The sequence below is a fragment of the Mauremys mutica genome, chromosome 9 (genome assembly GCF_020497125.1).
Source record: "Mauremys mutica isolate MM-2020 ecotype Southern chromosome 9, ASM2049712v1, whole genome shotgun sequence".
NCBI lineage: Eukaryota > Metazoa > Chordata > Testudines > Geoemydidae > Mauremys > Mauremys mutica.
This window is the reverse complement of record NC_059080.1, coordinates 47,144,853-47,388,645: the sequence shown is the minus strand read 5'-3', so window position 1 is coordinate 47,388,645 and position 243,793 is coordinate 47,144,853. Positions and strand designations below refer to the sequence as shown.

At 46.8% G+C, this 243,793-nt stretch overlaps 3 protein-coding genes across 8 annotated transcripts; 1 reads left to right on the top strand and 2 right to left on the bottom strand.

Moving 5' to 3' along the window:
* Positions 1-11,701: 11,701 nt before the first annotated feature.
* Positions 11,702-43,101, bottom strand: VAMP7 (vesicle associated membrane protein 7). 3 transcript variants are annotated; one of them, XM_045030226.1, is made up of 8 exons: positions 42,965-43,101; positions 26,402-26,560; positions 22,642-22,699; positions 21,712-21,849; positions 19,865-19,955; positions 17,831-17,898; positions 15,322-15,414; positions 11,702-14,100 (listed from the first exon to the last, which is right to left on the bottom strand). In XM_045030226.1, the coding sequence occupies exons 2-8, from the start codon at positions 26,545-26,547 to the stop codon at positions 14,032-14,034; spliced, it is 663 nt and encodes a 220-aa protein (XP_044886161.1). In that variant the 5' UTR covers positions 26,548-26,560; positions 42,965-43,101; the 3' UTR covers positions 11,702-14,031. The 3 variants fall into 3 exon arrangements, with proteins under 3 accessions (XP_044886161.1, XP_044886163.1, XP_044886162.1); XM_045030228.1 differs by having other exon boundaries at positions 42,969-43,075; XM_045030227.1 differs by having other exon boundaries at positions 42,907-43,021.
* On the top strand, positions 43,084-63,772 carry LOC123377383 (DNA-directed RNA polymerases I and III subunit RPAC2-like). 4 transcript variants are annotated; one of them, XM_045030229.1, is made up of 6 exons: positions 43,084-43,159; positions 45,090-45,199; positions 59,080-59,177; positions 59,963-60,096; positions 61,215-61,297; positions 63,383-63,772. In XM_045030229.1, the coding sequence occupies exons 2-6, from the start codon at positions 45,161-45,163 to the stop codon at positions 63,428-63,430; spliced, it is 402 nt and encodes a 133-aa protein (XP_044886164.1). In that variant the 5' UTR covers positions 43,084-43,159; positions 45,090-45,160; the 3' UTR covers positions 63,431-63,772. The 4 variants fall into 4 exon arrangements, with proteins under 4 accessions (XP_044886164.1, XP_044886165.1, XP_044886167.1 ...); XM_045030230.1 differs by having other exon boundaries at positions 43,142-43,159; positions 60,020-60,096; positions 63,383-63,576; XM_045030232.1 differs by lacking the exons at positions 43,084-43,159; positions 45,090-45,199 and adding an exon at positions 45,359-45,492 and having other exon boundaries at positions 63,383-63,771.
* A 12,165-nt stretch (positions 63,773-75,937) lies between these two features.
* LOC123378106 (endothelin receptor type B-like) lies at positions 75,938-121,646 on the bottom strand. Its single transcript, XM_045031603.1, has 8 exons — positions 121,490-121,646; positions 113,003-113,540; positions 90,958-91,070; positions 89,133-89,337; positions 86,235-86,384; positions 84,096-84,229; positions 83,483-83,591; positions 75,938-81,475 (listed from the first exon to the last, which is right to left on the bottom strand). Exons 2-8 carry the CDS (start codon positions 113,495-113,497, stop codon positions 81,326-81,328), a joined length of 1,356 nt encoding a protein of 451 aa, XP_044887538.1. The 5' UTR covers positions 113,498-113,540; positions 121,490-121,646; the 3' UTR covers positions 75,938-81,325.
* Positions 121,647-243,793: the final 122,147 nt, after the last annotated feature.

Here is a 243,793-nt window from a genome sequence, read left to right as displayed (position 1 = left end):
GATCCATCCTCTTGGGAATCCCCTTTCAGATAGTTGAAAGCAGCTAACAAATCCCCCCCTCATTCTTCTGCAGACTAAACAATCCCAGTTGCCTCAGCCTCTCCTCACAAGTCATGTGCTCCAGCCCCCTAATCATTTTTTTGCCCTCCACTGGACCCTTTCAAATTTTTCCACATCCTTCTTGTAGCACAAAACTGGACACAGTACTCCAGATGAGACCTCACCAACGTCGAATAGAGGGGAATGATCACGTCCCTCTATCTGCTGGCAATGCCCCTACTTATACAGCCCAAAATGCCGTTAGCCTTCTTGACAACAAGGGCACACTGTGGACTCATATCCAGCTTCCTGTCCACTGTAACCCCTACGTCCTTTTTTGCAGAACTGCTTCCTAGCCATTCGCTCCCTAGTCTGTAACAGTGAATGGGATTCTTCCATCCTACGTGCAGGACTCTGCACTTGTCCTTGTTGAACCTCATCATATTTCTTTTGGCCCAATCCTCTAATTTGTCTAGGTCCCTCTGTATCCTATCCCTACCCTCCAGCATATCTACCACTCCTCCAAGTTTAGTGTACTCTGCAAACTTGTTGAGAGTGCAGTCCATGCCATCCTCCAGATCATTAATGAAGATATTGAACAAAACCGGCCCCAGGACCCACCCTTGGGGCACTTTGCTTGATACCAGCTGCCAACTAGACATGGAGCTGTTGATCACTACCCGTTGAACCCGACGATCTAGCCAGCTTTCTATCCATCTTATAGTCCATTCATCCAGCCCATACTTCGTTAACTTGCTGGCAAGAATACTGTGGGAGACTGTATCAAAAGCTTTGCTACAGCCAAGGAATAACACGTCCACTACTTTCCCCTCATCCATAGACCCAGTTATCTCCTCGTAGAAGGAAGTTAGGTTAGTCAGGCATGACTTGCCCTTGGTGAATCCATGCTGACTGTTCCTGATCACTTTCCTCTCCTCTAAGTGCTTCAGAATTGATTCCTTGAGGACCTGTTCCATGATTTTTCCAGGGACTGAGGTGAGGCTGACTAGTCTGTAGTTCCCCAGATCCTCCTCCTTCCCTTTTTTAAAGATGGGCACTACATTAGCCTTTTTCCAGTTATCTGGGACCTCCGCCGATCGCCATGAGTTTTCAGAGATAATGGCCAATGGCTCTGCAATCACATCCGCCAACTTCTTTAGCACCCCATGGACTTGGGCTCGTCCAGTTTTTCTAAATAGTCCTGAACCACTTCTTTCTCCACAGAGGGCTGGTCACCTTCGCCCCATACTGTGCTGCCCCGTGCAGCAGTCTGGGAGCTGACCTTGTTTGTGAAGACAGAGGCAAAAAAAAATCAAGTACATTAGCTTTTTCCACATTCTCTGTCACTAGGTTGCCTCCCTCATTCAGAAGGGGCCGACACTTTCCTTGACTTTCTTCTTGTTAACATAACTGAAGAAACCCTTCTTGTTACTCTTAACATCTCTTGCTAGCTGCAACTCCAAGTGTGATTTGATTTGCCTTCCTGATTTCACTCCTGCATGGCTGAGCAATATTTTTATACTCCTCCCTGGTCATTTGTCTAATCTTCCACTTCTTGTAAGCTTCTTTTTTGTGTTTAAGATCAGCAAGGATTTCACTGTTAAGCCAAGCTGGTCGCCTGCCCTATTTACTGTTCTTTCTACACATCGGGATGTTTTTTTCCTGCAACCTCAATAAGGATTCTTTAAAATACAGCCAGCTCTCCTGGACTCCTTTCCCTCTCATGTTATTCTCCCAGGGGATCCTGCCCAGCAGTTCCCTGATGGAGTCAAAGTCTGCTTTTCTGAAGTCCATGGTCCGTATTCTGCTGCTCTCCTTTCTTCCTTGTGTCAGGATCCTGAACTTGACCATCTCATGGTCACTGCCTCCCAGGTTACCATCCACTTTTCGTTCCCGGTTTGAGAGCAGCAGGTCTAGAATAGCTCTGCCCCTAGTTGGTTCCTCCAGCACTTGCACCAGGAAATTGTCCCCTACACTTTCCAAAAACTTCCTGGATTGTCTGTGCACCGCTGTATTGCTCTCCCAGCGGATATCAGGGTGATTAAAGTTTCCCATGAGAACCAGGGCCTGTGATCTAGTAACTTCTGCTAGTTGCCAGAAGAAAGCCTCGTTCACCTCATCCCCCTGGTCTGGTGGTCTATAGCAGACTCCCACCATGACATCACTCTTGTTGCTCACACTTCTAAACTTAATCCAGCGACTCTCAGGTTTTTCTGCAGTTTCATACGCTCTGAGCAGTCACATTGCTCTCTTACATACAATGCAACTCCCCCACCTTTTCTGCCCTGCCTATCCTTCCTGAATAGTTTATATCAATCCATGACAGTACTCCAGTCATGTGAGTTATCCCATCAGGTCTCTGTTATTCCAATCACATCATAGTTCCTTGACTGTGCCAGGACTTCTAGTTCTCCCTGCTTGTTTCCCAGGCTTCTTGCATTTGTGTATAGACACTTAAGATAATTCGCTGATTGTCCCGCTTTCTCTGTCTGAGAAAGGAGTCCTCCCCTCTTGCACTCTCCTGCTCGTGCTTCCTCCCGGTATCCCACTTACCCACTTACCTCAGGGCTTTGGTCTCCTTCCCCCGGTGAACCTAGTTTAAAGCCCTCCTCACTAGGTTAGCCAGCCTGCTTGCGAAGATGCTCTTCTCTCTCTTTGTTAGGTGGAGCCCGTCTCTGCCTAGCACTCCTCCTTCTTGGAACACCATCCTATGGTCGAAGAATCCAAAGCCTTCTCTCCGACACCACCTGCGTAGCCATTCGTTGACTTCCACAATTCGACGATCTCTACCCAGGCCTTTTCCCTGCACAGAGAGGATGGATGAGAACACCACTTGCACCTCAAACTCCTTTATCCTTCTTCTCAGAGCCACGTAGTCTGCAGTGATCTGCTCAAGGTCATTGTGTGTGCTTGATTGTTTGATTGCTTGTTTGACCAGTGTGACCTGGGAGTGCTTTGTTCCAGCTGGGACTGACTGTTATAAAAAGGCAGTCAGCTGAGCAGTGAACAGCAGAGAGGCAAACAGAAGGAGTTCGCCTGGAGAGAGCCTACTGAGGCCCCCCCTCGCAGGTTTCGCTGAGTAGCGTCTGCCACAAGTAAGGAAGCTCTTAGAAGGAAGAGACTATGGATGCTGAGCGATCCGCTGTTGTGACCTGCACAAGATGCGCCATGTTCGTCTTCCTTCCACAGGATAGGAGCGACTTTGTCTGTACAAAGTGCAAGCTAATCTCCATATTGGAAGAGAAGATTCAAGGTCTGGAGAAACGAATATCAACCCTGCGTTCCATAAAAGAAAATGAGGATTTCCTGGATAGACGTCAGGATCAGCGGGCACAATGTTCTGAAGATTCAGAGCAGGCTACGCAGAGGGGACAGAAGGCCAGTGAGGATAATTGGCGGCATGTGACTTCCAGAAGAGGAAAGAGTACCAGAAATGTCCATGTACCAGTAACACAGATGCAGGTGAGCAACCGTTTTCATGTTCTCTCCGCAGGTACTAGTGCAGAGGGTGGAGTGGATGATACATCTGAGGGAACAGAGCAGAAGGAGACTCCACTGATTGGAAGGCATGAGATGCGCCGTCCTAGGGATGGGGGTTCCACGACCACCACTCCCAAGAGGAGGAGGAGGGTGGTGGTGGTCGGGGACTCTCTCCTCAGGGGGACTGAGTCATCTATCTGCCGCCCTGACCGGGAAAACCGAGAGGTGTGCTGCTTGCCAGGGGCTAGGATTCACGATGTGACGGAGAGACTGCCGAGACTCATCAAGCCCTCGGATCGCTACCCCTTCCTGCTTCTCCACGTGGGCACCAATGATACTGCCAAGAATGACCTTGAGCGTATCACTGCAGACTATGTGGCTCTGGGAAGAAGGATAAAGGAGTTTGAGGCGCAAGTGGTGTTCTCTTCTATCCTCCCTGTGGAAGGAAAAGGCCAGGGTAGAGACCGTTGAATCGTGGAAATCAACGAATGGCTACGCAGATTGTGTCGGAGAGAAGGGTTTGGATTCTTTGACCATGGGATGGTCTTCCAAGAAGAAGGATTGCTAGGCAGAGACGGGCTCCACCTCAAGAAGAGAGGGAAGAGCATCTTTGTAAGCAGGCTGGCTAATCTAGTGAGGAGGGCTTTAAACTAGGTTCACCAGGGGAAGGAGACCAAAGCCCCGAGGTAAGTGGCGAAGTGGGATATCGGGGGAAAGCACAAGTAGGTGAGTGCAAGAGGGGAGGGCTCCAGCCCCATACTGGGACACTAGGACGATCAGTGAGTTATCTTACATGCCTATACACAAATGTAAGAAGCCTGGGGAACAAGCAGGGAGAACTAGAAGTCCTGGCACAGTCAAGGAATTATGATGTAATTGGAATAACAGAGAGTTGGTGGGATAACTCACATGATTGGAGTACTGTCATGGATGGATATAAACTGTTCAGGAAGGATAGGCAGGGCAGAAAAGGTGGGGGAGTTGCGTTGTATGTGAGAGAGCAGTATGACTGCTCAGAGATCCAGAATGAAACTGCAGAAAAACCTGAGTGTCTCTGGATTAAATTTAGAAGTATGAACAACAAGGGTGATGGCGTGGTGGGAGTCTGCTACAGACCACCAGACCAGGGGGATGAGGTGGACGAGGCTTTCTTCCAGCAACTAACAGAAGTTGCTAGATCACAGGCCCTGGTTCTCATGGGTGACTTTAATCACCCTGATATCTGCTGGGAGAGCAATACAGCAGTGCACAGACAATCCAGGAAGTTTCTGGAAAGTGTAGGGGACAATTTCCTGCTGCAAGTGCTGGAGGAACCAACTAGGGGAAAAGCTCTTCTTGACCTCCTGCTCACAAACAGGGAAGAAATAGTAGAGGAAGCAATAGTGGATGGGAACCTGGGAGGCAGTGACCATGAGATGGTCAAGTTCAGGATCCTGATACAAGGAAGAAAGGAGAGCAGTAGAACAGAGACCCTGGACTTCAGAAAAGCAGACTTCGACTCCCTCAGGGAACTGATGGGCAAGGTCCCCTGGGAGAATAACATGACGGGGAAAGGAGTCGAGGAAAGCTGGCTGTATTTTAAAGAATCCTTATTGAGGTTGCAGGAACAAACCATCCCGATGTGTAGGAAGAAAAGTAAATATGGCAGGCGACCAGCTTGGCTTAACAGTGAAATCCTTGCTCGTCTTAAACACAAAAACACAGCTTACAAGAAGTGGAAGATTGGACAAATAACCAGGGAGGAGTATAAAAGTATTGCTCAGGCATGCAGGAGTGAAATTAGGAAGGCCAAATCACACTTGGAGTTGCAGCTAGCCGGAGATGTTAGGAGTAACAAGAAGGGTTTCTTCAGGTATGTTAGCAACAAGAAGAAAGTCAAGGAAAGTGTGGGCCCCTTGCTGAATGAGGGAGGGAACCTAGTGACAGAGGATGTGGAGAAAGCTAGTGTACTCAATGCTTTTTTTGCCTCTGTCTTCACAGACAAGGTCAGCTCCCAGACAGCTGCACTCTGCAGCACGGTATGGGGAGGAGGTGACCAGCTCTCTGTGGAGAAAGAAGTAGTTCGGGACTATTTAGAAAAGCTGGACGAGCACAAGTCCATGGGGCCGGATGCGCTGCATCCGAGGGTGCTAAAGGAGTTGGCCGATGAGATTGCAGAGCCATTGGCCATTATCTTTGAAAAATCATGGCGATTGGGGGAGGTCCCGGATGACTGGAAAAAAGCTAATGTAGTGCCCATCTTTAAAAAAGGGAAGAAGGAAGATCCAGGGAACTACAGGCCAGTCAGTCTCACCTCAGTCCCTGGAAAAATCATGGAACAGGTCCTCAAGGAATCAATTCTGAACCACTTAAAGGAGGGGAAAGTGATCAGGAACAGTCAGCATGGATTCACCAAGGGCAAGTCATGCCTGACTAACCTAATTGCCTTCTATGATGAGATAACCGGCTCTGTGGAAAGCAGTGGATGTGCTATTTCTGGACTTTAGCAAAGCTTTTGATACAGTCTCCCACAGTATTCTTGCCAGCAAGTTAAAAGAAGTCTGGGCTGGATGAATGGACGGTAAGGTGGATAGAAAACTGGCTAGACCGTCGGGCTCAACGTGTAGTGATCAATGGTTCCATGTCTAGTTGGCAGCCGGTATCAAGTGGAGTGCCCCAAGGGTCGGTGCTGGGGCCGGTTTTATTCAATATCTTCATTAACGATCTGGAGGATGGTGTGGACTGCACCCTTAGCAAGTTTGCAGATGACACTAAACTGGAAGGAGTGGTTGATACGCTGGAGGGTAGGGATAGGATACAGAGGGAGCTGGATTAGAGGATTGGGCCAAAAGAAATATGATGAGGTTCAACAAGGACAAGTGCAGAGTCCTGCATTTAGGACGGAAGAATCCCATGCACTGCTATAGACTAGGGACCGAATGGCTGGGCAGCAGTTCTGCATAAAGGGACCTAGGGGTTACAGTGGACGAAAAGCTGAATATGAGTCAACAGTGTGCCCTTGTTGCCAAGAAGGCTAATGGCATTTTGGCTTGTATAAGTAGGGGCATTTCCAGCAGATTGAGGGATGTGATCATTCCCCTCTATTCAGCACTGGTGAGGCCTCATTTGGAGTACTGTGTCCAGTTTTGGGCCCCACACTACAAGAAGGATGTGGATAAATTGGAGAGAGTCCAGCGGAGGGCAACAAAAATGATTAGGGGGCTGGAGCACATGACTTACAAGGAGAGGCTGAGGGAACTGAGATTGATTAGCCTGCAGAAGAGAAGAATGAGGGGGGATTTGATAGCTGCTTTCAACTACCTGAAAGGGGGTTCCAAAGAGGATGGATCTAGACTGTTCTCAGTGGTAGAAGATGACAGAACAAGGAGTAATGGTCTCAAGTTGCAGAGGGGGAGGTTTAGGTTGGATATTAGGAAAAACTTTTTCACTAGTAGGGTGGTGAAGAACTGGAATGGGTTACATAGGGAGGTGGTGGAATCTCCTTAGTTAGAGGTTTTTAAGGTCAGGCTTGACAAAGCCCTGGCTGGGATGATTTAGTTGGGTTTGATCCTGCTTTGAGCAGGGGGTTGGACTAGATGACCTCCTGAGGTCCCTTCCAACCCTGAGATTCTATGATTCTGTGATTCTTGGCAGTATCATTGGTGCTCACGTGGAGAAGCAGGAAGGGGTAGCGATCCGAGGGCTTGATGAGTCTTGGCAGTCTCTCCGTCACATCGTGAATCCTAGCTCCTGACAAGCAGCAGATCTTTCGGTTTTCTCGGTCGGGGCAGCAGATAGATGACTGAGTCCCCCTGAGGAGGGAGTCCCCAACCACCACCACCCTCCTCCTTCTCTTGGGAGCTGTGGTCGTGGAACCCCCATCCCTAGGACAGTGCATCTCATGCCTTCCAATCGGTGGAGTCTCCTTCTGCTCCCTTTCTCTCAGATGTACCATCTAGTCCACTCTCCGCATTAGTACCTGTGGAGAGAACATGAAAACGATTGCTCTTCTGTATCTCCATTGCTGGTACATGGACGCTCCTCTCTTCTTCTGGAGGTCATATGCTGCCAAATTTCTTCACCATCCCTCAGTCCCCTCTGTGCAGCCTGCTCCGATTCTTCAGAACGTTGTGCCTGTAGAAGCATATCCTGACATCTGTCCAGGAAATCTTCATTTTCTCATATGCAACGCAGGGTCGATACTTGTTTCTCTAGACCTCGAACCTTCTCTTCTAACATGGAGACCAGCTTACAGACAAAGTCGCTTCTGTCTTGTGGAAGAAAGACAAGCATGGCACAACCTGTGCAGGTTACAATAGCTGAACGCTCACCTTCCATAATTTCTTCCTTTTAAGAGCTTCCTCAGCTGTTGCAGCAACTCACAGAAGCCCGCGAGATGAAAGCCTCGGGGCTCTCCCCAGGCGAATTTCCAGGCAAACTCCCTCTGTTAGCCTCCGTGTTTGCCACTCAGTTGGTTCGCTGCTGAGTGCCTTTTTATAACAGGCCCACTCAAGGCCCACCTGGAACAAAGCACTCCCAATTCACACTTTTCAAACAATCAAGCAAGTGTTCAAACTGACAAACTATCCCCTGCAACAGACACTCAGATACTCACAAACACAGCCCCCCTAATGTAGCACTTAGTGTACCTCCTCTCAGACAGATCCCAGGTAAACTCCCTCTGTTAGCCTCCGCTGTTCGCCGCAGTAGCTGCACCAGCACCAAATACAGAGGTAAAATAACCTTCCTCCTCACACTTGAGGTTCCCATTTATGCATCCCAGGATCACAGCAGCCCTTTTAGGCAGTGTTGCACTGCAACCTCCTGTTCAGCTGATAACAGCCATACAGTTAAGAACAGTCATACTGGGTCAGACCAATGGTCCATCTAGCTCAGTATCCTGTCTTCCGACAGTGGCCAATGCCAGGTGTTTCAGAGGGAATGAACAGAACGGTAATCATCAAGTGATCCATTCCCAGCTTCTGGCAAACAGAGGCTAGGAACACCATCCCTGCCCATCCTCCATGAATTTACCTAGTTCTTTTTTGAACTCTGTTAAAGGCTTGGCCTTCACAACATCCTCTGGCAAAGAGTTCCACAGATTGACTGTGTGGTGTGTGAAGAAATACTTCTGTTTGTTTTAAACTTACTGCCTATTTCATTTGGTAACCTCTAGTTGTTGTGTTATGAGTAAATAACACCTCCTTATTTACTTTCTCCACACCAGTCATCTTATTTCCAAGATGAAAATCCCAATCTTAATCTCTCCTCAGATGGCAGCCGTTCCATACCCCTAATCATTTTTGTTGCCCTTTTCTGAACCTTTTCCAATTCCAACACATCTTTTTTGAGATAGGTCAACCACATCTGCACACAGTATTCATTGTGGGTGTACCATGGATTTATGTAGCAGCAGTATGATACTTTGTCTTATCTATGCCTTTCCTAATGAGTCCCAGCATTTTTAGCTTTTTTTGATTGCCGCTGCACACTGAGTGGATGTTTTCACAGAACTATCTAAGACCACCAACACCTCCAAAATCGTTTTCAGTCATTGCATTCGAAGATAGTCTCCCACAGATGCTCATATAACTGGCCTATATGCTTTGTTCCTAGATGTATTCATTTACATGTATTAAAATATTTAGTTTGCTTGTACCAGCTACCATGTAATCTAGGTTGCTTTGTATTATTAAATACTGACAGTTGCATGCAAATACATTTGATAGTCTAAAGTAATGGAGTACAAGTACTATTGTTAAAGAAGGGACAAGACCTTCCATACAGCATCAGTAGATGGAGGTATGAATTGGTAGATTAGTTTGATTAACAGATGCAGTAAAAATGAGATTTTTAAAAAACAGCAGTTGGAGAGAACTTATACCTGCACAGCTTTGAAGGGCTAGTTCAAAATACTTTGGGGACTGAACCAACCCTCAGCTTCTTAAGTTAATAGATTAGTTTTGTTTAGTTAGAGAACTTTTAAATACTGGACATTTTAAAGTGGGCTGTCTAAATCTGTAGAAAAACACTACTTGGACTGGCTGGAGTTAAATCTGGTCTCCTCCAATATCATGAAATACTTTTCTCAAGATCACACTAAATTTAGTTGTACAATACATGATAATATCTTCTTTTACACCTGTTTGGAGTGCCCTCAGCTGTGGAGGGGGAGGTAGAAGGGTGGAAAATGAAAGATGAGCAATACTTGGTATTGGTTGTAGCTCACTGTTTAAGGCAGCTGCTCCAGGACTCCAGCTTCAGAGCACAATTGTTCAGGTTTAAAGAGGTACCTCCAATTGGATGTCTCTTCCCTAAGTGTTGTCTTTCCACCTGTTAGCTAGTGACAAGGTAGTTTTCACATGGTTACTCCTATTGAAGGCAGCAGTTGTTTTAAGGTTAGCAGGGCAAAGTAAACCATCTTAAAACAGCCATGTCTGTGATTTTTCTTTCATTAGCAAATGCAGTTCTCAAACTTTTGTACTGGTGACCCCCTTTCACATAGCAAGCCTCTGAGTGCAACCCCCCCCTTAAATATATGTGTTTTTAATTGATAACACCATTATAAATGCTGGAGGCAAAGCAGGGTTTGAGGTGGAGACTGACAGCTCATAACCCCCCCATGTAATACCCTCATGACTGAGGGGTCCCAACCCCCAGTTTGAGAACCCATGAGCTTATGTAAGAAAACCTCATCTTTAAGAAATACTGCTGACTTGGCTTTAATTTGAGTACTTTACTTATTGACTGACAGCTGATGACTAGCTCCTTCTCCCCGTGCCAGCTCAATCACTGGGAAAGGACCAGATATATTTCAGTTCCTTATCCATATTTAATCATTGAGATTGAGGCGCTTTGCCTACCTATACCAAAATTAAACTGGGCTAGAAAATGTAGATTAGGATGAAGGCTGCATATATCTTAAATACTAATTTGAGATAGGAAAAATGAGGTATTTAAAACTCAGTTTAACATGCTTTCAGCAGAGCAAGTTCCACAGTAAGCAATTACTGCAGTATTCCTTTAGCTGCCTGAATCAGCGGTAAAACTACTTGAAGGATATGCAAGATGTTAAGTTTAAATCAGTTATATTAAATGGAATGTTTTATGCAAAGGATGTTTTGAAGATGAAAGGGATAGCTTACAGGCATTTTTGCATTTCCTATCAAGCCACACCAAGCATTAAGCATGGGGAAAATCATGTATTTTCTAGTAAATGAGCTTTCTATGATGCAGTTTACTTTGGATTTACAGAACAGCCCATTAACTGTATTTGCTACATGTAATGTAGTAATGTGCAGGAAAAAACTATACTTTATGAACCTGGATCAGGGTTAGCATTTTAATTACAGTAGCCTGCAAAATAAAGTTCACTGTAGCGTTCAGACAAGCTACATAATGCAGTTTCCAAACATTAAGGACAATTTGTCTTTCAACCAATATGCAAGGCCCAATTCCCTGGTACCTTACATCATCTAGCTATTTAATGACTAAGGTGTAAGGCAGTGAATAATGTGACAACAGTTCCTTCTTTCTCTGGTGAATAGTTCTGCTTGAAGATTTAAGCTGTATTCCCACTTGTCTTGCTGTGGGATTGAGCAGAAAGAGCTATGCCTCTTCCCTTTCTTCTCACACATGAAAAGGGGATGGTTGGTTTAGATTCAGATTAAGAATCTCTGCATGCTTTTTACTGAGTGTTCTTCACAAAATTCACTTCTGACAGCTTATTCCAGTGTAACTCCTGAGGGCAACATCAGTCATGCTGAGGATGGCTATGCAAAAGTGCACTGCAGAAGCAGCTAGACAACCTCATGCTAGGTGTTGTGCAAACAGAAAAAGATGGTCCAGATTTGTTTTAATCTGCTTTCTTGAAGCTGTTTTTCTACTCGATTTAAGTCTATGTACCAAACTCTTCCACATGTGGAGGATTTAGATAATATGCTTTATAGGCAAGGTAGTAGTGACTAGTTTTCTCCCTGCTCAGGAGGAACCAAGTCAGTCTAATCAGGACAGGCAGCACTATTGCTGATATATTTAGTGTCTTTTAGTAATTTGGCCTGTTTCAGAAGCACATCAAGTTAAGTTAAAGAATAACTTTTCAGAACACTGCTGGGTTTAATATTAGTGGTGCTCCTCCAGCATGAGTTGGGAGCAGCCATTTAATGCCAAGCTACCCTTCACAAAACTTAGCAAAGTCTGGTCATTTGCCATAGAGTAAATTTATTCAAACAGGATAACTTTGTTTTACAGTAATGCCTCTCTGCATTCTTTAAAACAAGAGGAAATCGTTTATATAAAAAGTGTTTGTACATAAAGAGACAAATCATAGGAAATGAACAGTAACATTACCAATCCCTAAAACGTGCAGAGTTGCACATTGATTGTGGGCAGTAGTGCGTACTTGAAGGAGATGACCTATCTCCTGCTCTTCCTAGATGAGCCATGAGTATTTCACCAATTGAGGGTTTCCAGTAAACTCAGCACTGCCTCGATTCTCAGGGGTTAGTCCAACTGGCGATAAAAGTGAACTTAACATGGAGAACAGGGTCACAAATATGTTTACTTGCATGGCAGGAAGACACTAACCAATTTCCAAGTACCATGGATCAGATTTTGGTCTTCTGAGGATAAACCCATGCATGGATGTGAATTTAGAGTACTGTTACAGAATGGAACCTGCTGAGAGATCGGTGTGTAACATGCAGAAGCACAAAGGATGCGATGGGGTGGCAATTTGGTTTTCAGTGCCCTGTTTCATGGGGACCCAGTACTAAATGGCCTCAGGGATAAACTCAAGGCCAGAGTGCAAAAGCTGTTCTGTACATCACATCTGATTAATGGCACGGCAATAAGCACATGGCTTTAAATATACGCACTAGTATTAAGCTTCTCTCCCCCTTCCTCCCACACACACCCCTCCACCTTCTTAATAGGAGTTACTTTCTGAGTGCTCAATCACAGCACTGGGAAACTCTAGGGCCCAGGAGTTAGATATTTGTGTTAAGCCATCTCATATTTCTCATTTATCAGAGGATTTGCTTTTGTCTCCATCCCCTCCATAGGAAACAGAGCTCATTCAAAAGAAATATTGAATAGTTTACCAATTAAAAAAAGAGTCAGCAAGCCTTTTACACACTGCCTAGGTCAGACCTCAAGCCACTACTTTACAAATCTGCACTGTATATAACTGGACAGTGCCAGCCCAATTTCAGCTATTGAGGAATTATACAGGGCTACCCTTAGTATAAGGATGTCCAGATAGGACAAAGGGTTTATAATCAAAGCTATCATCAGACACTGGACAAGTCTCTATGGGGCTATTTTTGGCCCTGTGAGGTTCTCATAGCAGTATATTTGTCAAGGACCCCTGCCTTTGGTTGTTAACGGTGTTTTGTACCACAGATAAGAATCCAGAATACATCTCGGGCTAAGAGTTTCCCTTCAGAGCAGCTCAAGATGAGACTTAGAACTGGGATGGAACCATCAGTTACCTGTTTCTTTAACATATGGAAGGATCTGACCAGGATGGAAAAGCAAGCACATGGCACCTCAGAACACATATCCTCTTTGCAAACTAGAAAAATAGCTTGGCCCCAATTCCATCTCTTCCATCTTGAGTAATAAGCACTTGCTGTAAGTTTATTTTGAGTGGGGGAGGATTAAACATACAGGACAGAAACAATACTTAAAACACAATGACAAACAGCAGCCAAGTTATCACAACCATCATCTTTACTCTATCGACTTAATCACAGAGTAGGGGAGCTGGGCAGAAGACAGAGGGTGAAAGAGGAGTAATTTCAACATGCCCACTCAATCCCCACCCATCCGTACAGATGTTCAAAGAGATACCCCAAAGGAAAAAAGGGTTCCATATTGAAGAGAGAGATGTCTCTTCCAGAGGGGCCTATGCCTTTCAAGGATCCTAACATCTACTGTGCCGTTCCATTTGTGACCTCAACCCATGTTTCCATTGGTGGCCCCTGAACAAGCAAGCATTTAACTCTACATAGTACATCACTTTGTGGACCAAACATGTAGGGAGGAGATGTTAATTAGATCCCAATACAGTGGCAGCAAAATGGACTTTCACCACTCTGACTACCTTCATAGACCCACCTTGAGCTCTCCAGCCCCACTCCTCATGCAGAGATGGAGGCACTAGCAATGCTGTTCTCTGCTTAGCATGCTCCCATTAAAGTGCAAAGCTGTACATACACACACAGATGAGCATGCATGTACCCTCTGGAGCCAGCCTTGCTGCCTGCCCAGCTGAGAAACTGCAGTTAAGACAAAAGAACAAAGACACAAAATCCCTTCAAGTAGTTTTAAAACACAGCTCTTCCTTCAGGCTGAAAGTGCACTGAGACAGTGATTTGGGGCCGCTGGGGGTGATAAGACAAAGAGAAGTCCGAAGTCCTGGAAGGATGGAAGAATGAGGTGTCAGTAGTGAAAGACAAGTTATTTTGTGGGTTGCTCCTTCGCACACACTCATGCGCTCTCATCCTTGGCTGATCAGCACAGGCCATCTGTTTACTTCTGCACACAGCTGGGCCATGTAAGCCCACCGCAGGCAGCCGACACAATGACGTAGATGACCACCTGGAGGAAGAAAGCACTGTCACATAGATAATCTTTCCCATCACTCAAGTACCTTAGAACAAGGTTTGGAAACCCAGACTAGGGTACTATTCCTGTCTCTGCCACCAACTTCTCCTTTGGCATTCAACGATTCAGGGGAAACCTGCCTCAGTTTCCCCAACTGAAACACTGGGATACCACCACCCGCCCTGCAGAGTGATGCAAGGCTCCATCAAGGACAGCATTGCACCTATGTCATCTGCAATTATGCTTTGAGGTCCTCAGATGAAAGAGGTTAAAAGCAAGAACATTTGAGGGTAAATACCCGAGGAGGAGAGGCCATGACTCAGGCATGAAGCCATTTCAAGTAAGAGCAACAGGGGCACAGGGCTCCTTAAAACTTAAGTCTCCACTGGGCCCAGATACTGTGAACTCACTGCTTCAGCTTCTAAGAGTCAACAAGGCAGCTATGTCCCTACCCTCTCTTACAGGGCTATATACAGCTAGAGAGAACAGTGACAGGGCACCCTCTGGAATGCTACACTTCCTGTCCCTCTCATCTGAGACATTAAGATAGCAGACATCACCCCCACACACTGTTATGGGCAGGGCTAGAAATGACTGGAAAAGAGAAATCCCCGCCTGTAAAAGATTTCCCATTTTTGAAAAAGGTCCTCATATTTGGAATGGAACAAGTCAAAATGAAACATTTTTTGTGGGAAGGGATTGAGAGAACCAAAATGGAATGTCTGGCTTCCTGCCTGAAGGAAGCCTCTTCCTCCCCAGGAGGTGGCCTCCTAACTCTTGGGCCCTGGAACTGGCAGACAGAAAATGTAATTGACAAGAGTTTTGCAGGCAGGCAGGCAGCCAGGGAACCATCACTTCAATTTTCTTGATGGAAAAATAGAATTTTTGGGCAAAATGAATTTTCTGCAGAAGATATTAGTTTTGGGAAAAGGGAATTTTTTGTTGGGAAATCATTGATGAAAAATTCCCGACCAGCTCTAGGCAGGATATTGCCACCTGCTCTAGTGTAAAAAGGGTAGTGAAATGCTGGTTCCTAGCCTTGGGAAGAGAACCTTCAAGAAGGAACCCATTTACCTCCATCACTAGGAGACACTGGTTATTTGGGGGCTACTGTGAAGAGACATGGATGACATTTTCTAACATCCAGGCCTCACTTTAGAAAGGAGCATGTGCGTTACCTCCTTGGAAGAAAGAGGATGAAGGCTAGTAACTTACAATCGATACTACTGTGATGATGATGGTAAGCTTGAGGTTCTTCATACACATGGCTCTGGCCAGGTTCCTGCTGGTAGTTTTGAATGTGACAGACTATGAGAGAAAGACAACCCCCACTTAGTCGATGTGCCCTGGTGAGCAGCCCTAGTCCCTCCTGATCCAATACCTAATCTCCAACAGCCTGCCCAGGGGAGCAATAGGGGGAAAAACCTAACTGGCTTCAAGACTTAACTTGGTAAGTTTATGGAGAGGACGGTGTGATGAGACTGCCTACAATGGCACGTGGCCCATCAGCCACTGCTAGCTGCAAATATCTCCAATGACAAGTGATGGGACAATTAGATGGGGAGGGCTCTGAGTTACTACAGAGAATTCTTTCCCAGGTATCTGGCTGGTGCGTCTTGCCTACATGCTCAGGAGTCAGGAGGGAATTTTGCCCCGCGTCAGATTGGTGGAGACCTTGGGGGTTTTTCACCTCTCTGCACCATGGGGCACTGGTCATTTGCAAGTTTAAAGTAGTGTAAACAGTGGATTCTCTGTAATGTGAAGTCTTTAAATCATGATTTGAGGACTTCAGTAACTGAGCCAGAGGTTTGGGGTCTGTTACAGGAGTGGGTGGGTGAGGTTCTGTGGCCTGTGATGTGCAGGTCAGACTATGATCATGATGGTCCCTTTTGGCCTTAAAGTCTATGAGTGAGTGAGTAAAAGAGATGCATTCCCTGTGCCCAACCCCCACCTCTTCATCAGCATTTACAATAAATCTGGATACTTCCCACTGCTGAAGAGCAGGTCATTTCATCCATTGGAGGTTGTATGGGGCCCCTGTCAAAGTCACTTATTTGCTTTGCCCCTTCATTTCCCCTAGGAAAGGGAGCCCCCTTCCCATTCCTGCCTCTGTACCTGCAATCCTTTAGCACTGATCGTCTCAGGATTGGGGCCCCAAGTTTCTGCCCTAGTTCTCTTCCACAGAAGTGGTAGTTAAAGAGGCAACATCAAAGCTTGTGTGGGCCTGAAAGTAAGCCTTGTACATGGGCACCCCTCTGCTCAGCCCTCCAGCTTTTCTATGCACTGCCTGTTCACATGTCACATGTCCTGTTGCACATACAGCCAGGCTAATCTACCCTGTTCCATTTGCAGGCCTACAATCCAGTAGTAGAGAGGGCATTGTGCAGTTTTACCATTGTAAATAAATATACTGAGAGGTTTCAAACTGAGCAACTTTTAATACCAGCTCCCTTTTGGTCTAGCTGACTGGAGACCTTTGAGAACCTGAAGCTTATCTCCAATATTTATGATATTCTGACCTTGTGGTAAATCTTCACTTTATTCGTTTTTCCCATCCTGCTTCTCTGTAATCCAGAACCCCACCACACTCCAAATGATAGGGTTTCATCCCAGGATGGCAGCCTACTGTCTTTTAAGATCAGATGATTTCTTGCACAAAAACCCCTAAACATCCCAGTGCAAAGAGCTCTCTGAATGGAAAAAACTGGCAAATGCTGGACATTCAACACAGGAACATGCAACAGCTTCCAATCCAATCCAGCTATAGGAAACTCAGCATTGCCCTCTGTTGGGAGCAAAGTGAATTTTCTGCACCGCCTTGCATTATTTCCCCTTCTCCCTTCTTTTCTTAAATGCAGAAGGGCATTTCTTGACATTTCTGAGAGGTGAAGAACAACTAGGGGACCCATTCATAGCTATGTGGGTGTTAGCTGCAGTAACTTGTTTCTTTTCAGTAGCCAAAGCACTATTGTAGGCCAGAAGGCTTCCACATAATTAGCCTGAAGTCAATTGATCTCAGAGTTATTTTCATAATTAAGGTTTCTCTAATGAAGAACATAGAGGTCATGGAACCAAAATATGAAGGAAACCCAGACTGTGGCTTTCCCCTTATATACTAGAAAGCAGGAAGGAAGGTCATGGGCATTTGGGGCTTGTGTGCACAGACAGGAAGAAAGGGGAAGCGTGGAACTTATACAGGAAGGTTCCTTAACAGAGCAGGATGCAGCAGCAGAAGCACATAACTGAACTAGCACCAAGGAGGTAGGAATCAGGCATTATTCCAGTGGGAGCAGAGTTCTGTCATGTCTACATGTAGCCTGGTATCCAGTATCCATCCACACATCTCATGCACTGCTACGCCTCGGATGCAAATAGCAGAAGACACGGTGCAGTAAGGAATGAGGGCACAATAAGCTACGCCACAAGCAAAACACAGCTTTGTTGCTGGAAACCAAGTTGCACAGGTAAGGCCTAGAGGGGGACTGAAAGAAAGTCATGTGTCTTGTACACACGATATGCAGGCTCAGTACAAACACAAGGGCTGAGTGTCTAGAAGCCCCAGTATTTGCATTGTCTGTGTACAGCTCTTGTGCCTGGTCTTTGCTGCCACCTGCACTCATTGCACACTGGTTAATATCAGCTTTTGCTCATAACTAATATGATACCAGCATGTCTGGTTACTACATAAAGTCCACACCTCCCCCTCACGCCTCTCTGTACTTACTGAATCCACTAGATTCTCTGCTTTGTCTATCAGCAGCTCCAGCTTCTCTCCTCTTTGGGCCACCAGGTCTGAGGGAGGAAAAACAAATCAGCAATCAGAATCGAGGTACAAAAGCACCTTCCTTATCCAAGTCTCTTGCTACTTCAAGGCCAGGAGACATCTCTGATACAACTAGGGTTGGCAGAATTCAATTGGTATTTTTATAATTTCAACAAATCCTTTTTTCTATTTTTTTCAATTTAAATTTTCACAGCTCCAGGAAATCACATAATTGTCTGAACCGCCCCTCCTGCCCCGATGACGTTAAGTTAGATGTTAAGTTATAAAGCTTCTTGATTCTCAACACAAATTGTCAACATATGTCAAAGTGTACAAAATAAATATCTTTAAATCAAACTAAGTTCTCAAGCAGCATTTTTCGTATTTAATGGAAGTTTTGAGTAATGTCAATGGGAATATGTTTCCCTTGGTTTGGGTAGGAGTACAGTGAAATCGACATTTACAAACATTTACCAATAAAAAGCTCGCTTGCTAGACAGTTAAGGGTTGTGCACAACCCTTCCGAGCTACTTGGTGTACAGTATTTGAGGTGGAGGGAGGAGAAAATCCCCATGTCCCAAGTAATCCCAAATTACTGAGCCAGATCCTAGAGTTTCACCAATTTATACCAGCTGAGGATCTGGCCCTCTATCTTAAGTGAGCAAGCAAGTTTTTCTTGAACTCTATTGCAGTGGGCTAGGGCACTGTTTATGAATGAAGCCCTCAAAAGGAAACAGGTCACACTATGGATTAGTCCAGGGGTCGGCAACCTTTCAGAAGTGCTGTGCTGAGTCTTCATTTATTCCCTCTAATTTAAGGTTTCGCGTGTCAGTCATACATTTTAACGTTTTTAGAAGGTCTCTTTCTATAAGTCTATAATATATAACTAAACTATTGTTCTATGTAAAGTAAATAAGGTTTTAAAAATGTTTAAGAAGCTTCATTTAAAATTAAATAAAAATACAGAGCCCCCCGGACCGGTGGCCAGGACCCTGGCAGCGTGAGTGCCGCTGAAAATCAGCTCACGTGCCACCTTCAGCACATGTGCCATAGGTTGCCTACCTCTGGATTAGTCGTTTAACAAGCTACTCGAGGCTTTGAAGGAAGCATTAATACAGTACCTCTAGCTTCATCTCACTTGTATAACTCTATAAACCTGCTATATAGTTTGGGTCCAGAAGTAAATATTTTAGTGTAAAAGAGCCCTACATCAGAAACTGGTGAGTTGCTATTTTGGCTATGACAAAGAGCCAAGTGGATTTTAGGGCCTGTCTGCACAGTGGGGTAATGTGTTCTAGAGGAGTGTGATTTCTAAAACACACTAACATGCTGCACATTAATTGGCCTGTGTAGACCTTGGTGTGCACTAAAGATTCCCTAGTGTGCTTTAATGCAATGCATTTCAAACAGCACTACATCAAAGCACACCAGCAAGGTCTACACAGACCAAGTAATGAGTTTTAAAAAAAAACAACCTGTAGAGCACATTACCCCACTGTGCAGACAAAGCCTTAGTTTGGATAAACCATTGCCTTCTCCAAGAATAGAAGGTGTTCCAAATCTTTCCAGCTTTAAGACTCTTCAAATCCATCAGGAAAGGAGTGATACACGTGCTTTGCTAAGGCCCTGATCCAGCACTCAGGCCCACATGGTTTTCAGTGCAGAATGGAGATTGAGCATTTGGAATTTGGAGCGCATCCACCATTGGTCTGCAACACCACTCCTCAATCCCAATCTGCCACTCAGAGTGAAATCTTAGTGCAAACAAATTCTCCTGCAAACTCAGAGCACTTCTGTATGTGGCCTGGAATACTTGCCAACTGTAGCAGACTCTGTTGTTCAACCAAGTTACCACTGCAGAAGATGGCAGGTAAACCTTGGCCTCCCATAAAACATCAGCTGCACAATACAGTTGGGAATGCCTCTGAAAGGGATGCTCCTCTGGGACCCAGGGCTGCATGCTGTGTGCAGAGCGGGAAGTGAAGTGATAAATACCTATGTTTCGGACCATGATTCCTTTAAGTTCATCAACCTGGGCTTGTGTCTCCACCATCCGATCAGTGCCCTTGTTCTCTGAGTGGTGTTTCTGTAACAGATGAACTGAGTCAGTGATGGTACAGATCTGTTTAGAATGAAAACAAATTTCTCCTATCTCAGCTCCCTGTTCTCTCCTAAAGAGCTTGCTGGCAAGCTGGGGGAGGTGGGAGGGGAGAGAGATAATCCAAATATAATATCTGATAATAATAATCCAAATATAATATAGGTAGTCTTTTGTCTGGTGAAAATTTTTTCCCTGGAACCTAACCCCCTCATTCACATTAATTTGTATGGGGAAATTGAATTCACCTAACATCGTTTCGCTTAAAGTCGCATTTTTCAGGAACATAACTACAACGTTAAGTGAGGAGTTACTGTACCAGTGTTCTATCTGTACAGGTCTTGCAGACTGCTTTCAACCACTTCCTACATCTACTGTAGCTTGCTACTAATTTCCAAAAGCTTACAAGTGAAGTTCTACCCAGAGATTCTCAGGTTTATCTTCCCTGTTACTTCAGTACCCTTGTAGATGGCTTGAAATCTATGGGTGAAGAACACTAGACAAGTACTAGGTATTACAGGAGGCAGACGGACATGGAAAAATAAAAACTGAGGTGGAAGCTAAGATTACAGAGTTTATGTCCTAGCTGACTTTGTACAGTCTTGGGCAAGTCACTTCTTTCGTGTGCATCAATCCTCATCTGGGAAACGGGAACTGCAACTGCAAGGTTAGTTGCAAAGTTTGTTATCAGTGCCCTGTGTACACTGCAGCAAGCTAGACAAATTCTGTGGTGCTCTAGTGTGGCAAACTGATTGGAAATTCTGTTACAGCTTCATTTAATTATACAAGTGGATTTTATTGAATTCAGTAGGAAAGTGAATACTACAAACACTACAACCGCATGATACTTTGCATTTCCTTTTGTGCTACCCCACATTTCCAGAATGCTAATTATTTGCATAATCAACATCATTATGAAGGAAGCTGGGTGAGAGCAGTAGGGTGAAAGCTTTCCACACTCAGGAGGCAGTTTAGGATTGCTGGATAAGAATATTAGCATAATGTTTTTGCTCAAGTGATCCACAATAAAAGAGTGTTGCCGTTAAGCTGTCACTAGGAGTCAACACTTAATTGAAATGAATGGGGCAGTTAATTGCTCAAAGTTATTGTTTCCATGTTACCTGAGACTACGGGCAGTCACGTTACATTCAGTTCATATTTTTAAACATTCCCTTGAAAGGTTTTCAATATGGAAGTTGAGACTGAAGCAAGATCTGTGACAAAGGGTGGATTCTACAGGAAATTCTCCAGTCTCAAAACAGCAGACTACATCAGCCGTGCTTATGACTATCAAGTGCTTAGACATGCCCAGTCCTAGAAAGGCTACATACTCCTCAGGTGTATGAGTCCTGCTGATGAGAAGCACATCAATGTTCAGGCAGGAGCTCCCAACACAGCTCTGCTCAAGCTATTACAAAGCATGCATGCATTTTTCTCTCCAAACACCACTCTCCTCCCTACTTAGGAGAACTCTTTCCAAGGATAGGAGTGGAGTTTGACTAGGGACTTAAAGATTGTCTGTATGAAATTTTAATTTGCACTGACTTTGCTAATGCTTTTTATGTAGCCTGTTGTAAAAATAAGCAAATATCTAGATGAGTTGATGACATGTAAGACGTCTGCATACCCCCATAGGTACACATACTCCTGGTTGAGAACCACTGATTTAAAGCCAACAACAGGAGCGTTTACCAGGGAGAGATGAGACTGGTTAGAGAGCCCCTTCTGACCATATGTATCTTACCAGCTGTGCAGCCAAGATACTGGAGAATTCACTGTTCATGGCATATGGAAGTGCTGTCTGTGCTCTTGAACCGTATGTAGTCTGAAATCTCTTTTTAATTTCATTCAGGAAACTGAAGGCTCTGGAACGTTCAAAGTTCTAAAAGTAAAAACAAAATGTTCACATCAGGCAGAAAACTGCAAGTCCCCTAACAACATTCTAGTTAGGAAACTGGGGGATAGGTGGCCTACAGAAAAACTTAAGACATGTAACCATTTAGAGACCCTCCACCTTTTATCAAATACGAACCACCACGCTGCGCATAACCCTGCAAATGCCTTGCTACCTCTTCCTCTTAATCTCTTTGTTAACAGCAGTCACTTTTTTAGTATCAGTCTGTTCCTCCCTGGATACCCACTGGAATCAGCCCTACAAAGCTCAAAAGCAAGCCTGTGCTTTATTTACTTTTTAAGGGGAAACAAAGACAAAGACAAAAGACTTCACAGCCTCTATTTGTACTTTCTTCCACAGCTGAGGGCAAAGCTTAAGTGTACTGTACTAATGACTAGGATGCTTTAGGAATGACTGCAGAGCGAAAGTCACCTGATCCTTGTAGTTCTATTGTCCTGCTGAAAAAGCTGGGTGAATCTTACCAACTCACTTGCAAGTAGAAAGCAGCAGGGGAAGTTGGTGCAGTGGGAAGGAGACACTGTCGTCCCCCATACACACACCAGCTAGATACTGAGGTAGACTGAACTAAAATATTTGAACTTTGACTTTAGATAGAGGGGCCCATGTTCTGAGTTACACCAGTGTAAATATGCAGGAATGCCACTGAAGAAAACAGCCCCATGGGTTTGTGCCCATTATTGATTTTCATGAATACGCACAGAGAGAAAAGCGCTACCATTTTCAGGGTGTACACATAGTAGCGTTATCCAAAATACTTACATCATCTGTGATACATAGGTATATAATCCGGTCTTGGCAGATGTAATGAAATAGATAACTGCAAAAAGGGAGGGGAAAAAAAAGAGCACATCTTATTCAGAGCTGCCAGCAAGACTCCATGAACTACTGTAGAAGACCCCAATGTCTGATGTGTTCAAACAGCTATCTGCCAGGCACACCCAAATTAAGGAGTGGAGCAACTTGCAGCCACCCTACAGAAAAGAAACAGGTCCCAGCATGCAATGCTCCATCTTGATCACAGCATGTTTCTTCTGGGACCTTTGTACTGTAACCTGCATAGAACTAAAGATAACAGCTGTGGGCAGTGGTACAGGTTGGTATCCCAATGGCACCATGTAGCTCACAGCCCACACTTGGCTCCCTCTGGATTAACAGCCAAGTGAGGCAATGTCTAACTGCAGATGTATTAAAGTTACGCATTGTACTAATCATTTAACATACCAAGGTAAAACCATCAAGGGACTTCCACAGATACGATTCAATGCAACATCATCCCAAGTATAAAGCAAACAATCATGCCTACCGAAGTAAGCCAACATAAATTCCTTGAAAAAGTGTAGCTAGTGTGTCCACACAGTAATTTGCTTAATGAAGCAATGAAATTTCTATTGTAAACTCTTCTGGCCCAAGTCTCAAGTTGCAATGGGGGAGGTCTAGGCTGGATATTAGGAAAAACTATTTCACTAGGAGGCTGGTGAAGCACTGGAATGTGTGAAGTGGTGGAATCTCTGTCTTTAGAGGTTTTTAAGCCCCGGCTTGACAAAGCCCTGGCTGGGATGATTTAGTTGGTGTTGGTCCTGCTTTGAGCAGGGGGTTGGACTAGATGACCTCCTAAGGTCTCTTCCAACCCTAATCTTCTATGATTCTCTAGCATCAGGAGGCCAGTTCACAACTGGACTCTCTGGGTGCTACCACAACAGAAGTTGTATCAATAACTGGATTAATGTTTTTACTAAACCAATTTCAAAGGCCTCCATCAAATGCCTCCACAAGCCTCCATCAGCTGCTTACACAAACAGCTCTATGGTGATTGGCATCCTCCGACTGCTAGGCTGCATTTAATTAACTGAGCAACTGCTTGGAAATAGCGAGCAGCCACATTGCTCCAAGTCTTGCATTCATTCTTAATTTTTCCATTTGCACCTAGACTGACACACTTAAGCAAGCCTGATGTTCTGCATTATTAAACACCTATAAATGAGTACAACAGCAGTGTTCTTTCCCAGGTTTTAGAAAGGCATCTTAGTAATACTTTTGAATTATTATACAGCCTCTTTCATCTAAGGATGTAAAAAACAATTGACAAGACATTAATTAAGTCTCACAACATTCCTGAGAGATGCAGTCTGTCTAGTACAATTTGTCCAGTTCTGCCTCACCTGTGTGTTTGCACGCACATGCGCACACACAGGACACCCTCCCACACACATACTAGGAGTTCTGGACATGGTTTTGATTTTTACTGGGTGGTTGTGAGCCCCTAAAAGCCCAACCCTAATCCCCAAATGGGAATAAACTCCATCCCTTCTATGTCAGAAGGCTCCCTCATGGCAGTAGCAGAGAATGGATAGCATCGGGCAATCCAGATGCTAAACAGCATTAGGTAGGGACCCTGAAACCCAGGAGTGGTTGCAGCAAGATCAGGCATTCACTCCTAAAGTTCTGCATTAACGGGGACACACCAGGCTTCAGCTATTTCCTCTCTGAGTTTGTTTTTGGTTTAGAAGCAGAGACTCCAGACATTCTGGCACAGGGGGAAGAGCGTTCCCAGGTCTCCCTGTCTTTGGGGGCCAGGACGCTGGGCAGAAAGTAACTGCCTAAGCTCTGAACTCTTAGCCCTCTCCTCAGGCCACCCCAGGTGCCCTGCTCAGGTGTCCAAAAGTACCACAACTGGACAGAACTGAACTGCATCTTCCCAGCCCCATGCCATGATCTCTGCTCTGTCCCAGGGGAGGGAAGGAATTGCCTGGTCCCAAGTAGGGAAGCCGGGCTGTTTGGAGGATTTTGAACACAAGTAAGAAGACGTCCTACCTTCTAAACACTCTTCAAAAGGAGGTGTATAGAATTTGAGCCAATCTGCCCATTTCCTCCCCCTGTGCAAGGACAGAAGGACAGAGGAGTTCCAATCTAAGGGGTGGTTCTCCCCATTTTGTTATGGGCATATAAACACTGCAGAATTAGATTGCTAGGAGGGAGCCCCTGCGATTCTGGCTGGGGAGGCGTGTGCCTAGTCTCAGAGCTGCCCAATAGCTCCAAGTCTGCACTGTGCATTATCCTACTGCAGTAGTTTAGAAAGTCTGGGAAATGCAGTTCACCCTATTCAAGCAAAGTGTTTAATAAAGCAATAATCCTCCCTTGCCCCAGTTATAGCCACCCATCCCCAGCTGATATCTTCAGTCAGTTCCAAGTTTAGCTCCCTCAAGGCCTGGGGTGTATACACTCCTGCTGCATGTCACGTAACCCATAGCACACTTGGGAAGCAGACATGTCTGCTAGTAATCATTATCCCTCATCTGAGCTCCCTGCACAGCTGAGACAGACTGCAGAGCCAAGATCCTCTCTATCAGGAATTAGCCCAATTAGCATGCATCAAATATACTAATGGAGGCACGCCAAGCCAACTGCCCAGCTTGACTTTAAGGAGAAATTCAGGATTAGAGTAAGGAATGTGAGCTGTCCTCAAGACTAAGATTTAGTATTTTTGTAAAAATTGAAGACCGCAAAGCAGATACTAGGCCAACTCAGTGAGACACATCCCTAAAATACAACACTTCGCAGTGCTCCCAGTCAAAGTCCTCCCCAGTCAGAGCTATAATTTGTGGGATTCCTACAAATTTCATCAGACAGCCTGTGTGTAACAATGGAGCAGGCAGGTCCAGCCACTTGTTACCTGAAAGCACACTTGGAATCCTAAAGTGCACCAAGTTTTGGACCCGTGGCCTTACAGTGTGAGGGAAAGTCTGGGGTTACTCTAGATTACAGATCTAGAGTAGAGATGCAATTGAAATGAAACACCCTGAACTTTGGGAAACCATCCATCTGATCTGTGCCATTGAGGTCCAGCCATAGTTCTGTCACTGGCAGTTTGGGTCATGCAGTGTTGTAAAGGCAGGGAGTCAGCATACTTTAGGAAAGTTTAAATAAATCTATATTAAAGCTTTATCCCACACAGATTTCGCTCTCCATGGCCCAAAGCCAAAATTGCACATAACCAGTTGCACCCTTCTGGCCTCCCCCATTGTTGATAACTATTTCTGGGTATGTCCAATGAATCTCCGACTCATAGTTCAAAGATTCTCCTAGCCATACCAGAGGATACCACCAACTCCACTGGTTTCTTAGAGGGACAGGTTTCTAAGAACTGCCTGAGCAATGAGACATCTTAAATGTATCAGTAGCCAAGAAGTGTCAGCAATCAGTGCAGCAAACCTGGTGCCCTTAAACTCTGCATAACTGCAAGTGCAGCCCAAGGCATCCCATGTTCAGCACCACTTCAGAAAGCATGGTTAGATCAATTGCTCAGCTTTCAATCTTGACGTGTGATGTCATAATCCACCTAGCTGTTCACAGGGCATTCAAGACTTGAATTTTTAGCATAAGAAACAAGGTGGGTGGGAGCAATGTCCTTCAGAGGTCCTAATACATCACTAAGTAGCAATAGCCCAAACTCAGTTTCTCCCCACAGCAGGTCCCTTCTCTCCCCCTTCCCCACAACTCCAGAAGACAGAGCATTACTCACTTTCCATGTGAGTAGGTGAGTTTGTTGTTCTCTGATGGTATCTTTGCCAGGATCTGCTCCGTCACCTCCAGGAAGTTCCCTCCACACCAGGCATGTTTGGCAAGGATGGTCGTGCCTCTGGCAACAACGACAAACAGGATAGCCATTGCTTCACGCTAGCTAGAGACACAACACACACAGGATTAGGAGACTCATAACACTTCCTCTATAGATCCCTCTCAGCAGAGCACAGTAATTCCATGTTAACAGCATCTCTCTATCTTTGGCATAGAGAGCAAGGAAGGAGTAAGACTGTTCAATATTTCTACTGGATGCCATTACCTGCAGCCCATCTTTCTTCCTCTTCCCCTTTTCTAGGCACCACTCAATAAGATAGGTAGAATTATGCTGACCTCGCTACAAGATTCTGGTTTGATGCAGGTCATGCATCATGGGACTACATGCAGTTAATTGCCCTTCCAATCTCCTCAGCAAGAGAAAACGTTGCAAAGGAGTTTGCTTCTAGGTAACTAAGTTTCACAGGAGAGTCACAATTTTCACCATTTCCCAAGTTAGCATTGCATGGCTCCACTGCACAAGACATGCCACGTACAATGGAAAGACCATCTCAGACTGTAAGCTCTTTGGGGCAAAAGGTAGCCCCCTGTCTCATAACAGACAAGGGGAGCAAGACGATGATTATTGTACCAGTAGTGGTCACAATGCACCAATGCCCGTGCTAATGCATGCACACAAATCTCTGTGGGTTAGCTGGTTGTTTTAAAGGGGTTTCCTGATTTTGGTAAATTATGGATCCAAAGTACAGGAGAGACACCAGCAGCTTACAGTTCTGGAACCACCATATACATTTCCCCAGTAGCATCTCTTGGTCTGGCAGTTAATGAGGTTCATATGCTTTAGGCAAATCAACATGCATGGATTTCCACAACAAAAAACCCTCACAGCATGTCATTCTGAATCTTTTAAAATTAGACTGAATGTTCCTCAGACTGCATCCTTTGGTGGGAAGATAACCATGTATCCTCACATCATATAAATATCAAATTCAGGGTTTAAGCTTCCAAGTGACTGGGGTTATGCTGAGTCTAGCAAGACGGTAGAGAAGTACTTGTTAGCTGCTGAGGCAGCAGACTGTGTTAATCAGTGGAATAGCAACACTTTAGTCTGCTGTCAGGGACCCAAGATTTAAAAGGTGCAGTACATCCATAAGCCTCTTTTCTGCTTAGAGCGTATGTAAAGGGAACGCCTCCTGACCCTGCAAGGGAGCCTACTATTTTTCACTTTCCACTTGGAGAGTTCCAATGTCATCCATCTTGTACTCAGCCACTGAAACAGACGCTGTGCACATCACCATGGATCTGAACTTGGGAAGCCTGGCTGGCAGAGCCATCGGACTGTGTGCTGAAGCGACTGGGATGAGTGGAAAGTCAGCGTTGAGAATGCCAAGCAATCAAATCCCTGTTCAGACTGGAAGCAGGATTGTGCTGGTTTCCCTGGTACTTTCTTTTCAGTGGGGATGAGGTGTTTTATTCTAGTAAACACCTCATCCCCACTGAAAAACTGTAAAAGGCCAAGAAAAGGCACTAAATCACAGCATTTTCAGCACTAGTCTCCTTGCCCATAAACCCAGCATCTATCATTTCAGTGGACTGTTGTGATAACTGGTCCTACAAATTGACCCTAATTGTGAGCTCCACTGTAAAAAGTGATTCAAAGTTCATAAAATGTCAAAATAACATCAAATGATGGGAAAAGGTACAAAAGAGAGACAATGACTGAATTAGTCCAAACAGACACCTACGGATACAATTCCAGAAGTGTGTTAAAATCATGCCTGGTATACAAGAACAGTGAGACCACAGTTGGTGTGTCAGAAGTTAGACCTAACTGGTCAACAGAATAATGAGGGGACGGATATTCTACCCATCGCTCTCTGTTGGGGTCCTTACAAGAAAAGACTCTTTGGGGGAAATAAGAAGGAGGCTACCGCAACCCTGGCTGACTGAAAAAAAGGGGAAAGAGTGAGTTTCAACATCATGGCTGCCGGCCCCACTGTCTCTTGGGCCCCCAGGCCGTCTTCATCCTAACCTGAGAGATGTCCTGACAGAGGACTCAGGTGACATCAGCACCTCCACCTCTACCAGCTGCAGCTAAACCCAACTAGCACCTGGGATGTGAGTGCAGTGGCTGAGTGGTTAACTCAACTACAACCCCCAAAGCTGTGCTTTGGAGTCTCACTTGATCTCACACTGAAAGGCCATCTCCAGTTTACACAGTGGCCAAATGAGCCAGCAGGTTAGGGCAGCCAAAGACGTTTGGATGTGCTGCTGGCCACACTACTCCCTTGGGTACCACTGGCTATGAAACTGACATGCCTTAACCACATCATCCCCATGAGCCATTGGCTTGGGAAAACTGACCTGGGATGTAAGACTGTCACCTGCTGCATGCTCGTTCTCCTCCCCCCAGTTCTTTTTCTTCCCCTCTATTTCTTCTCTTTTCTGTCTCTTTTTCCTTCTGCCTAAGTAGAGTCTGGCTAGCCTAGCCTGGCCTGTATATTTTGCAAGCCTGTGACCAGAGAGGCAGCTAAATGCAATGATCTAAACAGCCTGACACTAATACAAGTTTGCCAGGTCTTGAAGTGGCTGATCAGACTGTGTGCTGTGTCTGGATTTTTCAGCACTGAGAGTCAACACCAGAGACAGCAGCTGCGTTTTCTATCTTTGCTGTTCTTTTCTCCTCCCTCTTCTCCCGCTCTCTCATTCTGTCATTTAAGAAACTAAATCGGACTTTACCACCACCACTTCCTCCAGGTCATCTCAGCTAACTTCTTTGCTTCTCCCCAGAAAGGCCTGTTATCTTGGCTGCCATCGGAAAGATGGTCAAATAAGGTTTCTTCTCCTTTCTGAAGGCTCTCCAGAGCTCCAAGGAAAGGCAACAAGGGTTATTGTTCAAATGAAAACCTGATTTAATACTTTACATACATTTCAAATGCTTTAACTGTCCCCCCCCCATCTTTAATAAACGATTAAAAGAATGTTTCATGGTGTGTTTGCCATTAAGGTCACCGGATACCAAACCCCAAACCTTGTTTAAACTGTTTAACGTTGGACAATTTCAGGGTTATGTTGACACCTTTAAGTCTTTGGGCCCACATATTCCATCTCAGTTAATACAACAGGACTCCATCTACAGTAGGAAAATGACCCATTCCTGACAATAGCGGGTCAGTGCCAGATTCCCAGTAGAAACATTGAGAACTGCTGGTTTTGACCCTTCTGCATTATGTACACTGTTACAGGAAACAAGCATTGAATTGGAAACTTGGTACCAACCGCTGTTTACAGCAACAGCCCAATTCCCAAGCATATACAGAGCTACTGAGACTTGAAATGACTCTATGCAATCAAGGATCACATCAGTGTCCATCTTAGGAGGCAGCAGGGACAAAACAACCTGATACGACCTGCACTTCAGCAACCTCTTTCTGGCCAGCACTTTCCCCACCATGTGCAAGAGTTGTTATGCATGAAAATAGGAGAAAGGCACATACAGAGGAAGTAGGAGGCACCAGACCATAAAGCAGCCTTTAACTTTTGAACCCAGAAAGCATGTACTGAAAGAATTAGCATTACCTTTCTATCAAGCCAAACCCAGTCTGCTCTAGCAATATGGGCATAAAGTGACTTTTTTTAAAAAACACTTAATTCTGCACAAGGGCTAATATTTGATGTTTGTGATGCCCCAACTCAGGATCAAGGTCCCACTGGGCCAGCCACTGGAGACACAGAGATAGAGTTCTGCACTAGTAATCATACTTGCTGAATCTCACTTCAAATTAGATGGTGAGTATGCCAATAGTAGGCACGTGGGAAGGCAGGAAGAGGGGCAATGATGCTAAGGCCACAGTGTTATATAGGTTAGCTATTGCATAGCTTAGTGGTTTGAAATCTGATAGAGTTGATATCATTGTATTAAAGAGTGCTGAGTGCCATGCAAATTGGCCAACTGATGACATCACAGGAAATGTGTCATGAGGCGGGATTTGAAGAATAGGGTAGTGGATTTATGGATTAAGTCAGAAATGGCATTCCATGCTGAAAATCAGCATAGAGACATTTGTGGGAACAGCCAGGTGTTCAAGCTTGCATCACTGGCAAAGCCAGTGTGATAAGACACAAGAGTAGATAAGCAGGAGAGCAGAGCAATGAAAGATTTAGAGCGCTCCGGGCTGCTGAAGGAGACTTTCAGAGGAAGAGGGCAAATCAGATATGCCATTAAATGGACGAGCTTTACAAACCCAGAGAACACCCCCTGAATCGATGAAATCCCAGATGCAGGAGAGCTGCCCACACTTACTTTTCCTTGGCCTCTTACATGAAAACAGAGCAATAAGCAGGGCAGGGCGAAGGGCCCTGCAGCATTTGTCAGCCAGTCACAGCAGTATTTCCCTCCAGTGCCCTAGCGTTCACTGAATTTGCCTCTTTCACTTCCCTCTTGGTCTATAATAGTCAATCTTCAGACCCAAATTAATGGGCTTTCAGCCTCACCCCACTAGAGGTAGAGGGCTACTCCTACTCCTGCTACTCCTTTGGTCTGCACTAGTTCTGCTTTGAGCAACCAATCAGTGTCTCTGGATGACTGCAACTTGATACATATGTTTACCAGCTGCACTTGTGTCCTCCTTCTTCTTTAGAGCTGTGCTGATGGCTCCCCACTTCCCCAGGCCCCTTTATATTTCAAAGTGCTTGTTTTTACCTCAGTCACTCCCACCCATTCTCACTCCTAGAGGGAACAACCTGGTTAGGACATTAATCTAGGCTTAAGCAGTAGGACTGACATCCCATCGATAAACTGTCATGAAGCCTTTTTTGCAGCATCCTTCTCCCTGCATTAGTGCTACACAGTCACTCCCTGTTGGCTTCTCAGCACTATCCCCGCTACATGCATAGCAGTCAGCAAGCTTCCTGCTTATCCTCACTGTGCAGCTGTTTTGTTTGCTTATGCAGCTTCAAGGCCCTACCAGCTTGAGGAAGTCAGCAAGCAAGCTCTCAGGGGCTTTGAAGGCTTCTCTCTCAGCATGCACTGTTCTTATCTCTGATTTGCAAGCAAAAGATTAGTCAAAGAGAACAAAAGCTACAGTGGCAAATACATTTATTTGGTGACCTTTTTCTGTTTGCCATCATCTTTGTAGAGTTATTTTCCCCAATATTATAGATAGCACAACTGTGATCATGGCATGCAAGACTTGCTATTGTCCTTTACTACTATAAAGATAAGACTCTTCTCTCATTACTTCACCCATCTTCTCTAACAGAACTGCACTTTTTAAAATTTTTATTTATGTGCAGGAGCACTTCTAGGAGAGAATGCTTTTTTAGTAAGGTTCCCTAAAAGCTCAGGTGACCTTAACTCCTGTCATGATCCCTTCACAGGCTATTGCTTTCTTCCTCTACGTCGGGCAGTTAAATTGGCATCTGCAGCACAGACATTCAGGATTCTTTTGCAGGATGAAACAGACACTTATGAAATGGAGCACTTGTCCACATACATACATAAAAATAGAAACCACACACACAAAAAAACCCACATGCACCATACCCACAGGGCATTTCACTTGTGATCAGAGTAGGGGACTGACTAGGAGTCAGGACGCATGGTTCTGGCCATTCTATCAATTCACGCCTTGACCTTTTTTCTTAGCCTCACTATGTTCATATCTCTCACCACCTGCCCACATCCGTACAATGATCAGAATATCTATTTCACAGAAGAGACAGCAAGTTACACAGAGAAAGGCATACAGGACTGCAAACCATCATCATTAGCAGCACTTAAGCCATCTGCTCTGCATAATGATTTAACAAGGGGTTTAAAACATGCTTTCAAGGAGTCCTCATCAGCTCTTCTGCTGTTTGAGACGTATCTGATCGTAAAAACCTGAGGTGACCGGCTCGCACTGACCTACAAGTTACTTATGAAAGAGACTTTAGAAGCCTGACCACAACAATCTATTGATCCTTCCTACCAATATCTGGAAACCTACCTGCTGTAAGCCAGACCTTGTGTGGTATAACATGGCAGTGCATTAGCCCAATACAAGAGAACTATTACTCACCCTATGGCAGTAGGATTTTATGTTTGTATTTTGTATGATTTAGAATGAAGGATAAAGAATAATGAGATGATAATGTAGCGTGTATTAAATGTACTGATGTGACCATATCCTGCCAGCCACCCTTTTTGAATAGCTGATAGGAATGGCTTGATACGCCATTAGTAGAGATGCATCAGCCAGAATTTCTTTGTGTCTGGACTGATTTTAATGCAGTAACAGACCTTTGAGGGTCACCATTTTGTTGTAGGTTTAGCATTCTCAAATAAGTAAAAGAATGCCATAATTGTTTTCTTTTGCATTGCAACTTGATGTTCCTGTTCAAAATTTTCTGTGTAAATTAATTCTGTTTTGTGTGTGTTGAGATAAGTGTGAAGGCCATCGCTGAACCAGATGGTCTAGGGAGGATCCAGAGACAGATGCAAAAGCACCAGGAGGTTGCAACATGCCCCTACTGAAATGTCAGAAGAGGGCAGATTGAAAGATGAGACAGGCACCTATCAATGGGGACAAGATAGCTGTGATCAAAACCAGCATGGGGTAACTCCCTGAGAGACTTGATGAAAGAACAAGATAAAGGATGAGAAAAACAATTTAAGAAAACAAGCACTCGTCAAACAACAACTGATTACAGCATGATGGTTTAAAACTCATTGGTCCCAAATGAAGGAAAAATCACTATATAAACAAGGTGCCTTGCCATGAAACTTTGGGTTCATCCTGCCAAGACTTCCCCGGAGCATCATGTTGCGACCGACAGAGCCCGGCTCCTACCTACCCACGATCAACCTAGCTGGCCACTAGATTGATCTGGATTCTGGACTGGTAACTATAACATTGACTGACAGTCTAACTGCTAATTGTTGTATCTTCAATAAATGCGGCGTATTGCCTTTTCCCCTGAAAAAGACGCTGTGTGCTTCTTATAAGCATAACAACCCCCTTCCTCCAAAAGTCTCAGAGAGAGATATCTAGAGAAATCAAGGTCCATAAACTGGCCCGTCTGCAAGGGAGTGTAACACTGTAGTCTGGTCAGACAGAAGTGTCCTTATGTGTCTTGAGATGGCAACTTCTCTTCCAGAAAGGTCTATGACCTCTTCCTAATCAGATTTCAAACTGATCAAGTTGCTTTAAGTAATTTCTCATCCAGAACTATAGAGAAGTTTTGCAGACACACCCATTACACTACATTGCACCTTTGCAGAACACCAGAGCAGGGAAGGAGACCCAGACCAGACGAGGCAAACAGACTCCACAGTCAAGATGCTTGTCACCTCTGGTCTGGGAAAGCCTGAGTCCATGGATCTTCAGAGCACATTGCTAGAGCTGGGGAAGTTTCTTATTGAGGGTTAGAGAGTTAAGTATTAAGAACCTCATATAGCAAGAATTCAGCTTAAGTGCAACCAGACACGGTTGAGTGCATCAGTTACCAAATAAATACCTCCCTCCATTATTCTGAAAGGCAGGAAAAGGGCTTAGCCCACTGGACACATTTATCTGTTTATATGCTGTGGTCACCAGGTGATTTTAGAGTGGGGCCATGATGATATAAAAAGGCACATGCCAGGACTGACTAAACCATAGAATCACAGAAAGTAGGGCTGGAAAGGTCCATGAGATGTCAAGTCCAGCACCCTGCACTGAGGCAGGACCAAGTAAACCCAGACCATCCCTGACAGGTGTTTGTCCAATCTGTCATAAAACCTCCAAAGAGGGGAATTAAAAAAAAACAAAAACAAACCCAAACCCTTCCTTGGAAGCCTATTTCAGAAAGAAAGTTTTTCATCACTTGAAACCTTCCAGCAGAAAACCACCACATTTACCTATCTAAAGCCTAAATGGAGAAGCAAGCCAAGCCAAAAATAGACTGGATCCCAAACACAACTGCATCTCTGTACAAGCCAATTTACTGGGGCTTAATACTCTCATGAGAGGCAGAAGCAGACTAGGATCCCCGACTAGGATCTTGAAAGAGCAAACAGGGCTACAGAACCACTGTAGCTTGCTCAACCCCATTACACAGCAAGCGGCTGTCTTCATTAGTGCCTGATGAGATAATGCCTAGAGTACAAATGATGCTTCCTCAGCATAAGCCAAGAATCCACCAGAGACAGGATGCGTAATGGCCAGCTAACTTGTGGCATGTCCTTGGCAAGTCACCTAACCTCTGTGTCAGTTTCCCCACTTGGAAAAAAAATGAGGCTGAGCAGGAGGCATATGTTAAGGCACTTTACACTCTTGGATGAAAGGTGCTGTATAGATATAAGTATTATTTTCTTTCCACTTCCCTCTTACACTTCCGGGGCTCCTTTTAGGTGAAAACTTTAGAGACTCTCAACACCCCTCCTTAATCTACCTCAAGGAATGGCATGAGGCACCACTACTTCAGCTAGAGGTGGGAAAAGGATGCAAACTACATCTGCAGTAGGAGAGGATAAGGAATCAAGCCTGAATCTCCCACACTGCAGTGCACAGCCACCACTGAAGCACTACAGGTCACTGGGTAAGAGATGCATTTTGGTCTAACAGGAGACTGTCACTGTTTGATACAAACAGTATGGCATAACTAGGAAAAAAACCATGACTAGGGTTGCCAGGCATCTGGTTTTTTACCATAATGCCTGGTCGAAAAGGGATTCTGGCGGCTCCATTCAGCAGTGCTGACCAGGCCACTAAGAGTCCGGTTGGTGGTGCAGCAGGGCTAAGGTAGGCTCCCTGCCTGCCCCGTGCAGCTCCCGGAAGCGGCCGGAATGTCCAGCTCCTAGGCGCAGGGGCAGCCATGGGGGCTCCGCGCACTGCCCCTGCAGCTCCCATTGGCCAACTGAACAATCTGGATAAAATCTTCCCCCTAACTCCAATTAAAATTATTTGTGCTATTCCTAAATGCTAACCTTAAAGAGGTTCCACCCTTATAATGGGGGAAGCAGGAAGTACGGCAGCAACCCCTTACAACTAATGCTTTGAATATTTAATGCATCAAACATGTACCCTCAATCTCTAAGCATGTTTATAGTCATTAGAAACATAATGTTTAGAAATACCCAAGCTGTACAAGACCAACTCAAAACTTCCTGGAAGAAAATCTGGACCTACTTTGCTCATTTAGAAAGAGCCTGAGGGACTAAACAGGCCTTGCAACACGCTCAAGGCAAACTGCCAGTCCAAGAGGGGGGAGAAGAGGATAGATATATTACAGAGTTGAAGGCCTCTTTCAAGATGACTCTGCCAGATTTCAAACCTGGGGTCTCTTAGCAAGAATCTCATCTGATTTCAACTGCAGGCTGATGGATAGACGAAATGCTGTCTGCAGAATAATCCAGACCCAAATTATATAGCACCTTGCAAATCAAAATCTATGTCTTGAACCATGCCCAGAAACAAGTAAGTAACCAGTATAGTCAAAATAATGATGCAATATACTCCATATGCAGACCAGTAAGTGAACAGGTTGCTGCATTCTGCATTAGCTGAAGTTTCCCAGTGATCTTTCAGAGAAGACTCAAGAAAGTGAATGACAGTAACTCAATCAGGTGGTGAGAAAGAGGAAGAAATCATGAGACACTGTACAGTTTCAGTCTTCTACAATTTGGGGTTTCATACTTATGCAGTCAAGTACCCCAAAATGCACTACAGTGCTTGGCATCTTTGATGAAAAGCAGCAAGAGACTTTGCAGAACTAAGGCCTAGACGACAGTAAGTGCTGAGCTGCCATCTGAGATAATTGAGTTAGATTGTTTGCTCATTCTTCATGCTAGCATGGAGCAGGAATCAATACAGACATAGCACAGTTATGTCTCTTCACTCAACAGTACTGCCCCCACTCACTGAGGAGAACTCCATAGTCTTCCTAGACTAGAAGACTAGCCACAGCTCAGAACTGGAGGAGAGAGAAGAAATAAGGGAATTCTCAAAAACACTCTAGGAAAATGCAGTCTAGATTAAATTACTCAGAGACTAATTATCAATGGCTTGCTATCAAACTGGGAGGGTGTATCTAGTGGGGTTCCATAGGGGTCAGTCCTGGGTCTGGTACTATTCAAAATTTTAATTAATGACTTCAGTAATGGAGTGGAGAGCATGCTTATCAAATCTGCAGATAACACCAAGACGAGAGAGATTGCAAGCACTTTGGAGGACAGGATTAGAATTCAATACCATCTTGACAAATTGGAAAATTGGCCTGAAATCAATAAGATGAAATTCAATAACAAGTGTGAAGCACTTCACTTAAGAAGGAAAAATCAAATGCACAACTACAAAATGGGGAATAACTGAATAGGTGGTGGTAGTACTATGGAAAAGGATGTGGGATTATAGCAGCTCACAACTTGAATGAGAATCCACAATATGATCCAGTTGCAAAAAAGGCTAATGTTCTGTGGTGTATTAACAGGAGCATAAGCAAGGTAACTGTCCTGCCCACTACTCAGCATGGGTGAGGCTTCAGCTGGAGTACTGTGTCCAGTTCTGGGCACCACATTTTGAGAAAGTGGACAAATTGAAGAGTCCAGAGAAGAGCAGCAACAGTGATAAAATGTTTAGAAAATCTGACATATGAGGAAAGTAAAAAAGACTGGGAAGGTTTAGTCTTAAGAAAAGACAACTGGGGGGAACCTGATGTTAGTCTTCAAATCTGTTAAGGGCTGTTATAAAAAGGACTGTGATCAATTGTTCTCCATGCCCACCAAAGGTAGGACAAGAAGAAATGGGCTTACTCTGCAGCCAGGGAAATTTAGATTAGATATTAGGAAAACATTCTAACTCTGAGGGTATCTCTAGCATAAATTCCCTAGGGAGGTTGTGGAATCCCCATCACTGGAGGCTTTTAAGAAAAGGTTGGACAAACATGTCAAGGGTGATCTAAGTTTACTTGGTCCTGCCTCAGTGCAGATGACCTCTAGAAGTCCCTTCCAGCCCTAGATTGATATGATTCTATTTGCTTGTGGGGGGCACAAAGAGCCACGAGGGATACAGAACACAATCCCTTCCCTATCACTTTGTTGGGAAATCTCCTAAGGTCACCAGAAAAGGTTTTCTCCAAATCAGATTCAGTACAGACAATGCATGGTATGTGTTGTTCCACAGTACATATGTTAACAAAACTAGCATGAGCAACATTTGTATCAATAGACTACAGATTCCTTCTTGACCTCTATAGTGAATATTTAAACTTGATGACTTGAGCAGAAAGTGAGCCAAACTTCTTTTTAGCTCCCCTCATTTTCGTTCATTTAAAATGAGGAAAAGTTTTTATCCTATCCTCCAAAGCTTCCATGTGGCTCTTAGTTTATTTTGACCTGACAGGTGTCCCTTTAAAGATATTCCTACCATTAACACCACCTTAGATTTTCACATTTGTTTTAATGTAACATTCTTTTCTGTACTTAGGCTGTTTATTTTTTGCATCTCTCAGCCTGAGCATCAAGAACACAAAAGCTGCCATGATTGGTCAAATCCCGTCTAGTCAGACGGGCAGTAAAAGATGTTTCACAGACCTTGTGTGGTATAACATGGGAGTGCATTAGCCCAATACAAGAGAACTATTACTCACCCTGTGGCAGTAGGATTTTATGTTTGTATTTTGTATGACTCCGTAACGATTATGAAATAACCAGCTCCTTAAAGAAGTTTCTTCCTAGCCCATAACATAAGAACAGCCACACTGGGTCAGACCAAAGGTTCATCCAGCCCAGTATCCTGTCTACTGACAGTGAACAATGCCAGGTGTCCCAGAGGGAGTGAACCTAACAGGCAATGATCAAGTAATCTCTCTCCTGCCATCCATCTCCACCCTCTGACAGAGGCTGGGGACACCATTCCTTACCCATCCTGGCTAATAGCTATTAATGGACTTAACTAGATAAATTCATGGAGGTTCTCTTTTAAACCCTGTTATAGTCCTAGCCTTCACAACCTCCTCAGACAAGGAGTTCCACAGGTTGACTGTGCGCTGTTTGAAGAAGAACTTCCTTTTATTTGTTTTAAACTTGCTGCCCATTAATTTCATTTGGTGGCCCCTAGTTCTTATATTATGGGAACAAGTAAATATTTGTTTCTTATTCACTTTCTCCACACCACTCATGATTTTATATACCTCTATCATATCCCCCCTTAGTCTCCTCTTTTCCAAGCTGAAAAGTCCTAGCCTCTTTAATCTCTCCTCATATGGGACACGATCCAAACCCCTAATCATTTTAATTGCCCTTCTCTGAACCTTTTCTAACGCCAGTATATCTTTTTTGAGATGAGGAGAACACATCTGTATACAGTATTCAAGATGTGGGCCTACCATGGATTTATATAACGGCAATAAGATATTCTCCGTCTTATTCTCTATCCCTTTTTTAATTATTCCTAACATCCTGTTTGCTTGACTGCCGTTGCACACTGCATGGACGTCTTCAGAGAACTATCCATGATGACTCCAAGTTCTCCTTCCTGATTAGTTGCAGCTAAATTAGCCCCCATCATATTGTATGTATAGTTCCAATGTGCATTACTTTACATTTATCCACATTAGATTTCATTTGCCACTTTGTTGCCCAATCACTTAGTTTTGTGAGATCTTTTTGAAGTTCTTCACAGTCTGCTTTGGTCTTAACTATCTTGAGCAGTTTAGTATCAGCTGCAAATTTTGCCACCTCACTGTTTACCCCTTTCTCCAGATCATTTATGAATAAGTTGAATAGGATTGGTCCTAAGACTGACCCTTGGGAAACACCACTAGTTACTTCTCTCCATTCTGAAAATTTACCATTTATTCCTACCCTTTGTTCCCTGTCTTTTAACCAGTTCTCAATCCATGAAAGGATCTTCCCTCTTATCCCATGACAACTTAATTTACGTAATTCAGCTGTTGATGTATGTTCTGAAACATGAAGGTTTATATCCCTTCTACTTTCCCCCTTAGCAAATGTAACTGTACATTTTCTCATGATCTGTGAGAGTGTTTAATCCTTATTTTGAATCCAATTAAATAATTGGCCTAAATTACCGTATATACTCGATCATAAGCTGGTTCATTTATAAGCCGACCCCCGCCCCCCTCCTCCCCCAGATGGATAAGTAAAAATGGAAAATTTTTTATGACCCCTTCATAAGCCAACCCTATAATTCAGGGGTCAGCAAACTTTGGCTCCCGGGCCATCAGGATAAGCCACTGGTGGGCTGAGATGGTTTGTTTACCTCGAGCGTCCGCAGGTACAGAGGTAAACCTAAGTAAACAAAAAGTGTCCCGGCGCATCAGCTGTTTACACTGACAGGCTGGAACAGCAACTGGCGGGGAAATTTTTTGTGGGGGAGAAGCTGGGGGTCAGGGGAGTAACCCATGTGACCACCCCCCACATGATCCCAGCCCTAGCCTGGGACCCGTACACTCTCCCCATCCCATCCCTTCCCAGCTTATCTGGGGAGGACCAGGGGAGGATCTCTCTGGCCTGGCTAGAGCTGCTCCAGCAGGCTGGACAGCGTGACCGCAGACTACTCCGGCGGGCCAGACCGGGCGGCGTGGCTGCAGCATGTTCCAGCGGGCTGGGCGGCGAGGCCGAGCAGCATGGCTGCAGCCTGCCAGCCCATAGCTGCAGCTGCTTCGGAGGCTGGGGGGCAGAGCAGCGTGGCCAGAAGCTGAGAGACTCTGGCCCCACCTCTTCCCTTCTGGGCTCTGCTGCCTCTCCTTGCTTCCTCTGTTGAGGGGAGGGGCTGTGTCCCACCTCTCCCTCTCTATACCCATTCATAAACCGACCCCCTTAGCTGGTGCTTCCCTTTTTTACTAAAAAAACCTGGCTTATTAACAAGTACATACGGTGTATATATAGTGACATTTAGTTCCAGAGATGAACTAAAATAAACTGGCCTGTTGCACTTTGCATACCTGGTCAATTTCATACTCAGGTTCTCATGCACTGACAGTCTTACATAGTTCAGGTTTTTAAATACAAGCCAAGAGATTTTCCACTGAAAACTTTTGTTGCATCACTGATACGTTTCTATTGTTTGAGTTCTGTAAAACCTTGCTTTTACTAAATTCAAGTTTGATGAGTCTTTCATTCTGTGTCCCTTTTTAGTGTTTAATTATTGTTGAGAGATAAGAACTTACCAAGCCTAGACTGAAGAGGGGAAAAAACAAAAATAAAACAGACTTTCCTTACAACTTCCATCAAGTTCATTGACTAGCTTCCCATCAAAGTCAGCCTTCATTCTACCGCTCCACCCCTTTTGCAAATGAAATTAATAGGCAGCAGGTTTTAAACAAATAAAAGGAAGTATTTCTTTACACAAAGCACAGTCAACCGGTGGAACTCCTTGCCAGAGGATGTTGTGAAGACCAAGACCATAACAGAGTTAAAAAAAAAAAAAACCTAGATAAATTCATGGAAGATATGTCCATCAATGGTTATTAGCCAGGAATGGTGTCCCTGGGGGTGGGGGAGGGATAGCTCAGTGGTTTGAGCATTGGCCTGCTAAACCCAGGGTAGAGTTCAATCCTTGAGGGGGCCACATAGGGATCTGGGGCAAAATTCAGTACTTGGCCCTGTTAGTGAAGGCAGGGGGCTGGACTCGATGACCTTTTAGGGTCCCTTGCAGTTCTATGAGATAAGTATATCTCCATATATGAATATGAATAGCCTCTGTTTGCCAGAAACTGGGACTGAGTGACAGGGGATGGATCACTTGATGATTACCTGTTCTGTTCATTCCCTCTGGGACACCTGGCACTAGCCACTGTCAGAAGACAGGATACTGGGCTAGATGGACCTTTGGTCTGACCCAGTAGGGCCATAAGAACGGCCGTACTGGGTCAGACCAAAGGTCCATCTAGCCCAGTATCCTGTCTACCGACAGTGGCCAATGCCAGGTACCCCAGAGGGAGTGAACCTAACAGGTAATGATCAAGTGATCTCTCTCCTGCCATCCATCTCCACCCTCTGACAGACAGAGTATAGGCACACCATTCCTTACCCATTGTGGCTAATAGCCATTAATGGACTTAATCTCCATAAATTTATCCAGTTCTCTTTTAAATGCTGTTATAGTCCTAGCCTTCACAACCTCCTCAGGTAAGGAGTTCCACAAGTTGGCCATTCTTATGTTTGCATAAAAGCCCACATGCAAAGTCAGAAGCTAGCTGACTTCCACAGTCTTCCGGTTTCCACTTCCAGCATCCCCCTATGAGCTAAAACCAGAACACATCACTCAATGCAAGCACCTAACCAGAACAGGTGGGAAAACAGCAAACTTTGTTTTCCCTTTTGTAATTATTGAGTAATATTTGTTCTCTTCCCCACCCCCTCCACATTTAAAGCTAATTTGGTTTCACAATTGCCTTTGTCTCTAACAAAAGATTATACAACTCTCACCTACAGAAGTTCAACTGTCACAAAGCTTCCCCCAAGAACATCTCACTATTTTCCCTCCTGTTTACCTCTACTTCTATATGGCAGCTCTCCTTAGAAAGGGACAGCTTTGCTGTTGGAAGTCTGTCCCTTTCCTCCCACTCTTAAAGAGAGACTGTCAGTTTATGCCAAAATATTTAGATTTGTACGAGCAAAATATTGGGACTTGTTTTGGGGACTGGCATTAAAAACCCTTTTGAGGCGTTTACAAGCTCAGCATGGTAACATTCACCCATACACCAGAATCTGAAAGTGAAACCAACAAGCTTGCCCAGGAAAAGAGAAATGCAATAAGTAAACAAGATAAAGACAGGCTAGAGAACAAACAGCACCAACAGGGAAGGTTAAATGAGATGTTTAGATTCCAGTCAGCAACTTCAGGTGTTGTTAGTGAGGCAAATCAGGAAGGCTGCAATGTCTCTGGGTGAAGCTTCCTGGCAACACCCCACAGGTGTACAGGCGACAGCCACCAACTTGGACACCCCACTCCTCCTCGACTGCACCAGACGCTACTAATAAATGTCGCTGCATGATGCGGCTTCTCGGTCCTTTGGGTGAAAAGCCCCAGGCTCTGCCCCTGAGCTTCAGCACTCTCCTTGGGTGATAACTCCCACCCCTACTCCTTCTACCTGTTCCCCACACTCCTTCCTTCTGCCTCTAGTCCCCATTTGGGCCCAGCCCCACACCCCCTCCTCCTGCTGCTTTATTGCTCCTACTCTCCTACTCCCGCCCCAAGACCCACCCACCCCGGCCTCCTCCTGCCCCCCGCCAGTCCTACCCTTACCCCCTCCTGCCCCCAGGCCCTCTTCCGCCTTCCTCCTGCTTTATTACCCCCACCCCTTCTCCCCAATCCTCCTCCTCCTTCTGTCCCCCAAGCCCACTCCCCAGACCCACATCCCCCAGCCTCCTCCTACCCCCCAGATTCCTCCTGCCCCCAGCCCTAGCCCTAGCCCTACCCCCTCCTCTGGAGCCTTCCACCAACTCCCGCCCCCTCTCACCTGCACCCGCGGCCTCGCTTTCCGGGCGGGGGAGTCCCCAGCCCGGTGCACTGTTTACCTGCCTCCCCAAGTCGCTTTCCCCTCCGTTCGGCGAGCACGTGCACTTCCGCCAGAGACGCTCCCGACGCCGCAGGAACTCACGGGAAATGTAGTCACCAGCGCGGGGAGGGGGCCGCTTCCGCCCGAGCCGCACTGCACGTTGGGAAACGCCACCTACCCAGCCGCTCTGACTGCTGGGTATTGTAGTTCTAAGGTGAGCGCGTCCGGCTCGCTGGGAGAGGCTCCGCCGAGAGCCCAGGCCAGCAGCGAGCAGCCGAGGGGCAGGGGGCAGCTGGCAGCTGGCAGCTCCCTTGGCTGGCTCAAGACTAGGGTGACCAGACGGCCCGATTTCTAGGCGTTTGTCCCACGTCCAGATCGATGTTTGGGCGGGACGCAAGTTGTCCCGATATTTCGCACTCCTGGGTTTTGTTTTTCCCTCTGCCGGCGGGACTCCGGGGCTCTTTGCTCTCTCTGCCGGCGGGACTCCGGGGCTCTTTGATCTCTCTGCCGGTGGGACACTGTTATTTTTCTTTCTTTTTTTTCCCTCCCCCTCTCTCTGCCGGCGGCACTCTGGGACTCCGCGCTTTTTTTTTTTTTTTTTTTTTGCTGTGCCGGCAGGACTCCACTGCCACCCCCCCCCCCCCCGCGCCGGCGTGACTCCTTTTCCCCCCTCCCCCCCGCCGGCAGGACTCCGTTATTTTCTCTCTCTCTCTGCCGGCAGGACTCCGGGATGCCGGTTTTTTTTTTTTGCTCCACCGGTGGGACCCCGCCCCCCATGTGTCCCGATATATTTTCTTCATCCCATCTGGTCACCCTACTCAAGACTGCCCAGCCCGTGTCCTCCTGGGGCCTCCCTAGACCCGCTGCCCCAAATCACATTCAGATTCCAGTTCGAAGCGACTCGCAGAGCACCCCTTCCCCCCCCAGCAGCAGCGTCCGCTAGAGGGCCCCACCCCCAGCACCTAAGATTTAGTAAGTGGTATTTTCAGTAAAAGCCATGGGCAGGTCACTGGCCGCCGTGACTTTTTGTTTATTGCTGTGACCTGTTCGTTACTTTTACCAAAAATACTCCCGAGGTAGCCTTAGTGATGTACCACCTATCCACTCAGAGCAAGACTTCACAGTATGTTTTGAGATTCAAACCCGGGGTTGGGTTGTTTTGGTGATGACCAGTCCTGATCCTGTAGCATCTCACATGATGCTATCTCTGCCATCTGTTTCCTCACATGGCAGAGTGAGACAATTTTCTCCATATTTCAGCACCAGTCATGCTCAGGATATGCTCTGTGGTGCAGATATGTAGTTAGGTGCCAAGGACATAGCTTGTTGTGGCGCTGTCCTTTAAAAATAAGTTACCCTTTATTTTTCACATACCTTCATTTCCTAATCCTGCTCTCACTGCATTTCTCCCAAGCAGCCAGTGTCATACAGACCCTTGGCAGGTCCCATGAATGCCTCTGAGTGGAATTAAGAGCCACAAGAGCAGCAGCGTCGCCAACTCTAAGTGTTCAAATTTGAGCCAGGCCCCTCCAAATTATGGGACTGACTTTAAAATCACAAGGTTTTTTTGTTTTGTTTTGCTTTGCTTTGTTGTTTTTTTAATAGTACATTTGGAGTTCTTTTTATTTGACTTCTGGTTTTCTATACTGTCATTTCTTGCAATTTTACTGTGAGTGGCACAATATTTAGTGGCTAGGTTGGCATCTCAGTTATGGAATCCGATCATTTCCTGACAATTGTAGCTTTCATTTTTTAAAAAAGCTAAATTTCTGGCCCTCTTGGCTGCAAATAAGTGCTCGAAAGCATGAACCATACATGTACCAGCACCAGAAAGCAAACAAAAAGAAACCCAACTGAGTTTTTAAAGCCAATCTCATGATTTTAGGGGCCTTGACTAATTTTTATTAACACATTACTGAGTTTTGAACCTTTAGGCTGCACTCAGGTCACATTTCCAAGCTTTTCTCTTCAACAAAGGGCTAGAAACTTGTTTAAAAACACTGAAAGCTGAAATTCCCAGGCAATCACGGGACCTCAGGAGCTGCGGGCTTTAAGAAACACAACAAATAAAGCTCCAATTTGGCAATGCCGGGAAAGTGCTTTCAGAGCACACCAAAATCGTCCTTGTTTGCCCACTTCACTAGGGTTGGACTACAACTCCCAGAATCCCTTAGCAGCGTCGGAGGAAGAGGAAGGAAATTCTTCCCAGGCAGCAATGGCTGAAGAGGTGGAGAGGAAGCCGGTGCTTGAGATGGTGAGTGTCTGGGAGGCCAGGGCTCCCTAGCTGGATGCACTAGGGAGGCAGGCTGGGGGACGCAGGCTTGTGGCAGAAGAGCCACGTGGTGACCCACTGCTTCCCCTGTGCAGCTCCCAGGGTGTGCTGTTCCCAGATCCTTCAGCTTCCGCGGGCCCTGTTTTCTGCCTAGCTCGATCTTTATCTGGCTCCCATGGCTGGAATGTCTGAGAGCCCACCTGCGGTCCTGGATTCAGAGAGAAAAGGCGCGTTGTCTCTGTTCTGCACATGGGGGCTGGGTCTGAGGCACTGGGGTGAGTGATGATTGCACCAGGTAGCTTGCAGCAGAACTGGGACTTACACCCAGATCTGTCCTAAAATGCTGTTTTATTTGTGGTCCCCCCCAGCCTCCATACCCCAGTACTTCAGCCCTTCAAACATAATGAGTTGAGCTCCTACCCCAAATCATGAGATTTTAGAATCTAGTAAATGTGGGTTCTTTATATTTTCTTTCTGGGTTTTGAGCCTTTTTTGAGGCTCATGTTTTCAAGCTTTCTCTACCACCATGAGCACTAGAAACTTTACTTTTCTTTGAAAATGAAAACAGGTTCTCACAAAATCATTTGAATCTAGAAGCTGGGGCTTTAAGAAAAACACTTGTGATTCTAGACAGTTGGAAATGCTGTTTCCCCCTTCCCCATCTGCTTAGTTGTCTCATCACCTGTTGTCTTTTCTTCTAGCCTGTAAGGAGCAGATCCCCAAAGCTATTTAGGCCGCTAACTCCCATGGATTTCCCGTTGGGAATTAGGTGCCTAAATCCCTTTGAGCAGGGCCTGGATTGTTAGTCACACTATATTTGTACAGTACCTAGCACAATGGATCCCAGCTTGGTCAACACTAGGCACTACTGCAATATAAATGTTCAGTAGTAATAAGATTTTGAGTCTCCTTAAGTGTAAGGCCACACTTCTGGTTTTGCTAGGACCTTTTGCCTCCACAGCCCACCACTCTGTTAAAATGAGCTCAGTGTGCCCTGCAACTGAGGCCAGAAAGCAAGTGTATCCTTCAGAAGAAGATAAGATGTGGCAGAACTACAGAGCAGTAGAGGAGCCACCAACCTGTTACTGATCTGCAGCCAATCTCATTCAGAGTTTTCATCTCCCTACATTCAGCTTGAGCCTCCATTACAATTAATGCTGCAAACTTCCTCTGTGTAATGTAGTTCTAAGTATTGGCTGTTGGTAACAGCAGATGTGTTGTTTATAATTAAGAACATTTTATGCTTGATTTACACTGGTTTGGAGCAAGGGAGTCAAGAAGGATGTCGATAAATTGGAGAGGGTTCAGAGAAGAGCCATGTGAATGATTAAAGGATTAGAAAACCTGCCTTACAGTGATAGACACAAGGTGCTTGATCTTAACAAAGAGAAGATTGTTTAATAATGGGCTCTCCCATCTATCCAAGGGTAGGTCTACACTTAAAATGCTGAAGCAGCACCGCTGCACCAATGCAGCTGTGCCACTGTAGCGCTTCAGTGAAGACACTATTATCTGATAGGAGACCTTCTCCCACCAGCGTAGTTAAGCGACCTCTGTAAGAAGCAGTAGCTAGCTATGTCGACAGGAGAATCCCTCCTGTTGACATAGTACTGTCTGCACCAGGGGTTAAGTCAGTATAACTGCGTTGCTCTGGGGTGCGGATTTTTCACAACCCTGAGTGATGTAGTTACACTGATGTAAGTTTGTAGTGTAGTTCTGGCCAGAGAAAGGTATAGCAAGATATAATGGCTGGATGTTAAAAATAGACAATTTCAGACTGGAAATAAAGCATACATTTTTAACAGTGAGAATAATTAACCATTGGAACAACCAAGGATTGTGATGGGTTTTTCATCACTGACAGTTTTGATTGGATGTTTTTCTAAAAGTTCTGTTCTAGGGATTATTGTGGTGCAGTTCTCTGGCCTGCGTTATACAGGAGATGAGACTAGGTGATTACAACGGTCCCTTCTGGCCTTGGAATCTAATGACACTGAAAAGAATGGGGAGTTTTGACATTGATATCAGTGGGAGTTGGGACCAGGATTAGGGGCATAGGCCTTCATAGGGGTGGGTTCAATTAACTGTAACCTAATACATTCGATTAAATGATTCTCTAAATATAGGATATTGTGCCAGAACAGAAAGTTGTATGTGAAACCACAGCTGCATGGCATATGGCATATTATTTTATAATCAGTCTAGCCCAGCAGTGGAGCAGTTGGGGGATTAGTTTGTTTAGCAGACAAAATCTTGTCCCTTGCGTAGCAGTGAATTACTATGGGCTCAGTGTTTTCCTGCAAGGGTTAATCACACATTGGGGAAGAAATCTTTCTATCAGGGATTCACAGAAGTGGCAGGAGGTCCCCATCTCCAAAAATCCATAGGTCCTTGACGAATGTATAGGTCATAGAGACAGCTGGCATTGGCACAGAAGTCACTCCCTTCTGCCATCTCCACAGCCCTGTTTCATGGTAGTGTGGCTTCTTCAGGAGTTGTGATGCCAGAGCTCCCCTGCTGCTCTCATTGTTTCACAGAACAGGCAGGGAACCAGGTCAGGATGAACAGAGAGATGGTCAGTATGAAGTTGTATACTAGGTGAGGCCCTGGATTGGTTTTATTTGGGGTTGGGTAGTGCTATGGCAAACAGCCATTATTTGCTCCTTCACTTGCCCTCTCTTGAGATACAGAGCTTGAATCTACATGGCAGGTGGTCTATGCAGTCTAAGGGATGTCTCAGGAGGGATGGTGGTTAGGGCACCCGCCTAGGACTTGGGTGAACCAGGTTCAGTTCCCTGCTCTTTTACAGACTCCCTGTATAACCTTGGGCCAGTTGCTTAGTCTCTCTGGACCACTATTCCCCATCTGTACAATAAGGATAATAGCACTGCCTTACTTCCCAGGGCATTGGGAGCATAACTATATCAAAGACTGTAAGGTGCTCAGATGCTGCAGTGAGAGGTCTGTATAGTGCCTGAGATAGATCGAAGGGGTAAGTACTAGGGCTGTCAAGCGATTACAAAAATTAATTGCGATTAATTGCGCGATTAAAAAAATTAATAGAATACCATTTATTTAAATATTTTTGGATGTTTTCTACATTTTCAAATATATTGATTTCAATTACAACACAGAATACAAAGTGTACAGTCCTCCCTTTATATTTATTTTTTATTATGAGTATTTGCCCTGTAAACAAACCAAAAGAAAAAAGGTATTTTTCAATTCACCTAATACAAGTACTGTAGTGCAATTGCTTTATCATGAAAGTTGAACTTACAAATGTAGAATTATGTACAAAAAAACCTGCATTCAAAAATAAAACTGTGTAAAATTTTGGAGGCTGCAAGTCCAATCAGTCACACTTCTTATTCAGCCAATCGCTCAGACGAACAAGTTTGTTTACATTTGCAGAAGATAATGTCTGTTTCTTGTAGTGAGAACAGACGTTCGCATGGCACTGTTGTAGCCAGCGTTGTAAGATATTTACATGCAGATGCACTAATGATTCATATGTCCCTTCATGCTTCAACCTCCATTCCAGGGGACATGGATCTCTGCTGATGATGGGTTCTGCTCGATAACAATCCAAAACAGTATGGACTGATGAATGTTCATTTTCATTATCAGAGTCAGATGCCACCAGCAGAAGGTTGGTTTTGTTTTTGGTGGTTCAGGTTCTGTAGTTTCCGCATCAGAGTGTTACTCTTTTAAGACTTCTGTTTAGCATATCTGGCACGTAAATACCTTGCAATGCCGGCTACAAAAGTGCCAAGCAAATGCCTATTCTCACTTTCTGGTGACGTTGTAAATAAGAAGAGGGCAGCATTATCTCCTGTAAGTGTAAACAAACTTATTTGTCTGCTTGTGATTGGCTGGGAAAAAAAGTAGGATTGAGTGGACTTGTAGGCTCTGAAGTTTTACATTGTTTTGTTTTTGAGGGCAGTTATGTAACAAAAACATGTACATTTGTAAGTTGCATTTTCATGACAAAGATTGCACTACAGTACTTGTATGAGGTGAATTGAAAAATTCTGTCTTTTGTTTATCATTTTTACAGTGCAGATATTTATAATAAAAAATATACACTTTGATTTCAGTTACACAGAATGCAATATATATGAAAATGTACAAAAATCAAAATCTTTAATAAATTTCAATTGGTATTTTATTGTTATAGTGCAATTAAAACTGCTATTAATTGCAATTAATTTTTTTAATCGTGAATAATTTTTTTGAGTTAACGCATGTGATTAACTCTGATTAATCGACAGCCCTAGTAAGTACTGATTCTGTAGTGGGCTTCCCTCTTCCCCAGGCAGCAGTGTGGGATGTTTGCACAGAAAATTCTCGAACCTAGGAACATATTTGTTTTAGGGTGTTTGTCACAAGGTAATGGAGGATGTTTTTGAGTTCAGATTTCACCCCTGATCTTTAGAGAAACATCAGTAGCCCTATCTAATGCTTGTCAGCACCACAGGATGTGACGCCACTTTATTTTGTATAATATGTTTCATGGAGCTAAATGACACAGGTATGAAGTTAAAACCCAAGCCAACAGTGTAGGGAGGGTGAAATTGAGAGGAGACAAAAGTGGCATTTTCAGAAATGGACATAAGAGTGAGATCCGAGAAGGTGCCTGTTGCTTTAATTTCTTGAAGCATTTCATTGTGTTGCCCTGTGTTTTGATCTCTCCAAGATTATCCTACGTGGAATAGGAACAGCAAAGTCTGTGCTATGTTAGATGGAGCTAGGTTAGAAGCTAGGGTCAATATTTTCTAAAACTGGCCCTATTTTTCAAGGGGAGTTTTTGGAATGAGGCCCAAGGAGTCTCAGATAATCAATTTGATAGCTGCAAGATCTTTCCTTGGTAGAGATTTGCCCCACGCTCTAAACTGACACATTGGCAAGATTATTCAGCTCTGTAGTGAGAGTTTCAGACTGGCCTTTCTATCCATGAACCCATACTTTATTCTTATGTTTGCCTTTCCTTCATTAGATGGTTAAGTGCTGTTGTAGCTGTGTTGGTCCTGTTATTAGCAAGACAAAGTGGGTGAGGTAATATCTTTTATTGGACCAAATTCTGTTGGTGAAAGAGACCAGCTTTTGAGCTTATACAGAGCTCTTCAGGTTTTCAACTGATGGAGAGCTCTGTGTTAGCTTGAAAGCTTGTCTCTTTCACCAACAGAAGTAGGTCCAATAAATGATATTACCTCACCATCTTACGTTTCCTTCACCAGGTCCCTTGTACTTTTTTTTTCTCTCAGCCAATGCACTAGATGGCGCCACAGTTCACCGTAGCTGGATTTGTATCACTTACTAGCTTGAAAGGAACTTGTTTGTCCAGCAGCCCAAGACATTGTAAATTATTACTCTCTGGACAGCTCCTCCAGAGTCTCATGTTGCCTGCCAACCAACCAACCAACGGGGAAGGGGCTATTGAGAATGGAGGTGGCTGCACAGGGGAAACAAATGGATTGTTGTTAGTAGCATCTATTATTTATTGCCTGTTTTTAAAAAGGAATCATGTTAATATGGTCAGTTATTGTTCCAACCAAATGCCGAATCATGCAGATCTCCTCATGAGTAACCATGAGTACTTCCATTGACACAGATGTGGGAAAGGGTAGAAGGATCAGGCCCCTAGACAGCAAACCAGACACTTTGATCTAGAAATGTCCCATAGTGAACAGACCCCTACACAGTAGAAGAGAAAAGGGATTGAGATGGGTTGCTTGATGTAAGAGATGTCAGGGAATTTAGGGACAGACTTGCACCATGGTCCCTAACCAGTTACCTCCTGCACTTGCATACAAGACAATTTGTGTATAAACTGACCCTCCTGATTGCCCATTGAACATGAATAAAAACCAGTGTCCCAAATATAAACTAGACACCACCCTGTCTAGCTAATCTAGTCCCTCTGTGTGCAGTGATAATGCAGCCATCACTGCAGTATGTGGGTACCACTTACAAGATTAAATAACTCACAGTTGTAAATCACAGTCCCTCTAAGCAGGAAGATCTTTTATATGATGTGGGATTACAGCTATTAGGATTGCTTAGCTGGGAGAGGCAAACAAATATCTGAGATATGGTCTGTCAGGACCAGGGTCAACACCCTGCCCTTGATGTGGATACCTGGATAATCTTGTGGGTCGTTCCCATCTCTAAGGGGTTGTCTATGCAGGAGAATTGATCAGCATAGCTTTAGCAGAATCACTGTTCTTTTATAGCCATGCCAGCATAACTGCCCTGTATAGATACTCTTCTGGAATAAAAGCGACTTTTTTCTGGAATAATTACTCCACTTCCAAACATCTTTGGGGATCTAGAGGCAATTTGATTGATTGTGTATTTCAGATTAGGAAAGCGGCCATGAAAACAGATCAGTTCTTCTCTTTTCCTGTTGGTCCATAATTTGAGAATAAGGGTCCAGCAGATGAAATGGATGGCAAGTAAATGTAGAAAAATAAAATATTGCTGCACACACCAGGTAGAATTCCCTAAACCGGGTAGAATTCCACACCAGGAAGGGGATCAGGCTTTCAGGTCAGATAATGGAGAACAATTTTCAAATGGGTTGGATAATTTGACACTTACATACCACAGTGATGGACACATTAGAAATACGTAGAGACATCCAACTTCATGCCTCTGGGCACAAACTGATTACCGCGAGGCCATGTCAGAACCCTCCCTATGTATACAGCATGGCATAAGTCAAGTGGTGTGTTATTGGAGGGATGCTGTTTGCCTTCCTCTGAAGCATCAGATAACAGCCACTGCTGGAGGACCAGCGGCCTGATCATCTACCGCAAAACTTCCATCCCTATGGAGATCCGGAAATGTATCAAAGGGATCTCTGTGCGAAACAGGAGGGAAAAATCAAGTCTCCGGGAACCAGACTGGTCTGGCACAGCATGTTCCCTGTGGCTCCATGAAATAGTGGTGCATGGGCTGTCATCCATCAGATCACTGCACCAGTTTCTCAATGTACTAGACAGATGGAAAAGCTAAATACACTGTAGTCTGCTGCATGGTTTGTTGTCTTCTCAGTCTCCTTTAAGAAGTCTGCCCTGTGCATCTCCTGTCACGCATTGCACTAGGCCACACAGCCTCCTTTCCACAAACTCCATGACTTCTGCAGTGGTCAGTGTGGCTGACCCTGGGTGCCAGGTGGCCCAGGGACAGCCACACTGGCTGCTGCTGGAGTAGCTCCACAGCTAGCCGTTTGGGTGGCTCTGCAGCCAGCCTCAATGGCCACTGCTCGGGTGGCCCTGGGTGGCTGGCCCCAGGGACTGCCCGAGCAGCAGGCGGTGCGGCTGTCCCCAGGAAGCCACCTGAGCAGTGGTCCCAGGGCAGCAGGAGCAACCGCAGCTCAGTGGCCCCTGGCAGCAGTCTGGGAATGGTCCCTGGGGGCACCCCCAGAGCAGCAGCCTTCCGGGGGCCTCCAGCAGTACCCCCAGGGTCCCACAGAGCAGGACTCCTCTTGAGGGGCCCCCCAACTAAGATTTAGTCAGAGGTATTTATAGTACAAGTCATAGACGGGTCACAGGCTGTGAATTTTTGTTTTCTGCCCGTGACCTGCCCATGAATTTTATTAAAAATACCCATGACTAAATCGTAGCCTTATTTATAACATCCAAATCCACATGTGCAGGTGTTTGGGCATAGAGGGCCCAATCCTGTGACATATTGTGCCTTAAGGGCATGCCACACTGTGCAGGATCAGGCCCCTAGAGACATGACACAGGAGTGGATCCAGAATCCTCCTGATATAGTCTGTTCGGACTCCTGCCAATGCGCCAATAACTAAAAGCTCCAACAGGACTGGTTTGGGATTGGGATTGTCTCCAAAACCAAGAGTATCTAAATAATCTGCCAGCCATCAGAGCGCTGCTGAGCCTCTGACCTCTCCCTGGGCTAAATATAGCTGCTGCGGAGCCTGATTTGACCATTCAATCCCCAGCCGACCTCGGAACTGGTGCGAGGTCTCAAGGTTAAGTGTGGAGCCAGAGCTATACAAAGCCCTCATCTCCTCACATCCTGCCCACGGCCAGCTCCTCAAATGCTCCAGAAGGTTCACAACTCCATTCACTTCTTGTCACATAGCAACACCCTCAGCAGTTACATTCACCTTTCCACAGGCACAGACACTGCAAGGAATTTGCTCAGAGTTTTAGAAGAACAGGGACAGTGATTTCAGAGAATGAGACAGGTTATCAAGATCTGCTAGAGAATTCCAGGACTGGCTCCAGAAAGCCCCTGTAGATTACATGCGGCACAATAATTATATTAACATTATAATCCTTTGTATTTCTACAGCTCCTTTCATGTTAGGATCTCAAAGTACTTTAATAAATTAAGCCTCACAACCCTTTTGTGGAGTAGGTAAATATCATCCCCAATTCTACACATGGGGAAAATTAGGTGTAGAGAGAGAGGTTAAGGAATAGGTCCTTCTGCCACGGTGGTCATTGGCAAAACTTCCATGGGAGTAAGAAGACAAGAAATGAGGAGCTTTCCCTATGCCACTCGGTGAGATGGTGGCATTGCTGAGAACAAAACCCAAGTGAACTGACTCCCAGTCCCCTCCCACACGCACTAGGCCCAGCTCCTTCCTGTTTGTTCCCAGAGCCTGTTGTTATTTTGCTAGTCTGCAAGGAAGTATTTACTGATATCATTAGTGTCTATAGATGCTCAGAAGCAACTTTCTATAGCTCCGGGATCCTTGGATAGCCATTAAAATGCATCAAACTAAAGGAGAAAATCCCCCTTGCCTGCTCTCCCCTCTCTCAGAGCATATGAGCCCATTTAAACCGCCCTTTGTGACCCCACTCCTGTAAATAACTACCTCTACCATCAGCCTATCGTGCACAGCCCTCAACCTGCTCTTTCCTGAGAAGCTGAAGGAAACCAATGAGGGGCCTGACAGGCAGAAGAAGGGCTTAGATGGCCCAACCGAGATCAGGGCCCCAATATTGTGGGCACAGAGGGAGTCCCTGCCCCAAAGAGCTCACAATGGGATGGGAGGGAAAAGCAGCATGTCACCAATAGGAAACTGTGGCCCAGAGGGTTAAATTATTTGCCCGTCAGAGAGGGAGTCTGCAGCAAAGCTTGGCACTGAACCCAAACTTCCAGATGTAGTGCCTTAGCCACAGAATTACCGAGATGTTCTCCCTGCCTGAGACCCTTCAGCTAAGACCAGGTATCGAGAGCTAATCTAAATGCTGGACAAACAGGATTTTAAAATGGAACTCCTAGTGCTGACTTGATCTCCGTGATAGACATGGAGTCCTAGTTATAAACCCGGGGGTGGTGGAGGCAGTGTGGCCTCGTGAATAGAGCACTGAACTGGGACCTGGGAGACCCAGCTCTGCCACTGGCTCACTCTGATTCCTTGGACAAGTCATGTCACTGCCCCGTGCCTCAGTTTCCCCATAGATAATGGTGATAACGATACTGACTTGCTTTGTAAAACCCTGAGATCTGCTGATGGAAGCGCTAGATAAGAGCTAGGTTGTGGTGTTATTACTGAAGTGAAATCCTGATCCTATTGAAGTCACTGGTGAAATTCACATTCATTTCAATAGGGTAGGATTTCACCTAGAGCAGTGGTTCTCAACCTTTCCAGACTACTGTACCCCTTTCAGGAGTCTGATTTGGCTTGTGTACCCCCGAGTTTCACTTCACTTAAAAACTCATCATCATCATTACCATAACCACATTGGTCGTTGGGGCACTATCATTGATGAGCAATCAGCCAATTGTCTCCACCCCTGATGATTGTGTGTCAGTGCTTGAGTCTCCACAATGTCCATTCCTGTCCACTCTTTTATGTTGTCAATCCATCTCTTCTTCTGTCTACCTCTTCTTCTCTTCCCCTGTACTGTCCCCTGGAAGATGATCTTGGATAGGCCAATGATCTTGTTACATGGCCGTACCACTTCAGCTTACGCTTCTTCACGGTCATCAGCAGGTCTTCATATGACCCAGTGCATTGGGTGATGATGTTGCAGACCTCTTCATTAGTGATGTGGTCGAAGTAGGAAATGCCCAGGATTTTACGGAAGTATCTTATCTTTACTACCTGTATATTCTGTTCAAGTTATGCCATAAGGGTCCATGTCTCGCACGCATACAGAAGAATGGAGATGACCAGTGCGTGCAGCAGTTTCAGTTTGGATTCCAGGGAGATGTTCTTATTCCTCCAAATTGGCTTTAGCTTTGCCTCTGGTGCTGCTGGTTTCACAGTTCTTGCCCAGATTTCTGCCTTGGATCCTTCATCAGTGATGATTGCCCCCAAATACTTGAACTGTTTTACTGTCTCCAGCTCTTGTCCACTGACAGTGATATGTGAGCTGATCCCATCACGTTTGTTTGTCATCAGCTTAGACAACCCAGATTCAACAGAGGAGGATGACTTTCCAATACTACGTGAAGAAGTGGAGACAGCTGTGAAATCACTCAAGAATGGAAAGGCTACAGGTATTGACAACATCCCAGCGGAATTGATGAAATTCAGAGGAGAAATAGTAATAGATGTACTCACCAAGATCTGCAAGAAGATCTGGCAGACTGGTGAGTGGCCCTCCACATGGACACAGTCACTCTGCCAAAGAAAGGCAACCTGCGATTGTGTCAAAATTATCGGACCAAAAGTTTAATTAGCTATCCCAGCAAAGTGATGTTGAAAGTCATATACAACAGATTGAAGCCACAAGCTGAGAATATCATCGCTGAAGAACAGGCTCGCTTTCATGCTGGAAGAAATACTACAGAACAGATTTCAACCTTCATGTTCTATGTGAGAAGTACTTACAACACCAGCAGGACATCTACCTTGTCTTTGTTGACTTCAAGAAGGTATTTGACAGAGTGTGGCACAAAGCTCTCTGGGCAACTATGAAGAAGTACAATGTTGGTTGTAAGTTTATTCTTACCATTAAACAACTCTATGCTAAGGCCAGCAGTGCAGTTATAATCAATGGCACAACAGGAGAGTGGTTTCGCACCAAGGCTGCCTTCTTTCGCTCACACTGTTCAACATCTGCTTGGCGTGCATAATGACTGATGCCCTAGAAGATCACATATGCACAGTCAGCATTGGGGGGCGAACAATCTGAAATCTTCGGTTTGCTGATGACGCTGATAGCCTGGCAGGCAGCGAAGATGAACTTGCCAACCTTGTGAAATGACTGGATGAAATCGCTGCAAAATATGGCATGGAAATCAGTGCAGAGAAGACCAAACTAATGACTTAAAAATTACCTGCTTACAAAATTAGACATAAAAATACAAAAGTGTCACAACACACTGTTACTGAAAAATTGCTGACTTTCTCATTTATACCATATAATTATAAAACAAAACAATTGGAATATAAATATTGCACTTACATTTCAGTGTATAACATATAGAGCAGTATAAACAAGTCATTGTCTGTATGAAATTTCAGTTTGTACTGACTTTGCTAGTGCTTTTTACATAGCCTGTTGTAAAAGTTAAAAGTCCGGTAAGCGGCGCAGCAGGGCCCGGGGCTAAGGCAAGCTCCCTTGCTCTGCACAGTCCCAGAAGTGGCCACCAGCTCTCCCGCCGCCATAGCTACTGCTGCTCACTGTTGATGGGGAGGTCTCTCCTGTCAGCATAACGTGGCTACACGAGCGCTTTGACAGTGGCATGGCTGTATTGGTGCAGCTGTGCTGCTGTACGCTTGTAAGTGTAGACTTGGCCTGACTCCTCACAACAAACTTTCTCCTTTAGGAAGCTTTTCCTGCTGTCTCACCTCATTGCTTGTTTCTTTTTATTTCGTCCCATTATTCCTAGATATTCTCCTTTTTCTCCCCACAAAGGATCCTAGCTGGTATCCCTACGACTCCTCCAGCAGCAATAGATGCTGGGACTATTTCACCCCCTCTCTTGAGTGAAAAAAAGCAGAGTCTTGTTACACTCTAGGTGCCAGTTTCCACAGACTCAGACAGTTATTTAATCTTTTTAATACTGAATGTGGGAATGTGCTAATAAAGTTTGTGGATGACACAAAGCTGGGAGGTATTGCCAATACAGAGAGGGACCGGGATATCCTACAGGAAGATCTGGATGACCTTGTAAACTGGAGTAATAGTAATAGGATGAAATTTAATAGTGAAAAATGCAAGGTCATGCTTTTAGAGATTAATAACAAGAATTTTTGTTATAAACTGGGGACGTATTACTTGGAAGTAACAGAGGAGGAGAAGGACCTTGGAGTGTTGGTTGATGACAGGATGACTATGAGCCGCCAATGTAATATGGCTGTGAAAAAAGCTAATGCAGTCTTGGGATGCATCAGGTGAGGTATTTCCAGTAGAGAGAAGGAGGTGTTAGTACCATTATACAAGGCACTGGAGAGACCTCATCTGGAATACCGTGTGCAGTTCTGGTCTCCCATGTTTAAGAAGGATGAATTCAAACTGGAACAGGTACAGAGAAGGGCTACTAGGATGATCCGAGGAATGGAAAACCTGGGGGAAAAAAATGAAAGACTCAAAGAGCTTGGCTTGTTTAGCCTAACCAGAAGAAGGCTGAGGGGAGATATGATTGCTCTCTATAAATATATCAGAGGGATAAATACCAGGGATGGAGAGGAATTATTTAAGCTCAGTACCAATGTGGATACAAGAACAAATGGATCTAAACTGGCCATCAGGAAGTTTAGACTTGAAATTAGACAAAGGTTTCTAACCATCAGAGGAGTGAAGTTCTGGAATAGCCTTCCAAGGGGAGCAATGGAGGCAAAACACATATCTGGCTTCAAGACTAAGCTTGATAAATTTATGGAAGGGATACAATAGGATAGCCTAATTTTGGCAATTAATTGATCTTTGACTATGAGCAGTAAATATGCCCAATGGCCTGTAATGGGACACTAAACAGGGTGGGATCTGAGTTACTACAGAAAATTCTTTCCTGGGTGTCTGGCTGGTGAGTCTTGCCCACATGCTCAGGGTTTAGCTAATCGCCATATTTGGGATTGGGAAGGAATTTTCCTCTAGGGCAGATTGGCAGAGGCCCTGGGGGGGTTTTGCCTTCCTCTGTAGCGTGGGACACGAGTCACTTGCTGGAGGATTCTCTGCACCTTGAGGTCTTTAAACCACAAGTTGAGGACTTCAGTAACTCCTCGTTACAGGAGTGGGTGGGTGAGATTCTGTAGCCTGTGTTATGCAGGAGGTCAGACTAGATGATCATAATGGTCCCTTCTGACCTTAAAGTCTATGAGTCTATTGTTGGGTCTGAAATGTGACTCCCAGTGAATGAGATCCAAGAACGGCTTGGTATTAAAGGTTGTTGAGGGTGGGATCTTGTACTCATGCTCCCAAAATTCCCTTTGAAGGCTGGGACCTTTGGGTGTGCAAGGAATGGAAGGATCAGAACCTAGGATAACACTAACCCTTTGACTGTGCATATAATAATAATTCCTAGCTTTTCTATCGTGCAGTATATCTAGCTTTCATCTATCTGGCAGTCTAGAAATCCCTGGGTTCTAAGAGGAAGGCTCTGGCTTTATATTTTTTTCCCCTCCAGATTTGTGTGGTGGGCCCATACTCCAGCTGTGACGTTTCTCCAAAAACAAGCTCTTGGCAAATCTCAACCACTGTTTTCTAACACAATGATGAACATAGATGAACAATGATGAACCTAGTTGTCCAGGTCTATGCTTACAGTTATACCATGGGGGGTGACCCTGTTGCTGACACCAGTCATCAGAAGTGAGTCATTTTTCTAGTGTAGACCTGGCCTTAGTTACTTCAGGAGGAGTTTAAATCATCTGGAGATATAACCATATTCTTGTGCTCCTCTTGCTTTCCTGTCTGTGGCAGGTCCAGGCAGATGGGACGGATGGAAACTGTGTCACATTTGTGTTACATGATGAGGACCACACATTTGGCAACTCCCTCCGTTACATGATCATGAAAAAGTAAGTGAAGTCCCTGTGATAACTGGTACCACCTCAGGGCTATGTTTGCTGTTCCTAGACTTCTGATCTAGCACCTCTGGCACTGCTGAAGCCAGATGAATATTGCAAATCTCCCTACTTGGGTTCTTTAAACAAATGCACTTTGACTGCATCTCTGCCCCTTTGGGAACAAGTTTACTGTCAGGTCTGGGAGTGGAAACAGCCAGTGTTCAAGTGAGTATTAGAGAATCTTATTTTGAGCTTGCAAACACAAATATTCGCACTGGGAGCCTGATTCGTATGCACATGCAGTCAAAAGAATAGTATCTCATGACCTACATGACCCTATCCAGTAGTCAATATTAATGAGGAACTTCTTGTCATGAGTTCCAGCTCTAGAAGTATTCAGGAAGGGGGGTTTGCATTTGATAATTTCAGAGGACAAATTGTGATAGTCTTGTAAGCTGCTCATGATAAATCACCATCAGCAAACCAGTGCTGTAACCTTTAGGCCATGCTTGCTTTCAGCTGCTAAAGCCAGGGCAACCACTTGACTGGTCTCAAGTTTGAGTCTGGGCAGGTGTGAAATCCATCCACAGCATAGAAAGGGCAGGGGGTGTTTATCTATTCCATACCCCACCAACTTTAGGATCCAGCCCACCCCACAGAAGCACACCTTTTCCTCCTGCACGCCTGTCTCCGGGAGCTGTGGGTGATGGGAAGTGATTGCTTTTGAAACACGTGGGACCAAGTGCAGCGCAGGTCTGCTTGCTTTAGAGGCTTCCTAAACATGAGTGTCTCTGCAGTTGGCTTGCTGCTGATTCTGAGAGCCCACTTGTGCTTCCTGCTTCTGTTTCCTGTAGCCCTGAAGTGGAGTTCTGTGGTTACAGCATCACCCACCCATCTGAAAGCAAAATCAACTTCCGGATCCAAACCAGAGGTAGGAATGCAGCTGGGCTTCCCTGGACAGCTGTCCCTTGCCATGTCAGGCCCTGAAACCATGGATCTGCCAGCCCGTGAAGTCTTTCCCCCTCCCTCTGCATGTCGTTGGTTCCAGCATTCTACAGGGCAGTTGCAATCACCATCCATGATCAGTGCAGCTTGAGTAGCAATGATAGAGCTGGTCTCCGTCATCCCCCACTGCAGAGCCCAGACGTGGCCTCTGTAGTAATCAGCAAGCCTGGGGAGTTGTGGTCCCAAAGCCTCACAGCGCTGGGCATCCCACCTGGCATCACCCCCTAGTTAGCTCTTGGGTGCCTCCTCCAAGTTAGATCTTCACACAGAGCTTGTTACATTACACACTAAACAACAGATCCAGTCTGTTACACAGCTCGATGGGCAGATATTGCTAATTCCTGGGGTGAATAGCACTGCAAGTGCTCTATGCAGCAGGGTGCCCTCCGGGTGCTGTACTCTGTGTTTCCCTCATCCTATCCTGATGTCCACACCAAAGGGCAGCCTGCAGGATTCACCTGGGACTGTATCTGCCATTGCAAGAGCGAGGCTGCTGAGCGGCTCCATTTCCATACCTACCTCACAATTGTCCCTCTGAATAGTTTATAAAACCCAGCCAGAGCCTCTAACTTGGTTCCCAGCTCACAGGTCGCCTCTCCTGTGGCCTTGAGTGTCGGTTGCGTAGAAGAGCAGAGCCACTGGAAATGGCCAAGTTGTGCTAAATGGCTTTTAAATTTTTTGAAGAATGTAGCAGTAGTGCAAAGTGCTGGATTGCTGGCCCCGGAGAGCGGAGCCCTGTGTCTGTCCTCAGCACAAACTGCAGGGCAGGCTTCCCCTATGCTGTCCCCTGCCAAAGGGCTTCAGCCTGGACTTGGGGCTCTGAGACACCAGTTCAAGCCTCCATGGTTCATTCAGTCCTTGTATGATCTTCTCAGACTGCTGATGGGAGTGGGAGGGAGCATGACATGAATGCTGGCCTAAGATCCTCACCTCATCACAGGGGCTGCCAAAGAGGTGTATGATGGTTGGGTTAGGAGGGGAAGGGCCCCATGTCCAATACTGGAGCCAGCCACACTTTCTGTGAATGCTTCTCCTTTTCTGAAGGGGGGATCCTAGCCATTGAGCCATTCCGGAGAGGACTGACAGAACTGGTGGACGTCTGCCAGCACGTGCTCAGCAAGTTTGAGGTGAGGTTACGGCTTCATGGTAGAATGACTCTGGGCTCCTCCTCTCTGTGGTCTGTGAAGGAGAGAAATAGCTGGCTGCATTGGTTGACTGACAGAAGCACTAACATGTCCATGGCTGCAGATATTATCTAACTGATCCCCTCCTCGCTCCTCTTGCAAGATCTGCACATATTTGGAGGCAGCCAGTTGTAGTAGTTAGAGAAGTGAAACGGGGAGTCAGCAGACTTGGGCTCTCTGACCAGCTCTGACACTGAATCACTGTGTGACCTTGGGGAAGTCACTTCACCTCTGTGTGACTCAGTTTCCCCATCTCTAAAATGACACTTCACCTACCTCTGAAAGGGGGGTTCTGAGAAGCAAGCAGTGTTTGTAGAGTGCTTTGGGATCCTCAGATGGAAGTTGCTGTACAAGTTAAATGCAAAATATTGCTATTTCACCCTGTTGGTTACATTTTACTGCAGTGTAAAGTGAAGCTCAGAGAATGCACAAATCTGCATTCCACATCCAAGGGGTTTCCCCATCATCTTGGAAGAGGTGTTTTTTCTACCATACCTGGGGGATAGGATTTGGAAAGCCACCTGAGGCTCAATAATCCTGCTTGTGGCAGAGAGCAGCTAGCGCATCACAGAGACAATTTGGTGTGGTAGGAGCGTAAGAGTGCCAATGTGAAGGGTGGCTTTGGTGTAAGTGGTGCATATGGAACCTGGATGCAGCAGGGCTTTGAGAATAAGTTTGGGATCAGTCAGCAATAAGGTGGTGCAATAATCTGCTTCCCCCAACCCTAACGAATGTGGATGTGTGCTCTTTGAAGGAAGGGCTGAATGCAGTGGCAGCGACCTCAGTGGGGGCAAAAATGAGCCCTGAATTTGTTGTCTTTCAAACATGCTGCTGTAATCCGTAAATGTCATAAACAGATAGTAAGGGTTAAGGTCTCTTTTACCTGTAAAGGGTTAACAAGCTCAGTAACCTGAGGAACACCTGACCAGAGGACCAATCAAGGGACAGGATAATTTCAAATCTCTGTGGAGGGAAGTCTTTGTCTGTGTCCTTTGTTTGGATTGCCGTGCTCTCTTTGGATTTAAGAGAGGCCAGACATATTCTTCAAGTTCTCCAAAGTTTCCTGAAGTATTTTCTTCTATTCAGTATAGTGAGTATTAGAAAGGCGAATTAGTCTTATAATTAATTTCTGCATTTGCAATTGTGTGTTTGCTGAAGAAATATCTTTATTTCTGTTTGCTGTTACTTTGATTATTCTGAGGAGGAGGGAGGGGCAGTCTCTCCAGTTTTTATAAGTTAGACCCTGTAAATTTTTCCATCCTGGTATTACAGAGATAGTGTACTTTCTTTCTTTCTTTTAATAAAATCTTTTCTTTTTAGAACTTGCTTGATTTCTTCCCTTGTTTGGATTTTCAGGGGAAGGGGAGGGGGGGAAAGTGAATCCCTCTTTGTTTGATTCAATGAGTTTGAATCAAGGTATCTCTCCTAAGGACTAGGAGAGGGGACGGGGGGAAGGAGGTGAGGGGAATAAATTATTTCCCTTTGTGTTGAGATTCAAAAAGTTTGGATCTGTGTTCCCCAGGGAAAGTTTGGGGGAACAGGGAGTGTGCCAGACACTAAAAACTTGGCTGGTGGCAGCGTTTACCAGATCTAAACTAGGATTTAGTTTAGAGGAGTCCATGCAGGTCCCCATCTTGTGAACGCTAAAGTTCAAAGTGGGGAATAAACCTATGACAGTAAAGCATCTGTGTCAATAGGCAGGCTGATCTTGGGGCTAATCCTGGAGGCGCTGCCTCACCTCCCTTACAGTGATCCAAGACTGATCAGAAATAAAATGCAACCATTTCTCAGAGCACCTAAAGCTCATCGGTTTCCTTCACCCTTCGGTCCTCCTAGACCCTCCAGCCTTTTCAAGCAGGAGCCTCAGCCACATTAAAATGTTGCTCTTTTCTTGTCTTACTCTGCCCAGGAGAGTATGTTCAGAACCAGAGAGCCTCTCAAAGCTCTGCAGATGTGGGCATGGGCCTGGCTGTGTTTTAATTCATCAAACATACAGCACTGACATTGGTCATTTGATCTCTTTTGCAGGCAAGCGTAAAGGAATACAAGGCCCAAAGAGAGGCGGAAATGGACTAGCCCCTGCAGCTGCTGGAGTACGGAATGGACATGTATATATTGTTCATGTATGTTTAATGCCCCTGTTGAAAGAGGTTTTATTTTTTTATGACAAATCTGAAGCAAACGGTGTAATTTCTCTAATAAATGCTGTAAGGTTCAGTCTTGCTTGCATTTCACTCCATTCAGACCTGCCACAGATCCAAAATAAGAAAGGGGTTCCCTGAAATTTTCTCAGGTCAGCAGTCCCCACTACACTTCCATTCTCACCCTTAGAAATCTCCACAGTCTCAAATTCACTTCAAGATCTGAGTCTGCAGAAATCCCCCAGATCAAAGCACCTCCAACCCTTTGCAGTGTTTGAAATCTGATACTAATTTTTCAGCTTTCATCCCTTTTCTCTGAACTTCTTACATTTGCACACTTCTTCCACTTTTGGGGTGCCTTGATGACTTCCACCTAACCCTTTACCCACCCCTTGGGAGAAACTGACTATGATTTTGTGGTGTTGGAAGGGTAACTGCAAAGACCAGAATAATAAGAGCATTAAGATTTCATCAGTCCAATGAATGTGCAGTTCCCATCCTCCTTGTGCCTGTTTGCGCCTTTCTTGTGAGCATGTGTGTGTTTTTTAAAAAGCATCAGTTCACAAAGCAAAGGGGGAGTAGTGGCCAGTTCCCTTGATTGAGCTCTTGGTGCACAAGGAAATCCGCCATCAACTGTTGTGGGTTTATCATGATCCCATTTGTTTAATTATCAAACGGGCACTCTGGTCATTCATTACAACAGCAGAGAACGTATCATTAGGCTTTACTTGGGCATGGCTTATCCCGAGCAGCATAAATTACGTGTAATGTACAAGGAGAACAGATGTGATTCCCTTACAATAAATCAATTCAGTTTGGATCCCAAATCAGTAACAGGATCCATATGGAGACTGAACCATTTACCAGTCTGTCCGCCTGACTCCGATCTCCTTTGCACTGTTTGAAATCCTCATTTTCACCTATGGTAAAGGTGAGAAGAATCAAGCTCCATGTATTTTAAAACAGAAGAGTCTGATCCTTCTTTTACCCACCAAGAGCCTGCCTTCCAGTCTCTGTCTCATCCCCCAGGAGAGTTAACGTCCTTTCTCCTAAAGGCAGTGTGGCATAGGGGAGAGCACACTGGACTGTGACTCAGCAGACCTGGGTTCTATCCTGCCACTTTCCTGATGGGTGACCTTGGGCAAGTCCTTTCCCCTCTCTGTGCCTCAGTTTACCTAACTGTAAAATGGGAACGATAATGCTGACGTCCTTGGGAAAGTGCTTTGAGATCTACCAAGGATAAGAGCTAGATAAGAACATAACATGCGCATAGCCATACTGGGTCAGACTAATGGTCCATTTGCCCTATTTTCTGACAGAGGCCACTGCCAGGCCCTTCAGAGGGAATGAAGAGAACAGGGCAATTGTCAAGTGATCCCTGCCCTGTGGTCTACTTCTGGCAGGCAGAGGTTTAGGGACAACCAGAGCATGGGGTTGTGTCTCTGCCCATTTGTCATGGATTTGCAGGCTCAGTGCTCTGGAATGGCTCTGAATGAAGTTCACACTGGACGCGCTTGTAGTGCAACAACCCCTCAGGCCACACACTCACTAGGGCAAGCCTCCTTGGGTCTGACCTTGGAGCATTTAGCAGCCCTGTTCACAGTGTGAGCTCCCTGCAGTGAGTCCACCTGAATAAGACACATGGAGAAGCCTTACACATACCCCAAAAGAGGTCATGCACCCCAACTGCACAGTCAGCAGTGACTCTCAGCCAGCAAGGTAAAATAGAAGGTTTATTAGTTCTGTGGAACTCAGCGTAGAAAAAGATCTTGTTAGCACAGAAAGCAGGAACATTCAGCAAAGTCCATCTTGCGGAGATCCAGAGCCCTGGGCTCCCCCCTCAGTCCCAAACTAGGAGACTGACTAGCTTCAAGCAGCCCACCCTCAGCCATGCCTGGCTGCCCCTCCTCTGTCCTTTTTCTCTTTCCCAGGCAAACCGGTCACCTGGCCTCCACCTCTTGCTTTGTTAGAATCATAGAATATTAGGGTTGGAAGAGACCTCAGGAGGTCATCTAGTCCAATCCCCTGCTTAAAGCAGGACCAATCCCCAATTAAATCATCCCAGCCAAGGCTTTGTTAAGCCTGACCTTAAAAACCTCTAAGGATGGAGATTCCACTACCTCCCTAGGTAATCCGTTCCAGTGCTTCACCACCCTCCTAGTGAAATCGTGTAGATGATACTAAACTACTCAAGATAGTTAAGACCAAAGCAGATTGTGAAGAACTTCAAAAAGATCTCACAAAACTAAGTAATTGGGCAACAAAATGGCAAATGAAATTTAATGTGGATAAATGTAAATTAATGCACATTGGAAACAATAACCCCAACTATACATACAACATGATGGGGGCTAATTTAGCTACAACGAGTCAGGAAAAAGATCTTGGAGTTATCGTGGATAGTTCTCTAAAGATGTCCACGCAGTGTGCAGAGGCGGTCAAAAAAGCAAACAGGATGTTAGGAATCATTAAAAAGGGGATAGAGAATAAGACTGAGAATATATTATTGCCCTTATATAAATCCATGGTACGCCCACATCTCGAATACTGTGTACAGATGTGGTCTCCTCACCTCAAAAAAGATATTCTAGCACTAGAAAAGGTTCAGAAAAGAGCAACTAAAATGATTAGGGGTTTAGAGAGGGTCCCATATGAGGAAAGATTAAAGAGGCTAGGACTCTTCAGTTTGGAAAAGAGAAGACTAAGGGGGGACATGATAGAGGTATATAAAATCATGAGTGATGTTGAGAAAGTGGATAAGGAAAAGTTATTTACTTATTCCCATAATACAAGAACTAGGTGTCACCAAATGAAATTAATAGGCAGCAGGTTTAAAACAAATAAAAAGAAGTTCTTCTTCACGCAGCGCACAGTCAACTTGTGGAACTCCTTACCTGAGGAGGTTGTGAAGGCTAGGACTATAACAATGTTTAAAAGGGGACTGGATAAATTCATGGTGGTTAAGTCTATAAATGGCTATTAGCCAGGATGGGTAAGAATGGTGTCCCTAGCCTCTGTTCGTCAGAGGATGGAGATGGATGGCAGGAGAGAGATCACTTGATCATTGCCTGTTAGGTTCACTCCCTCAGGGGCACCTGGCATTGGCCACTGTCGGTAGACAGATACTGGGCTAGATGGACCTTTGGTCTGACCCGGTACGGCCTTTCTTATGTTCTTATGTTAATATCCAACCTAGACCTCCCCCACTGCAACTTGAGACCATTGCTTCTTGTTCTGTCATCTGCCACCACTGAGAACAGCCGAGCTCCATCCTCTTTGGAACCCCCCTTCAGGTAGTTGAAGGCTGCTATCAAATTCCCCCTCACTCTTCTCTTCTGTAGATTAAATAACTCCAGTTCCCTCAGCCTCTCCATGTAAGACATGTGCCCCAGCCGCCTAATCATTTTCGTTGCCTTCCGCTGAACTCTCTCCAATTTGTCCACATCCAGGGCCGGTGCAACCATTTAGGTGACCTAGGCGGTCGCCTACGGCGCTAGGATTTGGGGGGCGCCATTTTCTTCGGCAGCAACTGCGGTGGCCGGATCTTTGGGATTTAGGCGGAGGGAGCTGGGGCAGGGGAGCGCGGGGAGGGCCGCCTGCAGCAAGTAAGAGGGGGCATCATGCAGGGGAACGCCCCACACCAGCTCACCCCTGACCCTCCTCCACCAGGAGGGTGCAAGGTGGAAGTTTTGCCTAGGGCGCGAAACATCCTTGCACCGGCCCTGTCCACATCCCGTCTGTAGTGGGGGCCCCAAAACTGGATGCAGTACTCCAGGTGTGGCCTCACCAGTGTCGAATAGAGGGGAATAATCACTTCCCTCAATCTGCTGGCAATGCTCCTACTAATACAGCCCAATATGCTGTTGGCCTTCTTGGCAACAAGGGCACACTGCTGACTTATATCCAGCTTCTCATCCACTGTAATCCACAGGTCCTTTTCTGCAGAACTGCTGCTTAGTCAGTCCCCAGCCTGTAGTGGTGCATGGGATTCTTCCTTCTTAAGTGTAGGACTCTGTACTTGTCCTTGTTGAACCTCATCAGATTTCTTTTAGCCCAATCCTCCAATTTGTCTAGTCACTCTGGACCCTATCCCTACCCTCCAGCATATCTACGTCTCCCTCCCAGGTTAGTGTCATCTGTGAACTTGCTAAGAGTGCAATTAATCCCATCATCTAGATAATTAATAAAGATGTTGAACAAAACCGGCCCCAGACCAATCCCTGGGGCACTCCGCTTGATATCGACTGCCAGCTAGACATTGAGCCATTGATCACTACCCATTGAGCCCGACAATTTAGCCAGCTTTCTATCCACCTTATAGTCCATTCATCCAATCCATACTTTTTTTAACTTACTGGCAATAATACTGTGGGAGATCGTATCAAAAGTTTTGCTAAAGTCAAGATATATCACATCCACCGCTTTCCCCATATCCACAGAGCCAGTTATCTCATCATAGAAGGCAATCAGGTTGGTCAGGTATGACTTGCCTTTGGTGAATCCATGTTGTCTGTTCCTGATCACCTTCCTCTCCTCCAAGTGCTTCACTCAAGAAAGAGGTCTTGGAGTCATTGTGGACAGTTCTCTGAAAACATCGGCTCAATGTGCAGCAGCAGTCAAAAAAGCAAACAGAATGTTGGGAATCATCAAGAAAGGGATAGATAATAAGACAAAAAATATCATATTGCCTCCATATAAATCCATGGTATGCCCACACCTTGAATACTGTGTGCAGATGTGGGTCGCCCAATCTCAAAAAAGATATATTGGAATTGGAAAAGGTTCGGAAAAGGGCAACAAAACTTATTAGGGATATAGAACGGCTTCCGTATGAGTAGAGATTAATAAGACTGGGACTTCTCAGCTTGGAAAAGAGGTGACTAAGGGGGAATATGATAGAGGTCTGTAAAATCATGAGTGGTATAGAGAAAGTAATTAAGGAAGTGTCCTTAACTCCTTATAATACAAGAACAAGGGGCCACCAAATTAATAGGTAGCAGGTTTAAAACAAACATAAGAAAGTATTTTTTCACGCAATGTACTGTCAACCTCTGGAACTCCTTGCCAGATGGTGTTGTGAAGGCCAATACTATAATGGGGTTCAAAAGGGAGCTAGATAAATTCATGGAGGACAGGTCCATCAATGGGTATTAGCCAGCATGGGCAGGAATGGTGTCCCTAGCCTCTGTTTGCCAGAAGTTGGGATTGGGTGACAGGGCATGGATCACTTGATGATAACCTGTCTGTTCATTCCCTTTGGGGCACCTGCCATTGGCCACTGTCAGAAGACAGGATACTGGGCTTGATGGACCTTTGGTCTGACCCAGTATGGCCGTTTTTTCGTTCTTACTCTTTTTTGAACTCAGTTTTGGCCTCTACAACATCCCCTGGCAATGAGTTCTATAGGGTGACTGTATGTTGTGTGACAAAGTACTTCCTTCTGTTCATTTTAAACCTGCTAACTGTTAATTTCATTGGGTGACCCATAGTTCTGTGAAGGAGTAAGTAACTTCCTTATTCACTTTCTCTGCACCATTCATAATTTTATAGACCTCTATCATATCCCCCGCAAGTCGTCTCTTTTCTAAGATGAGCAGTCCCAGTCTTTTTAATCTCTCCACACTCCTAAGCATTTTTGTTGCTCTTCTCTGTACTTTTTTTCAATTCCAATTTATCTTTTTTGAGATGGGACGACCAAAACTTCACGCAGTATTCAAAGTGTGTGCAGACCATGGATTTATGTAGTGGCATTATGGTATTTTCTGTCTTCTTATCTATGTCTTTCCTAAAGATTCCCAACATTCTGTTTGCCTTTTTAACTGCTGCTGCACATTGAGCCGATGTTTTCAGAGAACTATCCACCGTGACACTAAGGTCTCTTTCTTGAGTGGTAACAGCTAATTTAGACCCCATCATTTTGTATGTATAGCTGGGATTATGTTTTCCAATGTGCATTACTTTGGACACTGAATTTCATCTGCCATTTTGCTGCCCAGTCACCCAATTTTGTGAGACCTCTTTGTAACTCTTTCCAGTCTGCTTTGGACTTAACTGTCTTGAGTAATAGTGCATCATCTGCAAACTTTGCCACCTCACTGTTTTCCTCTTGTTCCAGATCATTTGTGATTATGTTGAACAGAACTGGTGCCAGTACAGATCCTTCAGGGACCCCACTATTTACCTCTCTCCACTGTGAAAATTAACATTCATTCCTACCCTTTATTTCCTATCGTGTAATCACTTACTGCTCCATGGGAGGGACCTCTCCTCTTATGCCATGACTGTTTTACTTTGCTTAAGAGCCTTTGGTGAGGAATCTTGTCAAAGGCTTTTTGGAAGTCTGAATACACTATATCCACTAGATCATCCTTGTCCACGTTTGTGGCCCCCCTCAGTGAAATCGAGTAGATTGGTAAGACATGATTTCCCTTTCAAAAGCCATGCTGACTCTTCCCCAACGTTGTGTGGTCTTGAATTACAACTTGGGCCTGGTCTACACTTGGGGGTGTGTGTCAAACTAAGGTACGCAAGTTCAGCTACGCGAATAGCGTAGCTGAACTCGAACTACCTTAGTTCGAACTACTTACCCGTCCAGACGCCGCGGGATCGAAGTCCGCAGCTCCCCCGTCGACTCCGCCACCGCCGTTCGCGGTGGTGGAGTTCTGGAGTCGACGGGAGCGCGTTTGGAGTTCGATATATTGCGACTAGATGAGACGCGATATATCGAACTCCGAGAAGTCAATCGCTACCCGCCGACCTGGGCGGGTAGTATGGACGTACCCTTGGAGGGGTGTCTCAGAGATGACCAGGCTTGAGGACAGCAAGCTGCCATTGATTGCCTCCACCAAGTTGTAGATAAGCTTCCTTTGCACCAGTAGGTGGTTTGTTTAGCAAATTTAGTGTCCATGAAATTACCAGAGGCTCCAGAATCTATCAGTGTGAGCTGTGTGCAGCTTGCTTTGGGTGTAGACAGGCCTCAAAGTTGGAGCTTGATCAGAAAGTGAGATTGGCAATTGTCTGTGGCTGTTAGGATAGGTAGCAGAGAGGGTCTGCTTGGGGAACTGATGTCTATTGTTCTGGCCAGCCACTTCCCCTCTCATGAGGCTGGACCTGCCTGTTTTCCCAGACTACCCATGGGACAGGACTTCACGGAGCACCTGGTGGCAAAGTGGCCTCGTTCTCCACTGTACAGGCATAGGCCATTGAGAAAACGCTATTCCTTCTCTTGATCTGAGGTCACGTTCATGTCATGTCTACCTACATGGGTTCAGGTCCAGTGATTGCATGGAGGGAGTGGGAGGGGGACAGGAATAGGGCAGGGCCAGGTGGGGCTGAGCACATACCTTCCTTCTTTCCTGGCATCGAACAGTTGATTGTCAATTTGGATACACAACACAGGTCAATGAAGGGGAACAATGTAGTGGTGGGGATCGACCTGGGCCAGTTCATTTTTAATAAAAACACCGAGGAGTCCTTGTGGCACCTTAGAGACTAGCAAATTTATTTGGGCATAAGCTTTCATGGGCTACAGCCCACTTCATCGAATGCATGGAGTGGAAAATACAGAGGCAGGTATAAATACACAGCACATGAAAGGGTGGGAGTTGCCTTACCAAGTGGGGGATCAGTGCTAATGAGCCAATTGAATTAAGGTGGAAGTGGGCTATTCTCAACAATTACTTTTGTAGTGCTAATGAGGCCAATGTAATTAAGGTGGCCCATTTCAAGCAGTTGACAAGAAGGTGTGAGTATCAGCAGGGGGAAATTAGTTTTTGTAGTGACCCATCCACTCCCAGTCTTTATTCAGGCCTACTTTGATGGTGTTCAGTTTGCAAATTAATTCCAGTTCTGCAGTTTCTCACTGGAGTCTGTTTTTGAAGTTTTGTTGTTGAAGAATTGCCACTTTAAGTCTGTTATTGAGTGTCCAGGGAGATTGAAGTGTTCTCCTACTGGATTTTGAATGTTATAATTCTTGATGTCAGATTTGTGTCCATTTATTCTTTTGCGTAGAGACTATCCGGTTTGGCCAGTGTACATGGCAGAGGGGCATTGCTGGCACGTGATGGAATATATCACATTGGTATATATCACATTGGCATATACAGATCTGTCACAACTTACGCGCATTTAACATGCGTGATTTCAACTTTACGCGTACGGCTGGAGTCGGGGGGCGTGGCTTCAAGCGGGGGAGGGCGTGGCCTCAAGATTTAAAGGTCCTGGGGCACCAGCTGTGGCTGGGAGTCCCAGGGCCTTTAAATCACCCAGGAGGCTCCCAGCTGCAGAGGAGGCAGGTAGCCCCTGTGGCGAACTAAAGGGCCCGAGGCTCCAGGCATCGTGGAGCTCTGGGCCCTTTAAATGCCAGCCCCAGCCCGGCTGCCAAAGCTGTGGGTGGGATTTAAAGGGCTCCTCCGGGCTCCCCACCGCAGCAGTCGGGCTGGTGGAGCCCTTTAAACCCCGCCCGCAGCTCCGGCGGCCAGGCTGGGGGGGCATTGAAAGGGCTCCACCGGGCTCCTCGCCGCGGCGGGAAGCCTGGTGGAACCCTTTAAACCCTGCCCGCAGCTCCGGCAGCCGGGCCAGGGGGGCATTTAAAGGGCTTGGGGATATAATTTTGACTATATGCGGTTTTCACTTTACCTGATAACCACGGAACAGAACCCCTGCCTAAGATAAGACTTGCCTGTATCACATTTTTAATCTCATCCTTCAAGCCTAGCCAGAAGTGGTAACACTGCACTGCTTCATTCCAGGCTTTGTCAGCTACCTGGGGACAGAAGTGGGTGGCGTAGGCTGTGACAGGGGCCTTGTCTCAATAACTGCAAGGCAACTTCGGCAGAGCAGGCACAGTTTGGGTCATCAAACATGAGTGAAAAGACACAAATTCATCAAAGTCATTGAGAATTGTGTTCCGCCTTCTCTTCCCCCCTACCCCCCAAGGAGTGGCAATGCACAATCCAGTGCTTTGCCTCTCAATAAGCTGATGACAATCCCTACTCTGGTTTGGTTCTTTGGGTAGAACATCACCCGGAACAGTAGGTGACATTGCTTGAGAAACCATCAGCTCTCTCGTAATGGGAGCGTTGGGCCTAGATCTTGGGCTCTTTTCGCTGACGGCACAAGGGGGCCTGGGACTGCTGGGATCTGTGATCCTAGGAAGATGTTTACCCACTGTAGCTTGGGCCCTTGGTTCTGGTGACCTCGAACTAGCTCTGCCATCTCAGTGGTAGGGGAGCCTGGAAATGTTATTTTGCTTGTAGAGGGTAGCAGCTGGCATTATGAAATCCACCTGGGCCATTAAGCCTGACCGGGGTCAGTCTGCTCAAACTGGCAGAAATTGTGATGGGGATGGTCCCTGAGAATCACTGGACCAGCCCCTGGCTTGAGGACTGGCTGGAGCCTAGCACAGTCTTTAATAAGGATAATGAAGGGCTTAGGAATAGTGGCAGAGTGACTGATGGGAATGAAGGTACGGGGTTGGAAATTACAGTATCCGAGGTAGAAGCCAAACTTGAACAGCTTAACGGTAGTAAATCAGGCGGCCCGGATAATCTTCATCCTAGAATATTAAAGGAATTGGCGAGTGAAATTGCAAGCCCGTTAGCGATAATTTTTAACGAATCTCTGAACTCGGGGGTTGTACCGTTTGACTGGAGATTAGCTAATATAGTTCCTATTTTCAAGAAGGGGAAAAAAAGTAACCCGGGTAACTACAGGCCTGTTAGTTTAACATCTGTAGTATGCAAAGTCATGGAAAAAATATTAAAGGAGAGAGTAGTTACGGACCTTGAGGTCAATGGCAATTGGGACAAATTACAACATGGTTTTACGAAAGGTAGATCGTGCCAAACCAACCTGATCTCCTTCTTTGAGAAAGTAACAGACTTTTTAGACAAGAGAAATGCGGTGGATCTAATATATCTTGATTTCAGTAAGGCGTTTGATACGGTACCGCATGAGGAATTACTGGTTAAATTGGAAAAGATGGGGATTGAAATGAAAATCCAGAGGTGGATAAGGAACTGGTTAAAGGGGAGACTGCAGCGGGTCGTATTGAAAGGTGATCTGTTGGGTTGGAGGGAGGTTACCAGTGGAGTTCCTCAAGGTTCGGTTTTGGGTCCGATCTTATTCAATCTATTTATCACTGACCTCGGAACCAAAAGTAGGAGTGGGCTGATAAAGTTTGCGGATGACACGAAGTTGGGAGGTATTGCCAATTCGGAGAAGGATCGGGATATCCTCCAGGGAGATTTGGATGACCTTGTAAACTGGAGTATTATTAATAGGATGAAATTCAATAGTGAGAAGTGTAAGGTTATGCATTTAGGGATGACTAACAGGAATTTTAGTTATAAGCTGGGGACGCACCAGTTGGAAGTAGGAGGAGAAGGACCTCGGAGTCCTGGTTGATTGCAGGATGACTATGAGTCGGCAATGTGATGTGGCCGTTAAAAAAGCTAAAGCGGTCTTGGGATGCATTAGGCGAGGTATTTCTAGTAGAGATAAGGAGGTGCTAGTCCCGTTATACAAGGCGTTGGTGAGACCTCATTTGGAGTACTGTGTGCAGTTTTGGTCTCCCATGTTTAAGAAGGACGAATTCAAACTGGAACGGGTACAAAGAAGGGTCACTAGAATGATCCGAGGAATGGAAAGCCTGTCGTATGAAAAGAGACTTGAGGAGCTCGGTTTGTTTTCCTTAACCAAAAGAAGGTTGAGAGGAGATATGATTGCTCTCTTTAACTATATCAGAGGGATAAATACCAGGGAGGGAGAGGAATTATTTCAGCTCAGTACTAATGTGGACACGAGAACAAATGGATATAAATTGGCAGTCGGGAAGTTTAGGCTTGAAATTAGACGAAGGTTTCTAACCATCAGGGGAGTGAAATTCTGGAACAGCCTACCGAGGGAAACAGTGGGGGTGAAGGACCTCTCTGGCTTTAAGTTTAAGCTTGATAAGTTTATGGAGCGAATGGTTTGATAGGATAACACTATTTAGTCAATAGGTCAATAACGTGCCGCCACTGGTAATTAGTACCGAGGGTCAATGTTGGGATATTGAAAGTCTTTTTCCCGAGTGTCTGGCTGGAGAGTCTTGCCCGCATGCTCGGGGTTCAGCTGATCGCCATATTTGGGGTTGGGAAGGAATTTTCCTCCAGGGTAGATTGGCAGTGGCCCTGGAGGTTTTTCGCCTTCCTCTGCAGCATGGGGCAGGGGTCGCTTGCTGGAGGATTACCTGCTACTTGAAGTCTTTAAACCAGGATTTGGGGACTACAACAGCTGAGTCAAGGGAGAGAATTATTCCAGGAGTGGGTGGGTCAGCTTTTGTGGCCTGCATTTTGCGGGAGGTCAGACTAGATGATCATAATGGTCCCTTCTGATCTTAAGTTCTATGATTCTATGATTCCATCACTACATGCAGCTTCATCAGGCTCTAGCTCAGGGATGACTCATCACCTCACAGTGGGGCTTGGTGACATGTCCCAGCCCATGGGTCTATTATTAGTAGTTGAATGTTAAGGAAGAGCGAGGAACTCATGGCATTAGAATTGCCAGCAGGAAGAGCCGACAATGCTGAACTCAGGCTCTGACCGGCTAAAAGCCTTTCTGCACAGCTTTAAACTGCATTTTTTAAATCATTTCCATCAAAGCAGGGTTTTCAGCTCCAATCTAAGGGTCAGTGTATGGACTGAACCTGTAGCAGGCATGCCCGCAGGACCAGCACTTCTCTGTGCACCTAGCAGCTTCTGCAGAAATTGTTTTCTTTTCCATAAATAAATTAAAAAAAAAGATTCTAGCTCTTAGAGTTCTGGAGAAAACCTCCTGCATGTAACTTAATGCAGCACTGTCTGCAGAGGAACTCCACTACATGGGTTTGGTTTTACTGCAAAGAAAAACCTGCAGCACCATCTCAGAGCCTGGATCAATTGACTCAGGCTTACAGGTCTTGGGTGGCGGAGCTAAAAATAGCAGTGTAGGCATTCCTGCTCAGGCTGGAATCCGGGTTCTGAGACCTGGCGAGGGGGTGGGGTTCTCTGAGTCTGGGCCTCAGCCCTAGTGAGAACACCCACACAGCTATTTTGGGCCCTGGAGCCTGAGCCTGGCAAGCCCATTGCAGTATATACCAAGTGCAATGTGGCCTAATGTTGCCCGAAGTTTATCTGCTGCCGTCCAGCCTTTAGTCTGTCATAAATGAAGCCATTCTTAATCCTTTCGATGGCTGACATTTGCCAAGATGCTAGCCCGGGGGAGCGTGTTTAGAGGGGTGTGTGCAATGTCTGCAGTCGCCAAATGAACACAAGAGTCACAGGAACCAGTTGACCCTCTATTAAGTATTTAGCAGACTTCCCAGGGCTGCTGCCCAATGATACGAGACAGCCAGAGTCTTTCCTATCAAACATGAAAATGTTTTATTAACATACAGAGAAGAAAAAGACAGGGCATAACATGTCATGATTTGCTATATATTGCTCTTTCCAAGACAAATTGATGGACTGGAGCCCTGTGACAGGTTAACAGTGTGTTTGCTTTCACAGACATTAGGTCAAGAAACCCACTAACCCTGGGTTTCATGATAAGATTCTCTCCTCTCTCCACCACAGCTGGCCCATCTTGTCTGTTTCACTGTGATACAAGGAGCTGTCAAGCACTTGGCTTGGGAGGGTGCAAGGGCTGCTTTTCTATAGCACTTTCCATTGGCAGGCTGCAAAGCCTTTCTCTAGTAGAGGCCTGATTTCAAAGGGGGAGTTGAGCCACAGCTGGATTGAGTTTGTGGGGCTCATCCTGGTGAGTCTTTGACAGAGCCATGTGTAGAGGGGGGTGGTGTTTGCACAGGGCCAGCCTGCCTCTAGATGGTGCCATCAGTTTCTTGCACTCGTGATCACCAGATTTCCTAACCCGAATGAAAGGGGATTGTTAAAAATAAGCATCCTAGTTAGCAGGAAGGCAATTACCCTGCGGGGACGGGAGGGACGGGTCCGCAAACAGGAGCTGATTCACACACACAGGCTTATCCCATGATTGCTCAGCTGAGGACAACTGACAGAGAATAAACCTCCTTGTAGTTTACATGATCTGAAACCCATCTGGCTTCTGGTAGCTGACGGGTGACTTTCTCTGATATCTCAGGGTGTCAGGACATAACAACTGCTGCATGAGCCCTAAATTTGGCTCTGAAGCCCTCCTTGTCCTCTTTTTCTTCCCACAATGAGAAGAGAGGAATGGCTACATACATGCTTAATTATTCTATCTGCCTCTCAAAGCTGGATGCATCATGTAGATATGATCTTGTTCCATGGGTGGCTATGTCATTGTATTAACATTTTTTGCTGGTAGTGAAAGCTAAACTTAAGGCCGAAGAATAGCTTCCATTGTAACTCCCTGTTTTCAGGTGCCCATAACTTTCAGAGATTTTTTTCCTTTCAGGCAAGAATTTTCTGGGGCTGGTCTTAGTCCAACGATGATATTTTAAGGCTGGGGACATTACATTTAAATGCATCCATCATACAAAAGGGTTCAAAAAAGCATATACAGTTTCCTGTTGTGCCAAATAAACTTTGAGATCTGTTGCTTTTGACAAGAGAATTACAGAGGGTGCCCCAGTGAGCCTCAAGGGACCAGCTATGCTGAAGGATACTGAGGCCCTCATTAAACAAGAACATGGCTGGAGCCACCAGAATCTAGAGCTGGAATAAATTCGCAGCAGCCTATTTGTTGCAATATTTATAATGTGGATCTGAGGCTGTTTTGAAAGATTTGAAACATTTATAAAACTAAACATTGATTTGCATGCAATGGTTAATGTGGAAATGAATAAACCTGCTCCTTTAGGATGAAGAGGCAAGGGGTTTGTAGCTCTTCTATGTCTGGCTGTTCAATACAGTGATCTGCATTCCCCCAGGGTGCCTGTAATTGATGTCTGTCTGGTTCGAGCTCCGCAAAGTGCCCTGAGCTCTCCTTCCAGTGCCAATGAGCAGCTTGTGGCTGTTGAAAGTATAGGATGTTGTGTATTTTCCGCCACCACTCAATGCTTATGGCTGAGAGCTTCAAAGCAGCCCTTGGGGATTTAGAGGTACATTTCCCATTGAAATTAATGGGAGTGGTGCATCTGCCCCCTTCCTCCCACTGCCCAATATGTCAGTATAGCACAAGGCAGCAAGGGGGTCCCCAAAGGAGGAATAAAATGAGTCACAGGCCCAAATTCTTTGCCAGCCTACTGAATATTAGGAGGACTTGCCTGAGGCCCCTTTCCATGGTCTGGGTTAGTGAGGAACCCTGGGTGCTTTCTTTATGTGGTGGTGTGATAAGGGCTAGCTCTTTGGGGTTGGTACTGACAACATTTTTGCACAGGGAAGATACTAACAAGGGGCAAAATTACAGCTATAAACCAATGAGCTTCCTTTTTTCTCGTCTGCAAACCCCTGCTTGTGCTACTGTGGCACAGTGTTCAGCTGAGTGCTGGGGACCTGCACAATCTGTCGCTCTGCAGCTCATCCAGCAAGCGGTGCTCCAAGCACTAGGGGGGACCCTCTTCCCATGCCTGTCCCTTGAAGCACAAAGCACTTTGGCCCAGATCCTGAGAGATATTTAAGCACTTAACTATCATTCAAATCAATGGTAATTAGATGCCTAAATATCTCTGAGGATCTGGGCCTCTGCCATGGTCCAAAGTCTCTCTTGAACCAAGAGAAATAGCCCGTTACTGTCTTGTTAAGTGAGTTAATGGCCCTTTTGCCTCTCCTTCTGCATTTTGAAATGCTGCCATTCCTAAATGAGGCATCCTCTCTGCTCCTGCCACCTGCTCCCCTGACCTGTCCGCCAGGGAGACAGCCGCTGCCAGCTCTAGCTCTTGAGCACAGCCCTCAGATCCAGGCATGGCAGGATCATGGTGAAATGAACTGCCTGAAAACCAGCAAAGGAGCCTGTGTAAGGTCAAGGACATGAAGAGCAATGACTAGAAAGCCCTGAAGAGCAGAGGGTATCAGGACAGAAGCTAGCCAAGCTGCCTGGGGAGTGCTAGCCCAATGGGAATTGACATGCTGGGGAGGGTCTACTGTTCTTTCTGGGTTGGTTTCAGCTTGTTTGGTGTGTTGATTTTACCATTTGGGTTGACAGCAGTTTGTCCTGCAATGTCACCTGCCTTGCCTCAAAGTCACCTGAAAATGACCACCAGACTTGTCAAACTGGCTTGCAGCTTTTCCTCTCCCACAGGAGCAAATCTCCAGGACTCCCTCCTCCAATGGATCTCTCCCCCGACAAGCAGCGGCTGCCCTCTCCAACCCCAACTGCCCCTTTTTCTGGCCTGTTAGAAATTCTAGGCTGCTCCATATGCCAAAGTTTAGGGCGACTTAGCCTATTGACTCACTTAGCCTATTGACTCACTAACCAATGGGGTGGAGAGATCAATTTAATTAGTCAGCTGTCTCTGGTTTTAAGATCCTCTCAGTCTCTCTGCCACTAAGTGCTCTGATTCCAGAGTGTGGGGATGTTGACCATGTTTGGGGTTAATGCAGGGGGGTATGGGGGTGCTGATGTCAGATCACATGCTGAACAGGAACACAGAGATTGAGGTTTATATACACACACGCTCAGGTCATCTGTAAGCACATGGAAATACCAGAACCCTGACAGAAATCACAATGATTTAAAAATACTTGCTGTTGAGAAAGTGCCCTCCAGCCTGGAGCACTTCAGCCACCAATGAAACTGCAGCCACCTCTGTGGTGGTGGGGGGAGAGAACACAGTAACAGCAGCACTGTGTAACTCTTAGGAGGTGAAGGCAAGAACAGCCCAATCAAGTGTTGTGGGCATTTAGCTGGGCAGACTGTAATTACTAGAGTGGCTCAATTTTCAAACAATTTTTTCTCATTGCGAATTGGGATTTTTTCAAAATGGAAATGTTTGCAAAGCATGTCAGTGTGTGTGTCTCTGTGTGTAAAGCAAAATACCAAAAGTGAAACAAAACTAGGATTTTTATTTCCATTTTTTTCCTTTTTCCCTACTCTCCCCACCCCTTTTTTTAGTGGCAGAATGGAAAAGGGGGCAAAGAGGCAAATAAAGAAAAGGAAAGAAAGGAGGAGAAAACCTGACCCCCTCCTCCATGAAAATTCCCCATAAAAATGTTCATGACATCATTGGAATAAATGCAAGATTGTTCCTTTGTGGAAGCTGTGGGGTGAAAGCCCATCTGAATGTTCGACTATGTCCGTGAAGGCTTTTCACCATATTCCGAGCAGCTCTCGTAAGCCCTATGCTGGAATCTGGCCCCAGTGCATGAGGGCTCCCAGCTGTGATGCTAGCACGGAGAGCGATGGGCCTATAGACCACCATGAGTGGGCAGAATTGTGGGTTTATGGCTAGTCTGCCAAACGGCAGTGCCAGCAGCACCATGCTGGAGCATTGTTTCAGTATTGCAAGAGAGGGACCAGTACGTCCTAAGGAGTCTCCAGCACCACTTCTTGCAGCACTTGGGGTTTCCTTAGAGGTCTCTGAACTGTGTCCCTGAGTTTGATGAATCACACAAATGGACTACCAAGGGACGTGGTGGCTTTGCTATCTCTGGAAGCCTTCAAATCAAGACGGGTCTTTCTGGTAGACAGGCTTAAGCCAAGCACAAGCCAATGGGCTCAAGCCAAGAGGAACTGGATGACATTTTCTGGACTGTGATATATAGAAGATCAGAGAAATGATCTAGCAGGCCTCTCTGGCCTTAGACTCTATGAATTTATGCAGTACAGTGTTCCTGTAGCTAGGTACGCAGCCAGCATTGCTCAGACCCAATGGTGATCAAGGGTTCCCTTTCACTTCTAGTTCATCTCCTAACTTAGGTGACATGTGCAGTGAGCTTGCTGGCATCTGTTCATAGCACAACCCCAGCAGAGCTGATCTTTCCTGTTCAGAAGGACCAGGACTGGAGCAACATGCTGCAGATAGCAATTAAGGACAAGTTGGCAGAGTTGAGTGGTGGATGACAGCCAACAGTGCCTGGTTTTTGCCCACGTTGACTCTAGCCAAGGCTGCCATTCCTGTGCTTGCCTTTACAAACACCAGCGTGACCAGACACAGCTCTCACTGTGAAGGAGCTGCTGGAAAGGAGAGGGGAGAAGCTACAACAGCCCATTTCTTTGTATACTACAATTTCAAAAAAGGAACATTTTCTTAACCCCATTTCTACTAAGAATATAACATCACCTAAGCAGCTCTATTCTATATACATCACTGTGTTGTTACACTATAGACATGCAGGGTGAAATTCACCCATGGGCAGAGGGCAGCGCAATTCCTAGAAACCCTCTGAGCTTAAACAGGGCTTAAGTGGTGCCTCGGACTTCTGCTGGCTGGCTGTCCAGGGTGAATTTCACCCCCAGTGATTGTGTCCCAGCAGCAAAGAGGGGAAGGCTATAGGCCTGTGATGCAGCTGCTTTGGTTTCACCTTAGCTTCTTAATGTATCAACTTGGAGGATCAGAATTGACCTCCGCCAGTGATGTCCCTTGTCAGTTTAAACGTGACATCACCCACAGCACCATCCCTCCCCATCTAATGGTCTTGCCGTCTGGAGACAGATAGCGCCATGGGTCACTCAGCTTCTCCAGCAGGATTTAAAACCCAAAAGGTCCTTTGAGGAAAACAAAAAAGATGATTATAAAGGAACAGATGAGAAGTGAGGTTCCAAGGCAGTGGCTAGTTCAATGGTAAGTGAAGTGCTGCTGCTTTTTCCAATGGATCTGTGAAAGGAAAGCAAGTGACTCAGAGCCAGCCAGGAAATGACTGTGAGTGGGATGGATGGCTCCTTTCAGCTCTTGCGGCGAGCTCTCCAATTGATTTATGGTTCTTTAGGAAGAGCTGTACTTATTACTCAGGTGGGAGCTGCTTCGGTCCAGCCCCAATTCCTGCCCGTTGGCTTTCCACTTCCCAACAGATCCCTTATCATCCGTTGGTGCGCTGCTCAAGGCTGGTCTCTGGCACCAGCAGCACAGACAGGACTGGAAAGAGGTACACAGAAAGAGGTTAGGAGCTGGGACTATGGTGAAATATCCCCTATTACTGTCAAGAGGAAGGGTGGTCTTGTGGGTAAGTGATTGGCAGGGTCTTGGCCTGGGAGAATATATACATATATTATCTGGAAATAAATTATCTGGAAACAGACTTCAAGTTATCATACTTTGAAATTGTTTGGTGACCCTGTGGTCTTAGGGGCCATGCCCTTAAGGGCTGAACTTCACAGACAGAGTCTTGTCGGGGCATTGTGATGTTCTTGTTGTTATGTACAGCCATTTGGAACAAGGTACAGCATAAAGCAGAGCTCTTGCAGGCATCGTAAGCACTGAAGACCACAGAACCCTTTGTGTGAAGGGATCTCAGCCCATGCATTGTCTGGGAGCCATTTGCTTTGACTGCTGGGCCAGAGGAAGACAAAGTTTAAACTTTACTCCTGGGGGAATTCTGCATCACTACGCATGTGCAGAATTCATGTCCCACGCAGATTTCTTTGCTTCCCTGCAGAAAAATGACTTCTGACGAGGAAGCAAAGGGAAGCCCACAAGAGCAGTCATGCATCCCCCCCTGCAGCGCAGGCAGGTTGGTTTGGCCGTCCAGAGCAGCTGGTAGAGAAATCACTGCTGGGGTGGGGTGGGGTGGGGTGGGGTGAGGGGCTGTGCAGATGTGTATGAGAGAGAGACACTCTGTCCCTCTTGCTCGCTATTGTAGCATGTTTGGTATGGAGAGGCAGGGCTTTGGAGTGTTTCTGAGGAGGTAGGCATGGGGCAGAGCAGAATGTAGCAGCCTGCCTTCTTAGTGAATTGTTCCCATTGTCTTTGTGAATTCCCACAGGAATATAAAACAGGTGTAAAAGTTTTAAGGCTCCTTTACATTGCCAGAGTGGTGTAAAGGACAGTATGGCCTTACAAATGCTTATGGTGCTTTAGTGTCCAATTTAGAATTGGTCTAAATTTTTGGACTGAAAAAAATTCCTATCAAAATGTGCTCCATTACCTGTTTGGTGCTGACCTTTTTGGAGATGGTCAATAGCCAATATAAATTGTGAGTTTGATTCCCCAGCCCTCACTTGCTCTTCAGTTGCCTACAATGTAACACTGAGCATATGGCTGCATATATTTGTTGACTAATAGCTAGAAATAAAGGGTCAAACCTAGCTACATTACTATTAGACAAGGGAGTTTGGGGATTTCCTCTAATGCGCCCCCACTCCCATTCTCCATCCATTGTATTGTAGTTTAAATAAATTACCAACATAATTGAAACTGGCATGATTATATTGCATTATTTTGACAAATAAAATTTGCAGAATTTTAAAATATTGTGCGCAGAATTCCCCCAGAAGTAAAACTTGACTTTGTTTCCCCATGTGCTTTTGGTCATGTTTCAATGCTTCCTGAAAGCGCATGGTGCGCCACTGCTGCTCGTGTTGCAGGGAGCATCAGTTGTTGCTAGCTCCAGATCAAAACCCTCTGCTCCACTTCACAGCCCTGCTGAGTGCAGCACGTGATGGGAGTGAGACCATCAGTAACCAAAATGGAGACCCTTTGAGCCATCGTAAAAATAGGTCACTGGGGAGCTGCTAGGGAGAATTTGTTTCATTTTGGTCCCTTCCCAAATGGGAATTCATCCTCTAAGGACTACTAGACAGTGCACATGAGTGGGAGTACGGAGACCTAGGTTCTATTCCTGACTCTGCCAGTTGGTGCCATTGGCCAAGTCACTTCCCCACTCTGTGCCTCAGTTTTTCTTTCTTTGTTTAGTTTCTTTCAACTGTAACTCTTCAGGGCAGGTCCTGTCTTCGCTATGTGTATGTACCATGCCCAGCAAAATGGGTTCCCAGTCTTGCCTGGGACCTCTAGGTTCTTTTGTAATACAATGATAAACACCTCCCAAAGCTCAGCCCACACCCTGCTTCATGCTCCTGCTAGCTGAGACATCTTCAGGAGCCACACAGAAGGCACAAGTCTGAGCAAGCTGCGTTTGTCTCTCACCTGAAAGCAGTTCTTGAATTTCCGGCTGACGAAGTAGAGAGCTATGGGATTGATGCAGGAATTCAGGGAGGCCATGTTGATACCAAAGTAGTCCATCACCAGGAGGAAACTGGGGATGGAGAGGAGAGAGAATGATGGGTGTACTTGGAGTGCTCTGTCTAGCCCACTGACCTGCTTCTGTAAAGAAGCAGTGATTGGAACTTCAAAGGAAAGCAAAACAGTCCCCTAACACACCTAACCAATTGTGCAATGTTCTGACATTAGGGAAATATTTGTTTTCTGACCCCTGCAGTGACCAGCTCATGCCTGGAAGCATAACATCTGATTACCTCGATCATCCTGCTTTCTGTAAGCTCAAAACATGTGTACTGCTCTTTGATAACAGCAGCTTCCTGCCCACCTACCATAGCCATACTGGGACCTCACTGGAATATCTGCACCCCACACCTTTCTGTGGCTATTAAAATAAAAACAAAAAAACAAACCAATGACTGAAGTTCCAGAGACAATTACGCAGTCAGCAGCAGTCTGGTTTCAGAGTCCAGTATTAATATCGCTGCGATCACAAGACTGAAGCACAATACAGAAGTGGGGGTCTTTTTCTCGTCCTCACCTCAGCAATTCACATCTGTTGGGGTCGGTCTGGTCATAGATGGTCTTCTTCAGGATCCTACTCAGGTGGAGAGGCAGCCAGCAGAGTGCGAAGATCACCACCAGGCAGAACACTGTCTTGGCAACCTCCCGGCGCTAAGATGCACAAGTGGAGAAGTGTGGGTGAGTGCACACTCAGCGTGAGCCTGTCTGAGGAGGGGAGCAGGGCACCACTAGCACAACCCTGGTAGAGGACCTTTAAATCCCTAGGCACACCCAGCAGCATTTAGTGCTCACTCAGAATGATCATTGCACAGCACTGATAAGGGCTGGAGACCCCCTTAAATCCTTACATACCTCCAGCAGCAGAGAAATTTACATGACTGCATGATCAGAGGTGTTGTGAGGGCTAGGGTGGCACAGTACAAGCAGTACAATACTGGTGGGGACTAGGGACTCTATCTATGGTCAGCCAGAGTCAGCAATGTTTGCTTTAGTGAACACTCAAAGGACCTGACCCAAGCAGGCTGAATTCAGTGGAAAGACTCCCATTGACTTCAGTGGGCTTTGGATCAGGCCTGTGGTGAGCTTGAACCAGCCAGGAGGTGAGACCTACAAGAACCTTCACTGCTGAGGCATGAGGTCTCCCTTACTCACCTACGCATAGCCAAAGACAGGAGTTTACATCAGAAGCAAGCCAGGAGGCTGAGCACCAGCCTCTCCTAGTGCAGTGAGTCTGCTATTAGGAGATGTGAACGCACAATGAAGCTACCAGAGCCAGCCCTTCTGCCCACTAACATAGTGACATCTCCACTGGCAATGTGCGTGCGGCTGCTGCGGTAAAACAGGCAGTCCTCAACTTTATCACGTTCGACTTACGATGAACAGCACTTATGACATTTCTGAATTGACCCTCTGATTCAACTTATGGCAATTGGTTTCGATTTTACGATGCTCGGTCCCACAATGAAGTGTATTGCAGTTCCAAGTTACAACATTTCGACTTACGACACGATTTTCAGGAACCAATTGTGTCGTAAGTCCGAGGACTGCCAGTACAACATTTCTTTAAACAACAGGCAAACAGGACTATTTATAACCCAGGTATAATAAATACATAGGGAGGCCTTGGCTTCCCCAAGACAGTCAGATTGGGCCAGACTGGGCTGGAGACCTAACCTAACACCGCATGATTGCTCTTGTACTGGTATTTGTAGCTATTGGCTGGGTGGCCCTGGAATGTAACAGGGAACAGGGGAGCCACTGTGGCACAAGCGAGGTGGAGATCAAGACATCTTAGACCAAAGGACTAAGGCCCAGCTCCTCAATGAGCGTTAGGTGTATTAACCCCCTGTGAAGCTCTGGGCCTCCCTGCTTTTCTGTCCAATGGAGATAATAATCCACCCTTTCTGCCCCCCCTTGCCTGGTTTGTTTATTTAGACTAAAATCTTCAGGGCAGGGACTGGCACTTGTGGGTATGTGCCATGCCTAGCACAAAGGGACCCTGATTGCCATGGGCCTTTACCCACTACTGGAATATAACTAAGCATAATACATTAAAAGTCAAACTGTTTTGCAGCCTTAATGCTAGTGCTTGGAGTTGTACCAGATGAACTCTGGTGACACTCACCACTGGGCAGAAGAGGGGCTTTTCCCCCAGCTCCTACTGGCAGGGACCCTGAAGGGAGGGGTTCATCTTCCTTTGCAACATGGGGCATGGTTTACCTTCTGGGATCATCTGGGCATGTCTCACCTAGTCTATGCCCTGCCATCATATGGGGTCTTGGGCACTGATGGCACATTGGTCCCTCCAGTTCCCTGCCCATGGCACACAACAGTTTAGTCACCTGAGGAAATTCTTTAGTCTAATTAAAGTCTATGGGCTTAGCATAGGGATATCCGGGTGCAATGTGGTGGCCTGTCATGCACAGGAGGCCAGACTAGATGAGCTGATGAACTTTCTGGCCTTAAACTCTATGAAAGTGACAGATGAGCTATACAGAGCTAGAGGCTCCACTGGTGTCAATTTCCATAACTCCACTGACTTGTCCTTCTCCATTGACTTCACACTGACTGTGGACTAGGGCCAATACATGGTCTTTTGTGCTGCAGCTCTATCCTCTCTCTGTGGGTTGCCTAGCAGAAGGCTGGATCCTCTCACCCGCTTCATGTGGTCATTGAAGGCAATTCTCATGCCGTTCCTCTTGCTCAGCATCTCGCAGGACATGAGGGTATAGAAGACACCGGTGCATGCCAGAGGCAGGCAGAAATAGAAGCCAAAAAGCCACCAATCCTTCACATCCCTGTAGAACTACACACAAAACAGAAAGGACATGAATAGGAAACAGGAATAACCAGCCAGGGGCAGAACCAGGCTCCATCTAACCCAGTGTCCTGGCTTTTACAAGGTCCCCTGGCAGATGCTTCAGGGGAAGATGCAAGAATCCTTGCATTAGGCAGATGTCAAATTATGTTTACATTAGGTCTCCTAATCCAAAATAGTTAGAGAGAATGGCTTATATCTGTTTAATATGCCTTCCAATAGCACCTCTTTCTTATTCCTGCAGATCATATACAGTACCCAGAGTCAGGAAGCAATCACAAGTCAAAATATCATGCAGGGCTCTATCCTGTTCTGGAAGGGGATACATTTTTGATGCTTCATTAGGGATTTTTTCCATCCGCAGATACTATAATTTCAGCTCTGTAAAACTGTAGTAAAAAGTAAATGGAGGGTCAGCTCAGTTCTACACTTCTTGTCTCTGCAGGTAAACATCCATAATGTTAGTCATGGTAAAGCAGTGCAAAAGTCTTTGGTGCACTGACCATTCTGAAATGGCCAAAGCAATGCATTTTAGGGGGAACAAAATGTTTCTGTTTGATTTTGAGCTTATGCTCCAATTCTTCTGTTAGTCTATAAGGTGCCACAGGACTCTTTGTCGCATTTTGAAATGAAGTAATTTATGAAGAGAAAATCAAAACATTTTGAAAATAACAAAACAAAATGTTTTGATTAGGGTTTTATTTGAGGGTTTGTCTGTGGGTTTTCTGACAGAAACAATTTGGTGAAATCCGCACAAATTTGCAAAATGTTTCAGTGTCACTGAATTTTGCTCAGCTCTGAGTCCTGGTGAGTATCACTGGCCCTATACTGAATGCATGGGGCATAGTCCAGTCCAGTTCCCTTCACTTTTAGTTTGCTTTAAGATGTTTACAGTACATCCATCTGCACTCCCCACTTGTCTGGTTTCATCCAGAAGCAAAAGGATCCCAAAATCATTAGGGATGTTGCTCTTATAGCATTTCAAACCCAGGAGAAATCACTGTTTCACTGGATGATGGGATGAATTGCACCCTCAGCAAGTTCGCAGATGACACTAAACTGAGGGAAGAGGTAGATACGCTGGAGGGTAGGGATAGGGTCCAGAGTGACCTAGACAAATTGGAGGATTGGGCCAAAAGAAATCTGATGAGGTTCAACAAGGACAAGTGCAGGGTCCTGCACTTAGGACAGAAGAATCCCATGTACCGCTAAAGGCTGGGGACCGACTGGCTAAGCAGCAGTTCTGCAGAGGAGGACCTGGAGATTACAGTGGACAAGAAGCTGGATATGAGTCAGCAGTGTGCCCTTGTTACCAAGAAGGCTAACGGCATTGTGGAAGTAGAGCAAGAGTCAGTCTACATTCCTCATTATCGACACAAGGTCGCAACAACTTTTCACATAGTTCTTTCCCACTCGCCTCACACAATCCTCGCTTCTACAAATCTCGCGTTATTAGGGTTACAGCTAGCCTGACTCTTGCTCTACTTCCACAACATATTGGGCTGTGTAGCAGGGTGGACCCCTGCTCCTGCCCGGAAGGGGTTAAAAACAGCCCTGGGAAGGGAATGTGGCTGGAGAAAGCAGCTTTTAAGCTGGGCTGATTGGGAAGTGGCTGCAGCTGGGCCACGCCCCAATCAGGCCCAGCTGGCCCCTATAAGAGACAGAGAAGCCAGAAGCCCAAGACAGTCTCACTCTGCATTCAGAGGGAGATGGGCCTGGCTGCAGGGAGCTAGACCGGGTACCTGAGTGGAGCAGGGCTGGGGAAAGGCAAAGGAGCTGGGGAGCTCCAGCCTGGAAAGCCCCAGGCTGCCGCCTAGCAGAGGGCTAACAGGTACTGGGGGGTTGCAGAGGCAGCCCAGGGGTAGGCCAAAGCAGCAGGTCCAAACCCTCCTTGCCAGTGATGAATAGGCTGATACTGCAGTCTGCCCCAGGATGTGGGGCTAGACAATGACTGGCAACAGCCATACACTGAGGCAAGGTGGGGATAGAGGGTGGGGGTTCCCTGAGAGGGGAGACCCTGCGAGAAAGGGGTTACTGCCAGGGGGCAGCACCCCATGTAAAAGGGCACTGGGATCCAGGGAGGGACTCAGGGCCAGGGAACAGGCGGATCACTGGCCTGCAGAGGGCACTCTGTGCTGGAAGCCAAGCTAATTCCCCGGAGTCACCAGCAGGAGGCGCCGCAGGGGTGAGTCCGGCCCGTTACAGGCTATATTAGTAGGAACATTGCCAGCAGATCAAGGGAAGTGATTATTCCCCTCTATTCAGCATGGGTGAGGCCACACCTGGAGAATTGTGTCCAGTTTTGGTCCCTCCACTATAGAAGGGATGTGGACAAATTGGAGAAAGTCCAGCAGAGGGCAATGAAAATGATTAGGGGGCTGGGGCACTTAATGAGGAGAGACATATCTGGCTTTAAGACTAAGCTTAGAGAAGGGTCTGAATCCAAACCCTTAATCTGAGCACCATCAGACTTCAGAAAAATGTGGTTCTAGATCGAGATCCCACCTGGCTTCTGGCTCCACAATGGGCTGAACCAAAGCTCTATATCCAACCTCCACCCTGCGATTTGCAGCTCAGATGTGAGCCCACTGCCTTTGGAGCTTTGCCCAGTACTATTATCGCCTCGCTGGCACTGAGGGGCTGTGCACCATCCATTCCCATCTGCATGCTAGGAGTGAGCACCAGAAGGGGAGTGCCTCCTCCTCCTCCTCACTAAAACAGCGGTGGAGTACGCACCAGGGTAAATCTGGAGTTCTGTTCAGCGGACAGCATGCAGACCCAGAGCATCTGCTCGCGATAGTTCAGCTCCACCATGTCGAAGGCAATGGCTTCAGGGACGGCCAGGACGATAGCCACAGCCCAGATCAGCATCACCTCGACTGCCTTCCACATGGGGATCCCTATGCCCTGGATCCGGCTCCAGGAGGCCACCGCTCTGTACCTGCCGGACACAACAGGATGTTACTGCCTTCATTTCACACGCTGCAACTCACTGTGACAGGATGAGAGCCCCGTCCCCTGCTAGAAAGAGCTAAGGCAAACTTTGGTCTCAGGAAGTCACCCCCTCTGGACTGGTGCTGGGTTTAGTCTGAAAGAGGGGGAAATCCAGCTGGGGCCTGGAAAGAGTGCTGACAGGCAGCTCCTTCCAGATGCTCAGTTGGGACCTGGCTGGCAAGAATGGGTTGCTAGCAGGAAGGACTGAGCCAAGAAGACAGTGGCTGAATCTGAACGATGTGTCTGAGAGGTGCAGAGCCACTGTGCATGGCTGGTCATTACTTACAGGAGCAGGGCCTGGAAGTGCAGCCTGGCTGGTGAAAGAGTTTGTTGTCTTGTACCTTTTGAGCTTTGTTTTGCAGAACTCCTTTCCCCAATGGGTCAGGTGCTTTGGACTCAGTTGCCTGGAGGGCAAGGCTGCTATTACAGCTGGGTAGGTCACAGGGCACTGGGGGGAAGCTGAGGCAGAACACACACAGGACCATGCTGTGCTGTAAGGGGACAAGTGCAGGCCATGCGCTGTCACGCTCACAGGCGGAAGGGTCCAGGGAGCAGAGTTGCAAGAAAAGCAACTGCCTGGAGGGCTGAGAAGCCCCAACCCTGCCTTAGACTTAGAGCATCTTCAATCTCCCCTGCATGTCAGTTACCCCACTGCCTTGGGCATCAGTGAGTGTCACAGGGTCTGAGTGAGGCTCAAAGCATATTAAGCATCTTCTCTGAATTCGGCTCACGGGGAAGCAGGGACCATGTGGGACCAGTGGGCTGCACTGTGGCTATGTGAGGGAGTATGCCCCCCCAGTAATGAAAGAGTTAACTGGAAACTGAGAGCAAATAGCGCCCCTGGTTGCACCAGGAGGGTGGGAGGTGAAGCCAAGCTGGGGGCGGAACTGGGTGGTGGGAATCCAGGGGGAAGCCCGGTCTGTAGGGAGAGGGGTGAATAGCTCTGCAGTCCGTCTCTGCATGCTGGAGAGTGGAGGAGGGGCCTGGAGAGAAGCAGGTGCACAGGCAGCCCAGGGAGGGGCTGTGGGAAGGGCCAAGGTAGGAAGAAGTCCAGGGAGGCAGCACGGAGTCTGAGGGAGCAGAGCTCAGCTGCTCACCACAGGGTGCCTGGCCTGGAACCTGGAGCAGAGGGCAGGCCTGAGTTCCCCTGCCCTCCAGGACCAGTGGGGCGGGAAGCCCCTGCCACAAAGGGGAGAAGGACAATTGAGTTTGGAGCCAGGGAGAAAGCACTAGGAGGTGTCGCTCTGCCCGAGAGCCCGAGGGCAGCCCTGCAGAGCCCAGGTCAGGGTGAAGCATTTGTTGATTTGAGTTTAGTTTATTGGATTCTTTGTTTACCCCCCAAGGTGGGGGGGGCACTAAATGTGACCTGGCTGGCCAACCATGGCAGGGCCGGAGCAGGTGTCTGCAGGGGGAGCTAGAGGAGAGCCAGCCATGCCATCCCCAGACACGAGGGAGCACATCAGCACTGAGTCCACTCTTCAATCGGCTGCCTCAAGGACAGCAAAGGGCTGTGCACTGATTAAATTGACCTGGTTGCAGAACATGGTGGTGACAACAGGTTCATTACCTGTCTATGCTGAGTGCACAGAGGCTGAGGACGGTGATGCCCACAGATGCCTTCTGAATGAATGGAACCAGCTTGCACACCTGGACGCCGAATGGCCAGTCTTCTGCCAATAGCTGAGAAAGAGGACGAAGACGCACATGATTAACAGGCCTTGTCAGGCTTTTTGGATCAGGTTGTTCCCTTCATGGAAAGGGGAGGACGCTATGAAACACTTGGATGTTACCTCCACTGGGATTCGGGGTGACCTTTCTTGGGCTGTGTGAGCATGGAGTTGTACAGTGGCTTGTCACACTGGGAATAAGTCCTCTCCCATGAGCACACTTTTAGGAGGAGGGTTTATTGTGCTGAGGGGTGGTCCAGAAGCCAATATGTGAACCCAAACACTGGCATTTTTTGAGAGGTACAGAATTCAACTTTGACCCCTTTGGGCCGGAAGCCCCCCTGGCAGTTGAGTTCTGGGCGGGCCTCCCATTTTCAAGGGGCTCATCTTTAGCTGCTGCTGAAATCTCACAAGAACAGCTGCTGATTTTCAGTGCCATCAGATTCCAGGCAAGCTCGGATTCAGCCTTGTATCCAAACTTGAACTTACTGCTCATATAAATGTAGATCTCAACACCAACTCCTCTGTGCAGCACTAGCTGCTTTAGCCAGTAGTTCATTGCATGAGACTGAGGCCCAGATCCTCACAGGCATTTAGGTCCCTGACTCCCACTGGAATCAATGGGAGTTTAGGTGTCTAAATACTTTTGAGGATCCAGGCCTAAAAGCATAAAAATGGCCAACTTGCTGAAGGCTCTAATTGACAGAGCACCCTTCAATGTTTCAGAAGTCACTGAACAGACTCAGACAAGGAACAACAAGGAAACATTTAGGATCAGATCCTAATTAAACTTGACTGAGATCAGGATTTGGTCATTAGAGAATAAACTAACCAGTTTATAATCTTGTATTTGCTAGGAGTCAAATTCTGTTCTACCTTACCCACTTGACTTCAATGGAAACCCTTATCTGAGTAAGGCAACCTGGGTTGGCCCTAGGTAGCCACCCATAAAGATTTAAAAATAATAAGTTCTATGATTAGAAAGGACTCATTTTACTTTAACATACTGGCTCAAATTCATCCCATTGAACCCAATGACATTATACCAGGTCTTAATTTGTCCCATTGAGTTTACTAAGGACACTATCTCTAATTTGGCAGGATAATGTACTCATGCTAAGTTGTTAAGTTAATATATAATTGAACATCACCATTTGAAATCCAGTTATGGGGCTTGTTTTGCACATGTGCAAAAAAGGAACAATGCAACCTTACATTAAGACACTACAGAGTTAGGTTGACGTAAGGCAGCTTATGTTGACATAACTATGTCAGTGTCCACACTACAGCCTTGCTCCCGCCGATATAAGTGCCTAGGGGTTGAGGTAGGCTTGAGAGCCTGAGCTCCAGCCTGAACCGAAACATCTGTGCAGTTGTTTTTAATGTGCCAGCCAAATCTCCACCAGAAAATGTCTATGGCATCAGGCTAGGAGGCTCGCTCAGAGGGCTTGTAACACTATTGCTTATGTTGGTATAACTGATGTTGCTCAGGGGTCTGACAAAGCAATCCCCCTGAGCAATGTAAGTTATTCTGATCTAAGCACTGGTGTGGACAGTGCTATGTCAGCAGGAGAAAGCTTCTCCCACTGTCATAGCTACTGTCTTTTGCACAGGTGGATTTATTTTGCCAGTGAGAGAGCTCTTTCCCATCAGCATAGAGCTTCTGCACTAGCAGCACGACAGCTGTGCTGCTGTAGCGATTCTAGTGTGGACTAGCCCTCAGATGCAGCATAGACATACCCTTAGGGCCTGATCCATTGTCTTCAATGGGGTTTGGAGCAGCCATTTAATCTATCAGTTCCCCACCTATAAAAAGGGTATTGTGAAGGTTGACATGCATTATGATTATGTGATGCTTGGATACTATGGAAATGAAGCTGAGATACTCACCTAGAGAGATGTTAGTGGAGTTAATAATCTGGTAGGAGGGTCTGTATTATAAACTGACATTTCCGCTCCTCAGGCATATTGGAACATAAAGCTCATCTGTGCAAGAGTCAGAGTTTTCCTGGGAGCCAGTCCAAGCCTATGCAATGAGCTCCTCCAGGAACTAAGGGTATGTCTACACTACCCACCGGATCGGCGGGTAGCAATCGATCTATCGGGGATCAATTTATCGCGTGTAGTGTAGACGTGATAAATCGATCCCCGATCGCTCTCCCGTCGACTGCTGAACTCCAGCTCAGCGAGAGGAAGAAGCAAAGTTGACGGGGTAGCCACGGCCGTCAATCCCACGCCATGAGGATGCAAAGTAAGTAATTCTAAGTCGATCTAAGATACGTTGACTTCAGCTACGCTATTCTTGTAGCTGAAGTTGCATATCTTAGATCGATTTCCCCCCACCCCAGTGCAGACCTGGCCAAAGAGCCATCCCCAAACCTCCTCTCCCCCTTCTGCTGCAAGTGCCAGGTGCACTCTGACCTGCTGTCTAATACGAATGCAGAGCAGCATGGGCATTTTAAAATGCAAAACCAAAACCATATCAACACAAACCACTTCATGGCACACACAATGACAGCAGGAGAGAAAGGAGTTTGTTAGGCTGCTTAATGGACTCCTGGAAGTGCTCAGCTATTGCAGTGATGAGGGTGGTATAAGAATCTGAATGGAAGCCATGATGCTCAGCAAACTGGGATAACTTTATCAAGTATTGTAACACCTATGATTTCCCTTTGTCTCCCATTGGGGTCTTATGTGCTGCTCCTTTTCCCCTACCCCTCTGGCAGTCCCTTTTCTGGAAGCCTACTGTGATGGGGCAAGGCCAGATGGCTATAGGAAAGTAGTGAGAAACAGGTATGTTAGCCCCAGGCTAAAGAAATCCCTGTTACCATGGTAACCAAATGGCCGTTGCTCCAGGTTAATCAAGACACCTGGGGCCAATTAAGAACCTTCCAGAAAGCAGTGGAGACAGCTAGGTTGATTGGGACACCTGAAGCCAATCAGGGGCTGGCTGAAACTAGTTAAAAGCCTCCCAGTTAGTCAGGGAGCTGTGGGAGGAAGTTGCGCTGTTGGAGAGACTGAGCTATACACACCATATTAGGCACAAGGAAGGAGGCCCTGAGGTAAGGGTGAAGTAGAGCTTGAGGAAGTGGGGGCTGCTGTGGGGAAGTAGCCCAGGGTATTGTACGCATCCTGTTTCTAAAAGGTCAGCTACCATAGCTGATACTATTAGGGTCCCTTGGCTGGAGCCCTGAGTAAAGGGTGGGCCCAGGCTTCCCCCTTTGCCCCCCTGATTAATCACTAAGACTGAGAGACAACAGAGACTGTGCAAGGGAGGGTAGCTTCTCCTCACCTCCCTTGCTGGCTTATGATGAAAATGGCTCAGTAGGCTGTACCCCTGCCTCCAGAGAGAAAAGGTCTATGTGGAGGGTCACAGTGAACCTCTGAGGCTAGCAAAATCTGCCAGGAAAAAAGCAGGACCCATGGAGACAAGGACAGAACTTTGTCACAACTGGTGTTAGCGGTGGGATCATTGTTCACAGCACGGCGGAAGAAAGAGGTTAAAAAAAAAGCGCACTGGGGGTTTGGATTTTTTTGTTTTGGTTTGTTTATTTGCTTTGTAGCACAATGGAGGAGGTGGTAAGAGCTCTGGTACAAGCCATGGCAGCCCAGCAGGAGGCCACCCGGGCTCAGGCAATGGCACAACAGGAGTCTATGTGGCTACATCAGGAAACCAATCAATTATTGATGGGCCAGGCAACCCAAGATTGTGCCCTCTTGTGAGAGGTAGTGGACCAGCTGAAGATCCTCACCACCCAGGCCCGGGGGTCTGACGGGATGTGAACCCTGAGGGCCACTGGTTGTCTGCCAAAGATGACATCAGAAGATGACGTAGAGGCATATCTCCTATCATTCAAGAGGACTGTGCAGTGTGAGGCATGGCCCCAGGAGCAGTGGACTAACATTCTCACCCCTTTTTGTGCAGAGAGGCCCCAAAGACCTACTTTGACCTGTCTGCCACGGATGCCATTGACTATCTCTGGCTAAAGGCAGAGATCCTACACGGTCAGGGGTGATGGCAGCAGTACAGGCCCAGAAGTTCCATGAATGGAAGTACCAGGACAACAAACCCCCGAGGTCCCAGCTATTCAACCTCATACGCCTCACGCAGAAGTGGTTACAGCCCGAGGCATGCAGCCCAGACAAGATCTTGGAGTCCCTAGTCATGGACCATTACATGCATGGATTGCCACCAGATCTCCTCAAATGGGTAGGCCAGAACGATCCATCCACCTACGATGAGATGATCACACTGGTAGAAAGATGAATGACAGCCAGGGAATTGACCCGACTACACAAGGGAAGCCCCTTTCGGAGCAAGCATCCGAACCCAACCCTGGAAGGTTGGGCGACCAAACCCCCGGGAGTCCTAGGTAGAAGAAGGGGGAGGGGGAGGTGAAAACCAGCAGGGATCCCAGAAGGAAGGGATTGGCCTGAGTGGGGGGAACCCTGGGACTACACCCCCTAACTCCCATGATAGGGGAGTGATTAGAAGCAATTATATATGTTATGCATGTGGGGAATGGGGACACATAGCAGCACTGTGTCCCAGCACTGAGGAGCTTATGCAATGTTACATGGGGAGATTGGGAGGTTCTGTGCTCCCTTATTCACCTTGTGGGCATTGCATTAGCCCCGCATAACTACACTAGGCTGGTGAAGATAAACGGAGCAGAGACTACAGTGCTTGTGGACTCTGGGAGTGCTATCACCCTCATATTGGGTAAGCTCGTAAATAGTAGCCAGCTGCTACAAGCCAAATGCATAGCAGTGACGTGTGTGCATGGGGCCGTGAGCCATTACCCCACCATCCTGGTGGAGATAGAGGTTCAGGGGAACCCCATGGAGGTGACAGTGGGCATAGTTCCTAAACTTCCATATCCTGTGGTCATTGGGAGGGACTATCCAGGGTTTGATAATTTATTCCCCCCGGAGAGTCTGGAGGGAGGTGGGGACCCTGAGGGCAGCGACTCGTTGCCAGGGGAATGTCAACCCTGATGTTCACTGAGATTTCTCAGGATCTGTTCTCAGCCCCCCAAAGGACCTGGAAGACCAAAAAAGAGAGGAAGGCCACAAAAGCCTTGGGAACCCGGATCCTGATCCAGGGCCAGAAGACCACCCTAGTAGGCAGATGGACACGAGCAGCCAACAGAGAAACTACCACCACGGAAGGTGAGCCAGAGGCTGGCCCCAGCATGACAGTGGCGAGCCATTGGAAAAAGCAGAAGCCAGCCCCTGGGAGCTCAGGTAGGTTAGTCCTGGGAAAGAGACTTTCGGGCGGGACCAGGCGAAGGACCCCAGATATGATAATGCCAGGAAAGAGGTGGTTGAGATAGACAGGATACCCATGGATGTGAAGGTCCGGGGTCCAGGACCTTACTTTATAGTGAAGAAAGATCTCCTGGTGGTGCAAATGCAGGAACAAGAGATACAGCAACTTCTGGTGCCACGAAAACATCAAAAAGCACTATTGAGCCTCACCCACAGTCACCTATTTGGAGGATACCTAGGGGAAGAGAAAACCCAGGCACAGATCCTGCAGAGGTTCTTCTGGCCAGGAGTACACGAAGATGTCCGGTGATACTGTACCTCTTGTCCGGAGTCTCAGCTACATAGCCCTTGCCCGCACTTGCAGGCCCCTTTGATACCTCTTCCAATATAGAGGTACCATTTGAACGCATAACCATGGATCTGGTAGGGCCCCTAGAGAAAACAGCTCGGGGCCACGAACATGTGCTTGTTGTACTGGACTATGCAACCAGGTACCCGGAAGCTGTCCCCCTATGCAACACGGCTTCCAAGATAATAGCTAAGGAGCTAGTACACATCTTTGCCCAGGTTGGGCTACCCAAAGAGATATTGATGGATCAAGGGACACCTTTCATGTCCAAGTTAATGAAAGATCTCTGTTCATTGCTCCATGTACAAGCCCTATGGACCTCTTTATACCACCCGCAAACCCACCTTGTGGAAAGGTTCAATAGGACCCCCGAAGCTGTTGGTGTCACTAGGCCTGAGTAAACCAAAGTTGTGACTTTGGGCCTGAAGTGAACCAAAGTTCTTACATGCTGTGAACTTTAACCAGTCTGCATGCTAACAGCCTAGAAGCAGAATTTGTGAGAGTCAGCTTTTTAGCAGACAGCTGCAGTTCCGCTTAAACTAGCAATAGTAGTGAGAAGGCGGGAGAAAGAGGGGGAGAAGGCTTCATGTGCCTGAAGCTGACAAGGCCAACAGATAAGCTTGTGGATGAGAACTTTTCTAACACGCTGAAATGTAATGCCTAATGTAACTGCTGTTGGGAAGGGAGGGGTGAGGGGGAAAACCGAACAAAAGGCTTACACAAGCAAGGGGGGTATAAATGCTGGGACCCCGCCTGCGCGCGGGTGTGCAGGATTTGAGAATGCTTTTCTCCCTGGCACCTTATTTGGGCTCAAATAAACCTGGTTTTGCTTCTCCACCCTGGTGTGTCAATCAGTGCTACGCACACCGGGCAACGAACCCTGCTGTTGCTCCGCCTCAGGCTCTTTGAGCCGGCAACAGTTTTGGCGTCCCTGGGTGGGCTCGAGGCAAAATTGTGCCTTGCCGGACTCCTCCAATGGCCGGTGGACGATGGTCACAGCCGACGCCCAGCGCGCACCGGTGCCTTTACCGGGGGCCTCGGCAAAGACGCGTCAGGCTGACCTTGGAGGACACAACGGTGCAATGCACTCAGATAGTGGAGAAGCAGTTGCGGGCGACGGTGAGGAACCGGTCCTGTGGATAAGGTAGGAACAGTCCAGTGGTGTGGACTTTTGCCCGAGGCTCGGGACGCCCAGCCGTTGTAATTCCCACTAGACGAGAGAGCGTTCTGTAGTGGGTCAAGGGCAAGCCCATGGTATGGGGCAAGGACATGGTAAGGTTAGTAGGGCAAGGTGTACGCCCCTAGAATGCATTCTAGCAAATTGGAAGGTATTTGGTTTGGATCCAATGACTAAGAGTAAACTGAAAAGATTTTGTACAGTAGACTGGCCTCAGTATCAGTTAGAGAGCCAGGAAAGGTGGCCACCAGAAGGATCACTTAATTACAACATGATCCTTCAATTATTTCTGTTTTGTCAGCGAATGGGTAGCTTCTGAAGCTGTTTGTATAGAGAGCTCTTGTAAAAATCCCTCATTATATGCCCCAGAGCTGCACTGGGAGGAGGACTGTCCGTGGGAATGTCTGTCTCTGTTGGGCTCATGCCATCTGAATTTATTGACTGTGCAGCAAGATAAGATGCATCGTGGTAATAGGAAATAATGGCCTTGGTGTGTGTGTGTGTGTGTGTGTGTGTGTGTGTGTGTGTGTATACCAGTGTGAGTGTTCGTTACCGGAAGACGCCCAGACTACCCTGTGAAGCGATTGCTAATGATCAGGAGTATTCTAACGCAAGCCCGGTAACTAGTAGATCTTTAGGAGATCCGACCCACGGTGGGCTGACTCGGCCTGGCATCGTCCGGCGAGGAATCTGCCTGGGTCTAGGAATGTGTGAACCCATCTTCCCTCCCCCCCCTTCCTTTCCGTGTGGGCTACTGACAGTCTGATCATCTCACTGGATGCAATCAGAGTACGCGGCGCCGTGTCTCCCAGAGACTAGCTGACGCTCTTTGCTGAAGGGAGGTGTAGGAGAGTCAGTCATCCTCGTTAGTCTCTCCTGTGTGAGTGTCCTGTAGGGCAGGGGTCCCCAACCCCCGGTCCGCGGCCCGGTACCGGTCCGCGGCCTCTTAGAAACCGGGCCGCGAACCGACCCAGTGGAGCTTCTGCAGGCGTGCCTGCGGGAGGTCCAGCTGAGCCGCGGGACGAGCGCTCCCTCCGCAGTTGTGCCTGCGGGAGGTCCACTGCTCCCGGGGCTCAGCTGGAGCTTCCGCAGGCACGCCTGCGGAAGCTCCACTGGAGCCGGTGGACCTCCCGCAGGCGTGCCTGCAGAAGCTCCAGCTGAGCCCCGAGAGCAGCGGACCTCCCGCAGGCACGACTGCGGAGGGAGCGCTCGTCCCGCGGCTCAGCTGGACCTCCCGCAGGCACGCCTGCGGAGGGTCCGGCAAACGAAACCGGTCCCTGGACCTAAAAAGGTTGGGGACCCCTGCTGTAGGGAGAGATCCTTAGTTTATGAGCCACTAGCGCGGACAGGGCACCCTCTCTGTGTATGTAAGTGGAAAATGGGTAAGGGACAGTCTAAACATTCTACCTCACCCCCTAAGGGTACCCCAGCATAGTACATGTACGTACATTATGGTCCTAAAACCTGCAGGTATTTAGAGAATTGGAATCTTCACATGCGTGAAAATCCATCTAAACAGTGCCCATTAGAAGGTATCTTCAATCTAGATAAGATCATATATCTCAGAGGAGCTTTTAATCACAAAGAAAAGCCTCTGACACAGTGTGAGCAATTTGTCTAGGAACGGGTTAATTTGAAACTCGGCTAACCCCAGAGATAAAGAGAAAGCTGCTCTGCGTACAAGGTCAAGAATCAGCACAGACTATGTTAAGTACAAAGAAAAAAAACTGCTTTCAGCCCCAGCTGGTTGTGGAAAAATAGAGACAGAGGCAAACCAAAGGCAATACAAGTTACAGAACTGAGATTGCATTTGCAAAGTTTAACGGTTCAGTGAGATCCAACAGTTTTTGCAACCCCGAAGCCGGACAGGCAGCTGACCTAAACTGGAATCTCTGAAAGAGACGCCGCAGTGTCAGTTTGATCACCTGACATGAGGAATAAATTGGTAACAGAAATTTGTCACAGTTTGGTGAGCAATAGAGAATGGGGGAGCCCTGCAGAATTTACACCATCTATCTGTTTTACCCTTGTTATTTTAAGTTTGCTTTGTTTGGTATTGTTGGTGTTATATGATAAGGATTGTATGGTTAAAGGTGAGCCCTAATAGAATAAGGAAACACTATTTGGTTTTGGTGCACTATCTAGTTTTGGCTCTGTTCTGTTTAACCGGTTACTGTTGTTTTTCTGCTCTGTTCATTTGGGCGTTAGGTGTGTGGGTGGAACTGAACTTCTCGTTCGTAATTCCTCAGGGTGGAAGCCATGTGTGCGATGAAGCTCTGAGGTTGTATTGAGATCCTACTGTCCCGCCCCCTGTAATGGACAATGTAATAGAAGTGGAAAAATCTGGCTTAGACTGTAATTTTCTCTGCTCTCTGTGTAATTTTCTTTTCTGTTTAAGTGTCAGCAGACAAATGGGGTGGGTCTCTGGGTAGACCCCCTTTAGGGGTTGGATTATGTGTTAAGTAAATGGCCTTTACCCAATGGCCATGTATTTTTGCCAGGTGGCAAGCCTTACTAGGGAGGACTTGAGTAGTTTTGGAGTAAAAATATTTTAGGGAAAAGACCAGAAGGGTGGGGGCTAGTTGTAAAGCCCACCCTCCTAGCTAAACTGGTAGTGGAATAAGTTTGTGTCCAGGATAGGGACGATTCAGCGAGAAAAGCAGGATCAGGCCCAGGCGGGCAGGCAACAGGGAGATTGGAAAACAGGTTGGAAACTTTTGAGGGTGTAGTGGAAAAAAAAAGAAGTAAGTGAATATAAGCATGAGGATTTCAAATACTCAGAAGGATATTTGGAATGGTGATTTGAATTGGTAAGTGGCTGTTGAAAGGCAAGCAAGTGATTTAAGGAAAAAGCAAGTGATTTTAAGGGAAAGTGAAAAGTTAACTGTGTAGTTGCTGGAGGGAACAGCAGTTGAACTTTGTAAAATGCTAAAGAGAAAAGTTTTTGGTGTCTTTGAAATGTTTGTAAATAAATTCAGGCAAAGAAAATATGGGGTAATTTGTTGCATCGCAGAGGAGCAGGGACAGAGTCTGACAACCCATGTGATCATAAGCAGAGAGTTCTTTATTCATTTCCAGCATACTCTTATATCCCATTATGGCAAGCAATCAGACAGTTGCTAATTGGTTAACAAAATATACACAGCCGCAGCTGTAACCCCATCCTAATTAACATCCTACACACCTGTTTGACTTATCATCCTATTTACAGTTAGCTGGCCGATGAGAGCGCGCCCAAGGTCAGCCCTTTATACACAATTCCCAGTGTTATCGGCTCGTCCCAGAAGCCTAAACAATCTCAGCATTTCACATTCTATTCCCAACAGTAATTCTCCTGTTTTGCCTAAAATTAACAAGAGTATTTGTATATTTTAAGTAATGATTGACTGCCCAGAAGGGGTAGACCTCTGTTTTTGTCTTTCAGATGATCAAAGAAAACTAATGCCAGCTGAACAGCATTCAACATATCATGCATTTACTGACAGAGTAACAATTATGTTTTGTGTTCTATGTGCTGTCTTGTGGTGTTTGTCTTGTGGCCAGAATTGTTGTGTTTAATATTTTTATGGGATGGTCTGATTTAAAATTAAGCAGCAGTGTTGAATTGAGATGCAGATACTTGTTTTGTTCTACTTAGAATACAAAGTGTTTGGATATATCAGAAAAATGTGATATACTAAAGTCTAATACATTTTCTTAAGTAAGAAATTTCATTGGCCAAATCTTTTAATTGAAAATTGTTATTAAAATTTGCATACTAACAGTCTTTAAAAGCAAGGACATGGAAAGTTAACCCACTCCCCATATTGTACATGGGATCCTTCTGGCTACCTCAGACTTCTAGCCAGAGGGCTGGGGATGGTGGAAAGCTATTGGACTAGAGGTTATATTAAGTGAACTCATCAAAGTGGGTGTGCTTGTCCTGGCTTGTTGTTCTAAAGCTCTGTAATAAGGTTATTTTAGTAAAAGGGTATATGTGGCATACATTAAATAAGACTAACGTACTGTGTATGTGTTTATTGTTAACAAAAGGTGTATAAGTAAGTTTCCTTTATAGGTTAAAGAAAAAAAATGGGAAAAGGAAAAAGAATGAGTTAACTGAGAAAAAAGAATAGTTAACATGCTAAAAATAAACTGGCCAAGATTTGTGCTGAGACAAACTTAAAGTGTCCAGATGCCCTTCCTTTGGCACTGATAAGTATAAGAACCATTACTTGGCTAAAAACCAGAAAAAGGGGGGACTTAAATTTGCCCATGCAGCTATAAAATTTGTAAAATCTGCAAAGACACTAATGCAATGTGTTAGGTTTTTTTCTCACAGGTAAAGAAGAAACAACCCAAAGATCCTAGCAGCCCTGCCACTCCTTGGAACCAGGAGACTGGGTCTACATAAAAATCCATCAACGAAAGACTGCCTTGGCTCCACGCTGGAAAGGCCCTTTCCAAGTCCTGCTGTCTACCAACACTGCTGTGAAGTGCCAAAGACTGACTGCCTGGACCCAGGATTCTCACTGCAAAAAGACCCCTCCACATCGGAAGAATTTTCCTACTGATGATTAGCCTATTTCTTCTTCTAGCTCTACTGTGCTTCTGGACAGCAGGGAAAAAGGACAAGGTGACGTGCTTGTAACCTCTCTCTTGTCCACTGACAGACCAACTGTGCCTTTAGACTTTTCTAGAAAAAGCAAAGCCATTACAGGGTGATATGTGCTGGCAACCTCTCCCCTGTAGGATGCTAAACCACAATTGTTTTGGGAAAGAAGAAGAAACACTCACTCCACTGACATTGCCAAAGTCCAGGAATTCCTGACTAAAAGGACAATGAGAACTGACCCTGGTGAAGAAACAAAGAATTGTACACTGGCAGGAAGAAATTTATGGAACCCATGCTTGGGAATGTGGTATTAATTGGATTTTGGGGTTTAATCTACAGGCTGTGCCCTGTGTTTTGGATAAATCCTTCAGTATGTATTGCCCTCCCTAATTGGATTTTAAATGACATTGCCCTTATCCAGTTTTCAAATCACTTCTACATACCCAGATTGCTCACAAGGGGCTGCCATTAGATTAGCACAACAGAGGGCCTGGGTTATTTCCTCTGGAAAAAAAGAGAATTGAGCAGATCCCTGTGGGCTAGGGCCAATATCTTAAAAGACAAGAACATGATAAGAAATTGGGCCAACTAGAAAAGGCTACTAGCCTTATTCTTGAAACTCAGCTATCTTAAGTACAGGCTGGAGTTGGTGAGTTACATGTCATTTCAGCCCTTAGTTCTATGACCCAGAAGTTACTGACAGAGATGGTATTGAATATCACTGAGGCTGGGAAGGCATTGCAGTGGGATCTAGACCAGACTTGGCCCACTGCCCTTACAGACGCATCAAGAGTACCATCTGATCTGTGGTCATGGAGACATACTTGGACACTTTCTGAATGGAAGTGTGGACATTCACAGTGCTCCTTCCAAGCATATGGACCAGTTAGAGTGGGTGTGGGCTCCCACATACCGAATCCTGCTGGGTCCATGGGGAGGATGCATGTGGGACTACATTATTCACCAAGACATCTGGGAAATTAAACCACTTGGTATACCTACCTGATTTATAGTCAGTGCCCCAATCCCTTAGTTGTTAAATGAACATTCCACTCTTTTGTCCATGCATTCATTCCTGGGTTGGGGGTGACTAAGCTCAAAAGAGCAGTTGTACATATATCTGTAAAGCTTCATAGTTTTTTGTTTTTAAAGTTTGAGAAAACTCGCCAAAAGTTTGTTGAGTATTCTCAAAGGGGGGAATTGTTGGTGTCACTAGGCCTGAGTAAACCAAAGTTGTGACTTTGGGCCTGAAGTGAACCAAAGTTCTTACATGCTGTGAACTTTAACCAGTCTGCATGCTAACAGCCTAGAAGCAGAATTTGTGAGAGTCAGCTTTTTAGCAGACAGCTGCAGTTCCGCTTAAACTAGCAATAGTAGTGAGAAGGCGGGAGAAAGAGGGGGAGAAGGCTTCATGTGCCTGAAGCTGACAAGGCCAACAGATAAGCTTGTGGATGAGAACTTTTCTAACACGCTGAAATGTAATGCCTAATGTAACTGCTGTTGGGAAGGGAGGGGTGAGGGGGAAAACCGAACAAAAGGCTTACACAAGCAAGGGGGGTATAAATGCTGGGACCCCGCCTGCGCGCGGGTGTGCAGGATTTGAGAATGCTTTTCTCCCTGGCACCTTATTTGGGCTCAAATAAACCTGGTTTTGCTTCTCCACCCTGGTGTGTCAATCAGTGCTACGCACACTGGGCAACGAACCCTGCTGTTGCTCCGCCTCAGGCTCTTTGAGCCGGCAACAAAGCCATGATCAGGAAAGTTGTGAGGCGGGATGGAAAGATTGGGATACCTTATTGCCTTACCTCATGTTCGCCATCCGGGAGGTCCTGCAAGCCTCCATGGGGTTCTCTCTATTCGAACTACTATACGGGCGCCACCCCTGGGGCATATTGGATATAGCCAGAGAAGCCTGGGAAGAGGATCCAAATCCCGGAAGGAACATAGTCGAGTATGTACTGCAGATGAGGGATCGGATAGCCCAAGTTACACCCATTGTACGGGAACACTTGGAGAAAGCACAGGAGACCCAACAAACCCTTTATAACCACCAAGCAAACCTTCGACGGTTCCAACCAGGGGATCAAGTGATGGTCCTGGTGTCCACAACAGAAAATAAACTGTTGGCCCAGTGGCAGGGACCCTATGAAGTGACTGAAGCTGTGGGACAGGTGAACTATAAGGTGCGGCAGCCAGGCTGCAAGAAAACGGAGCAAATTTACCACATCTATCTTCTAAAACCTTGGCAAGTATCCTAAATCAATGCATACCCCATACCATGCATCGACGAACTGGTTGATCGACTGGGTAGTGCCCGATTCTTGTCTACACTGGATCTGACAAAAGGATATTGGCAGATTCCCCTGACTAAAGAAGCTAAAGAAAAGACAGTGTTCTCCACCCCGAGATGGGCTATTCCAGAACACTGTCCTCCCTTTCAGGTTACATGGGGCCCCAGCTACATTCCAGCACCTCATGGATAAACAGCTGCGCCCCTATACTAGTTATGCAGCTGCATACCTAGATGATGTCATAATCCATATGCCAGACTTGGGAACCCACTTGGAGAAAGTTGAGGCAGTACTGAGCACCTTAAAACGGACTGGGCTCACCGCTAATCCCACTAAATGCACCATAGGGCTAGCCGAGGCTAGGTACCTGGGGTTTATTGTAGGAAGGGGCATAGTGAAGACCCAAACGAATAAGTAGAGGCGATTCAAAACTGGACCCAGCCAACCTGAAAGAAGCAGGTCCATGTGTTCCTAGGCGTGGTAGGCTATTACCGATGTTTTATACCCCACTTTGACACTAGGGAAAGTCCCCTAACGGATCTGGTATAGGCCCGAGGTCCAGACATGGTGAAGTGGACCGACGCAGCAGAGGGGGCATTCACAGACCTTTGGATGGCCCTTTGTAATGACCCCATACTCATAGCCCTGGACTTAAACAAGGAATTTATTTTACAAACAGATGCTTCCGAGGTGGAGTTGGGGGTAGTTCTGTCGCAAATGGTGGGAGAAGAGGAACACCTGATCCTCTACCTAAGCAGAAAGCTGCTCCTAAGAGAACAGAAATACGCAGTAGTCGAGAGAGAATGCCTTGCTGTCAAATGGGCCATGGAGACACTACGTTATTACCTCTTAGGCCGGTGATTTACTCTTGACGGACCATGCATAGGAATAAGGAAAAGAACGCAAGGGTCACCAGGTGGTTCTTATCCCTCCAACTGTTCCAGTTCCACATACGGCACAGGGCTGGATGCCACCACGGTAACGCTGATGGTCTGTCAAGAGCACACTGCCTGGCGTCCCAAGTTGCCCAATTCTATGGTGTTGAGCAGAGAGGGGGGATATGTGATGGGGCAAGGCCAGATGGCTATAGGAAAGTAGTGAGAAACAGGTATGTTAGCCCCAGGCTAAAGAAATCCCTGTTACCATGGTAACCAAATGGCAGTTGCTCCAGGTTAATCAAGACACCAGGGGCCAATTAAGAACCTTCCAGAAAGCAATGGAGACAGCTAGGTTGATTGGGACACCTGAAGCCAATCAGGGACTGGCTGAAACTAGTTAAAAGCCTCCCAGTTAGTCAGGGAGCTGTGGGGGGAAGTTGCGCTGTTGGAGAGACTGAGCCGTACACATCATATTAGGCACAAGGAAGGAGGCCCTGAGGTAAGGGTGAAGTGGAGCTTGAGGAAGTGGGGGCTGCTGTGGGGAAGTAGCCCAGGGTATTGTACCATAGCTGATACTATTAGGGTCCCTAGGCTGGAGCCTGGAGTAGAGGGCAGGCCCAGGCTCCCCCCATTGCCCTCCTGATTAATCACTGAGACTGAGAGACAACAGAGACTGTGCAAGGGAGGATAGCTTCTCCTCACCTCCCTCGCTGGCTTATGATGAAAATGGCTCAGTAGACTGTGACCCTTACCTCTAAAGAGAAAAGGGCTATGTGGAAGGTCACAGTGAGCCCCTGAGGCTAGTGAAATCCACCAGGAATCGCGGGACCCACGGAGACAAGGACAGAGCTTTGTCACACTACCCACCACCCACCTCATCTCATTACCACCTGGCAGCATCAGGCTCAAGTCTTTCCTCAAACCATTCTGCCCTCTTGCCATTCTGCCAATCTCCTGTCCAAAGTCACTTACAGCAACGGAAAGACTCCTATTGAATTCAGTGGGCTTTGGATCAGGATTATTAACCAAGAGAATACATGCATTAAAAGCTTTCCCTGGGCTCCCCTCTTCCTCTTCCCCCTCACACCAATGTGCCGATGGGGTATTTCTTCACTGTGCTACCGCTATAATTTTAGACCATAAGCTCTTTGGGAAAAGTTGCATTGCAGAAATAAAATAAAATGCTGCTATGATGCTATATACTTATTTCTACTACTACTAAATTATCACTGTTAGTTGATAATAAATACCTGTCCTCAGAGTGCAAACCCAGTGGCCAGGCTTTCCAATGGGCTGGCCAGCCATTAAAGGGAAGGAAAAAAAATGTATCACTTTGTTTAAAAACTAAAAGAAGAGTCCCGAGTTATGCCCCACAAGCCCTGATCATGACAAAAACATTCCCTTCCCTACTCACCAGGGTTTAAATCGCAGCTGTAGCTGTGTATTAACGTAACACATTAGATCTCTGATTTTTCTTTTTGAAAAAGAAAAGAATCGCTATTAAAATCAGTCCCAAATTGGGGTGTGAGGTGTGCACAGAACTGGATCAGTGCTGCTGCAGGAAATGTAAGGAGAACTGCTGTTTGTGGCACAAAACAAGTGTATTCTTCTCGGGGAGGTTTCCCACCCAAACCCAGATTAAGTCTAGATCAGCCTGGTTTATAACATCTGCCCACATACAAAGCCCCCTCTGGCCTTGCTGCAGAAGAGTGAGTTTGTAGTCATGCTCACTAAAGCATTGGAAAGAACAGAAGCTAAACTCCAACAGAAGTTTATTCCTCAACATGAGCATTGCAGTCCCTGAGCGGCACCCCCTTTTTGCTAACCCATTCCCACCACCCACAAGACTCTGCCAGTGTTCCCCATTTGCAGCAGCGCCATTTGTTTGAGTTCTGGAACCCCACCTGGCTTCCTCAGCATATCTCAGTTCTGCGCTGAGATGGCCCCTGCTCTTCTAGCCTTGCCCACAGAGCGGTGCCAGTGCAGAACAATGCCAGGCTCCCCTAACCCACAGAACTCTGCTAATGCAGTGCAATCATCATCATCAGCCCATCCTATTCCACTTCTGGATGCCCGTTACTCGAGACAGTAGCAATGGGAGCCAGATGGGCTAAGAGATCATGGGCCCTCTGAGTGGCACCCTACTTGTCAGAAGCCCAGGCGGCCTATATGGCCCTGAATGAAGAACAGGCCTGGGACTATGATACAGTGAAGGTGGCCATCCTGGACAGGGTTGGCCTGTTGGGCAAAAAATATAGACAGAAATTTCATGCTGGTAGATGGACTGGGGATGTGCGGTCCTGAGCCATTGCACAAAAATGGACAGACTGGGCAATCCGTTGGCTTTGACTGGACACCTGAAGTGCAGGGGAGATAATAGACATCATAATACTGGCGCAATTTCTCCAGAGCCTCCTTGAAAGCAAACATGTATGGGTCCAGGGGCACCAGCCAAGTATAAAAGGTACCTCAAGAGTCTTCTATCGTCCATCCCCCCTGCACTGAGGCAGGATTAAATAAACCTAGACCATCCCAGACAGCTATTTGTCAAACCTGTTCTTGAAAATCCCCTGTGCTCACAGAAGAGGACATCATCTCACTCACATTACAGGTCCTTGCTGCACTGCAGATTAGCGTGCTCTATCACTTGCTCTCCCTTGCAACCTGTTGGATGTGTAAATGTGCACAGGTGAGTTCTACCCCAAAGGGTTGGTTGATTCAAACTGTGTGTGTGTGTTTACCTACCCTTGAATTTGCTGCCATTCTTATTTGCCTCTGAGTTTTTCTGTCTCACACGCCCAGCTCATTATATGGAGGAGATTAAAAAATGACTCCAACCTTGATAGGTATTTTTAAATGAAGAAGGATGCTAAAAATTTTGCTGAGCAGGAATAAACTGAGTTATTGGATCCCAGGTTATTCTCTCTCCAGGGAGAGTGATGCTGGAACTAGGGCTGCTGGTGTGCTAATAACAACCCAAATATATGGCTTCCGTCTTCAGTACCCCCACTATAAAAGTTGTTTCAGTACCACTGCAGGGCTTAAGAACACATCCTGCAGTTGCTCAGTGCACAGTTGTATAACATTCCTTGTTGAGGAAATAGTTGTAGGGGACAACCTTGGCTCGAGTGACCATGAGCTAATTTGATTCAAAATAAATGGAAGGATAAACAAAATTGCATCTGAGACTAAGGTTTACGATTTCAAAAGGGCTAACTTTATTAAATTAAGGCGACTAGTTAGGGAAGTGGACTGGCCTAATATATTTAGGGATCTAAAGGCGGAAGACGCCTGGGGTTACTTCAGGTTGAAGTTGCAGGAGCTGTCAGAGGCCTGTATAGAAAGGGAAAACGGTTCGTAGGTAGCAGTTTTAGACCGAGCTGGATGAGCAAGCGTCTCAGAGGGGTGATTAAGAAAAAACAGAAAGCGTACAAGGACTGGAAAATGGGAGGGATCAGCAAAGAAACCTACCTTATTGAGGTCAGAGGGTGTAGGGAAGCAGTGAGAAAGGCAAAGAGCCGGGTGGAGATGGACCTAGCGAAGGGGATTAAAACCAATAGCAAAAGGTTTTTTAGCCATATAAATAGGAAGAAAACCAAGAAGGAAGAAGTGGGACCGCTTAAAACTTTAGACGGAGTGGAGATTAGGGATAATCTTGGCATGGCACAATATCTAAACGAATATTTTGCCTCGGTCTTTAATGAGGCTAATGAAGAGCTAAGGAATAGTGGTAGAGGGACTGATGGGAATGAAGATATGGGGGTAGACATTACGGTATCTGAGGTAGAAGCCAAACTTGAACAGCTTAACAGAAGTAAATCGGGGGGCCCGGATAATCTTCATCCTAGAATATTAAGGGAATTGGCGAGTGAAATTGCAAGCCCATTAGCGATGATTTTTAATAAATCTCTAAACTCGGGGATTGTACCGTTCGACTGGAGATTAGTTAATATAGTTCCTATATTCAAGAAGGGGAAAAAAAGTGACCCGGGTAACTACAGGCCTGTTAGTTTAACATCTGTAGTATGCAAAGTCATGGAAAAAATTATAAAGGAGAGAGTGGTTACGGACCTTGAGGCCGATGGCAACTGGGACAAATTACAGCATGGTTTTACGAAAGGTAGATCGTGTCAAACCAACCTGATCTCCTTCTTTGAGAAAGTAACAGATTTTTTAGACAAGGGAAATGCGGTGGACCTAATATATCTTGATTTCAGTAAGGCGTTTGATACGGTACCGCATGAGGAATTACTGGTTAAATTGGAAAAGATGGGGATCGAAATGAAAATCCAGAGGTGGATAAGGAGCTGGTTAAAGGGGAGACTGCAGAGGGTCGTATTGAAGGGTGATCTGTCGGGTTGGAGGGGGGTTACCAGTGTAGTTCCTCAAGGTTCGGTTTTGGGTCCGATTTTATTTAATCTATTTATCGCTGACCTCGGAACCAAAAGTAGGAGTGGGCTGATAAAGTTTGCGGATGACACCAAGTTGGGAGGTATTGCCAATTCGGAAAAGGATCGGGATATCCTCCAGGGAGATTTGGATGACCTTGTAAACTGGAGTATTAGTAACAAGATGAAATTCAATAATGAGAAGTGTAAGGTTATGCATTTAGGGATGACTAATAAGAATTTTAGTTATAAGATGGGGACGCACCAGTTGGAAGTAACGGAGGAGGAGAAGGACCTAGGAGTCCTGGTTGATCGTAGGATGACTATGAGTAAGCAATGTGATGTGGCTGTTAAAAAAGCTAATGCGGTCTTGGGATGCATTAGGCGAGGTATTTCTAGTAGAGATAAGCAGGTGCTAGTCCCGTTATATAAGGCGTTGGTAAGACCTCATTTGGAGTATTGTGTGCAGTTTTGGTCTCCCATGTTTAAGAAGGATGAATTCAAACTGGAACGAGTACAAAGAAGGGCCACTAGAATGATCCGAGGAATGGAAGGCCTGTCGTATGAAAGGAGACTTGAGGAGCTCGGTTTGTTTTCCTTAACCAAAAGAAGGACAAGAGGAGATATGATTGCACTCTTTAAATATATCAGAGGGATAAATACCGGGGAAGGAGAGGGATTATTTCAGCTCAGTGATAATGTGGACACAAGGACAAACGGATATAAATTGTCAGTTAGGAAATTTAGGCTTGAAATTAGACAAAGGTTTCTAACCATCAGAGGAGTGCAATTCTGGAACAGCCTACCAAGGGAAACAGTGGGGGCGAAGGACCTCCATGACTTTAAGATTAAGCTGGATAAGTTTATGGAGGGGATGGTATGATAGGATAACGGGTTTAGTCAATAGGTCAATAACGTGCCACACTGGTAATTAGTACAAAGGGTCAATGTTGGGATATTGTTAGCCCTTTCCAGAGGGTCTGGCTGGAGAGTCTTGCCTGCATGCTCGGGGTTCAGCTGATCGCCATATTTGGGGTCGGGAAGGAATTTTCCTCCAGGGTAGATTGGCAGTGGCCCTGGAGGTTTTTCGCCTTCCTCCGAAGCATGGGGCAGGGGTCGCTTGCTGGTGGATTATCTGCTACTTGAAATCTCTAAATCACGATTTGGAGCATTCAACAGCAGAGTCAAGGGAGAGAATTAGTTCAGGAGTGGGTGGATCGGCTTATGTGGCCTGCATCTTGCAGGAGGTCAGACTAGATGATCATAATGGTCCCTTCTGATCTTGAATTCTATGATTCTATGATTCTATGATACACACACATTGTGGAGCAGTTCTCTGGGCTGTGTTATACAGGGGGTCAGATGATGGTCACAGTGGTCCCTGCTGGCCTTGGAATCTATGGAAATAGTGATTTAGAAGGGCATTACGTTAATTGAAGGATATATACTCTCACTCCGCCTTATCTCAGAACACTCCTTCCTGCTCAGTAATGACACTTGGCATGCTCTATCCATTGAGCTCAGTAACGCTCATCTACCTTTGCACTGCAAGATTTTATCAATGGGGATACTAAGGCATGGAGAGGGGAAGTGATATGACCATGATTGTACAGAGTTGGGAACAAATCTCAGGTTTCATGAGCAGTTTCCTCTGCAGCAGGACACAGGATCTTCACTTCATTCCATAGACCTCCAGCACCCACAGGAAACCTGAGGATTTGTCATCTCTTGCTAATTATTATTAACCATGTTTATTATGGCAGTGCCTAACAGCCAACCGAGAGTGGGGCTCTGTTGTGCTACGTGCTGTGCAAGCACTGAGTAGCAGACATTCCCTGCCCCAAAGAGCTCACAGTCTAAACAGAGCAGATAGACATGGGGTGAGGGAAGGTGTAGAACACGCCAGCAAGAGTGATTGGAATGGCAGCAAATGGCATGGTAGTCCTACTGTTTTGTTTTTAGGTACTTTTCCATAGGTGGGAATCAGCTAAATGGAAAGATAAGTGAAGGAGAGGGGCCATTGAAGAGAAGGGGGTGAGGGGACAGGGCAGAGAAGAGGTAAGAGGGGCACGTGTGGAGAGAAGCTGAGGTGCAGAGATTGTGAGGGAGGGGAAGGAGAGGGCTGGATCCAAGAGCCGATTAGCACAGGGCAAAGACAGCCCAGGCAGAAAAGCAGAAAGTTCTCTCAATGTCTAGAGGTCCCTGCTTTAGGTGTGTCTGCCCCTTCCCCTCCCTCTCTCTTTACCTCAGCTTCTCTCCACCTGCCACCTGGTGGGTGAGTGTGAGTGCCCTAGTGCCCTGAGAGCATTTCTGGGACTGGGAGAAGGCCCCATTTGACCCCATCTCCCCCCAGTACAGCAGTCTTTGCTTTGGCTAGTAGGCTAGTCTGCCTCCTGGTCAGTACAGAATTGTTCTCCTGTCTAGTGCTGAGTAATTTTTACCTCTTCCCTGGAGAGATTGTTCATTGGTCCAATCAACCTCCCATCTGATATGTGGCTTAACTGTTTGTTTCTTCAAATAATTTAATTTTCCTAATTGTGTCCCCCTTCACCACCCTAGAATCCATCTCTGCACCAGGTGGCACTCATTGCTCTAATAGCATTTCCAGGTCTTGGCCATGACTGTATTGTGCTAAGCCCTGTCTGTAGGGAGAGACAGTCCCTGCCAAAGAATTTACTCCCAAGATAGATAAGGACAATGGAGGCTCAGAGACTGTAGTGATTTGCCCATAGTAGATCAGTGGCAGACCTCAGAAGAGAACCCAAGTTTCTTGAGTCCCCACCCAATGCCTTCTCCACTGGCATAATGGTTCTCTGACAGTTGCTTCAGATACTTGTATACAGTTATCATACTTCTTGGTGTGCATTGGCCACCCAAATCAGTGTTATCTGTCCAGGTATTTATCATGGTAGGATCAGAGCATTGTAATGTGGGAGGGTGAAATCCCCCTTGCCACCTCCCCAGATGGCAAGATTATTAGTGCCCCATAATGCCTACCTTGTACACATTGATGGGAAGAGCTATGAGGATGTAGAGAAGGTCCCCAAGAGCCAAGCTAGCAATGAGGACATTGGGCCCATTCCTCATGCATTTGTTCTTGTAAATGATCCTCAGCAGGGTGGAGTTGCCGATGATGCCCACCATGAAGATGGTGCAGGACACGATGGTATTGATGTACTTGAAGATGTGTCTGATTTCAGCAGGCTTTATACACATAGTGGGCAGGGGTAGCTGTGACTGGGCGTTTCCAGGGGTGTCATTCGACTCGTTGGAGGAGGCTCTGACATCCTGGAACAAGCTCGATTGGATAAGACTGTAAACCTGCTCCTGGTGTAGAACCTTAAATGGAATCGTGCTCTCCTTGATGTTCCTCGGGGTCTGACTGCAGACGCTTGAGAAGAGGCAAGTCAGGCAAATGGCTAGTACTACAGAAGTTGGGATTCTAGCCATTGAGGATGGAACACCAAACCCCAGCCACATTCCTATGTGCATTTGCTTGCAGCAGTATGAATGTCTGTTTGAGTCTTGGCTTCTCCTGTAGAGAAGGAATGGGGGGAAAACAGTTATGGGGGAAGGGGAAGCATGATGAAATTGAGGAATTGAATGATGAATCAGCAAAGAAACCCCACTGTCATTATTCTCATAGGGCCTGACCAAAAGTCCAGTGTAGTCAGTGGAAGTCTTTCCACTGACTTCAATGGCTTTGGATCCAGTCCATTCTCAGAGCAGTAGTCACTGAATCTAACATGGACTAACCTCTTTAAATATCTTAAATACAAAAAAATGCTGCTGTGTCTGAAATCCTTTAATTCAGTATTTCAGCAAAAAGCCTTTGCCCCTCAGGCACTGCCCAGTCCTTATTCCCCGTCTAAAATGATTTATTTTGTGTATTGCAGCTATATCACCTTAAGCTGAGATCTCAAGTGAGCCAAGCTAACCAGGGCCAGTTTGCTCAGTACAATAGAAGTCCTATCTTCCCAGAGACATAGGGAGACAATACATGATGCACATTGATTCATGGATCATGAGTAATCCAGAGACTAGTTAAATGGAGCTATACTGTACTTTGAGGTCTGCTGTCAACAACAAACATTGGTTTTATTTCAAGTGATGGTGTTGATTCAGTACTGCAGTTGGCATTCTTCACTTCAGACCAGGAATGGGCTAACAGCTCAGTGTGCTGCACTGTGCCACAGGCAGTGCAATATATCAGATGAAGTATGAACCAGTGATGTGGTCAGTGAAAATCCCATGGCACTTGTCACAGCTGTAAGTGTGTGAACCCCAGGTCTGGGCTCACTTCCAAACCAGGTAATTACTGCAGTTGATTAAAAATGTTATGTCAAAACACTTTTCTGAAGAAAAGTGGCTTTTTAATTTCACTGTAAATTTTCCCAGAAAATTCCTGTTTGAGGTTGCTGCATTGAAGTGGTGGGCAGAGTGCTTCATATAGTCTGTAGAGCACTTTGGGATGTGTTTGATACAAAGCGTCTTCAGTGCATGAAATACAAACAGATGTTTCTTCTCAGCCTGGCCCGGTGAAGGCTTAACAGTCAGGCTCAGCCACTGATTGGCTGTCTGACCTCAGTCAAGTCACTTCACCCATCAGTGACTCAGTTTCCCTGTCTGTAAAATTTAGCTAATGTCCTCACTTATAAGGTACTCTGAGATCGGTGGTTGAAATGTGCTAGCTAAGAGCTATCATTGTTACAAGAACCAATGCAGAATAGGCCAGTCTCCTGTTAAGAATTCTATGTCCTATTGCTCTCAGAACAAAACCAGATTGAATGCTGTGAGTCTGAGGTTTGCCAACAAGCACTGATCTCAGGCCTGCCTTTTATATCTTGCTGGCTGTCATCCCAGGCCCCCACACGCCTTCCATTTATAATTTGGCCTCAGATAATTACATCTGAGTTTATCTTTAAACAATCTTCTCCGATTCCAAAACACAGAAGAAATGCTCGTCAGTAAGAGAACAGCAGTAATATCCATCTATCTTAGGCATCACCATAGTATCTGAGACAAAGAGTTCTGTGGCACCTTATAGACTAACAAATGTATTGGAGCATGAGCTTTCATGGGTGAATACCCATGAAAGCTCATGCTCCAATACTTCTGTTAATCTATAACAGGGGTAGGCAACCTATGGCATGCGTGCCAAAGGCGGCACGCGAACTGATTTTCAGTAGCATTCACACTGCCTGGGTCCTGGCCACCAGTCCGGGGGGCTCTGCATTTTAATTTAATTTTAAATGAAGCTTCTTAAACATTTTTAAAACCTTATTTACTTTACATACAACAATAGTTTAGTTATATATGATAGACTTATAGAAAGAGACCTTCTAAAAACTATAAGGTGCCACAGAACTCTTTGCCGCTTTTATAGATCCAGGCTAACACGGCTACCCCTCTGATATATAGTATCTGAGTGCCTTACAATCTTTAATATATACTTATCTTCACAATTCCCCTTTGTAGCGGGGCAGTGTTGTTATTTCCATGGTACAGAGGAGAAACTGAGGCCAGTGAGATGAGATGACTTGCCCCAAGTCACACAGGAAGTGCTTGGGAGAGCAGGCAGTTGAACCTGGGTTTTCCACGTCCCAGGCTAACACCCTAACCAATGGATCTTCCTTCCTCTTTGATAGCCTTGGTAACACCCCATGTAAACCCCTTCTCCACACCCCACGCAACAGCACTGCATTATGACAGTCTCTGAAGTGCCCACTGTCCCATTAGAACTGGACCTGAGGCTAATGGAGATATTCCCATTGTCTTCAGTAGGCACTGGAGTCAGCCAGTAGAGATTTGTCCAACATCCCAGCTGTGTGAGACAGTCGTGAAGCAGTTAAAGATCCATTTTCAGCATGCTCCATGTAGAACTAAAAGAAACCATGTGGCTGAATCCATCCCTGAATAGACCACATTTGCTTGGAATAGACCACAAGATTTTCTCCCACTATGGTGTGTTTAAACCAAACATCTAATACCAATTAATATGGTGGGGGAATATTTTCCCCCTCTATTGGTATAGTTCTTTAATTGCAATGCTTAATTTCAGAATCTTCCACAACATTCATGTTAAATATTAGTGGACACATGTAACTCTCCCAAAGCAATATGCTGCTTTGATGAATGATAGCACAGTGGTGCTCACCTCCCACTTGAGACCTCTAGGTGCTCCCATAAAGCAAATAATACACATTAGTGCTTATTCCACTTCCCAGCTCATGGCCACTGTTTTAAAATAGCAGTGTGCACATCTCAGGATTTCAAAACACTAAGCCATTTAACCTCACAATGTCCCAGGCAGTAGGTTAATATTACAGAGGAGAAAAATGGCACAGATAGCACGTGACTTCTCCAAACTCACAGAACAAAACCATGGTGGAGCCAGGAATACAGTTCAGGTCTCCTGACTCCTACACAATTGCCATAATTACATGACCATCCTTCCTCCTGCTTTAGCTAGTTGCAATTATAAAATAAGTTTTAGATAACTACAGTCCACCATACAACAGACTGAGCCACCATACAACAGACTGAGGACAAACACCTCTACCTCGATATAACGCTGTCCTCGGGAGCCAAAAAATCTTATCGCGTTATAGGTGAAACTGCGTTATATCGAACTTGATTTGATCCACCAACACACGCAGGCCCCCCCCACCCCGGAGCACTGCTTTACCATGTTATATCCAAATTCGTGTTATATCGGGTGGCGTTATATCGGGGTAGAGGTGTATAACAGAATTAACACCTGTGATGTACCAGGGCAATATCTTGCTGATTAGATAAATAGATATGAACTTTGCCTTCTGTATTTAACATTGTACAAAGTGATATTGGGCTTGATCTCTCCTCCAGTAAAGTCAAGGGGAGCTTTGACTTCAGTAGGAGTCACAGTAAGACTATAACCTCCAGCAAGTTGCTTGTTAAACTATGGGGACCATTTGTGACAGGGATATTCAGAGTACCGGTAAGGGATGGGGTGAAAGGAGAAATGTGGCAGGCCAAGATTCCAGGAAAGGGGTATGGAGTGGGGGCATGGAGATGAGGGCCAGGGACTGAGAGGGATGTTAAAGGTAGTGACAAGGTGCACTGCTTGGTCTCAGAATAGGGAAGGCCCAGGAGAGGTAGAAGGAGGGGATGTTTTTTCCCCTTTCTATCTTGAATTGGGACAAAAAAGCTAAAAACTAGAGCATTTTTATAGAACTGAAATCCCACAAAGTCTAGTGTTTCTGAAATGAAATATGCTCCTGGATTCCCTGCTGCCCACTTGCAGTCACTGCTGACTGAAATGGATTGATTATTGTCAGTTTCACAACTGCCCACCATTGAATAGCTGCAGTGAAACTAACCAGACTCTTGTTGGGAGCAGGGAGCCTAGATAGCCAGCTGACCTAGAGTTGCAGACCCTAGAAGCCTTGGGCTCACAAGTTCTGAGGCAATCTACACTCTGCTTATGTTCTGCTGGAAGTTCACTGAAATTGAACCATTCCACAAAGTGTTTCTCCTTCCTTTTAACACCCTAATCCTAAAGGCAATTGAGTCCTTGGTAGTTTAAATAATAAACAAACAACTTTGGGAGGGAGATTATAGCATTTGTTTCTGATTATATGCCAAATATGGATAATTAAAAATAATCAAATCTTTTAGTCACAGAATGGATCTCCTAAGTGATGCTGGAGAATTCAAATTGCTGTAGAGTTTATTAAAGGGATTAGTAATAAAAGATACTTTTTAAAGACAATTTCTTTGTATTATAACTGCTTATCAGGGGTGGCTCTATGATTTTTATCGCCCCAAGCATGGTAGTCAGGCGGCCTTCGGCTGTGTTTCTGCAGGTGATCTGCCGGTCCTGCGCCTTTGGCATACCCACCGCCAAATTGCCGCCAAAGCCGCGGGACCGGCAGACATCCTGCAGGCATGCCTGACTGCCACCCTTACAGCGACCACCAGGCCACCCCCGACGGCTTGCCGCCCCAGGCACGCGCTTGCTGCGCTGGTGCCTGGAGCCGCCCCTGCTGCTTATGATAGAGGAGAAGAAGTCAAAGTGCCCCATCAATTTTTTCACCAGCTAATAACTAGGATGCTTCTGTGTGCTAACGATTGCACATGTGCATAGCGACTTTTATCCAGAAGGGGCCCAAACAGCCTTATAAATATAACGAGTGGATAAACTATATGCCCGCATCACTCCATCCACCACTGTGGTGAAGAGCAGCAACTGAAAAACCACACAACAGTTTAGGACAGGAAGTGAAGAAGATGATATTCAGTTGCAAGGGCAAGAGAGTTGGGATTTTAGGCAGAATATAATATACTGCAGTTGGGAATTCAGTCAGGACATCAATCTATCTATTGATCATCATAGTATATAAGGTCCTATGGCTAATACCCCATCTCATGCAAAAAGTGAGATAAGATCTTTAATGACCTCAAGTGGTCATGACCTTGGTTTTATGTCACATCCAGAAAATGGCAGCATTTAGCCAAACAAAATTATATATTTGAAAATTCTATCTACCAATATTATTTAATTGTTTGCAGCACTTTGTGCCAGGCTAGTGTAAGATACTGACTAGATGCTCTGTGTTCCTGTCTGGGGGCTAGTTCATCTACAGGCTAATATATGCTGCCAGCCAACAGAGTTGCTTATTAAGCTCGAGCAGTAGAGGTCTGTGCTTTGACACTAAGGGTCCAGGATTCCAACATGGCTGATAGTGGGGGATCCATACATATGCAACTCAGTGGAGTGAAAGACATTTATCAGCTGTTAACCAGATAGCAGAGGGACACCCACCAAAAAACAGCTACACTTGTACCACTCCCTTAATTACATTAGCACTAGAGCTGAGTGAAATCTTGTTTGGAAAACAATGCCGATTCGGTGTCACTGAAACATTTTGTCAAGTATCAGAGGGGTAGCCGTGTTAGTCTGGATCTGTAAAAGCAGCAAAGAGTCCTGTGGCACCTTATAGACTAACAGACGTATTGGAGCATGAGCTTTCACCCACGAAAGCTCATGCTCCAATACGTCTGTTAGTCTATAAGGTGCCACAGGACTCTTTGCTGCTGAAACATTTTGCAAATTTGTGTCACTTTTGCCAAATTGCTTCATTAGACATTTTTTTTAAAAAAATGCAGATGTTTCATTTTGACATTTTTGAAACAAAATGTTTCAATTTTTCAATTCATAATGACTATGCTTTAGTTTTATTGTTTAAATTAAAATCAAAATGAAATGTTTTATTCAACCTGAAACTTTTAAAATGTTTTTTCAGAATTGCCAACAAACCAAAAAATCTGTTATAATACAGCTGTAATTAGCACAAGAGCTGCCTGCTACCAAATTCTGCCCCCTTTTGCTCTGCCAGCCTTTGGTCCTACAATTCTTATGCAAGTGTGCAGCCCCATTTACTTCAATGGGACAGCTCATGTGAGTAAGGGGAGAGTGATCAGGCAGTTCCAATTCCTACATATCTTTTCCCACAATGTGCTTGTAAAACAATTAACTGAAAGCAGTGACTGTTCCTGCTTGGTCTTAAAAGTCTGAAAGTCCAAAAATTAATGAAAAAGTGTCTTTGTTGATTCATATTTCCAGGCTCTTGTGAGTGCCTGAAATGTTAGCATGCTGGTCTGAAGCAATACAATCTCTTTTAAAGGGAGACCATCCAGATAAGTAATCATTGTAACATCTCTTTATAGGACTAATAGGTGCAGGATATGGTCCATCCTTCATCATCCTAATTTTTCAGATGGGGTAACTGAGGCACAGATGGGAAGAAACTTGTCCAAGGACACCCAGCAAGTCAACTGAAAAGCCAAGGGTAAAATCCCTGGACGATGCTATACTCCTCATAATAAAAAAAAAAATCCATCCTGGTTTTACTAACAACTCCATTAACTACTGTACTGACAGAATCATTTACAATCCTTTTTTGGAAAAGTAATAGGAATTAAACCAATATGGTTCTCTAGAAATTCAACAGTGGTATACAGAAATTTCTGTAGAAAGCTAGAGAATTTAATGGAGAATGAGATCCTCTCTGTAGAATCTTTAAACCATTTTGTAGATGGTACAGAAAATTATATCCCCGCGCTAGAAATCCGTGGGTTGTTTAAAAATGTTATTCAAAGGTTAGCAGCATTTTCTACTAAATCCTAATGGACTTTCTCCTAATGGTTCCTTTCTGATTTTGTGTTTTTTCCAATGTAATTCTTGCGTTTCACCCAGCAATGAAAATAGACTGGTCAGTGTCACTTTCTGTGTCTCATGCACTAGTGCATTGCTGCAATGTTTGCATTGTCAACACTGCAGGGAAACATTTAAATGCAAACCAAAACTGTTTGGACTAAAACAATTGATGAAAACACTTCTGTTACTATCTGGTTGTGTAACCCTCCCCCCAACACAGTTGGGCCAGATTCTGAGCTGTTGTGGAGCTGTGCCGATTTAAACTAGCTGCCGGTGTAGCATCTTTGTGCCTAAACTACAAGTCCATTTCCTTCTAAATAGCATGAAACATATCAGATCAGAATTATACCTGTACCAAGCTGGAACTAGACTCCTCAAAGGAGTCACCTGATATTTTTGAATGTTAGAATTTTTTGCAATAAGACCCTCACATTAGTATATACACCATATGTGTAAAAATATCAGCATCCATCTCTAGACAACTCTCTAATTGCTGCGCTTGGGATGAGGCTACAGAGCATAAATGAATCAACATAAGGCTGTGGTCTGTTTACACTCCTGAGGTAGCCGTCATTGAAGCAGTTTTCAGATGGGACGCTAGCCACAAATGGAGCAAAAATCACCACAGCCCCACCCCATACAGAATGCTAGCATCCCAGAGGTGGCATAAGCCTGGGAATTAAGACCTCTCTTGAGGTAAGGATGAACCCACTAGATCCTTAGTTAGCCATTCACTTTGATGCAGCCTCTACCTTATCTACCTGCTGTGTGATGGCATGCTGATTTCAGGGGGACAGTCGTATGTACCTGCTTTACCAGCAGCACTGCCGGTGTGTGCTCTTCCTGGACAAACCTGACATATTATACAGCAGACAACAGAGTAAGAACCTTTCTGGAGATAAACACCTATTGGCATGAAAGATAACTGAAATAAAGGGCAGAGTATTAACATCACATGCCCAGCTGTCTATTGGGTCTGAACACAGTCAGGTTCCTACACAAACAAGGGACAAATGCAGGATTTGCCCTATAAACTGCTGAACTCCCTTTCTTGCTTTCCAAAAGACTTATTGCTCACACCCTCTTTCTCATACACACCTCAGGAACATCTTGAGCAGTTCTCAACCTCCTTTTTAGCTTGTCATCCAGAGGAGAGATCGGGGAGAGAGAGGGAAAATGACATTCAAACATGCAAAAGTTCTTATTAGGAGGTTCAGTTGTTGGATTGGCTTGTTTGCAAAACACAGCATGAAATTACATAGCCTTCATCAGGATTAAGTTACCTTCCTCGTCCTTAGGAACTCAGAGGCTCCTTGGGTTAATTTCATTCACTCTGATGGCTCTTTCTTTCTGGATAGGCAGCTGGGCTTGGTCTGGAGGCCCCAAGGGTGTTAGATCCCAGAATTTTCTTTAATGTGCATGAGCTGGGAAAGGATGCTGTTGCCGAGACTGACTGCTCATTACCTGCTGAAGTGGCTTTGAATGGGGTGGTTAGTTATATAGCGGCCGCTCGGTGCCCCCCGGACACCAGCACTACAGCCAATGGTTGAAGGCCAGGGTGAGGTTGGAGGAGGAGGGGGAAGTGAGAAAAATACAGGGTAGCTCTCATAAGGGAGATGAAAATAATAAACAAGTAGTGTGCTGCAGGCAGGAAGGAGGAGGGGGAGGGATCCACAGGCAGGGTGGGGGGGGGAAGGATGGGGAGGGAAGGTTGGATTGGATCCCTCATTATTGCAAGAAACATAGCTGGCCTGATACTGCACTGGAGCATTTTTGTAATGGGGCCCGAATTCCTGCGCTGTATAACCGTCTTTCAGAGTGCAGGCTGCAGCCAGAGCTGAGCCTGTTTGGGGAAAGGGTGCTGAAGAGATACATGCCCTGATGCCAATGGCTGGACAAAACCGGTTGCTCCCATAAGAAGCTGATAGCCTGCTCCCTCTGCACCAGGAATGTGTCACCAGAGTGTGCTCCAGCCCAGGTGTGACATGTCCCTTAGCACCTGAGCCCAGCAAGGGGTGAGTAAGGCAGGATCCAGACATTCCGTCCAGGCCAGCACTCCTGATGGAGGAGTGTGACAGAGGGGCAGATGGCAGCTCAGCTGATTGTCTCCCACTGGAAACAGCCTCGGCTGCCCCACTTAGGAAGAAAGTCAAGCACTCGTGAGTGGAAAGAGTCCATCTGGAGGGGCTGAGAGGGCGAGTGCTAATGTCCTTTGCATCTGGGAAGAGACAGGACTCAGCTGTAATGAATGTAAAGGGGATTCTTGATTGAGGCTTCTGCAGACAGGCAGACCTGTGATTTTCTCTGGATCACAGACTGACCTACCTAACATCTCCCTATGTGCTGGCCTGGAGTCAGCAGTTATGGAATGGATCACTGACTACACTCCAAGAGTCTGTCTAGCAACCTCAGCTATGGGGGAGTCCCACACACTGTGCTCTCCCATGTAGCTTCTGCTTTTGTTGGGTCTTGTTTTGTTATTTTCCCAAAATAGATTGGACTGGAAGTTTATGGCTGCTTTCAGTGTATGGAAACCCCAGCTAGTAAGTAACTCCAGCCACAGACAGCACATCTGCAGCAGAAATGCCCAGCATCATCTGCCTTCTGCTTCCTACAGACCACATTTTTTGACAATAACTAGTGCCATTAAAGTAGCTCATGCCTTGGAGGATGGTGAAGAGAGGGTTACTCATAATGGAGCCAATCATTGGTCTGTCTAGTCCAAACCAAATAATTATGAACTGCCACTTCTTCAGGGTTACAACATCCAAAAATATAAGAAAGAAAAAAAGTCCCCAAAGTTCCACCAGAATCCTCTTTGCCAGTAATGCAACAGAGAGCCTGTTCCTGGGATTGGCCTGCTTCCACCAGCCTTCCCTATGGAGGCTAACACTTGTGTGCTTCTGGTGAAGACTGCAAGGTTGTTTCATGAAATTCCTTTCCCTCATGCCCAGAGGTAGGGGTGATCTTAAACTAAATGTTTCCGTTGACGGATTGGCAGCTTGACCAAACCTGTTTCTGGACTGCAGGATTTCAATATTCCCCCTTTAGATCAATACTCTCCTTGGCTCACCTACTTCTAAGGGGAAATTTCCTTCTTAAGCCAGACAGGCAATCAGCTTATGCCCAGAAGTATGAAATTTGACTGAGGTATGAAACTTGTACTACAAAATCCACAAATCATGGAAAAAATCACTTGGCTTGTGGTATCCTTACGACTTGAAACTCAAGACAGGGACCAAAGGTTTTGCTAAAATTCATGAGTTGAACCTTCTGAGCAAACCAGGAATGATTAATGTTTTCATGGCTTTTTATGCTGACAGCACACACAGAGAAATTAGATAAAAACATAAAAGACTCTTGCTGGAAGGTTGCAGCATGACACTACTGTCTTAGAATTCAGAGTGATAACACACAAGACACAGAGAGAAAAATCAGGCTGCTCACTAAATCAAAGGCACAACTCACCTCACCTCACCTCACTCTAGGCTTGCAGCAAACTAACTGCTGCTAGACCCACGCATCCCTGAAATTTAAGCGAGAGTCTACAGTTTCAACACGGTTTTCAAATACACCACAATGGTGAGATCAGGTATAAGGCAATGAAACTTCTCTTGGGGACTTCAGAGTCATTCATCTCAGCAGTTCAGGCTAAAAAAATGCACAGACACTAGAGCCAAGGATCACTTGAAGCAGTGCTGTCCAAACCCACCGAGCTGTGCCCAGCTCTCACTGGATTTTCTGATTGTTACTTCAGCTTGTGAGCACCTCCTACGTGTTCGTTAGTCCACTAGCAAAGGCTGCAGGTGTGGCCAAAATCACTGCTCGTGCATGCCGCAAATGCCTGCTGGAAGCTCAGTTCATGTGATATTGGCATGAATCTCCTTGAGAGGGGAAGGAGTGCTTCATTTTTCTGTTTGCAAATCAATCTGTGACTGATTCTAACACAGAGAACTAAAAAAATCCAGCTGAAACTAGCTCTTGAATGAAAGGGCCAGTGGGAGAGAATTTGGAGCCAGCAAAGAACATCACAGAACCATGGAGAAATGAAGGCACAGAGAAATTATCTGAAACCAATGTCATTTACTCTCCACTTTGACTGAAAATGTTTGTTAGAGCTGAAGCGCAAAGACAGGAAGCAAACACTTCTGAGTGGGAAAGGGATGTGGGACTGTTAGCTCAGTCTCCAAAGGCTGCTCTGGGACAGAGGGAATGTGTTTAGCAGCTCAGTGAGGGAACAGATAAGTGGGCACTGGCCTTATGGCTGTCAGGTTAGCATGCAGGTTTCTGACACCCAAGATAAAAAAAAAGTCTGTTGTGTCAAGCCAGCCAGTCACCTGGAGCCCTGGGGTTTTCTAGAGAGCCCCAGCTCCCAACTGCCTGTATCTTGGGGAGCCAAGCAGCCTGGGAGTCCAGTGCACCAGGGAACTGGACAGCCAGGCAGGGAACTAGTTTCTGTTAAAGTTTTGACAAATCAACACATGCCCCCAGAATGTTTAGATTCCATCAAATCAGCATTTTCTGACTGAAAACTGTCCCACCTGAAATCTTTTATCTCTACTAGTCAGCGCATAGATTGGGGATGTCCTAGTAGTGGTAGGAAGCTGTGTTGGTGGTGGTCTTCTGACTCAGTACTGAGCCAATAGTGGCAGGGGATGGAGGTTTTCTTTTGGATGAGACAAAAAACGGAGGTTCTAGTAATCTTTAGAGCCCTATTTGGGCTATCTGTAAAAGTCACAGTGTTCACTGTGGTATTCTGGCCAACTGCCAAAATTAGTAATTGACTCCTTCCTCCCAATATTCTTTCTGCAATTTAAATTGTACGCATGTTCTATTTCATGCCCTGCCCTCAGCAATTGTGTAATGGTGCTGTGCACTATTAAACACTGCCATGGTTCACAGTAGCATGATGGAAGTACAAGGCTAGATTCTTTCCTACATTAGGGCCTTACTATGTGATTCTTCATGGTAGATATACCCAGCCATGGGAAGATTATCCCATCTTAGGGGGATCCTGTGTATCACAGAACCAGCATACCAACTGCTAAACCATCCCCCTCCCTGTTGCTGTAATGGGGGCACGGCCACCCAGGGGAAAAGGGCTATGCCCAGAGTTCCCTTAAGTCTGCCATTATGGTTTCTTGGGACCACAAGCAGCTGGCAAAAGAGTAGTCACCAGGCTGCAGCCGGGGCCAGTGCAAGGAAGTTTCGCGCCCTAGGCGAAACTGCCACCTTGCGCCCCACCCGCCCAAGCCCTGCGGCAGCTCTGCCCTGATGCACCCCCCCGTGGCAGCTCCCCCCCCTGCCCTGAGGCACTCCCCCAAGGCAGCTCCCCCCCTGCCCTGAGGCCCCCCCCGTGGCAGCTCCCCTACTGGGGAGCTGTCTGGCACCTCCCCACCCCAGCTCACCTCTGCTCCAGAAGCCCTGCTGTTCCGCCCGTCGCCGGGCTCGTGCCACGTGCGCTAAGCAGAGCTGCGGAGCTCTGCCCAGCTGCCGGCGCCACCGCTGGCAATGAGAAGAATCACATGGGATGGAGTGGCCACTGCGCTGGGAGGGAGAGGGAGTCTGAGCCGCCGGCAGGCAGCCCAGGTGTTCCCCTGGGTCAGCGCACCGCCGGCAGCCCCCAACTCCTGGGCTGCCGGCGGCACGCTGACCCAGGGGAACTCTTGGGCTGCCTGCCGGCGGCGGCGCGCTGACCCAGGGGAACCCCTGGGCTGCCTGCCGGCGGGTCAGACTCCCTCTCCCTCCCAGCACAGCGGCCACTGAAAGACTTAAAAAAAAATTGAGGGCGCCACTTTTTGGCGCCCCCAAATGTTGGCGCCCTAGGCAACCACCTAGTTGGCCTAAATGGTAGCACCGGCCCTGGCTGCAGCAAAAAGCAAACAGCAGCTGCAGGATCAGGGGACCCAAAAGGTGGCTCAACATACCCCCTTACTCTTGAGTTGCACAGTGTGCTCCTTATCTGCAGGCAAAGATTTGGGGCACAGTTAATAAAGCACTTTGGAGGGAAAGGTACAATATGCATGTGTGAAGGAGTAGGAAGCACAGACTGTCTGTGCGGGGGAGGGGAGAGCCAGAGGTTTAGGTGAGATGCAGGAATTCAACTGTGAGCTGAGCTTGGCCTGGGGGAGGGGAGGTGACACCTCTGGCCAGGGGAGACAAAGGAAGGAGGTGGAGGAGAGAGGAGGGGCCGGAGAGGACTGGGAGACGAACGTGGGCTGGAGAAGAGAGGGGAGCAGGTAGACCGAGCTCTGATCCCCGGGGGGGGGGGGCTGTGAGGCCCCCCAAGATGGACCTAACCGGGGGGATCTGGTTATCTGTGCCTGCAAGACCTGTGTTGGACTGTGTTCCTGTCGTCTAAATAAACCTTCTGCTTTACTGGATGGCTGAGAGTCCTGGTGAATCGTAGGGAGCACGGGGGTGAAGGCCCTGGGTCCCCCACACTCCGTGACAACTGGTGGCAGCGGTGGGATCGGCGGCACCCCGTGGACGGCGCTTCCTGCAGTAAGTGACTGGGGAGCAGGAAAACGAAGGGGCGATTAACCCCTGGGAGAGTGTGGCCAGAGAGAAGGACTTTGCAGTAACAGGGTCCCCCGGGGGATCACAGCGAGCGATCCCAGGGGCGGAGGAGTCTGCAGCTCGACCCTGACAGAGAGGGGGTGACCTCAAGGACTGGCACACTAGGGGTCCCCCTGGAACCCGTGGGGAGTGGCGAACACCCCAGCCTGCGAGCAGCCAGCAGGAAGATGTATTCCCAGAAGCGCAAGTGGGAGCTGGTGGAGCTGTGCAAGCAGGGGGGGCTGTGCCATGGGAAGCTCACCAAGGCCCAGCTGATTGCCCGGCTGGAGGAGAGAGATCGCAGGAATGAACCGGTCCCTGTCTCTGAGGGAAGCAGCCGGGCAGATGCAGCACAGGCACCAGTGTCTGTACCCGCTGGGAGTGGCCAGTCGGCGGATGAGGGCTCCTCGAGACCCTCCACCCCTAGGCCTAGGGGGAGAGGGAGGAGGAGCCCAACTACGGAGGGCACCGTGACCCCCCCGGCCAGCCGGGGATCATCCCGGCGACGCTCGGCCTCCGTGGAGCACAGGCGGCTGGACTTGGAGAGGGAGGTCAAACTGAGGGAGATGGAGATGGTGGACCGGCAGAAGCAGCGTGAATTCGAGCTGGCCATGGCCCAGCTGAAAAGCAGGGAGGCCCCGGCTGCGGTGAGTGAGGGGGGGCCCAAGCCTACAAAGAGCTTTGATAAGAGCTTCCTGGCCCCGCGTAAGGAGGGGGAGGACATAGACACCTTCCTGACGGCCTTTGAGAATGCCTGCGAGCTGCACCAGGTGGACCCCGCAGACAGGATCCGGTGCCTCACCCCCTTACTGGACTCCACCGCCGTGGAGGTGTACAGCCGAATGAGAGGGGAGGAGGCGCGGGACTACAACCTGTTCAAAGAGGCCCTGCTCCGCGAGTTTGGGCTGACCCCGGAGATGTACCGGAAGAGGTTCCGGGGTCAACGTAAGACCCGGGAGGGCACATACCTGCAACTGGTCAACCGGGCGCAGGGGTACGCCCGCAAGTGGACGGCTGGGGCCCAAACTAGAGAGGACCTGCTTGACCTAGTTGTACTGGAGCACCTGTATGAGCAGTGCCCATCTGACCTGAAGCAGTGGCTGATGGACCGGAAGCCGGAGAACCCGCAGCATGCAGGCCGGCTGGCCGACCAATACATGGACAGTCGGGCGGGGGATGGCAGGGAGGCGTCTCGAAGTAGCAGGTCGGCCTCAACGCAGAGAGAGAGTCACCATGGGACCTCCCAGAAGGAGCCGAGGGAGGGCCCCCACCAAAGGGAAACATCTGGCGTCAGGTCCAGCCGTCCCACTCGAGGGGACCCACGAGACATGGGCTGCTATCAATGTGGCCAACCGGGCCACGTACGGGGCCAGTGCCCCAAGCTCCGGGACAAACTGAGCAGACCAACCCCACACCGGGTCAACTTGGTAGAGACCCAGCCGGATGAGGGGCAGCGGTCGCACGAAAGGGGGGTGGGCCGCGTACCCCCTGCAAAGGAGGTAGGGGGGCCCCGGGTTGACCCCTCCGAGGGGCTGGATGCTCCCAGCCCTGAGTTTGGGGTTTACAGGGTGGGCACGGGGCTACCCCTCCGGAGCGAGTGCCTTGTTCCCCTGGAGGTAGACGGGAAGGAGGTCACTGGGTACTGGGATACGGGCGCAGAGGTGACGCTGGCCCGGCCGCAGGTGGTGGGCTCAGATCGGATGGTGCCCAACACCTACCTGAACCTGAGGGGTGTGATCGGGACCCCATTCAAGGTGCCTGTCGCGAGGGTGCACCTAAAGTGGGGGGACAAGGAGGGCCTCAAGGACGTGGGGGTGCACCCACATTTGCCCACGGAGGTGCTAATGGGGGGGGACCTCGAGGATTGGCCAAGTAACACCCAGGGTACCCTGTCCGTGAACCGTAGTCAGGGTCGACGCAGGGCTCTGCACCCTGACCCCGGGGAAAATACTTTGGCCGAGACACCGGACCCTGACCCGGTGGGGAGGAAACGCCCAGGGACAGGGCTCAGAGAGGCTGTGGCCCCCGACCCAGCCGGTGAGAGAGAGCAGATCCCCGTCCCTGCCCCAGCGGCTGAGTACCAGGCCGCGGTGCGGGAAGACCCCTCCTTGCGGAGGATAAGGGACCTGGCCAACCTCGGGGGGGGACAGACCCTGGGACGAGGTGGCCGGAAAAGGTTCCTGTGGGAGAAGGGGCTCCTGTACCGAGAATGGGCTCCCCCAGGGAAGATGGAGTCAGGGGGGATCAGGAGGCAGCTGGTGGTACCCCAGGAGTATCGCCACCAGCTGCTGTGCCGGGCCCATGACATTCCCCCCTCAGGGCACCAGGGAGCCTGGCGTACCCAGCAGAGGCTGCTACAAAACTATTACTGGCCTGGGGTCTTTGCCCATGTCCGGCAGCACTGCCGCTCCTGTGACGTCTGCCAGAGGGGGAGGAAGGCCCGGGACAGGGGGAAGATGGCTGTAAGGCCCCCACCCCGCCCCGAGGAGCCTGTCCAGAGGGGGGCCAGGGTCAGAAGGGGGGCTCTGAACCGAGAGAGCCTGAATCACAGCCCCCCAGACTGGAACGTGGGGAGAAGGCCCCAGCCCCGCGTGCACCCCAGGGGTACTAGGGTGGGGAAAGGGCGCGGGCGGCATAAGGTTGTAGGTGGGTCCGAACTTCCCCGGGTCACTGGCTGGAGTGACCCCGCTCAGTTCAGTCTCGGAGGGGGGAGAGGTGTGAAGGAGTAGGAAGCACAGACTGTCTGTGCGGGGGAGGGGAGAGCCAGAGGTTTAGGTGAGATGCAGGAATTCAACTGTGAGCTGAGCTTGGCCTGGGGGAGGGGAGGTGACACCTCTGGCCAGGGGAGACAAAGGAAGGAGGCGGAGGAGAGAGGAGGGGCCGGAGACGAACGTGGGCTGGAGAAGAGAGGGGAGCAGGTAGACCGAGCTCTGATCCCCGGGGGGGGGGGCTGTGAGGCCCCCCAAGATGGACCTAACCGGGGGGATCTGGTTATCTGTGCCTGCAAGACCTGTGTTGGACTGTGTTCCTGTCGTCTAAATAAACCTTCTGCTTTACTGGATGGCTGAGAGTCCTGGTGAATCGTAGGGAGCACGGGGGTGAAGGCCCTGGGTCCCCCACACTCCGTGACAGCATGTAAGGATACCATATGAGTCAGAGAGAGAAGAAAAGTCCTACTAACTACTTCCTATTGTGCATTTCCTGGTGGTTTAGAAAAGCAAAAAGCCTCTCATGTTTCTAACTCCCATTTGGTTTATAACCTCAGGATCAAGCTACAAGCTTTATTAACATGAAATCTGATTGTCTTCTGGCAGAAAGACACACCTGAGAAATTGCAACAGATTGGTTAGTTTGGGAATCTGGTGAGATGTTTCCAAATCTAGCTTGGAATGGAAAGCTAGTTATAATTGGAGCTGGCATAGACATCTTTCCCTGGAGAACATTTTTGACAAAAATGAAAATTTCCTTTGAATTTTTTTGTGTTTTCATCAAACAAATATTTGATTTTTGGTCACTGAAAATCAAAACATTTGGAGGGTTTTGAATAAGACATTTTGACAAACTAGGAATTTCACTCCCTCCCACTCACCCAAACATTTAATATAATTAGCAAGCCATTCTGTGTTTCAAAAATAACAATCCCAAAAGATCATTTTGGTGAAAATTTTTTGCTCAGTCTTAGTTACAACCATCACCAAGGAATAATAATGGCTAGTGCTGTGCAGCAGAAAAGCATGAAATTAATTTTCTATCGCAGGGCTCGCAGCATGGATGGTGCCAATGTTAATTTCATAGCTTCTGGATTTTTTTCCCCCTTAATTACATTTAATTTCTTCAGCAACAATTCTGTGTCATATATCTGAAAGAATGTCTGTTTGCTTTGAATTGGTTTCTGGCCATGGCCTTGCTTTTTGATTAGCATGGCTTCCAAATTGCATAAGTCCATTTCTCTAGTTTCTCCCATAATTAGGATATCATCGTATAGCTTAAGCAGATAAGGATAATATATTATCTAGCTATACAATTAGCTTGGTTATCCTGTTAGCTAACTTACCATCCAGATATCCTGTTAGGGCTTAGTTATCATATTAGCTCTTGCAATGTATGGCTCGTTTTAACACATTGGAAATCAGTCCTGCCACTGGGTAATTTGCTCTATTGCAACACATCTTTTAAGATAGATTAATAACAAGGCACTGTTTACAATTTTATTTGCTGGTTTGCCTTCGTCGTATCTAATTTGGTGGCCTCTCCTCTTTCTAATAGTGAATACCAGGCCTGAATTTTATCTACAGGAGAAAGTCTCCCTTAATAGGATAGTGGCAGACATCACCAATTTGATCAACTCAATGTACCTTTACTACACATGTGCACATCATACATCATTTGAAAGCCTATTATATTGTCTTGAAGCTGAGGTATGATGTGGAGCTGTCAAGTGTTGCCGTTTCCACAGAAATAGGGCTAAACAATAATACCATCAACATGTTAAAATGACCACTTTGAAATATTTGCATTCATTTCTGAACATAAGACCATGAAAATGGTCAGACTGGGTCAGACCAAAGGTCCATCTAGCCCAGTATCTTGTCTTCGGACAGTGGCCAATGCTAGGTGCTTCTGTTGGAATGAACAGAACAGGCAATCAAGTGATCCATCCCCTGTCGTCCACTCACAACTTCTGGCAAACAGAGGCTAGGGACACTCAGAGGATGGGGTGGTTTACCATCCTGGTTAATAGCAATTGAAGGACCTATCCTCCACATATCCCCTTTTAGTTATCACTTTTCCAAGCTGACAAGTCCCAATCTTTTAAATCTCTCCTCAAAAAGACCTGTTCCAGACCCTTAATAATTTATTTTGCTCTTCTCAGTTAGTTTTCCAATTAAAATATATGTTTTTTGAGATCAGGTGATCAGAACTGCATGAAGTATTCAATCTGTGGGCTTACTGTGGATTTATACAGTGTCATTATGATATTTTCTGTCTTATTATCTATCTCTTTCCTAATGGTTCCTAACATTCTGCTAGCTTTTTTGACAGCCGCTGTACATTGAGTGGATGTTTTCAGAGAACTATCCAAAATGACTCCAAGATCTCCTTCTTGGGAGGCAACAGCTAATTTAGACCCATCATTTTGTAAGTATAGTTGGGATTATATTTTCCAATGTTCATTATTTTGCATTTATCTGCACTGAATTTCATCTGCCACTTGGTTGCTCAATCACCCATTTTTGTGAGATATCTTTGTAACTCTTTGCAGTCTGCTTTGGATTTAACTATCTCGAGTAATTCTGTAATGTATGCAAATTTTGCCTCCTCAGTGTTTACCCCCTTTTTCAAATCATTTATGAATATGTTGAACAGCACTGGTCCCAGTACAGACTCCTGGGGGACACCAATATTTACCTCTCTCCATTCTGACAACTGACCATTTATTCCTATCCTTTGTTTCCTATATTTTAATCTGTTACTGATCCATGAGAGGACCTTCCCTCTTATCCCATGACAGTTTACTTTACTTAAGAGCCTTTGGTGAGGGACCTTGTCAAAGGCTTTCTGAAAATCTAAGTACACTATATCCACTGGATCACCCTTGTCCACATGTTTGTTGACTCCCTCAAAGAATTCTAATAGATTGGTGATGCATGATTTCCCTTTACAAAAGTCATGTTGGCTCTTCCCCAGCAAACCGTTTTCATCGATGTGTCTGATAATTCTGTTCTTTACTATAGTTTCAACCAATTTGCCTGGTACTGAAGTCAGACTCATCAGCCTGTTATTGCCAGGATCACCTCTAAAGCCTTTTTTTAAAGATTGGCCTCACATTAGCTATCCTCCTGTCACAGAAGCTGATTTAAATGATAGGTTACATACCACAGTTTCTGTTAGTTTAATGACTCTATTTCAAGACATAAAATTGGTTTTCTTTGTGACTTCAAAGCATCACAACAACAATCTAAAGGGTAAAACAAAATTTAATAATAAATGTGTACAGGTAGTCAACATCATTATCATCATCTTGTTCCTCATTATGATCTCCGTCAAGAGTGTTACCACAGTCTTCACTGCCTTGGCATGGACCTAGTTCTATGCAGGAAAGACTGTTTCGACTACAGACACAGCTGATTGTGCAGCGACCCCTTCTGGTACAGGCACAGATAAGGCCTTGTAGAAACTCAGATGCCACTAGGCCCTTGAAGAATCCAGGAAGTATTTCATAATCCACATTTTTCCATGCAGGTTGCAATGGTGATCCAATATCTGATTGACCTACGTGCAAAGACATCCAAATCTGTTTTGTCAAGATGCTCTTCTGACATGCTCCTCACATGCTGGCAGTTTGGCTAGTGACTTGATGTCCACCCTTCCACTAACTAGGAGACAATGCAGGCAGAAGCCCAGCAGCAGAGTGGCGGCTATCCAGTTTATTGCACTGAGTGTAGCATGTATGATTACCTGCCCTGTGGGAGGGTGGCGTATGTATGCAGTCGGTGCAAGGAGCTCCTGGCCCTCAGAAACCATGTACGGACTTTGGAGGCCAGGGTGGCGGAACTGGAGGAGCTAAGAGAGGCAGAGAGGTATGTTGATGAGGCTTTCCGGGACACTGTAGAATTGTCCCACCTCCGCTCAGACAGCCCCTGCGCTGTTGAGGAGGAAGAAAGGCCCAGGGAAGCAGAGCAGTCAATGGGAGCAGAGGGAAACCTTCCCATAGTTGGGACCCTCCTTCCAGATGGTGCTGGGGTTGCCTCTCGCACTAAGGTTACCTCTCCAGGGGAAGGAACTCCAGTTTCTAGGAAAAGGCAGGTGTTAGTAATGGGAGATTCGATCATTAGAAACGTAGATAGCTGGGTTTGTGATGACCGGGAGAACCGTATGGTGACTTGCCTGCCTGGTGCGAAGGTTGCGGATCTCTCGAGGCATCTAGACAGACTTATGTGTAGTGCTGGGGAGGAGCCGGTGGTCGTGTTACATGTAGATACCAATGACATAGGGAAGGGTAGGAGAGATGTCCTGGAAGCCAAATGTAGGCTGCTAGGGAAGAGACTGAAATCCAGGACCTCTATGGTGGCATTCTCAGAAATGCTCCCAGTTCCACGCGCAGGGCCGGGTAGGCAGGCAGAGCTTCAGAGTCTCAATGCATGGATGAGACGATGGTGTAGTGAGGAGGGGTTCACGTTCATTAGGAACTGGGGAAACTTCTGGGATGGGAGGAGCCTATACAGAGAGATGGGCTCCACCTAAACCAAAGTGGAACCAGACTGCTGGCACTAAACATTAAAAAGGTTGTAGAGCAGTTTTTAAACTAGGAGATGGGGGAAAGCCGACTGCTGCAGAGGAGCATGTGGATCGGACACAGACTTCTCTTAGGGGAGAGGCTGATAATAGAGATTCTCTAGGTTATAGTCAGGAGCAGAGGACGGAAGAGGATAATGTAAGGGCCGGATCAGATGATAAACAGTCACATAAAAAAGAATCTGGCACATCAGAAAAGGGCAGACAAATAAACAGGGACAAGTTTTTAAAGTGCTTGTACATAAATGCTAGAAGTCTAAATAATAAGATGGGTGAACTAGAGTGCCTTGTGATAAAGGAGGATATTAATATAATAGGCATCACAGAAACCTGGTGGACTGAGAGCAATCAATGGGACACAATCATTCCGGGGTACAAAATATATCGGAAGGACAGAACAGGTCGTGCAGGGGGAGGAGTGGCACTATATATGAAAGAAAATGTAGATTCAAATGAAGTAAAAATCTTAAGCGAATCCACATGTTCCATAGAATCTCTATGGATAGAAATTTCATGCTCTAATAAAAATATAACATTAGGGATCTATTATCGACCACCTGACCAGGACAGTAATAGTGATGATGAAATGCTAAGGGAAATTAGAGAGGCTACAAAAATTAAGAACCCAATAATAGTGGGGGATTTCAATTATCCCCATATTGACTGGGAACATTTCACTTCAGGACGAAATGCAGAGATAAAATTTCTCGATACTTTAAATGACTGCTTCTTGGAGCAGCTGGTACGGGAACCCACAAGGGGAGAGGCAACTCTAGATTTAATCCTGAGTGGACCGCTTGGAAATAGTGACCATAATACAATAGCATTCAACATCCCTGTGGTGGGAAGAACACCTCAACAGCCAAACACTGTGGCATTTAATTTCAAAAGGGGGAACTATACAAAAATGAGGGGGTTAGTTAAACACAAGTTAAAAGGTATAGTGACTAAAGTGAAATCCCTGCAAGTTGCATGGGCCCTTTTTAAAGACACCATAATAGAGGCCCAACTTCGATGTATACCGCAAATTAGGAAACACAGTAAAAGAACTAAAAAAGGGCCACCGTGGCTTAACAACCATGTAAAAGAAGCAGTGAGAGATAAAAAGACTTCCTTTAAAAAGTGGGAGTCAAATCCTAGTGAGGCAAATAGAAAGGAGCACAAACACTGCCAACTTAAGTGCAGAAGTGTAATAAGAAAAGCCAAAGAGGAGTTTGAAGAACGGCTAGCCAAAAACTCCAAAGGTAATAACAAAATGTTTTTTTAAGTACAACAGAAGCAGGAAGCCTGCTAAACAACCAGTGGGGCCCCTTGACGATCGAGATACAAAAGGAGCGCTTAAAGATGATAAAGTAATTGCAGAGAAACTAAGGGTACGTCTACACTTACCTGCCGGTTCGACGCGGAGAGTTCGACTTTTTGGAGTTCAAACTATCGCGTCTGATCTAGACGCGATAGTTCGAACTCCGGAAGCGCCGCGGTCGACTCCGGTACTCCACCTCGGCAGAAGGAGTTGGCGGAGTCGACGGGGGAGCTGCGGAGTTCGACCCCGCCGCGTCTGGACGGGTGAGTTGTTCGAATTAGGGTACTTCAAATTCAGCTACGCTATTCACGTAGCTGAATTTGTGTACCCTAATTTGAAACCCCTTCTTAGTGTAGACCAGGCCTAAATGGATTCTTTGCTTCAGTCTTCACGGCTGAGGATGTTAGGGAGATTCCCAAACCTGAGCCGGCTGTTGTAGGTGACAAATCTGAGGAACTGTCACAGACTGAAGTGTCACTAGAGAAGGTTTTGGAATTAATTGATAAACTCAACATTAACAAGTCACCGGGACCAGATGGCATTCACCCAAGAGTTCTGAAAGAACTCAAATGTGAAGTTGCGGAACTATTAACTAAGGTTTGTAACCTGTCCTTTAAATCGGCTTCGGTACCCAATGACTGGAAGTTAGCTAATGTAATACCAGTATTTAAAAAGGGCTCTAGAGGTGATCCCGGCAATTACAGACCGGTAAGTCTAATGTCGGTACCGGGCAAATTAGTCGAAACAATAGTTAAAAATAAAATTGTCAGACACATAGAAAAACACAAACTGTTGAGCAATAGTCAACATGGTTTCTGTAAAGGGAAATTGTGTCTTACTAATCTATTAGAGTTCTTTGAAGGGGTCAAAAAACATGTGGACAAGAGGGATCCGGTGGACATAGTGTACTTAGATTTCCAGAAAGCCTTTGACAAGGTCCCTCACCAAAGGCTCTTATGTAAATTAAGCTGTCATGGGATAAAAGGGAAGGTCCTTTCATGGATTGAGAACTGGTTAAAAGACAGGGAACAAAGGGTAGGAATAAATGGTAAATTCTCAGAATGGAGAGGGGTAACTAGTGGTGTTCCCCAAGGGTCAGTCCTAGGACCAATCCTATTCAATTTATTCATAAATGATCTGGAGAAAGGGGTAAACAGTGAGGTGGCAAAGTTTGCAGCTGATACTAAACTACTCAAGATAGTTAAGACCAAAGCAGACTGTGAAGAACTTCAAAAAGATCTCACAAAACTAAGTGATTGGGCAACAAAATGGCAAATGAAATTTAATGTGGATAAATGTAAAGTAATGCACATTGGAAAAAATAACCCCAACTATAGCCTGCAGAAGAGAAGAATGAGGGGGGATTTGATAGCTGCTTTCAACTACCTGAAAGGGGGTTCCAAAGAGGATGGATCTAGACTGTTCTCAGTGGTAGAAGATGACAGAACAAGGAGTAATGGTCTCAAGTTGCAGAGGGGGAGGTTTAGGTTGGACATTAGGAAAAACTTTTTCACTAGTAGGGTGGTGAAGAACTGGAATGGGTTACATAGGGAGGTGGTGGAATCTCCTTCCTTAGAGGTTTTTAAGGTCAGGCTTGACAAAGCCCTGGCTGGGATGATTTAGTTGGGTTTGGTCCTGCTTTGAGCAGGGGGTTGGACTAGATGACCTCCTGAGGTCCCTTCCAACCCTGAGATTCTATGATTCTATACATACAATATGATGGGGGCTAATTTAGCTACAACGAGTAAGGAAAAAGATCTTGGAGTCATCGTGGATAGTTCTCTGAAGATGTCCACGCAGTGTGCAGAGGCGGTCAAAAAAACAAACAGGATGTTAGGAATCATTAAAAAGGGGATAGAGAATAAGACTGAGAATATATTATTGGCCTTATATAAATCCATGGTACGCCCACATCTCGAATACTGTGTACAGATGTGGTCTCCTCACCTCAAAAAAGATATTCTAGCACTAGAAAAGGTTCAGAAAAGGGCAACTAAAATGATTATGGGTTTGGAGAGGGTCCCATAAGAGGAAAGATTAAAGAGGCTAGGACTCTTCAGCTTGGAAAAGAGGAGACTAAGGGGGGATATGATAGAGGTATATAAAATCATGAGTGATGTGGAGAAAGTGGATAAGGAAAAGTTATTTACTTATTCCCATAATACAAGAAGTAGGGGTCACCAAATGAAATTAATAGGCAACAGGTTTAAAACAAATAAAAGGAAGTTCTTCTTCACGCAGCGCACAGTCAACTTGTGGTACTCCTTACCTGAGGAGGTTGTGAAGGCTAGGACTATAACAATGTTTAAAAGGGAACTGGATAAATTCATGGTGGCTAAGTCCATAAATGGCTATTAGCCAGGATGGGTAAAGAATGGTGTCCCTAGCATCTGTTCGGCAGAGGATGGAGATGAATGGCAGGAGAGAGATCACTTGATCATTGCCTGTTAGGTTCACTCCCTCTGGGGCACCTGGCATTGGCCACTGTCGGTAGACAGATACTGGGCTAGATGGACCTTTGGTCTGACCCGGTACGGCCATTCTTATGTTCTTATGTAGATTGAGGCACAAGCAATTCAGGTCTCCGTGGGTTTCCTTTTCTTTTTTGTTCTGGTCAGACAGCACTGCTACCCAACTTCCATGATACAGAAATTGCCACTTCTCCATCACTCTCTCCCAATTTGGCAAGATCTGTGAGGTGGTAAATTCCCTTTGTTTTGGCAACATTAAACACAGATTTTTCCCAATACCAAATAGGGATGACACAGAATCACACCCTGTTAATACATGTACAGCAAGAAGTATGTTGCAGAAGTAAGGAGCGAGTGCATCATAAATTGCATGCACGGGTATGAAGTAACGCTTGTCAGTTGTGCTGATAATGGTGCCTGTTTCAATGCATGTTACCGACGTGTTTCATTTTTGAAAAATAGTGAACAGCAAGGACCAAAACATCTGTATCAGGTGACCTAATTTGATGTCAAGAGTCCCAAAAGCCATACTGGTATATACACCATGCAGATATATTGTTGTGTACACTTCCTTTTGAGTATGGTACAAGTCTTGGGTTTCTTCAATAGCTCTACCGGTGATAGACTTTACTACTTCACTATTGGAAAAGCCTGCAGTAAGAAGGAGTGTTTGTATTGGGTGTGCTCCTACACTCTCAGGTGCATTTCGAACCACATAGTTGGAGGAATTTTACCAGTGACTGCTTGTTGGATGCCAGGTTTAGAAACTTTTTCCATGCACACACAGGGCAAGCACTAATCACCTGGTATTTCTTGCATCTAACCTTAGATCCTGTTCTGTGCTATCTTTCTGCAGTTTTCATAGAGTTGTTGTTGTCATATCTGTCAAAGACTTTGATTACAGAGTTAGATCTTGCATTGTGGCAGTGCGGGGATGCCTTCTTTGGCGCCCACTAATTTCATAGTTTCATAGCATTTAAGGCCAGAAGGGGCTATTAGATTATACAATCTGATCTCCTGTATATCACAGGCCATTAAATTTCATCTAAATACCCCTACATTGAGCCCAATGGCTTCCTTTAAGCCAAAGCATTTTAGTCCTTAGGAGGCTAAACTATTGTGTACCACAGGCAGAGACCAGGGTATGTCTGCATTGCAGTCCGAGGTGTGATTGCAGATCAGATAGACATACTCTTGCTAGCAGGTCTTGCTAGCAGGGCTAGACTTCAGCATGGGCTGTAGATACATGCCAGGAAACCTGGGTATGTACTCAAGTTGCTAGTCCGCTCTGGGGTCCATACTGCTATGTCTACATGGCTATTTTAGCTGTGCTAGTGTTACCTGTGCTGCTATTACACCTTGGATTGCAGCATAGACATAACCTGAGGCATCACTAATGCCTGAGGACCTTCAATGGTAGCGAAATGATCAGCTGAAATATGCCCAGATGATCCCAGCAGGCAATCCAAGCCCCATGCAACAGAGGGAGGCAAAAAACTCCCGAAGTCCCTGACAATCAGAATGGGGGTTGGTGGTGGTGAGGGGAGGATAGGTGGGAATTCCTTGCTAACCCCAAGTCTGGTGATCAATTAGAACCTGAGCATGTGAGCAAGACCCACCAGCCAGGCATCTAAGACAAGAGAATTTTCTATACCACCTTGGAGCACCGATTTACTCCAGCAGGTGCCCCATCTCTAATGCAACCTTCTCACTAGAATGGCACAGAGGCTACCCTAATCTTACTGGCTGATGATCCCCCTTCCTGGGATAGAAAATCACACTGACCTTCTAGATTAATCAGCAGCCTTTGATACCATTTACCACAGTTCTTAGATGGATAAACATTATCACTTGTGAGTAGATCCATCCTTTCTACAAAGGCCTGGTCGGCACTATGGAATGTAACCAAGCCAGAACATGTTATCAATCTTGTCAGTAGAACCAGGGCTAAATAATAGTTTAGCTGTAAATGTAGACTAGGACAAACCATGTTTAACACTGTTGCAGCTAACCAAGTCCTTGGCACTGAGACATCACAGTGTATAGCTTGGGGTAATTGCTCATCCTTTCCAAAACTCTCTCATTAGAGTTTTTGCAAGTTTCTATTTTGGCTCTTTGGAAACTGTTCTCCTCAGAATGCAAACTAATTATTTTCTGTTGCTCCACTGAATGATGTCCCTGGCTGCCTGCAACTTTGATCAACCGGAGCTGCGGATAATCCAAAGATAAGTAGCGTTTTCATTTACTGTATGCTCTTGTTTACCAGAACAGTCTTTTAATTCAGAGGAGCTGAGAACAAACCCCCCATTCAGACTCTCTCTTTTCACTACATTAAGCATCCCAAATCTGTGGAACCTAACAAAGGACTCTCACCTCTCCCTTGCCTTATCCTCTCTTATGCTACATCTACTCTTGGAGCTGGGTGTTTGATTCCCAGCTGGCGCAGAAGTATACATGCTAGTGCTGCTTGAGCTAACATGCCTAAAACCAGCAGTGGAGCTGAGCTAGCATGGGTGGCGGCTTGAGCTGGCAACTGACGTATGTATCTGGGGGGATAAAGAGTTGGGTGGCTCAAAATCAAAACAAAACATTTTGTTTGACAAAAAAAGTTTTCTTTTTTTTTTACTTTTTGCTTCACAAATTTAATTTTCCATTTGAACCAAAATGCTTCTTTCTTCCATACGGAATTGCCAGCAAACTGAAAAATCCATTATTTACCTCATTCTAGTGCCAGTAGGAGATCAAATGGGACAAACCAGCATCTGCCCTTGGACACTGTTTTCTTTTGAGTAGGGCCGAATTGTACATGGACCATGCGGCTTCTGTTCGTGCCTCTGTGCTGTTCTCCAGCAGTGTTTGCGGTGCAGGGCTCTCAAGCCAGAGGGCAAGCTGGCTCTAAGGGAACTGGAAGCAAAGATACGTGTGCAGTCCTCTGATTAGATGGCAGTGGGAAACAACACTTAGGAAATGAGTATCCTTTAAATCATCGATACAGTCAGACAGTAAAAAACTCTGGGCCCAATCCTGCCATCTGGAAGTGATGTCAATGGGAGTTTTGTCTCCATCAGCTCTGCAGGGAAGTTTGTTGCTAATTATGGCTGAAATTTTCAAACAGGCCTAACTGCTTAGATGCCCAATTCCCATTGAAAGGCAGTGGGAGCTGATAGCCAGATTTGCCAAGCTATTTAGGTGCCTAATGATGCAGCTAGGCATCTAGTGGGATTTACCAAAGCCCCTAAGCAGGTTAGACACCTAGGCCCAGGTTCTCGAAGGTATTTAGGTATCTAACTCACAATTAACTTCAGTGATAAATCAGGGCTTCTCCCCAGCTGCCAAATGACTCCATGCCACACTCAAAGTCTTTCTGAGGCAATTTTATTGTCCAGCTTAACTAACAAAACAGGTCCTCAGCTCACCCTTCATATCTCAGACTCCCCCTGCCACTTTTTCCAGGCAACTCTGGCAGTCCTGCCTCCTAGCTCTGTCAGCCAGTTCCTTTCCAGCTCTATCCTGTTTTCACTGCACTGCCCTCTGTCCCTTTATAGCTCAGGAGCTGATCTGCCCCTTTAATTGGTCCAATGGGAGCACTTGATCTGGCACAGCGTTGCTGGACTTATTTCAAATACAGGAGCTAGCCACCCTGTGACAATGCCTAAATACCTTTGACCATCTGGGCTCAGATTCCTATTGATTTCAATGGCAGGTAGGCATCTCACTGGCTGAAGTTTTTTTAGTGGGGTTTTCCACTAGGTGCCTGCATGTATCTTTACATACGTAAGTAGCTGTGCAGATCTGGACCTCGTGCTTATCTGTGTTAGGCCCTTTGAAAATTGCTGCCTCTCTCTCTCCTTCATGTTTTCTGCCTTCAAAGGTGAACACAGCAAATTTCTGACTTGAACAGACCTCTGGGCCATCTAAATCAGTGTCCTTCTAGTAGTGGCCTGCATTTGATGCTAAACAGACAGCAAAACTCCTTATCCTCTAAAATAATATTTAGTGGACCTAGCCAACTGTGCAATACTGTTTGTGACCCACGTGCCTGTCTCCTCGGGGGCTAATAGACAACTGAGGCTGATGTGTATATGGTAAAAATATTCTTTGCTAACCATAAGAGAGATCAGTTTATCCCCTAAAGCATGCGCTTAAATGACCCTTTTCATTACCTTAGGAAGCATGGCTGCAGATGTGGGCTCATTTTGACTGTAATCTCTATGGGATGATGTGATAAATGCGGGGGGGCATGTTTGCAACCCCAGCACCAAAGGGTGCCACAGAGCCTGCATCTGCAGCAGCAGCTAAACTGGCGCAAGAAGCTCAACTGGAACCTGAAATATAATCTAGTTCACCAGCAGAGAGCAGTTCACAATCGACAGAGACACCACCCCCCCATCACCTGCATCGCTTCCAGTGGGACCAAGCCCAAGTCCACAACCCAGCAAGGAACTAATGTCTCCAGCATCAAGGGAACAGTTCCAGGCAGAGCAGGAAGTGGATGCTTGGACAGCAGCACAGAGCGAACACCGCCTCTTAGCTCTTCCAATAGGTCCAGGTTTGTTGTAGAAGGACTTTTTTACAAGGAGACCCTTTCTGGTGGGGAGAAGGAGAACAGGCATCCTCAGAGACAGTTGGTAGTTCCAACTAAGTATAGGGAAAAGCTCTTGAGCTTATTCCATGATCACCCTAGTGGCCAAGCTGGGTTGAACAGGACCAAGGACTGTTTGGGGAAGTCATTTCACTGGGAGGGGATGGGCAAGGATGTTTCTACCTATGTCTGGTCTTGTGAGGTATGCCAGAGGGTGGGAAAACCCCAAGGCCAGGTCAAGGCCCCTCTCCAGCCACTCCCCATAATTGAGGTTCCATTTCAGCCTGTAGCTGTGAATATTCTGGGTCCTTTTCCTAAGAAGACACCCAGAGGAAAGCAGTACATACCGACTTTCATGGATTTTGCCACCTGATGGCCGGAAGCAGTAGCTCTGAGCAACACCAGGGCTAAAAGCATAAGCCAGGCATTGGCAGACATTTTTCCCAGTGTAGGTTGGCCATCCGACATCCTTACAGATTCGTGAACTAACTTTCTGGCAGGGACCATGAAATGTCTTTTGGAAGCTCATGGGGTAAACCACTTGTTTTCCACCCCTTACCACCATTAAATGAATGGCGTACTGGAGAAGTTTAATGGAACTTTGGAGGCCATGATATATGAATTCATGAATGAGTGCTCCAGTGATTGGGACCTAGTATTGCAGCAGTTGCTTTTTGCCTACAGGGCTGTACCACACCCCCGTTTGGGATTTTCACATTTTGAACTCATTTATGGCCACGAAGTTAAGGGGCCATTACAGTTGGTGAAGCAGCAATGGGAGGGGGTTACATCTTCTCCAGGAACTAACATTTTGGACTTTGTAACCAACCTGCAAAACACCCTCAAGGACTCTCTGGCCCTTGCTTGAGAAAACCTACAGGATGCTCAACAAGAGCAAAAGGCTAAACATGATAAACATGCCAGAGAGCGTTCCTTCAGAGTAGGTGACCAGGTCATGGTCCTGAAAATGTTCCAGGCCAATAAGATGGAAGCGTCGTGGGAAGGGCCATTTATGGTCTGAGAGTGCCTGGGAGCTGTTAATTACCTCATAGCATTCCCAGACCCTACCCTAAAACCTAAAGTATACCACATTAATTCTCTAAAGCCCTTTTATTCCTGAGAAATCAAGGTTCTCCAGTTTACAGCCCAGGAGAGAGACGAAGGAGTCTACTATGAAGAAAAAAAGCAACAGTGGCATAGAATAGGTAAGCCTTTCCATCACCCTTGAGTGTAAGCAGCAACAGCAAATCCAGAAGCTGTGCACCAGCTTCGCACCAATGTTTTCAGCCACCCCAGGATGGACAGAACAGGCATACCACGCCATTGACACAGGTGATGCTTGCCCAATTAAAGCCCAGTCCTACTGGATGGCTCCTCAAGCAAAAACTGCAATAGAAATGGAGATCAAGCATATGTTACAGATGGGTGTAATCCGCACCTCTGAGAATGCATGGGCCTCTCCAGTGGTTCTGGTTCCCAAACCAGATGAGGAAATCCACTTTTGTGCGGACTACCGGAAGCTAAATGCTGTAACTCGCCTAGAAAACTATCCAATGCCACACACAGATGATCTATTGGAGAAACTGGGACATGCCCAGTTCATCTCCACCTTACACTTAACTAAGGGGTACTGGCAAGTGCCGCTAGATGACCCTGCCAAGGAGAGGTCAGCCTTCATCACCCATGTAGGGCCGTATTAATTTAATGTGCTCCCTTCTGGACTGTGAAAAGCACCCACCACCTTCCAGAGATTGGTAGATAACCTTCTGGCTGGATTTGGAGAATTTGCAGTCGCCTACCTTGACGATGTAGCTATATTCTCAGATTCATGGGCAGAACACCTGGAACACTTCCAAGCTGTCTTCTAGCACATAAGAGAGGCAGGATAAGAACATAAGAATGGCCATACTGGGTCAGACCAAAGGTCCATCTAGCCCAGTATCCTGTCTACCGACAGTGGCCAATGCTAGGTGCCCCAGAGGGAGTGAACCTAACAAGTAATCATAGAATCATAGAATCTCAGGGTAGGAAGGGACCTCAGGAGGTCATCTAGTCCAACCCCCTGCTCAAAGCAGGACCAAACCCAACTAAATCATCCCAGCCGGGCCTTTGTCAAGCCTGACCTTAAAAACCTGTAAGGAAGGAGATTCCACCACTTCCCTTGGTAACCCATTCCAGTTCTTCACCACCCTACTAGTGAAAAAGTTTTTCCTAATGTCCAACCTAAACCTCCCCCTCTGCAACTTGAGACTATTACTCCTTGTTCTGTCATCTTCTACCACTGAGAACAGTCTAGATCCATCCTCTTTGGAACCCCCTTTCAGGTAGTTGAAATCAGCTATCAAATCCCCCCTCATTCTTCTCTTCTGCAAGCTAAACAATCCCAGTTCCCTCAGCCTCTCCTCATAAGTCATGTGCTCCAGCCCCCTAATCATTTTTGTTGCCCTCCGCTGGACTCTCTCCAATTTTTCCACATCCTTCTTGTAGTGTGGGGCCCAAAACTGGACACAGTACTCCAGATGAGGCCTCACCAGTGCTGAATAGAGGGGAATGATCACGCCCCTCGATCTGCTGGAAATGCCCCTACTTATACAACCCAAAATGCCATTAGCCTTCTTGGCAACAAGGGCACACTGTTGACTCATATTCAGCTTTTCGTCCACCGTAACCCCTAGGTCCTTTTCTGCAGAACTGCTGCCCAGCCATTCGGTCCCTAGTCTGTAGCAGTGCATGGGATTCTTCCGTCCTAAGTGCAGGATTCTGCACTTGTCCTTGTTGAACCTCATCATATTTCTTTTGGCCCAATCCTCTAATTTGTCTAGGTCCCTCTGTATCCTATCCCTACCCTCCAGCGTATCAACCACTCCTCCCAGTTTAGTGTCATCTGCAAACTTGCTAAGGGTGCAGTCCACACCATCCTCCAGATTGTTAATGAAGATATTGAACAAAACCGGCCCCAGCACCGACCCTTGGGGCACTCCACTTGATACCGGCTGCCAACTAGACATGGAACCATTGATCACTACCCGTTGAGCCCGACCATCTAGCCAGTTTTCTATCCACAGTCCATTCATCCAGCCCATACTTCTTTAACTTGCTGGCAAGAATACTGTGGGAGACTGTATCAAAAGCTTTGCTAAAGTCCAGAAATAGCACATCCACTGATCAATGATCAAGTGATCTCTCTCCTGCTGTCCATCACCACCCTCTGACAAACAGAGGCTAGGGACACCATTCCTTACCCATCCTGGCTAATAGCCATTAATAGACTTAACCTCCATGAATTTATCTAGTTCTCTTTTAAACCCTGTTATGGTCCTAGCCTTCACAACATCATCAGGCAAGGAGTTCCACAAGTTGACTGTGCGCTGTGTGAAGAACTTCCTTTTATTTGTTTTAAACCTGCTGCCCATTAATTTCATTTGGTGGCCCCTAGTTCTTATATTATGGGAACAAGTAAATAACTTTTCCTTATTCACTTTCTCCACATCACTCATGATTTTATATACCTCTATCATATCCCCCCTTAGTCTCCTCTTTTCCAAGCTGAAAAGTCCTAGCCTCTTTAATCTCTCCTCATATGGGACCCGTTCCAAACCCCTAATCATTTTAGTTGCCCTTCTCTGAACCTTTTTTAATGCCAATCTATCTTTTCTGAGATGAGGAGACCACATCTGTATGCAGCATTCAAGATGTGGGCGTACCATGGAGGGCAATAAGATATTCTCTGTCTTATTCTCTATCCCATTTTTAATGATTCCTAACATCCTGTTTGCTTTTTTGACTGCCACTGCACGCTGCGTGGATGTCTTCAGAGAACTATCCATGATGACTCCAAGATCTTTTTCCTGATTAGTTGTAGCTACATTAGCCCCCATCATATTTTATGTATAGTTGGGGTTATTTTTTCCAATGTGCATTACTTTACATTTATCCACATTAAATTTCATTTTCCATTTTGTTGCCCAATCACTTAGTTTTATGAGATCTTTTTGAAGTTCTTCACAGTCTGCTTTGGTCTTAACTATCTTGAGCAGTTTAGTATCATCTACAAACTTTGCGATCTCACTTTTTACCCCTTTCTCCAGATCATGTATGAATAAGTTTAATAGGATTGGTCCTAGGACTGACCCTTGGGGAACACCACTAGTTACTCTCCATTCTGAAAATTTACCATTTATTCCTACCCTTTGTTCCCTGTCTTTTAACCAGTTCTCAGTCCAGGAAAGGATCTTCCCTCTTATCCCATGACAACTTAATTTACATAAGAGCCTTTGGTGAGGGACCTTGTCAAAGGCTTTCTGGAAATCTAAGTACACTATGTCCACTGGATCTCCCTTGTCCACATGTTTGTTGACTCCTTCAAAGAACTCTCATAGATTAGTGAGACACGATTTCCCTTTATAGAAACCATGTTGACTTTTGCCCAAACATTTTATGTTCTTCTACACATCTGACAATTTTATTCTTTACGATTGTTTCAACTAATTTGCCCGGTACTGACGTTAGACTTACTGTTCTGTAATTGCCGGGATCACCTCTAGAGCCCTTTTTAAATATTAGCTATCTTCCAGTCATTGGGTACAGAAGCCGATTTAAAGGACAGGTTACAAACCATAGTTAATAGTTCTGCAATTTCACATCTGAGTTCTTTCAGAACTCTTGGGTGAATGCCATCTGGTCCCGGTGACTTGTTACTGTTAAGTTTATCAATTAATTCCAAAACCTCCTCTAGTGACACCTCAATCTGTGACAATTCCTCAGATTTGTCACCTACTGTAACTTGACCATTAAGGCCAAAAAATGTCAAATAGGCCTAAACAGGGTAACATACCTTGGACACTAGATGGATCAAGGAACTATATGTGATTTGGGGGGGCGTGTGATAAATGAAGGAGGGGGGAGTAGCTCCTTTATGGATACCCAGCCAGCCACTTAGCTATAAAATTCCTCTTAGTAGCTGTTCTCTACTTGCTTTACCTGTAAAGGGTTAAAAATGTCCATGACCAAAAGAGCCAATGGGAAGTCTAGAACTTTTTAAAATTGGGAAAAAAGCTTTCCCTTTGTGTGCTGTTGTTGTTCTTCAGAAAAGAGGGGAACAGGGAGCAGTTATGCTGTGAGAAGCTGAAGGCCAGATATGAAAATCATCAGATCATATCTAGAACTACTTATTAAACAACCCAATATGTAAGTAGATCAGGAATGTTTAGAAAGATGTGATTAGGTTTATTTCTGTTCATTTCTGTTTATTTCTTATTGGCTTGTGAACTCCTCTGTGCTAACCTCAAATGCTTTTTCCTTTGTGTGTAACCTTTAAGCTGGACCTCAAGAAGGTTATTCTTGATATTTAACTTTTGTAAGTGGTTTTTTAAATCTAGCAAAAGCCTAAGTTCCAGATGTGTTTTCTTCCTTTTTGTTTTTAATAAAATTTACCTTTAAGAACAGGATTGGATTTTTGGTGTCCTAAGAGGTTTGTGCATGTTGTTTAATTAGCTGGGGCAACAGCTAATTTCCTTTGTTTTCTTTCTCAGCTCTTCCCCAGAGGGTGTGTGAAAGGGCTTGAGGATACCCCACAGGAAGGAATTCCCAAGTGCGCCTTCATGGGTTCAAGGTTTTTTTTTGCACTTGGGTGCTGGCAGCATCTACCCATCCAATGTCAGGGGTTTAATACCACCCTGGAGTGGCCAGTATTAATTTTTAGAATCCTTGTAGGCCCCCACCTTCTGCACTCAAAGTGCCAGAGTGGGGAATCAGCCTTGACAGATGTCATGTCATTAGTATTAGTACCATTATTCATCCTTTTTAAAAGACCCAGCTACTGTATTTGTTCCAGTGATTCCCCTTCAGTACTGAATTCCACAGACTGGCTGTACAGAGGCAAGGTCAGATTCTCAACAGGTGTCAACCAGCATAGCTACATTGACGTCAGTGATGCTGTGGTTGTTTAGGATCCAGTGAAGGATCTGGATCGCATATGTCATGGGGTCTGACATGCAAGACGCAGGGAAGGGCTTTATGGGTATGGGTATGAATCAGTAAAAAGAATAAAGGCCAGATTTCTAAAGGTTTGTAGGTGCCTAAAGGTGCAGAAATGCATCTAGAGGAATTTTCTAAAACACATAGACACCTAACTTCCATTGGTTTCTATGGGAATTAGGCATCTAGATGCTTCTGAAATCCTCATAGGCACCACTCTGCATCTTTACGCACCTAAATACCTTTGAAAAGCTGGCCCAAAGTGCTTTTAAAATTCTCCCTACCCGATCTACGAGTTTGATCTCCTGACTTTCCTTGATCCAACTGGACATTCCATTTGGGACAAGAGGATTTCCCCTCTGGTCGACCCTGGAGCAGGGGAGGCGTCTGCTTATGGGGAGATACAGATTTCTTCTTGATTGCTTCATCAGTGTTCTAGAGTTCTGTTTGAAAAGTCTTATTTCATAAGAGCAGATTGTGTCGCTAGTTCATCCTTTCACTACCCTTCTCCTAAGCACTACAACGTCAGCCCAGATTAATAAACACAAATACACCCTTCACAAATATACTGTAAAAATTGTACAACAAAGGGGGTGCTCCCTACCCCACTCCACTTTGGCCATCATAGAGGATTATGACATCTTGGATTATTTCCCAGAATTCACTAGTTTGCATGGCTTCTCCACTGCCTATTCTCATGAGAGAGGAATCCTGGAGCCCTATTCAGAGTCAGTCATGTTTCTGCGTGTGACCCAGAAATGAATGGCTTTTCTGTTCTGGCGAAAACAAAGGATGACTCCCGACCCTTCAGAGACCCCAGAAAAGCATTTTATTTTATGGTCATAATGTTTCATACACAAGGATTCCAATTCATCTTCAATCACCACAGGAAAGCAACCACTTTTGGGGTAGGACATGGTACCTATTTAACAGAGCCCCACAACACATCACAGCAGTTTAGGACAGGGAGAATAGTGTGTCCATTTGAAACTATAGGAATACTTTTAAGTAGGCAGAATATAAATTACTCCTGCTGGAATAGGAGATCAAGGAGACATCAAATCTGCCTCCCTTCGCCCTGAGCCAGTGTGCCAACATGCTGTGCTTTCCTTTGCCCTGAGCCAGTGTGCTCACATGCCATGCTTTCCTTCACCCTGAGCCAGCGTATTACACACCATGCCTTCTTTCATCCTGAGCCAGTGTGCTCACACACTATGCCTTCCTTTACCCTGAGTTAGCGCACCCACACACCGTGCCTTCCTTCACCCTGAGCTAGTGCACCCACATGCCATGCCTTCCTGATACCCTCCTTGGCTCGGCACACAGCCCTGTGGGGTCTGGCAGGCAGTGAGCTGCAGGAAGGGATGTGGGGAAATGGTAACTAGCAAGGCTGTGAGGTAGGTTGGAGCTGGCGATGGAGGAGAAACCCAGTGACTCTGGGCTTGAGGCACCGGCCCTAGAATGGCTTCACATGGTGCTGCTGCCTGGTGCATGTGGGAGCCAAGGCAATAATGTCATAGGGTGCTAAGGGGAGGTGAGCAACCATGCTGGGGGGACCTGGAGTGATCAGTGGAGGGCCTGGGGGCAGCATCCATGAGGGAGTGAGTAGGGATGTGGGAGTTAGAGAGGCGAGGGGGTAGCAGAACTGGGGCACGGAGGCTTGCGGGGAGAGCATGGGGGAGAGCTGAGGAGCGGGTTGGCGAAGAAGCAGGGCCAGAGATGACCTCTGCTCTGACGACTTATCTGTGGTTCTCCACCGACGAGCTCCAGCTTGATGAGGCATTGGAAGCTTGTCAGAACAGGGCTTCTCCCACTAATACTCTCATTTCATGACAGATGTCTCTCCTATCCTCCATAATCCCCCCAAACTCCCTCGTGCCATCCCACAGCCCAGCTCCCCCTCATTCCCACTACACGACCTCGCTCACTCTCCCATGCCCTTTTGTAGCCTGTGCCCCCCTTGATTGCCCTGACACCCCCAGCTCTGTTTCTCTCCATGCCACCCCAGGTCCTTAAGATCTACATAGGCGCATGGGATTCCCTCTCTCTAAACAATGCCTTAAAATACCCTCAATCACCCCATTCACAGCAGGGAAAAAAGGAAGTAGCATGCATGGAAGACAGGGCTGTCTGGGCAAGCCCTGTGCGTGTGGATATCGCTGTGGGACTGGGACTGGTCACTTCTGTGCCAATGGGAAACTCCTAAAGGATTTGGATAAGAAAATCTAGTGGCAGTAGTCATCCCTGTGGGATTTGAATAAGTAAATACTCCAGGATAGGGAACCATTGAGGTTGCTGCTTTTAGAGGCATGTTCTATTTTGACTTAGAAATCCATTGTTTTTGTTTATTATATCCTTTGCTGAAAAGGCTGAAAAGTTTCCCTCCTGGTGGTTAACTGGCCCTGGGAACACCTGCTAATGACGCCAGTTGAAAACTGAGAGCCGAGTTTCTTATAAAGCAGCGCTAATCTTAGAAACCTGCACATTTGTTTTTGCCAGAGCTATTCCACTTTCCACATGAAGCCATACATCCCCTTCCTCATAATTTGCCAACCACTGTTCTCAGGACTGCATTGCTGGCACCATCCTGCCTTGATTTCTTCAATTTCAGCCCTGAGTTTCTTGTCACTTTGTGAAGTGTGCTGCCAGAATGAGGGTGGGGTAGGCACTTCTTTTGACTATCTCCTCCTGAGAGGGGTGGGAGTCCCAGACAGCAGCTTTGGAATCATCCCAAGCCTGCTTGGCTACTGTACATGTTTTTATTCTTGTCAAGTTCTCTAGAGCTGTTCATCTTTGACCCATCATTATATTGCTTAGCCTGGCCAGGCTGATATCTCTCAGGTTTAACCCATGAAGTCACTGAAGGAGCACATGGGACAGCTAAAGGGAGAAAAACATGGAGTAACCTCCTTGGGATGACAGGGTGTGCATTATGTTAGACATGCCCAGATGATCACAGCAAGCGATCCATCCCCCAGGCTGCAGAGGAAGGCAAAAAAGTCCCAGGGTCCTTGCCAATCTGAGCTAGGGAAAATTTCTTCCTGACCTCAGAGATGGTGATCAGTTTGACCCTAAGCATGTGAGCACAACACACCAGCCAGGCATCTAGGAAGAGGATTCTCTGTACTACCTCAGCACTGGTCCATCCCATCCAGCATCTCATCTCCAGCTGTAGTCAAGCTCTGATGTTTCAGAGGGAGGCCAAACAAACAGACAAACAAACAAAACACATGTGTTTGTAATCACATCCCTTCCTAATAATTAGGAAGAGGGGGGAGAAGAGTCTTGTTTAAAACTCTCCAACGCCAGTCTGCTTACATGAACCAGAGCTCTTCCTTCTCACTGAGGGGTGGGGGTGATGCAGAAGGGAGATCTATAATTCTGAGCCAGTTTTTTTCTGTTCCCATGAGCCCATGACAACCCTGCTCTTGATGTGTTTTGCCAGCAATGTGATCTACGAGGGGCAAGCAGAGTTGAGCTGGCTAGGGATGACAGAATGTTTGCTGTTCTGACTTCTAAGCCACAGGGAGTTTCACAGCAGCAACTGCAGCAAAAGGAACGATTGTCAGCTTCTTGTCTGTAAAGGCTGATTACTGTGTCCTGGTGTCGGGGGATGGATGCACGTGTGTGTACGTGTCTGACTTCCTGCTCAGATTTGGTAAATCATGACCTGCACCAGCCAGGGTCCTCCTCATTGCTCAGTCATGTTAAGACAATGAAGCCCCAATCATGAGCTGTGTCTAAGCAGCACTCAGAACAGTTATGAAATGGGGTGTGTGCCAGAGAGGGCTTTACAGCATCTTTCAACCGTCCCCTACACCACTGACTGGGCCAGTCTCCTGTGGGAGTTAGAGGCCTCAGGTCTAGGCCCCAAGGGGTTGTTCTAGTAGTTGGGGTGCTGAGGTGTAGACACCCTGGACACCCCATGTACTGCAGGAAGGTTGCTTACACCAAAGCAAGGAGATGGTGTAGGAGTTGGCCCAGCAGCTCCATGCAACCTAGGGCATCTCACTGCCCTGGGGGAATCCTGCTTCAGCTGGTAAAGCCAGCATTTAGATGGCTTTGCCCCACCAGAGGGTTGCAAAGCTGCCATGGTGGGAGGAGGATCTGGCCCTCAGTGTTGCCTTGTGCACTGGGACCTGGGAGGGTCCTGCTTTACTGCTGAGGGGGCTGAGTATCTCCTCATGGAAACTCCTTGATACCAAGACTAGTTTCTGCACATGCTTTCTCTCTGCACACTCTCTCTCCATCCCCATGAACCATCCAGCCCACTCCGTGTGTTAAAAGTGGCCCTTGCTGGCAGGCAGCTCGGAGGGCAAGGGCTGACTGAATTTCTCTGCCACCTAACAGACATCCCTTCAGGTCAGAGGTGAGTGGGTAGGAGGCAGTGTGGAGGGAACTGCCTGATCTGACCAGCAGAGCATCATTGACTGGAACTCAGAATTGGCTGTGCTCAGTGAACCCTTGGCTTCTGTGTACAGTCTCACTTTTGGTGCGGTGCCAGAGGCTCTCAGCTGCTTTGAGGTTCTCCTCCTACACAATGTTGTTGCTTTCAAAATAGGTCAACTCCTCAGGCATGGGTTTATTTATCTACTACAGTGAGACAGAGAAAAGGCAGCGCCATTGCTTCTGGTCTAGGGTTGAAAAGGTTGGCTGTGATGAAGCTAGAGTCAGGGGAGGAACAAATTGGACTCCGTCTTTGAAGAGAATGATACCTCAATCTGGGCATGTTTATTATTAATTTATTATTATGGCAGTGCCTAAGGACCAGCGAAGAATGGGTCCCAGTGTGCTAGGTGCTGTACAAACCCTGAGTAGCAGACGATGCCTGTCCCAAAGTGCTCAGAGTCTAAATAGCCTTAACAAACCCAGGGCAGAGGCAGAGGCAGACCGTGCCAATAGAGTGAACAATGTGATGATGGCACAGGGCATAGTAATGTCACTTTTTTCTCTTTTGGGGGCGGTGGGTTTAATTAGGAGGAGATCAGCTAACTAGAAAGCAAAGTGAAGGGAGCTGGGATACTGAAGGGAAGGGGCTGGGGACAGGGAAAGGGTAAGGGGGCAGGTGCAGAGTGCTGCTCAGGTGAAGAGAGGAAGGGCTGGAGCAAATAGACAATCAGCACAGGACAGTGACAGCCCAGTCAGATTTCTAGAAAGTTCTCTCAGTGTTACAATTAATGCTGGTAAACATTCAGAAGATCATAGGAAATTCCAACATTTGACAAACATTTCCCTTGCAAATCAGAACAAACCTAGAAATGCTGAAATTTCCCATGGATTGAAAATTACAAAAAAAATTCATTTCAGAAAAATGGAATGAGCAGCTGGACACCCTGCCCACCCAGGATGACTGGCACCATCCCGCCTCCTGGGAACGTCTGGCACTTCCCCACCTCCTGGCTCTGTGGCAGGGACCCTGGAAGCAGCCTTGATGTCCCTGACTTTGGGGCAGTCAGCATGGCAGGGTTGCCCAGAATGGCAGACCATGGAAGCTCAGACTCCTAGTAGCCTGCCACAGGAAAGCAGGCAGGTTTCCAAAGAAACCCACCCAGGCAGGGTCCGGGCATGAAGGGTATGATCTGCCTCCATTTTGGTGGAAGTGCATCAAAACGACATGTTTCTGTGAAACTGTTTTGTCAAAACCAATCAGTATTTCCAGGCGAAAAATGGTTTAGCTGGAAAATCTTGACCAGCTCTTGTTACCTAGAAGCTCAGTCATGGTCCAGGCTGCTAGGTGCTGCATGCACAGACACAGACTAGACAGACAGTCCCTGCCCTAAGATCTCCCAACTGGGGCGTAGCCATGGGTGGGAGGAGGATCTGGTCCTCAGTGTTGCCTTGTGCACTGGGACCTGGGAGGGTCCTGCTTTACTGCTGAGGGGGCATCCAGGCCCACCCCTGAGTCCTGGTTCTGCTCCAACCCCAGTGCTTGCCCCATTCTATCATCCCGGCACTCCAGCCAGGGAGCAGGGTCGGCGTGCAGGGGCTTGCCCCACTCTGGTGCCTGCCCACAAGCCCCCGCGCTCCAACCCTGCTTCCTGTCTGGAGTGCCAGGCAGAGTGGGTTGGGGTGCGGAGGTGCCCATTTTTCCAGGGCCCCCCAATTGGCTCAGGCCCCTGGGCATGGCCCTGTTGGCCCAGCGGCGGCAGAGGAAATCCTCAAAAAAGGTAGGCTCCTTAGGGAGCTGGGCCTGGCATGGAGTGGTGGGACAGGGACAGGTGCTGAAAGCCATGCATGCTAGAGTATGGTGTCTCCTCCCGGAGCTGGGTGTGTGCCCAGGGCCCCTGGGGGCTCCTGGCCAGAGCGTCCATTGCTCCACACAAGGCCAACTGGAATGGGGAGGAAGAGGGAGGCAGGCCCCCTGATCCCTCCTGCCCAGTCATCCCCCCGTCATTGACTACCCACACAAAGTTGGAGCCCACCCAAATGTCCCATCCTGGCTATGCCACTGGCTCTCAACATAAGTATAACACAAGAGACAGCTGGTGGATACAGGCCAATAGGGCATACAAGGCAACGAGACAATTGTAACATTCTGAACCTTGGAGGAACACTCTGTAACCCCCATATTCCTCATTTTTATATAATCATGATCTGACATATAAAGCATGCCTTGTAAGCTATCAGGGGAAAGGGTATGATCTGCTGAAAGTCATTCTCTATCCATATATGTATATTATTAATGCATGTGAAGTTATGAAAATTGTGTTGTATGGTTGTTACTAAAACATGCCAGTTGGGGAATCAGCCAGATTTTAGCTCCCCAGAAGCAACGGCATAGAAAGTAACCAACACCACTGACACAACCACCGAAACCATTGTCCAGAAAGGGAGCTAAAATTCAATGACTCACCCGCATGAGGCCACACTAGGGAAATTGCTCAACCTTGCCGGGAAACTCAGTAATGCCAATTCAGACATGCCTGGACTTGTGCTCCCCAAGCACATGGGACTGAGGATATAAAACAGAACACAGGGGCCCCACGCTGGGCCTTTTTCCTTCACCCACCTACGCTGCAAGCAACAAGGACACTCAAAAGACTCCAACTGAGGGGAATGGCCCAGATTTCAAGGGTGACATCTGTATACTAAGGACTGCAATATCCAGTGGGGTAAGAAAAACTGCTTAATCTAGACCTTGCCCAGTCTAATAAGGTTGAGCGTTCAGATTGCGTGCTTATATTTTATTTTATTTTGGTAACTAACTATGACTTTTTGCCTGTCACTTATAATCACTTAAAATCTATCTTTTGTAATCAATAAACTTCTTTAACTGTTTATCTTTACCAGTGAGTTTGCCTGAAGTGTGTGGGAAATATATTCAGGTTTTGCAAAGGTTGGTGAGTTTATTCATTTTCCATTGATGAAGTGGTGAACCAATTAATACATCTGCATTGGTTGTCTTGAGCAGTGCAAGATGGTATATTCCTGAGGTACAGTGCTGGGAGCTGGGGGGATCTGGCTGGTGCCTTTCCCTGTGTGATTCATGAGTGGCTCTGGGAGCATTTACGCAATCTAGCTGGATGTGGGGCTCCATATGTGATTGTGCTGAGTGATAACAGCACCTGGAGGGGTTTACTACTGGTCACGAGCAAGGCATTGTGAGATACAGCCCAGGCTGGAAAAGGTTCAAGGGGCACAGCGGCCCCACAGTCCCAGGCTGCACCCCAGAGATCCTGTCACAACAGTATCTGTCAGTATGATGGTCACCAGCTGCCTAACCATTGTTGAGTTCTTTGTAGGCATTTTATATTTGTCAAGGGAGAGAAAAGGACAGATTTTAAAATGTTATTACAGACCATAGACAACTCATGACTCCTAATACTGGGGGGGCACAATCTAAAGGGGAGGACACATGATGGCTAGGGATGATAGAATGTTTGCTGTTCTGACTTCTAAGCCACAGGGAGTTTCACAGCAGCAACTCTGCCCCAGGACACCCCCCTTGTGCCCAACCCAGGGACACCGCACATTCCTTGCCTCACCAGTTACCTGCGAGGGGAGAGGCTCTGTCCTTCTTCCACTGCGCACCTCCCACCGGCACATTGGCTGCTCTCATGGCACCTGGGCTCAGGCAGGGAGAGGAGGTGGCGGGACAGAGCTGCTTCTCAAGTCGGCTGATGGTGGCTGCTCATGGTCACTACTGGTCTGTGCAGCGTGGCAGTTGCCTGCAAGAGCCCGGCCACCACTACCGCTTCCCCAGTGGTGCTCTCACAGGCAGCTGCCTGGAGTGCCTGGCCCGAGAAGTAGCTGGTCCCACCCCCTCTGCTTCCCACTTGGGCCCAGCTGCCAGGGACAGGGGCCAAGTGTGCCGGGGCGCAGCAGGAGTAAGCAGGAGTAAGACAGAGCCCCTCTTCCCCTCCCCACTCAGCAGGCCAAGCAGAAATCTGGGAGGAGGGGGCCCTTGACCCTGCATGCTCCCCTCTATATGTTGCAGACAGTGAGAAGTAGCTGATGAGAGCATGGCCAGGGGTTTTAGCAGTGCGGATGAAGAGGAAAGGCTGTATCTGAGAGGTTTAAACAAAGCCTGGATGAGAGGAGCAGACTGAGGTCTGAGACAAAGATGACACACAGGTTACAGGCCTGAGTGACTGGTAGGATGATGGTGTTGTCCACAGTGACTGAGAAAGGAAGTAGGAGGTGGGGACTGGAGAAGTTTAGCACTTGAACACTCTAGGGGGTTCAAAGATGCACTCTGAACATGCCATTCATGTCTCCTTTCGGCCATAGGTTAGGCTGACAATTGACACGAACCGAAGACCTGCCCCAGAGCACTGGCTACCAAAAGGGAGAAGATCACACTTATCTAAGGACACCTGTCATCCTGTGCTATAAAGTCTAAAGGTCATTACAAATTGGGAAGCCCAGGTCTGCCAGTGATGGGCATGGCTGTTTGGCTGATGCAGTTTTCTTGATTCTGCAAGGAGACTGGTGAGCAAAGAGCAGGCTGGGCGGATATAGCATGAACACTTTCTAGCCTGGGCCTCCCAAGCTTGCAGAGTTCTTGAATGGTGCTTTTATTCAGCTGCTGTCTCAGAGTTAGTCAACAAGTCTAGTCATGGAAAGTAAGGATTGTAGTGCTCTTTGGGCTGTTCAAGTATCGAAACACAGTACTGCTGAGATCTCTAAGGCATCCTTGATAGTAGCTGAGCAGGACATGACTTGCTGGTGATACAGCTGGTTGGCAGGCTGCATGTCATCTCCTGGTCCCTTCAGTAAAACAAAACATGCACTCCGCCTAGACGAGCTTAGCTCCTGGCTTCCCTGGGGCTCAGGGAAGGAGTGGCAGAGAGCCATTTTTTCCTCCCCACAGCAGCACCAAGACTGAACCTCAAGAGATCAGACACCATGTGTCAAATGTTAAAAATAAACAATCATAAGATTGACTTAAAATAATAATAATAATAATAATAATAATAATAATAATAATAATAATACATATAACGTGTGTTGGGCTGTTTGTTTTTTCTGTCTCCTGTGTTTGTTTATTTTTTGAGCCTTTTTTTTGAGCCCACTCCACTTTGTGTGGTTCTTTTAGGTTAAAAAAATAAACAACCTTAAATGCACACACATAAAGGAGGCCTCCCCTCTAGCTGCTTGTAGTGGGACTCCACGTACCTGCTCCTAACCCCTGGGCTGGGGGGGCTCTGCCATTCTAGCAGGCTCCATACCTTTCCTTTATCACAGTCCTGCCTCCATATCCATCTCAGGCATGTCTATACTGCAATGACTGGGTACAACTCCAGCTAGAGCAGGCATACCTGAGTCAGCTTTAATTTAGCTGGCTTGTGTCCTGGAGTAGTGAAGCAGCATGGGCTTCGGTGTAGGGTGCCCTGAGGATAATTACCAAGGATTATGGGTGGGATTGTACAGCCCAAGCTGAAGCACATACTGTTGCAACTTCACTACTCAAGCTAGCTATGTCTACTCAAATTGCAGCCACATTCTGAGATTGCACTATAGGCTTCCCTGCAGGTGTCCTGACGTTTTCTTAAGAAACAGGCAAATTATCCCGCATTTTCTGTCTCCCTCCAACAGTACTGGAGGTTCCTGCTACTGGCCAGATCCCTACTCACCAGCTGCCTGCCCACCAGTGGTGAGTGGGGGGTCCAGTGGCCAGTGATGGGGGTGGGTGTACAAGGCTGGTGATGGGGCAAAGATTCAGTGCACGGGGCCGGCCGCTCCCCCTGCTGGTCCATCAGTGGAGCTCCCACTTTGTGCTGTCTCAACGAGCAGGGGCTCACCACCCCATCCCATTTCTGGTTGGTATTGGCTGTGTGCTGTGAGCTGTGGTAGCTGGTGAGTGCGGGCAGGTGCCAGACAGTGGCTGGTTAAATGTTGCCTCTGCTGCCTACTCATTGACCCTTTACATGCTCCACCTCTCGCTGTCCTCTCCCTGCTTTGCCCCTTCACCTCCCCAGCCCTGCTGCTCCCCTATAATTCCCGCCCCCCTTGCAGGGCACGTTCCGCTCCCAGCGCTGTGCAGAGAACCGGCTCTTGATCAGAGTGCTCAGCTCACCAGCAGTCTGACTGGCAGGGTCCTTTCTTCCCCCACTGCCTCTGGCTGGGCCGGTGCCCCAGGAAAGCCCAAGATTGTCCAGTCCGGGTTGCTGGCCAGGAGGAGCTGAGCCCTGCATGTGTCAAAGCCCTGTACAGTGATGGCACAGGGAAGCCTCTCCGCCCCTCAGCTAAGCTCTGGAATGTGTGTGTGGGAGCAATTTCCAGCCTGTTCGCACCCTGAACCTGCAGGCTACCCAGCAGCTCCCCAGGCAGGAGCTTAGCACCCTCTTCACCTGCCCCCACTCTGCCCTAGCTCCTGCCCCCAGGGAATGTGGGGCTGCTCCATCCCCTTGGCACCCTCCCCTGCTGAGCCACCTCTCTAGCTAGGTTCGCTGAAGCCCCTGCAGTCAGGTTCCCTGGGCCCTGGTGCACAATGCATCTTTAGGGCTAAACCCCTTCCTGCCCACACTGAGGCAGAAGGCATCTGCGTTATGTTGGTTGCCAGCAGCAGCCTGGAGGTGTTAGCTGCCTTTCAACACTGTGCAGGCAGGAAAGGACAAGCTGCTTCCAGCCACGGGGTGGGGGGAGGGAAGAGATAAACTCTGCAAAGACACGGGCCAGGTCATCACTTCCCTCCCCTGCCTCCCCATGGCTGGAAGCAGCTCCCGTCCCTTCACTCCCATACAGTGCCAAAAGGCTGCTGCTGGCCACATTGAGGTGTGAAACCTGGCAGGAATCTGGGACTGGGGCATGTGACCCTGTATGTCCATCCCCCCCATGTGTTGCCTCAGGAAGGTGCAGGGCCAGGTACCAGGAAAGGATTGTATATCCTGGGGGCCCAGCCAGGCATGGAGGGTGGAGAGCACTGGGCAGGGAGGGGAGGGTCGGTTGGTCACCCCCCCACACAACCCGTGTAAGAGGTGTACGGGAGTGTGTGTGTCACCCCTCCCTATGTGAACCCTAAAGCCTTAAAGATAAGAAAGTAAATAAAATGAATCCAACTACGCAGTATTTCTTTTTAACGGCAGCGCATGTTAATTTGTACATTTGTACTGCATAGTTCTGATTGATTGCCATTGAACTCGCATGAATACGAGTAATTTTACCAGGTGTCCTGTATTCAGCATAGGATAAATGGACACAAATCAGATATTAGGAATGGCAATATACAAAAACCTGTAGGAGAACACTTCAACCTCCCTGGCCACACAATAGCAGATCTTAAGGTGGCCATCCTGCAGCAAAAAAACTTCAGGACCAGACTTCAGAGAGAAACTGCTGAGCTTCAGTTCATCTGCAAATTTGACACCATCAGCTCAGGATTAAACAAAAACTGTGAATGGCTTGCCAACTACAAAACCAGTTTCTCCTCTCTTGGTTTTCACACCTCAGCTGCTAGAAGAGGGCCTCATCCTCCCTGATTGAACTAACCTCGTTATCTCTACCTGCTTCTTGCTTGCTTATATATACCTGCCCCTGGAAATTTCCACTACATGCATCCGACGAAGTGGGTATTCACCCACGAAAGCTCATGCTCCCAAACGTCTGTTAGTCTATAAGGTGCCACAAGACTCTTTGCTGCTTTTACAGATCCAGACTAACACGGCTACCCCTCTGATACTAGGGAAATATGGTCACTCTGGACATACCCTAGTTCCTGCCCACACCTCTTCCTTTGTTCCTTCAGTCCCCTGTCCCCAGAGAAGGGCTTTGAGCACAGGGAGCACAGGGAGCCTGAGGACTGGATTGGTGAATCGAGGATGATCCTTGCAGACTCACAGGTGGGCACAGGTTAAGCCAGGCCAGTGGGGGCTGATCGGCACCTGCATGAGGCCTAGCTCTCGTCAAAGTTTTCCAGGGCTGGGAGAAGTCTACAGTGCTGGGCGAAGGTGGTGTCATGGTTGGCCAGACAGTTCCATTCCCTGCTGGCCATACCATTCTGCCAATGGGCCAAGCACCTCCTGCCCTTCAGCCAAGAGTTCCTGACCCATAATCATGTGGACATCAGCTTCTGCATTTACACAGGCTCAGATCTGGATGGGCCTAGGCGCTAACTGAGTAGGCTACTACCATCCCAGGCCCATCCATGGCCACATCTCTGCTCCACTGAAGTCAATAGGGTTACTGTAATGTAAATGAGAGGATACATCTGGCTCATAAACTGTCATGGGATAAGAGGGAAGGTCCTTTTATGGACTGGTAACTGGTTAAAAGATAGGAAACAAAGGGTAGGGGAAAATGGTCAGTTTTCAGAATGAAGAGAGGTAAATACTGGTGTCCCTCAGGGATCTGTACTGGGACCAGTCCTATTCAACATATTCATAAATGATCTGGAAAAAGGAGTAAACAGTGAGGTGGCAAAATTTGCAGATGATACAAATCTACTCAAGATAGTTAAGTCTCAAGCAGACTGTGAAGAGCTACAAAAGGATCTCTCAAAACTGGGTGACTGGGCAACAAAATGGCAGATGAAATTTAATGTTGATAAATGCAAAGTAATGCACATTAGAAAACATAATCCCAACTATACATCTAAAATGATGGGGTCTAAATTAGCTGTTACCACTCTAGAAAGAGAACTTGGAGTCATTGTGGATAGTTCTCTAAAAACATCCACCCAGTATGCAGCGGCAGTCAAAAAAGCAAATAGAATGTTGAGAAAGATTAAGAAAATAAGACAGAAAATATCATATTGCTGCTATATAAATCCATGGTATGCTCACATAGAATATTGGGGTTGGAAAGGACCTCAGAAGGTCATCTAGTCCAACCCCCTGCTCAAAGCAGGACCAATCCCCAAACAGATATTTACCTCAGTTCCCTAAATGGCCCCCTGAAGACCTGAACTCACAACCCTGGGTTTAGCAGGCCAATGTGCAAACCACTGAGCTATCCCTCCACCCAAAACCTTCTGTACTGCATGCAGATGTGGTTGCCCCATCTCAAAAAAGATATATTGAAATTGGAAAAGGTTCAGAAAAGGGCAACAAAAATGATTAGGGTATGGAACGGCTTCTGTATGAGGAGAAGATAAGATTGGGACTTTTTAGCTTGGAAAAGAGACTACTAAAGGGGGATATGATAGAGGATTTTTTACATAAAACGACGAGTGACAGGTTAAACCTCAGCACTTTCAGAATAAATGGTCATTTACTCTTAAAAAGCCTAGTTTTGTGTCCAATTTTCATGTGCAGGCCTCTATCTGCCTTACATAGTCTCTCCTATCTGTTCACACGATTAAAACCCTTATCTAGGCTCTTATCACACATCCTGACTACTGCAACTTCTTCCTATCAAGTATAATGCCTACAGTAAGCTTCCCAGTGACATCAATGGCCCAACCAATTAGAAATTATTTAATTATCACCCTTGTTTCCTTAAGTCCCTCTCTAATGTGTTGTCCTCACCTAATATTCATTGAGACATAGAACTGTCTTTTGCTGCATAATTGTACATTGGCCAGCCCAGTAAGACCATGATCTTGATTGGGACCTCTAGATCATAATAATTAAAAATTAATCTGCTCTTTGTCCTGAAAACTGGGGCTTCTGGATATGTCAGATAGGATGATGGTCACTGGAAGTCCGCTGTTGCTGTTTGTCATGCAACTACAAAGAGATCACAACTGCAAAGTGTCTGTGCCCCAAATGGGTGTGAATAGTGTCACAAACCTCCCAGTTTGCCTTGGATGGCAGAAAATTCTGTGTTCTGCAAACCTGAGGCTGCTAACTCAACTCTGCTGGCCCAGAGGAGCACAGAAGCTGATGCAGTAGCCTCCACATCACACTATTTCCAACTTTATGTCTCCAGTTACAAATATCCTGTGAATCTTGAGGGAACCAGTAACAGCTACAGAGAAGCACAAACACCTGAGCCAGAGGAAGCCACTGTGCAGCTAAATTTGCCATAGTTCTGAAATTTGGAGAAGGGCTGGAGTTATAAGCTCTTGTCTATGATACTGGGATAGGGATGGGTCACTTCCACAAAATATCAAGGAGACACTATAAAAGAACATAAGAACAGCCAGGCTGGGTCAGACCAAAGGTCCATCTAGCCCAGTATCCTGTCTTCCAACACTGGCCAATGCCAGGTGCCCCAGAGGGAAGGAACAGAGCAGGTAATCATCAAGTGACCCACCCCCGTCACTCATTCCCAGCTTCTGGCAAACAGAGGCTAGGGACACCATCCCTGCCCATCCTGGCTAACAGCCATTGATGGACCTATCCTCCATTAATTTATCTAGTTCTTTTTTGAACCCTGTTATAGTCTTGGCCTTCACAACATCCTCTGGCAAGGAGTTCCACAGGTTGACTGTGTGTTGTTTGAAAAAAATACTTCCTTTTGTTTGTTTTAAACCTGCTGCCTATTAATTTCATTTGGTGACCCCTAGTTTTTGTGTTATGAGAAGGAGTAAACAACATTTCCTTATTTACTTTCTCCACACCAGTCAGGATTTTATAGACCCCTCTCATATCCCCCCAAATTGTCTTTTTTCCAAGCTGAATTCAAGAGTGAAGGACTGAGATGTGACCAGCAAGGGATAAAGAGTGGGCTCCTGGAGAAAATAAATATAACTGGCGATATACCAATCTCCTAGAACTGGAAGGGACTTTGAAAGGTCATTGAGTCCAGCCCCCTGCTTTCACTAGCAGGACCAGTTTTTGCCCCACATCCCTAAGTAGCCCCCTCAAGGATTGAACTCACAACCCTGGGTTTAGCAGGCCAATACTCAAACCACTGAGCTATGCCTCCTCCCCTGCTCATGGAAGATCCTGGTAGCTCTCACCTGGGACTGAGAAAAGGTCAGCGAGAGACAGAGCCTGAAATAGAGCCCACAGCAGCTTGGCTGGATTGCTCTGGCTTCACCAGATGGATTATGCCTTAACCTTTGGTTCTCTGTGCAAACCTAAGGACTTCCAGTGCTGTGTTCCTGTTGACTAATGAACCCTATTCCATTTTGAAAGGCTCACGGGTGTCACTGCAAATACTTGCTGAGTGCATTAGTCCCTGGGGAGCTTACAAACCTCTGACTAGGAGCTTCTTTCAGCTGGACTTGCTAGGCAGAGCTCCTGGTGTGAAGCAGGAGGGCTGGAGTCCAGAGGCTCAGTCTCGGAGGTGGTGAGGCCAGGTGGCCTACTCTGAAGAAACAGTAGGACCCCGGGAGGGTCTGGCATGCGGATGAGGTTCCTGAAAGAGGCTGTTTAAAATCTGGGGCACAGCACAAATTTGTGATACAGTATAAAAGATTAATGACCTGTATGCATAGAGAGCCACCCACAGATTCTTCATCTACCTTTCATCTTCCTTATGTCCACATGACCTGCCATTAGCTGAGAGATAGGGATTGCTTGCTAGTGGAGGTGGGGCACAGCAGAATGCTGTATGAGCAACACATACCGGAGGGGAGAGAGGCTGGGTGAATCCCTGAGTTAAATCCCACCCCACTCCCCACCTGCCAACTCTCCCTCACTGCTGCATGTGGACAAGCTGTGTTACAGTTGTTTAACACTAAGCTGTAGGGCGGAGAGGTAGATACGCTGGAGGGTAGGGATAGGGTCCAGAGTGACCTAGACAAATTAGAGGATTGGGCCAAAAGAAATGCGACGAGCTTAATCAAGGACAAGTACACAATTCTGCACTTAGGATGGAAGAATCCCATGTACGACTACAGGCTGGAGACTGACTGGCTAAGCGGCCATTCTGCAGAAAAGGACCTGGGGATTACAGTGGATGAGAAGCTAGATATGAGTCAACAGCATGCCCTTGTTGCCAAGAAGGCTAATGGCATATTGGGCTGCATTAGTAGGAGCATTGTCAGCAGATCAAGGGAAGTGATTATTCCTGTTTCTTCGGCACTGGTAAGGCCACATCTGGACAATTGTGTCCAGTTTTGGGCCCCTCCACTACAGAAAGGATGTGGACAAATTAGAGAGTCCAGCGGAGGGCAACGAAAATCATTAGGGGGCTAGGGCACATGACTTATGAGAAGAGTCTGAGGGAACTGGGCTTACTTAGTCTGCAGAAGAGAAGAGTGAGGGAGGATTTGATAGCAGCCTTCAACTACCTGAAGGGGGGTTCCAAAGAGGATGGAGCTCGGCTGTTCTCAGTGATGGCAGATGACAGAACAAGGAGCAACGGTCTCAAATTGCAGTGTGGGAGGTCTAGGTTGGATATTAGGAAAAACTATTTCATTAGGAGGGTGGTGAAGCACTGGAATGGGTTACTTAGGGAGGTGGTGGAATCTCCATCCTTAGACGTTTTTAAGGCCCAGCTTGACAAAGCCCTGGCTGGAATGATTTAGTTGGAGTTGGTCCTGCTTTGGGCAAGGGGTTGAACTAGATGACCTCCTGAGGTCTCTTCCACCCCTAATCTTCTCTGATTCTATGATAACAGAGTTGTTTTGTGCTCTAGCTGTAGCACATGGCATTGGCACCCGAGGGACCTTGTGAGGCATAAAAAGAATTGAAGGCCCCAAAACAAGGTCCTAGATCCAACCCCAAGCTGAGTTTATAACTTGGATCATTTCCAATAATGGGTGGATCCATACTCCCTGAATGTGGGAAGACTTGGATTTAGATTCAGATTTCCAGCATTCACATTCTGGAGTGTGCACACCTTGTATTGTGGATTGGTCTGTTATAGGTATATGGGACCAAGCGGAGAGGTGATGTAAATGGGGGTATGACAACTGCTGGCACCCTTTAATCAGCTGTTACTCCTACACACTCTCCCCTTATGTCTCCTCAGCATGTATGCTCCTGTGTATAGGACAACTGCAACACAGTCAGGGGCCCTGCTTACAATCCAGTTAGGAGTTTTAATGTACACAGGGTCTTAACTATGTGCCTATAACCAGATTAAATCCCTGGACATGCCCAGAACAGAGTTAGATCTCATCTATATGACTCATCTACATGACAACTTCTCACCAATTTAGGGAATAACTTTGACATTGTCTAATTTACAACACCCGTTTACTATAATATATACAAGCTTTTATGCCGTCTCTGAATTTGGCCAGTGGGCTTCAGCTCCAGACCCTGGTTTCAGGCTATTTGTTCAGACTCGTTACTACAGGAAAACAGTTCCATAAACACCCTGGGATAAAATCTAGTAAAGTTTGCCCTAGATTATGAGGCAGGAGGGCAGAAAGCAGTATTTTATTCCCTGAGCCTTAACCACTGAGAGAGAAGTCAGAGCCCTATTTCCTCTCTGCACCAGCCCCTAGAGTCCAATAATTAGAAGATATTCATTTTGGACTGAGACTGCTATACAAATCATGTGATTTATTTTAAATAAATCTCATGTCATGTGGACTTTCCCTGTGATTGTTAAAGTCCTAGAGGAAGGCACCCACAAGCCCCACTCATATGTGAGTATTCTACGCTGGAAATGTCCTCTGAAACAAGACATGTGCACCCCGGATCGGGAGGGGGTAAGACTCTCCATCTCCACTAGTAATTGAATGCTGTCACTTGGCAATCAGTGAAGAAGATGCAGAAAAAGCACCTCAGTGGGCGGTGTGTGCCAGTGGGCAGGGCATGAGGACTGAGAATACAGCTGTGTAAGCAGACTTTTCAGTTTGCAGAGAATCCTGGAGGGGAAAAATAGTTTTGGGTCAGTCCCAAAATGACATTTTTGGCAAATCAAAAGTTTGGAATAAAATCTCATTTTGGGTTAAATGAAAAGTTTCATTTGACTCAAAACAAAAATGCTTTATTTAGATTTTGAACATTTTTTTAACATTAAAAATGTTTTTATAAAATTGAGGGAAATTTCAAAATCAAATTTAAAATATGTCAAGACAAAATGTGTTGACTTTTGCAGAATTTTTTCTTTGACATATACAAACAATTTGGCAAAACTGACCTGAATTCATGAAACGCCTCAGTGTGTCTGAATCCGCATGTTTTGCTGAAAAAAGTTTGGGCTGAAGAATTTCTCCCATCTAACTGGCAGTTGGGTTCTGTTCCAGGTTCTGCCATCTTACTGAGGAGATATCTGAGTGATTATCTTTGAAAAGTCATGGAAGACAGGAGAGATTCCAGAAGACTAGAAAAGGGCAAATATAGTGCCAATCTATAAAAAGGGAAATAAGGACAATACAGAGAATTACAGACCAGTCAGCTTAACTTCTGTACATGGAAAGATAACGGAGCAAATAACTAGGCAACCAATTTATAAACATCTAGAAGCAGGTCTCAAATATCAGAGGGGTAGTCGTGTTAGTCTGGTTCTGTAGAAGCAGCAAAGAATCCTGTGGCACCTTATAGACTAACAGATGTTTTTGCAGCATGAGCTTTCGTGGGTGAATACCCATTTCTCTTGGATGCAAGTAGTGGAAATTTCCAGGGGCAGGTAAATATAAGCAAGCAAGAAGCAAGCTAGAGATAACGAGGTTAGATCAATCAGGGAGGATGAGGCCCTGTTCTAGCAGTTGAGGTGTGAAAACCAAGGGAGGAGAAACTGGTTCTGTAATTGGCAAGCCATTCACAGTCTTTGTTTAGTCCTGAGCTGATGGTGTCAAATTTGCAGATGAACTGGAGCTCAGCAGTTTCTCTTTGAAGTCTGGTTCTAAAGAAGGTCTAGAAGTAGGTCTGTCAATTAATCGCAGTTAACTCGTGATTAACTCAAAAAAATTAATCGTGATTAATCACAGTTTTAATCACACTGTTAATAGAATACCAATTGAAATGTATTAAATAATTTTGGATGTTTTTCTACATTTTCAAATATATTGATTTCAATGACAACACAGAATACAAAATGAACACTGCTCACTTTATATTATTTTTTATTACAAATATTTGCACTGTAACAAACAAATAGTATTTTTCAATTCACTTCATACAAGTACTGTAGTGCAATCTCTTTATTGTGAAAGTGCAACTTACAAATGTAGATTTATTTTGTTACATAACTGCACTCAGAAACAAAACAATGCAAATCTTTAGAGCCTACAAGTCCTACTTCTTGTTCAGCCAATCGCTAAGACAAATAAGTTTGTTTACATTTACAGGAGATAATGCTGCCCACTTCTTATTTACAATGTCACCAGAAAGTGAGAACAGATATTCACATGGCACTTTTGTAGCCAGCATTACAAGGTATTTATGTGCCAGATATGCTAAATATTCATATGTCCCTTCATGCTTTGGCCACCATTCCAGAGGACATGCTTCCATGCTGATGACGCTCGTTCAAAAAATAATGCTTTAATTAAATTTGTGACTCCTTGGGGGAGAATTGTATGTCTCTGGCTCTGTTTTACCTGCATTCTTCCATATGTTTCTTGTTATAGTAGTCTGGGATGATGACTCAGTACATGTTGTTCATTTTAAGAACACTTTCGCTGCAGATTTGACAAAATGCAAAGAAGGTACAGCACTCAACCCAAGGTTTAAGAATCTGAAGTGCTTTCCAAAATCTGAGAAGGACGAGGTGTGGAGCATGCTTTTAGAAGTCTTAAAAGCACAACACTCCAATGCAGAAACTATAGAACCTGAAGCCCAAAAAAGAAAATCAACCATCTGCTGGTGGTATCTGCCTCAGATGATGAAAATGAACATGTGTCAGTCCGCACTGCTTTGGATTGTTATTAAGCAGAATCTGTCATCATCATGGATGCATGTTCTCTGAATAGTGGTTGAAGTATGAAGGGACATAGGAAAATTTAGCACTTCTGGCCTGTAAATATCTTGTGACACTGGCTACAACAGTGCCATGCGAACACCTGTTCTCACTTTCAAGTGACATTGTGAACTCTTGTTTACATTTTTTACATTTGCAGGAGCTAATGCTGTCCACTTCTTAGTGGACAGCATTAGCTCCTACAAATGTAAACAAACTTGTTTTTCTGAGCAATTGGCTGAACAAGAAGTAGGGCTGAGGGGACTTGTAGGCGCCAAAGTTTTGCATCGGTTTATTTTTGAATGCAGGTTTTTTTTGTACATAATTCTACATTTGTAAGTACAACTTTCATGATAAAGAGATTGTACTACAGTACTTGTATTAGGTGAATTGAAAAATACTATTTGCACAGTTTTTTACTGTGCAAATATTTGTAATAAAAATAAATATAAAGTGAGCACTGTACACTTTGTATTCTGTGTTGTAATTGAAATCAATATATTTGAAAATGTAGAAAATGTCCAAAAATATTTAAATAAATGGTATTCTATTATTGTTTAACAGTGTGATAAATCGCACACTTAATTGTGATTATTTTTTTAATTACATGATTAATTGCAATTCTTTTTTAAATCGATTGACAGCCCGATCTAGAAGAAAATAAAGTGATAAGTAACAGTCAAGAATAAATCATGTCAAACCAACCTGATAGCTTTCTCTGACTGGGTAACAAGCCTTGTTGTATGGTGTGCGATTGCTGGTGAGTATTTGCTTCAGGTTGGGAGGCTGTCTGTAAGTGAGGACAATCCACACAAGTGGTCAATTTCCTAGACACTACTGTGCTAATAAGCGATGGTCACATAAACACCAACCTATACCGGAGACCCACTGACCTCTATACTTACCTACATGCCTCCAGCTTCCATCCAGGACACACCACACGATCCATTGTCTACAGCCAAGCTCTAAGATACAACCGTATTTGCTCCAATCCCTCAGACAGAGATAAACACCTACAAGATCTCTATCAAGCATTCTTAGAACCACAATACCCACCTGCTGAAGTGAAAAAACAGATTGACAGAGCCAGAAGAGTACCCAGAAGCCACCTACTAAAGGACAGGCCCAACAAAGAAAATAACAGAAGGCCACTAGCCATCACCTACAACCCCCAACTAAAACCTCTCCAGCGCATCATCAAAGATCTACAACCTATCCTGAAAGATGATCTCTCACTCTCACAGATCTTGGGAGACAGGCCAGTCCTCACTTACAGACAGCATCCCAACCTGAAGCAAATACTCACCAGCAACTGCACACCATACAACATAAACACTAACCCAGGAACCAATCCTTGCAACAAAGCCCGATGCCAGCTCTGTTCACAAATCTATTCAAGTGACACCATCATAGGACCTAACCACATCAGCCACGTCATCAGGGGCTCGTTCACCTGCACATGTACCAACGTGATATATGCCATCATGTGCCAGCAATGCCCCTCTGCCATGTACATTGGCCAAACCAGACAGTCTCTACACAAAAGAATAAATGGACACAAATCTGACATCAGCAATCATAACATTCAAAAACCAGTGGGAGAACACTTCAACCTCTCTAACCACTCAGTGACAGACTTGAAGGTGGCAATTTTGCAACAAAAAAACTTCAAAAACAGACTCCAAAGAGAGACTGCTGAACTCGAATTAATATGCAAATTAGGCCTTGTCTACACTACAAGACTATTTCGAATCAACTTAGTTCGAATTTGTGGATTCGACCTTATGAAGTCGAATTTGTGTATCCATACTAAATACACTAATTCGAATTTCTGAGTCCACATTCACGGGGCCAGTGTCGACTTTGGAAGCGGTGCACTGTGGGAAGCTATCCCACAGTTCCCGCAGTCCCCGCTGCCCATTGGAATGCTGGGTAGAGCCCCCAATGCCTGCTGGGGGAAAAAATGTGTCGAGGGTTGTTTTGGGTAACTGTCGTCATTGAACCGTCAATCACGCCCTCACTCCCTCAAAGCGCCTGCGGGCAATCTGTTCGTGCACTTTTCTGGTCAGTGACAGCGTGGACGCCACAGCACTGCAAGCATGGAGCCCGCTGCAATCCTCGCCGTTTTCTCCTCCTCGCACTTTATCGTCCACCTCTTCCACATTCAGCTGCTGAGAAATTGGGCTACTTTTCAATGGTTCTGCAAGCACTGGGGGACCATAGGGGACGTTTTACCAACATGAACGTCGGATGGCCGGGCAAGGTTCCTGATGCGTGTGTTCTCAGGAACTGTGGGCTGCTCAGACGCCTGCTGGAAGGTAGTTTCTTCCCGTACCACGAAATAACTGTTGTGGATGTGCATTTGCCTATAGTGATCCTCGGTGACCCAGCCTGCCCGCTAATGCACTTGCTCATGAAGCCCTATACAGGCGCCTGGGACAGCGATAAGGAACTCTTCAAATACCAGCGAGCAGCGAGCAGCGTGACCTGTGACTGTTCAGTTTCTTTACAGAGAAGCTGAACCTGCCCCTGTTTCTTTACCCAGTTACTGTTGACTCTCCTCTTTGGTTAAATACCCCATTCTCCCCGTTTCCCCCACTTCCAAGAAACGTGTAAAAATAAAATACATGTCCCACTGTTACTGAGGAGAGGTTTCTTTATTCATGACTTTTCCTTAAAGGGTTGAAACTGGAACGCAGACTGTGGTGGGTAGGGTGTGCGGTGATGTAAAGACCGCCTCTAAACTCAAGGAATGACAGGCTCCTGCTCCTACAGCGGTCCGCATTGCCGGACTGCTTGTTTCAACGGAGCCTCCCATCCCTCCTTTTTGGGATTCTGTGTGCGGGGGGCTATGTGGCCTTGTGGCGGAGGAGGACGGATACAGATTCCTCTGCTGCGTGACTCAGCGGTCCAGGACAAGGACCGCTGTATAAGATCTGTAGCCGCCCTCCCCCACTAAAAAGTCACATCCCCACCGCCCACACAGAACCTGGAAACCACCTCCCATACCGACCACGGTGCCTACTGACTGCACTGTGTGTGTGACCCGCTGCTGATCCGGCCCCCGTGTCTGTACCCTGGGAAAGGTGCCTGTCCTATGCAATTAGCAACACCCTTCCCCACGCACCCCATTCAAACACAGTCTTCAGTGAAAAAACATGACGGAAACAGTACTTAACAGCAAAGTATTTTTATTACTTAAGTACACAGTTATGGGATGGGACTGAGATTGGGACTTGTTTGAGTCCGGAAGGGAAGGACTTATGCAAACGTAGGGTATGAGAGCTTTTGGTTACTTGAGCACTCTGCTGGGGTGCAGTGACAGTATTCACGGCCCAGGGCGGGCATCCTCCTGGTTATTTAGGGTGAGGGGGGTATGTGACTTTGTGGCGGGGGAGGGCGGTTGCAGAGATACTGCCGGGGGCTCTGTCCTGCAGCGGTCCTGCAGAACATACACAAGTCGCCGGAGCGTGTCCGTTTGCTCCCTCACTAGTACAAGCATTGCTTGAGTCGCCTGCTTGTGTTCCTCACGCCACCTCTCCTCCCATTCGCTGTGTGAGCGCTGGTACAGAGAGACTTTCTCCCTCCACTGCCTCTGCTGGTCCTCCTCGGCTAGGTAGCAGCCCACACATTCATCGAAAATCGTGTCCCTTCTCTTTTTCTTTCGCCGCCTAATCTTCGCCAGCCTCTGCGAGGGGGATGCTGTGGAAGGTCTGGAGACAGTGGAAGCTGTGAGATGGGAAACAGTTAGCGAATTCCTTGCAAAGATACTTTTTTGCGAACAATTAACTGAGTCTAGGCTGTCTCTGTGAATTTTTTGTTGAGACCCCTGTGCCTGCTGTTGCACAAATCATTTGCGCGGTGGATTCTGGGTAAATGTCGCCAGTCATTCCTTCCTCCGGGAAAGCAACGGCAGACAATCATTTCGAGCACGTTTTCCATGAAATGCCCTGGCACACGCCATAGCGTGGCAACAATGGACCCTATTTTGCCTTTTGTGTATGTCACCGTATGTGTACTAGATGCCGCTGACAGAGGCGGACCAGCAGCGCTACACAGCAGCATGCTTTTGCTTTTGCATGACAGCAGCGATGGTTACCAGGCATACTGCACCGTCTACCTTACCATGAACTGGTAAGTAGACGGTAATAAGATGGTCATGGTTACCTGTCCTTTTGCACTGCGCCATTTGGTGCTGTCATAAGTGCCCTTGGCCGATCAGCCAGGGGCGCAAAAGCAAAATTTGGGAATGACTCCCCGAGTCAATCCCTCCTTTTTGGGTATCTAAAAATAGAATCAGTCCTGCCTAGAATATGGGCAACTGTACTAGAGAACCACTGTATCATAGAACCAGAGAGCACAGCTGCTCTCTGGCCAATCATGCATAAATTTTGAGCTGAATGCTATTCACAGGGTGTGCTCCTGAAACAACCCCAGCTGTTCATTCCGTTCTTCCCCCAGCCTTCCTGGGTTCCAATACCATTGTCCCCCCACTTGTGCAATGAAGTAATATAGAATGCATGAATAAGACACAGGTAGTCGTTTGTGAGAAATGAGTGGAAGGAAGCCTCCAGCTGCAATGATAGTCCAGAGATGACATTAAGGGGTGTGGAGGAGGGAGCCAATCATCCCTCTGCTAGTCCAGGGGCAATTGAATCTTTTCTTTACAATGAAGGGTGGGGGCTGATGGAGCTCAGCCCCCTGTTGCAATGATGAGGACGGTTACCAGCCATACTGCACCATCTACCATGAAAAATTAGGACCAGGCGACCTTGATCGACCTGTCCCAAGCAAGCTGGTATGGGTTACCAGTCCTTTTGCACTGCCCCATGTGCCAATAGGCTGATGATGAGGACGGGTAGCAGTCCTATTGTACCATCAGCCACCCATGGCGGGGTGGGAGGAAGGATGTTGTTGTTGAGTGCTGCAGCAGCGCGTCTATCTGCAGCATTCAGTACAGATACGGTGACATGTAAAAGAGTCAACAGAGGATTGTTTTCCCTTTAACTTCTGGGGGTCGGGGGGGGGGTGCGTAAATTGCCGAGCTATGCCCCGACCCACCGCGGACACTGTGTTTGACCCTAGAAGCATTTGGAGATCAGCCAAGAATGCAAATGCTTTTCGGAGACAGCAGGAACTGTGGGATACCTTGCGTCCTCGTTCCCCCCTCCCTCCATGAGCGTCCATTTGATTCTTTGGCTTTCCGTTACGCTCATCACGCATCTGCGTGCTGAGTCTGTGCTATGCCGTCTGTCCGGAGATTTTTTAAAAATACTTTGGACCAGGCGTAACATTACAGTAATTCCCCTACTTAGATGCAGGAGTCTCCGAGCGAGATAACCGTGAGGACGGGCACTGAAGGAGATAGAGAGCGCATGCTGCGTGAAATGTAGCACGAACCACGGACCTATGCAGCCGTGCTCTGGGAGGCAGTGCTCCCTGAATACCGCATGAAAGCCTCGCGCGGAAAAGTGTGCTATCACGGAGCACCCAATAAGGCAGCTCTCCCCAGGAACCTCCTGCTGATGCTTATCGATTAACGGCAGGAGAGCTTCGTGGAGATCTCCCAGGAGGATTTCTGTTCTATCACCATATATAGAGAGACCTCCTTTTCACACACTTCAGATTCCTGTTATATTAAGAATAAAAGTTAACATGGTTAAAGCACTTACTGACTGCTCCTACCCCTGATTCAGGATCCGGGTTCATGGCCGGGGAGGGTTGGTAGGGGATCTCCGTGACGGTGATGAAGAGATCCTGGCTGTCGGGGACACCAGCGTTGTAAGCGCTGTCGCCTGCCTCGTCCTCCACAAACCCTTCCTCATCTTCCCCGTCCGTGAACATCGTCGAGGAACTGTCCGTCGACACTGTCCCATCATCAGAGTCCATGGTCACTGGTGGGGCAGTGGTGGCAGGCTCCGTAGCGTCCGTTGGCCGCTTTGATTTTTTGGTAGGCTTGTCTGGGGTCCTTGATTTTCACGCGGCACTGCGTTGCATGACGGCTGTATCCTCTGTCTGTATCATGGCTTTGGAGACCTTCTCGTAGGGCTTTGCATTCCGTTTGTTGGAGCGCAGCTCCGAAAGCACAGACTACTCGCCCCCCACACCGATCAGATCGAAGAGTTCCTGGTCAGTCTATGCCGGGTCCCTCTTTCTATTCAGAGATTACATGAACTCCTCTGCTGGAGAGCTCTGCATTGCTGCCGGTGCTGCTGAGCTCGCCCCGATGTCCAACCACAAAATGAGATTCTAACTGTCCAGAAAGGAAAAGGAATTCAAATTTTCCCGGGTCGTTTCCTGTGTGGCTGGTCAGAGCATCGAAGCTCGGACTGCTGTCCAGAGCGTCAACACAGTGGTGCACTGTGGGATAGCTCCTGGAGCTACTAAGTTCGATTTCCATCCACACCTAGCCTAATTTGAACTAGCCATGTCGAATTTAGCATTACTCCACCTGTCGGGGTGGAGTACCAAATTCGAACTAACGAGCCCTCTAGTTCGAATTAAATGGCTTCCTGGTGTGGACGGTTGAGCGGTTAGTTCGAATTAACGCTGCTAAATTTGAATTAAAGTCCTAGTGTAGACCAGGCCTCAGATACAATTAACTTAGGTTTAAACAGAGATTGGGAATGGTTGGGTCATTACACTAATTGATTCTATTTCCCTATGTTAAGTTCTCCTCACACCTTCTATGGGTCATCTCAATTATCACTTCAAAGGTTTTTTTTCTCCTGCTGATGATAGCTCATCTCAATTGATTGGACTCTTCCAGTTGGTATGCGTACTTTCACCTTTTCATGTTCTTTGTATGTGTAACCCTTCTGCCGGGCCGAGCCGATAGCAGCAAGGGCCGGGTTCAATACATAGGGGTCCCTTCCCCACAACATAATGCAAAACCAGCTCGAGCCCCCACCCAGTGACCTGGGAAAATCTTACACACACCCCTGGGCGCCTTGAAGAGGCAATACTTCCCCTCTCGCAAGCACAGACTCTTGGTGTAGCAGAAAAGGTTTAATACATGACAAACAACAAGCATTAAATTGGGAAAATACCTCAGCTAGAGTTCATAGGTCAAACCATGAGCAAAGGCCCACTCCAGCAAATTGGGCCATGTCCTTCTCTCGGGGCCCTTGAATCCAGCAACCCCCAGATCACCCACAGTCCCAAAAGTCCCACAATCCCAAAGTCTCAGTCCCGGGTCAGTGCAGCCCCAGAGCTCAAGAGTCTCTCTGCAAAGGTCTCCCTCCCCAGCCTGGGCAGAAAGGGGCACCTTACGTGGTTTCGGGGCCAACTGCCCTGTCTCTTCGTGGGGTTCTGCTTCCACTAGCCGTCCCCCGCAAACGCTCAGCTCCGTTGGCTCTGTGGGCTGCTCCGCTCTGCCAGCTGCTCTGGTCCACCAGCTGTCCTGTGAGCCGCTCCAGCCATCCTCACGAGCTGCTTGGCTCCACTCACCCAGGGCTGCACAAACTGCTCCACTCCGCTCTGCCAGCTGCTCTGCTCCCCGGTATTGCTTCAGGCTCCCCCACTCATAAGCACAGTACTCAGTGCTCTCAGCTCAGCAAGTCCAGCTCTTCAGTGATTTCAGCTCTTTAGTGATTCCAGCTCATCGTAGGGGAGCCCCAGTGCCAGTGAGTTCAGCTCAGTAACCTGTATCTAGATTCTTAAGGGAATCAACAATTAACTCTGACATTCCACAGTGGAGAGAGGCACAGATGGAATTGGTGCTTCTGGCTCACACAAGAAGCCTACACCACCCAGCACAGATATCTGTCCCCAGCCTCTCTCTCTTTCAATGGGTTTTGGAACCCATGTGCCCCATCTAGCAAGCGCTATCCAGCTGACAATGAAACCCCCCATCACAAGACAATTTTGTAGTTCCCCATTTACCCAATCAGGGTGACAACATTTCATTCCTCCTGCCCCAGTAACAATGAAATTGGGGCTCCCATAGCTGTGAAAATAACCATCCCATGCTGCTTTGCGGTATGCTAAGTGGGGTGGGAGTGCCCATGCAAATAACTGAAATACTAATGCGAATACTTGAAAACTTCCACTCTCCACTCCCCATACTCTATCACCAGATGTCAGGGTGGGGCTCATCCTGACTCTGCTTACATCCTCCCCCCAGCCGAGAATTTGTAGTCCCGACAAATCACATTCCCTACTGTACCAACTTACTGGTCCCCTTCAAACGGCCTCAGATAGCCCACTTCAGCTTTCACAAACCTGTGTGCTAAGTGTATTGGCTCCTCACTAGTCACCCCAGGTGCATCATAAGTTAACCGTTTCACTGGTCTTATTACCCTGTCTCGCCTATTGAGAATCTCTGTTGCTGTGGCAGGGGGGACATCCTCTTGAGTGACGGATAGAGAGGTTTCCTGTGAGGTCCCCTCGGATACTGCCATAGGTCCCTGCATTTCTAGTTCTAACAGTGGGGGGGTCGATGGTGCTCTGGACATCCTCCACCTGTATGTCTCCACTGTTCAATAACCTGTGCGTGACATCACATGGGGGTCCCACCAGTGGCTCAGGGGTATCAGGAATAGGCCTAAATACTTCTGCCATGGGGTTTAGGGCGGAAGAGGAGGTGTTCTCTTTTGATTCAGCTGATCGAGACTGAAGTCTTGTCTTCATCCCAGGATACACCCTGGTTGTGTCTTCCTCCTCAGACTCACTCTCAGATGTGCTGAGTAGGGGTAGGTTAGCTGCAGGGGGCCGGCTGTCCACGTTGGAAGGCGGCTTTGGTACAGCACCTTCATTCTGCCCACGTGCCCTGTTGTGGCCCATCTCATAAGGGGTGCCAACCAATTCCCCCACAGGGAGCAAAAGGTTTCTATGCACGGTCTTTGTCTGCCCTGGACCCTCTTCAGGTTTGATCTTGTAGACCGGCAGGTCTCCTAGCTTTTCCATCACCAAATAAGGTATTGCCTTCCATCTGTCAGCTATCTTGTGTTTGCCAGCAATACCCAAATTTCGCAGCAAGACTCTGTCCCCTGGCTGGAGCTCTTGCAGACGTACCCTAGCATCATATTGATGTTTGTTGCGGTCTGCGTTCTTCCGAGCTGCAGATGCCGCTAAGTGATAAGCATCCCGCAGCTTTTCTCGTAGTCGGGATACATATTGCTGATGAGTTTCATAGCCATCTCCATCCTCGGATACACCAAAGCACAGGTCTATGGGTAATCTTGGTTCTCGCCCAAACATCAAGAGATACGGGGTGAATCCCGTAGCGTCGTTCTTTGTGGCGTTGTAGGCGTGCACCAGAAATGCAACATGTTGGCTCCAGGTTGCTTTCTGTTCTGGCCGCAAAGTCCCCAACATATCTAATAGGGTTCGGTTGAACCTCTCTGGCTGAGGATCACCTTGCGGGTGATAAGGCGTTGTCCTCGACTTTTTAATTCCTGCTATCCTTAGCACCTCCTTTAGAAGGTGACTTTCAAAGTCCCGCCCCTGATCTGAGTGTATCCGGGCTGGGAATCCATAAACTGAGAAATATTTTTCCCACAGTACTCGAGCGACAGTAGTGGCCTTCTGATCACGTGTGGGATATGCCTGCGCATAGCGCGTATAATGGTCGGTCACGACTAGAATGTTCCCAATATTCCTCTTGTCTACTTCTAAGGACAAGAAATCAATGCAAACCAGCTCCAGAGGTTTGTTGCTGGTGATGTTTTTCAGATATGCAGCCCTTGTGGGCAGTTTTCCTTTGAACACATCGAGAGCAGGTTTCACATTTTCTGCAAACATCTTCAGCCATCCGGGGCCAATAGAACCTACTGCGAATAAGTTCCAGGGTCCTCTCCATTCCTAAATGTCCAAAGTCATCATGCAGGGCCCTCATAGCCAGGGCTCTGTACTCTTTCGGCAGCACTAGTTGGGTCCATTGTTTTTGTAAAGGATCTGTGGTCACACGGTGTAGCACTCCCTGAATCAGTTTTAGTTTGGTCCATTCTCTCAATAGCAGCTTACCTTCTGGGTTGGGCGGGACAACCGCAGCTGGGCTTCGCCCCTCCCTTTTGGCAAGTAGTGTATCACGGATGTCAGTATCTTGCAGCTGGGCTTCCTGCCAGTCAGCCGCATTGAGCACGGGCAAGGGAGATTGGTCCAATGCAATATAGTTCACTGAAGCAGAAGGCACGCATTCAGGGGGAAGGCCCAAAGCTTCAGCAACACATCCATGAAGGCTCTCATGGGCCTCCGGCTCTCTGCGACTCACGCTGCAAATAGCTCTCACTCCATCTGTGGGTATCACAGCAACTTCAGGTGTCTGCGGACGTCTGGACAATGCATCTGCATCTACATTGCTTCTCCCGGATCGGTATTGAATGCTGAACTCATAGCTAGCCAAGGCGGCCACCCATCTCTGCCCTGTAGCATCCAACTTAGCACTTGTTAGCACATAAGTCAGGGGGTTGTTATCTGTCCACACCTGGAACTGAGCACCATACAAGTAGTCTCGAAATTTCTCCGTGATGGCCCATTTCAAAGCCAAGAACTCCAGCTTGTGGATAGGATAACGAGTTTCACTGTCAGACAGTCCTCGGCTGGCAAAGGCTACAGGTTTGTGGTGGCCTTCCTCTTCCTGATACAGTACTGCTCCCAGACCCTCCAAACTGGCATCAGTATGCAGGATAAATGGTTTGCTTGGATCAGCAAAGACTAGGATGGGAGCATGAGTTAAGCGAGTAATGATTTCCCGAAAAGCCCTCTCACATCTCTCATCCCACCGTGGCCCAAATGGTTCGAAGGGGCCATAGTGTCTCTGCACAGGAGGCTTTGGAGGCCTCCTCTTATTTCGGGTCTTAGATTTGTACTTGTTGCACTGGTATCCCCGGGTAAGATCATTCAGAGGTTTTACAATTGTGGCATAGTTCTTCACAAATCTGCGGTAGTAGCCACTAAATCCAAGAAAGGTCTTGAGTTCCCTGTAGTTAGTGGGACGTGGCCAGGTAGTGAGTGCTTCTATTTTATCGGGATCAGTACTCACGCCCTCTTGGGACACGATGTGACCGACATACTTTACTGAGGTTTGGCAGAACTGGCATTTGTCAATTGAAAGCTTCAAACCATATGCCTCCAACCTATCGAGCACTTTAAGAAGTCTTTCTTCATGTTCCTCCAAGGTTCTTCCAAACACAATCAGGTCGTCCAAGTAAACTAACACTTGCAGTAAATTCATGTCTCCCACCACTTTCTCCATAAGTCGTTGAAATGTGGCAGGGGCCCCAGAAATCCCTTGGGGCATGCGTTCAAACTGGTAGAACCCTAACGGGCAGATGAAGGCTGTCTTCTCCTTATCCTCTTCTCCCAGAGGGATCTGGTAGTATCCACTCCGAAGATCCAACACAGAGAACCACTGGCTACCTAGCAAACAGTCCAAGGCATCTTGTACTCGAGGCATGGTGTATTGATCAACTGTAGTGCGCCTGTTTAGGGTGCGATAGTCAATACACATCCGGATTTTTCCACTCTTTTTACGAACGACCACAATGGGTGAAGCATAGGGGCTTCGGGACTCTGTAATGATACCAGCTGCGATCAGCTCTTGAAGATGATGGCGTACGTCTTCCATCTCAGAGAGGGCAATCCTCCTAGACCTCTCCCTGAAGGGTCGGGGATCTTGTAGCCTGATGTGGTGTTCCACTCCTTTGGCACATCCCACGTCCCACTCATGTAGTGAGAACACCTTGGATCTCTCACAAAGCTTTTTCCTCAGGCGATCTTTCCACTCCTCGGACAGTGGTGAGTCCCCGAAGTCAAACTTTGCAGGATCTATCATTGGAACTTCAGCTTCACACTGCGGTCTCACAATGCTTTCAGGCTCAAAGATGTCTGCAATCTTCTGCCCTGGCTTTACAAACACATCATGGCGTGTTTCATTAGCAACCAGGATAGTCACCTCCTCCTGGGCTTCAGCAGGTAGGGTTATGACTCCACTGAGAACCAGCACTCCCTCTGGGAGCCCTCCCTCGGTTGGCTGCTCGGCCACAGCTAATGTTCCCTTACTACCTTTTAGGCAGGTACTCCTGACAATCACCTCCTTTTCTGACATTGCTGGCACCACCAAAGGGACCGGGCCCGCATACCTCAGTGCTCCTACTGGCAAATCAGGCATCACTTTTCTTGTGTCCTCAATTTTCCTGTAGGCCGCGGCACAGTGTGTGTGTATCACCAAGGTATTCAGATATTGGTCTCCTGCTTGCTGTCTGCAGTAATCGGCAAGTATCCTAAAGAGGCTAGAGTTGGTCCCTATTAGCACAGACACATCAGAGGCTCCTTTGGGGTCAGGGCATATTAAAGCAGCAGTGTCCACCTCCTGTCTTACCCCAGCAATCTCTTCTGGGAATTCCAGGTGTACTATGACATAGCCCTGATAGGGGTATTCATCCATGCTGAGGCCACACAGACCAATGCCAGTCAGTGGCTGTATAGGCAGGTGCCTAAGCATCTGTTGGTAGAATGACTGAAATATAATAGTCACTTGAGATCCAGTGTCAAGCATGGCTTTACACTCCGCCCCTTCAATCCTCACCATGACCTCTGCTCGCGGCCCTATCAGTCCTGCAGGGATCCCAGCTGGACGGTCTCTTTTGGGGGAATCTTCAAATCCTGTAGGTCTAGGTGGTCTCCGTCCCCAGACCTTCTGGCAGCTACTGGGTCTCTCCCAACTGCTCCTCAGCTTTTCATACACTAAGGAGGGGTTCTCTTCCTTATGGCAGTTAGCAGCACTGTGCCCCTCCTGGCCACACTGGTAGCAAAAGAATTGCCCTTTCCCGCTTTGCCGGGGTGGGACAGTGGCTCTAGATACTGACTTCTCCATTGTCACAGTCTGAGGCTCCTTATTCCTGGAAACCTTAGCTCGGTCAATGATGATTTGCAGCTCAGCTATCCGTTTAGTCAGGACCTGCATTTGTTGGGCAAGTTCCTCTGTGGTGCTCACCATCAGTACACTGGCCATTTGCAGTGGCGTTGTGCTGCCTGGTTCCAATGTTTGGGCTTCCCAACACTTGCTGGCAGCCTGCCTTTCTTCCTCTTCCCTGACCTCCTTTATCAGCTGGGAGTAACTTGGGGGATGTTCCTGCCGTTCTCTTAGTCGGAGATGAAGTAGGATCGGGTTCTGATACTGAGTCCCTCTTACAACTTGAGCCAGTCTGGTCTGATCCATCTGCTCAGCAGTCACTGCTCCCCTCATAACAGCTCTCTGAAGCAGTCTCTCCAGCCTCTGTATATAGGCTGAAGTTTTCTCACCCCTTTGCTGTCGGGAATCAAGGAATTTACAGTAACTGTCTTCAGGGCTCTCTACGCTCCCAAAGGTATTATCAAGGGCCTTTAGGCAGTCCTGCACACTAACCCCAGGGTCAATTAGCTTCAGGGTGCGAATTACATCTAGTGCTGGGACACTAAGGCTCTCTATTAGACATCTTCGCTTTTCTACATCGGGTACGGCCCACTCCCGCAGCATTTCAGTGGTATGCTCCAACCAGGGTTCAAACTCCTCTTCCCCATCAAATAACCTTAACTTACGACACGAGTTTGACATAGCATAAGCCAGCACAATCTTTTCCAATATATGTCCCAGTGCTTTTGCCCAATCATAGGCTGCAGCTGCCACCCCTGAGCTAGAGGCTGCAGGACTGGGGCCCATCAGACCCAACATATTAGCCATTAAACAAACAGTAATTTCCTCAAAATATAAACACAATTATTTCCCAATACAGTGGAACACTCAACACGTGCTTGCGAGGGGTACTGACCCAGGGATCCCGGACGAGCCCCCAAAAATGTAACCCTTCTGCCGGGCCGAGCCGATAGCAGCAAAGGCCGGGTTCAATACATAGGGGTCCCTTCCCCACAACATAATGCAAAACCAGCTCGAGCCCCCACCCAGTGACCTGGGAAAATCTTACACACACCCCTGGGCGCCTTGAAGAGGCAATACTTCCCCTCTCGCAAGCACAGACTCTTGGTGTAGCAGAAAAGGTTTAATACATGACAAACAACAAGCATTAAATTGGGAAAATACCTCAGCTAGAGTTCATAGGTCAAACCATGAGCAAAGGCCCACTCCAGCAAATTGGGCCATGTCCTTCTCTCGGGGCCCTTGAATCCAGCAACCCCCAGATCACCCACAGTCCCAAAAGTCCCACAATCCCAAAGTCTCAGTCCTGGGTCAGTGCAGCCCCAGAGCTCAAGAGTCTCTCTGCAAAGGTCTCCCTCCCCAGCCTGGGTAGAAAGGGGCACCTTACGTGGTTTCGGGGCCAACTGCCCTGCCTCTTCGTGGGGTTCTGCTTCCACTAGCCGTCCCCCGCAAACGCTCAGCTCCGTTGGCTCTGTGGGCTGCTCCGCTCTGCCAGCTGCTCTGGTCCACCAGCTGTCCTGACAGTGATTTCCCTACACCCCCCCCCAGGGGGGGTGCACACCCCCCCTGAATTTTCCCAACACCCCCCTAGTTTTGTGAGCTAGTTACATACCCATTTAGTGACTGTTTGGAAATCTGAATTTAAACTGAAACATTAATACTTCAACAGTGTATGATAAAATATGTGTATCTGAAAAAGTATAATAGATTTGAAAAGTATGAACATAGACTAGCTTCCTTGCTTCCTTATACAGCTGTTTTTTATGATGTTAGTGCATTCATTTCGGTGATGTTGGCCAACCTAATAATTTCAAATGATGATTTGTAAGCGAAGTCTAAATGAGTTCTCCCTGACAGGTAGTGATGAGCTGAGGGCTAAGGCTTCAGGGCCAGATTATATTTACATTCACACCTAATCTACCTAGGTATCCAGCAAACAGAGCTGTGTTGTCCAAGTGATAGATTTTGGCTGGGGTTGGGTTACAAACCACTTGAATGTGGGGGTAAGGGGAGATGAAATGTTGTTCTTATTGTATGAATAAAGGCAATAGAACTGTACTTAGCCTGTGATGATTTGAAGGCATCAAGAGAGAGGGTGGGGACCTGTCCTCTCCACTGTTTAAAGACAGAGCTGATTAGGCTCCAATAGATAGTCTTTTGTTCTGTTAAGTGACCACTGCAGCCGAAATCACTGACAATCAGGGCTAAGTGCTTAGTCCTGTTGTGGGGACAGTGTTCCTGTGGGTACAGTGTTTTTGTGTAAGAGACAGCCCAGACTGCACTAGCAGCGAGGTTCCGCACTGAGATCTCAGCTGAAATCACTGAGAGCTGGTGGAACCTCAAGAGACCAACTTGCAGAGGTCACAGTGGTAGGTGACAGCAGAAGGTGACTGTGCAGGGCCATTGGCAACAGAGTGGTGGAGTGAACGGTGGCACAACGAACAGCCGTGTCCAGAGCAAACTGTGCCTTTTTGTCCCCCACCTGGGAGGTGTACTTACGTGAAAGCACCTCTGAACTCTGAGTCTCCACTGACCAAGGACAACACCGGTGAGTGGAGTGCGGTGGAGGGAAAAGTGAGGGGCATGTTAAATAAACATTTGTTTGCTGGACTATATTTTAGTCACTTTGCTCCAGAATGCTAGATTTGTGACTGGGAATGGAAACTTATATGTTTCCCAGTAGGCCAAGATTTAAAAAATGCAGTATTTGCCAAGGTTGTTATCTCACATTGTTGCTATCTTGGGAGGTCATTATGTTGGGGAGTTTCTGTACTAAACATTTTTATTATAATTAATTTTTACATAAGAATGGTCATACTGGGTCAGACCCATGGTCCATATAGCCCAGTACCCTGTCTTACAACAGTGGTCAAGGCCAGGTGCTTCAGAGGGAATGAACAGAACAGGGAGTCATCAAGTGATCCATCTCCTGTTGCCCATTCCCAGCTTCTGGCAAACAGGCTAGGGACACTCAGAGCATGGTGTTGCATCCCTCTCATCCTGGCTAATAGCCACAGATGGACCTATTCTCCAGGAATTTATCTAGTTCTTTTAAAAATCCTGTTATAGTTTTAGTCTTCACAGCATCCCCTGGCAAAGAGTTCCCTGGGTTGACTTTATATTGAGTGAAGAAATACTTCCTTTTGTTTTTTTAAAATCTGCTGCCTATTAATTTCATTGGGTGACTGCTAGCTCTTGTGTTATGTGAAGGATTAAATAAAATTTCCTTATTCACTTTCTTCGCACCAGTCAAGATTTTGTAGACCTCTATATCTACTCAGGACACTCCCTACACTAACACCGGAACAAATCAACATACCCTTAGAGCCCCGACCAGGGTTATTCTATCTACTACCCAAGATCCACAAACCCGGAAATCCTGGACGCCCCATCATCTCGGGCATTGGCACTCTCACTGAAGGACTGTCTGGATATATGGACTCTCTACTCAGACCCTATGCCACCAGCACTCCCAGCTATCTCTGTGACACCACTGATTTCCTGAGGAAACTACAATGCATTGGTGACCTTCCAGAAAACACCATCCTAGCCACCATGGATGTAGACGCTCTCTACACAAACATCCCACACACAGATGGAATACAAGCTGTCAGGAACAGTATCCCTGATCATGCCACAGCACAACTGGTTGCTCAGCTCTGTGCCTTTATCCTCACACACAACTATTTCAAATTTGATGACAATATATATCTCCAGATCAGTGGCACCACTATGGGCACCCGCATGGCCCCACAATATGCCAATATTTTTATGGCCGACCTAGAACAACGCTTCCTCAGCTCCCGTCCACTCACGCCCCTTCTCTACCTACGCTACATTGATGACATCTTCATCATCTGGACCCATGGGAAGGAGACTCTGGAAAAATTCCACCAAGATTTCAACAGCTTCTACCCCACCATCAACCTCAGGCTGGACCAATCTATATGGGAGGTCCACTTTCTAGACACCATGGTGCAAATAAGTGATGGTCACATTAACACCACCCTATACCGAAAACCTACCGACCGCTATGCCTACCTTCATGCCTCCAGCTTCCATCCCGGGCACACCACAAGATCCATTGTCTACAGCCAAGCACTGAGGTACAACCGCATCTGCTCTAACCCCACAGACAGAGACCAACACCTACAAAATCTCCACCAAGCATTCTCACAACTACAGTACCCGCATGAGGAAATAAGGAAACAGATCAAAAGAGCCAGATGTGTACCCAGAAGCCTCCTACTGCAAGACAAACCCAAGAAAGAAACCAACAGGACTCCACTGGCCATCACATACAGCCCCCAGCTAATACCCCTCCAACGCATCATCAGGGATCTACAACCCATCCTGGACAATGATCCCACACTTTCACAGGCCTTGGGTGGCAGGCCAGTCCTCGCCCACAGACAACCTGGCAACCTGAAGCATATTCTCACCAGTAACTGCACACCGCACCATAGTAACTCTAGCTCAGGAACCAATCCATGCAACAAACCTCGATGCCAACTCTGCCCACATATCTACACCAGCGACACCATCACAGGACCTAACCAGATCAGCCACACCATCACCGGTTCATTCACCTGCACGTCCACCAATGTAATATACGCCATCATATGCCAGCAATGCCCCTCTGCTATGTACATCGGACAAACTGGACAGTCTCTAAGAAAAGGGATAAATGGGCACAAATCAGACATTAGGAATGGCAATATACAAAAACCTGTAGGAGAACACTTCAACCTCCCTGGCCACACAATAGCAGATCTTAAGGTGGCCATCCTACAGCAAAAAAACTTCAGGACCAGACTTCAAAGAGAAACTGCTGAGCTTCAATTCATCTGCAAATTTGACACCATCAGCTCAGGATTAAACAAAGACTGTGAATGGCTTGCCAACTACAGAACCAGTTTCTCCTCCCTTGGTTTTCACACCTCTACTGCTAGAACAGGGCCTCATCCTCCCTGATTGAACTAACCTCGTTATCTCTAGCTTGCTTCTTGCTTGCATATATATATATACACACACACCCCCCTCTGCCCCTGGAAATTTCCACTACTTGCATCCGAAGAAGTGAATATTCACCCACGAAAGCTCATACTGCAAAACGTCTGTTAGTCTATAAAGTGCCACAGGATTCTTTGCTGCTTTTACAGATCCAGACTAACACGGCTACCCCTCTGATACTAGACCTCTATCATATCCCCATTAGTCATCTCTTTTCTAAGCTGAAAATTCCCAGTCACTTTAATCTCTCCTCCTGTTTCATACCCCTCATCATTTTAGTTGCCCATCTCTGTACCTTTTCCAATTCCAATATATATTTTTTAGGATGGGTGACCAGATCTACACACACTATTCAAGGTGTGCACGTACCATGGATTTATATAGAGGCAATATGATATTTTCTGTCTTATTATCTATCCCTTTCTTAATGATTCCCAACATTGTTTGCTTTTGTGACTGTTGCTGCACATGGAGTGGATGTTTTCAGAGATCTATCCACAGTGACTCCAAGATCTCTTCCTTGAGTGTTAACAGCTATTTCAGATGCCATCATTTTGTATGTATAGTTGAGATTGCTTTCCAATGTGCATTACTTTGCATTTATCAACATTGAATTTAATTTGCCATTTTGTTGCCCAGTCACCCAGTTTTGTGAGATCCCTTTGTAGCTCTTCGCAGTCTGCCTGGGACTTAACTATCTCGAATAGTTTTGTATCATCTGCAAATTTTGCCACCTCACTGTTTACCCATTTTTCCAGATCATTTATGAATATGTTGAACAGCACTGGTCCCAGTACTGACCCCTCAAGGATACCACTATTTATCTCTCTCCATTCTGAAAACGGATAATTTATTCCTACCCTTTGTTTCCCATCTTTTAACCAGTTACTGATCCATGAGAGGACTTTCCTCTTACCCCATGATGGCTTACTTTTCAAAAGTCAATTTAAATTAAATACTTTTTTTTAAATGTATATATTTTTAGAAATCTAGACCTGTTATGTGTTTTGGTGCAACTTGCATTATTCTTACGTTAAATTTGCATAATCCTAACAAAACATTTACTTTATTCATATCTCTTTTATATATCTCATTGGTCCTGACACCCCCCCTGTAAATTCGAACACCCCCCCTAATTTTAATTCCTGGGGAAACCACTGTGTCCTGTGATCTGCTCCAGCCGTCCTCGCGAGCTGCTTGGCTCCACTCACCCAGGGCTGCACAAACTGCTCCACTCCGCTCTGCCAGCTGCTCTGCTCCCCGGTATTGCTTCAGGCTCCCCCACTCATAAGCACAGTACTCAGTGCTCTCAGCTCAGCAAGTCCAGCTCTTCAGTGATTTCAGCTCTTTAGTGATTCCAGCTCATCATAGGGGAGCCCCAGTGCCAGTGAGTTCAGCTCAGTAACCTGTATCTAGATTCTTAAGGGAATCAACAATTAACTCTGACATTCCACAGTGGAGAGAGGCACAGGTGGAATTGGTGCTTCTGGCTCACACAAGAAGCCTACACCACCCAGCACAGATATCTGTCCCCAGCCTCTCTCTCTTTCAATTGGTTTTGGAACCCATGTGCCCCATCTAGCAAGCGCTATCCAGCTGACAATGAAACCCCCCATCACAAGACAATTTTGTAGTTCCCCATTTACCCAATCAGGGTGACAACATTATAAATATCTCCTGTCTGTGTGTTCCATTCTATGTATCTGAAGAAGTGAGCTGTAGTCCATGAAAGCTTATGCTGAAGTAAATTTGTTAGTCTCTAAGGTGCCACAAGTACTCCTGTTCTTTTTGCGGATACAGACTAACACGGCTGCTACTCTGAAACCTGTTCCCAGAGCAGGGCTGGCTCCAGACCCAAGCGCACCAAGCGTGTGCTTGGGGCGGCATTTTGCCGTCAGGGCGGCAGGCATGACTGCGGAGGGTCCGCTGGTCCCGCGGCTCGGGTGGACCTCCCGCAAGCATGCCTGCGGATGCTCCACCAGAGCCGCGGGACCAGCGCACCCTCCGCAGGCACGTCTGCAAGAGGTCCCCCGGAGCCGCGGGACCGGCGACCGGCAGCGCGCCCCCTGCGGCATGCCACCGTGCTTGGGGCGGCCAAATTCCTAGAGCCGCCCCTGTCCCAGAGAATAGTTATCAGTGGTTCCCACTCAAGCTAGAAGGGCATAACGAATGTGGCCCCAAAGGGATCAGTTCTGGGTCTGGTTCTGTTCAATATCTTCATCAGTGATTTAGATAATGGAATAGAGAATAAACTTATAAAGTTTGCGAATGATACCAAGCTGAGAGGGGTTGCAAGTGCTTTGGAGGACAGGATTATAATTCAAAATGATCTGGACAAACTGGAGAAATGTTCTGAAGTAAATAGGATGAAATTCAATAAGGACAAATGCGAAGTACTCCACTTAGGAAGGAACAATCAGCTGCACACGTACAAAATGGGAAATGACTGCCTAGGAAGGAGTACTGCAGAAAAGGATCTGGGGGTCATAGTGGACCACAAGCTAAATATGAGTCAACAGTGTAACACTGTTGCACAAAAAAGAGAACACGATTCTGGGATGTACTAGCAGGAGTGTTGTAAGCAAGACATGAGAAGTAATTTTTCCGCTCTACTCCACACTGATTAGCTCTCAACTGGAGTATTGTGTCCAGTTCTGGCTGCCACATTTCAGGAAAGATGTGGACAAATTGGAGAAAGTCCAGAGAAGAGCAATAAAAGTGATTAAAGGTCTAGAAAACATGACCTATGAGGGAAGATTGAAAAAATTGGGTTTGTTTAGTCTGGAAAAGAGAAGACCGAGAGGGGACACGATAACAGTTTTCAAGTACATAAAAGGCTGGTAAAAGAGGAGAGAGAAAAATTGTTCTTCTTAAGCTCTGAGGATAGGACAAGAAGCAATGGGCTTAAATTGCAGCAAGGGAGGTTTAGTTTGGACATTAGGAAAAGTTTCCTAACTATCAGGGTGGTTAAGCACTGGAATAAATTGCCTAGGGAGGTTGTGGAATCTGCATCACTGGAGTTTTTTAAGAGCAGCTAGCCAAATACCTGGCAGCTCAGAATCCAATACTGAGATATGCTTATTTTATCGAGAGTTTACTGTGATTTTCCTTCCAGTGCAACACACATGTACTAGCAGACCAAGTCCAGATTCAGAGTCCTCAAAAATCTATGCCAGCTTTCTCACTCTACTGATGACAATATTCCCTTGTGAGCTAGCCCAGGAGGAGGGATTTGGCCCCATACTTTTCCATTGGGAACAATAGTATGGTTCAGTAATACAGGGGGTGGCACAGCAATAGGGAATCCTTATTAGCTTTGCCAGGGCCTTGTTTTTAAGCCTGATTTTTAGGGTTTGATGCAGCACAGCCACATGTAGCAGCAGGACCTGGAAAAGTGAGAAGCTCACTACATCCTGAGCTGTTGCCTGATGGCCAAGTTATTACTGCCTGATGGTAGTAGTGAGGCCAAAGAGGAGAAAACATGGCTCAGTGCCTCGTAAACATGAGGAGGATCAGGGTTAAACCAATGTCATCAGAGCCATCTCTATTCTTCTCCCTCACCGGCATCTTTTGAATCCTGCAAATCTGTGAGCAAGGGAGCAGGTACACAGAGGCTGTGAGACTCGGTACTGCTTTGTGTGGAGAACACTTGCGTGATGTGTCGCTTGCCCTATGCCTTGTGCTGGACATGGCACTCTGTTGCACACTCCAGGAGAAATGACCTGTGCCAGGGAGCACATCCAATGCCAGGGGAAGGAGTGTTACTGCAGATGGTTACAGGGCAGCGTGGAAAGTACAGAAGTTGCTATGGTGCTGAAGGGGGAACTCACCTGGTTAGCGAGTAGTCCCAGCTAGCAGTTGCTCCTGTCTGGTGCTCTGGCTCTTCTCGTGGCTCGGCCCTATGGCCAGGTCATGTTAAAGTCTCTCCCCTTCCAGGATACTAGAAAGTTCAGCAAACAAAAGTCCAAATAATAATTCCAAGACCTTGTGTCAGGTCTGTGGACCTTGACTAAGGGCCCAGTCACCCTGACAGTCTGAAGCACAGTCTGAAGCACTTAGAGGAAAAGAAAGTGATCAGGAATAGTCAGCATGGATTCACCAAGGGCAGGTCATGCCTGACTAACCTAATTGCCTTCTATGAGGAGATAACTGGCTCTGTGGATGAGGGGAAAGAAGTGGATGTGTTATTCCTTGACTTTAGCAAAGCTTTTGATACCGTTTCCCATAGTATTCTTGCCAGCAAGTTAAAGTACTATGGGCTGGATGAATGGACTATAAGGTGGATAGAAAGCTGGCTAGATCATCGGGCTCAATGGGTAGTGATCAACGACTCCATGTCTAGTTGGCAGCCGGTTTCAAGCGGAGTGCCCCAAGGGTCGGTCCTGGGGCCAGTTTTGGTCAATATCTTCATTAATGATCTGGAGGATGGCGTGGACTGCACCCTCAGCAAGTTTGCAGATGACACTAAACTGGGAGAAATGGTAGATACGCTGGAGAGTAGGGATAGGATACAGAGGGACCTAGACAAATTAGAGGATTGGGCCAAAAGAAACCTGATGAGGTTCAAAAAGGACAAGTACAGAGTCCTGCACTTAGGACGGAAGAATCCCATTCGCTGTTACAGACTAGGGACCGAATGGCTGGGCAGCAGTTCTGCAGAAAAGGACCTAGGGGTTACAGTGGATGAGAAGCTGGATATGAGTCAATGGTGTGCCCTTGTTGCCAAGAGGGCTAACGGCATTTTGGGCTGTATAAGTAGGGGCATTGCCAGCAGATCAAGGGACGTGATCGTTCCCCTCTATTCGACATTGGTGAGGCCTCATCTGGAGTACTGTGTCCAGTTTTGGGCCCCACACTACAAGAAGGATGTGGAAAAATTGGAAAGAATCCAGCAGAGAGCAACAAAAATGATTAGGGGGCTGGATCACATGATTTGTGAGGAGAGGCTGAGGGAATTGGGATTGTTTAGTCTGCAGAAGAGAAGAATGAGGGGGGATTTGATAGCTGCTTTCAACTACCTGAAAGGGGGTTCCAAAGGGGATGGAGCTAGGCTGTTCTCAGTGGTACCTGATGACAGAACAAGGAGTAATGGTCCCAAGTTGCAGTGGGGGAGGTTTAGGTTGGATATTAGGAAAAACTTTTTCACTCAGAGAGTGGTGAAGCACTGGAATGGGTTACCTAGGGAAGTGGTGGAATCTCCTTCCTTAGAGGTTTTTAAGGTCAGGCTTGACAAAGGCCTGGCTGGGATGATTTAGTTGGGGATTGGTCCTGCTTTGAGCAGGGGGTTGGACTAGATGACCTCCTGAGGTCCCTTCCAACCCTGATATTCTATGATTCTATGATGATTCTATGATTCTATGACACCTCTCTCTCCAGGCTTTGAATTGTCCTTATCCCCTTATGTCAGGGGGCTTCAGGATACCTTACACAGTGGCTTGTAGGGAACCCCAGGCCCTCTAACCACACTGGGTTCCAGTCCAGGGGCCCTGTAACCAGCAATCCAGCTCAGCTCCCTCAGCCTCCTTGCTGCTGCCTCCCTGGACTTCTTCTTACTATAGCCTTTCTTCAGGCCTTCTTCCCAGCCCCTTTCTGGGCTCTTCCAATGAGCAACAGGAAGTTGGGGTCCTCAGCTCTGGCCAGTTCCATCCCAGCTTTCTGTGTGCCAGCTTCTGCTGATCCCCTGCTCTCTATCACCAGGATAGTGTCTGCTGAGTTCTTCCCTCTCTTGCCACAGTCCCCTTCTGCTTCTGACTTCCACCCCCCAACAACTTCCTAATCATCTTTAATTAGGCCTGGCTCAGCCTGAATGTGCATCCAGGTGGGTTAATTGGCCTCTCAGTCCCACATTGCAGAACCAGGATGCAACATACCCTTCATCACATACAGAAACAGCTAAATTTTCTAGTCCCTGCATCAGAGCATCCCCATATCTTGTCTCAGGGCAGCTGACACAATAATAAACAATGACAAAATAATCCCTTCCAGTCTAACCAAGGAAGAGTGACTCTGCAGATTTATTGCCTCTTGCTAACCCAGTTATTTAGAAGTCCTTGCAGCCATTCCATCCTCTTAGAGGGCAGACCCATATGACATTCCAGCCATCATTCCCCCAGCATCTCTTCCACCATTCAAATAACACTGGATTTGGTGTTCAGAGGAGGTCACCACGTGCTGACAGATGTCTAAGATACATATCCTCCAGCTGGCTGGGAGACTGTGTTTAGATCAATTAATTGGGTCCCTTACTTCTGGGCTCAGGGCACCTCTTCCTTGAAGAGCTCGTAAGTCTATGAGCTGAAGCTGAGTTTCCTCAAGAGCCTAACTAGAAATAGGAACCAGATAAGAAGATAAGGGCAATGAGGACTGTGAAAAGAAAGGCATCTGGTCAGATCCTCAGCAGGTGTGAATTGGCATGGTTGACTTAGAATTATAGGATCCTAGGACTGCATGGGACCTCGAGACGTCATCTAGTCCAGTCCCTTGCACTCAAGGCAGGGCTAAGTATTATCTAGACCATCCCTGATGGGTGTTTGTCTAACCAGCTCTTAAAAATCTCCAATGATGAAGATTCCACAACCTCCCTAGGCAATTTATTCCAGTGGTGAACCACCCTGACAGAAAGTTTTTCCTAATGTCCAATCTAAACTGTCCTGGCTGCAATGGCATTGTTGATGTACAAGGAGTCTGCAAATGGTAACTGTTGCTGACACCTGCCTATTTGTTTCACTGCCTGCTTTGCCTTCTTATCCTAATTGCTGCCCAGTCCACTGCCTCTGCATCCTGCACCATTGCCCTGGCTACTGCTCTCTGCACCTAACAATGATGACTGACCCATGGAACCTTCTCCATGCTGTAATGATGCTTGATCCCTTCTCCCCACCTTGTAATTGATACCCAATTTCTCTCCCCCTCTACATCCCACAACTGATGTCCTCCCCATTCTGAGATCAAAGCCCAACCCTCTCCCCTCACCTCATGCCACTGTCAGTGTGTAGCAGAGAGGATGTTCCACTCGGCTTGATCTGGGCCATTTGGTCTGATGTCCTTGCTGGTGTAACCCTTCTGCCCATCTGAGTTGGCAGCAACAATGGCCGGGTTCAGTATCCAGGGGTTCCGTTTCAATAGCGCAATGCAAAACCGGCTCAAGCCCCCACACAGTGACCTGGGACAATTACATACCACCCCTCGGGTGCCTCTAAGAGGCAATACTTTCCCTCTCGCAAGCACGGAGTCTGAGTGTAGTAAAATCCTTTTAATAAAGGAGGGAAACAATGAGGCACTATGTTGGGGAAACACCACAAACAGGATTCATAACACAAACCATGAGTAAAAGACCCACCCACAAGTAAGTTTGGCAGTATCCTTTTCCCCTCAGGGTCTTAAGTCAAACAACCCAAAAGATCACCCCAAAGTCCCAAAAGTCCAACACCCCAAAAGTCTGTTGAGTCCAGCAACCCCAAAATCTCCCAAAAGTCCAACAACCCAAAAGTCTCTGTCCCTGGTCAGTGCAGCCCCAGAGTTCAAAAGTTTATCTGCAGAGTTTTACCCCCCCAGCCTGGGTGGAAATGGGCGGGGAAGGGGCACGCAGGGTGTTAAGGGGCACCTTACATGATCCGAGGCCGACTGCCCCACCTCTCTGTGGGGTTATGCTGTAGCCTTCACCATGAGCTGCTCCACTCCACCAGCCATCCCACGAACTGCTCTGCTCTGTCCCACTCCGCCCTGCTTCACTCCACTCACCATCCCGTGGGCCACTTCAACCATCCCGCAAATGGCTCAGCTCTGCTACGCTCACTTGCCATGCCATGGGCCACTCCAACCATCCCACAAACTGCTCCGCTCTGCCAGCCGCTTAGCAATATATCTTCAGGCTCCTCCCCTAGTTAATACAGCACTCAGTGATTTCAGCTCTTTAGTGATTTTAGCTTGTAGTAGGGGAGCCCCAGTGCACCATTGGCCCAAAGTGAATTCAGCACAGCAGTCTGTAACTAGACCTTTAATGGAATCAAAATTAGCTCTGCTATTCAACTGTGGAGAGAGGGACGGGACACGACACGACACGACACGACACCCCTCAAAGGGGGCCCATCCCCTCAAATACAAATACCTGCCCCCAGCTTCTCTCAATTCACTGGGTTTTGGAACCCATGTTCCTTGTCTAGTGAGTGCTACTTAGTTGATGGTGAGTCCCTCTGTCATAAAACAGTTCCACTGGCCTTGATTCACATAATCAGGGTAACAACACTTTATTCTTCCTGCCCCAATAACAGAGAAACTGGGGATCCCTCAGCAGCCAAGTGACCATTTGGGTGGCTGTGGGCTCATGCTAGGCGGGGTGGGTGTGCCTATGCAAACAAGATCAGCCCCTGAAGTTCTTTTCCACAACTCGGCACAATTCACCACCAGATGTCAGGATAGAGCTCATCCTGACTCTGCTTACATTGGCAAAGTAGCATCCTCTAGTTTCCTTCTGGCTCCTTGTCTAACTCTGGAGAACTACTCCCTAGCATTTCTGGAAGATTCCTTTGAAGTCATCCCTGGCACTTGCTTTGGGAAATCCAGCAAATTCTCTGCTGAAGACAAAAGGGGCCATTGCTGGGTGTATGTGAGAGAGCAGAAGGGAATCACTGAGAGAAGAACATTGCCTCCTAATCAGGCAGAAGAAAAACAAATAACCTGCTGATACCACATGGGGTGAGGATGACACAAAACCTAGGGGCTACATGCAGAGGTGGGCGAATAACTGATTTTTCAGTTTGGTGGCATTTCTGAAAAATCAGGGGGACAAAGACTGGTTCAGGTTGAACTGAATCTGAATTGTTCTGGAATTTTCAGTGGATCAAAAAAGTTCATTTGGGATCCATTCTAGAGCAGGGATTTGAATCTGGGTCTCCCACACCCCAGGTGAGTGCCATGAGAATGGGACTACAACTACAAGGAGGGGAGGGAGAGCTCAGTGGTTTGAGCTTTGGTCTGCTTAACCCAGGGCTGTAAGTTCAATTCTTGAGGGGGCCATTTAGGGATCAAAGGTAAAAATCTGCTTGGGGATTAGCCCTGCTTTGAGCAAGAGGTTGGACTAGATGACCTTCTAAGGTCCCTTCTAACCCTGATATTCTATGACTATAGGGTAGCAGCACCAAAACTTCCAGCCATTTAGCAAATAGCTGAAGCTGTTTGCATTAAAGTCACAAATAGTTTCAAGTTGCTCATAATGATATTTTTCAGTGAATAAACTATTCATCCATAAAATGTCACCGAGCTCTAGCCATGAGTTATGGTACCCAAAAGAAATGACAAAGGCTATTGGGATTTCTCTTAACATTTTGCAGTTAAGATCATTCCATATGTGTAAAAAGCCAAGGTACTGTGTTGCCTTTTCTACACAGGGCCGGCTCCAGAGCCCAGCGGGGCAAGCACCCGCCTGGGGCGGCCCTTTCCCGGGGGGGCGGCAGGCTGGGCCGGCGGACCTGCCGCAGTCATGCCTGCGGGAGGTCCACCGGAGCCCCGGGAGCAGCGGACCTGCCGCAGGCATGACTGCGGAGGGGACGCTCGGCCGGCGGCTCCAGTGGACCTCCCGCAGGCATGACTGCGGACGGTTCGCCGGTCCCGCGGCTCGGCTGGACCTCCCGCAGGCATGCCTGCGGCAGCTCAACCGGAGCCGCCGGACCAGCGAACCGCCCGCAGCTGCGGGAGGTCCAGCCGAGCCGCGTGACCAGCGGACCCTCCGCAGTCATGCCCGCGGGAGGTCCGCTGCTCCCGCGGCTCGGGGGCGCCTCCCGGGCATGACTGCTTGGGGCGGCCAAATTTGTAGAGCCGCCCCTGTTTCTACACTAACATCTTTCTTCTAAACATGGCACTATAACTGGTGCAGCCCCTCCGGTAACAATTATGGAGGGACCACCACTGCAGACCAACCACTGGTGTTTTAACTACCCTGTTGTCTTGACCTGCCTTGAGCAGTGTTAGATGGCTTGGTGGCACTACCGCTGGGAGCCACCTGACACAATTTAGTCCCACCATTGCCATGCTTGCTGAAGATGCTGCACTGGTGACAGTGACTGTGGGAAATGTGATGAAAATGCTAGTGTAAATGTTGCAGTGTTCTGAGCACGGTGAAATTCCTGCCAGCATTGTTTTTTACATCAGTCCAATATTCACAGATCCATAGCTTTTAAGGCCAGAGGGGAACATTATGATCATCTACTCTGACTTCCTGTGTAATAAAGATCAGTGAATTCTACCCATTGACTCCAGCAATGGGTAGAATTCAGCCTAAGAACTTCTGATTGAATTAGAACGGCTCATTTAGAAAAAAAGCATCCTGTCTATCTAGGTACCTTAGATGAGCTGCCTCCACCAACCTAGTCAGGCACAAAAGAGGTTCACCTGGTCAAAGCATTAATTAATTTTGTGTGCATGACTTTTTGGGTGACCAATCTGAGACATCTTGCGCCTGATTTTAAGAGGTAGTGTGCAGTTGAGTTGACAAAAGGAAAGTGAGCATTCACTTTGTTTCTGCAGATGTGGCAACAGGGGACCAAACAGCTCCTGGATCATAATGCCATGACTAAGGATAAGATTATGTCATGGAGGTTGTAGAAGTCATGGATTCCATGACTTACAGAGACCTCACTGACATTTTCCAGCCCCTGGGATGACGGGCCAGAGCTGTCAGTCAATGGGGGCCCTGCTGCTTTCAGCCATCACAGGCAGCAGGGGGACTGGAAGCTCTGAGCCTCCGCGGGCAGTGGGGGTCCCCGCAGCTCTGAACCACTGTGGGTGGCAGCAGCCCCTGCAGTTCCCAGCTGCTGCGGGGTGTGGGTGCTGGACCTCCCTCCTTCCACAGTGGGGATCAGGCTCTCATCCCCCTGCTCAGGCTTCAGTCCTCTCCCCGTGCAGTCCCATTTTGTGACAGTTATTTTTAGTAAAAGTCAGGACAGGTCATGGGCTTCCAGAATTTTTGGTTATTGCCTGTGACCTGTCCCTGACTTTTACTAAAAATAACCGTGACAAAATCTTAACCTTAGCCATGACAATCCCAGCCTTCAGTTAAAAATAAAAAAGGTAAGTGTCTAGCTTGTCTGTTTGCAGAGAAAAGCTTGAAAATGTGACCCTCTGAAAGATTTAAAACCCAAAAGGAAAATAAAAAAAATCCAATGTTAATTATTTTTTTAAAATCTCCTGATTTTTAACTCAATCTCATGATTTTTGAGGGGGCTTGACTCATGATTTTTGAACACTTGAGGTTACAAATACCAAATAAGAAGATATTTACAGAAGTATTTGTGATAAATGTTCACCCGGCTCTCTTGAAGGGTCTTGGTGGGATTGGGAATCATCCAATCAGGGAGTGGACATTCTATCATGTGATGGAGGTAACCAGTTACTCAGAATTAATATCAAATTAGCAGGGGCGGTTCTAGGCATTTTGCCGCTCCAAGCATGGCAGGAAGGCTGCCTTTGGCAGCTTGCCTGCGGGAGGTCCTCAGTCCCGCGAATTCGGTGGCAGAGCGCCCCCCCGCGGCTTGCTGCCCCAAGCATATGCTTAGCATGCTGGTGCCTGGAGCCGCCCCTGCAAATTAGAAACATTGACTACTCCAGACAATAGCCATGGTAAGCCACTGATGAGCAGCTTGCAGGCTGATATACATTTATAGGGAAAGCTCATTGGATAATTTCGAATAACAAGCAAATTTGTAATGTCTGTGGCTAATTCATAAACAGAAAAAGGGACTAATAGCATGGTTCCAGTGTTGCCAGCCCCAAATGTTCGAAAATCTAGAGTCAGGCTTATCAAAAATCATGAGATTGGCTTTAAAATCATGAGATTATGTAAAAATAATAGAGTTGGTGTTCTTTTTATTTGCCTTTCGCTTTTTGAGCCTTTAGAGTGCACTGGGGTCACATTTTGAAGCTTTCTCCACAGCCACGAGGGCTAGAAACTTAATTTTTCTTTAAGAACGAAGGCTGATATCATCACATGATTTGACTTCAGGAGTTGAGGCTTTAAGGAAAAAAAATATCATGAGACTCTTGGCAAAATCATAAGTGTTGGCAACACTCGTTAGCCTGAGTCCAGCAGCCACTAATTTTATAGGCTGCTTTCTCAGAAGCTGCAGGGGCTCTCGATGGTGTGTATTGTGCATTTCCATACAGGGCCAAATCCCCCCCACTCCCCACCATTGGAGTCAATAGGTTTGCCAATGACTTCAGTGACTCCAGGGTTTAGCCCCTTCTTTTCTTTCCATGACTTTTTTTTCGCTTTCTCTCTTCACTGCCTTTCCCTTTCCCTTTCCCACTCACCTTGTCAGCTACTGGCTGATTGATTTTAGATAGCAAAAAAACCTTCCTTAAACTCTAGCAGCAGTGCAGAGAATATAAACATGCAGTCCAGGTACTGCCACGCCAACAAGATTTCAACAATAGTACAGAAATCTTTGCAAGGCAGAGTTCCTGAAACATCCCCCCACCCCCAAGCTAAGCCTCCATCAAAATCTAAGTTGTAATTAGGGTTGCCAACAGTCCCATATTACAAGGGACATCCCTGATTTAAATAGAAAATTGCCTGTTCCATATTAAATCAGCACGGGATGCCTTTTATCCCGTATTTCAACATATTACAAATATTCTCATATTGCAAAGTCAGTTTTATTATTCCCTTGCCTTCCAGTGATCTCAAGTTTGTAACATTAGACTATGTAATCATGCAAAATCAGTCCCATGGTTTAATGAACCATGTACCTATAGCACAGAGGTTCCCAAACTAGGGGGTGCGGCCCCTTGGGGGGCACAAGATGGTTAACAGGGGGTAGGAAGATCTGATGGGGCCACGCTGAAAGGCTGGAGACAGAAGGGGGCTCTGTCTGGCAGGGGAAGTGGATGGGGCTCTGTGCAGCTGGTCTTGACTGCCAGGACCAGCCTTCCTGTTCACCTCGCTCCCCCACTGCTGCAGCTGCAGCAGCCACCAACCAGCAGTTATTCTTCTCTGCTGGGGATGCTGGCAGAGACTTTGCGAGCTGGGAATGGAAGGCTACACCCCTGGAGTACTGACCCCACCCCCCTGCCAGACAGAGCCCCTTCCTGACCCTGGGCCTTCAGTGCTGTCCTGTTCACTTCCAGAGTTGGGTCCCAACAGCCCGGACTGCTGCAGGGAGTGGAAGATTTCCTCAACTGACACATGGTTAGCACCCCCAGACCCTATAGTAGTGGGCACCCTACCCCTGGCCCCCAGGGCACAGGGCACTCTTCTCCCATATGAGTGCTAAGAAAACAGTCCCGTATTTTTTAAATACAAATGTTAGCAACCTTAGTTGTAATCTTAATGGCCACCAGCCTCAGGTCCCATTCAAACCTTAGTAGCTAGCCTTCAGGCCCCATGCATAACCTTGACAGCCAGCCTGAAGGTCCCACTCACAACCTTGGTAACATTTGCCAAGAGAGGCAATGGGAAATCAGCCCCTTGACCCGTGGTGAGTCAAATGATCAGGGTTTGCTGAGAGGCTTTTCATTACAGGCAGAAGAACTTAAATAACACTAATGATTAAAAATATATGAGTTTCCCTATAAATCAAGGATGATTTGCAGGCAATAGCTGGTCATGCATGTTAAGCTGGCTGGCTTCATGTGAGGCTCCTCAATAGCATCTCTGTGTTCTGGAGACACTGGGCCCTCTGTGGAGGTGACTATGTCCAATGAGTGCTGCTGGGTCACAAGCCGAGCATGTGACTGGAAAACCATGGGCCTTAGTGAGGGGCCATACTGAGAATGCCTTGCCTTTAAATGCTGGGGGGTGGCATTGAGGATGGAGTCTGCCATCCTGTTTCGGGAGTCGGGGCGGCTCTAGACATTTCGCTGCCCTAAGCAGGGCGGCATGCCACGGGGGGCGCTCTGCCGGTCGCCGGGAGGGCGGCAGGCAGCTCCAGTGGACCTCCCGCAGGCGTGCCTGCGGAGGGTCCGCTGGTCCCGCGGCTTTGGTGGACCTCCCGGTCCACCGGAGTCGCCTGCCGCCCTCCCGGCGACCGGCAGAGCGTCCCCTGCAGCATGCCGCCTCAAGCACGTGCTTGGCATGCTGGGGCCCTGGAGCCGCCCCTGTCGGGAGTCTTCCTGCAGCCTTGCCAGTTTTGCCAGCAGGAAACGGTGTGGGTGCCATGGGAAATGACATAACAATTTGCTGAGGCCCAGCGATTTTGACTTTCTTTGGTGCTTTTCATGCTCCTGATGCTGTGTGTTTCCCTTTGTAGTGAGCTACCCTTGGGGGTGGGGATGGATAGATTTCTCCAGTCAGAGAGACTGTCTCACAGACATCTCCCTCCCCACTGGCCATCACATGGCATCTCCGTGGTAACCACAGCACTTGCTTAGAAGGAAAAGCAGCATTAAGGAGATTTCAAGTGCCCACTTAGCTGGCTTTTCTTTCCGTTTAACAGCTGGAAACCAAGACAGCAGCCAGCACTTTGTACTTAGACATTTCTCCACAGACATTGTACTTAGACATTTCTCCATTTCTGCCAGCAGTTGCTTTGTGAACCCAAGCCCGCAGATAGCTCTGAATTCTGTGCTGCTCTGTGGTCAGATGGGTGGCTATGCTGTGCTCACTATGCAACTTCGTGGGTATAACGAAGTTTCTCAGAAAGCAAGGGCATTTACGTTCCCTACTGCTTCCAATAGGCCATGGGCACTTTAGCATCCATCTGCACTGGCTCAAAGGATGGCCAGGAAAGAAGAGCACAAACTTCTAACCATTCAGAGAGTTGGCGGAAAGAGGGGAGGCCTCAGCCAGCGGCAGGGGCAGCAGGAGCACGAGTATGTTTTAGGACAAGGTAAAAGACCACAGAAAGAGCCACTTCCTTCTAACACTGAGCCAAGCAACCTTGTTAAAGTAAGGAAGATAGCACAATCCCTACAGCTCCCATCTCTCTCTGCTTCACTGCAAATCACTATTGCGAGTGTTACTCAGCGCACATCAGTTTTTACATTCCTTTAATAGACATAAAATTCAAATAAAGACTTGCTATTTTTCTCCTAGAACTAGCCCTAGGCCTCCTGTCACAGATTTAAAGAAACAGTAGACACATGCCTCACAGAAGAGCATTTAAGGTTGTCAACAGGTTACCGGTAAGCAAGAGAGGGGCACCACGCAGCCAGGAGGAGGATAAAGCCACAGGAGAGGAACCTGACAATTGACAGTGAGACAAGACAGTGAGAGAGAAACATGGGTTCTTAGCAGGACCTTCAGCACAGAACCTGTAGCAAGAAGTGAGCAGTGCAAGTTGCCTTCTCTAGCAAAACCTCCTGGCTGAATACAGGAGTAGCATTGTGTGGTGGGGTCTGCAATGACTTGTTTTCAGTCTTGTGCAGTCAGAGGGAATGACTCCCTCACACAGGACTTTGGAAAAAGGGGTAGAGCAGAAAACTGGAGATCTTCTTACCATCTCTTCATCAAATGCTTATAGCCACTTCATATCCATCTCCCGAATTGTCCTACTGCTGCAGTACAGTCGCAATGAGTCAGCCACAGCGTCTGAAGCCAGGACGTTCAGGCCTGAAAGCGTGGACCTCTACCACCTAACCTAACAGAATAAATCCTGTAGCTAGGAGAATTAGTGGATTCTTATCTTCTTATGAGAATCAGCCACTGGAGGAGGACGTAACACACACTGTCAGTGATTTATGCTATGAACATGCTAGCAACTCTTCCCATTCTTCCCACCTAGGGTTGCCAGATCTCTGGTTTTTGACTGGAATGACTGGTCAAAAAGGGACTCTGGCGTCTCCAGTCAGCGGCGCAGCACAGGGCTGTGGCTAAGACAGGCTTCCTACCTGCCTTGGCTCCACGCAGCTCCCAGAAGCAGCCACCAGATCTTTGCAGCCCCGAGGCTCAGGGAGGCTCCACATGCTGCCCCCACCCAAGTGCTGGGTCTGCAACTCCCATTGGCCGGGAACCATGACCAATGGGAGCTGCAGGGATAGCACCTGCAGGTGCGAGGGCAGCATAGCCTCCCTGGCCACCCATGTGTCTAGGGGCTGCAGGGACCTGGCGGCCGCTTTCTGGGAGCCCCGCACTCCCACCCGCACCCCATCCCCCTGCCCCAGTCTGGAGTACCCTCCTGCACCCAAACTCCCTCCTGGAGCCCTCACGCCCTCCTGCACCCCAAACCCCTGATCCCGGCTCCACCCCAGAGCCCACACCCCCAGCTGGATCCCTCCCCATCAGTGGTTTCCCCAGGAATTAAAATTAGGGGGGGTGTTCGAATTTACAGGGGGGGTGTCAGGACCAATGAGATATATAAAAGAGATATGAATAAAGTAAATGTTTTGTTAGGATTATGCAAATTTAACGTAAGAATAATGCAAGTTGCACCAAAACACATAACAGGTCTAGATTTCTAAAAATATATACATTTAAAAAAAAAGTATTTAATTTAAATTGACTTTTGAAAAGTAAGCCATCACGGGGTAAGAGGAAAGTCCTCTCATGGATCAGTAACTGGTTAAAAGATGGGAAACAAAGGGTAGGAATAAATTATCCGTTTTCAGAATGGAGAGAGATAAATAGTGGTATCCTTGAGGGGTCAGTACTGGGACCAGTGCTGTTCAACATATTCATAAATGATCTGGAAAAATGGGTAAACAGTGAGGTGGCAAAATTTGCAGATGATACAAAACTATTCGAGATAGTTAAGTCCCAGGCAGACTGCGAAGAGCTACAAAGGGATCTCACAAAACTGGGTGACTGGGCAACAAAATGGCAAATTAAATTCAATGTTGATAAATGCAAAGTAATGCACATTGGAAAGCAATCTCAACTATACATACAAAATGATGGCATCTGAAATAGCTGTTAACACTCAAGGAAGAGATCTTGGAGTCACTGTGGATAGATCTCTGAAAACATCCACTCCATGTGCAGCAACAGTCACAAAAGCAAACAATGTTGGGAATCATTAAGAAAGGGATAAATAATAAGACAGAAAATATCATATTGCCTCTATATAAATCCATGGTACGTGCACACCTTGAATAGTGTGTGTAGATCTGGTCACCCATCCTAAAAAATATATATTGGAATTGGAAAAGGTACAGAGATGGGCAACTAAAATGATGAGGGGTATGAAACAGGAGGAGAGATTAAAGTGACTGGGAATTTTCAGCTTAGAAAAGAGATGACTAATGGGGATATGATAGAGGTCTAGTATCAGAGGGGTAGCCGTGTTAGTCTGGATCTGTAAAAGCAGCAAAGAATCCTGTGGCACTTTATAGACTAACAGACGTTTTGCAGCATGAGCTTTCGTGGGTGAATACCCACTTCTTCAGATGCAAGTAGTGGAAATTTCCAGGGGCAGGTATGTATATATATATATATGCAAGCAAGAAGCAAGCTAGAGATAACGAGGTTAGTTCAATCAGGGAAGATGAGGCCCTGTTCTAGCAGTAGAGGTGTGAAAACCAAGGGAGGAGAAACTGGTTCTGTAGTTGGCAAGCCATTCACAGTCTTTGTTTAATCCTGAGCTGATGGTGTCAAATTTGCAGATGAATTGAAGCTCAGCAGTTTCTCTTTGAAGTCTGGTCCTGAAGTTTTTTTGCTGTAGGATGGCCACCTTAAGATCTGCTATTGTGTGGCCAGGGAGGTTGAAGTGTTCTCCTACAGGTTTTTGTATATTGCCATTCCTAATGTCTGATTTGTGCCCATTTATCCCTTTTCTTAGAGACTGTCCAGTTTGTCCGATGTACATAGCAGAGGGGCATTGCTGGCATATGATGGCGTATATTACATTGGTGGACGTGCAGGTGAATGAACCGGTGATGGTGTGGCTGATCTGGTTAGGTCCTGTGATGGTGTCGCTGGTGTAGATATGTGGGCAGAGTTGGCATCGAGGTTTGTTGCATGGATTGGTTCCTGAGCTAGAGTTACTATGGTGCGGTGTGCAGTTACTGGTGAGAATATGCTTCAGGTTGCCAGGTTGTCTGTGGGCGAGGACTGGCCTGCCACCCAAGGCCTGTGAAAGTGTGGGATCATTGTCCAGGATGGGTTGTAGATCCCTGATGATGCGTTGGAGGGGTATTAGCTGGGGGCTGTATGTGATGGCCAGTGGAGTCCTGTTGGTTTCTTTCTTGGGTTTGTCTTGCAGTAGGAGGCTTCTGGGTACACATCTGGCTCTTTTGATCTGTTTCCTTATTTCCTCATGCGGGTACTGTAGTTGTGAGAATGCTTGGTGGAGATTTTGTAGGTGTTGGTCTCTGTCTGTGGGGTTAGAGCAGATGCGGTTGTACCTCAGTGCTTGGCTGTAGACAATGGATCTTGTGGTGTGCCCGGGATGGAAGCTGGAGGCATGAAGGTAGGCATAGCGGTCGGTAGGTTTTCGGTATAGGGTGGTGTTAATGTGACCATCACTTATTTGCACCATGGTGTCTAGAAAGTGGACCTCCCATATAGATTGGTCCAGCCTGAGGTTGATGGTGGGGTAGAAGCTGTTGAAATCTTGGTGGAATTTTTCCAGAGTCTCCTTCCCATGGGTCCAGATGATGAAGATGTCATCAATGTAGCGTAGGTAGAGAAGGGGCGTGAGTGGACGGGAGCTGAGGAAGCGTTGTTCTAGGTCGGCCATAAAAATATTGGCATATTGTGGGGCCATGCGGGTGCCCATAGTGGTGCCACTGATCTGGAGATATATATTGTCATCAAATTTGAAATAGTTGTGTGTGAGGATAAAGGCACAGAGCTGAGCAACCAGTTGTGCTGTGGCATGATCAGGGATACTGTTCCTGACAGCTTGTATTCCATCTGTGTGTGGGATGTTTGTGTAGAGAGCGTCTACATCCATGGTGGCTAGGATGGTGTTTTCTGGAAGGTCACCAATGCATTGTAGTTTCCTCAGGAAATCAGTGGTGTCACAGAGATAGCTGGGAGTGCTGGTGGCATAGGGTCTGAGTAGAGAGTCCATATATCCAGACAGTCCTTCAGTGAGAGTGCCAATGCCCGAGATGATGGGGCGTCCAGGATTTCCGGGTTTGTGGATCTTGGGTAGTAGATAGAATAACCCTGGTCGGGGCTCTAAGGGTATGTTGATTTGTTCCGGTGTTAGTGTAGGGAGTGTCCTGAGTAGATATAGAGGTCTACAAAATCTTGACTGGTGCGAAGAAAGTGAATAAGGAAATTTTATTTAATCCTTCACATAACACAAGAGCTAGCAGTCACCCAATGAAATTAATAGGCAGCAGATTTTAAAAAAACAAAAGGAAGTATTTCTTCACTCAATATAAAGTCAACCCAGGGAACTCTTTGCCAGGGGATGCTGTGAAGACTAAAACTATAACAGGATTTTTAAAAGAACTAGATAAATTCCTGGAGAATAGGTCCATCTGTGGCTATTAGCCAGGATGAGAGGGATGCAACACCATGCTCTGAGTGTCCCTAGCCTGTTTGCCAGAAGCTGGGAATGGGCAACAGGAGATGGATCACTTGATGACTCCCTGTTCTGTTCATTCCCTCTGAAGCACCTGGCCTTGACCACTGTTGTAAGACAGGGTACTGGGCTATATGGACCATGGGTCTGACCCAGTATGACCATTCTTATGTAAAAATTAATTATAATAAAAATGTTTAGTACAGAAACTCCCCAACATAATGACCTCCCAAGACAGCAACAATGTGAGATAACAACCTTGGCAAATACTGCATTTTTTAAATCTTGGCCTACTGGGAAACATATAAGTTTCCATTCCCAGTCACAAATCTAGCATTCTGGAGCAAAGTGACTAAAATATAGTCCAGCAAACAAATGTTTATTTAACATGCCCCTCACTTTTCCCTCCACCGCACTCCTCTCACCGGTGTTGTCCTTGGTCAGTGGAGACTCAGAGTTCAGAGGTGCTTTCACGTAAGTACACCTCCCAGGTGGGGGACAAAAAGGCACAGTTTGCTCTGGACACGGCTGTTCGTTGTGCCACCGTTCACTCCACCACTCTGTTGCCAATGGCCCTGCACAGTCACCTTCTGCTGTCACCTACCACTGTGACCTCTGCAAGTTGGTCTCTTGAGGTTCCACCAGCTCTCAGTGATTTCAGCTGAGATCTCAGTGCGGAACCTCGCTGCTAGTGCAGTCTGGGCTGTCTCTTACACAAAAACACTGTACCCACAGGAACACTGTCCCCACAACAGGACTAAGCACTTAGCCCTGATTGTCAGTGATTTCGGCTGCAGTGGTCACTTAACAGAACAAAAGACTATCTATTGGAGCCTAATCAGCTCTGTCTTTAAACAGTGGAGAGGACAGGTCCCCACCCTCTCTCTTGATGCCTTCAAATCATCACAGGCTAAGTACAGTTCTATTGCCTTTATTCATACAATAAGAACAACATTTCATCTCCCCTTACCCCCACATTCAAGTGGTTTGTAACCCAACCCCAGCCAAAATCTATCACTTGGACAACACAGCTCTGTTTGCTGGATACCTAGGTAGATTAGGTGTGAATGTAAATATAATCTGGCCCTGAAGCCTTAGCCCTCAGCTCATCACTACCTGTCAGGGAGAACTCATTTAGACTTCGCTTACAAATCATCATTTGAAATTATTAGGTTGGCCAACATCACCGAAATGAATGCACTAACATCATAAAAAACAGCTGTATAAGGAAGCAAGGAAGCTAGTCTATGTTCATACTTTTCAAATCTATTATACTTTTTCAGATACACATATTTTATCATACACTGTTGAAGTATTAATGTTTCAGTTTAAATTCAGATTTCCAAACAGTCACTAAATGGGTATGTAACTAGCTCACAAAACTAGGGGGGTGTTGGGAAAATTCAGGGGGGGTGTACACCCCCCCTGGGGGGGTGTAGGGAAATCACTGCATCCATGCACTGTTGGCCCCAGAGAAGCTAAGTGGCAGACCCATGGGAGTAAAGCCATAGTTAATAACAGCAATATTACTGATCATCATGTAACCCTTCTGCCGGGCCGAGCCGATAGCAGCAAGGGCCGGGTTCAATACATAGGGGTCCCTTCCCCACAACATAATGCAAAACCAGCTCGAGCCTCCACCCAGTGACCTGGGAAAATCTTACATACACCCCTGGGCGCCTTGAAGAGGCAATACTTCCCCTCTCGCAAGCACAGAGTCTTGGTGTAGCAGAAAAGGTTTAATACATGACAAACAACAAGCATTAAATTGGGAAAATACCTCAGCTAGAGTTCATAGGTCAAACCATGAGCAAAGGCCCACTCCAGCAAATTGGGCCATGTCCTTCTCTCGGGGCCCTTGAATCCAGGAACCCCCAGATCACCCACAGTCCCAAAAGTCCCACAATCCCAAAGTCTCAGTCCCGGGTCAGTGCAGCCCCAGAGCTCAAGAGTCTCTCTGCAAAGGTCTCCCTCCCCAGCCTGGGCAGAAAGGGGCACCTTACGTGGTTTCGGGGCCAACTGCCCTGCCTCTTCGTGGGGTTCTGCTTCCACTAGCCGTCCCCCGCAAATGCTCAGCTCCGTTGGCTCTGTGGGCTGCTCCGCTCTGCCAGCTGCTCTGGTCCACCAGCTGTCCTGTGATCTGCTCCGGCTGTCCTCGCGAGCTGCTTGGCTCCACTCACCCAGGGCTGCACAAACTGCTCCACTCCGCTTTGCCAGCTGCTCTGCTCCCCGGTATTGCTGCAGGCTCCCCCAGTCGTAAGCACAGTACTCAGTGCTCTCTGCCTCAGCAAGTCCAGCTCTTTAGTGATTCCAGGTCATAGTAGGGGAGCCCCAGTGCCAGTGAGTTCAGCTCAGTAACCTGTATCTAGGATTCTTAAGGGAATCAACAATTAACTCTGACATTCCACAGTGGAGAGAGGCACAGGTGGAATTGGTGCTTCTGGCTCACACAAGAAGCCTACACCACCCAGCACAGATATCTGTCCCCAGCCTCTCTCTCTTTCAATGGGTTTTGGAACCCATGTGCCCCATCTAGCAAGCGCTATCCAGCTGACAATGAAACCCCCCATCACAAGACAGTTTTGTAGTTCCCCATTTACCCAATCAGGGTGACAACATTTCATTCCTCCTGCCCCAATAACAATGAAATTGGGGCTCCCACAGCTGTGAAAATAACCATCCCATGCTGCTTTGCGGTATGCTAAGTGGGGTGGGAGTGCCCATGCAAATAACTGAAATACTAATGCGAATACTTGAAAACTTCCACTCTGCACTTCCCATAATCTACCACCAGATGTCAGGGTAGAGCTCATCCTGACTCTGCTTACAATCATAATATGCATGTTCCAGGCTCCCACCGTGAAAGCCTATGCATTCCAATTATGGGCACTATGCGTGTAGCATAAAGGCCTTCATGCCAAGGCCATTGAAGTCTTTGATTTAGATGGGCTTTGACTTTAGAATGGCACGGAGAGGAAGCACAGAACATTTGCAGCATTGAACAGCCAATGCAATATGTGATGCACAATAGCTTAATTGCCATGTTGGATGGTGACACCATCATCTGCCTACATCTCAGGGCTCCACAGGCAGAACTGTGACTGTGAGATTTGGTGAAAAACTCATTTTCTATCTGTGACAGAGACTGATCTTGCACCCAATGAAGCCACTAGCAAAATGTCTATTGATGTCAAAAATAGAGGATCAGTACCTAAGTGCTGATTTCTATGGCACCTCCCACAGCCATGTATTTAATTTCAAACTACGCAGGCTGATGCAGAACCCGAGAGAGGTGACACCAGTAGGAGACTGTTGTAGGGCCACATGGCTCAGAACCTTCCCAGTCACATTTTCTGGAGTCAGAGGCTAAAGTCAAAAATAAAAGCCAGGGGCCAGATTCATTTGGGTTGTAACCCCACTGAATGTAATGGAGTTAGACTGGGGACAAGCTGGGTCCCAGCTTTTATTTTTTAATTGAAAGCCGGACAATCATGATGATCATTGAAAGGAAGAAGTTTGTTTGCCATTGTTTCTGTGCCTTGCTAATTAACAGCCTTGAGAGTCACCAAGGAACCCTTCTCTGGGGCCCAGAGTGCTGCAGAAACATGGGCAGGTTAATTGAAGGCCATGAGAAAACAAGAACCCAGGCTTTAACCTTCTCAGTCTGTACTTGTTATGCTAACTGAATTGTTCAAGCTGATTTAATGACTCTGCATTACCCTGCTACCTAATTAACCTACTGCCATGAAACACAGAGTCTAAACAAGAACCTCCTGGTATAGGAGCTCCGTCTGTCTACAGGCCCCAAGGTTAAAGAAGATGCTTCCCTCTTTGCCATGTTCAAATCCCTGGGTAGTTTCCAAATGATTCCTATTAAACACGGAGAGGTGACAGCAATTTGGGTATTTCAATTCATTACAACAGAAAAATAGAGCTAACTTTAGCACATTGTACTGCTGACAGGATAATATGACTGTAATACCTTTATCTTGTTGGAACTAGTGCTAAGGGTATGTCTACACTACGAAATTAAGTCGAGCTTATAGAAGTAGATTTTTTAGGAAGTGATTTAATACAGTTGATTGTGTGTGTCCCCACTAAGCGCATTAAGTCAGCGCAGTGCATTCACAGTACCGAGGCTAGCTTCGACTTTCGGAGCGTTGCACTGTAGGTAGCTATCCCACAGTTCCTGCAGTCTCCGCCACCTTTTGGAATTCTGGATTGAGTTCCCACTGCCCGATGGGGCAAAAACATTGTCACGGGTGGTTTTGGGTACATGTTGTCAGTTGCCCCTCCCTCCATGAGAGCAATGGCAGACAATCGTTTCTCACCTTTTTTCCACGCAGGCGCCATACCAAGGTAAGCGTGCAGCCCGTTCAGCTCAGCTGCCGCTGTTGTGTCCTGGGTGCTGCTGGCAGCAGATGGTGCAGTAGGGTTGCAAACCATCATCACGCTTCCACCGCCACTCTGCTCTCCTGCTCTGGCAGCAGATGGGGTATAATAGGGCTGCAAACCATCGTCATCGAACGACCGAACAACCGCTTCTGCTGCCACTCTGCTCTCCTGCTCTGGCAGCAGATGGTGCAGTAGGGCTGCAAACCATCGTTACGCTTCCACTGCCACTCTGTTCTCCTGCTCTCCTGCAGACACCATACCACGGCATGGAGCCCGCTCAGATCACTGTGGCAGTTATGAGTATTGTAAACACCTCGCGCATTATTCAAGAAGGGGAAAAAAAGTGACCCGGGTAACTACAGGCCTGTTAGTTTAACATCTGTAGTGTGCAAAGTAATGGAAAAAATTTTGAAAGAGAGAGTGGTTAAGGAGCAGGAGGCCGATGACAACTGGGATAGATTACAGCATGGATTTACGAAAGGTAGATCGTGCCAAACCAATCTGATCTCCTTCTTTGAGAAAGTAACAGATTTCTTAGACAAGGGAAATGCGGTGGATCTAATATATCTGGATTTCAGTAAGGCGTTTGATACGGTACCGCATGAGGAATTATTGGTTAAATTGGAAAAGATGGGGATCGAAATGAAAATCCAGAGGTGGATAAGGAGTTGGTTAAAGGGGAGACTGCAGAGGGTAGTACTGAAAGGGGAACTGTCGGGTTGGAGGGGGGTTACCAGTGGAGTTCCTCAAGGTTCGGTTTTGGGTCCTATTTTATTCAATCTATTTATTGCTGACCTGGGAACCAAGAGTAGGAGTGGGCTGATAAAGTTTGCGGACGACACCAAGTTGGGAGGTATTGCCAATTCGGAGAAGGATCGGGATATCCTCCAGGGAGATTTGGATGACCTTGTAAACTGGAGTATTAGTAACAGGATGAAATTCAATAGTGAGAAGTGTAAGGTTATGCATTTAGGGATGACTAACAAGAATTTTAGTTATAAGCTAGGGACGCACCAGTTGGAAGTAACGGAGGAGGAGAAGGACCTGGGAGTCCTGGTTGATCGTAGGATGACTATGAGTAGGCAATGTGATGTGGCCGTTAAAAAAGCTAATGCGGTCTTGGGTTGCATTAGGCGGGGTATTTCCAGTAGGGATAAGGAAGTGCTAGTCCCGTTATATAAGGCGTTGGTGAGACCTCATTTGGAGTATTGTGTGCAGTTTTGGTCTCCCATGTTTAAGAAGGATGAGTTAAAACTGGAACGGGTACAAAGAAGGGCCACTAGAATGATCCGAGGAATGGAAGGCCTGTCGTATGACAGGAGACTTGAGGAGCTCGGTTTGTTTTCCTTAACCAAAAGAAGGATAAGGGGAGATATGATTGCACTCTTTAAATATATCAGAGGGATAAATACCAGGGAAGGAGAGGAATTATTTCAGCTCAGTGCTAATGTAGACACGAGGACAAACGGATATAAATTGTCAGTCAGGAAATTTAGGCTTGAAATTAGACGAAGGTTTCTAACCATCAGGGGAGTGCAATACTGGAACAGCCTACCGAGGGAAACAGTAGGGGCGAAGGACCTCCATGACTTTAAGATTAAGCTAGATAAGTTTATGGAGGAGATGGTATAATAGGATAACGGGCGTAGTCAATAGGTCAATTAAGTGCCGAACTGGTACTTAATTGGGTCAAATTGGGTCAATGATATGATATTCTTAACCTCTTTCAGAGGGTATGGCTGGAGAGTCTTGCCCGCATGCTCGGGGTTCAGCTGACCGCCATATTTGGGGTCGGGAAGGAATTTTCCTCCAGGGCAGATTGGCAGTGTCCCTGGAGGTTTTTCGCCTTCCTCCGAAGCATGGGGCAGGGGTCGCTTGCTAAAAGAGTGGGTAGATCGGCTAATGTGGCCTGCATCTTGCAGGAGGTCAGACTAGATGATCATAATGGTCCCTTCTGATCTTGAATTCTATGATTCTATGATTATCCTGCAGTATATGCAGCACCAGAACCTGCAAAAGCAGGCGAGGAGGCAATGGCAGCGCGGTGACGAGATTGATGAGGACATGGACACAGATTTCTCTCAAAGCATGGGCCCTGGCAATTTTAACATCATGGTGGTAATGGGGCAGGTTTATGCCGTGGAATGCTGATTCTGGGCCCGGGAAACAAGCACAGACTGGTGGGATAACATAGTGTTGCATGTCTGGGATGATTCCCAGTTTTCCAGTGGCTGCAAACAGGGGCGGCTCTAGCCATTTCGCCACCCCAAGCACAGCGGCATGCCGCGGGGGGCGCTCTGCCGGTTGCCTGTCCCGCGGCTCCGGTAGACCTCCCGCAGGCATGCCTGCGGATGCTCCACCGAAGCCGCGGGACCAGCGGACCCTCCGCAGACACGCCTGCGGGAGGTCCACCGGAGCTGCCTGCTGCCCTCCCGGCGACCGGCAGAGCGCCCCCCGTGGCATGCCACCCCAAGCACGCGCTTGGTGTGCTGGGGTCTGGAGCCACCCCTGGCTGCAAAACTTTCGCATGCATAAGGGCAATTTCATGGAACTTTGTGACTTGCTTTCCCCTGCCCTGAAGTGCAAGAATACCAAGATGAGAGCAGCCCTCACAGTTCATAAGCGAGTGGGGATAGCCCTGTGGAAGCTTGCAATGCCAGACAGCTACCGGTCAGTTGGGAATCAATTTGGAGTGGGCAAATCTACTGTGGGGGCTGCTGTGATCACTGAGATGCTGCTATCAAGGATAGTGACTCTTGGAAATGTGCAGGTCATAGTGGATGGCTTTGCTGCAATGGGATTCCCTAACTGTGGTGAGGCGATAGACGGAACCCATATCCCTATCTTGGGACTGGAGCACCAAGGCAGCCAGTACATAAATTGCAAGGGGTACTTTTCAATGGTGCTGCAAGCACTGGTGGATCACAAGGGACATGTTACCAAAATCAATGTGGGATGGCCGGGAAAGGTACATGACACTCGCATCTTCAGGAATTCTGGTCTGTCTGAACAGCTGCAGCAAGGGACTTACTTTCCAGACCCGAAAATAACCACTGGGGATGTTGAAAGGCCTATAGTTATCCTTGGGGACCCAGCCTACCCCTTAATGCCATGGCTCATGAAGCTGTACACAGGCACCCTGGACAGTAGTCAGGAGCTGTTCAACTATAGGCTGAACAAGTGCAGAATGGTGGTAGAATGTGCATTTGGACGTTTAAAAGTGTGCTGGTGCAGTTTACTGACTCAGTTAGACCACAGCGAAACCAATATTCCCATCGTTATTACTGCTTGCTGTGTGCTCCACAGTATCTGTGAGAGTAAGGGGGAGACGTTTATGATGGGGTGGGAGGTTGAGGCAAATCGTCTGGCTGCTGATTACATGCAGCCCCACACCATGGTGGTTAGAATTGCACAGCAGGGCATGCTGCACATCAGAGAAGCTTTGAAAACCAGTTTCATGACTGGCCAGGCAACAGTGTGAAAGTTCTGTTTGTTTCTCCTTGATGAAAACCCGGCCCCTTGGTTCACTCTACTTCCCTGTAAGCCAACCACCCTCCCCTCCCCGCTTCGATCACTGCTTGCAGAGGCAATAAAGTCATTGTTGTTTCAAATTCATGCATTCTTTATTAATTAGTCACAGAAATAGAGGGATAACTGCCAAGATAGCCCGGGAGGGGTGGTGGAGGAGGGAAGCACCGGTTGGGGTAGTGGAGGAGGAAAGGACAAGGCCACACCGCACTTCAAAACTTATTGAATGCCAGCCTTCTATTGCTTGGGCAATCCTCTGGGGTGGAGTGGTTGGGTGCCCAGAGGCCCCCCGCCCACGTTCTTGGGCGTCTGGGTGAGGACGCAATGGAACTTGGGGAGAAGGGCGGTTGATTACACAGGGGATCCAGCGGCAGTCTGTGCTCCTGCTGCCTTTCCTGCACTTCAACCATACGCCGGAGCATATCAGTTTGATCCTCCAGTAGCCTCAGCATTGCAGCCTGCCTCCTCTCATCACACTGCCGCCACCGCTCCTCTTGCTCCAGCCATCTATCCTCTCACGCATCCCTCCTGTCCTCGTGTTCATTTTGTGCTTTCCTGGACTCTGACATTGTCTGCCTCCACGCATTCTGCTGGGCTCTTTCGGTGCAGGAGGAATGCATGAGCTCAGAGAACATTTCATCGTGAGTGCATTTTTTTCGCCTTCTTATCTGCGCTAGCCTCTGGGACAGAGATGATAGGGGGAGCGTTGAAACATTTGCAGCTGCGGGAGGAAAAAAAGGGAGAGTTGGGTTGACCATTTAAAATGGGTTGGCCATTTAAAAGGAGGGGCTGTGGTTTTCGGGTTAACGTGCAGCACAAACCCAACTAACCACCCCCACCCCCCGAATTGTCTGGGATGATCACTTCATCCCTTCCCGCACCATGTGGCTAACAGCAGGGATGGTTTCTTTTCAGCCACAGGCACAGTAGGAATGGCCACCTCTGAATGTCCCCTTAATAAAATTCCCCTATTTCAACCAGGTGACCATGAATGATATCACTCTCCTGAGGATGTTGCTTGACTGCATTCCAGTAGCTTTAGTGGCCGCGAATACATCCCAAGTCTTCAGGGCAAATGAATCATTAAACACGCTTGCTTTTAAACCATGTATTATATTTACAAAGGTACACTCACCAGAGGTGCCTTCTCTGCCTTCAAGGTCCGGGAGCCTGGGTTGGGAAGGTTGGGAGGGTAATGTCTCCAGGGTGATAAATAGTTCCTGGCTGTCGGGGAGAATGGTTTCTCCACTTGCCTGCTGTGCGCTATCTTCAACTTCCTCCTCCTCATCTTCCTCATCCCCAAAATCCTCATCCCTGTTGCGTGATACTTCCTTGTGTGAGACAGTCCATGCACGGGGGTGGGGTAGTTGTAGGGGCATCCCCTAGAATTACATGCAGTTCATGATAGAAGTGGCATGTCTGGGGGTCTGACCTGGAGTGGCCGTTTGTCTCTTTGTTTTTTTGGTAGGCTTGCCTGAGTTCCTTAAGTTTCATGCAGCACTGCTGCAGGTTCCTGTTATAGCCTCTGCCCTTCATGCCCTTGGAGATTTTTTCAACTATATTGGCATTTTGTCTTTTGGAACTGAGTTCTGATAGCACAGATTCATCTCCCCATACAGTGATCAGATCCAGTACCTCCTGTTCAGTCCATGCTGGAGCTCTTTTGCAATTCTGGGACTCCATGGTCACCTCTGCTGATGAGCTCTGCATGGTCACCTGTGCTGATCAGCTCACCACACTGGCCAAACAAGAAATAAAATTCAAAAGTTTGCAGGGCTTTTCCTGTCTACCTGGCCAGTGCATCTGAGTTGGGAGTGCTGTCCAGAGCAGTCACAATGGAGCACTCTGGGATAGCTCCCGGAGGCCAATACCATCAAATTGCATCCACACTACCCCCAAATTTGACCTGGCAATGTCGATTTCAGCGCTAATCCCCTCATCGGGGAGGAGTACAGAAATTGATGTTAAGACCCCTTTAAGTCGATAAAAATGGCTTCATCGTGTGGACGGGTGCAGGGTTAAATCGATCTAACACTGCTAAATTTGACCTAAACTCATAGTATAGACCAGGGCTAAGACACTTGTGGTGTAATTCACAAGTACAAGGACTCTGCCCATGGCTTTCTTTGGACCAAGTTCTACTTCACTGGACCCAGACTACTTCAGTCATGTTAATGGGGTTGTGTAAACAAGGGCACAGTTTGGATCTCTGAGCCAGATTTTCAGAAGATGGATTCTATTATTTGTGAGACAAGGAGAGTGAATTAATCTCTGTTATTGGACCAACTTCTTTTGGTGAAAAAGACAAGCTTTTGAGCTTACACATGGCTCTTTGACCTGAAGAAGAGTTCTGTGTAGCTTGGAAGTTGTCTCTTTCACCAAAAGAAGTTGGTCCAATAAAAGATGTAATATCTCACCTGTCTTTTCTCTCTAATATCTTGGGACCAACACAGCTACAACAATACTCTACTATTAGTGCCAGGCACAAATAATTGTGGGTGAAATTCTGCAGCTACAATTATCTGTGGGTGCAATTTGGGTAATTTATATGTCTAATTAGATTACTCAAAGGCCCAGTCAGATACTCAGATATCTACGTGACATTAATTGTGCTCAACAATAATTACTGCCCCAGCTCTTTGCCCTCAGAAAATTCAAGACACAAAAATGTCTGTATTGAGAGATTACATTGTAAGGAACCCCATTCCCTTGCTAGTGGATATGACTTGCACCCATTGACTTCAATGGGAGCTGTATCCTGCAGTGAGAGAAACAGAGTGAATGCTGCTGGTATACTGTGTCCAGTTCTGGTGTTCACAGTTTAAGATGGATGTTGATAAATTAGAGAGGCTTCAGAGAAGAGCCACCAGAATGATTAAAGGGTTAGAAAGCCTGCCTCATAGTGATAGACTCAAGGAGCTCAATTATTTAGCTTAACAAAGGGGGTGGGGCTTGATTACAGTCTATAATACCTACATGGTGAATAAATATTTAATAATGGGCTCTTCAAGCTAGCAGAAAAAGGTCTAACCCAATCCAGTGGCTGGAAGTTGAAGCTAGATAAATTCAGACTGGAAATAAGGCGTATATTTTTTACAGTGAGAGTAATTAACCACTGGAACTATTTACCAAGGGTTGTGTGGATACTACATAACTGACAGTTTTAAAATAAAGACTGGTTGTTTTTCTAAAAGATCTGCTCTAGGAATTATTTCGGGGCAGATCTCTGGCCTGTGTTATATAGACATAAGACTAGATGATCACAATGGTCCCTTCTGGCCATGGAATCTCTGAATCTATTGGTCTACACTACAAACTTAGGTTGACATAAGCCCTGTTAAGTTTTAGGTTGGATATTAGGAAAAACTTTTTCACTAGTAGGGTGGTGAAGAACTGGAATGGGTTACCTAGGGAGGTGGTGGAATCTCCTTCCTTAGAGGTTTTTAAGGTCAGGCTTGACAAAGCCCTGGCTGGGATGATTTAGTTGGGTTTGGTCCTGCTTTGAGCAGGGGGTTGGACTAGATGACCTCCTGAGGTCCCTTCCCAACCCTGAGATTCTATGATTCTATGATCTAATAATTTATGGGTCTACACTACTGAGTCCCTTCCACCGACCTAAGTGGCCTGTAAAGTCAACTTTTGTACTCCACCTTCGCGAGAGACATAGCGCTTGATTTGACATCCATGGGTTGACATGGGGATAGTGTAGACACTGTGTTGTGTCAGGGAGGTGTCCCACAGAGCTCCGCTGTGACCACTCTGGAGATCACTTTCAACTCCACTGCATGTCAGCCAGGTATACAGGAAACAGCTGCTCCCCTGTTAAAGCCCCGGGAACTTTTGAATTTTCATTTCCTGTTTGATCAGCGTGGAGCGCTCACCAGCCCAGATGAACATAACATAAGAACATAACATAAGAAAGGCCGTACCGGGTCAGACCAAAGGTCCATCTAGCCCAGTATCTGTCTACCGACAGTGGCCAATGCCAGGTGCCCCTGGGGGAGTGAACCTAACAGGCAATGATCAAGTGATCTCTCTCCTGCCATCCATCTCCATCCTCTGCGAACAGAGGCTAGGGACACCATTCTTACCCATCCTAGCTAATAGCCATTTATGGACTTAGCCACCATGAATTTATCCAGTCCCCTTTTAAACATTGTTATAGTCCTAGCCTTCACAACCTCCTCAGGTAAGGAGTTCCACAAGTTGACTGTGCGCTGCGTGAAGAAGAACTTCCTTTTATTTGTTTTAAACCTGCTGCCTGTTAATTTCATTTGGTGACCCCTAGTTCTTGTATTATGGGAATAAGTAAATAACTTTTCCTTATCCACTTTCTCAACATCACTCATGATTTTATATACCTCTATCATGTCCCCCCTTAGTCTTCTCTTTTCCAAACTGAAGAGTCCTAGCCTCTTTAATCTTTCCTCATATGGGACCCTCTCTAAACCCCTAATCATTTTAGTTGCTCTTTTCTGAACCTTTTCTAGTGCTAGAATATCTTTTTTGAGGTGAGGAGACCACATCTGTACACAGTATTCGAAATGTGGGCATACCATGGATTTATATAAGGGCAATCATATATTCTCAGTCTTATTCTCTATCCCCTTTTTAATGATTCCTAACATCCTGTTTGCTTTTTTGACTGCCTCTGCACACTGCGTGGACATCTTCAGAGAACTATCCACGATAACTCCAAGATCTTTTTCCTTACTCGTTGTAGCTAAATTAGCCCCCATCATGTTGTATGTATAGTTGGGGTTATTTTTTCCAATGTGCATTACTTTACATTTATCCACATTAAATTTCATTTGCCATTTTGTTGCCCAATCACTTAGTTTTGTGAGATCTTTTTGAAGTTCTTCACAATCTGCTTTGGTCTTAACTATCTTGAGTAGTTTAGTATCATCTGCAAACTTTGCCACCTCACTGTTTACCCCTTTCTCCAGATCATTTATGAATAAATTGAATAGGATTGGTCCTAGGACTGACCCTTGGGGAACACCACTAGTTACCCCTCTCCATTCTGAGAATTTACCATTAATTCCTACCCTTTGTTCCCTGTCCTTTAACCAGTACTCAATCCATGAAAGGACCTTCCCTTTTATCCCATGACAGCTTAATTTACGTAAGAGCCTTTGGTGAGGGACCTTGTCAAAGGCTTTCTGGAAATCTAAGTACACTATGTCCACCGGATCCCCCTTGTCCACATGTTTGTTGACCCCTTCAAAGAACTCTAATAGATTAGTAAGACACGATTTCCCTTTACAGAAACCATGTTGACTATTGCTCAAGAGTTTATGTTTTTCTATGTGTCTGACAATTTTATTCTTTACTATTGTTTCAACTAATTTGCCCGGTAACGACGTTAGACTTACAGGTCTGTAATTGCCGGGATCACCCCTAGAGCCCTTTTTAAATATTGGCGTTACATTAGCTAACTTCCAGTCATTGGGTACCGAAGCCGATTTAAAGGACAGGTTACAAACCTTAGTTAATAGTTCCGCAACTTCACATTTGAGTTCTTTCAGAACTCTTGGGTGAATGCCATCTGGTCCCGGTGACTTGTTAATGTTGAGTTTATCAATTAATTCCAAAACCTCCTCTAGTGACACTTCAATCTGTGACAGTTCCTCAGATTTGTCACCTACAAAAGCCAGCTCAGGTTTGGGAATCTCCCTAACATCCTCAGCCGTGAAGACTGAAGCAAAGAATCCATTTAGTTTCTCCGCAATGACTTTATCATCTTTAAGCGCTCCTTTTGTATTTTCATCGTCAAGGGGCCCCACTGGTTGTTTAGCAGGCTTCCTGCTTCTGATGTACTTAAAAAACATTTTATTATTACCTTTGGAGTTTTTGGCTAGCCGTTCTTCAAACTCCTCTTTGGCTTTTCTTATTACACTCTTGCACTTAAGTTGGCAGTGTTTGTGCTCCTTTCTATTTGCCTCACTAGGATTTGACTTCCACTTTTTAAAGGAAGTCTTTTTATCTCTCACTGCTTCTTTTACATGGTTGTTAAGCCACGGTGGCTCTTTTTTAGTTCTTTTACTGTTTTTCTTAATTTGGGGTATACATTGAAGTTGGGCCTCTATTATGGTGTCTTTAAAAAGGGCCCATGCGACTTGCAGGGATTTCACTTTAGTCACTGTACCTTTTAACTTTTGTCTAACTAACCCCCTCATTTTTGTATAGTTCCCCCTTTTGAAATTAAAGGCCACAGTGTTGGGCAGTTGAGATGTTCTTCCCACCACAGGGATGTTGAATGCTATTGTATTATGGTCACTATTTCCAAGCGGTCCTGCTATAGTTACCTCTTGGACCAGCTCCTGCGCTCCACTCAGGATTAAATCTAGAGTCGCCTCTCCCCTTGTGGGTTCCCGTACCAGCTGCTCCATGAAGCAGTCATTTAAAGTATCGAGAAATTTTATCTCTGCATTTCGTCCTGAAGTGAAATGTTCCCAGTCAATATGGGGATAATTGAAATCCCCCACTATTATCAGGTTCTTAATTTTGATAGCCTCCCTAATTTCCCTTAGCATTTCATCATCACTATTACTGTCCTGGTCAGGTGGTCGATAATAGATCCCTACTGTTATATTTTTACTAGAGCATGAAATTTCTATCCATAGAGACTCTATGGAACCTGTGGATTCGCTTAAGATTTTTACTTCATTTGAATCTACACTTTCTTTAACATATAGTGCCACTCCTCCCCCTGCACGGCCTGTTCTGTCCTTCCGATATATTTTGTACCCCGGAATGATTGTGTCCCATTGATTGCTCTCAGTCCACCAGGTTTCTGTGATGTCTATTATATCTATATCCTCCTTTATCACAAGGCACTCTAGTTCACCCATCTTATTATTTAGACTTCTGGCATTTGTGTACAAGCACTTTAAAAACTTGTCCCTGTTTATTAGCCTGCCTTTTTCTGATGTGCCAGATTCTTTTTTATGTGACTGTTTATCATCTGATCCGGCCCTTACATTATACTTCTCATTCCTCTGCTCCTGACTATAACCTGGAGATTCTCTATCATCAGACTCTCCCCTAAGAGAAGCCTGTGTCCGATCCACACGCTCCTCTGCAGCAGTCGGCTTTCCCCCATCTCCTAGTTTAAAAACTGCTCTACAACCTTTTTAATGTTTAGTGCCAGCAGTCTGGTTCCACTTTGGTTTAGGTGGAGCCCATCTCTCCTGTATAGGCTCCTCCCATCCCAGAAGTTTCCCCAGTTCCTAATGAACGTGAACCCCTCCTCTCTACACCATCGTCTCATCCACGCATTGAGACTCTGAAGCTCTGCCTGCCTACCTGGCCCTGCGCGTGGAACTGGGAGCATTTCTGAAAATGCCACCATAGAGGTCCTGGATTTCAGTCTCTTCCCTAGCAGCCTACATTTGGCTTCCAGGATATCTCTCCTACCCTTCCCTATGTCATTGGTACCTACATGTACCACGACCACCGGCTCCTCCCCAGCACTACACATAAGTCTATCTAGATGCCTCGAGAGATCCGCAACCTTCGCACCAGGCAGGCAAGTCACCATACGGTTCTCCCGGTCATCACAGACCCAGCTATCTATATTTCTAATAATCGAATCTCCCATTACTAACACCTGCCTTTTCCTAGAAACTGTAGTTCCCTCCCCCGGAGAGGTAACCTCAGTGCGAGAGGCAACCTCAGCACCATCTGGAAGGAGGGTCCCAACTACGGGAAGGTTTCCCTCTGCTCCCATTGACTGCTCTACTTCCCTGGGCCCTTCTTCCTCCTCAACAGCACAGGAGCTGTCTAAGCGGAGGTGGGACAATTCTACAGTGTCCCGGAAAGCCTCATCAACATACCTCTCTGCCTCTCTCAGCTCTTCCAGTTCCACCACCCTGGCCTCCAAAGTCCGTACATGGTCTCTGAGGGCCAGGAGCTCCTTGCACCGACTGCACACATATGCCACCCGCCCACAGGGCAGGTAATCATACATGCCACAGTCAGCGCAATAAACTGGATAGCCCCCACTCTGCTGCTGGGCTTCTGCCTGCATTGTCTCCTAGTTAGTGAAAGGGTGGTTTACGGAAGTAGTTTTGGAATGTGGTTCGGTTTATAGGTTTTAGGGGGGGGCCATGGGGAAGGGGTTAGGGCTGGTGAGGGGCTCCCATTCCCTTCCCACTCCCCTTCTAAACTCCCTTGCGAAACTCCCTGTTAGCAGCCCCTGGTCGCTTGTGCGCAGCTTTATAAAGCCCTGGCCTGAGTGAATGCCCCGCCCACTGATTAAGACTCAGCCAATTACCAGAGGCTTCGAGCTTTCAAACCTGCCTCCAACTGCCAGCCAGAGCACACGGTCCCTCAAACAAACAAACAAACAAACAGACTGACAAACACAAGCTCAGCACACAGCAAGTAACCCCCAAACACAAACAAACACACACTACAGACAGTCACTTACCCCACAGATGCTGTATTAGCTCCTCCTTCACCTGGAGAACTCCCTTGCGAAACTCCCTGTTAGCAGCCCCTGTTCGCCATTGCAACATAAGGATCATGGTGACTTAAGGCTGCAAATGTGCTGCAGCCTGGACTACACAGGAAGAGGTGGATCTTATTTCTGTGTGGGGAGAAGAGTGCAGGCAGAACTCCAATCCAGCAGAAGAAACACTGACATCTATGCCAAGATTGCACGGGGCATGGGGGAGAAGGGCTACACCAGGGACACACAGCAGTGCCGCATGAAAATAAAGGAGCTTTGGCAAGTGTATCAGAAGACAAGGGAGGTGAACAGTCGCTCTGGTTCTGCCCCACAGACATGCCGCTTTTATGAGGAGCTGCATGTGATTCTCAGTAGCGACCCCACCCCTACCCCAAAACGCTCTGTGGATACCTCCCAGAAGCCCTGGGCGACCTTGAGCAACAATGAGAAGGACATTGTTGATGAGGAAGAGGAGGAGGATGTGAGGCAGGCAAGTGGAGGATCCATTCTCCCTGACAGCCGAGAGCTATTTTTAATCCTGGAGCCCATCCCTTCACAAGACCAGTTGGTGGTGGAGCGCAATGCATCTCTGGTGAGTACACATTCCCAATCAAACTGTTACATGCTATTATTTTTTATGTTTAATCTGAACAAAAAATTAGGTGTAGAGGGTATCGGTGGCCACTCCAGCTATGCAGAGGGTGCTCTTTGAAAAAGACTGTTTATGTGTACAGGGATGGCCCAGGAGTCCTCCATGGAGATCTCTAGGAAGTTTCATAGAGGTACTCTGCAATCCTTTGCAGAAGGTTTCTGGAAAGGGCTGCCTTATTTCGTTCACCATGGTAGGACACTTTCCTGCACCACTCCAGTATTAACTCTGCTGGCATCATTGCAGCACACAGCATTGCAACATAAGGATCAGGTCAGTACCCAGATGTTTGCAGCATCTGCTCCCTTGCTGCCTCTGTTACCCTGAGGAGAGTGATATCACATAGGGTCACCTGGGGGGATTTTCAATGCTAGCCCTTAAACTGCAAACAATTCAACAAGTAATCCTCCCCTGTTTGGTGAAATCTGGGTTATACAACCACGCTTTCCCAAATGTGCCAGAGCTGTGGTTGGAAGGGATCACTGTGTATTGCAAGCAACATTGAAAAAAAGGGGGAGGAGGAATGACGGCTTCCTGTTTGTCTCCCCTCCCTCCCCCGGTGCTGCTTTTGTGAAAAACAAACTATTTGGGGGGGCTTTACACTGGTGCCTGTCCTCAAGCATTATCCAGGTTGTTAGGGGACAGGGGACTTTTCTCAAGTTCCAACTTGTGATCCCAAGGATGTCTTCACAAAAGCAGCAGCACAAAACCTCTTGCCCATGTTTCATGGCCTTACTCACCACAACTGGAGCAGCAAACTGACTCTTGCAATAGCTAGTGGTTGTGATTACGTTGTGACTTGCAGTAAAGTGTATTGAGGGGTGTTTTTTTAATAAAAAAAAATTAACCTTGCTCCAGAAATAATGTATGCACTGTCAGTGCTACCCTTGTGCTTTGCATTCCTTGCAGCTGAAACCTTGTCCGTTGGCACATCCCCCACACAAGGACAGAGACTTTCCCAGATTAGAAGGTGGAAAAAGAAGACTCGGGAAGACATGTTCAATGAGTTAATGCGCACCTCCGAGGGTGACAAGATGGAGCTCAGAGCATGGAGGATTACACTGTCTGAGAACCTCAACATGGACAGGGAGGACAGGAGAGCATGCAGGGAATGAGAGCTTGCCACACAGAAGAGATGCTTTGGATTATGAAGGAGCAATCAGACATATTGAGGTGTCTGGTTGAGATTCAAGAAAGGCAACTGGATGCTAGAGTCCCTCTGCAACCTATGCTGAACCTGCTGCCATCATCACCCAGTTCTACATCACCCTCCCCCATACATCCAGTAGGGGAGTTCAGTATCCCTTGCACTCAACACCAGGGGAGGGTACAAGGACCAGAACGTGCCCATTCTTGCACCTTTGATTGTTATTGCAGTGTATCTGCACTTGCTCAGCCTATGGTTGAACCAGTCCTTAATGCTGTCCAGGCTGCCTGTGTATGGCTTCATGAGACATGGGAGCAATGGGTAGGCTGGGTCTCCCAGGATCATGAGTGGCATTCCAACATCACCAATGGTTATTTTGCAGTCTGGAAAGAAAGCTCCTGCTTGCAGCTTTCTGAACAGATCTGTGTTCCTAAAGGTGTGCGTGCCATGAACCTTTCTCGTGTTGATGTCAGTGAAATGGCCCCTGTGATTCACCACCACTTGTAACACCATTGAGAAGTACCCCTTTCAGTTTATGTACTCTTTGGCGAGGTGGTCTGGTGCCAAGATAGGGATATGCGTCCTGTCTGTAGCTCCACTACAGTTAGGGAACCCCATCACAGCAAAACCATCCACTATGTCCTGCACGTTGCCCAGAATCACTAACCTTAGCAGAAGTCTGTTAATGGTCCTGCAAACTTGAATCACAACACATCCCACAGTAGATTTATTGATTCCAAACTGATGTCCCACTGACCAGTAGCAGTCTGGCATTGCAAGCTTCCACAGAGCTATCGCCACTTGCTTCTCCACTGTCAGAGCAGCTCTCATTTTAGTATTGCTGCACTTCAGGGCTGGGGAAAGCTCTTCCCACAGTTCCTGGAAAGAGGCTTTATGTGTTCAAAAGTTCTGCAGCTACTGCTCATCATCCCATAGCTGCATAACGGTGCAGTCCCACCAGTCAGTGCTTGTTTCCCGGGCCCAGAAGCGGTGCTCAACTGTGTCAAGGTGATGCGTGACTGTCACCAGCAACCGCGATTTGCTCTATGTCTTCCAGCAGGGCTGCATGCATGGCATCACATTGTTCCACGCGGTGGCTCCTGTATACTGCAGGATAAGGTGCGAGGTGTTTGTAATGCTCACAACAACAGTATACAGCTGAGCAGGGTCCATGCTTATCGTGCTATGGCGTCCATGCAGGTAACCCAGATGTACGGACAAAGGCTTGGTTGGTTTGTCATTGATTTCAGGGAGGGAAGGAGAGAGGGAGGTAAGTACATCATGGGAGGCTAACATCATGTTCCCATAACCACTCACGCCAATGTTTTGGTCCCATAAGACATTGTAAGCCTATCCCAAAATTTCACTCGGCTACATGCACTGTGGGACAGCTACCCACAGTGCAGTGCTCCATGCATTGATGCAAGCCCTGCTAGTGAGGATGAACTCTGCCAACTCAATGAGTGTAGTGTGGACACACAAGATTGACTTGTTGAAATCAGTGGCTCAATGTTGACTTACATTAAATCAACTTAACTTTATAATGTAGGCATAGCCTATGATTGTTATGAGTAGGATTAGACAACACAATGGTTTACATTAGCACATCCATCATCAGTGGCTGAGTCATAGAAATGGTCAGGAATTTTAGGGCAAGAAAGACAAGCGATGACCCAGCCAGAGAGACAGACTAGGGACACATGATGGGGGAGGAAGGTATATGCCAGAAATCAAATGAGCTAATGAGTCACTGTTTGAAGTGGGATGACCTCTAAGATTTAATTAGGCTTTATTAGCAGGGCATGAAGCACTTCTTCTGCTGTGCCGATGAACCAGAGGAGACAAAAGGACATTTCCAATTACTCTCCAAAACACATAGACAGAGGTTGATGTTTCTTGGATGAGTGGCTGGTTTGGTCATATCCTGTCTGGACCCAAAGGTCAAGAACACAGACTGCCATGGCAACTCTTATAATCCCACAGGACCTGAGAGGTATGTGCCCTCGGTCAGGGCTGCGGGAATGAGCCCACCCACTGTGTGCTCAGGGAGCCGGGCTGTGTCACAGATCAGTTTGCATTCATAGGGTTCCCGTCCATTTCCTGGAAGCTGTTGATCTTGATGCTACTAATGCTACTGGTGGGAAAATGACTTCTAGGGTCAATCACTCAGAGAAGAGGGTGGAGGAGCAGCAGCAAACACAAGGCATCAGGGCAAGTTTTCATTCTCGGGGCTGGTATATGTGCAGGATGGTGGCTGACAATGACATGGTGCAAGTGGTCACTCTCCATGCGCACTTCATGACCCTGAGTGTAAGTCCCGATGGGCACTGGCAATGTGACAGGGAGGACAGTGGTGAGGGGATGAATGCATAACAGTGCTGCCTGCGATGGAATGTGTAGTGGAAGTGCTATTCTGTGGGTGCCTGGTCTGGATAAGAGTGAATACCAGATAACTGGCCTTGGAGATACTTGGCATTTGGAGACTGGCATAACTAAAGGTAACCTCAGTTCTGGAAAATCAATACCCAACTCCTGGAAGTTCAGAGCACATTCCCATTTATCTGAACTGCCAACATTCAGCGGAGAGAGGACAAGTAAATGGTTGCAGTTTTGGCCTATGTTCTGTCTGCTCTGTCTGAGTATTTATGCTGTGTTCACCACCGCACCATCTGTATTATGGGCACAGCTGGTTCACATGAATTCTCTTTAGGTCTCATCAGTGCTGAGGGATGCTGGCTCTCCTGGCTTCTGTTACATTAGTCAGTGTTGACTTATGGAGCCCAGAAAGAGCTCTGTAGCATGCAGCACAGAATAACTAGAGACAACTCTGCTGAAAGATAGAATGGTTTATTTCAGCAACAAGAGAAGAACTAGGCTAGGGCTCAGGCCATCAAGTTCCATTCTGGTTCTCAAGCCTCCCAACGTTTGCGGGTGTTTGTATACAAGTCTTTAGTTCAGGCCCATCTCAGCTATAAACCTACCTGTTTCTCCCGTTAAAATGTCACAATAATACTGGGGTTTGGAGACCCCAGGGGGCCTGTAGCTTTAATCACTCAAGGAGGTAAGGATGCAATGCATTCCTTGGAGTGTACTGTGTGAATCAAACATCTGTGCTCTTTTTGTAGGTCACTTGTTTCTGTTTCCCCTCCATTTCCTTACACAGTCTGATTTGTTTCCAGTTTGGAATTAAAGCAAAGGAGAATTGAAAGTGGAGACTCTATGGTCAAGGGAGCAAGTCTGGGTCCAAGTGGTTACACATATCCCCACCAGGCTTGGAGCCTGACTCATAATGGACCAATCCCAACTCTTTATTTCTTTTAGACTGTGATGCTCCTACTTGCACTTCAAGCCAGGACTTAGACACACCCAAAGAAAAAAAATCTGTTCCTGAAGAATCCATTCCACATTTTACATGAGAACTAGTGAATACTACAACTGGATACTTTGGCAGTGGCCCGTCATTACAAGCTAATCCTCCGCTCAGGCTAGGTGTGCTTGCTGGAGAAGACAGTTATTTCCTAATAACAACACCATGAACACATGAACCTATGTAGCAGTTAAGAGAACATCACTTGAAGGGTATATCTGTTGGTGTGTTTCACAAGACTCTTCATAACACTCCCAGACAGCTGCTCCATTATTCAGTGGCAGAGCTGTCCCCGGGGATGGGGGACAACTGCCCTGGGTTCCCTGCTTTGGGGCCCCTGGGCTTCAGAGGTATGCGGGAGGTGCGGGGGCAGGGTGGCCCGGAGGCCTAGCGGGGGCCTGGCGCCGGCAGCAGGGGTTGGGCCTGTTCCCTGCACTCACTGCCCTGGGTGTTTATTTCTTTTTCTTGCCTGCAGGCCCCTGGGCTCGGGCTCAGTCTCTGCGGCAGCAGCAGCGAGACCTGGCCCCAGCTTGCTCTGCTCCGCCGGCTCCCAGGGCATGCTGACCCCGGCTGACCCTGACCCTGACCCTGCCCTTCTGCCTCAGATGGACCCTACCCTTTTCCAGTGGGAACCTCCACCAGCACAGGGGGCCCCCTCGCCCCTAGCACAGGTGAGTGCCAGCCAGTAGTCTCCATTGTCCCTTGCCAGTTGCCCAGCACTGCTGTCCCCCCAGTGCCCCACACCTCCTTTCCACTGCTGTTTCTCCCCTCTCCCAGCACTGGGCGGGATCCTCTAATGCCACCTCCCAGCTAAGGCCAGCCCTTATCACCCCCCTGCCTCAGTGTCCAGCCTTGGGGTCCCCCTCCCCACAGTACCTGGGGTCCCACAACTCTGCTCTCTCCACCACCCACCAGGACTAAGGTCCTCCATCCATCTGCTTTTCTGCCCCCCCTCCCAGCCCACAGAGAAAACAGATCTTAGAGCCCCTCCTCCATGCTGGAGGGTCCTGGGGTCCCCCAGCACCAGGGCATATATAGGCCTTCCAAGAGCCACCCAGTTCCGGAAACATGGGCTCTCAGTGTTGCGAATGTGTAATTACATTTTAAAAAAAACCCACTGAGGGTAGCAAGATCATATGCACCCAGGAAGTGAGTTTGCTGCAAGAAAGTCCAGGAAAGTGGATTTCAGAATGTAAGCGGTGCAACACTGATCATGATCGGTGAGGTGTTTGTTTTTTAATTATATGAACTTCTTTATAATTATAAAAAAGAACTACAATATAATATAACAACTTTATAATAATACAGCTGGGCACTATCAATATTTAACCTTTGGCCAGCAGCTGCCCTTGAAGTTGACTGTAACCAGATTTCACGTGTATAAAAAATGTTAAGGAGGGCCCCATACAGGCTGATTTGCCCTGGGTCCTGCATCCCCTAGGGACAGCCTGTTCAGCAGCTCTCAAACTGTGGATCAGGACCCCAAAGTGGGTTGCAACCCCATTTTAATGGGATCTCCAGGGCTGACTTAGACTTGTTGGGGCCTAGGGCTGAAGCTGAAGCATGAGCCCCACCACTCTGAGCCTAAGCCAAAGCCTGAGGACTTCAGCCCTGGGTGGCGGGGCTTGGGTTACAGGCCTCCCACCTGGGGCAAAAGCCCTTGGGCTTCAGCTTTGCCCCACCCCCCACCTGGGGCAGTGGGGCTCAGGTGGGCTCAAGATTTAATCCCCACTCCTGGGGCTGTGTAGTGATTTTTGTTGTCAGAAGGGGGTTGCAGTGCAATGAAGTGGATAGATAGCTGGATAGACAGTACACATTGCACCCTTTCTTTAAAATGAATAGGAACTGTATCCTACTGTAGTTAAGAATTATTAACTAAAGTTTATCTAAATATTTATTCATGCCTAGATTATCCTTAACCTCCACTCCATCCTCAGTGTTTAGCAGTTCCACTTCTTCTTTCTTTGTTTTCTTCTTATTTATATGGCTATAAAACCTTTTACTGTTGGTTTTAATTCCCTTTGCAAGGCCCAACTCTACATGAATTTTGGCCTTTCTAACTTTATCCATACATGTTCTGACCTCAATAAGGTAGCTTTCCTTGCTGATCACTCCTATCTTCCATTCCTTGTAGGCTTTCTGCTTTTTCTTAATCATCTTTCTGAGATGCTTGCTCATCCAGCTTGGTCTACAACTCCTGCCTATGAATTTTTTCCCCCTTTCTTGGGATGCAGGCTTCTGATAGTTTCTGCAATTTTGACTTGAAGTAATTCCGGGCTTCCTCTGCCTTAGATCCCCAAGTTCTTCAGTCCAATCCACTTCCCTAACTAATTTCCTTAATTCCTTAAAGTTAGCCCTTTTGAAATAAAAAACTCTAGTCACAGATCTATTTTTGTTTACCCTTCCATTTAGTTTAAACTGAATTAGCTCATGATCGCTCAAACCAAGGTTGTCCCCTACAACCATTTCTTCTATGAGGTCCTCACTACTCACCAAAACCAAATCTAAAATGGCATTCCCTCTTGTTGGCTCAGCAACTACTTGGTGAAAGAATCCATCAGCTATCTCATCCAGGAAAATCTGAGCCCTGTTATTATTACCAGCATTTGTCCTCCAGTCTATATCTGGGAAGTTAAAGTCTCCCATGATCACACAATTCCCATTAGTGTTTACTTCATTAAAAACATTAAAGAGATCTCTATCCATATCCAAATCAGATCCCGGCAGTCTGTAGCACACCCCAAGCACTATCCCAGGGGAGGCTCTAATAGCTTTCTTCCCCAATGTGATTTTTGCCCAGACAGACTGTCTTATCCATTCCATCCCTTCTCATTTCTTTACAGTTAACCTCATCATTGATATACAATGCTACTTCACCACCTTTGCCTTTATTTCTGTCTTGCCTAAACAGCACATACCTTTCAATACCTGTACTCCAGTCATGACTACTATTCCACCATGTTTCTGTTATCCCTATAATATCTGGTTTCACTTCCTGCACCAGTAACTCTAGTTCCTCCATTTTGTTACCTAGGCTCCACGCATTGGTGTACAAACATCTTAATTCTTGCTGTTTGGCTTCACTCACATTCTTTACCCGATTAGGCCCAGATGTTCTACCACCAGTATCACCTATTAGAATTGTATCTACAGTACCCTTCCTCCGTATGTCAATTCTCCTACCCATGAGAGTTTCCTTTCTTGCTTCATTTTCTTCCCTCTCAATGTTAAAATCCGTCGTGGAGATTACCTGGACATCGCCCAACCATCTCCCCCCAATTCCTAGTTTAAAGCTCTCTTAATCAGTTGTGCCAGCCTCCATCCTAGAAGTCTATTTCCCTCCCTACTCAGGTGAAGTCCATCCTGAGAGAACAGTCCTCTGTCCATGAATGCCTCCCAGAGGCCATACATACCAAAGCCCTCCTTATAGCACCACTGCTTGAGCCATCTGTTGATCACCATAATCTTGTCACACCTTTGTTGCCCTTCTCTAGGAACAGGCAGAATCCCACTGAAGATCACCTGAGCCTTGATTTCCTTAAGTGTCTTCTCCAGCCTGGCATAGTCTCCCTTGATACGTTCCAGCGAGAATCTAACCATATCATTCGTTCCCACATGAAGGACAATCAGCGGATTCTTTCCCGCTCCTGTTAGGATCCTCTTCAGCCTCAGGTCCACATCTCGTATCTTAGCACCCAGCAGACAGCATACCCTTCTGTTCTCCGGATCAGCTCTAGTTACAGGCCTGTCTATTCTTCTCAGTAAGGAGTCCCCAATCATGTAGACCTGCCTTTTCCTGGTGATGATGCAATTCTCCAGTCTAGCCCGTGTTCCCTCTGGCTGCAAGTCCTCTCGATTTCTATTCACCCTTGCAATCCTCTGCAACCCATCCCGTATCCTCCTGGGGCTCATGTTTGGTGTCATCTCCATTGACTCTTCCCCTCTTCCTATAGGACTAGCTGCTCTTCTCTTCTTCCTTGCCCTCTCACCTTCAGCGACCACCTGCTGTGCCCCTTCTTCATTTTCCCACTCTGCAAACCTGTTCCTGAGCTCTATTGCTCCTTCACTAGCCCGTCTTTTCCTCTGCCTGGTTCGCTTAGTCACATGCTTCCACTGTTCACTTTCCTCACCCAGCAGTCTCCCCTCAGAGTTCTTTGGTCCTGCTTCCATCTGCAAGTCTGAGCTTTTCCCTTTGGCCTCATCAGGTCTCTGCTCCATCATCCGCTCGAACCCCCTTCTAAACTTGACCAGAGTTTCCACCTGCATCTCCAGTCCTCAGATCTTTTCTTCCATCAGCTCTATCAAGCGGCACTTTATGCAGACAAAACTCTTTTCAGGTATCCCCTCCAGGATCATGTACATGCTGCAGCTTCCACATCCAGTCATCTTCATTGTGTCTTCCACTGCTTGAGTCACTACAACTGCTGCCTCTGTATCTAGGGTACCTGAGTGGAGCAGGGCTGGGGAAAGGCAGAGGAGCGGGGGAGCTCCAGCCTGGAAAGCCCCAGGCTGCGACCTAGCACAAGGCCAATAGGTATTGGGGGTTGCAGAGGGCAGCCCAGGGGTAGGCAAAGGCAGCAGGTCCAAACCCCTTTGCCTATGACGAGTGGCTGATACTGCAGTCTGCCCCAGTGAACGGGGGCTAGACGGAGACTGGGCAGTAGCCAAAACTGAGGCAAAGTGGGGATAGTGGGTTGGGGGTTCCCCAGGGAGGGGAGACCCAGATTGGTGGGTTACTGCCAGGGGGCAGCACCCCAGTTAAAAGGGCACCGGGGTCCAGGGAGGGACACGGGGGCCAAGAGGACAGGCGGATCACCGGCCTGCAGAGGGCGCTCCTGGCTGGAAAAAGAGCTAATTCCCGAGGACAACCAGCAGGAGGCGCCGCAGGGGTGAGTCCGCACGTCTACACTGGGAAACACAAACCAACCCAAAACACCACCACTCACAGCAAAACAAACCCCCAACAAGCACCAAGACACGGCTAGAACACTGCACACTCCCTTCAGTAGCCTGTGTGTTCCTCTGCCTGCCTCTCTTAGTCTTCCCCCATATTTCTATGAAGAATATGGGATGTAACATCATACCCTCACCAAAGGCTCTTAATTAAAGTAGGCAGTCATGGGATAAGAGGAGAAGACCTCTCATGGATCAGTAACTGATTAAAAGACAGGAAACAAAGGGTAGGAATAAATGGTCAGTTCTCAGAATGAAGAGAGGTAAATCGTGGTGTCCCCCATGGACCTGTACTGGGACCTGGGCTGTTCAACATATTCATAAATAGGGGCCTAACAAATCCATGGTCCATTTTGGTCAATTCCATGGTCATAGGATTTAAAAAATCATAAATTTCATGATTTCAGCTATTAAATCTGAAATTCATGGTGTTGTAATTGTAGGGGTCCTGACCCAAAAAGGAGCTGTGTGTGGGAGTCACAAGGTTATCATGAGGGGGGGAGGTTGCTATACTGCTGCCCTTACTTCTGCGCTGCTGCTGGCAGCAGCGCTGCCTTCAGAGCTAGGCAGCCGGAGAGCGGCAACTGCTGGCCAGGAGCCCAGCTCTGATGGCAGAGCCACCGACAGCAGCAGCGCAGAAGTAATAATGGCATGGTGTGGTATTGGCACCCTTACTTCTGTGCTGCTGCCTGCAAGCTAGGCCCTGAATCAGCAGCTGCCACTCTCTTGCCGCCCAGCTTTGAAGGCAGAGCAAAAGTAGGGGTGGTAATACTGCGACTCTCCTAAAATAACCTTGTGACCTCTCCTGCATTTCCCTTTTGGGTCAGGACCCCCAGTTTGAGAAACCCTTGTCTCCCCCATGAAATTATGGGAGGAGACCAGATTTCATGATTTTTCATGGCCGTGAATTTGGTAAGGTCCTATTCATAAATGATCTGGATAAAGGGGTAAATGGTGAGGTGGCAAAATTTGTAGATGATACAAAATTACTCAAGATTAAGTTCAAAGTTGACTGCAAAGAGTTACAAAGGGATCTCACAAAACTGGCAGATGAAATTCAATGTTAATCGATGCATGGTAATGCACACTGGAAAACATAATCCCAACTATACATACAAAATCTAAATTAGCTATTACCATTCAAGAAAGAGATCTTGGAGTCACCTTCGATAGTTCTCTGAAAACATCTGCTTAATGTGCAGTGGCAGTCAAAAAAGTTATCAGAATTTTAGACACCATTAGACACCCACTGTGGCACTCTGTATCTCAAAGCAGCACCCTGGAACTCCCATATTCACGCCATCATATAATTATGATATAGTTCATACAAAGCATGCCATGTAAGATATCATATGAAAGGTCGTGATCTGCTGAAACCCATTGTTCTGTCCAAATATGTATATCATTAGTGTGCATGAAGCTTTGAGATTTTGCGGTATAGTTGTTACTGAAATATGTTTTAAGTTTGAAAGTCTATTGCTAGTTCCCCAGTGACAACAAAGGAGGTGACCCACTCCCAGGAAGGTATTAAGTGACCATTCATCAGCAGGGAAATTGTAAACAAGGGATTTATAATTCGGTAAGAGGGCTGCACAAGCATCACACAATGGGGGACTGCTCAATTGTATGACTCAGCAAAGACCATCAGGTAATGTCTGGGCTAGTGTTTTCCATGCACATGGACTGAGGATATAAATTAGGGGACAATGGTACCATGCTTTTACCTTTCTCCTCTCCCACCTACGCTGAAAACAACAAGAACAATGGGAAGACAAAGACTTGAACTGAGGAGACTGGTTTCAGGCTTAAAGGGGAAGCCTGTGTATTAAATACGCTAACCTACCTGCAACATCCAATGAGGTGAGAGAAATGCTTGATCCAAATACTGCCTAGTCTCAGTGGCCATGGGGCCACGGCCAACTGCACCCCGCGACCCTGTCCCCGGCAAAAGACATGGGGTAGGGGAACCCCACCCAGAGGCCCACTGCCCCCTTCCCTGGCAGAGGAAGCCCCCAGTGCCTCAATCCTGTCCATGCAGAAGCCGCAGGGTGGCAGGGAAAGCCCCTGCGCCTGACCCCTCTCTTCGGCAGATGCGCCAGGTGAGCAGGGCAGGAGAAGCTCCAGCGCCCCGACTCTGTTCACCCACAGAAGTGTGTGTGTGTGTGTGTGTGTGTGTGTGTGTGTGTGTGTGTGTCAGGGGAAGCCCCAATACCCGGACAACCGCTGTGGTCCTGGGACTGGAGGAGCTTTCACTCCCTGCTGTGGCCCTGGGGCCATGGCATGGGGACAGAGTTTCTCCGGTCTTAGACAAAAAGATTGTGGTATGCAGAGGGGCTACCCTGGGTGGAACAGGAGCAGGGATCCAGGGAAGGGGCAGAAAGGGGTGGAGCTCTGGGCGGGGCCACAGGTGGAAGGGGCAGAATGGAGGTGGTATCACAGGCAGAAGGGCTGGGGAGGGACCCCCCCATTTGCTCTGGACCACAACCCCAGGAAACCTTAATCCGCCTCTGCCTACTGTAATAAGGTTTAAGATTTAGACTGTGCGCTTACCTTTTATTTTCTTTGGTCTGCCCTTTTGTGCCTACCACTTATAATCATTCAAAATCTATCATTCTGTAGTTAATAAATCTGTTTTATATTTTACCTAAAACAGTGCATTTTATTTGAGGTGCTTGGGAAATATCAGTTCAGTTTACAAAGGTATAGTGTACCCCCTTCACACTGAGGGAAAGGCAAACTGGATAATAAACTTACACTGGTCAGGCTTCTGACCAGGGCAAGACGGTAATTCCAGAAGCGCAAGGCTCGGGGCTCAGGAGATTTGCTGGTGCCTTTCTCTGTGTTCACTGCTTGTCACTAGGGAGAGAAAGCCCAGCCTGGAGAGTTAAGGGGGCACAGCAAGACCCCAATTCCAGATTGTACCCTGGGGATCCCGTCACATTCACACCTTGAATACTGCATGCAGTTCTGGTTGCCCGATCTCAAGAAAATATATTGGATTTGGAAATGGTACAGAGAATGGCAACAAAAATGATTAGGGGTATTGAACAGCTTCCACATGAGGAAGGAAAAGAGACTGGGGGGGATATGATAGAGGTCTATAAAATCATGAGTGGTCTGGAAAAAATGAGTAAAGCAGTTATTTACCCCTTCACATAACTAAGGATCTAGGGTCACCCAATTAAATTAATAGGCAGCAGGTTTAAAACAAAAAGGAAGTATTTCTTTACACTATGTGTAATCAACCTGTGGAACTCATTGCAAAGGAGAGCTGTAGAGGCCAAATGTATAACCAGGTTAAAAAAAGAATTAGATAAGTTCAGGGAAGATAGGTCCATCAGTGGCTATTAGCCAAGATGGTCAGGGATGCAGCCCCATGCTCTGTATGCCCCAGTGGCACCAGAACTGGGTGTGTGTGTGGGAGACATGAGGGGCCATAGCCTTCCCACTTTTTAAAAGCGGATGGGCCTGGCCTGAGGCCCCACCCCCCAGCCAGGCTGGCATGGAGCCCAGCCAGGGAATCCGGGCAGTTATGGGAGTCGTGTGGACCCTCCACCTGCCTGTGGTTTGAAAGCAGCCTCAGCCTGTGCTCCCATCCCCCAGGCTCCCCGCCTGGCTCAGGGCAGTTGAAAATGGAGGGTCCCCACCAGCTCACCACAGCTGCCAGCGTGTCTCTCCCCGACCCAGCTCCAGCAGTGGGGGGGCCTCAGAGCTGCAGCTCAGCCATGGTAAGAGCCATGCGAGCAGCTGTGGGGAGCCATGGACCCTCCAGCTGCACTGGGTGGGGTCCTGGGGGAAGGGGACATGGGCTGGAAGCTGCTCTCAGTGGGCCTCCCGCACTGCAGGCAGGTTGAGGGTCCTCCATAGCTCTCCACATCTGTCCATGCGGCACTTATCACGGCCAGGCTGCAGCTCCGAGGCCCCACCCACCAGCTGGAGCCACGTTTGGGAGAGCTGTGCGGGCAGTTGTGGGGAGCCTGGGTCACTCCATCTGCCATGAGAGAGAGTCCCAGGGGGTGGGATCATGGTAGAGTTGCCAACCCTGCAAGATTGGCCTGGAGTGTCCAGGAATTAAAGCTTAATCTTTAATTAAAGATTTTGTTATGTGATAAAATCTCCAGGAATACATTCCAACCAAAATTGGCAACCCTAGGACATGGGCAGGGGCTAGTAGCCTTTCTCTGTACCTGTTCCAGTTTGAATTCATCCTTCTTAAACATGGGAGACCAGAACTGCACACAATATTCCAGATGAGGTCTCACCAGTGCGTTGTGTAACAGTGCTAACACCTCCTTATCTCTACTGGAAATACCTCCCCTGATGCATCCCAAGACCGCATTAGTTTTTTTCACAGCCATATCACATTGGTGGCTCATAGTCATCCTGTGATCAAACAATACTCCAAGGTTCTTCTCCTCTGTTACTGTGAACTGCTTATAAAAATAATTCTTGTTATTGATCCCTAAATGCATGACCTTGCATTTTTCACTATTAAATTTCATCCTATTACTATTACTCCAGTTTACAAGGTCATCCAGATCTTCCTGTATGATATCCCGTTCCTTCTCTGTATTGGCAATACCTCCCAGCTTTGTGTCATCCGCAAACTTTATTAGCACATTCCCACTTTTTGTGCCAAGATCAGTAATAAAAAGTTTAAAAAAGATTGGTCCCAAAACCGATCCCTGAGGAACTCCACTAGTAACCTCCTTCCAGCCTGACAGTTCACCTTTCAGTTTGACCCGTTGTTGTCTCCCCTTTCCTTATCCACCTTTCAATTTTCATATTGATCCCCATCTTTTCCAATTTAACTAATAATTCCCCATGTGGAACCGTATCAAATGCCTTACTGAAATCGAGGTAAATTAGATCCTGAATCTCTCTCTAAGAGAAAATGCCAGCCAAGTTAAATTGAGTGGCATTGTGGTCTATACTCACTGGGGATTACACTGAGGACCAGGAAACTCATTTCACACGTGATTTATCGAAGAATTTCTATGAGATCAACTGAGGCAAAAGGTTAAGTGGCCTTTTGTGTGACCTGCTGGCTCCCACAATATGTTGTCTTTCAATTGAATTGAGCTGTGCTGTTATTCTAACTTCCTAGGTAAAAGTTTCCATATTATTAACCTGCTATGGCACTGTGCAATGGCTCCTTACGAACTCCAGTAAATAATGCATAAGAGTCACAGGCTGCTACGGGCTCAAGAGTTCCTTCTTTCCTTGATGCACAGGGGAGGCACATACAGTGGACCAGATCCTAAGTGGTGTAAATCAGCATAGTTCCATGGAAGTCACTAATTTACAGCAGCTGAAGATATGGTCCAGTATAGAATGCCTCCTTTTCACCCCCGTGTCTGAGAGACCAGACCCCAATCACGCCAGCCTTCAGGCATTGAGATTAGAGATGGACCCAAAGTGGACCCATTTGTCCAGGGGTCACTGTCACACCCCAATGACCCCAGGTGTCTCCTGGGGAGGCACATCAGCATTGTATGTTGCTATCTCTGTTACAAGCATCACAAGGCATTTTGGGAAGGGTTAAAGGGTTAAAGGTGTGAGTGTGGAGTGGAAGATTCCTTTGCAGGTTGTGAGAGGCCGAAGAGGGAGGAAGGGAGAAGAGAACGAGTTAACGCAATAACTCAGCTCAGCCCGAAGATAAGATGCCGGCTCCAGTCCAAGGTCACTGCACTCGAACAGACTAAAAACAACCATCTCACGTCCCTGAAGCTGGTGTGTTTTGGGAACACTGAGGAGGCCACAGAAAGCCGGTTTGAACTGGTACAAAGAGCACGGGGGTCAGAGGTCCCTGAACGAAACACCCCGAAAAGACCCCAGGACTTAAAACCCTCCTGAGAGCTGAAGCAAATCGGAGATCAACAATGGACCCCAGACGACCTATGCACAGGACAGAACTCCCATCCACCTCTTTCCTCCCTTCTTCATACGTTACACCCAGGCTTGGCCAGCCCCGGGTAGTGCGTGTGTGAGTATGAAAGCGGGTTAGGGCTTGGGGCACTAATGCTTTCTTCCTTCCTCTGAATGAGGTGAGGAACCCTCAGCACTCTCTGCTGCTATTTTAATTTTGTATTAATAAAGCTTAAAACTCAGTCACTTGGTGTGCTCCGTCATCTCCTCTCCTAATGATCCTGCGGCCTCAGCCTGATCACCTGATGCCTCAGGAAGACTGGTAACTGAAATCTGCCCTGAGGAAGGGAGCCATTGGGGTGTGACATCACCCCATTTTGGGTGTTAAGATAAAGCAGGATCAACAGGCAAGCAAAGAGTCGAGCCCCGAGCAGTCCCATTCCTCGGGTTTCAATAACATGCATTTTATGAAAAAGCAGCCTCAAGTGTTTCCGAGACATTGATACAATGGCACGAAGCAGCACAGGGGGCAGGGAATGGAGAGTTAAAGCTTCACACAGGCCTTCCTTAGCGCATGACGCTGAGATGGTAGTAACATTTGTGGCGGAGCTCTGACCTTGCTCCCGTGGGTCCTGCGCTTCTAGGCGGTTTATGCTAGCCTCAGTGGCTCACTGTGACCCTCCACGTAGCCCTTCTCTCTCTAGGGCCAGGGTTACAGTCTACTGAGCCCTTTTCATCATAGGCCAGCAAGGAGGTTAGTGAGAGAACTCCCACAGTCTCTGTTTAGCCTCCTGTCCTGACAGGGACCTGACTTCCCCTCCCAGGAGATGTTCCTGTAGTGGTGGGTTGGGGGCAACCCAGGCCCGCCCTCTACTCCGGGTTCCGGCCCAGGGACCCTAATGGTAGCAGCTGTTGGCAGCCAACCTTTCACTGCCAGAGTTGCTACATTTCCCTGGGCCACTTCCCCACAGATCTCCTTCTTCACCCTTACCTTAGGGCTCCCTTATCGATGGTTTGAGGGTGTCTTCAGTAACCAGCCCTTCAGCCGCACTTCCTCTCCTCTGGCTCCCTGGCTCTCCTCTGCCTGACTGGAGTGAGCCCTTTTTATAGTATCAGCAGGGCCTTAATTAGAGTCAGGTGGTCACATTAACTTAATGGCCTCACCTGACTCTTTGCAGGTTAATTAGAGTCAGGTGTTCTCATTAGCCTGGAGCAGCCCCTGCTCTGGTCAGTCAGGGAACAGAAAACTGTTAATCCAGTGGCCAGTATATCTGGTTTCTGCTATTCTGCTGTACCCAACTGGCCTGGGTCTATCACACATTCTAGAGGTTATTTACCAACGAGCTGTGAGGCTTTACGGCATTCCCAGCCACCTCCTTACAGAAGGGCAGTAGGCTTGTGAAACATTATCTAACATAGTGGACCCAGCTGCATTCCAGCCTCACTCTACCCTCCCAAACTAACTGTCTATGTTGGGCTGGTCAGGAAACAAGATTTCCATTTCATGAGAAATGATGAGGTTCAACAGTTGTTTCTGTTCCAAGGTGGGGTGAAACAGACTTTTCCAAATGTGTCACCAAATCACAAGCTATCCCCTCTGTGAATCAGGGAGACCCAGGACTTGAGCCTGTGTCTTCCACATCCCAGCTCAATGCCCGAACCACCGGGCTCTCACCTCACATTTATGAAACAAAACTTCAAACCAGAAACAAAATTTACAGTCACAGCAGGGCCAGCACACAGATAAAACAGCCAAACTCCCCACATCCCAAATTCTTTATTCTGATCCCTGGACACACACTCTCTCTCTCAGAAATTTCATCCTGGACCCAAGAAACTTTCCCATGAAAGTTTCATCAGAACCAACATTCTCCCATGGTTTCAATGAATTAGGATTTGCCAACAAAATAAGTGTTTCACCAGAAACTGTCCACTCAGCTCTATGCTGAGGCCACTTGTGTGCTGAGATCTGCATCCCGACCTTTGAAGGCTGGTCTGGGCCACACCTTTGGAGTTTTTTCTATTTCTGTGTCACTCAAATCCTGTATCTATTTTATATACCTCATCTCTCCCCGTTATCTTAGCACAGGGATCAGCAACCTTTGGGACGCGGCTCACCAGGGTAAGCACCCTGGAGGCTGGGCTGTTTGTTTACCTGCCACATCCACAGGTTCGGCCGATCACTGCTCCCACTGGCCGCAGTTCGCCGCTCCAGGCCAATGGGGGCAGCGGGAAGTGGCGGCCAGCACATCCCTCAGCCTGTGCTGCTTCCCACAGCCCCCATTGGCCAGTGGGAGCCGCGATCTGCCGAACCTGCGGGCACGGCAGATAAACAAACCTGCCCAGCCCGCCAGGGTAAGCACCCTGGCGAGCTATGTGCCGAAGGTTGCTGATCCCTGCCTTAGTGTCTGTGGATCTCACGAGCTTTAATGTATGTACCTTCACACCCCTGTGAGGTAGGCCCAGAGAGACTAAGGGTATGTCTGCACAGACTTGTAAACCTGGCTCTGTGGGACTCGTGCTCATAGACTCCATGTTTCTAAGCCCACATTTGAGCATCCACACTGCATTGCAAACCTGGGTTTATAATTGTTGAACTTGGGTCTCATAATAATGCTGATGTGGAACTGAATCTATCTTTCTGGCTCACACCCTACACAATCCTTCCTTTGTATGGTCCCCATCCCTAATACAAAACCTCAGAAATATTTGGATTACTGTAAGGTCTGAGCTTTCAGTGGCATCTCAGCAGGTGAGTTCAGTTTCTCTCCTAACAAGTGTTGTAACACTCACTAACTCTTCACTGTTTAGCTCTTCATAAGAGCGGGATATGGAAAAGGCTGACACACTTACATTTGTAAACTCTTTCTGTTCTATAGACCAAGATCCCAGCCAATAGCTCTCACTGTGTTTCTAATATTGCAGGGATGTGGGTTACAGACATGGCCGTGCCAGCAGGCATGGTTCCTCACTGTCTGAGGTTCACTACCCACAGACAGAGTCAAACATTTTCAACAAATTCTCCTGCCAAAAAATGGGTTTTTGTAAAGTCTGGCTTTTTTCCATAGGAAAACGTTTTTTTCAATTACATTTTCAAAGAGGAATTTCAAAATATAACACAATTTTTAAAAAATTGTTTCAGTTTAAATTGAAATTGTCATTTTTTTTCATTTTTTTCAAAAGCCAACTTTTTTGGAAATTTTGTATTTGTTCCCCTCTCTTTCTCTCTCTCTCTCTCTCTTACTTTTTGGTCACTTCAGGCAACAGAATGAATGATATTAAAGCTTTTTTAAACATTCTTTGTCTTTTTTCAATGTTCCCTATTTGCATTCTGTTGCTTTTGCAAAGGTGGAGAAGCTTTGGAAAGTTACTGAGCTGTAAAAGGAAAAATTAAAAAAAGAAAAAGAATTGTTTTTAGAAAACCCTAGACTTGGTCCAGTCCATTGCATTCAGTGGCAAAAAAGGAAAAGAGAGCCAGAAAGGGAAAAACCGCAAAATAAACAAACAAAATTCAGTTTCATTTAGAAATTTCCCATAAAAGTTCATTGAAAACAAATGGAAGAAGGAAAAAAGGAAGAAAAAAAGGGAAAAAATAAAAAATCTGACATTTTGAAATGTTTTGTTTTTTGAAAATCAAAACAAAAATGTCAGTTCAAAGCAAAACAAACTTTTACTTGAATTGAAACAAAAATGAAATCTGAACTGATACAAATTTTTCATTTTGTTTTGAATTTCTCCCGTGAAGATTTATTTTAAACATTTAATGGGAGAAAAAACTAGGGAGGGTGGGTCAGAGCCTGAGTCCCACTGTGGCTTGGGTCCAAGTCCTGTCATTAACAGTATGGACACCGCTCAAGCTACAGAGTTGCAGATTAGAGTCAGAAGGTCTGTGCCGTGCAGTATGGGCAGGTTAGTTAGCATGGCTGTGAGACCCAGGGCCAGCAATTGCAAACCCAGGTTTACAATGCAGTGTGGATGCTCGCAAGCTTGGAACCACTGAGTACGCAAGCCCAGGTCCCACAGATCTGGGTTTACAATGCAGCGTAGACATACCCTGTGTGACTCAAAGCAGCAGAGCCCTTACTCTGCAGAGCCTGACTTCTTTTCTGGCAACTGTGCATTGCTGGCTACTTCCATCTAGTGGTGGCATGTTGAATTGCAGTGTCATAACATTTGCTCCAAGGACAAAAGCCCAGACAATGGAAGTTATGAACCTAAATTCCTGCCTGACTTGCTGGATTTCACTTCTCTGGAAGATGAACCATCCTTGGATTAATAATAGGCTCCTTCTCCGTCCAGCATTTAACCGTAGATGAAGTCTGAACACTGGCCTACTGAAAGTGATTGCTTGCTGGGAGGATCCTCCTGTTCTCTGCCGGTCCTTTGCAAAACGTGAACAGCTGCAAGCTATGCAAAGGACAATGCAAGATGGCATGTGGGGTTATAGTATAATAATAATAATTAATAATATCGCTCTGGCAATGCCCACTGTCCCTGCCTAGGCTCTGTTACAATTGCCTTAGGGGAACAGACTAATGGTTCATTTTGTCTGGAATCCTGCCAGAGACAGATGGGGCATGCTTTGTGCAGTGGTTTTCAAACTTTTTGAGATGAGCCCCGCTTTCAGTTATAATTTTTGGTAGTTTCCAACCCAGACAGGCTGGGTGGCTTGGTGTAAGTCAGGGGATGCGGGGGGCTGGCATCACTGCTTGCTCCCCCTGAACATTCCTCCACACACCCCTGGAGGCACACTGCACGGTTTGAAAACTCTGGGTTAGTGTCTTGGGAGGTACAGCTTAGGTCTGAAGGCTTCCAATAAGGCTAAATGGTATATTCAGTACAGTCCCCCATATAATCCTATTACTGTTTGCACTGGGCTAGCAACTTGTAACAGTTAGGCAGGCCATTAGTCAGGTTTTATGCCAGACAGTCCTATTTTTTAAAGCCTTGAATCCCTCTCCAGTACTGAGCCAAAATCACAGGTGGTTTTGTCTGGTATGATGGATGGGGGGTGTGACGCGTGGGTCACAGAGATCCCCTTGGGACTGCCACCTGATGTGCTGAGACTACCTCTGAGCCCGTTTTCCCTGCAACCTTGGGCTTCCAGAACCCTGCCTTGTCAAGCAGACACACCAGTCTGCTCCAACACAGACCCAGGCCCCCAGAACCACACCCCCAAAGCTGCAGACTTAACTGAAAATAACTTTAAAAGTGCTCCTATCTCTAGCACCCAGACACCCAGTTCCCAATGGGATCCAAACCCCAAATAAATCTGTTTTACTCTGTATAAAGCTTATACAGGGTAAACTCATAAATTGTCCATTTTCTATAACACTGATAGAAAGATATGCACAGCTGTTTGCTCCCCCAGGTATTAGTCACTAACTCTAGGTTCAGTAATAAGCAAAAGTGATTTTATTAAATATAAAAAGTAGGATTTAAGTGGTTCCACATAATAACAGAGAACAAAGTAAGTTACCAAGCAAAATGAAACAAAACACGCAAGTCTGAGCCTAATACATTAAAAAACTGCATACAAGTAAATCTCACCCTTAGAGATGTTCCAATAAGATTCTTTCACAGACTGGACTCCTTCCTAGTCTGGGTCAAGCAATCATGCACACCCCTATAGTT

Excerpts from the sequence above, each read along its gene's own strand:
- LOC123377383 (XM_045030229.1), top strand. The coding sequence starts at position 45,161 with ATGGCTGAAGAGGTGGAGAGGAAGCCGGTGCTTGAGATG. Across the intron at positions 60,097-61,214 it reads CTTCCGGATCCAAACCAGAG|GGGGGATCCTAGCCATTGAG; the intron begins GTAGGAATGCAG and ends CCTTTTCTGAAG. Across the intron at positions 61,298-63,382 it reads ACGTGCTCAGCAAGTTTGAG|GCAAGCGTAAAGGAATACAA; the intron begins GTGAGGTTACGG and ends TCTCTTTTGCAG.
- VAMP7 (XM_045030226.1), bottom strand. The coding sequence starts at position 26,547 with ATGGCTATCCTGTTTGTCGTTGTTGCCAGAGGCACGACCATCCTTGCC. Across the intron at positions 21,850-22,641 it reads ACCTATGTATCACAGATGAT|AACTTTGAACGTTCCAGAGC; the intron begins GTAAGTATTTTG and ends TTTTACTTTTAG. Across the intron at positions 15,415-17,830 it reads CAGAGAATCTAGTGGATTCA|TCTGTCACATTCAAAACTAC; the intron begins GTAAGTACAGAG and ends TTTCTCTCATAG.
- LOC123378106 (XM_045031603.1), bottom strand. The coding sequence starts at position 113,497 with ATGCACATAGGAATGTGGCTGGGGTTTGGTGTTCCATCCTCAATGGCT. Across the intron at positions 86,385-89,132 it reads AGAACTCCAGATTTACCCTG|TTCTACAGGGATGTGAAGGA; the intron begins GTGCGTACTCCA and ends TTTTGTGTGTAG. Across the intron at positions 81,476-83,482 it reads AATTCAAGAACTGCTTTCAG|TCCTGTCTGTGCTGCTGGTG; the intron begins GTGAGAGACAAA and ends ACCTCTTTCCAG.